At 43.9% G+C, this 282,105-nt stretch overlaps 22 protein-coding genes across 31 annotated transcripts in view; 8 read left to right on the top strand and 14 right to left on the bottom strand.

Moving 5' to 3' along the window:
• LOC139923047 (phospholipid-transporting ATPase IB) overlaps positions 1 to 14,910 on the bottom strand; it is a 40,684-nt gene extending 25,774 nt beyond the window's left edge. The window contains exons 1-22 of one of the 4 annotated variants that reach the window (XM_071913737.2): positions 14,691 to 14,910; positions 13,852 to 13,996; positions 10,121 to 10,220; positions 9,332 to 9,430; positions 9,173 to 9,218; positions 8,885 to 8,925; positions 8,365 to 8,438; positions 7,975 to 8,044; positions 6,933 to 7,060; positions 6,595 to 6,706; positions 5,952 to 6,120; positions 5,563 to 5,690; positions 5,366 to 5,443; positions 4,999 to 5,087; positions 4,666 to 4,710; positions 3,863 to 3,938; positions 3,519 to 3,707; positions 3,367 to 3,416; positions 3,197 to 3,266; positions 3,004 to 3,088; positions 2,443 to 2,582; positions 860 to 998 (exon numbers count right to left, since the gene is read on the bottom strand). In XM_071913737.2, coding sequence (XP_071769838.1) covers positions 860 to 998; positions 2,443 to 2,582; positions 3,004 to 3,088; positions 3,197 to 3,266; positions 3,367 to 3,416; positions 3,519 to 3,707; positions 3,863 to 3,938; positions 4,666 to 4,710; positions 4,999 to 5,087; positions 5,366 to 5,443; positions 5,563 to 5,690; positions 5,952 to 6,120; positions 6,595 to 6,706; positions 6,933 to 7,060; positions 7,975 to 8,044; positions 8,365 to 8,438; positions 8,885 to 8,925; positions 9,173 to 9,218; positions 9,332 to 9,430; positions 10,121 to 10,220; positions 13,852 to 13,952 — 2,029 coding nt within the window. In that variant the 5' untranslated portion in view covers positions 13,953 to 13,996; positions 14,691 to 14,910. Of the gene's footprint in view, positions 1 to 859; positions 999 to 2,442; positions 2,583 to 3,003; positions 3,089 to 3,196; positions 3,267 to 3,366; positions 3,417 to 3,518; positions 3,708 to 3,862; positions 3,939 to 4,665; positions 4,711 to 4,998; positions 5,088 to 5,365; positions 5,444 to 5,562; positions 5,691 to 5,951; positions 6,121 to 6,594; positions 6,707 to 6,932; positions 7,061 to 7,974; positions 8,045 to 8,364; positions 8,439 to 8,884; positions 8,926 to 9,172; positions 9,219 to 9,331; positions 9,431 to 10,120; positions 10,221 to 13,851; positions 14,493 to 14,690 lie in introns of those variants that run through there. The other 3 variants (XM_071913734.2, XM_071913738.2, XM_071913739.2) reach the window with 3 other exon arrangements.
• A 9,649-nt stretch (positions 14,911 to 24,559) lies between these two features.
• On the bottom strand, positions 24,560 to 30,745 carry rnf6 (ring finger protein (C3H2C3 type) 6). Of its 3 annotated transcripts, none has more exons than XM_071913768.2 (4): positions 30,681 to 30,745; positions 29,308 to 29,463; positions 28,994 to 29,116; positions 24,560 to 28,477 (listed from the first exon to the last, which is right to left on the bottom strand). In XM_071913768.2, exons 2-4 carry the CDS (start codon positions 29,453 to 29,455, stop codon positions 26,619 to 26,621), a joined length of 2,130 nt encoding a protein of 709 aa, XP_071769869.1. In that variant the 5' UTR covers positions 29,456 to 29,463; positions 30,681 to 30,745; the 3' UTR covers positions 24,560 to 26,618. The 3 variants fall into 3 exon arrangements, with proteins under 3 accessions (XP_071769869.1, XP_071769867.1, XP_071769868.1); XM_071913766.2 differs by having other exon boundaries at positions 28,952 to 29,116; XM_071913767.2 differs by having other exon boundaries at positions 28,952 to 29,116; positions 29,308 to 29,533; positions 30,681 to 30,719.
• Positions 30,746 to 31,990: 1,245 nt separating this feature from the next.
• On the top strand, positions 31,991 to 40,001 carry cdk8 (cyclin dependent kinase 8). Of its 2 annotated transcripts, none has more exons than XM_071913741.2 (13): positions 31,991 to 32,379; positions 33,867 to 33,942; positions 34,279 to 34,389; positions 35,237 to 35,377; positions 36,154 to 36,211; positions 36,302 to 36,433; positions 36,546 to 36,689; positions 37,355 to 37,424; positions 37,677 to 37,749; positions 37,980 to 38,077; positions 38,277 to 38,364; positions 38,552 to 38,710; positions 38,825 to 40,001. In XM_071913741.2, exons 1-13 carry the CDS (start codon positions 32,252 to 32,254, stop codon positions 38,948 to 38,950), a joined length of 1,404 nt encoding a protein of 467 aa, XP_071769842.1. In that variant the 5' UTR covers positions 31,991 to 32,251; the 3' UTR covers positions 38,951 to 40,001. The 2 variants fall into 2 exon arrangements, with proteins under 2 accessions (XP_071769842.1, XP_071769843.1); XM_071913742.2 differs by having other exon boundaries at positions 38,277 to 38,355.
• Positions 40,002 to 45,843: 5,842 nt separating this feature from the next.
• On the top strand, positions 45,844 to 53,723 carry wasf3b (WASP family member 3b). Its single transcript, XM_071913769.2, has 8 exons — positions 45,844 to 45,976; positions 47,929 to 48,063; positions 48,483 to 48,636; positions 49,756 to 49,873; positions 50,520 to 50,701; positions 50,877 to 51,143; positions 52,013 to 52,326; positions 52,759 to 53,723. The coding sequence occupies exons 1-8, from the start codon at positions 45,844 to 45,846 to the stop codon at positions 52,914 to 52,916; spliced, it is 1,461 nt and encodes a 486-aa protein (XP_071769870.1). The 3' UTR covers positions 52,917 to 53,723.
• Positions 53,724 to 58,310: 4,587 nt separating this feature from the next.
• gpr12 (G protein-coupled receptor 12) lies at positions 58,311 to 59,339 on the bottom strand. The gene has a single exon (XM_071913789.2). It carries the CDS (start codon positions 59,334 to 59,336, stop codon positions 58,311 to 58,313), a length of 1,026 nt encoding a protein of 341 aa, XP_071769890.1. The 5' UTR covers positions 59,337 to 59,339.
• A 2,068-nt stretch (positions 59,340 to 61,407) lies between these two features.
• Positions 61,408 to 66,982, bottom strand: usp12a (ubiquitin specific peptidase 12a). The gene is made up of 9 exons (XM_071913749.2): positions 66,866 to 66,982; positions 65,648 to 65,728; positions 65,337 to 65,550; positions 64,528 to 64,763; positions 64,002 to 64,078; positions 63,353 to 63,436; positions 63,042 to 63,239; positions 62,423 to 62,501; positions 61,408 to 62,293 (listed from the first exon to the last, which is right to left on the bottom strand). The coding sequence occupies exons 1-9, from the start codon at positions 66,911 to 66,913 to the stop codon at positions 62,192 to 62,194; spliced, it is 1,119 nt and encodes a 372-aa protein (XP_071769850.1). The 5' UTR covers positions 66,914 to 66,982; the 3' UTR covers positions 61,408 to 62,191.
• A 922-nt stretch (positions 66,983 to 67,904) lies between these two features.
• On the top strand, positions 67,905 to 70,750 carry rpl21 (ribosomal protein L21). Its single transcript, XM_071913775.2, has 6 exons — positions 67,905 to 67,985; positions 68,601 to 68,679; positions 68,829 to 68,890; positions 69,512 to 69,624; positions 69,959 to 70,109; positions 70,627 to 70,750. Exons 2-6 carry the CDS (start codon positions 68,613 to 68,615, stop codon positions 70,714 to 70,716), a joined length of 483 nt encoding a protein of 160 aa, XP_071769876.1. The 5' UTR covers positions 67,905 to 67,985; positions 68,601 to 68,612; the 3' UTR covers positions 70,717 to 70,750.
• Positions 70,751 to 74,802: 4,052 nt separating this feature from the next.
• Positions 74,803 to 76,829, top strand: gtf3ab (general transcription factor IIIA, b). The gene is made up of 9 exons (XM_071913788.1): positions 74,803 to 74,916; positions 75,097 to 75,191; positions 75,300 to 75,396; positions 75,514 to 75,602; positions 75,694 to 75,767; positions 75,854 to 75,934; positions 76,107 to 76,339; positions 76,561 to 76,614; positions 76,695 to 76,829. The coding sequence occupies exons 1-9, from the start codon at positions 74,803 to 74,805 to the stop codon at positions 76,827 to 76,829; spliced, it is 972 nt and encodes a 323-aa protein (XP_071769889.1).
• Positions 76,830 to 77,711: 882 nt separating this feature from the next.
• Positions 77,712 to 86,262, bottom strand: lnx2a (ligand of numb-protein X 2a). Its single transcript, XM_071913787.2, has 10 exons — positions 85,859 to 86,262; positions 83,209 to 83,444; positions 82,777 to 82,914; positions 82,143 to 82,342; positions 81,266 to 81,679; positions 80,956 to 81,129; positions 80,436 to 80,613; positions 79,573 to 79,798; positions 78,581 to 78,739; positions 77,712 to 77,909 (listed from the first exon to the last, which is right to left on the bottom strand). The coding sequence occupies exons 1-10, from the start codon at positions 86,260 to 86,262 to the stop codon at positions 77,774 to 77,776; spliced, it is 2,265 nt and encodes a 754-aa protein (XP_071769888.1). The 3' UTR covers positions 77,712 to 77,773.
• A 3,084-nt stretch (positions 86,263 to 89,346) lies between these two features.
• LOC139923091 (uncharacterized) lies at positions 89,347 to 92,168 on the top strand. Its single transcript, XM_071913793.2, has 3 exons — positions 89,347 to 89,472; positions 90,101 to 90,175; positions 91,458 to 92,168. Exons 1-3 carry the CDS (start codon positions 89,447 to 89,449, stop codon positions 91,987 to 91,989), a joined length of 633 nt encoding a protein of 210 aa, XP_071769894.2. The 5' UTR covers positions 89,347 to 89,446; the 3' UTR covers positions 91,990 to 92,168.
• A 2,710-nt stretch (positions 92,169 to 94,878) lies between these two features.
• Positions 94,879 to 98,431, top strand: pdx1 (pancreatic and duodenal homeobox 1). The gene is made up of 2 exons (XM_071913790.2): positions 94,879 to 95,300; positions 98,049 to 98,431. The coding sequence occupies exons 1-2, from the start codon at positions 94,922 to 94,924 to the stop codon at positions 98,429 to 98,431; spliced, it is 762 nt and encodes a 253-aa protein (XP_071769891.1). The 5' UTR covers positions 94,879 to 94,921.
• An 846-nt stretch (positions 98,432 to 99,277) lies between these two features.
• On the bottom strand, positions 99,278 to 100,366 carry urad (ureidoimidazoline (2-oxo-4-hydroxy-4-carboxy-5-) decarboxylase). Its single transcript, XM_071913795.2, has 2 exons — positions 100,192 to 100,366; positions 99,278 to 99,726 (listed from the first exon to the last, which is right to left on the bottom strand). Exons 1-2 carry the CDS (start codon positions 100,364 to 100,366, stop codon positions 99,380 to 99,382), a joined length of 522 nt encoding a protein of 173 aa, XP_071769896.2. The 3' UTR covers positions 99,278 to 99,379.
• A 677-nt stretch (positions 100,367 to 101,043) lies between these two features.
• Positions 101,044 to 112,066, bottom strand: LOC139923053 (receptor-type tyrosine-protein kinase FLT3). Its single transcript, XM_071913745.2, has 24 exons — positions 111,962 to 112,066; positions 110,942 to 111,024; positions 109,554 to 109,705; positions 109,314 to 109,438; positions 109,009 to 109,138; positions 108,432 to 108,574; positions 107,807 to 107,973; positions 107,458 to 107,596; positions 107,051 to 107,228; positions 106,695 to 106,795; positions 106,417 to 106,531; positions 106,110 to 106,300; positions 105,894 to 106,006; positions 105,676 to 105,808; positions 105,403 to 105,507; positions 105,195 to 105,305; positions 104,642 to 104,795; positions 103,923 to 104,035; positions 103,624 to 103,745; positions 102,916 to 103,038; positions 102,669 to 102,780; positions 102,441 to 102,540; positions 102,031 to 102,136; positions 101,044 to 101,817 (listed from the first exon to the last, which is right to left on the bottom strand). Exons 1-24 carry the CDS (start codon positions 111,987 to 111,989, stop codon positions 101,587 to 101,589), a joined length of 3,075 nt encoding a protein of 1,024 aa, XP_071769846.2. The 5' UTR covers positions 111,990 to 112,066; the 3' UTR covers positions 101,044 to 101,586.
• A 919-nt stretch (positions 112,067 to 112,985) lies between these two features.
• Positions 112,986 to 127,842, top strand: pan3 (poly(A) specific ribonuclease subunit PAN3). The gene is made up of 18 exons (XM_071913764.2): positions 112,986 to 113,613; positions 114,603 to 114,724; positions 115,032 to 115,104; positions 115,220 to 115,290; positions 115,524 to 115,671; positions 115,926 to 116,143; positions 116,368 to 116,472; positions 116,572 to 116,629; positions 117,224 to 117,385; positions 118,088 to 118,204; positions 118,746 to 118,847; positions 120,216 to 120,381; positions 120,699 to 120,786; positions 120,930 to 121,069; positions 122,368 to 122,497; positions 123,691 to 123,755; positions 123,837 to 123,975; positions 125,071 to 127,842. The coding sequence occupies exons 1-18, from the start codon at positions 113,271 to 113,273 to the stop codon at positions 125,209 to 125,211; spliced, it is 2,388 nt and encodes a 795-aa protein (XP_071769865.1). The 5' UTR covers positions 112,986 to 113,270; the 3' UTR covers positions 125,212 to 127,842.
• A 674-nt stretch (positions 127,843 to 128,516) lies between these two features.
• Positions 128,517 to 166,681, bottom strand: flt1 (fms related receptor tyrosine kinase 1). Of its 2 annotated transcripts, XM_078291403.1 has the most exons (30): positions 166,270 to 166,681; positions 162,617 to 162,710; positions 161,266 to 161,477; positions 159,257 to 159,381; positions 156,336 to 156,501; positions 155,960 to 156,096; positions 155,046 to 155,220; positions 154,684 to 154,801; positions 153,690 to 153,859; positions 153,376 to 153,523; positions 142,436 to 142,559; positions 141,481 to 141,589; positions 139,235 to 139,534; positions 137,163 to 137,309; positions 136,932 to 137,063; positions 135,671 to 135,777; positions 135,010 to 135,145; positions 134,366 to 134,470; positions 133,980 to 134,093; positions 133,663 to 133,751; positions 132,839 to 132,950; positions 132,563 to 132,660; positions 132,310 to 132,432; positions 131,638 to 131,749; positions 131,297 to 131,396; positions 130,800 to 130,905; positions 130,405 to 130,520; positions 129,773 to 129,842; positions 129,517 to 129,608; positions 128,517 to 129,322 (listed from the first exon to the last, which is right to left on the bottom strand). In XM_078291403.1, the coding sequence occupies exons 1-30, from the start codon at positions 166,331 to 166,333 to the stop codon at positions 129,154 to 129,156; spliced, it is 3,870 nt and encodes a 1,289-aa protein (XP_078147529.1). In that variant the 5' UTR covers positions 166,334 to 166,681; the 3' UTR covers positions 128,517 to 129,153. The 2 variants fall into 2 exon arrangements, with proteins under 2 accessions (XP_078147529.1, XP_078147528.1); XM_078291402.1 differs by lacking the exons at positions 128,517 to 129,322; positions 129,517 to 129,608; positions 129,773 to 129,842; ... (15 more) ...; positions 141,481 to 141,589; positions 142,436 to 142,559 and adding an exon at positions 149,323 to 151,100.
• A 2,454-nt stretch (positions 166,682 to 169,135) lies between these two features.
• Positions 169,136 to 179,934, bottom strand: LOC139923072 (suppressor of tumorigenicity 14 protein homolog). Its single transcript, XM_071913772.2, has 19 exons — positions 179,854 to 179,934; positions 179,018 to 179,204; positions 178,766 to 178,890; positions 177,526 to 177,593; positions 177,169 to 177,359; positions 176,693 to 176,788; positions 176,109 to 176,328; positions 175,606 to 175,748; positions 175,302 to 175,399; positions 175,055 to 175,164; positions 174,482 to 174,615; positions 173,643 to 173,747; positions 173,241 to 173,351; positions 172,977 to 173,090; positions 172,069 to 172,188; positions 171,751 to 171,934; positions 171,174 to 171,445; positions 169,921 to 170,057; positions 169,136 to 169,303 (listed from the first exon to the last, which is right to left on the bottom strand). Exons 1-19 carry the CDS (start codon positions 179,932 to 179,934, stop codon positions 169,136 to 169,138), a joined length of 2,664 nt encoding a protein of 887 aa, XP_071769873.2.
• Positions 179,935 to 180,653: 719 nt separating this feature from the next.
• On the bottom strand, positions 180,654 to 189,480 carry tmprss7 (transmembrane serine protease 7). Its single transcript, XM_071913774.2, has 16 exons — positions 189,373 to 189,480; positions 189,190 to 189,257; positions 188,756 to 188,949; positions 188,636 to 188,671; positions 188,151 to 188,379; positions 187,769 to 187,893; positions 187,508 to 187,620; positions 187,203 to 187,309; positions 186,706 to 186,842; positions 185,958 to 186,065; positions 185,638 to 185,745; positions 185,405 to 185,521; positions 183,820 to 184,015; positions 182,826 to 183,094; positions 181,036 to 181,172; positions 180,654 to 180,863 (listed from the first exon to the last, which is right to left on the bottom strand). The coding sequence occupies exons 1-16, from the start codon at positions 189,463 to 189,465 to the stop codon at positions 180,702 to 180,704; spliced, it is 2,199 nt and encodes a 732-aa protein (XP_071769875.1). The 5' UTR covers positions 189,466 to 189,480; the 3' UTR covers positions 180,654 to 180,701.
• Positions 189,481 to 191,655: 2,175 nt separating this feature from the next.
• On the bottom strand, positions 191,656 to 207,363 carry spata13 (spermatogenesis associated 13). The gene is made up of 13 exons (XM_071913727.2): positions 206,934 to 207,363; positions 199,382 to 200,995; positions 196,973 to 197,428; positions 196,184 to 196,328; positions 195,806 to 195,930; positions 195,319 to 195,498; positions 194,518 to 194,697; positions 194,004 to 194,183; positions 193,597 to 193,829; positions 193,261 to 193,390; positions 192,734 to 193,109; positions 192,509 to 192,583; positions 191,656 to 192,404 (listed from the first exon to the last, which is right to left on the bottom strand). Exons 1-13 carry the CDS (start codon positions 206,940 to 206,942, stop codon positions 192,223 to 192,225), a joined length of 3,885 nt encoding a protein of 1,294 aa, XP_071769828.1. The 5' UTR covers positions 206,943 to 207,363; the 3' UTR covers positions 191,656 to 192,222.
• Positions 207,364 to 208,112: 749 nt separating this feature from the next.
• Positions 208,113 to 209,625, bottom strand: c1qtnf9 (C1q and TNF related 9). The gene is made up of 3 exons (XM_071913755.2): positions 209,439 to 209,625; positions 209,237 to 209,299; positions 208,113 to 208,964 (listed from the first exon to the last, which is right to left on the bottom strand). The coding sequence occupies exons 1-3, from the start codon at positions 209,623 to 209,625 to the stop codon at positions 208,195 to 208,197; spliced, it is 1,020 nt and encodes a 339-aa protein (XP_071769856.1). The 3' UTR covers positions 208,113 to 208,194.
• A 1,487-nt stretch (positions 209,626 to 211,112) lies between these two features.
• tagln3b (transgelin 3b) lies at positions 211,113 to 214,682 on the bottom strand. 2 transcript variants are annotated; one of them, XM_078291336.1, is made up of 5 exons: positions 214,408 to 214,682; positions 213,165 to 213,383; positions 212,637 to 212,811; positions 212,324 to 212,426; positions 211,113 to 212,191 (listed from the first exon to the last, which is right to left on the bottom strand). In XM_078291336.1, exons 2-5 carry the CDS (start codon positions 213,342 to 213,344, stop codon positions 212,050 to 212,052), a joined length of 600 nt encoding a protein of 199 aa, XP_078147462.1. In that variant the 5' UTR covers positions 213,345 to 213,383; positions 214,408 to 214,682; the 3' UTR covers positions 211,113 to 212,049. The 2 variants fall into 2 exon arrangements, with proteins under 2 accessions (XP_078147462.1, XP_078147463.1); XM_078291337.1 differs by having other exon boundaries at positions 213,165 to 213,414; positions 214,408 to 214,441.
• Positions 214,683 to 215,906: 1,224 nt separating this feature from the next.
• abhd10b (abhydrolase domain containing 10, depalmitoylase b) lies at positions 215,907 to 220,640 on the bottom strand. The gene is made up of 5 exons (XM_071913806.2): positions 220,522 to 220,640; positions 219,560 to 219,743; positions 217,298 to 217,409; positions 216,896 to 217,033; positions 215,907 to 216,713 (listed from the first exon to the last, which is right to left on the bottom strand). Exons 1-5 carry the CDS (start codon positions 220,613 to 220,615, stop codon positions 216,372 to 216,374), a joined length of 870 nt encoding a protein of 289 aa, XP_071769907.1. The 5' UTR covers positions 220,616 to 220,640; the 3' UTR covers positions 215,907 to 216,371.
• Positions 220,641 to 221,227: 587 nt separating this feature from the next.
• ythdf3 (YTH N6-methyladenosine RNA binding protein F3) lies at positions 221,228 to 229,633 on the top strand. 2 transcript variants are annotated; one of them, XM_071913801.2, is made up of 5 exons: positions 221,228 to 221,265; positions 222,009 to 222,033; positions 222,392 to 222,471; positions 222,864 to 224,618; positions 228,598 to 229,633. In XM_071913801.2, exons 1-5 carry the CDS (start codon positions 221,263 to 221,265, stop codon positions 228,619 to 228,621), a joined length of 1,887 nt encoding a protein of 628 aa, XP_071769902.2. In that variant the 5' UTR covers positions 221,228 to 221,262; the 3' UTR covers positions 228,622 to 229,633. The 2 variants fall into 2 exon arrangements, with proteins under 2 accessions (XP_071769902.2, XP_071769901.2); XM_071913800.2 differs by having other exon boundaries at positions 221,236 to 221,560.
• The last annotated feature ends 52,472 nt before the right edge of the window (positions 229,634 to 282,105 follow it).

Below are 282,105 nucleotides of genomic sequence, written 5' to 3' on the forward strand. Positions count from 1 at the left end.
CTCTTTAGGTGCTTTTCAAATTCATTCAAGAAAGATTAATTTATGAAAGAAATATTTATTCACAGAAACCTTTGAAAGTCTGATGTACAATCCTCTTTGCATTCATTAAAAAAGTACAAGAATTTCACAATACAGCACAGATTTAAAAATTAAAGTATGAGAATTTAGTGTCCAGAAATACACCTGAGATATAATCCCACCAGATCTCTCCTGTGTCTACCCCACTCCGTCTCCCTGTTTGCTTTCCCACGGCCCAAAATAAAGAATAGAAATACTAAAGGAGGAGAGTGGACTGCCCACTCACTCACTTTTTTAGAACTTAAAGCTGCACTAGGCAAGATTTTTATGTAAAAATACACCCGTTTTATCAGCCTAATTCATGACATGGGGCAGCGAAGAGTGTGCCATCTCCCCCTAATTGAGATGCCGTAGATTTTCCCTGTTTTCCCCAAATTAAATTCTGGCGTCAGGTATGTATGCTGGCGGGAAATCTTGGTGCACGGGAAGTGACAAATTAAGACCAAAATCCAAAACCGTCTCCTCAACAGCAGTCAGAGAGCGCTCTGTCCGGTGAAAGCTGGACTCACCAACAGTGGCTGAACTGCGTCACCACCTCCACCCCCACCAGCCACTAAGAGGTCTGAGGAGAGTGCAGTTTACTGACACCACACTACATGATTTCTGGGTAATTAAATCCTCAATATTTAGTTACATCTCGCTGCCATTTGGGGCTGCTAACATGCAAAATTGCCTAGTGCAGCTTTAAAAGAAACTGAGAAAACCCCCCCAAAAAACTTCACGTATCGGTCAAGCAGACCTGTCTTCTCCCCTTCTCCATCCATCTCTCCCTCCCTCTCACCTATGTTGATGGCCGTCTCCTGCTTGTCTCCAGTCAGGACCCAGATCTTGATGTCGGCCCTCATCAGAGTGGCGATGGTCTCCGGGACGCCGGCCTGGAGACGATCCTCTATGGCTGTGGCGCCCAGCAGCATCAAGTTCTGATGGCGGCGGAGGGAGAGAGGGAGACATAGAGAGGGAGAGAGACCCCAAAAGCATTGGGGGAGTTAATCAGGTGCAAAAAGAGAGATAGAGCAAGAACGAGATAGCATAAGAGAGAAGAAAGTAGGTCATAAGGAAATCATATTCTTGGGCCAAAATTTCAGCCGAACAACACCGGCCTGTGAGGGCTTCTCGTGTCCGGAGAGCATCATCCATATCTAATTTGAGGATGAGGGCGATGCCAGCGAGTTCAGTTCAGTTGGTACAGCAGCTCTGTTGGACCTCTGTGTCTTTGGGCCAAGAAGCAGCCCATTACTTTTTCCCCCCTCGCCTTAATTTGTTCAGCATTTAAACACACGTGTACCCTCATTATACACACAGACACGCAGACCCATACACACTCAACGCAGACACACAAGGTAACACTACTGTGTTGTTGACTCCAGTTTTATGGGGCTTTTGGCAGGCTGGTGCAGGTAATTACCCTTGTGGTCTCCCAGTCTGAGCTCCCCTCCTCCTACTCCTTCCTCTTTTTTCTCTTCTCTCACTTTTCTCACCTCTGCTCTCTCCTCTAAATCCTCGGTTTCCCCAGCTATCAGTTGACGTCTGCCCTGCGTATCCTCTCGTCTGAAATCTCTACTCTGTATTCTTCTGTTCAGTTTTTCCCTACGATGCTAACCGTCTGACCAACCAACAGATGACTTTCACACCAGTTCCCCTTGTAGCAAAGAACTACTTCTCTTTATGTGATCTCTCCTAAAAGACGAGACACACACTTCTAAGGTGAAACGGCTTCTGACTGTGTTTTGTATTGCAATGTAAGGCCTTGATGAATGACTGAGGTGCAGGACGGCTGTTGAGGTGGGGAGATCATAGAGCCACTCTGCCACCTGCTGGCAGACATGAGGTGTGTGTGTGTGTGTGTGTGTGTGTGTATCAGGGAGACTGACTTGCCTTGGCAAGATATCACAGAATGTTAAGAATCTGTCAATGCTTCTATTTAATGTCATATTATGCAACAAAATCAAACTTAAAAAGAAACCGGTCATAACATGGTGAAAAATAAAGACATCTAAAAACTGTATTTAATACATTTTTATACTTTTTAAGGCCTTGAATTTAGACTTTTTCAGGACTTGCAGATACTGTGTTTTTACTCAGATATCTCACATCAAGTCAGAGGGCAAAAATACGAATAAATACACTTAACACAAAAACTCACAAACACCCACGAACATGTACAAACACAAAAAAGGCACTACAAAAGCAAAAATCTACAGCGCTAGCAGCCCACACAAGCACGACTGACATTTAAATACCACGAATCAGACCATCTTCTTCTGTTGTACATGTTGCACTGTGCAGCCCCCGAACACTGATACAGAGAGAGAGAGAGAGAGAGAGAGAGAGAGAGAGACAAAGAGAGAGGGATGGTGTGTATACCTTTTCCAGCAGTTCGTAGCACTCCTCTAGCTTCTGAGCGCGGTCTTTGAGCACGGTGCTGATGCGAGTGTATTCATTCAGCCATTCCTGGTAGGCGCCTTCCTCCAGGTCCACATAGGCAAAACACAGAGTCCTCAGCCCTGGGTGGAGGAGAGGAGGAGAGGAGGAGAGGAGGAGAGGACAGTCAAACAGCGGGGTCATGAAGCAGAAATAGATCTTTTTTAAACAAGAGTCAATGGCCCTACGGTTTTTTTTGAGGCCGTAGGAAGGCTGAGAGGGAGACAGAATAGAGGAGACACAGGGACTATTGCACATTCTAAAATGTTCTTGCAGTTTAAATGCTTGTCTAACATGTTTATAATGCAATATAATAAATGTAAAGGTGAAGCAGAGTAAAGGCAAAGGCAGAGAATAGTTGGTGCAGAAATAGCCAATCGATGCGGAAAGCCAACATCAGAACTGGTAGAGATATCCAGAGAAACAAACATATGGCATATTTTCAGACAGAGAGAAAAAAAGGATGGTTTCAGTTCCTCTCTTCCTCGCTTGCTTCCTTCTTACCTTCAGTAGCAAACTGTTCCAGATGAGCAATGGTTAATTCTTTGTACTGGGACGCCTCAGTCAGTCGCTCAAAAATGACATTATCCTGCAAAAACACAACATAATAGCTTCAGCATTAAAATGCAATGTCAAATGAAAAGATGTTTGGAAACATTCTGAGTGCTGAATGGAACTGATAATGGGATAAACATACGGCTCCTTTGCAGTAGAGCCGCAGCTTCCCATCGGGGGTCCGGACCACCACAGACATGCGTTTGCGGTTACTGTAGAGGAAACAACGGGAGTTTTTTGTCTCAAAATACACTACAGCGTCATATTACTGACAATGGAGAAGAACATTGCTGGGCATGTATGTGGTATTACCTGGAAAACTCCAGCACATTCAGTAGCTCATAGCTCTTCTCATTTCCTCTCTGAAAAACACAAAAATCTCAGTTCTTACCACTATAAAAAGCACTTCTTGGAACTATAAAAAGTAGTTCTTACCACTATAAATAGCGCACACACACACTTACAGCGTCGATGATGACTGAATGCGGGGTCCTTGCAGTGAAGACGAAGCCCAGTCCTTTGGCCCCTTTGACCAGCGCTCCTTCGTCAGGCGAGGAGGCCTGGTAGATGATCTGGTCTCCCTCTCTCTCTGGGACCACCGTGTGGCACACTGCCATCATGGTCAGGAACTCACAGATCTGAGGCGACGTAGGCTGGAAACACACACACACACACACACACACACACACACACACACACACCAGAGAGGAGATGGTTATCTACAACACATACAGTCCTCCAGTCATTTTGGGCAGAATCAATTTGCTTCAAATGAGGAAATCTACGAAAAGCGTCCGAGAGAACCTACATGGTCCTTCTCGATGTTCTGGATGAGAGCCGGGTCGTCGAACTCTGTCGAGTTATTGCTGCTGGACGGCAGATTGCTGTGAGAGAAAGAAACGGCAAAAAGTGGGGATGAGAGGAGGAGTTACAGTTTTGTCTGTGTTTTGTATGTAAAATAAAAAGATGGTATTTTTGAAGATAGTCTGGCGTCAAAAAATTAAAGGGGAATGCCACCCATTTTAAAAATTCACATATCTTATTTCTGTGCCCCAGGACAGTTTAGTCAATACTTGTGAATGTGCACCACTCTTTCTAAAGTTAGAAACTGGAGAACTAATCCTTGAATTTGCAATGTTACTGGGATGTAAAATCTGGCACTGCTCCATAGACAATGAATGGGACGCTGACTTTGTTGACCCTTAAGATTTTTGTGTGAGTTCTTGCTCCCAAATGAGGTTTAAATTCTGGTTCATACCTGTTAGTTATGCTAGAATATAAACTTCATTTTGGTGTGACAGCATAACTTTTTACATCTCAGTGACATCGCAAATTCAAGGGCTTTTTCTCTGATTTCTAGATTTAGGAAAGAGTGGTGCAAGTTCAAAAAACATTGACTGAACTGTCCTGGGACACAGAAATAACATATGGGAATTTTTAACATTTGTATCTATTATTTTCATTCCTTTTTTGTTGTAAAAATCTAAAAATCTGTGTGTTGATCAAAGCATATACACTACATTAATTTCTCATAGCATGCAGAGACTAAAATGGAGTAAAGAATGAATTGGAAAGAAAGGAAGGAGGAGCGGAGAGGAGAAGGCCACTGACCTGAAGTCCTCCATCGAACGATCACAGTCAAGGTCAGGGAAGTGGCTGCAGTGTTCAATGAGGATGTATTGCAAAGGAATCGGTCAGTTAATGAGTTGATTAGTTCATCATCCAAACAAGCATGCAAGAACTATATCAATCGGTCAAGTAGTAAATCATGCAATCTACCAGTCTATTTAGGGTGAATTAAAAATTAGCTTGTTCTTTTCTACGAGTTAGTCTTGAACAATTAGTGATTAAATGAGCCTCTGTGGAAAGGTTTCATGTAGGTGTCTCCTTCTACAGGTAGAACTAAGAGGTAGGATAGAATTACTAAAAGGAGAGACGACTGACCCGTATGTAATTCCGGCAATGGTACACTTCTTGAAGTGCATGACGTTACAGGTGAGAGTTCCTGTCTTGTCGGAAAAAAGATACTTCACCTGGGAAAGATAGGGAGGCCAAGAGGAAAGAAGAGATCAGCTAACAGACGCTAGGTAATGAAAGCTTAAACAATATCTCTGAACACCTGCTTTAGGTGAAAGATCACTCTGCATGCCAACTTATAAACAGTACACAGTGTAATGGTCTTTTTGTGGTTAATTTTTCTGTAATTTGACTGATATTTTTCTCAAAAAGGAGGACACTAGGAAATTTCAGTCACATAACCATTGACTGTTCTGATAGGTGGAGAAGAAGAGGGGGAGGAGCCTGGACTCACCTGGCCCAGTTCTTCATTGAGATTGGACGTTCGGGCCATGGCTGGTGTGTCTGTCTCTGGGTAGTACATCTCCACATCCTGACAAATAAAAACACACCAACAAGGAGTTCAAGGATATTTGACCGCCTACGTACATTTGAAAAATTGCGCTACAAACACACAAACACAAACACACACACACACACTGTTGTCCGTACCCAGTTGATGAAGAGGGCCTGTGTGAACTTGACCACCTCCAGAGTGACCAGCAGGCTGATGGGGATCAGGTTGTTGTAGAGGATGATGAAGGTCAGCAGATTGTACGCAAAGTTAGTGGAGATATCACCTGCACATAAACACACACACACACACACACACACACACACACACACACACACACACACACAAACACACACACACACACACAGTTACTCACCCTTAAATTATGTGCTAGGCCTACTTTATTGATTCTCAATAGGGAAATTCTCTGTTCAGGGTCAACTACACAACAGCACCCCTCAAGTACATTGCTATAGCTCATTACTGTGAATAAACGCAAGGTGTAGCTGTTGAAGTGTGTGTATGTGTGTGTGTGTGTGTGTCTCACCAGCGCGGGACAGGTACCAGCAGGCCTCCTCAGTGTGCTGTCTGTTCCAGATGGCGGCGCCCACAGAGCTGATCAGGGCCATGACCAGCAGGATGCAGAAGAGGACCAGGATCTGCACGTTGGTCACCTGCTCCACGTTTGAGCGCTTCAGGGGCGCCTTGGTCGAGTTCTGGGAGGGGGACGAGAAATACATAATATAGGTAAGAAACATACACACACATACAAATCTAGGTAGGTGAGAGTTAAAGGAATAGTTTTACTTTTTAGTGTACTGCAGGTCCTTTGGGTTAAAAACCACCACATCACACTCCTTTCAAAACACTTGTTTCACAAATTAATTTGCCATATACAATGAAAATTTCAGAGGAATTTCTCAAAAACCCAAACTGAACTGAAAAACAAATGTACTTTTTGCCCTGAACAGGCTCACAGTTCAGAATAGATCAGACAGTTTTCTTAAAAGCCTGAACTATCCCTGTGAATTTCAAAAGGAAGGAATGAATTCATTCATAATTCAATAATACAAAACTTGACTGCTCCAAAATGCCTTCAATATTGATGTTTCGAGGCCAAGGCTTTCCGTCCAAAACTCATCCTACACAGTATACCGAATTCAGACAACCAAGACAAGACATTGGGTTACCTGCATCAGTTTGGAGTCATGGCCAGTGTAGACTACAATTCCCACAACCCATTGCGTGTTCCTGAGCTGGGCGCCACGCAACAACACCTGGTCTGGACCCAGAGGAACCGGACTGAGGAGGAAAAGAGAGGTGATAAACAACATAAATATCCTAAAATTATAACTAAGTTTGGGTGACCTGCGTCTTTAAAGAACTCATCTGTCAAAAAGGTGCGTTCAGGGGGAAACCGTTTCATCACTTCATATATCATCATCAATCATATGCTTCTTATAGTCATTCAGTAAGTGATCGGGGCAGAATTATGCATGTTGTGTGTGTGTGTGTGTGTAGGTCATACTTCTGGTTTTCCAGCCGCAGTGTGCCAGTGAAGTCATACAGGTGTCTGTTGGGGCCTTCGCACTCCAGACGACCAGACAGCCCCATCAGCTCCTCCAGAGACTGGAGACCAGCTGTGAGGGAGAGACCCTGGAAACACAAAACCACATCAAGTCAAGTTTATTCATAGAGCGCTTCTAACCAACGGGCTCGTCACAAAGCACTTTGCAGAAAACAAGGAGCATAAAAAACTAAAAACGAAAGATAGAACAAGCACAACACAAACTCCAAGAAACAGAGTGAGAGTTTGTGTGTGTTTGTGACTCACATGAGTGGAAAGGAATGCTGAGGAACACCGAGGCAGCGTGCTCACACATGCACACACACCCATGCCAATATTTTTGTACTGAAGCTGCCAAGGGCCCACATTTTGTGCCAATATTCAGCATCTTTAAATTTGACCGTTTTCATGCCAAACAGTTATAGGTATTGAGTGGTTCCCCCAGAATTGTATTCTTGGCAGGGTGGAAAAACCTCTGAAACAGCACTGACACCATTATGTGACACTAAAACTCTCCATTGAAACCCAAACTAATGCAAATCTTTTAGGGTTAGCAGCTCCTTACGGCAAGGTGACCCACTGCACCTATCCAATGGCAGGGAAAATATGGGATAGATTACTAGCTTTAAATGAAGAATAAAATGACAAAAAATCATTATTGAAAAAGTAAATGAATAAATGAAATGTGCAAAGAAAATCAAATTCATTGCAGGTTTAACTGTTTATAATGTAGCTGTGGTCAGGGGGGAATTTCCATCATATCAGCATTGGACAACGTGACTAGCCGATATTTATCCTTATTTAATAAAAGGCCAATGTCGGCCCAATATATCGACAAATCTGTATATCGGTCCAACCCTAATGCCCACACACACACATACACTGATACACTGAGTACACGCAGTATCCAGGCAATGAGAACTTTCACAAACGATGGGAAGTATTCACCAAAGTTCTGGTGTTTTCTTTAAGAGATCTACACAGTTTTGTCCCTGTGTCCCACCTGTCTGATCTTCAGGTTGGTCTCTCCATCCAGGTTGGAGGTCTCAGTGTAACACATGGCCTGGGGCTCGCTGTGGGGAAGAGGCGGGGACACATCAACACAACATCACTGATAGTGTGACTCGCTACAAGACACACAAGACAACGGTAGAATGCATCAACCCAATTTCAACACGATGGGTAAACAAAACAAATCTGTCATGCAACTAGTATATCAAAAAACTATGATGGGATTAAAAAAAAAATTGATCAAATGAGTGGAATACGTTGATGGAGGACAGACAACAAACCACAATCCACTGATGGACAAACATAAAGACACAAACATACACAAATGCATATGCTTGCACACACACACACACACACACACAAACACACACTGGAGGCTGACCTGGAGGACACAATAACCATGTCAGCTGGAAGGTGCTGGCCATTGGTCACCTTCACTATGTCTCCTACTGCCACCTTGTGGCCAGGATGCAGCATTGCGACAGCGTGAGGGAGACAGAAAGAGTGGGAGTAAGAAAAAGTGGGGTGTTAGAAAGACGGGAGGGGGCAACAGGGGGGCAAGGGAAGGAAGACAGAGAGACAGAGAGAGAGAGAGAGAGAGAGAGAACAAGAGGCAGGTTAATTTGGGACCAGCGGAGTGGCAGCAAAGACAGAGAAAGAGAGAAAGAGAGAAAAAGTGAAAAAGTGACAGTGAGCAGCGCATAGCTTGAACTGTTCTGATTGGAGCAGAATTAGACACAGGAAATTACAAGCGTGTAGATGAGCACAGAGAGAGAGAGAGAGAGAGAGACAGAGAGCGAGAGAGAGAGAGAGAGACAGAGAGACAGAGAGAGAAAGAGAGCTCTTGACAGGAGTGATGAGTGAGACAGCAATAGGGATGAAGTCTGCGATGACAGTGTTACCTGTTTCCAGATGATCGTCTGCCAGGCTCCATTCCGCAGCACTGAGAGACAAGGACAACACAGCCATCAGCCCGCCTATAGAGCAGCTCTCATACAGTATTCATAGCGACTAAACTATTGTCTGTGGCTGCGTGGCTCGCCCTATAGTGAGTGACAAACAACCGCCGTTCACTCAGCCATGAAAGGTGAACAAAACCCAAGTAAAGAGACAGAAGGGCACCCATGGAAAAGCGCACATACAGTTGACGCACATAAACGCGTACGCACACACACCCACATGACCAATACCTGTTGTCTTCTTCTTGTTGACCGTGTTGTCTGCCTTGTGCCTTTTCTGTAAAGAGGCAGATGAAGATGTGTTAGTCTTCACACTGTCCCATCACAAAATGAGTAAAACCGTCACCGCCGCCCATTCCTCCGGGCAGCAGGGGGCGCTGCGGTACTCACATAGTCCTCTATGATCTCTTTGATCCCGGCCACGGTGAGGATGAAGATGAGCGGTACGAGAGTGGTGTAGCGACCTGTCGGCGATACGTCGGGGATTTGCTGAGGGCAGACAACAGAGGCGGCACTCAGAAATCATTGATAATGAGCTGACTGATAACGAGTGTTGAGTAACTCATTGGAATATATCAGGTATCTGGAGCGCCAGACTGGAATAAGATCCTGATCTTAGACCAGAACTCAATGTAGCCCGTCAGCGATAAGTTACTCAACTCTGATTGAGTTCTGTGTAGAAAATGAAAGTCAGGGTTCCTGTTGAGGCTCTGATGTAAAAATTCCATGACTTTCCATGACTAAGTCGGAGCGCTTCCATGACCTAAAGATTTAATTCCTTCCTGGTTTGTTAATGATGTTTTTCCCGTCCAGGAAAGTTCTAAAAGCATAAAGAGGGGTACACTAGCTGTGAAGAATTGTATAAACAGCTGAAAAAAAACCCAGTTGAAAACCACAACCTAATGCAAAAATTGCATAAAGGTACTTGACACAAGTTGTAAAATACATTCTGGTATATTCCTGTAAAGTGACTCAGATGTAAAATGCCTTGCTATTCCCTGACTTCGCCAGAGAATTGATCAAATCCCCTGATTTTCCCTATCTGGAATATACATCTCTAAATTCCAGCTGGAACCCGGAGAGACTTTTCATAAACCCGTTCACATCTAAGGACCGAATCCAAACAAATATGACACTGAGGCAATGCAGCTGACAGCTGCTGTTATTAGTGTGGTTTACCTGCATGAGGGCGATGAACAGGAAGAAGGCATTGGCAGCCCGCCTGATCTGTTCGTACAGGAACCGGGGGAGGAACGTGAGCACCCCATACTTGGTGGTACTGCAGAGCAAGACAGCAGAAGAAGAGACATTACACTCTGTTTACATTCAACAGACGGAGACGGAGCCAGATTGTGCATTAGCAAAAGTGGGAATTCATGCATAAATGTTGTGCTAATGATTTCGCAGCCTGACACACAGCAGCAGTATTAGCTAAAAGACTAAATAACAACAGACTCCATTTGGGTTTCAATTATTGCGGTACTCGAAAACCTATTAGAGACACTCAAGTGTGCTCAAGGAGGACAAACAGATCCATTATAGGGTGCACACACACTCACCCCTATAAATGGACCAAGCCCTTCAGTTCAATAGCCTAAATTTAGACCCAACACCCCAGAAAAGAAGTGGGAGACGCCTTTGGCAGCCTCAACTTGTCAGTCAATCAGCTGTATTGATCAGTCAACTGTATTGATTAGCCTCGATTTAGCCAGCAGCTACCGTAAGGGCTTTTAGAGAGACACTAAAAATAAAAGTCAACCTTCGTGTCAGGGCCTGCTTTGTCTTTTCCTATCAAATTCAAGGGCTTGTGCAATGGCTTTCGATTAATGGTTGTGTGTGTGTGTGTGTGTGTGTGTGTGTGTGTGTGTGTGTGTGTGTGTGTGTGTGTGTGTGTGTGTGTGTGTGTGTGTGTGTGTGTGTGTGCGCGTGTGTGTGTGTGTCTTCAGCAACAAACCGCATCCCTTCATCACATCAGGATCTCCGTGGAGATGAACCCGCAACTACTCTTTCTATCTCCCTCATACACACACACATCCAAAACAAACAACTTGGGTTCGGGACATCAAACACTAAACAGAGTTGCAACAGCTGTTTCTGCCTGACACACACACACACATACACACACACACACACACACACACACACTCACACACACAGTATCCTGACCCTGATGATCTAGATACCTCAGAGTTACTGATACTACACCCCTGATCCAGCAGATAAGGCTGCTTTAACCTAATCAAAGACAAGTGATAGCAGACACATGCACACACACGTTTCCATTGCACCAGGCACACACATCTGGCTGTGTTATTTTACATACAGTACTATGGATGTTTAGGTTGCTGGTGGTGTTAACAGCTGCAGGCTGCAGGGGTGATGCCCTCCCGCTGCTGTGTGGCTTTGCAGAGCTCTTACACAACAAGGCCGGTGTTCTTCATACATTAAAGGCCGACAGAAACACTGGCCTGAAGTCAGAGTGGAGTCATTCTTCTGAGTGGTAAAAGTGAGGACATGGGCAGGTAGATTTGTTCAAAACTAGAGTGTTTTATTGACATTTCTAAAGTAATGCTAAAGCAGGTTACTGCTGTGTTTGTGTATCCCGAGGACAAGCAAGGAGAGCAGCACTAATGCTCAGGGTGTATAAAACAACCGTGACATATGGAAGGGAAAGTGGTGGGAAATGGAGAGGAGGTGAAGAGAGCGTTCGGATAAAAGCTATGAGCCTTTAATCTCAGAGAAATCAATAAGGGTATTGAACCTTTAAAACATAAACTAAAGAGATACAGGAACACAGGGACATCAAAGGGCACGGCTCTGCAGTCGGGCTGCTGCCGCCTCTCCAATCATCATCCGGGGGAGGAAGAACAACACACGTGATCCAATCAGATGAGCCGGGGAGCGCTCGCCTTAATCTTATTAGCAGACCTGAAATAGGTTCCTTTTAAAGCAAAATCGAATCTCCTGACAGTAATGGCAGATCAATGAATGTCTACTGACTAAAGGCAAGCCTTCCCTCCACAGAACATGGGCCCACTGCTCCCTATGGCGCCAGACACAGTTTGTACATGCTAATAGAAACAATAAAAGGTAAAAGGCAAGGGGCAAATTGCATCGGTGGCGTCAGTTTGAATCAAACTCTAACGCTGTTCGCCTGACTGCCACTACGAAGCATTTATAGCCACAGCCGTGCCCATGAAATATGCAGACGACAGCTGTGAGGACATTGATAATAGTAGTAGTGTGAGGACATTGATAATAGTAGATGCCGTTTGGCCCTGCCCACGACCCTGCCTGGGACAGATAACTACATGCAAGCAGAAAGTTCACACATGTGGCAGCTGCTGGCTAAATAGCTGCCACCAAGCCACACTACTAGCCTCTGTGAAACGATGATACTCTGGTGAAAGTGTGTAAATTAGACTATGTGACAAGAATTGTCTTCCTCTTCCTCTTCCTTCTACTGAGCTGATCAGCAAAACAACATGACTAAGAGAATTGCCCCTATAGCCTTTGACCAGAATCATACAGTATTTTGTCACTGAAGAAGAGTAAGAACATGGATTATTTTATCACCAAACAAAACGAAAAGAAAAAAAGACTATTCTATTCATTGATATCCAAAGATGCTTAATGTCCACACATTCTACAACAATCCAATCACAACTTCTCCTCTCGATGTATTACTTACACTACAAAACACAAAATGCACTTTCAACCAGATATACATAGCCAAGGTGCTTCCTGTAATTTATGTACAGTACATGCCTCTGAGTGTAGTTACTTTACTTTCATTGACAGCTTTAAATATTCATGAGGCCTTATTGATTAAGTAAAACGGTCATGTTAAGTTGTTAAGCCAAGCACTTTTCCACTGAGATTCTCTAGTGGACTTGAAGCAGTGACACACTTTAGCCTCACCCTTTGGGACTGCTGCAAAGCTGCAAACAATCACTTAATAAGTGAGTTATTAAATAGGGTTAGGGTTATCAATAGAATTTTTTTTTCAGTTGTAAAATTGTAGTCGTCATGGAGCTGAGAAACTTCAACAGATTTTCGTTACTGTGACTTGAGGCAAAATAAAAAGAAAGCGAATGTTTCAAAATAATAAAAACAAAACCAGCAACAGTCCAAAGTCTAGTGTTACATGGCTCGGCTGGTAGAAAAACATACAAACGCGCTGTCCTTTAACCAGGCGACCTCGGTTCAAGCCCCATGTGAGCAAATATCCGCTCCGCTGAAGTGTCATGAGCAAGACTGTCTCCCTACCAGCTGACCCTGCACTCTGACCTCCGTGGAAAAGGCTGCAAGCGAAGAGAGAACTTCCCTACGTGGATTGATAAAGTAGAAATGCCCCTCCATGTCCAGAGAGGTTGGACTCATCAACCTTTTGTTCCACTTTTAAAAATAAACTTATATTAGATTAGAGCTTTTATTTGATCTCAAGGAGGAAATCCATTGCCACAACCAGAAGAGACAGATACATTCATACAAGAGCATTATTACTCAGACACATGACAAACACACCATGACAGAGGAGGCATAACAAGAAGACATTTCACATTGTTGTAGAAAAAAAAAAGACAGTCCAGTGGGTTATGACTTGAGGGTGTTATTAAGGGTGGTGATGGCATATGGGACAAAACTGATGAGATGTAGCCTGCTCTGGTAACTTTGCATTGTCTGAAAGATGCAGTTGTATTCTTCTTTAAATATATTACTCTCTCTCTGTTGGGTGCAAGTAGTTCCGCTCTCAGACTTTTAGTGTACAACCAACTGCTTTTATCTGGCCAACAGGCGAAAAAACTTTGGCAAAATAGATCTTCACAGCACTAGTGCACAACCCACACAATCATTATCATACCAAAAGGTGCAGTCAGCACAAAAAGCAGCCCAGGAGTGACACCTACCTGACATGGTTGTCGCAGAACTTGGTGTTTTGTGGCCGGTTGAGCAGCACCGTCCGCGCCGTGGCGTCTACGGGATCCGCCTGGGAAGTGGTCCCGGACATCTCATCATCTGCCTTGCGGTAACCGGCGGACGAGCAAGCAGGTCCTGCACCGTTGGATTGATGGGAGAGAGGCGAGGCTGGGTGAGTGTGAGTGGAAGACAGAGAGACAGAGAGACAGAGAGGAAGAGAGAGAGAGAGAGAGAGAGAGAGACATAGACGAGAGACGTGGTTTACAGTTCAAAAGCGAAGGCGACCAATTACTAGAGGCTACTGTATGCTGATGTATGCTGAAGCCGGCGGGGTCGATTCAATGACGTTTCCCGTTATAAACAGCCCCCCTTGTCTTTCAGTATTATTATGCAGGTACCGTCAATGCACACACACACGTTTCGCGACGCCCACGGGACCCCCTGTATATAATGAATGTGCTGAGGGATGCACAATGGCGAACAAACACGCCGGGTTTGTCTATTTTATGAGCACGCCAACTTGTCCATGTACAACACAGGGAAGACCTGGTGCACACCGCGGCTACTACCCCTACTTATATCCTTAATCCAAGAAAAAGTAAGAGAAGGGATGCAACACGCTTCTCCTGCAGACCCGCTGCCTCCCCGCCCGCCTGGCTTTGTCATTTCCATCCATTTTAAAGCATCGTGATCTCGGCTCGTTCACCCCCCCCCCCGCACCTCAGCTTCAGCAGCGGAACATTTTCCATCCTCGGCTCCGCCAAATAGCCTAACGTGGGGAGTATCGAGAGAAAGAGAAATGCAAACAGATCGGGACGCGGCAGTTTACCCAGCTGGCACAACAACGACGAGCCTGGGCGAGGACAGATGCAGCAGCACGCCCGTCCCTCCTCTCTCCTCCCTCGGTCTTGCTGTCAAGGAAGCCCCCGGCCCTTGTGAAAGATACTGGCCCGCCAAGCTCCGCCGCCCTGTCATCTGGCCGTCTGCCGCCCCGGAAAGCCTTTATCCGGCGTGATCGGACCCTCTTCTCCCTCCAATTTGATGCTGCACTCACTACTACCGGTCCAGACAACGGGAGGAAGCCATATGGAGCTCCTTCAGTGCTGCGGAGGGGGAAAGCTGGGGCTTTTAAAGGGCCAGAAGCCTCTTATTTGCCTTGAGGTCTCCTACGGTCGGGTACAGATGGGTCAAATAACATCCCGGAGGCATCAGCCATCCATCAGGAGATCACTTAATGCCGGTTGCCCACAACTGTTACCGCAGCTAGATCACTTTCTACAGGTTGTTTCTCCTCGCGCCTTTCCTGTTGGCTATGCAACAGATGATTCATAACTATTTCATCTATGTCACATCTCCAATTATGCAAAGCAGAAGAATTTTTAGAATGCTTTTATCTGGTATCAAGCAGGTAAGCCACCCCTAAAATCAGTATCATATTCTTATATTATTCCTATAGGGCCTGATATTGTGCCTGTGGGTTTCAATAGTGAGTTAATGACCTTATCATAGGCTACTGATATTCTTATGGCCTATGTCATCATTAAATATTCCTATAATGCTTTTATAATATTCCTAGAAGGACTTGTGATATTTGTGTAGTTTCATTCTAAAATCTATAATAGGATTAAGTGATAGTACTATCATTTGTTGGCAAGTGTGCCTGTGTGGGTAAGGCTGAACATGAAAACAACAGTAGGCTAATTGCATCAATAATTTAGAAAAGAATAACTGGCAGGGCTTGGCAGATTGAGTTTCTGCAGAACTGAAACCCCATTGTATTTCCACAGCACTGCAACTATACAATGACGGATAGGGTAATTCTTTCCCCTTATTAACAACAGACTGAAGGCCAACATAAATTAGTTTATATAATTATATTCCACTCTACCTTGTTGTTTTCTGAAAGGGAGTGTAACTCGACCCAGTCACTGAGCCTCATCTGCTGGATGTACTGTACATCATCAGTACTGAACATCAAGCTTCCTCTTTTCCACTGAAAGAGAGATTAGAACCTGCATGTTCCCAGGAAAGAGCTGCCATTCTTCCATCTTTTCAAGTGCAACTAGGGGTTATTTGAAGGGGTGGCATGCGTTTAGTTTTGGCAGAAAACTGTTGTAAAATACAACATCCAAACAATTGCAAGCATTTTTAGGTGACAATTCTTTGAAGCTTCTTAAAAGCTCAAACCAGATTTGGATGCGATATTGCTTTCCATCTGGGTATAATAGCATTTTTATCCAATGAAGGAATCACCTTGTATAACTTTGCTATTTACATTTTACACTTTATACAATACATTGTAAGTAAAGTTCTGGTATAGATGGTTTAAATAGGGATTTGTATGATGCCTTTAGCGCATATTCTATTAGGCTACAATCAAGGTCTGATACCTCAAGTTTTTGTTTTGGTATTTTTGGATTGAAATACCCTGTATAGTCTTATATATGTAAACACTGACATGGTGTTGTTACGTTATTTTGTATTTGTAATGTTTATAATAATCAAGGTAATTTTGGGCGCAATCTGATTGGTCTGCTTGTATTTCTTGTATGTTAATTTGTATTCATAATGTTCATTGAGGTCATTTTTTTGCGCAGTCTAATTGGTCCATGTGGATCCACCAAACCTACATAAGATGGTCTCTCCCATTTCTTTGAGGATAACCTGAGAAAGGTCTTTGTACTGAAACATTGTTCCTAATAAAATCAACTTAACTTGCAAGTGAAGTGGATAGTGTGCGGTAGCCTTTTCCTCTCAATTGCCGTAAAACTGAGGTAAAAATGCTTTTTTTTATCCCACTACAATACTACGGTTGTATAATACTAATACTGTGCCTCCCCACTCTACCCTTGCCAAGGAATACTGCCTGGGATTTTATGAGCACAAATACTGTGAAATTCTCCTAAATAAGTTAATTTCCAACATCCAACCTTAGCAGAGCGCTATTCCACACCATCCCACAAAGTGTCTGCACAAGCCGGACAGCAAGGGTCAAAGTCTATCCAAAATGATAATAACCAGCCTATCTCCTCTCTCACCAGGCCATTACCCAGGAACAACGGGGCTGTAAGTCACAATCACAGCTCAGCACTCCGCACAGCAAACAGCACTGGGGTCAAACAAGATAGTGAGTGATTGTAAAAAACTGATTAAGGGTGTTTCAAGGTTGAAGGTAGTGAAGAGCAGCACACATGATTACCCACTATCATCTCTTTCTCCCATGTATTCATCTGGTTCTACTTTATATTCATCTTATCTTGTCTGTTCCCCTATTCTGTCGCCAAGCAACCTTCTTATGCCTAGATTCTTATTTACCATTTTCTCTTCATTTCATCGTGTATTATCTCCTTTTCATATGCCTTGCTTGTTTAGTCAATGATTTCTGTCTTTCAACTATTTTCTCTCCCTCTATTTATCTATTTCTTTGCTTTCAATGTATCCCTTGTCTCTTCCTCTCTCTCTCTCTCTCTCTCTCTCCCTCTCTAACTTTTCTCCCCTTCACACTCTACCTTTCTCTCCAAGCAGATCAATACTGGCCTTCTCAGCAGCCCACTCCGGCTCTGATTCATTTCTGGCCAGATCAATGCCTCCGTTACTCATCTCTGATGGAGTGCAGGCACAGTCACCTCCCTAACTCATTACTGATGCGCCACTGTTGAGTCAGCAGCAAGCTGCAGCAGAGCACAGCCAGGTCAATCACACATGAAGCACCCCGGCTACCTGGACAGGTACGACAGACCTGACAAGCTGCGGCCACCTGAACAGGTAAGACTAGACTGATCCTCCCCAAACAAACACCCTGACCTCATACCCTGCGAGCAGATACTACCGGCTGGTGATCTTAAACAAGACGTGTCCTCTTTTTGAAAAAACAATTCCATGCGTTAGTTAGCCAGCAAACATCCTCCCATTATTTAGGGAAGATTAATAAGCCCTTTTACCAGCTCTATCCTCAATACCGGTGTCAGTATTAAATCAGAGAAACACACATCACAAGCTGCAGTGGGCAGATAGAGTGACCCCAACTAGGCACAATCTGGGCAGTCCAGTCTGAAAACACAGACTGGTAGCTGAGATAAATCCATAAAGCCATCATCTGAACTAGACGTCACTCATTAGAGGCAACATAATATCTTACCACTCCGCACCAATCTCGTGTTTTGGGCTGAACCCAAGCTGTCCTGGCCTGGTGCCAACCTTTCGCTGTTAAAAAGCAGGCCAAGCTCCTGAATAATGGATCGAGACGGGCTGCATAATTAATCTACATTCTCCAGTATGGCAGAGCATATTTCACCAGACACTCTGCCTTGGTGCTGCGCCCCAGGCTTCACTCAAGAGGCGACTCAGATGTCAGACACTATCACTGAATCTCCCTCAGCGACAATTGTGCTATGTCAATTAGCCCAGCTGCCAGAATTGCGCTCTAAATGGCACGAAACATTGCTTTTGAGATGTCTACACATTTAATCCAATTATGTCTAATAGAGATGTACTGTCTTTCAAACACCCAGCTCAGAAATTTAATGAGCCAAAAAAGAAATGGCGACTAATCATAACAGCAGTTATAGTAGAATAACTACAATTATCTCCAGCTGTCTAAGCACTCAAACATCCACAAGCTACGCTGAGGACAGATAATGTGACTGTTTCCACATTTTCATTATCTGAAAAACTGTCAAAACAATTTAGATGCAATTGCACTTGCACAGCTGAATGCCCATGGCAAGTCAGAGTACGCTTGTTTCATTCCGGAACAATTATTCTTCCCATCTTGGGCAGCAGGGCGGCCAAATGGTTAGAGCCCCTGTCCCATAACGGAAAGGTCACAGGTTTGAATCCTTCTACACCCACAGGCCCCGTCGAAGTGTTCTTGAGCAAAACACTGAACCCCTACCTCCTCACTCAGTTTAAGTCATCAGCTAAATGACTGAAACCTAAAACATCTTCTGTCACGCCTCTGTCTAGCCCATGATGCCGCTGTGTGGTCAAGAAAGCATTACCGACGGAGTGTCGTCTGGCTTTCTGACCCCTACGTCCCATGGCTGTCCTGGTCTCCAAGGTGACCTGCAGGCCTTAAATCCAGGTCCAGGTCGGCCTGGGCGCTAGGGTTCCCAGTGGGTCCAGTTGCCAGAGTAACTGAGTAGGAAGTAAGGGGAAAGAAAGCCTCTTACGGACCAAGTGAGCAGGGATGATAATCCTCTCTGTGTCTGCTCTGCAACTTCCCCTGCTGCTAATCCATACACTGATAATCCTACAGGTGAGACCGCCGCACGCGCACACACACACACACACACACACACACACAGACAGACACGATGACACTATGCATATACTCACACACAGACACATAATGTATGCGTATACACATATATACACACATAAACACACATGCACATTTACACATATACATTATATACACAAACACACATTGACAGGTGTATACACACTCTCTCTGTCTCTCACACACACTCAGCACATACATCTAAGTAATGCCAGAAAATATGCAAGGCCCCAGCATGCAGCTACTGCCCTGCTCACTCTCTGTATACCCAGCTCACAGTCACATGCATGCATGCAGCAATGTGCATGCTCTACTCAGGCATGCCATGTGCATAAATGCATGTGCTAAGTGTTCTGCACGCATGCATACATATACACGTATGTGAATTTTCTGCAGTTTAGCTATAAGACACCGATGTGCATCCGTCTGACTTCAGCAGCACGTTCTCACATGAGCGGTCGCCCCTCTGTCTACAAGCACATGCAGTGAGAGTGCAACTCTTGTTCAGTGTTTGTCACTCCAGGCCCCAAGGAGCTACAGGGTATTCAGGGTCTTGTTCCACAACAATGATATCATGTCTTAACCTTTTCAGATGAGAGACACTCATTAACTAGACCTTGTAGCTCTTGAGGGCCGGGGGTTGGGAGGCGGCTGCTCCTAGCCGTTGCGCATGGCCACATGCACCTTGGGACTCCGGGTAGAGAGGGGGTGTCATACAGTCTAATTCGAGCAAACTCACTTTTGTCAAACCTGTCTGCGAGGCGGGCGCGCATGGTAGCGCCGGCGCCCAGGCCTGGGTCCTGCAGCTCAGCGGACTCCTGCCTAATGGTGGTCAACACTAACTGCTCTGTGGGTGCCAGAGAGAGGACCGCCGCGGGAGAGAACAACACACACAAGACAACAAGTCAATATACACACATGCCGCACACAGCACACCTGTGTGTCAGAACCCACACTGTGAATGTGTTTCTGTATGTGCGCCCATAGGAAAGATCTGTCGCTTAACATCACCTTTTCTTTATCTCTGGAGAAAAACAGCGTATCTCAATATTGTGTTCATTTAGAATCATTGATATCTGAATCGTTTCTCTTAACCCCTCCCACCCCCTTATGGAGCACTAAAGAGATACACAAGAATATACATCTGCATCAAGAAGTGCTGGAGACAAATCAGGAAAGCACGATCTCATTTATAAATGGCTACACTCACAGGTTGCTGATAGATCTATGAGATGTTTCTCTTTCACGACCCATTAGAGACTTAGAATAGAATGAGTGCACATTAGGACATGAGATAAAAAATGAAAGAGCTAAGTGAGAAGCGTGATGCACCAGAGTGAGACAATCCAAGTATTTTCAAGTATGAGAAAATGTTCAAAATCTCACACTGATTTTAAATGAAACTCGTCTATGTCTAGGAGAAATAAATGAGAGGAAGAGGAGATCTTATTTAAGACATTGCTTTCCTCTGTGTGTGTGTGTGTGTTTACTGTAGGTCAGTGGTAGCATTGTATAGAGCGTAGTGTGATTGCATACACATGATGTAGGCAAACACTTGAGAGCTGTACAAAGAAGTCCTGACCAAAATGCTTGTCGTTGTGAAGCTTGTCCAGGAGCGCCCCCCTGTGTCCAGTTCATGTAAATGTCTAATCATCATGGAAGCAGATTTGCTGCAGTTTGTTATCTCCATCTCCCAAATGGCATCTTTAACAGCTTGGCAGCCATGACGACCAGTCATTATCCTCCCGAAGCAGACCCATCGCCTGAGCTGCATGACTGCCATAAACTAGAACCACCAGCACTGGGACTAAACATGTGCTTACTTATACATACAAATCCATACTGTAAACTGGAGGCTATCACAGACAATCTACAAAAACCATAGGACATATTCATCACAAATACTTTTTTCTTGAGTGTAACATGCTTTGTCAACCATGTTTGTATTCACGCTCACGTGTGTTTGTGTATGTGTTTATTGTGTGTGTGTGTGTGTGTGTTTGTGAATGTGACAGCTTGACGGCTGCAGACGTCATCACCAGGGATGTGGCAGCACGCTAATTAGAGCGAAGAATCAAGAGGTCAGACTCCAAGAGATTACAGGAAAGACACCATGGACAGTCTGGGAGGGAACACATGTACATACCAACTGACTCTCATACTGGAATGTCCCCCCTACTCCCCCTACCCATCCACACACACACACACACACACACATATATCCCGCCCTGTCCATCAGAAAATGTCTTTTGTCCAAGTGGAAAGCCCTCTGAAACAACATTTAGACCATCTGAGACTGAAATTCTCCACTAATGCTAATGAAATTCTTTCAAGTGGAGTGCTAGCTTGTCTAAGGCTCAGCCTGTCTACTAAATGACAGGGCAAACACAGATAGAAATAGGAGCAGAGGAGGGAATCTCATGATCTGATGCTGCATGGCCAGTTCAGATTTAGACATGTAAAAGACAGCAGCTTTGTTTTACAACCACTTGACAAGAGGCGTGTGATTCATATCTGTGGCTGTGGTTTCGATCAAGAAATACAAACGTTTTTCTCCATAAGATGAGAAAAAGAGCAAGTTGTGTTCTCCCTTGTCTCTTATACTGTCAGGAAAACAAGATACACAGTGATATCTTTTGACAGTGTACAACTGTGTACTTTTTTTTTCTCTAACCGCGTAGCTAGGAACCCCTCGCCTGAAGACAGTGGCCCAGTTGGCGCTCATCTCTGCTCACAATTTGCCCTGCTTTCTATTTCTGGAAGCTGCTGGAGGCATGCAGCCACATACACAACAGCAAAGTAGCCCAACAATGTATCCTATGTGCCAGTCACTATTAAACGCCACTGGGTGAGCTGAACACAGGCGGCTCTTTTCCAGGACAATCCAATCCAAAATCCATTTGCCATTTTGTGACATCACACCATCTGTCCCCTCCATTCACACATCCTGCTGTAAAAAGTCCTGTCCCACTCCTCTGCAGAGAAGATGAAGCATTCAGACCAAGAAGTTTGTCATCACGCAGGATTTATATAATGTCGATGGCCTCGGCCTGTGCACGCTTCAGTACGCGCAGGCCGCATCTGCAGCTGCCTAAAATCAGTCTGTTTAGGGATACAAGCGTATGAGATGCTGTGGATACATGAGCAAAGCCTATGAGGTGAGGTGAGTTTCATTTCCCCACGGGCTTAGAATAAGGAGCACTCTTAAACGGTCACGTGTTTTTTTTTAAGTCGGCGGAGTAATGGGCTGTTCTTCTTCTACGGACTTATCTATGAGCTTGGATTGGACGTTTTAATGCAAAAATGACCTGAAAATCAACCATGAAAATCTAGGCCTTGCATTATTTCATTATATCTTGAAATGTGCATATGTTGCCACAACAACTCAAGGATACTACAAATGTCACAACAAAACTATAAACTATAGGCCTAATATCATATAGGACTAATACAGTGATGTCATATGAGATACAAAAATACCATACAGTAGCCTATAATGAGGTCACACTATAAGCTCACCTTTGACTTTACACTGCACGTCCCTATAGGAATGTCATACGAATATAATAGTGACTTATCTTAAGGGGAAATTATAAGGTGACACTATGCTATAATAAGCTCCTCTATCATTGAGTCTCCTATCATTGAAAAACAGCAGACCTATAGTGTTACCTGAAGCACCTGCAGTTTGCTCGCCCTCGCATCCACAACCGGTGCCAAGACGAGCAAGGCCTGAGGATAAATAAGCTAAGCTACACCGCCCCCATGCCGCAGTCCCGGACCATCCCAACCCCCGTTATTCAGATGCCAAACACATATCAAACACGCACGGTGAAAGGCCTTTAAATCCCCCCCGTTACACACTGTGACCGCCCCGTTAACCACAGGCCTGTTACCACTGCGATAAATCCGACTTCTCACAAAACGTGACACTGACAGGTCGAGCGGAACACAGACTCCCCGAGATTAAATAAGGTTATTATATTGTTGTTTTTTTACAGCCTACCTCCCTCGCTGTGTATCTTCTTCGCTCTCCGGTTGAAATACATCCTGCTGGTGAACGGGAGTCGGTCAGGCTGGGAAGAGGAGGCCGGAGCGGTGGCATGCTCATGGCTCACCGACACAGCGGGGGAATGCGGCTCCGAGCCCGGGCTGCGGTCGCTGGTGGTGAGGGATCATTATTCTCGGTGTAGGACCGCGGAGGCTGCTGTAGAGGTGTACTGAGCCAGCGTCAAGTCAGGCAGAAGAAGAATCGTCTGGTGTCCGGTCACTGCTTTCAAAATAAAACGTTTATCGAGGCGCATGCGTTGCAACTTTTGTAATGCGAAGTAACAATGTGAAAAAATAAAGAATGGGTTTCAAGAGGAATGTGTAGTAAATTAAAATACAATTGATTTCCCCCATAGTCCTGTTCACAGGATATATTCATAACTATATAGGCAAAGTTGGGTAAGTAAACACCATTAAGTATTCATTTACTACCCAAAATTGCATGTAGACAGTGATGTAGTGATACATGTAAATATGGGTAAAGTAATCATGAGGTATCACACCTCCCCACTATAAGCAAAATGCAGTTATATTTAACCTATACTTATATACTATGCTATACTAAATGTATCCATATTATAATTCACACCAGTTTGATACTGTTGTCTTTGATGCATACCACAAATTTGTGGCACAACTGTTCCTACAGAAATGGGAGCTAACACCATAATTTGGCAGGTATCCTTTTATCAATAACGAATAATGAAGTAATTAAGTGAAAATGAAGAATATATTTAGGGAAGAATCAGTAGTAAATGAAAATAGAATTGTTGTTTATATTACAAAAGACGTTCTGTACACCCCCAAATTGTAGGCTTTTATTCTGAATGCAAAATAGCCCAACTTCCGGTGTTATCCTGTCTGGCTTAACGTCAGCCTGGCGTCCGTTCAGCTGAGCCGTTGGGGCGCGCATCGGATGATGAGATGCGTGCGCGCCCCTGTCGTCTACAGAGCCACAGAGGACGCATGTCATCCATACGGTGTAAAATAAACTTTGAGGATGCAATCAGAAATATAGGAATGAAGAAAAAATAAAGTCTCCAAGCTTCATCGGTTTGCGCATTCTTGTGCTCAGGGCGCGAGTTCATCCCTGATCCAAAAGTGATAAAAAAAAAAAAAAAAATCATAGCATTGGAGGAATCTTTCGATTTCAAGTTGACTGACTCGATACAAGGAGTCAAGGTATGGGACAGAAACTCAAGACCTTGTGAAAAAGTAGAAGGTGTCAAGAAAGATTTACTTTATCTTTTTGTTATATAAGAATTTGCCTAAGGGAAATAAAGTTATATTAATTGAAAACATAATATAGATGAGTAATTTGAAATATGGCTCAGCTGAATGTAAAAAGAAGTTTATTTTCCATCTACTAATCCTGTTAAGGGTTGTTATTGGTGGGCATGAGAGAACATCGACATCCCCAGGCATAACAAAGCTGCATTTTATTCCATTGTTAAGGAGCAGAGAAGAAACCCATGTCTTTATTTTATTACATAGTAACATAATACATATTCATCTTAACTTTTATTTAATCTCATCACGTTGTAACATAATACATATTCATATTTCAAAAGTTGTTTTCCATCTTATTAAATAGGAACAGAATAAATATTCACTTCTGAATTGGGTGGCCACAACGCTCTCCAACTCCGTCTCTGGTGGACATTCAAGGAACAAAATGCTTTCTGAGAACCAGGTTAACGGGACATTTCCTTCAGCTTCAGCACCCATCCACACAAAACACACACACACACAACAAACCATATATACACACTTGTCCACTCTCACGCACTCTTACATACTGCAACGTTCCCGCAGTTTTGTGGCTCATATGGTAACTGCAAAGATGTAGTAGCTCCTGCATACTGATATTCCATCTCCTAAGCTGTTGTTGTACATGGCGCCCCTGGTGGCAACAGACTGACTAGGTGGTGCAGGTGAGTAATCCACCTATGGTATAGTAGAAATGCCAGTATCTGTGCAGGTAATGTAAAACCAAAACATAAGAAGAGCATATGACACAGACCTCATTAGGGAGAGCAGTGCTGTTCACAGTCCCCATCAGCAGTGGATGCAAGTTGGGAGGAAAAGCAGCAGAGGCTCAAGAGCCTCGACAAATTGCCAGGTGTTTTGTCAGGGGCATGGATGAAAAACAGTAAGAACTATGAAGAAACATTGATTTCAGGGTTGGAAAGACTTCTTTTAGGTGGAGACTAGAATACTTGTCATTGTTTACACCTTCAGGAAGGTGTAAACAATGAACAGCATCACAAACACAAATACTGTCTTTTCTCCTCTTATTGCACAACTCCTCATCTGTATGATCACTACTGTCTCAAAAAAGACCAAGTGCTTGCTACTAAATTACTGACTTCCTGATTATCATTTGCCTCAGGTTTGCCATTTGAATTGTGCTGTTCACGTGGGTAATGTCAATGATTGTAACTGATTTCAAAAAGTGAGTTTTTCTTAATTTTATGGATCAATTGCGTATTGTGGTTATATGAGAGAGGTGTATGGAGAAGGGCAAACAAATGTAAAGACCACTGGACATGTAGAATAAGAATGTCATGTCTGCGTATTGTGGTTATATGAGAGAGGTGTATGGAGAAGGGCAAACAAATGTAAAGACCACTGGACATGTAGAATAAGAATGTCATGTCTGCGTATTGTGGTTATATGAGAGAGGTGTATGGAGAAGGGCAAACAAATGTAAAGACCACTGGACATGTAGAATAAGAATGTCAAATTAAATACATACTCGTAAACCTTGATCAGACATTTCTGAACCAACTGTGTGTTTGGGGCAGAACCAACTGTGAATGGACACTTTAAAATGGATGTCAGAGCTTTAAAATGGAGGACTGCAATGGTGACTGTTAAAAAAAAACGGAAGGTTTTCTGCTTCCATTACAAACAGATGGCGAGCGAGGGGCGTCTCGCTTCAAAACCCTTAAACACAAGTGTTGGTGAGATATTTACATCATATACTGAAGAACTCAAGTCTAGAAGTGATTGGTGTAGTCCATTTGTGACAAGGAGGCATCACATGTATCAGACATTAAAGAGTTAAATTGAGACTAGTCAGCAGCGGCTACAGGAGCTCCTTAAGCATTAGTGCTATCCATTGATGTGGGCCTCTGAAGCATTGTGATAGAGACCAGAGAAAAGGTCACAGGAAGAAGAAAATGAAAACAAAAACAAGGTGCTGAAAACAAAGAGTCTAAAAAAATAAAGTTTTGTTAATTCTCTGCATTTATAGTTTGTTTTTTTTTCTCCCCGCTTTTGGTTCAACCTTCTTCAGTTTCAATACAATGGATATTCTCAAAGAAATTAAACCATGAAAGCGCTATGTACATGCACAGCCCACTTGGGCATGCTCAGTTCAGCCAGCAGGGAGCATGGTAGGTGTGTTTGTGAAAATATGGGTCAGTCCTGATGCACTGCAAGTATGGGCTGCCTACAGATGGGGCAGGTGTTGTTTTCAGAGAGCCAGCGGTCGATGCAGTGGATGTGGAACTCGTGGGAGCAAGGCAGGCGGCGCAGCTTGTTGCCCTGGGCGTACTCATTGATGCAGACACTGCACGCGCGGCCCACCTCCCCCTCCAGGCTGGCCTGGCCGTACGTACGTGTGGCCAGATTGTCAATCTGCTCTTTGGTCAGGCCCCGAGGGTGCTCCTCGTCTTCTTCATCATTCAGTAAGAAGAAGTGTGCCAACCGCAGGATGGGTAGAGTACCGTTCTCTACCAGGTTGTTGGTGTCTCTGCTGGTGGCCCGTCCCTCAGTGGGGCTCACCACTGCTCCTCCTAGCCTGGCCTGACCCCCCTGCTCCTCCTCAGTCCCCACCAGCCCCACCCTCTCCTGATCTGCCCCACTTATACCACCGTGGCCAGCTGTATTCTCATTTGCGTGTAGACGATAGGCTGGGCTGGTGCTAGTATTGGTACCATTGGCATCTGGGTGGCTAGGTGCAACCGTCTCAGAATCAGCCTCCGTCTCCATGAGGGAGCTCAGCTCACCAAAACCGGTCATGATCTGGCGCAAGATGGAACGCAGGGCTGTGGAGTTGGGCTCTCCCAGGCCCGTCTCACTGATGCGCCTCAGTGGAATCCGGATGGTGCTGACGTAGGTGCGGATCCCAGCTCGCTCCGAGCGGGAGATGGTGCGTCTGAACCCTCCGCTGTCACTTTCAAATGTGACCGTATTCTCGGCGACCCGGGCACGGGAACGCGTTCTACTAGCGATGCTGTCCCGGTCCCGGTTTTCCCCGGGTCGAATCCTTCTCACCTGGAGGTCCAACATGATGGTTGGGTGGCGGCGTACCGCTGCACCTCCTGCTCCTGCCACATGTGACTCGCTCTCGTGTTCTCCTGCCTCTGCGGCTGGCTCTGTTAGAGCAGCAGGTTCGGCCAGAGCCTCACCCGTCTCCATGGAAACAGAACTTGTTCCACTGCCTGACTCAACAATGTGGATGTTAGCGCCACTGACACCACTGCTGGATGGTGGAGTGGCACTGGGGACAGGTGTTCTGTGCAGGGGGGAACGGCTTCGCCGTGACAAGCGGGATGAAGCCCCGCCCCCAGCGGCGGCCCTGCGGATCCGGCCACGGGATCGAGTCCTACTGCCACGTGACTCCCGTCCCACAGCTGGGGCTTGGGATGCAGACTGGGGTGACACGCGGGGACAGTCCAGAGAAGCAGTCACCTCATCACGCCCGTGCTCTAATGCTGCATTCAGGGCCTGATGTTGCAAGGGTGTAGTTTGATCGTGGGAAGTAGGGGGAGTAACAGGAGGTGGAGGTGGAGAGTGCAAGGCCACACCTCTCCTCAGAACCGTGGCTGGGGGGGCCACTGGTGTGGGAAGGGCTGGGGGGCTCATGGGAGGACTGGTAGTGCTGCTGCGTGTGCGGCGTGTCTGGGCCCTCCTACTGAGGGCCGGGCGGGGGGAGGGGTAAGGGACTGGCCTTGGAGTGGTGTAGGTTGAAGGGCGAGGGGTGGGGAAATAGGAAGCCGTGCGTATAGAGGTTGAAGTTGTGTTTGGGGCAGCCATTGGCAGCTCTGCGGGGTCCGAGGTGTCATTATGCTCCCCCGGCTCTGGCTGCTCATGGTTGATGTTGATCTCCAGGCTAAAGCGGAATTCTCCACTGTTAGGGTTGGTCCGGCTGACAGCACGCCACGTCTGGTTGCCACTCTGCCCACTGCGGGTAGCATTACCAGTGCGTCTGAAAGTGTTCAGCCACTCTAGTAATGAGTCACCATTAGAAGTTTCTGCTCCTGGCTCTGTGGCCCCTGTAAAGAATAAATATCTGTCAGACTGTGAACGAACAGAATACTGACCTGAAAAATCAACATATTCTCCCCAAAATCTCATAATAAGCATCTGTTAGGGTAAAAAACAAATCTATTCTCTTATTCTCTTCTTACATAAAAGATTCATGGTTATTTAATCTAAATAATGTCTGTACCCTAGCACAGCTTTGTGTAGCATTCGGTTTTAACAGTTAGTGGTAGACACATTTGTTTTACTGAATACATGATTGAAGCTATCACTTGTCTGTCATCTGTTTTGCTGTTCTCCAACTCTAGTCAGGAAACAAAATGTTGATTTGAAGTGCATAGGTGCAATAATTATTGAATACTGCTGTTCTTTGACTCGCTGGTTAATCAATGGAGATTCAACCAAACCATATGACACCATCACTAGCCCAAGCCAGGTTGGGTAGAGCTGATGGAGACAAGTACCTCCCCCTTCTCCCTCCCTACCTGCCCCTCGTCTCCCTCCAGCCCCTCTCTCCTCTCCCTCACCGCTACTGCCCTCCTGTTCTCCAGACTCTGTAGTCTGCAAGCGCTGCTCAGGACGGGGCTGAGATGACACACGCTCCTTTGCTCCATCAAGACGCTGCCGGAGCTCCTCGGCAGTCACCTCCCCTGTGAAACGACATGCAGGTTGTTAGGCGTTGTTAGGCGCTGTCAGCACCGTCAGGTAAAGGAGAGCTACCCTTGCTCCCCAGATTACTAGCTAAAATGATTTCATAATGTGCATATATGTGAAGTGAGGCTGCATTGGCAAATCCAGTCAATGAACTCGGTTGGCTATCACAAGACATGTTCCTCCTCACCAGGGGTGCCCAGCAGGTTGTTGTCTCTCATTAGGCGATACTCCTCCTCATTCAGTTCATTAATGAAGTGATAGTATGCCTCCTCCCGCCGAAGACGCTCTGCCTGCCTCCGTCGCTCGTCTCGCCCACCGGGAGGGTCCATCACCATGAAAACCGCTGCCAGACAGATGGGTGAGGGTGTCAGTCAGGGGTGGAACATCAGCTGAAGCTTACCTACCCACTATGGCTTTGCATTTAGCATTCTCTGAAAATAAGGACTGAAGCAACATATTCAACCATTGCTGCTCTAATGCTGAAGTGGACATGCTCATATTTCATTAAAGCACAATGCACAAGAACAGACAAGCTTATGCAGATCGGGCTCTCCTTGTACAAGATAACAGACACACCACACCTTTGGTCATGTACATGACATGCATCGGCTGGGTTGTTTCAGACAACTGAGCAAGTATGTGATAAAAAATAGAATTTTGTTGTTGTATCTTAGCTGTGCAAAGACTAATCTCTAGCTAAGACCGACAAGTCAGACAACGCCATCCATTTTCTACAGAAAGACACCGCCTGCAAGAGGTCGAGTAAACTATACAAGGCTTAAAATACAGCGAGCGTTGCTTGCCTTCTGAGTCCGACGACTAGCGTTGCAAGTTCACTTCATTTAGCATGAGAATAAGAGTCATAATTCAATCACCGCAAATTATGCCAAAAAGGCATCCCAAAACACAATGTAGTATTCCTGCTAGCTAATGTTAGCTAAGTTACAACAGTAGCTAGCTAATCCTGTATCCCCATAGGGAAGGCCATGTTGAAGAAGGCAGAGGAATGAGGCAACAAAACTGGCGTTGTCATCCTGGCTAGCCACCAATCACCGGCCTAGAAGTGATAACAGACACGTCGAATGTCCAAACATTGCATTACGGAGGCGGGACATGATAAAATAAACGGAGGTCTCCGTGTATGCGCAGGGCAAAGGAAGAAAGACAAAGAATAGTGTCAACATTATTTTCTTACATTACATTTGTATAATATTAATATCTGGACAGGATCAAATGCGTTGCCACATAAACACAAGAGTTAGTTTTGCGGGCCTTTCAAAGGTCCGAGCTGTCATTTTGAATGCGCAACGCTTTTGCTGCTAACACAGCGCTAGCAAGTTAGCGCTACCAATTTTTACGTTAGCAAATAACTGTTAGCTCCCGTCGACACTAACGTTAGCAGCGTTAGCTGGCTAGCTAGTGAGCTGGGCTGATGAATAACTCATCTGACAGTAATGAGACATACAGTTATATCAAGCAGTTAGTGTATTCGGCAAATAAATACTTAACCCCCGCATAGTTTTATCATAGCTGACAACGCCAGTAAAAAGAATTTGGTACCTGACAAAGCAGCTGTAATATGGACGGTTTGCTTTTCTCTTTCCTCTCTCTCAAACCAAGATGGGACCAATGGTGCTACATTACTCCGACCGTCCAAAACAGCCTCACTTACTCATTAGTTCCTACCCAAAACATCTCCGAAACAAGCTTTGTTGTCCAAACATGCGAGGAAAGAATATTTGAAACGAAATCCCAAGCAATAATTGATATTTGCCAATGACTTATACCATGAAATAAATTAGTAGAAATGATAAAAAGGTGAAAAGCAGTGGCCAACAAACTCCAAGGCAGAATTAGGTGACAAGAGACACTATTATTTATTATAGATTACCAGCGCGTTTCGGCACACAGGCTTTCACCAGGGTGTCACAGGTATGTTTCATCATACCCTGATGAAGGTTTGTATGCTGAAAAAGAAAAACAGCACTATCCCTGGGATGCCAACTTAATAAAGGCTTTTAATAATTGTTTTGCCCTTCAATAAAAGTTGTTTTGGTGTTTTCAGGGAATCTGGACTGTTGTTGACTTTTGTTTTAGGTGTTGACAAGTCTCCAACAAAGTAGCTAAAACTTTGATTAACATCAAAAAGTTGTGCTTAGGTTTTTGTTGTTTTGTTTGTTTTTCCACTTTCCACTGTTTTGCAAATAAGTGAAGCTTCTGCAAAATCTCGATTATAATTTAGCAAGGTTATACCATCTTTATATTGTTATGCCCAAACGCAAAATCATTATAATATTCAAAAATATTCCCATAGGGCCTTCTAGTGAGTCTGTGTAGTTTATAGTGATTTATTATACTTTATAGTATCTTATATCCTATGGTATCACTATAATGTTTCCATAAAATGTCTAAGGGGACAGTTTTGCTGCGATATTTGTACCATTTTGTACAGTTACTATAATTCTTAGGGTAGACAGAGCACCTTACATCTGCCCTTGTTTCCCTTAAATCCAAAGCAAATGTGTTAATATTTCCTGTTAATATTTTATTGAGATAATTGTTTAATAACAAAAAATATATATAAAATGAAGATGGTTTCTTTGTGCGCCTGGTGTCAGACAAACATGAATACACCATATTGAAATATGTCAGTATATGTTAGAACTAGAATACAGTTTTTCCATGATACAATTTATACGCTGTAATAAACTTAGCTATCATTTGACTGCTCTTTTATTTTTACAAGTGTATTTCCACGTGGTGTTATCCATTTCTTCAGTCCTTTCTCTACTGCAGGTCTAGCTTCACGACATTTTGCGACAGTGCCGTGCGCGAATACGCCGTCGTTACCGAGTGCGTCTTTGGAGAGATACCGGCTGAGAAACGCAGTAACAAGAGAAAGGAATATTTTCGTGCTCGTTTACACCTGGCTATCTTCGAGAACCGTGCATCCTCTCCGGTACACTCAATTTGACCCGAAAACTAGATGCGGAAGCTGGGCTAGGAGACAGGGCTTCGCTCGGGAAGGCAACTAGCCGAATTACTAAACGAGCTCGTTGAAGTAGCCTAGTTGCCTCCCAAGCGGCGCTTTAAAAGGAAGGAGCGGATAATTGACCAAAACAATAGTGAAAATGGACTATGATTTCAAAGTGAAGCTGACCGGCGAGAGGGAACGTGTCGAGGACCTGTTTGAATACGAAGGATGCAAAGTGGGAAGAGGCACGTACGGCCATGTATATAAAGCGAAGAGAAAAGATGGGTGAGTTGATGACCAGCAAGGCCTCCAAGTAGCGCTAGCCAGTGAACCCTCCGTCAGCCCCCCAATACATTTTAATTGCCTTTCTCTCGTTTATTTATTTATTTTATTTTTAAAGCTGGATTCGATTGGCATAGGCAGAGGAGGCATGACAGAGGATTATGCAGAGAATAAAAAAAAGAATGAAAAAGAGCAATGTGAAGGACAGTCCAGTAACGTCAGGGGGTTTTCATGTGTCATACAGGACTGGAAGGGCACTGATGCAGCTTTCTGTCGTGTAAAAAAGCACTGACATATGTGGCCTAGTCTTGTGTTAACCCCCCCCCCGCCCCACCACCGTGCAATGTGCTCAGTAAATCCAGCAGCTTAGTTTACCATCGTCTTATGGGCATAGTTTCTCATTCGCCTTCTTGTAGATGGGATGCTTAGGCTGGAATAGCTGGGATTTTGTGTGTGCCATCTTGACGCTCAGCAGTGTTATTTTATTTTGCAAGACAATAACAGGCCGTAATAAGTGTTAATATGATGACTGTGAGGTGAAGCAGGTGCATTTATTAGCACTTGTTGATGTTGATGTTGGGCGTCTCAGTGGGGTTTTTGGGTGTTTCACTTTCAGCATAGCCAAAGCAAATACCTCAAAACCAACATGAAGGCAGATTTTACTACTTGATGTTCCAGTATTGTCAACACAGAGACAAATTATGTTCTTTGTAATGGAGCTTAAAATTACATGCTACTCACATGTCACTAAATGTTTAGTAGCCTATAGTTAAGGCAGTAAAAAGCTTTCATAATTGGACAAGGATGAACTCTCACTTATGCACATGCTAACAGATCATGCCTAACATTTTTATTCTTTAACCATAGCCCACCTACACACCTAAACGGTTAATTTATTTGCCATTTTTTCCTACTGGCTCTGATGCGATCCCAGGCTGCACCAGTCTTAATTGAGTCTGGACCCGAGCCGGAGGGAGCTGAAGGCAGCCAGAGCTACCAGGCCCATACCAGGCCAGGCCCATTAGAGTGGCCCGGGCATACTGGCAGCCGGAACCACACTAAAGAGCCCTAAAGTGTTTAAAGATGTTTGTGTTCACTTTAGGAGACTGCTGTTTATGAGACTCTGTGAGCTAATTTGTGCTGCAGCAGTTGGACCCGGCCTGAGGAGGCACAAAGCATGGGTTTATGAGATGATTTAGGCCAGGGGGAAGGAGGGGTATAACTGATTCATTCAAGTGCGGGCCAGTCCCAGTGCTCTGTTTGTCCCTTGCCAGCTGCCAGACAGGGTCTGTTTCCTCTCCCCTCTATTGTTTTGAGCCTCGGAGGTGAGCTTGATTACACAAATCTGGAGGTAATGCAACTCGGCCTCTTCTCAGAGTCCCTGTGCCAGCTGCGAAGTGCCCCCCTTTATGTTTCTGGGCAGACGGCTCTCGGGGGACCCGCAGTCTGGTCTGGTGTTGATGTTGCTCTGCCTCTCTCTGTGTTTGTAGGAAGGATGATAAGGACTACGCCCTCAAGCAGATTGAAGGCACTGGCATCTCCATGTCAGCCTGCAGAGAGATTGCAGTAAGACTGTTTTGCTTCCTGTGTCCCTTGTTTTTTGTGCAGCACCTTCATGCCATGCCTAGATGGCTTATGTAATGTCCGAATCACCTTTATTCACAAAGTAGCCTTTGTTAAATAAGCGACGGACATAAAACACAATAGCTAGAAGGCTCACAGAGGAAAAGAAAATAGACGTATATTTTATATGTAATATTAACAGTATTCCAGCTTGTTCACTTCTCTCAGTGTGTATGTGCATTCAATTGTATAGATCAGGCCGTCTGTCATTCATGGTTTCTTCTATAAGAGTCTGTTGCCAGTCTGTAGCAGTCCTCTGAATGTGTTTGTGTATTGCAGCTGCTGCGGGAGCTGAAGCACCCCAATGTCATCTCACTGCAGAAGGTCTTCCTGTCACACGCAGACCGTAAAGTATGGCTGCTGTTTGACTACGCCGAGCATGATCTCTGGGTAAAACACACACACACACACACACACACACACACACACACACACACACCCTATGAGTGCATGATATTTACTAAACATATTGTGATATTGTTTGCTGGATGTAGCAATGTCGATATGAGTGGAGATACATGTGGATATTTTTCTATACAAGTTATTAAGTACTTTTTCCAGGTTTGTGTAGCCCCAACACACACACACACACACACACACACACACACACACACTATAGATATCTAGCCATTTACATTCGCACACAAGCATATTTGTATACAATAGAGCCACACTCAACAGCACACTTTTTCAAGTAGGTTACATATGTTTTTGTACTTTCTGCTCCTTTTGTTTTGCACATATTTGAACATTTTCCTTTTTTTTTGTTTTTTTGAGATCGGGGATAAAAACAGACAAACGCCAGTATTACTCATCCTGCCTGTAGCATCCACTCACATTCACCACCAGCTAGCTGCAAGAACAGAGACACAAAATGGTGCTTATTGTGCATTGCTAACACACACACAAATGTGCAAGGAGGGTCCAAAACATTCAGTAGTCAAACCTCTACTGCACTAATGATGGCAGTTACAACTGGCAGGATGTCAGAACGGAGTTAAATTGGCATTTTCTGCCACAGAGCTGCAACACTCACGTTCTCCTCTCACACAAGTGGAAACACTCGCCACAAACATCAGTGTTACTCATTTCGCCTCGAGCGTAAACTCACATTTGTGACCACCCAAATGCAAAAAGAGACACAAAATGATGCACATTAGACAACACATGCACACACACACACATTAATGACTATTATTTTGTTTTTTGTTATTTTGTTTTGTATTACTTTCCTCAGCACATTATTAAGTTCCATAGAGCGTCCAAGGCCAACAAGAAGCCTCTTCAGCTGCCCAGAGGAATGGTCAAGTCTCTGCTCTACCAGATCCTGGATGGCATCCATTACCTCCACGCCAACTGGGTCCTACACAGAGACCTTGTAAGAGGATTGGGAGGGAGGGCAGGGAGGAGAGGAGGGGGATTGAGAAAATATTTGGGTAGGAATGTTATTAAGAAGACACAAGACAACAGTGGAATAGAGATGGGAGGGATGTGATTGGACTGAGAGTGGGCCAGAGGCAGATGAAGCAGTTTCAGTCCCTGTGTGTTTAGCCTTGGCTGTTTTCATATGATGTAGACGTTGTGTCTAGCCGAAAGATCGTTTGTGTGAAGATGTCGCAGTTGCCAGAGATTACTATGCCGCATCTCTTGATTTTTGACAGTTACGTTTTTTGCCATAATTCTGTATTCTAGTGAATGGTCATTGCTTGAAACTTCCCATTAATTTGAGGAATTATTATTTAGATATGAAGAAAACATTACAGTCCTTGTCTCGTAAGTACTGCAATTGGTTTTCCAACATGAATTTAAAATTACTTTCCAATAGTAGTCTCACCTATTCACTGATTTATAAATGATAGATTGGGAAACCAAAGTGTCTGCCATTTACGTCCACTGACTGAACTCAGTGAGACGGAAATGGAAGACCTCCCCTCCTGTGAGATACAGTGGGCCTATTTTGTCCACTAGAGGGCAGCACCATAGAGTTTTGATTACATACAACATAACTCATTCTCATACATTGCTGTAGTTCAACATCTAGGCTGAACTAATCTAAATTCATCAGTTAATGTGCAGTCAGTGTTTAGAATATTACGATTGTGGAAGCATGTTTGTGATTATCTTTGTGTGTCTTGTGTTTTCTTTCTCATCCAGAAACCAGCTAACATTTTAGTGATGGGGGAAGGGCCAGAGAGGGGTAGAGTAAAGATCGGTATGTATGAGACGGCCTCTTATTTAAATTTTATGTCAGTTATTGTCCACGGTTGTTAAAATTTCACTGACTGTCTCGCCTGTTCCACAGCGGACATGGGGTTTGCCCGTCTCTTCAATTCACCGCTGAAGCCTTTAGCCGATCTGGACCCTGTGGTGGTCACCTTCTGGTACAGAGCACCGGAACTGCTGCTAGGGGCCCGGCACTACACCAAAGCCATCGGTGAGAACTGTGCATCGGCGTGTATGTACGCAGCTGTCCCATGTGTGAATGTGTGTGTCCACTTACATTGGCTCGACTGACAGCGCTGGCGTGCTCTCCGCCCTTCCCTCAGACATCTGGGCGATTGGCTGCATCTTTGCGGAGCTGTTGACGTCTGAGCCCATATTCCACTGTCGCCAGGAAGACATCAAGACCAGTAACCCATACCACCACGACCAACTGGACCGCATCTTCAACGTCATGGGCTTCCCCGCTGGTGAGACCCCACTGCTGCCAAACATGGGCAAAAAATATATGAATAAGTTCTTTTTTGTTTTAAAGGCAGAAGTTTTAAATATTTGAAACACTTGAGTGTGTTTTGATTTATTTGGGTTGACATACTTGGAACAGGCTCCAAAGGGGAAATATTACTTCCCAGATTAAAGGGAATTGAGTACTTCTGTTTTTCCAAATAGTTGTAATGTAGGTTAATGCTGTTCAGCTACTGTTTTGCCAAAGTCTTTCGGCTGCTGTGTTGCCTTTTCAAGGGAAAAAATGCACTGGAGGGATAAGTACTTTACATCTCTTCCAAGGGCAGATTATTTCCTTGGTCTTTCCTTGAGGCTGTAATGTGGTCTGTGGGCTTTGAACACCAATCCAATGATACTATGGATAACTTTGATTTGCAAGGCTACGTTTGGGGCTATATTTTCCATTTCCTTCCTGCTTTTGATCTATTTCTTTACAGTCCCTGCCACTCTACTTGTGTAATTTACCAGTCTGCATGATGGGTTTCTTTTAGATTTTGAGGAGGGAATGTCGTGGGGAAGCGATGAGCGTTTGTACTTAAAAAGATTGAAATCCCTAAAACCAAATAATCTGTTCTTGAAGTGAGAGAGGGATGTGACATGGTGTAATCCTGTCTTCCCCTCAATTTGACAGATAAAGATTGGGAAGACATCAAGAAGATGCCAGAACACTCTACTCTGATGAAAGACTTCAGAAGGAACACGTGAGTCTTCAGAGACACTGTCCCCATTTTCTAAAACATCTGAAATGAAGCCAAGCGACGAGTCTTGTATCCACTGGTGTAACACAAAATAGCTTTGCTTTTTGGATGTCTTACAAATCTGTCACCATTACCATATGATTACATTGCATGTTGATATAATGTTGTAATAGCAGTGATTTATTTTACTATGTATTGCAGCACAATCACAGAAAGCATGATATTAACATTATGTGCTCCTCCCCTCTATCACAGATACACAAACTGCAGCCTTATAAAGTATATGGAAAAACACAAAGTCAAACCAGACAGCAAAGCATTCCACTTGGTAAGTATCCTCTGTAATAAAGCAATGTCATGAAATTTGCATAGCTTAGATACCAGACTATTATAATAGCAAGTCCAAACAACTAGTAGTCTAGCTGTAGTTTCTGTTCCCACAACACATTAGGCATGCTTTCTCATGATGTCATAGCCTCCCATTACATTGATTATATAGTTTTGTTTTCCTAGTGCTTTTCCTTGTTGGAGGGTAACATTGTCTGAACGTTGTTAAAGCTTCAGAAGCTGCTGACCATGGACCCAATCCGTAGAATCACATCTGAGCAGGCGATGCAGGACCCCTACTTTCTGGAGGAGCCCCTGCCCACCTCTGAGTGAGTCACAACACACACACACACACACACACACTAACACACTAACACAACTCTGTCCAGCCCAGCCATGTTGTGCTGCTCCTTAACTTGGGTCACATGACCCAGGGAGGCCTAGCATGTTGGTCGGGTCCCTTACCTAATTAGCTCTGAGTCATGGGAATAAATGTTTGAAGTTGACAAGCCTCTTTCTTTTCCCCAGTGTGTTTGCAGGCTGCCAGATTCCCTACCCCAAGAGGGAGTTTCTGACGGAAGAGGAGCCAGAGGACAAGGCAGACAAAGTAAGAAATGTGTGTGCCTCATACTTTCTACCTACTCTTGTTGTATGGCATGCTTATTTAATACATATGTAGACATATTTGGATATAGGAATACATATGATAGATGTAGTTATTACAGAACATCCTAGTGTGATTTCTGTGCACAGTTGTGTATGGTTGATGAAGGCTTTCTCCGGTGTGGTTTCTCTGCTCACAGAAAAACCAGCAGCAGCAACAGGGGAACAACCACACCAATGGGGCGGGGCATACTGGCAACCCTGACAACAGCCACGCCCAGGGCCCGCCTCTGAAGAAAGTGCGAGTTGTCCCGCCCACCACTACCTCAGGTGGCCTCATCATGACCTCAGACTACCAGGTAGGTCTCTCTCTCTCTGTCTCTCTCTCTCTGTCTCTCTCTCTGCATGAAATATCCATGGATAATGTCAATAAGATTTACTGAATAGCTTCTTTATTTCTGCCCTCCCTGCAGCGCTCCAATCCACATGCTGCCTACCAGAACCCGGGACCAAGCACATCACTGCCCCAAAGCAGCATGGGATACTCCTCTACCTCCCAGCAGCCGCCCCAGTACTCCCACCAGACCCACCGCTACTGAGACCCCCCCCCCCCCCCCCCCCCCCCCCCACACACACACACACACACACACACACACACATACACAAGCACACACACACGTATACATACACGCCCCTCACCCTCACCACGCCCGCCTGGGAGAATGTACTGAGGGATGTGGGGATGTCCATGGCAACAGCCCTGCCCCTTTCCCGCCCCCGTCACCCCACAAAGGGCACCTTCCCTGCAGCAGTCTGTTAGACCAGAACGACAGCGATCTACACATCTTCAAGATTACGCACCATAACCCCAGTATTAGAAACACTGCTCTATGGCGAAACCTGACGGGTGAAACGCAAGGCGGGAGGATGAGAAGAACGGATGCTGTCACTACCTTCCCCACTCGTTTGTTATCCAGGTCTTCGTTGCCAGGAGCTTGTGACCGTAAGAGATTCCAACCTGTTTATGGTAGTCAGACGTAATAAAACAAACCAAAAGAAGATGGCTGAATTCGGGGGAAACATGTTGATCTGTTCTGTCGTCACCCTCCCCCTTCTCCTCCGCCCGTCTCTACACCTCCACCATTTCCCTACCCCGGTCAGTTCCCCTCTTCCTGTTGAAGCTTGGATGAGACTAAAAGCTGCTATGTGACTGCCAGCATTGACAGAGTCCCTGTCCGTCTGTCCTCCTGTCTGTCTGTCTGTCCGTTTTGTGTGACGGCCCTGTGAGGGCCTCAGCTGAGGACTGAACTGAGCTGCTGTGAAGCATGCTGGGAGGATGTGGAGCCCCCACAGCTGTGGTGTTGAGGGTTTTATTCAGAAAGGACAAAAAAGGTTACAAAAAAAAAGATTTTAGTAGTTTATAATTTAATCCGTTTTCATGGTTTTGTTTTCATGGCAAGAGCGGCAAAGCAGCTTGCGCTGGCTGAGCGATCAGCTGTTGTATGCTGTGGGCAAGCCTTAGAACTTCATGACAAAACCAACCAATCGCGTGGAGGACGGCAGGTGGAACATGCATTGTACTGTATTGTATTGAAATATTTTACATGAAGCAAGTATCCTGACAATAAAAGTGGAAACGTTGATATTGTATGGTATTGTACGTATATTTTGGGTGTGTGTATGTGCATGCAAGCAACTGAGGTATGTGGCAAATTTAAGTATCTGTCCCCCACTGTTCATCTTCTGCACCTCTATTGCCAGTTTTTTTTTTTTTGCCCAGTAAGTTTTGCCACTTCTAATTCACTAAGCAAGAGCAGCAAACTTGCTCAAATCAGTCGAGTGCCTCTTCAGATGGCATCTCCCGTCACACTGGCTGGCTGGGAAAATATATAAAATTGCTAATGGATCAGTTTTTAATTGTGACATGAGACATCATATACATTATACGATGTGATATGCAGTGACTCAAAGAATATGTGCATTGCACTTTGTACTGCTGTGAAATTATACTTTACGGTATACAGTATAGACTTACACTATCCTCCAGTTAAGATCACAGAGTTTCTGCTGATAGTTCACTTACAGAAATCTATTTCTCTCACATGTACACTTTGTACAGACACTCTCATATTGGGCATACCATTTCAACTAATCAACCAAAATCATGCTTTTCCTGGAAAGTCCAGTTAGGCTGAGATAAACCTTTTTTTTTTTTCTAGAAGTCCCTGCATCTCCTGTCTAAACTGTGCCTCCACTTTATAATAGTAATGTCTATGTGTCTGTCTGTGTGCTTTGGTATGCATGGATAAATCAATTATATATATCAACCAGACACACCCGGCTGTGTAACGAATGCAGGCCACTACTGTCCTCTTGTCCAGGAATAGAACTGCATTTTCAATAATGAAACAATCTTTCCATCCTTTTCCTCTCTAAGGAGCTAAAGCCTCTCCACAGTCCAGAGACTATTTCCCTGCTCCCTTTCCCTGTGATCTGTCATCTCAGTTCTCTCACTGATTGTTGTTTGACTAGGAGCACACCTGGGTGTTAAGCACAGGTCCATGTATAGTAGCAAGTCCTCCCATTTAACCCACTCCAATAGGATGCAGCCCAGCTATTTCAGTCAGTTATACAATGCTATCCCAGCTCATTCTCAGCATCACTGTCTGCCAAGTCATTAACGCCCTAAATCATAGACTGTAAATAATATCCTAAAACCCTCTCTAGTTCAGTGCTATTAGGCGCCATTTAAATGTTTTTTATGTTGATCAAATCCCACAGGCCCCAGAATGTGTTTCTTCTAAGCTCTAAATGTTGTCAAGGGATGGGGACCCGATTGCGTAAAAAACCCGTATAAGCTCTTCAGCAACACCCAGCAGTAACCCCGCCCTTCCCATTCCCAACGCCGCGCTCGAGCTGGGCGATCTCCCTGTCGCTCATCTCTGTTGCGCGATACGATTGGTCGCTGCGAGCGCCCGTCACGCGTTAAATCCCCCTCGTGGGAATGTGATTGGTGGTTGCGGCCGGTGGGTTCCGCCCCTCCTCAAAGGATTTTTTTTCTCCCGGAGTGGCCAGACGGGCTGGGGGACACAGGATGGCAGAGCTAATAGGAGTATCTAACGGGACATGCGGACGGGCTGAATTCTTCTAATATTTCAAAAGCTGGTGAGGGTCTTACAGTACTTTTTACAGCAGCGAATAACACTCTTGATCAACAGCGTGAAATGTTTGCATTTGTGTTGACCATAGCCTTATTTATCCAAACTATGAAGTCGACCACTGGACCTTAGCTAGCTTACCAGTGGTCAGTTGGAGTGGACCCCCAGTTGAGGATAATAAACGGACTCTCCGTAGCCTGAGACCTGATAAAGCTTTGAATAGTGTTGTCTGCATTGGGTAACTTTTAAGCTTGTGACTGGATAATTGATATTGGTTGTAAAACCGGCGTGTAAATCCATTTGTTACGCGCACAGACAGCAAATGCCTGGTTAAATTTAAGATTTAACTGGCATAAAATTACAGGGACTGAGACAGATAAACAGATGTGGGTCACTCCATCAGTAACGGGAAGCGACGGTGCGGAACACTGATTGATCGCTGTTGCCATTAGTTTACGGCTGTGTGTGTGTGTGTGTGTGTGTGTGTGTGTGTGTGTGTGTGTTGCGTGTGTGTGTGTGTGTGTGTACGTGCGTGCTCAAGCCTGTGTGTGTGTTTCTCTGCTTCTCTGCTTATGGGAGAGAGAGAGAGAGAGAGAGAGAGAGAAAGGGAGTGGGTGTGTGGCTTAGTGGATGAATTAGGAATTTAGAGCATAAAATAGAAAAGTAGTGAATTGTAATAACTTAAGCTCATTCAAAAGTAGGCAGTCTGAAATTCAAATCAACGTTATTGAAAGTGGATAAAGGCAGTTTACCCTGAATCTATTGCAAAGATATTACCTATATCAGCATTAGGGTTATGGCAACCTGATGTAGGGTTTGCTCTAAAAAATCAGGTATTTAGATAAGTGTAATCCCCCCAGATTCACTGAACAATTATTATGTCTTTAAGACTACCTAGGAAAAGGGAAACGTTGTGCTTTAATGTCCCTGGCTTGCTCTGTACCAAGTATAATATGCTGTTTGGCTGATGCTTTCATCCAGAACAGTACCATGAATGCATACATTTTTAGCATGTGTGACCCCCAGTAATACTGTATCAAGGAGACATTCCTGGTCAGGCTCCATGGCGCAGTGTCACAGTAGGATTTTTTACGTCATATTTAGGGCAGTGTGACCTGACGTAATCCACGTTGCATTATTCATAACATCAGGACGAGCAAGGCAGACCGCAACACAAGAAGCTGTACTCAGCTCATAAATTGATAATGTCTCCCCTTTCAGACCTTAATGGAGTTCTTACATCTGTAGTAAAAGCCTCTTGTATCTGTATGTGTGTGCGTGCGTATGTGTGTGTGTGTGTGTGTGTGTGTGGACGTGGGCGTCTTGAGGGGAGACAGAGGAAGTGTATTTTCCCCTGAATGCAGCCAGAATGTCTCCCCTCTGAGGTTCAAAGGACGTCTTTGCTGCTGATGGGACTGTTTACATGCTCTTAATGGGACATCTGAGAGGATACCTGCTGTGTTTGTGTGTGTGTGTGTTTGCATGTGGGGTGTAATAATATGAGAGTGCAAACACGTGGGTGTAACAGCGAGAGAGAGAAAGGGGAGGGGGAGAGTGTGAGAGTGAGAATATGTGTTTGCAAGCATATGCATGGCAGAGCTAATGCGCTCCGTTCTGCCGTTGTGGGCGACACATTCAGTGAGATGGGTTTTTATGTTTCAGCATTTGCCACCGAAACGCTCAGGCTTTACTCTCCCTGTAGTCTCTCTTCCCCTCTCTCCTCCCCTCTCCTCCCCTCTCCTCTCTCCCTGGAGGAGGATGGAGGAGGAGTGCTCTCCCTATGCTTTTATGGGAAGAGTACAGGGGGCCTTAAAGAAGGTCGGGGAGGGGGAGGATGGGGGGGGGGGGGGGGGGGGGGGGGGTGCATGCATGGGAGCACTCGCGCTGTTGCCGTGTGAACGGAGCTCTATTGTCCCAGGAACCTTTCAGTGGCTTCCCCGAGGTCCCTGTTTCCCCCTCCCCCACCCAATACACTCTCTCTCCCTCAAACACACACACACACACACATGCACACACACTTTGTCTGCCACTTAATGTCACACACAACCCTCTCTCACTCACACACCCTCACTTTCTCACTCTCTCTCCCTCTCTCTCTCTCTCTCTCTCTCTCACACACACACACACACACACACACACACACCATTATCCTACTTTGTGTCTCTCACATGCACCCTCCTTTTGCCTCTACTTTCCCCCCGTTTCTCACAAACAGACAAGGCACCTCCCTCCTCCCTCCATTTGCCCCTAGCGCCTCATTATTTCGCCTCATTGATGTGATTGTCATGCCAGCCAGACTGTAAGCAAAAACATGCAATCTTCTAATTTGCATTACCTCCTATGCTACAAGAACAGTGTTTTCAAAAGCTTTACGTAGTCTGCTACATCGAAGGAGCGCTACTGCTTTAAGACCAGGCCTAATTGCCTGTATTCGGTGTGCTTTGTGGCAGCCGATGATGATGTAATTTACCCTTTGTTGTCCCTTATTGGCGTGAGGCTGTTGGGGTTTGCAGGGGGCACCTAGCTGAGAAACTGGGGCCAGATGAGGACTCTGCTGGTGGGGATCGCCCCTGGTGAACAGACGTGTCTCTTTCTGTCTCGGACAGCTTTGAAGGCCCAATCTGTAATTACAGTAGTTCCCTGTCGAGACACTGATGCCACAGTAATGGCCTTGCTTGTATGGCGATTTATTGGATCAAAGATATAAATGGTACAAGGACAGTGACAGCTCAATATTTACATGTATTTTAAGCCCGTAAAACGTATTTTCAGTTATGAAGGTTATAAAAAGCTCATTTTCTAGCTATAATTCAATCTCATGGACATGTGTGAATATACCCAAGGTTTGGATAGTCCATTAAATATGGATTGTGTCTGTAATACTGTAATAAAGCTATTATATGTGGTTTATATCTGGGTTTGCAGGGCTGCTGGGTCTGTTCCGGCTTGCTTTTTCAGAGGTTTAGGTGGTGATATTATGGTATAGGTGTACCTTGGATAACATGGATGGATTGGATAACATGGATTACAAGAACACTGGAATTGTAATTAAGAGTGCATCCTTTGATTAGCTAGCCTAAAAAAATGTGTGGAAGTTTTGTTTGGGAAAGTGTGTGTGTGTGTCTCTGTATGTCCTCCCAGTTGCTTCTTGAGGCGTAGCTTCATTGTTCTGACCAAGTGTTTGGACAGGAAGTAGAGATGTGACACAGGGAGGACCAGGAAACAGGAGCCGGGCGGAGACCACAAAAACAGGAAGCAGGAAGAAGCCCTGATAAGATGGCCGCTCTGATGCACCCTGGGATTTCTCTTTCATCCAGTAACCATCTGTAGTTCTTTGAGCTACAGAGCATTCAGAGCATCTGATCAGAACCAATCAGTGTTTTAGAGAGTCAAGTTAAGAGCTGCTGTGTGTGTATGTGTGCGTGCATGTGTGTGTGTGTGTTCATATGTGCATTCAGAGAGAGGGTGTTAGGATGTCGGGTTGTAGTTGCACATGAGTCTGCTTCTGTCTGTGTACCCAACCAAGCTGTAAAATGTGTCAAAGCCTGTTTGCTCACTGGAGAAAGTGGTGAATGTGTTGGCGTCTATCAGGATGGGTTTTTCAGGTTTTTGTCTCTAGATATCAGGATTTGTTTTTAGACAGCGCTCCCATTCACTTCTGATGGAGATTCCTGTTTGACTGGGTTTGTCCCATTATTTTATGCTTTTTTTTGGTGCTGTTCTGACCATATCTATGAATCTGTGTTTGTGTGTGGATTCCAGCTGGGCCAGTGACAAGCAGGCCTGGGATTAGCTGGCAGACTCCATCTTCTTTTCCTAATGCCTTAATCTCTGCTGCTCGCCAGGGTCTGTCTTCTGGCCATGGGACACTGCCATGGGACCACCTAAGCTTCTATGTGTATGTAATATATATGTGTGTGCATTTGTGTGTGCATGTCACTCTGTGTGTGTGTGTGTGTGTGTAGAACCTGAGTCCTCCAGTCGAAGGAGAGTCTATCTATCCTGCCGCTGTCTAAAAGTTTGTGTCTTTTAGACATAATACCAATATCTACAACAGTGTCTTTATGTTCCCTGTCATCCTCTTTAGTGTGCGGTATTTGTGTTTCTGCAGCTGGTAGTGCTTCAGTGTCTTGCTCAAGGACACTTCATTTGGGCGGATGCTTGCTGACACCTGAGCTTGAACCCCAGTTCTCCATGGAGGACAGTCTCTCTAACCGCTGTAACCACTCTGCAGCCCAGTGGTGTCTTTTTCATGTTACCAATGTCTAAAACAGTGTCTGTGTGTTCCCTGTGTTTCCCTGCAGTGTGTGTGTGTGACGGTGTGAAGTCTCACCATGCCGCTGGTGAAGAGGAACATCGAGCCCCGTCACCTCTGCCGAGGGGAGCTCCCCGAGGGCATCGGCAGCGAGCTGGAGTGTGTGATGAACAACACGCTCTCTGCCATCATCCGCCAGCTCAGCAGCCTGAGTAAGACACACACACACACACAGAGAGAAACACACCCACAGAATGCAGTCTTTGCAAGAAATGAAGAGCCTCCTCGCTTCGACACCTTTTACTAATCGCATACTTATGAAATAACATGAAAAATGCATTAAAGATTTCTAAAAACTCTCAAATTTTTCTGTAATGTTAGGAACAGATTGATAGTTGATCTGTTCAGACAGGATCCTCAGGCTGTAACCCCATGGACCTCATTATGACGGCTTCCTATGCTCTGTGTAGCCTCTTTGTAACAGGACAAGATCACATGCTTTCATCATTAATCCCGAAGCTGTGATTGATTTGAGCGTCGTCATGGTTACAGGGCCCGGGGTCACTGGGCTAGCAGCGGGCTTACAGTGGCGTTGCACTAGAACATGGAGGGTAGAAACGTAATCCTTTTTAGACAGTCCTGCGAGAATGAACTCATCTAGACAGGCTGTGTGTGTGTGAGCGTGCGCGTATGCGTGTGTGTATTTGAGTGCGTGCATGTTTTTGTGCGTGTGGGTAGATGGGTGTGCATTAATTGTGTTTGCGTGTGCAACTGTTTCATACTGACTGTTGCCCTGTAAGTCTATTAGGCAAAGTGATTAAAGCCTGGGGGGCGTCCATCTTCCATTCCATTGCCCCCGTTCCATAACCCATCAACAGTGCACCCTAAGTTACCCTTCACTTATTTGTCCCCAAATGTACCCCCCCCCCCCCCCCTCTCTCTCTCTCTCTCTCGTTCTCTTTCTGTCTCTTTCTGTCTCTCTCCATCTATCTCTATGTCTCTCCCTCTCACACTTATTGTGCTGAGTCTCCATTCTATAACATATCAGCAGCACACTCAATGCTGTCATTTTCCCCTCTCTCTTTTTGGCCCAGTTGTACACATTCTCTCTCTCTCTCTCTTTCTGTCTCTCTCTCTGTCTCTCTCATTGTGTTGAGTTCCTGCGCTGGGAGTGGGCCATTCACCAGCAGCTGGGTGGGTTAAATATAAATGGTCAAAGAGGCCTGGGGGGGCACATCTACTGTATGTGCGGCTGTGTGTGTGTGTGTGTGTGTGTGTGTGTGTGGATGGAGGAGGACCGTCAGAGCCCTCAAGAGAGGTCAGAGTTGATGGAGCTCAGCATGCTGGACCGGTGCTTCTTCCTTCCTCTAAATATTTTTCCTGCAGTCATCCTGTCAGCAGGAGGGACAGAAATAGCCCTTAGCGTGTGCTCTTATGTGTTTGCCGTACCACCTTTTGACACACAGTGCTCTATTCTTAAACAATGTTATTAGAGCAGTATTGATCCAGGGAAGGGATTTTCTGAGCACATTCTCTCTTTTTCAGCATTGCCCGGCTTTGCGTTCTTACAGTTAGACACATTCATGCTTGAGCTGCCCAGTGCAACCACCGTCTTCTATGGCCGCCAAATATCTCCATCCGAGTAATGGGGTTATGTGCCTTGCTCATCAACAGTAGTTGTTGAGGGAAGGGAGAGCGTTACACATTCACTTTCCCTGCCTGAATTTCTCCAGACAGTCTGGGGCTTTGAACTGGCAACTTTCTGGTCATGAGCCATATAGCCTTTTTCAAGGTTTGCTTTCTGTTGTAGGATAGATACATTCATACACATACATACAATCATATCATGTGATACAGGTAATCTGTAGTCAGCACAGATTCACTTATTAATGAGGAATGTGATCAGTTTCAGTTACTAAGTGTATGTAAGTGTACGAGTTGTATGAGACGCCATTTCCTGCAGAGACTCTAAGACTCTAATTTCGCCATGTGTCGCATTACCATTTTATTGATTGCACTTCAGTCTCTGTGGTGATTTACTTGGCTCCAGATAATGGTTACAGTCTCCTTCTGATCACCCGTTTCTTTTTCTCCAACTCCCTCTGTTTCTGTGCTGCCTTCCTCTGCCACCTTCCTCTGCTGCGATCCTCCCCTTCCTCTCCAGGTAAACATGCAGAGGACATATTTGGTGAGCTGTTTAATGAAGCCAACACGTTCTACCTGCGTGCCAACTCTCTCCAGGACCGCATTGACCGGCTGGCCGTCAAGGTCACGCAGCTGGACTCCACCGTAGAGGAAGGTGGGTCGGAGGTTAGGGGTCAGAGGGGAAAGGTTGTGTGTTTATATCAGTCTCATGTTTTGTGCCCTTTTGCTTTTGAATCAAAATGCTTGGACAATTACAGTTTTTCAGCCTTAAACTTTGAAAATAGGTGAGAACTCCCAGATCTTTTGACATTGCAACACAAGGCAGCACCTTAATATGTAGATGGAGATAGAGGGCTAAGACTACAGAGTACTGAAGACTTGAAAACTCACCTTCATATGTAATGATTTTGTGGGTTATATGTTTTTCTACCACCATAATGACACCAAATAAATGTCTCGATCTTCTATCTACTTTATTTCTTTTTATTTTCTTTCTTAATTCTTTCCTTCCTTCCTTCCTATAGACCGATCAATCAATTGCTCTCTCTGCTTCTCTCTTCTTCTCTCCCCCAGTTTCCCTGCAGGACATCAACATGAGGAAAGCCTTCAAGAGCTCTACCACTCAAGACCAGCAGGTGGTGTCCAAGAGAAGCGTGCCCAACCCTGTCAAGGAGATGTACAACCTGAGTGACAAGCCTCCGCCGCTCAACATCCTCTCACCTTACAGGTTGGGGTCATCGATACATACTGTACACACTCACAGAAACACTCTCACACACCTCCATGATGTCATTTCGGTATCATTGTGGCACAATATGAGAGTCTACTGTATATGGAAGTCCTGAGTCTCTTCTCAAACAAGGGCTTCTCTTGCATTCTTCCTCATGTGCGGTCTCCGAACACGTATTAAATTTATTTTACAATGAAAACATGATACCCTCTGGTAATAGAGCTAGGCAATCACTGCAGAAGGTTTTCTGTAGCGTTGCAGGGGGACTGCGTAGGGGGTGCCAGTAGGGCTGGGTATGGTTTGAAGATTTTAGGCACCGGTACCAATACTAATACTAATAGTACCTTGAATTTGATTCCAGCACCAAAAAGGTACTTTGTTTGATACCTATGTTGAATAAAAGACTGTAATAATAATAGTCTAAATAATAGCAATAGCCTAAATTTTTTTACATCCCCCAGATGTTCGGCGGGAAGTCTGGACTCGTTTACAGAGTTTTCATTCATGCAGGCATGAGACTCTTGAGTGCAAAGTGAATGAGAGAAAGTGACAAAGTAAAAAAAAAAAGGCAAATGTAAGAGACTGGCTTTAACATGTCATTTGCCATTTGGTGGACGCTTTTATCCAGTGTGCCTTCCAGGACCATGAGCGTGTACATATTTAGCATGGCTGGCCCAGTGGGAATCTAACCACTAACCCTGACAGTGTTGGTGCCATGCTCAATTCACTGAGCTACAAACCACATTTCGCACACTTCTCTGTCTCTGTCTCTCTCCCTCTCCAGTCTTTCGCTCCATCTCCCCGTCTCTCTCCTTTTTCATCCTGACATTTCCATTTATGCTGTCTCAATGATAAAACAGCAGGATCCCTACTGACTTTTTCATAATTTTATCCTTGTTCTTCCATCTCCCTCCTCCACTGCTGCAATATTCATAGCTTCACATGTTTTATCCCCAGCTTTGTCTTTCCACACTGATGCACTATGTCAAATAAGCTACCACTCTTTATCCTCTTATTCTGCCTTAACAGTGCCAATACATTGCCTGTATTTTGTATGGTTTCCTGTAGAAAGTCGTATGTTGACCTGTGTAACCTGCTTTCCATCCGTCTCTGTAGGGATGACCACAAGGAAGGGCTCAAGTTCTACACCGACCCCTCCTATTTCTTTGACCTGTGGAAGGAAAAGATGCTGCAGGACACAGAGGACAAGAGGAAAGAGAAGAGGAAGCAGAAGGTACAATTCTGTCCATGAGGATCTCATTGAACATGCCTTGGTTATCCTCTCTAGCCCTGAGGCATAATGGAGTTAGTAGCCAAAAAGTGCTTTCAGGCTGGTGTCTAAAATCCTTCAATACCGTACATGCCACACCTAACACACTTCTCAGTGTAACTCATTTAATTCTCAGTGAGATGGTCCATAGAAGAACACACATTATGATGGACCACAAACAACCCTTAAAGTAATAATGCGCAAACTTTTCATATAAATAAACGCCATTTTGCTACTCTCTGTGATAACATACAATAGTGATTCAACCTATACCGAGTTCATGAAAGCTTTTACGTTTGCTGTTCTAAACACCTATGAGGGGTCCCTCTTTCCCGGGAAAAATGTTCTGCCGCACAGGAAGTGATGCGTACTATGTTTATGGAAGCAACAACAGTGGCTTGTTTGGAATAAATATACGAAGGTAGAGGAAATATAAGAAGCCGCAGTCTACACTGAGTGTCGCCAAACAATGACCACTTATCACAAAGGTGTTGCCAAAACCAAGAAAAACAATAATCTTCTGGATTATCACTTTAATGTCACTATTGTTTGCAGTTAGAGCTAAACCAAATAGAACCGCCTAAATGTTCTGTCTCTGTTTCTCTCTCAGGAGCAGAAGCGTTGTGTCGACGGGACGCTACAGAGGGAGGTGAAGAAGGTCCGGAAGGCGAGGAACCGTCGGCAGGAGTGGAACATGATGGCTCTGGATAAGGAGCTGAGGCCGGACCACCGACACACCATACATCGAGACCGAGGTGCTTCCTCTGAAGGCTCAATGTCACCGGAGAACAGGTTGGTCAACAAACACACTGTTCTGCATTATATGCTACTTCATTTTCTTCATTATATGTGAATATAATTTAATTCTGATAACAAACTCACACGTTAGTACCTGTGAAGAAATGTCCAGTATTATTCCTACATTTTAATTTAATTCCATTCCACCTTTCCTCCCTCCTGCTATCAGGGGTCACGGTCCTGATCATCACCACTACCCCAACGCCATGAACCATGCTGGCCACGCCCACACCTACTCCGGCCCGCCGCCCAGCGTCCTGGCCGCCCAGATGGCTGCAGGGCACGCCACTCTGGGAGGTGACCATGACTACAGGGGCAGGGCCATGGCCTATCAGGGCGGGACACTGGGCCGTTCTCACCACCAAATCCCGCCCCCTCCTCCGCCCTCTGAGACCATGAATGGCGGCTCCATGTCTCTCCCACCTGTGGACTACAGGTAAACACACACGTGCACAGACACACATTTTGCACATCCTCTTAATGCTGTAATCCATACTTTTTTCATACCATCACCCATACATTTGTACTCAATATGTTTAGTGTTGACATTGTTGCTGGTGTATGTTTATAAACCCCATTTTTTCTATTCTATTTTTCTTTGCTGTGTCCTATTTCCATTTGCTGCAGCAATGACTCAATTTCCCCTTGGGGATCATTAACATTTCAACTTATCTATCATCTATGATCTTACTTTATCTTATTTAGATTTACATTTTAGGCATTAGGCTGATACTTATCCAGAGCAACTTAAAATGAGTGCAACAGTAGAATAAGCAAGAGTGCAAGAGTCAGGGCCATAGTGCCCTTAGCAGATTGACTGAATGATTACAACACTAAAAAATAATAAAGAGCAAATCTAGGCACAAAGAATAAACTCCAGGACAACTCAGGTTACTTAGCTAATCCAGGTGACAGAAGTTGAGCTAATCCACAGAAGCACTTCAGAAGGACACGGTCTTTAAATCAACATCTCTGGTTAACAGACTAGAGCAGGTTTGTCATGATTTTGATGATGATGAACAGTATCCTATTGTTAGGTTATCTAATGTAAATTGTCTACTTTTCTATACTGTGGTTTCAACAGTGAGCGACTCAACAAGCTCAGCCTGAATTCATTCTTGAACTTTGTGTAAATGTTGCCACCTAGTGGTTCAGTATACACTCAAACCCTGGTTACTATACTTGTGATAGCAAGACTATGATAATTAATTGATTTGTTAATTAGCTTACTATGTATTAATCTGTTTATTAATTTCATTCTTCACTTGATAATGCTAAATGTCTCTCATGTTGTCTCTCTTGCAGTATGGATGGCTACGCCAACACTGGTCCTCCTCCGCCTCCCCCCGCCCCGCTCATCCCTTCAGCCCAAACTGCCTTTGCCACGCCTCCTGGAGGCCCTCTTTCTCCACCTGGTGCAATGATTGGCATTGGAGGTTATGCCCCGCCTCCACCACCTGTATCTGGAGCCCTGGCGGCCCCACCTCCTCCCGGTCCACCACCTCCTCCTCTTCCAACTGGTGCCTCCCACTTCACCGTCGCCAAGATGTCCTCTGCACCCACTGAGGCCCCAGCGGTCAACGATGCCCGCAGTGATCTGCTGGCTGCTATACGCATGGGTAAGGGGTGTGAGTGTGTGTGTGTGTGTGTGTGTATCATGACAGTCCAAATCATTGCAAACAGAAAAAGTAAAGAATGACACAAGCCTTATGACAGGCTTATTTTGATTGTGATCCTTTAAAATAGTGTATGTGTGAGTGTGTGTGTGCACGTACATCTGAAAGGATTTTCATTGTTATGAGTTGACTGATTTAGCACCGTATTGCATAACTGTCTATACCACAGTTGGGGAAATAACGGCGAAGAGAGACACCTATGATCCAAATAGTCACTGTTACACATTTTCTGATTGTCCCAATCCAATCCAATCAAGGAAACGACACTAAAATTAAACTACTCCTCATTTTAGTGTGGCTCTCTTGGTCCCTAGACCCCACTTTGGGAGCCAGTGTGTGAATGTCAAAAACAATGCTTTACATTTTTTCCTGTAGGCATCCAGCTGAAGAAGGTGCAGGAGCAGCAGGAGCAGCAGGCCAAGCGGGAGCCGGTTGGAAACGATGTAGCCACCATCCTGTCCCGACGCATCGCTGTGGAATACTCCGACTCCGAGGACGACTCCGAGTTGGAGGAGAACGATTGGTCCGATTAACACACACTCGGGATACACACACAGACACACACACACCTTACAAACAGGATAATCACTTAAGATACACACACGCACAATCAATCAGTCGATCACACTCTCACTTGAATGAATGCCCACTGTACCACATTCACAGGTTGTTACACATGTTGCTAAGAACACACACAAAACAAAGCCTACATACAATCACATGCTGTAGGTCGATAAAATATAAGCTGAATGGTCCAAAACTGGAAGTGTAGGGGTGTATTCAAGATGCACAAACATTGTAAAGAGACTAGTAATATACCTTGTTAGATTCTTATACTGTGATGCTGACCACTTTCTGAAACCCTAACATTCAGTTTGACACTTACTTTTCAAAGCATTGTGAATACACCCCAGTGGATGTTTCTGTCTACCTGTTATAACACTATAGACGCCCTGTGAAGGTGCTTATCTCATGTATAGTTAAGGCTTAAGAGTGTTAGAAAAAACATAGAAATTTCCCTCTTGAGCTAACCGATGTACTTGTCTTTTTTAATGTTTTTACTGATATACTTGTTTATGTATAGACAGGTTTTTAACGTGTAGACTACAGTAACTGGAAGTGAAGAAGACGTGCTCGGCGGTAGCTGCGGTCAGTAATGTAACGGGTTCAAGCCACTGGGGGAGCGAATGGGGAGAGCGTTTGAAATGAGATGAGTTCTGATGCGAATACGGATGAAAGGCAGCGGCGAGATGAAAAGAGTCTTATTGATGATAGATATGGTAATTGCTTGAGCCATCTGCGTCTGCGGTTACTCACTGATGCTTAGGGGAGACTGTATTGAGTGGGATGGGGGGGTGGGGGGGGGGGGGGAGCATGTATATGCTAGTGTGAGCTCTGTAACCTTTGACCCAGAGAAAAATAAAAAAGATGACGAATGAAGGATCATGGTTGGGCTGCTGTGTCTCTTTACTGTTCCACTGTCGTCATAGAGACGACACATACCTGGCTCTAAGATTTCAGTTTCCATGGTAACAGTACAGCTAAGAAGGGAGTTGCCAGGGAAACAGAGGAGCGCAAAAGGGGGCACTGAGCCAGGGTGAGGATGAACAAATTAATCAAGGCAGGAGTTGTTTTTATGCACAGCACATTCTTTTAATACAAAATTAACAAGATCTCTCAATTGAGTGAACTAACCAAAGCAATAAAAAGTACAACTAACACCTTGGAAAAATATACACCACGTTCACACACTGTTTTACAATATCTCAGTTAGTTAGTGCATGTTGATTATCGTTTATACGTTTCATTTTGCAGATACTTAATTTGTTGTGCCATTTTCGTCCAAAAAATAAAGTGCATTTCACATTGAAAACTACGCATACGTCTACACAAGATGCTGTTACTGTAGCGTCCCCACCTCCTGTCCCCCCCCCCCCCACACATTCTCAGGCCCTTGAGTGTTTGATATTTAGCTCTACATTGGTAACCCTCAGAATGACACCCCCGCCCCCTGAACTAAAAGCCCATCATTGGCTACACAATTCGTCAAAAACACACAGACGTACCCCCCTGTTGCACTGTACACAATGGCCATACGTTTGTGTACTGTTACACTGCAAAATCATTCAACACAGAGTAACAGGTGAGTCCATACAGAGAAGTATTACATCCAACGCCGCAGCCTTTTACTATTCTTGGATACAAAGCCCTTGTTTACACCTGCTCAACCATGAAAGTCTCATCTCAGATCTTTACAGATGCCAGGTTGACAATACTGTAGGCTGCATGGGAGGGAAACATTCACCAATCAGAACAGGCCGTGTACTCCTGATCTCTCAAACATCCCCCAGTCTGTGTAGCCAAATCAGCGCAGTCATCACATTAAACCAGCCTTTGCAAACTGGTGCATATCGAAGCGAGGAAAGTGAAACTCAGCGGAACAAACTCTACAATGACAGACCAGGTGGAGAAATGTCATTCAAAATCGGTGCACCCCGTCTCGCCCCCTAGTTTGACTGGCTTATAGCACCATGCACGGTGGTATAAAGTCCCTCCTCATAAGCATGCCATATTTACAGAATCGAATTAGTCAAGAGGAGGGGATATCAATTAGACAATTTCTTTTATATTATTACTACATTCAGAAAAGGCTTTACAGCGCCATATAATACAACATCAGAATCTGAAAGAATTCAGGCCAGACTAAAGTGGAAAAAAATAGAACTTCTCAATGAATATAACAAAATAGACTTTTCTCCAAAGGTAAAGGAATAAGAGTTTGTGATGGTTTGTGATGTGCCAGCCTGACCTGTTGGTGCTCATCAAATAACTACAGGGTTCAGTCTGACACTGTGCACAAGTTAACATACACAGGCTACGTTCCAATGCTCAGAAATGCCATTCTTCTGCTTTCCTTACACATCCCCCCTTTTCACACGTGGTCCGAGACCAGAAAGATGTAAATTTAGCATTTGGTGGGAAGTCCTCAAATGCTGTGATCGACCACGTTCCCTCAGATCACTTGGTACTTTCGGGGGAAGGGAGGCAGCAAGGAAGGAAAGAAGAAGCATTATCTTTGCATTTGGACGCGGCCAATTTAGCTCATAGAATCATTCAGAGGTCACTTAGCGGACGCCTGCCTTGACCAGACTAGATTGATTTAAAGTAGAATAGCATCTCAGTGATATAGAGGAGACAGAGGACACACAACAGGACTATAGGATCCCAGTTCATTCAAACAGTCCCATTCACTTTGGCTTGAAGTGCTGGAATTCTCCGTGGAGAGTCCGTGTCCTAGTCCTGCCTCTCTTCAAAGCTCTACATGCCGTAGGACAAACACGTAACGAGGCCACTTCTCTCAGAATCGACAGGAAGACTGGCAGCATTATCCTCTAAGGTCAGGGGTCAACAGGAAGTTATTCCTCAGACCCCCCACCCCCCCACACCCCCCAACCAAGGAGACAGATACGGTCTGCTGAGCTGCTGGATCACAAACACACACGGACACACACATGCACACACCCAGAGGCCATGCAACTCGTACCGTATGCACAAAACACAGTCCCTATTCACATACTCGCACAGACACTTTAGGTTACGACACCCACGACAGTTCATATGCTCACAAAGGCAGAGGCAACAGAAAACTAGTGACAAGTTTTCACAATTTCATTCAGGTATCAGAAATGATCAAAGCCCGATTTTGGGTCGTGAAAACCCTTTGCAGAAAAATGAGGCAGTGGCGTCACTGTGACAAATGAGCAGTTTGTGGCAGTCAAAATCTATCTCATCCACTTCTTCAGCCCAGAAGTGATTAACCTATCTCCTACTTATATTACTGAACCATCACAGTACCTCGCATCCTTACTGGAGCAGTCATTATAGTACTTCACTATGCAGGAAGAAGTCATGTTGGGACATGGATGTTATTGCTGTCTGAGTATTGCTTCACATCTATAAAATAACTACCGCTGATAGGCTAGTTATTGCTGACATGATCTGTATGAATGAGGAAATCCTGCGTGTTTTGGGCTTGAGGAAATCAGAGCAGCTGGTAGGTGTTGTGTCTTGGGCTTCCATCAAATTATGTTTTAGTCAGATGAACAAAGCAAGTGGTCCAGAGTTTTATCAAAGCACAGCTGGAAGAACAAAACCTATTTGCACTGTACAGTAAAATAATATTACAAATTTCATATTTCTGGAAATGGGAGGGAATTCTTGTGACTGGTTTCGCATCCGCTGATGATTGTAGCTCTTTTAATGTAATACATGTGAGGTACAGTGTATATCTAAATAAAGTAAGTATTAGAGGCATGTTAACATCATGATGCCATGACACATCAGGCCTGCAGCAGCCTATGTGACCTGCCATACTGCACCGCATGTAAACTCGGGAGGAAAAAGGAGGATCTGTGCTTGTTGCATGCAAATTACATTGAAATCTAGCATGCAGATCACATGATAGTGGAAGGATGTTTAGGAATTTATGGGCCACTCTAGACGGAATTACATTCAGATCCATTCATATTTTTGTAGATTCCCTGACAAGAAAATAAGACATTCCTAGAATTTTTCTATAGGAGCTTATTGTGTGTCTGTGGTACCTAATATTGAGTTTTTGTAATGATCTTATCGTAGGCTAATTAACGTCATTTTATGGCATGTCTATAATATTATTACAGGGACTAATACCTTTTACTGTGATATTTGTATAGTATCCTTCTAAAATGTATCATAGGATTACTATCGTTCTTTTACATAAGGGTTTTCTCAAACGAACAGAATTAAAGTTATAATCTCCGGACATTCAAAAAGTGAAAAAAGCAATTTCGTTTCAAGAAGTGAAGGAGGTGAAATATACAGTAGTTACATAACCAGAGAGGCCTATGTTCCATTGGGCTGGTTAATAGTGGGGGTCTCCAGGGACTTTTGAGAGGCAACAGTCGCCTCCCAGATGCAAGCTGAACTAAATCACATTCGCGCACCATCCAGGGTGGGGAGAAGCTTTCCATACAGTGACATGGAGAGAGAGAGAGAGAGAGAGAGAGAGAGAGAGAGAGAGAGAGAGAGAGAGAGAGAGAGAAAGAGAGAGAGAGAGAGAGAGAGAGAGAGAAAGGGGGGGGGGGGGGGGGGGGGGCGGAGGAGAAGCGGCTTGATTTCTTTCTTGGCGTCTGTGGAGGACGCGGGGCGCGGATCACAGAGCGCCGGGGCTATTTATAGCTCTCCGTGGTTGTTTAGCTTTCGACGCACGTTCAGAGTGCAGCAGCAGAGAGACGGGATGCTGCTCCAGCCTCAGACGGGCTCCACTGTGGAAATGCCTGCATCTTTAACCGGCCGCTCTCCCATCTCTCCTCTCGTCTCCATGCGACACATCGCACACACAGTTGGTTGATCTGCCGTGCGCATTTACGCACGCACACTCGCACGCACAGGGGCGCAATCTAATAATAATAATAATCTCTCCCAATTTGAAGGGAAAAAAAGCACATGTCAACCAAAGCTCCAGTGCTGTTAACGATATTCACATTCTATATACAGCTGCTGCCTAAACACGTGATGCATTCAGCGCTCTCCGCAGAACAGGGGAAGGGCGTGGCACGGATTGAACGGGAGGGGGCGGGATGGAGACCGGGAGGTGGCAGCCTTTACTGGGGAAGACAGTGAGATACCTTGCCCTATGTTGAGCATAACAAAAAAACAGACTGCCATACATCCAGGCGGGCTATGGATGACTAACCAAATAGCCTCTCTCAGTAAGATCTTCAGTCGGAACTGAATCTGCAGCCCTCTGCCCAGAGCCGTGTTAAGACTCCGCCACATCCCCTCATCTCCCCTGCTGCTGCTCGCTCTGACGCTGGATGGATCCAGGCAGGAGCAGAGCAGCAGAGCCAGCCCAGGGCACCTCTCTCTTCCCACCTGGGTCTGGGTCAGACGTCACTAGGGGTCCGTGCCCGCTGTGCCACGCTGGCCGGCACGCAGCCGCAGCACACCAGCCACAGCGCCTTCTGGATCTCCTGGTTCCTGAAGGCGTATATGACCGGGTTGATGACGGAGTTGTAGGTGGCAGGCACCAGCGTGGCGTAGGTGTAGAGCGGAGGGTAGGTGTAGTCGGCGATGAGGGAGTAGACAGTGAACGGCATCCAGCAGGCAGCGAAGGTACCCAGGATGATGGCCAGCGTAGACACGCCCTTCCTGGTCGTGACGTAGTGAGGCGTGGCAGCCAGGAAGTGGTGCTGCAGGGCGATCTGGTGGGCGTGGCGCATCACGATCTTACAGATCTGCACGTAGAGCTGCAGCATGAGGCCGAAGAGCAGCAAGAAGGAGACGGACAGCACCGCGATGTTGTTCTTGGTCAGCGGTCGCACCACGCTGCACGTGGCCTCCTCAGCCAGGCAGTTGACCCCCGTGACGGGCAGCAGGCCCAGACACAAGGAGAGGCCCCACAGCAGCACCAGCATGGTGTAGGTGAAGGCCGCCGTTCGCTCCGAGTTGTAGGTGAGGGCGTAGTAGAGCGACAGGTAGCGGTCGATAGTGATGGCCAGCAGGCTGAAGACAGAGGCGGAGAAGGAGGCCACCACCAGGCCCACGGTTAGCAGCTGGGCCGAGTCGGAGCGCAGCAGATAGGCACAGGTGAAGTGAAGCACCAGGCCCAGACCGGCCAGCAGGTCGGCCAGCGCCAGGCTGCCGATCAGCAGGAACATGGGGGCTCTGAGGGCCGGGTTCTGCCAGATCACCAGCACCACCAGGGCGTTCTCACAGGCTATTAGAGTCCCGGATGAGCACAGCACAATGTCCCAGGGGTTGACCAGGAGAGGCAGCTGGCTGGGGGGGAGGCTCTCCTCCGGCGGGAACGTCCCCAGGCCCGTGCTGTTGTCCAGCGGCCCCCCGCCTCCGCTGGCCCATGTGGGGTCAGGGCTCAGCCAGCTGGGGGTGACCGGCGGCTCCTCACTCATTGTGCCCCCCGTCTGAAAACACACACACACACACACACACACACACTATGATGATGTCTTCAACATATAGGCTATCAGTTTTCAACAACGCACATTTGTGTTATCTTGCAGACACCTGTGTTGAAAATGACACATCCTTTACTCTATCCTCAATTCACACAAACAGGCCCGATCAAAGTTACATTCTGAGTCTATAAAAGCACATTATGCAGGATCACACAATCCTTAATTTTGCCATGGTATGCTTAAAACATCCAGAAGCAGACCGCTTGAACTACACCAAATAGACTTAAGAGCCTGTATCTCTCCGGTTCTCTCTCTCTTTAGGCCTAAATGAAGAAAAATGAAACACCCGCTGTGCAACAATAGAAATGTAAATTTTAGCTGTTCCACTCAATAAACAGGTAATGTAGTTGCAGATTAGCATTAGGAATTCCACAGACCTTCTGATCTTATGTAAATGAAATGATGAATGATGTTTATTATATCGGAGGCCTATAGGTTAGGCTGCAGTAAAGGGGTAAATGCGAATAAATGACTACATTAACACATGGACAAGGGTCAATGGGCAACGGAAGAAGATAATAGAAAACCAAACCAGGCTTTGCATCAAACCTCAGGCCAGATTGGCTGAGAACGGATATCAATAACCTTCCACCGGTGCCGGCAATATTTCCTGGTGCTGTCAGAGACTAAGTAGCCTACTGCTCTCCATTCATAGCAGAAGATACCGCACCCGTCATGGAAACAGCCTTTATGTCTCAACCGCCATACATCTACACTGACCATATGGTGCTGCTATGGTCTGCACCTTGCATCAGAGAAACACAGCGGTTGTTCCACGTCAGCGAAAGCCTGCAAAAACAATGGGCTGCATTTTTACATGCATGTCCAGGATGCTTATTAATCCCATTTCGCCGCCATCCAGCCTACCTTGATTCTCTGAGGTGAGACTTCCGTCTAGATGGAAGGGCAGCCTTGTATTTCCATGTTATAGATAACGATGGCGGCAGGTGCAGCGCCGGGGGCCAGATGCAGCCCGGGGATGCTGATCCTCTCTGAAGCGGTGATAATGGAGAAGAGCGCGGAGCGGCTTTGCCGTTAACGGCGCATCGCCGTGGACTGCGGCTGTGCAAGAAGCAGCGAGCAGAGCAGCGGCGGAAGAGGAGGGAGGAGGAGGGAGAGGGGGGTGAGAGTCCCAAACGGGCCAGACTCCGAGAGACTGAACAACTCCGCTGAACAGCTCAGTGGTCCCTGCCGTCTCAAGGGCACAGACAGATGCACGCGCGTGTTGGCGTGTGAACTGACCTATAGGCCATCTTACCCTATATACTGTATTTTGACATGCATTGTGAGAAGGTAAAATTACTGTAGCTGTTCATAACATTGCAAAACATCGTTTACTGCACCATTATTTAAATTAAACATGTTTATTTTGAAAGATTTGTTCCTCAACCATTCATGCCAATAACGTTCATTTTGACTCGAGTCACCTGCAGAATGCATGAGATATGACACGTTATCTGCAGTCCGATGTTAGTTTCAGTAAGTATGCGCTTTTGGATTGTCCGGGTTCAGTTTCAGATGCCAATAAGACGCGGAGACTTTCTTTCCTCCAAGCCTCCTGTGTCGCCCTGCTATTCTGGTCCTGTCTGTGCTATTAACAGTAACCATGATCTGTGTCACCAACCCCCTCCCCTCTCCTCCCCTCCCCACTTTCTCTGTCTCCCCCGTCCTCCATCTTCTCTCCCTCACCTCTCCATCCATGTGGCAGTGCTTTCAAAACGCCTCCAAGAAAGAATAAATGAGTTCAAAAGGAAATTCTGGGTGAGCTGCTACAACCACGCATACATCTGTCCGCAGTAAGCTGACCAAGCATTATCTCGGTAGTGTGTGGGCTGTTTAATGGAGTACCTGATGCCTTTAGGTCTGAATGGATTAAAAATAGCTCCTGTTGCAGTAGAAGGCAGGGCTACCAGGTACCACCGCTAAGGGGCGATGTTGAGCTCATATGAGTCATCAGTGCGCACCTGTGGGAGAGAGACAGACAGACAGGCACGCACACCCAGCCTGAATCTTATTGGCTTTATTTATTTTTCTTTAAAACAGAAAATGATCGCTTCACAACAGGCCTTTCAAGCAAACCCTCACGTTAAACTTGCCAACACCTACAAAACGGTATCAAAAGTGCACCATAGTGTTAATACATCTGCTTAAGGTCTAACATTTTCCAATGATAATATTATCTTCTTGTAATATTTATACAAATACCATTCTGTACACTGTAGAAATACACAACCTGGTGTGTCCCATACTTGGGACACTCACACCCCCCATTCTCCTCCTCCTCCTCCTCTTCTTTCTATCCACACTCCAAAAGATGACCCGCTCCAAGTAAAACCCATTGCAGAATTACAGTGTGAGCGGGGGTGAAGACACCAGGCCAATATTACATCATATGAATTATTAAATACCCATTCACCCCACACCCAAGGCAAAAACCAGCACGCCACTCATACAACCAACCAACTTCTGTACAACCCTCATTCAACGTCTTTTAAAAACAATCTTGACACGATTTTCATTCATCATCGCCACGACTCATTGTCCCTGCAGCAGCAGCGGCGGCAGCATCCAGCCAGAATGAGGAGGGGAGTCGGCAGGAGGGACGCGGCCAGGAGGGGCAGCTGGTGCTGAGGGGAAGTTCCACGGCTGAGCTGCGGCAACTGTGCGCGTAAAGCACAGGTATGAATTACAGCTGTGCAGGCAGGGGTCACACCACATGGGCCGTTGTGGTGCGTTTATGGTCCACGACTCCCCCCAGACAGGGACCAGAGCTTTTCTCCGCTCCACTTTCAGTCTCTGGACTGGTAAAAGAGGATGTAGCCCGACTCAGAGTTCTTGGAGATTTCAGAGGTGAGACCGTAGAATTCTTCTATGGCCTGGGCATCAATTTTCTACAGGAGGGGAAAGATTAAATTTAGCAGGGTTACAAAAAACGAAACAAAACAGAATCCCTAAAGAGGTATGCAACGCTATTGTGAATAAATCAAACTTCAGAAAAATCAGACTGAGGAGTCACTCACCTCTACAATATCATCGTCAAACAGCAGCCAGAAGTCATGACTCTTCACGATGGCAATGTAGTGACCCCTGTTTGGACCACTGGAAATAAAAGACATTTGTGTCAGTTCTAGAAAGTAAAAGTTAGCCTATCCTATCTTATTACCCTGACCTGCATGGAAAGTAAAACACGTGTGCTGCCGCAAACTAGATGCAAAAATTGGAGGACACCTAAAGTCTAGGACAGACTAAACAGACTCTGGCCGTTAGTCATGACACTTTTTTTTTTCAAACATCTTTGACATTGCCAGGTCGGGCTCATGTTGTGTGAAGTGGTCCAAGACTTTAGCTCAAGGGGAAAAACTGATGCAACAGTGCTAACCACTGAGCTACTGTGGTGTCCCTCTTGATAAGTTGCTATCTGGAGGAATAAATCTCATATAAAATGGTATAAAATGACAGCGTGCTTGGATCAATCCTCATGAGCAGAAAATTACAAACAAAGTTAAGGGCTTAAGAACATCTTTAAGGGACTGAGCCAGGGTGTGGGACTGCTTTTTAGCAGGTTTTAGGGTGTTGTTTACAGGTCGGCTATTCTGGGGGTTTTGAGGTGGTTTTCAGGCAGCACGTCATCCCACACACCTCCCACAATGCACCACCACAGCAACCAGGTCGTAGAGCCTCTCAGGATTGGTGGCGTCTCCGGAGGTGTTGAAGAGGCGGAGCTCCAGCGGGAAGACGACTCGATAGGACAGCTTGGTGTAGCGCTGCAGCTGCTCCATGTACTTGAAGCGCTTCAGGTGCAGTGCCAGGATCATTGGCAGCTTCTTTACACGCATCCTACATCACAAATACAACAGTGGATCAAACATAAATGCCCAGACACATAAAGAAATGCTTAAACACACACACCATCCTAACAGTACACATAAAGAATTAACCTGTATACTGACCTTTTGTGTGCCTCCTGCTTACTTCTACATTCTTCACAGTAGTATTTGTACTCGCTGCACAGAGTCTCTGTGTTACTGAAACCTCTGGATGGACAAGGAAAGAGCCATGAAGATAAAATTAGTCCAGATGCATTGTGGAGTCCTCGTCTACAAATCAAGGTTTCGATTTCAAAACACTATCCATTCCCTTCCTGCAGTTTGGTGTGTTACTCCCTGATGAAAGCCACAGCATAGCTGAAACACGTTGGAGCATGTTTTTTTATTAGGTTCTTCTTAAATAGCCATGCAATAAAGGCTTTTTAAAATTTCTGCTTGAACAGTTCACTGGAAGTCAATTATCATTGAAAGCCCAAACCAAACAGTAGAAACACTCTATCCTCTCTTCTTTGAATCACTATAACATCCATTTTGGGAACAAAAACAACAACTGATGATTATAAGCTCTAAAATAGTATTTTGTAAGTTTTGTGCTCAAGATAACTAATAACCTCAACAAGATTCAATACCGAGTGGTACTGTCACGTCAGCAAACATTTTGTCTGTGTAGTCTTCATAGTTTTCAAATTGCGGATATCTCATTTTGGAATGAAACTCTTCATGTACAAAGCCTGGTGCTGCTCTATTTGTACATGCTGTGGTGTTGCCATACCTGAGGCAGTGTGTGATGGAGGTATTCTGTTCTACATCCACTGAAAGGTCCAGAAAGTCCTCATCTTTGCTGCTTATCTGAAGAGAAAAGTGAACATCAAACCACGCTAACCATAAACAATCCCAAATAACTAGCCAGATACATCAACCTGGTCAATTCTGATGTAGTTTTACAGTGAAAACTAATAGTGTTCACAATGTTAACTAAGCATTTCAAATGGTTGGACAACTGATAATACATTTATTCAATAATACTGAAAAGGAGGCCACTGCACTCTAAACAATACACAATGAAGGTTGTGGGTGTATGGCAATAAAAACCCTATTCTATTCAATTTTATCCAAAACACATGTGCACACACACACATAGAGTCTGGTGCAAACAGTATAGGCCAGTGCAATCAGTGTCAGAAATCTCACTGGTCGAAGGTGTACTAATCAGTGAAATCAGCGGCTGCAGCGTTTGGCTTGATGTGTAAGCCACTGAAATGTCCCACTCATACACCGACATCAGCGAGGTATCTTACCGTTTCACAGGTGAGGCAGCGTGTCTCGTTGGTCAGCGTGCCTTGGAAGATCTCGTGGACCCAGGTGGGAGCGGGCGTGGCGTTGCTGTTGTTGTTCTGGGAGTCCAACGTGCCATTGGCCAGGCGGCCGTTGGTCTTGTCCTGCTTTCTCTCCTCCTGCAGCAGATCAGCGATGGTGTTGAGCAGGTAGTTCAGGAACTCGTGGGCATCCTGCTGCATGTAGTTGTCAAACAGCTCTGAGGTAGAAAATGACAGACGGAGAACGACAGTTGAAATTCAGTTATTTTAGGTGTTCAGCGAGTCGTTCAGGAACTTCTGGGCATCTTGTCTAGCAGCTCTGCAGGAGTCAGCAGCCAACAAGAGGCAAGGAGTTTTGAAGCAGCTGATAAAGTGATGATTTGACACACTTTACTCTGCTACCATTACAGTTTACCTCCATGCCTGTCTCCTTCACACACTGGTGAACTCCAAGGGAAAAAAATCCTGTCTATCTCTTTCCTTAGCTCTTATTTTGCCTACAGTTCTCTCTTACATTATCATTCTTTGGTCACAGGAATATTGTAAACATAACCTTTGCTTTCCTTAGTATTATTTGCTTGTAATTTCAGTGATCTAGGAATTTAAGTTTATTCTACAGTTGCACTCATTCTAAGTTGCTACGGATAAGAGCGTCAAGTCAATGCTTAAAATGCAGATGTAAATTAGAGCCTTTTGCCTTTAACTTCTACTGTTCTCTCTCCTGTGTATTCTAAGCAGAGCACATCCACCCTCCCAGGGTTCATCAAGGGTACATCCCTTCCCTGTCTCACCATTCTCCTTGCGTAGCCGTGTGATGAACTTCTTGGGCGGTATGACGCCCACCTTCCTCTTCTGGTTGGCGATACTGTGGAACAGGTCGGCCAGGCAAGTGAGCAGGTTCTCCTTCCGCCGTGGCTGACTGCGGTACGCCAAGATCTTCTCTCGGAAAGGTCGGCAGAAGTACAGAGCCTGCAGCACCGAGTTACAGTAGCAAGTGTTCCCGAACTGAAAGAAGTAGCACATAAGACACAGACTCAGTACGAGTCAGGCAGACACACACAAAGCAGTGACGCAGAACCAGCAGAGTATATCATCTACTTACATTGACCAGGCCAAAGTAGTGCTCATTGACGGGAAACTGCTCAGAGCCAATCTCTTTCTCCAGAGCAGAGGCATTGGCGCCCTGCAAATACACAGGAGCCAAACAATTCAGTATTTTCTTGATACAGGATAGGAAACACCTCTGCTATTATTTTGATAAGAACTGTAAAAACACACAAACACTGTACTTTAATCAGTAAGCAAATCACCCTCAAGGTCATCTATTGCTGAGATCATATAAAATCAAATAACTGTTGTGTGGTTAAAAGCTCAAAGACTAAGCATTTTTGCATCCCATTTTATGCTATTAATAATTTCCCATTTGGCAAATAATAATAATACAAAAAGTGTACACCAATTATATTTAACTGACGGTTGAAAATTACTGCAGATGTAACGTGAAACTGTCCCTAGCCAAGGCTTACACCCATCCAAACGGGCTTTAAAAATGCAACAAATCTGTACGGATGACGACACTCTGGGAAAATTACATGTGTCAGGACAGGATGTTGTCATGTGCAGACGGTTTTAATATTAGCCCAGTAATCACTGGTTGTTTTAAGCATTGCATAATCATTCGTGTATGATTTCACAAGATCAATTAATATCCACTGATGCGATATATAGGAAGCAATCAGCTGTACATGGACCTGGACCTAGACCGAGCCCCCAACTGCGCAGCTAACCATGTCGCCATTCGCTGCGCTAATTACGTTAGCTTGTCAAAGGCCAGCGCGTCAATTTAGCTTTTTTTTTTTTGAACGGTTGGGCTAAATATATTTCAACTTAACTGACTATTCATCTGAAATCACCTATCCAGCTGTTTGTTCCAGCTGTTGGCAAGCAGGAAGATTAGCTAGCTTGACTAACATTAGCTAGTTAGCTGCGAGTCACAGCTGCAGCAGGTGCACTGTCACTGTGCAAAATCATGCTGCACCAAGGAAGCGTTAAAAAATTATACCCGGACAACTCGTTACATTAGATGAGTTAAAGTGGAAATAGTCAGGACTCAACTATCCATCTACTAACGTTAGCAAAGGAACCAGCGGAGAAGATAGTGGGTGGCTGCTGTGGTCGGAAAATTGCTTGGCTAGCATAGAGACCAGAGTTGAATGTTTTTGATCATTTCATGGCTCAGAACACAAATAGTAACAAAGCCACGGTTGTCGTGTTACCCTATGGCCTAATTAATAATCGTACGAGAATGCCATGTACTCACCATGGTACAAAAAGAGGCAAATTTGGAGACTGTCATTAGGATTTCCATTCGGCTAGCGCCATCTTCCACCCAACCGCCGCGAGTAGGCGAGGACAGGGCTCCCTCGTGAGAGCAGGCAGGTCTGTTCTGCTGAGCTCGCGATGGAAGGTCCTTCGTCCTATCTCAAGAAACTATGCGGGCGAAGCGAGAGGTTTAACTCCTGCGTACTTCCGGCTTCGCTTAAATCCAGTCTACCGCAAAAATAAACAAGAAGAAGAGTGACATTTTGCGGGAGGCTTATCTGATTTAGCCAGAGTAATGTTTCAAGTCTTAAGTTAGTAAGCTACCGATGACCTTATGAGACCTAGGCAGGTTTTTAAATTATATATATATAAAAAAAAGTTTAGCTTGTGCACTTGTTTCGCGCGTGCGTAGTATCGAGATGTCTGACTTTTGCAATAAATATTCACACACAGTTTCTTGCATGAATTTGCTGCTGTATGTATTATCTAGCTATCCTGATAGTTGAGTAATTTTAGGTAATACATTTTAGCTAGTTGTACGGTGTTCTGGTGCAGTGGCCAAGGATTTCCATAGGCTGGAATAGGATGTGAACGATTTATATAGATAGGCTTTTTGCTATGGTAGTGCAAGAATCAGTTTATCTTTGGTAGTACTCGTTAATATAGAACCTCCTTGGTATGTAGGCCGACTGTACTAAGTGCGAAAAACCTCATTTGCATACTGTAGCATAGCTGGCTAATGTGCCTAAGAAAATGACACTAAAGGAAGTAGCGGGGTCATAAAGTTTCAGCTTGTAAACATGAGTCAGTCTCTTTTTAGAAAACGAGTAGCCCTCTTGCTCAGATTGTCAACTGAGGTAAACAAACCAGGGAAAACCGCAAAATATCAACGACTACATCTGATCAAGGACCAGTTTATATATAGAATTAATGGTTGGAGTACATTAATATCTGTGAATGCGCTGACTCTGGGTCTGCTGGCCGCTTCCATTCCTTCAGTTCCGCATGCATTTGGTTCAGGCAATATTACGGCATGCCTGAATTATATTTTACAAGGCGGAGTTTCGGGTCCTTCAATCTCTCTTTCCGCCGTACCCGCCATCTTGTAGTGACCGGGGGTAAGATATGCTCCGTATTTATAGATAATTTTTACATTTATTCGAGTAGTTTGTGTACACAATTCCACACATAAAAACACGCAAAATCATTCTTTACATCTCAGTTGGTTAATCTGCCCTTAAATCGCGTCCCAAAGAGAGAGAAAGCCGTTATAAATGAACAGGAGCAGCAGCGTGTCTCTCCATGTGGGCCCATCAGGCTATTCCAATAGGCCACGAAAGGCTTAGTAGAAACAGCATTTTACTCTGACAGTCTCCCAAGTCTGCTCTATTATAACCCGGCGTTGCAGTTGTCACGATATTTGTTCGTTTTATTCGCTAGACATTGTAAAATTGTAGATCCAGTGCCGCCTATTGTTTTGGTGAAACGCGCGACTAGCTAACGTTGACGTTGACGTTTTTCCTAAGACACAGCCGGTGTTATCACCGTTTAGTACCCTCTTATTGCGTTGAAACAAACCCCTGGATTGATTGGGATGTACTTATAATTTGTTACCGTACACTTGGATCAGCTAAGAGGGCAGAATTAACTCTTATTCCACTTATGTAGCAGTATCTCATTTACTCCCTATCTGTGGAATATACCCACTATAACTACAGTCTGTTCTCCCACAGTAATCAGGCATCATGACGAACACCAGAGGCAAGAGGAGGGGGACGAGGTACATGTTCAGCAGGCAGTTCCGCAAACATGGTGAGTCCTTATTTTAAATGTGTAACTTTATAATACCAGCCTCACAGTCCATGTCTTTGTGTTGTAGAGGAATGTCAATGGTTTACACTCTTAAGACGAGCAGTGCAACATGCAATACAGCATCAGTAACTTGGCTGAATATTTTACAGGCCCGATTCCCCTGTCCACCTACATGCGCATCTACAAGAAGGGAGATATCGTAGACATCAAGGTAAGACTTAATGGGCGTCTTAGATGTTTTTAATAGATGGCAGTGAATTGGGTACAGTAGTGTTTTATCTGTATCTCGGAAAGATCATCACATCAAACTCCATTGCAAATTCTGGCAGTTAATTGTTGCTGTGCTCATAGGCAAACATGCACACCTTTCAGAACATCACTGCAAGGTTACTGAATCCTTGCAGTGCACTGGTAAATTTGACATATTTTCTATCAGTTCTACTTTCAGAAAAAGGTAGTAGTGAAAAGTGCAAATTAAAAGTTGACATTTCATTATGTCAACTAAGATCTTAAGATCTTGGAGTAATATATGGGAAATTAACCAGTGTCCTGTGAGGATTTGGGAAAGGCATAAAGTCATTTTCTGCTAGGTAAATATGTTTGCCAATCACCTAGACAACTTTAAACTGCCTGAACTTTCAATGAACTTAAACATAACATTCTCTTCCACACAAAAGAGAACAAACTTTGCATGTTTTGGTTTGCAGCAAATACCCTTGCACTGATGAATTGGTGTCCTGGGTACATTAGTTTGAAGTGGCACCATGCATTTTGTTGTTGCCGCATGTTTTCGTTGTTTAAATATCTAAAATCTTAATATGTGACTCTCCAGGGCACAGGTACCATTCAGAAAGGAATGCCTCATAAGTGCTATCACGGCAAGACGGGACGTGTTTACAATGTAACCCAACATGCTGTGGGTATCATCGTCAACAAGCAGGTCAAGTAAGTAGAAAATATCCTTAATGTATACACTCCTAATTTAGACTTCATCTAGAAATGATTGATGATAACCCCATCTTCACTTTGCCACCAGGACTGTGTTTATGTCCTCAGTGGTCATTCATGTGGGGCAAAGTATTTTATCCTTAAGCATCCCAGCCTTACTGCTGTTTGAACTGGGGCTGCAATGAGGAGACAGCAGAGAACTACAGATATTCAGACTCATGATAAATACACAACTCTGAATTTTGAGTTAAAGCCACTTACCAGTTTCTTCAGTGTGATGTTTTGATTCGCTCATGGGATGTGAGCTCATTTGTGCTCTCTGCCCTTGCAGGGGCAAGATCCTGGCCAAGAGGATTAACGTGCGTATTGAGCATGTGAAGCACTCAAAGAGCAGGGACAGCTTCCTGCAGCGCGTGCAGGAGAACGAGAAGAAGAAGCTGGAGGCCAAGCAGCATGGCACCTGGGTGGAACTGAAGCGTCAGGTATGAACGGACCCAAAATGCCTTGTTTCCTTTTTAATTTTGTCTGTTATTAAATTATTAGTATTTTAGTTGTAACTTAGGGAGTTAATTGAAAAGGTCAGTGGAAAGTCTTTGAGACAATCCTTAAGAATAATATTAAACTATAGAGTGATAATGCCTAGTAGACTGTCATATTTCCCAGCTGCCATAAGCATACATAAATACTGGTGAAGGTCTCAAATGTCTGCAATTTTTAAATGGTAAATGTGTAGGAATCCTGATATTATAATTGGTGTTGTGAATAAATGGTAGTGTAACACTTCTGTTTGGAAACTCAAACGGCAACAAATACAGTAGCACAGATAAATCTTGATACATTTGCGTTACTTGTATTCAGGTATACGGAAATGGTCAGCCTTTTAGTTTTGTTTGGGTTTTTCTCGCCTATCACAGATTTAACGTCAGTGGTGAATAATGCTCAGTCACATCTACTTTTTGATCTCCTGAAATTCGAAAATGTTGTTTCTCTTCTCCGCAGCCTGCTGCTCCCCGTGAAGCCCACTTTGTCACCACCAAGAACAACGTGCCCCAGCTGCTGGAGCCCATCCCCTATGAGTTCATGGCCTAAAGTGCTGACCAAAATAAAAAATGTTTGTACACATGCTCCTTGTCCTGCGTTGTTCTTTCACACACTGACTTGCCCTGTATGTTTAGTTGACATGGTATGCTGTCGCTCAGTGATGATTCTCCTCCTATGATTGCAACAATGAAATTAAATGCAATTTTTATTTCACCGGCGAACTGAGAGTGACCAGCAAACATGTCACAAGCATACCATATTATACCCCTTATACCTTTGAAGTCTAGCACACACAGCTGGTTTATCCTACCGGGCTTGTCCATTGCTCTGCCAGCAATCACCACTTGACCATGTACATAGTGCATCTGCCCTGTCAAGTACACACACAATTAGATGGGTTGAGCTAAAGTAGAATTGCTCAATGTACAGTTATTGAAGACAGCTGAGATGGCATCTGTTTTTAGAAGGCAATTTAAAAATTAACTGTGAACTCCGGGCATTTAGTGATACAACCCCAGTTGGCATCTAGGCATGCTAGTGAATTGAGAACAAAGTTGTAGACAAGGTAACCACAGTCCCATCTAATTAGTGTAGGCCCCAAGTTATTTGGGTAATATAGATTTATGCTGTGTTGCAGCTGGTGCACTAGATGGCAGTGTGCGCAAGGATATGGGCCAAGATCTGAATAAGCAGCAGGTTGCATTCTGCTGTAGGACAATGGCAACTTTATTGTAGTGTATATGACTTGACAATATTAAAGAACAGTTGGAGATAGGTGTACAACAGAATGTCTTGGACTGAGCAGTGGATCTGACTACTTACAGTTCAATATGAGCAAGGGCTTCTCGTATATTCTGTTACTCCTTGAATAGCTATGGACTTCAACAGATATATCCAAATGGTGGGCAATAGAGGGCAGTGTGCACAAGGATAAAGTCTATTTCCCTGGTCAAGAGGTAGAGTGCAGTTACATTTGTGTCATCAGGTGTAATGTGTTAAAAGCCCTTGCATGTCATTTCCATTAACTTTTCTTGTTATATGGATGAGTGAGTAGATTTATAAAGATGCAAAAAGAAAGACTGGCCCTTAATTCTACAGCGAATATATAGACTAAATTCTTATGTATTTCTGTAATAGTTATTCTGTATGTTGTAACCTGTTTTCCTTTGGACTGAAAAATATAATTGATCAGTCATAGCTGCTGTCTCTGTTATGCTGCTGCAGTAGTGTGTGTGTGGACACCCCCTGTCCTACCATGATGTGTGCTATTTAATCAGTGGAGGCTGAATGGCTGACTGGTTATGTGACAAATAGGTTATCTCATCCCACCTCAGTACTTTACCCAATATTTACACCAATTAGGACCAGTTTACAGAGATAGTGGCAGCAGCTGGGAGGATGAAGTGGGTGTGTGAGAGAGAGAAATCAGGAGAGAAGAGGCTAACAGAAAATCCGTGTTCAATGAGGATTATTTTTCATGTATAGGTGTATAAATTGTAGAATATTCTGAAAAGAGATTAAGAACTGAAAAGATGGCCCAAGGATTCTTTTGCGTAAAGGGGCCATTTTTTGTCTAAAGGGGATACAGGGGATATTTGAGTATACAAAGTATATATTCAAAAAGAGGATAAGGTGCAAAATGAATGTGGAAATCCCCCATTGGACCTCAGTGGCCCCCCACAGAGATAAACATTCAGAGGTTGTGCTCCCCCCTCATAACCCTAGGCCTAAGGTCAGGGAATCTAGACACAGGTCTTATCAGGACAGAGTAATAAGTATCCAACAACCTAAATAGATAATACCAGGAAACACAGAAAGCAAAATAAAATGCAATCAATCAATGAATGGGTGGCACCCAAAGCCCTTGTTATTGATCGGCAAGGGCTGGATTTAGCTTGTAGTATTTAGATAAGGCAAGCGGTGCTGGTTAGTAAGTTGCCTGTGCGTTTTTGTATATTCCCACAGCTTTCAGCAATGGTTACACATCTTGAATACATCAATTCAGCATCAATGGAGTTGGATTCAGAATATGCATTTACATGGAACCTGTTGTTGAATGACTACCATGAAAGATCAAATAGTAATACTAAATCTAATCTAATCATCATAAGAGGACTTTACACCTCTGTTACACACTATTGGAAGGTTACTCCAAATACCATAATATGAATTTTGGCCTGCCTATACATCTACAGTAAGCCCTTTGTGTGTGTATGTGTGTGTTCTCACAGATAGAGTGGACCGTCATGTGTGGCGCTGACTCATGGAAGTTACTGATTGAAGGAACAAAAAGTAAACAGAGAGAGAGAGAGAGAGAAGGCAAGCGAGAGGGAGGAGGGCAGAAGGGGCACGAGGCTTGTGGATAAAAGCTGTGCAGCACTATGAACTCCTTAATCACACACGTTTGACACACACAGATTGAGTCTGTCAGCTCACCCAGCAGCCCAGAGCAGCTGTATCGACCCTGTGTGTTACATATTAACCACACACACACACACGCACACAAACAGTAGATAATTAGATATGGACATAGAGGCTTGCACCACTGATGCAAGAGGAGTTGTGTGGAAATGTTGCATTGCGTGATAGGCAGGCACGGAATTATACGAGTAGCTGATAACGTTTTTCCTTATTCCCCCTCATCACCTCATCCTGATACACCCTTTCCTCTGCAGCTCATTTAAAGTCAAGAGACATTCAGTGGCCGAGAGAGTAGTATTTGTGGGTGTGATGCAAGTGTGGGTGTGATCACAAATGTCCACATGATGTGTGTGTGTGTTTGGGATAGGCCATGAAGGTTTGACAAAAGCACAAGGAAATCCCATCCCAGGCCAAACAGAGCTCACACTGTATCTCTGTGGGTGATAGGTGGGGTGATATAGGCTGTGTGGCTTGGTGGTTATCAGGTAGGTGGTTGGGGGGGGGGGCATGGTCATATATATACACATATATACAGAGCCAGCTGTATTGATCCTGTCCCTGGCAGTGGGGGACCGGATGGGGAGAGGAGGAGGCTGATAACCGTGTCAACTGACCCGCGCCTGCTTACCTGGAGCGTGGGAGGGCACTGAGGTAACGCCCTACAGCTTCTCAATAGGCCTTATTCACATAAGTCAGTCAAAGGTTTCGCATGAGATCATGGCATGGGCGCAGAGGGTAATCTCTAATGTTTAGATAGGTAGATAGTGTTATTGGATTGTCAGCGTCCCATTTGCTAATAAAGAGTCACCCCTTCAATCTGTCTTTGTTTTTATGTCCAAAGCCTTAGCATAGTTGTTATGAGAGCAGTTTGAGGGTTTTGATAATGTATTTTGGATTTGATTGTCAATTTAAATCGTAGTTTAGCATTTTCATTGGCCTGTAGGTCAGAGAAAGGTTGACTTAGTTGAGGTTTGTGGGTTACAAAGGATTTCACTGAAGACTAATTTCTGACAACAATAAATCACACCTATCAGAAAACAATATTGGAGGGTTGATAAGATTAAGATTAGAGCAATAAATTCCGTGTGTGTGTGTGATTAATGGAGACAGACAGTCGCCTCTCTTTCTCGCACACGCACACACACACACATACACACACACACACACACACAGTAGATCAGCAGATAGGGACACACTGCAAGGAGCCTGGATGACATTTTTAAAGCCTGTATCAATCAAAGTGTAGGAAAAAGTCATGGATCTTTACAATGTTTGTGTACAGTATAAATGGGATGACTATTAACAGCTAAACTGCTGTAAAAACTGCTGTTAAATGTTTCATCACCTGTACTACAATCTTACACAGGTGAGTGTTGGTGGTCTTCCTACTCCACCTGCTCATCCCCTGAACAGAAGAACCAATCAAGCAGTGGGAGGCTTTATAAGTGTGTAAAAGATGCCACATTTTCAAAAATGTTGTAGTAAAATAAAGTTTAAGTCAACAAATATCTCTTGTTTAAGTTATTTTTTACAGTATTGGTCAATTAAGTTTTGTTTATGGAGCTAGGACACCCCCCTTCTGTCCCTAATTGGTATATTCCAATAAGTTAAATTATGCACAGGTGAGTAGCTGGTGGTAGGTCAGTAAACGTCCTGCCCCTTGACTGATTTGGTCTGTAGCCACAACACCACATCTAACGTCTGTTATTAAAGATGGGGGAGAGGTTGCCAAGTCAGAAAAGCTATGTTTGCTCTTTTTTTGATTGTAAAGCCACGTTCAGTAAGTCATGGAAGCTAGAGGCTCACCTTTGCAAACACACAGGATTGGTAAGTGGTTCTAATCTGCTATAGTAAGCCAAACCGATGCAAAGCCTGAGATGCAAATACTTGCTTGACAAGATGAATGTAAAGTACAGCAGTCAAACAGCTGACATTATGTGTTTGCTTAACAATTAATGTTGTCCAATGATTGTTGGGTTTATCTGTGTAATGCTTCTCAACCTCAAGAGACCATTCTCCTGTGAGAATTGTGACAAGAGCTTTTGCACCCGCTATCAACTCACCAGACATGAGCTAAGCCACAGTGGGGATAAACCACACAGGTAAGCCACTGCATCCCTTTGTGATCACTAAGAAACTTCAAACAACTTATTTGGTGTTTCTCAAGCTGCCTTTGTTCAACTCCTGCACCTACCTGCTGCGGTCTGCAGGTGTCTGACTGACGGATGCTCTGAGGCCTTTGTCACAAATGCCAGCATGAAGAACCACATGGCTCGAGTTCACCAGCACCAGGAGAAGCAATATCGGGTACGAAAGTCTGTCCCTGACCCTTTGTTTTTGTATAACATGGAAAAGGCTTTTAAAAACACAATTCAAAGTGACAGACTTGCTCTATCACTGGGATTTTGCTTTACTGTCTTTCAGTGTGACCATCTGGGCTGTGGAAAGGACTTCAACAAGAGGAACCAACTGAATGCCCATAAGTGTGAGCACACACAGCTTCTGCCATTTCAGTGAGTACGGCTATGCAAATGGTACATGGACAACTGGAATTCTTATATGTACCCCATGATCACCAATCTGAACTTGTATCATTTGATACAGCTGTACTTTCAATGGCTGTACAAGGGAATTCTCTACTTGTGGAAAACTGAAGCACCATGAGAGAGTGCATGAAGGTTGGTGGTTTTAACCAGAATGTTGTAATCCTTGTTTTTCTGTTTTAATTGATGTAAAAACAAGTGTATCTGGTCCCCTATTACAGGTTACCCTTGCGAGGATGAAGGCTGTCCCTTCCAGGGGAAGACATGGACAGAATACCAGAAGCACAGAAAGATTCACAGAGGTATGAATGCACTGATGTGAAGCGCTAGTCTCCTGTCTTGGTGTATTACATGCCTTGCTACTCCTCAAGACCTACTGAGTCACAATAGCAGCCCATAAAATTGACTATGCAGATACCACTTGGTGTATTTCAGTGCATGCCATTGAATGGAAGCGTGACTTTGTGTTCTCAGTCAAGTTGCAGTGTGGAGAGTGCAAAAAGCTGTTTAACAATGCCTGGTTCTTGCACCATCATGCACTACATGTCCACTCTGGGGAGAAGAGGGTGTTCTGTTGCCCCAAAGAAGGGTGTGACAAAAAGTTCAGTCAGCGCTTCAACTTGGAGAGTCATGTACTGGGTGACCATGAGGGCAAGAAGCCCTTCAGCTGTGCCTATGCTGGCTGTGGAAAGAGCTTTGCCATGAAGGTAAACCTGCACACTATTGTCATTATGTGATGCTTGGATAAACTTGGAACAGCTGGATCCCCACAGATTAATCAATGCTTGGCCAACTGAGGTCCTGTAATCAGAACTGGCATCCTCAACATGAACATTACCTGAGCTTTTCTTAAGATTTGATGGCTGTAACTTTGTATGTAGTGTACTACTAGTTGGTGACTTGGCTTGTTCGATGTACTGTTCATTAGGAGAGTCTGTGGCGACATGGAGTGGTGCATGACCCAGCAAAGAAAAAGCTGCAGGTAATTTGTCCTTTCCCAGCCCTTTTTTCCACAAGGATAGATGTTTTTCCAAGCTTGTATAAGTTCTGTTGGCTTTCCAGAAACTACGTCCCAAAAGGAAGCACCCCTGGCGTAAGGCACAGCAACTGAGAACGGCAGCTGCATCTACACAAGCGGAGACCCACAAACTTGCTGCAAAGCTGCGCAAAACAAAGTTGGTGGATACCAACCCATGAGGCTGCACTGTACATGTCTGGTTCTATTAATGTTCATTTAAGGGTGGAACAAACCATTCAATATGTTTCTTTTCAGAGCACTTTTTGTTTATCCAAATATGAAATAAAGCCTCATTACTACAGCACTATGCTTAGCAATTTCTTTTAAACCTGTTTCAAATGGTCTGGTGACTCATAATTAGAAGTACAGTATATTAATAAACTCTCTGCTCATATCAAACATGCTGAACTAGCTTCAACAGTGTGTACACTTGCATGGTGGATTAGAGTCATTAATCCTTTGAAGGAAATCTTTATTAAACAAACAGAACACACATTCACACACATGTATAAAACTCCAGCTGACTGGACAGCTGGTTGTCATGGTGATGAGGCCTAAGGGCAGTTGAGCCCCCAGGGTGCGGCAGGTTTCTAATAAGGCCTGGGGCTTATTCAGCTGGATACAACGTTAGTGTTGCAGATAAAAAATCTTGATTAAAGTGATTATAGGTAATTATCCTAGATGACGGAGGATCAGAGGCTATGTTTTAGTACTATGTAATTCTATCTATACCTATAACGTTGCATCCATCTGAACATAACCCTGGATTCTACTACAGCCCGGTGAGGTGAATACAGCCCAGATAGTCTGCTACGGTTACAGTACCATTCTCCCTGTGGGAGTGAAGACAACATGACCATATGAACACAGCAGTGTGTGTGTGAGTGCAGTCTGTCGAGTGACGTGGCACGATCTGGAACAGTCCCCACCTGGTCAGGACAGGCTTGGCCCGGTCGGGTCCTGCTGGGTCTACAACAGTTCTGAATGGATTTGGTCCTGGATAAACCCAGTATGGAGCGATGTAGCATGTACCAGTTCACTTTGGCCGAGCTTGTTCCCAATATAGAACAGTCTGGTTGGATTCAGTCTGGTGCGGCGCAGCTTTGCTCAGCTTGCCTGTGATCTACGCCAGGCTGCCAGGCCAGGAGACCACAGTGAGCCCCACCCGGCTGCGCTGCTCCTTCAGCATGGGCACCAGTGCTGAGTGGCTCATTCCTGCTGTTGACAGCCCGTTGACCGCTACTATCATGTCACCACACCTAGGACGACACACCAGGAGACAAGTCAGCAGGGATTACAAACAGCACCTGACAGCTTGGAGTGATACGCCATTCAAATAGCATTATATGGTGATGTATCATATGAGGATAACTCATTTGAGATGACAGAAGCATTTGATACGGCCGTAGCTTACATTAGGAGGAAATTATATGAATTCATTTTAAGGAGAGATCACCCTCCACTTCACTTTTTTGCTATTGAGACATTAAGGAAAAGATACAGAGTAAGAAAGACCAGGGGAGAAAATCCTGATGGATTGCGACCCAGTTCAATGGAGGGAAATTACATTTCAGATTAACAACTACATAGTCTCTGGGCATTGTTCTTACACTTTAAGATTAATCAATGAATCCTCCAGAGAGCAGAAGCCTCCATTCACTTACATCCAGGGATATAGTGGAGGGTAAATCCACCTTAACTCTGTTCTTACACCTTTTAACTTGCAGAATAGCGTTTACTCCCCTTTTTAGCCTGACATAAATCTACATGACATAAATTCATAGTATGTATGAAGATGGGGTGGTTTAAGGAAAAAAGTGTTGTGCGTTATGATGATCACCAAATGGAGGTCATAGTTTTTCTACGTTCTTATTCATCACTACATCACACCAGCCACAGTCAGTCATGTGAAGGACGACTGATCACTCACTTGAGGCGGCCGTCGTAGTACGCAGGTGTTCCAAGGACAATGGTCTTGATAAAGAATGCCTGGTTGCTATGGTTTTCCTCGTATCCCCCGACGATGCTGAAGCCCCAACTGCCAGGATGGCTTCTACGCAGTACAATCTCATGACTACTGTGCAGGTAGCTGGAAGACAAGAGGAAACTACTGATGAGAAAGAATGGAGGGTGTAGGGGAGGGAGGTAGGGCTGTCACAAAAGTGACAAATATTTATGTTGACTGGAGATTATGTGGAACATTGGGACTATGCTATGAACTGCAATGCAGGTGGACATGCAGGTGGGCTCATGTTCAAGATTTGCTCAGTTAGAATTTAGTTATTTCATTTTAAATGAGAAACAGGGCAGGGATTATTCACAACAGCAGAACACTTTTTAAAGCAAAAAAAAAGTTTTGAAAAATCATAGTGGTGAATTTTGCAATTGTTTTGTTTTTTTCCTGTGATTAACTTGCATCCTTTGAGGGATATTGTACATTCAGGAAGTAAGAATAAGAGTGGGAGAGGAGCAGTGGTAGAGAAGAGAACATGAAAGGTGTGTGTGTGTGGGGGGTAATTAATGAGAAAGATCGAGACTGGCTAAGAGATGGAGAGCAAAGGAGGGGGAAAGAAGGAGTGAAATAAGAGAGAAGAAGGTACTGTCTGTACCAGTCTGAGTCAGATAGACAGCAGACCACCACATGCCCCTCCAATGATAATCCGCATCTTATATCACAGTTCAACGCAACACACAGTCATAATGGCCACACGGACATACAACAACACATATACATTCAGTGTGATCTGCCGAGGTGCTCAGACATCACATCATAGTGTTGCATCATAGCAGTACACCCAGAAACGCTCACACATCACACAATTCTTCAAGCACATTCAAATCCACACCACACGATTACATTCAAAGACAACTACATACCTAAGCCACCCTCCCTCTCGTCTTACATGTCTCCCGGCTTCTTACCTGGGCAGGCCCAGCCACATGACCCAGGAGGGGGACCAGCTGGCGTCGTAGTCGCTGTCGTGGGTGTGAGACAGCAGCTGGTCATGGCCGTGCTCCTCCACCATGCTGACCTCCAGGGCCCGCAGCTGGACGGAGGGCGAGGCAGCGCTGGCCTTCAAGGTGCCCACTGCCTCGCTGTGGCTCAGGTAGGTCAAGTCTTGCCCATTGATACTCAGCAGGACGTCACCTGAAACATGGAGTGGAAAGAGAGGGTGAGGAAGAGAGGCTGTTGCCTTCAATTCCTGGAATTGGAATTGGAATGTCACCCAGCTCTAAGGAAACAGAATTGGAACTGAATTGGAATGACAAGAGACAGAATTGAATTCCATTAAATTCCATAAAATTCCACTTCTAAGAGAGGTTGTCTTGACTTAAATGACTTAAACATAAATCAAACATTAGGAATCAAATAAGACAGTTAAACAAAACAAATACACTCAATCATAATGTATGTATTCCGATTACATGTTAGGCATCAAACACCAGTTTCAAAGAACAGTTTCTCTTATGATATTCAGTTTTGAAAATATATAACACTACATGTAATCTCAGATATGTGGTAAGGAAAAAACAAAAAAACATGGAATTTCACAGAATTTCATTGAAATAAATTAAACTTCCAGAAATTCGAATTCAATTCCAATTCTGTTTTCTGTAGGTTTTTTCACATTCCAATTCCAATTCCAATTCCTCAGTTGAATTAGAATTGATGAGTTCATTCATGAATTGACCCCAACACTGCGTTGCATTCCTATCATGCCAATAATGTGTATTTGACTGAACACTCCTGTTATTTCACTTTTACAAGGCAAAGCAGCGCTCACCTCGTTTGATTCGTCCGTCCCTCGACAAGCAGCCGTGTGGTTGGACACTGGTCACAAAGATTGGCAGCTCCCCGCTCTTGCTGCCCCGCCCCCCTGCCACAGTCATGCCCAGAGACTCATGGGGCTCCTTCTTCACAGTGATATGTTTCTCCTTACAGGTCACACACTGGGAGAGGTCCTGGACGTCACGCAGAGGCAACACACACACACACACACACACAAACACACACACACACATAGGTTCAATCCCTACCACAGCCAATTTGTCCTTTAACAGCTGTGTGTCTAAATGTCCTTGAGCCTGCTTAGTCATTGTAAGTCACACTGGAGGATAGATCATAATGTAAATATTAAAGCACAAACACTTGCATGTTCAGAATGCAAACACATTAAAATTCACACACAGGTACATATCTAGGCTACACACACTCTCCAACCAACCCACCCACCCACACAAACACATACATACACACACACACACACACACACACACACACACACACACAGCTCATCCCCTCACTCTATGGGTGCTGGTGCGGGACAGGTGCATGGGCACAGGACTCGGGGTGGAGCTGTGGTTGGGCAGGAAGTGATCAAGGCAGTAGAGGTCTCTGGTGGAGCTGGACTTTGGTGGTGGAGGAGGAGTTGGCTTGCTGGGTCGGCCAATCAGCAGATGGACTCTCTCTCCGCTGGCCTATGAAGTCAGAGTCGGCGCTTTAGGAACAACCCCGAATAAACAACGTTGTCTTATCCTTTGCTCCTCACTCTATCGGTCAAATTTCTGCATCTGTCTTGCGTCGCTTTTATCTGCAACCAGTATCCATTCTTACCTGTATGATCTGTGCGGCCTGTTCTGGAGTGCCGTGACGAAGGTCCTGGTCATTGACCGCCAGCACGCGGTCGTTACTGCACAGCCTGCCGTCCTTGGCTGCCAGTCCTCCCTCCAGCAGGTCCAGCACAAACACCCCTGCCTCGTCGGTCCGCCGCACCAGCTTGATGCCCAGCTGCTCCGACGAGTCCCGCTTGTGTAGGGTGATTCTCAGGCTGGCGGGGCTGGAGGGGGTGCCCTCGGGGGTGGAGCAGGGGGCGTGGGGCACAGCCGGGGTGGAGGAGGAAGAGGAGGGAGGGGCCCGGGACGCACAGCGGCGCTCCCGAAGTACAGTCAGCTGCAGAGTGGTGCAGGGGCGGGCCAGCGTCGAGCGGGCAAAACTGTGGGGCACGTTACTGATGTCCACATTGTTCACCTTGGGAGAGAGGGAAGTTGGAGAGAAGTTAGAAGGTGTATAAAGGTAAAACAGTGATGGATGGTGGTTTAAGGAGGAGGAAGACAAGATGATTTGCAAGGCATAGGAAAGGAAACATCAAGACAGGACTGAGAGGAGGTGTGATGGAAATATGGTGGCAGCGGGAGCCTGAAGGTTAGAGAAGCGGGATCGCGATGGGAAGAAAAATCTCCACATAGGAAGTGAATGAATAATACTATAGCCTCCCTTAACAGCTACGATCAAGGTGAACCTTGAGCAAAGCACTTAACCACTAATTGCTCAAGTGAAGCTGAACAGTGGCCAACAGCACTCCCTTCCTCACTGTATGAAAATGAGGCAAGATGCTGTGAAAAAGAGCGTACATGTTCAGTAAATCTTCCCTGGATAAAGGTAAAACAGCAGTGAAGAAAGACAATAGAAATTGACGTTCGAAGGTTCTCACCTGTAGTATCTGATCCCCAGCCAGCAGCCTGCCGTCTCGTGCGATGACCCCGTCACGGTACACTTCCTGAATCACAATGTTAATGAGAGGCGTCTCGTTTCCCCCCACGATGCTGATGCCCAGCTCAACATAAGGGTTTGCACGGTGGACCTCTATGGTGGTTATCTCTCCTTCAGGAAGGGAGGGCAACTTCACACAGCCTAACGGACACACGTGAAATCACATTGCAAAGTTGCATTTCAAATTTCAATTTCAGATCTTCCTAGCCTATAGGATAATCATGTCTGAATGTGATTATCCCATCTCCTAAAATCACTGCTGGCAGAGAAAGTGTGGGTGGGGAAAGTAATGCCCTCCTTTCCCTCAACAACTTTCTTGATGTCCCATTGAGCAAGGCACTTAACCCCAACTGCTCCAGTGGCCAACAGCAGAAGACTGTGGTTATATTGGGCAGGTGTGAATATGAAGTAGGGTGTTGGAAAAGAGAACAGTTGAATTTCCCTGGATAATTTAAGGTTTAAAATAAACTCTCACACTACTCAGACTCACACAAAAGGTATCATTTCATATCTTATATTTCTAGTATTCAACCCTAGGGAAGACGCTCAGTTAAATGGAAGAGGTGACGCCGTACCCTCTTCAGCGGAGAGAGGCGGCGACTCGGGGCAGTCCCAGCCAGAGGAGGCGGAGCTAACAGAGCGGAGGAGGTGGATGCAGGGATTACTGAGGGGCCGCTTCACCCTGGGCACAACACACTCCAACCCTACCACACCTAGAAAGAGAGAGAGACAGAGAAAGAGGGACAGAGAGAGAGAGAGTCAAAGAGAGACTAAAAATGAGAGGTCTATAACTCACACATACACCCGCTCGGCGAGAAAAAAGCAAAATGTGTAAGAAATCAGCTGATTAAAGCAGTTACGTGGATATCTTTGCTACTGTGCCTTATCACTAGATTTAGTCGCAAGCTCAACTGGATTTTATGTACAATCTAAAGGTCTTCACTTTATCTTATCATCTGAGGCTGACAGAAGTTTCAAGTAAGGACGAGGCCAGCGGATGAACTCACTGTCTTCCTCGGTGCTTTCCTCGAAGGCGGGGTTGTCGAGGCCGGGGTCGTCCGTCCACATGGGCCCGCTGCTGCAGGCGGTGGGGGGACCCGAGGGTGGCGAGGGGGTGCTCTCCCTCAGGTCTGTCTGCGGCGAGCGGGGCGACCTGGGAGGGCTGGTCGCCATCGCTCGCTCATCCCCACTCTCGGACCGGGGGCCGTCCACACTCGTCTGCTGACACCGCGTCCCGGGACACCTTTCACCGAGCAACAGACGGGTTTAATAAAACAGCTATCCAGTGCCAGTCAGCCGGTCTGTTAGACATGTACGGAAAATCAAGGTCCACGTCAACTAATGTAATGTGATACTTTATTGATCCGCGCAGGGAAATTCTCTTCTTGCTTCTTGCCCCCTCCGCTCTCGCTCATGGACCCTTCAACAGGGCAGATTCTTGCTCATATGGGGGCTTAAACCCGGGTAAAATACACACATACACTCCCCAGTCTCTCTCACTGTTTCCTCACACCACGGCTCTTCTACCCACTTTGAGAGACACTTGCTGTCTCCAACGTTTAACCTGTCCACACATGCACACCCTCTGTAATAAGATCAACCGCTCCACCTTGACCACCACAGAACACTGTGGCACGGCATACTTGTCATTTAATCTAATAGACGGTGTCCAGTCCTTAATCTTCAACACAAACAATGCTGATTGACAAAGTCACACAGCGGCAGCCGAGTCATCCCACCCTTGGCCCCTGTTCCTATCTTAGACCTAAGTCTGCATGGTAGAGGAGAGGCGAGCCCACGTGAGCCAGAGGTTTAATCTTTACCCTACTAAATGAATGTCACGTCAGCCCTCACACTGACCTCTTTTGTCTGAAACCATCTTTCCCTGTCTTTACATAGCAAAGATTTCTTCCCTAGCCTACGTTGGGATGTACCCTTCTCCAAATGTGATTGATTAAAAGGTTTGGACAAGGAGACTGTTGACAGCGAAGGTTAAATGGGTTGGAGCTATGAAATACTGAGCCATAGGTTTGAAGGCTTGTCACCAGAACCGAGAAGGGCTACAGAACATACTTTCTGTTTCTTTGGGCTATCGCCACACTTGGATACAATTTCCAAGGCATACAATTGACAGGGCTAGGGGCTGTGGTAGGGGTCTCATGTCAAAACAGCTGACTAAGAAAAAGCCTTTTAGTTTAAGCAACAGCTTGTTAGCAATAGCTTGTTAGTGTGAGCTTGTTAAGGAAAATCTCCTCTTAGAGGTGTTAAGTGGGTATTGTATAACCGGTCAAAAAGCAAGTGTCAACACAGCAATGGAAGTTTCCTTAGCAACAGACACTGGTTTAAGGAATTCAACCAATGAGAGGTCTGTTCCTGAATCAATAATCATTAGATCATGCTAAGTGAACTCTAATTATAATCTTGTTCCACTCAACTGGAGCTACACACTGGAAGCCTTTTCCCACATTTACAGCATGATAAAAAGATAGGTACCAAGCAAAGTAACATCACTGTTTTAGCAATAAGTCTATATGCTGCATAAATTCTCCAAGTATTGCTACATTTATTCAGACAGCCTTTCACATGTTGAATTGACACTATTTTCATCCACGTAACAGCCAACAACATGTTCATCTGGGCTCTCCTTGACCCCCCTACCCTCACACTCATACATAAACACACACATACAATTGTCTTTCTCACTGACAAAGAGAGAGGCACAGAGAAAGAAAGAAAGAAAGAAAGGGACAGAGCGAGAGCGAGAGAGCGAGAGCGAGAGAGAGAGAGCGAGAGAGAGAGAGAGAGAGAGAGTAGCTTGATCAGAGAGAAAGCGAGGAAGCGGGTGAGAGAAAGATGCCATCTTGCCATCCCAAGTACGGCTGACCTGACGTCCCGCAGTGTTGAACTCACCACAGGTCAGGGTTGCCCTTGGCTGTTTCACAGAAGAAATGGTTGAAAAGGTCTCTGGTGTTGAAGTTGCTCAGCATGGTTGCAGAATGAGAACATGGAGCTTCTTGTCAGCCAACCCATGACTGCGGTAGGGAAACACTAATCCCCCGTCACATGACCTACAGCCCAATAATCCCCTCAGGGTCTCACAGCACCTGGTCCAAATGGGTCAAAAGCCAAACCATGTGGATGGACTGAGACCCTTAAGATGACAGCGGTTGAGTCTAACCATTCTGGACTAAGATCTACGGTACAGAGTGAATCTCGCCTGGTTCCCACCGGAAAAGAGCCAATTGCAAGTATGGAGGTGTTTCAAATGCACATCACTCTTCGACCAATGGTTATTAAGATAATGTTTGGAGAATATACATGTATGTGTGCCCTAGGTGACATACTAGTCAGTTTCAGTAAGTGTCCAATCCATCTGGTGTCTTTGCTAGTCATCTGATTGACACCAACATAACTGCAGCTCATACCTGTATTAGGCTTATGTGTCAGAAATGTGTGCGCAAAGATTAGCGTGCACTGATGTGTGAAATAGGTGCATGGATCAAATCTCTGTCATGTGTAGCCTGCCTGTCCTGTCCATGTTCATAGCATCTAATCTGTGAGTGTGTGTGTTTGTGCGCATGCTCGCTCACTCATACATGGGTCCATCTAGTATGTCTGCCTGTATGTGCATGAATATGTCATTGCAGTCCCTAGTACCTGTGTTTGAGGTGTGCCTCCAGGTCACAGCGGGGCATGCTGAGGGAGCACATTGGGGTCAAAGGGCAGGACACAGACAGCTTGTCCAGCAGCTTGTGAACCAGGATGCTGGACCTACGGCACGCCTGCAGCTGGAGCCGCGCCCTGTCCAGCGGGCAGAAGTCCCGTTCCTGCAGGAAGCTCCGTAGGCAGCGGGCACAGAAGGTGTGGCCGCACGGCGTGTCCAGCGGCTGGACCAGCGGCTGCAGGCAGATGTGGCACACCAGGTCATCGTCCACTTCCAGACGATAGTTGTAAAGGTGGTTCTCCCAGCTGCGGTGGATCTGGCCGCACTCGGGACACAGAGCCTCCAGGGCCGGCTCCGCTGGCCCGGCTGGACCCACCTCACAGCCCGGGCTGCCCATCCCTGCTCCTCCGACCCGATTTGGCTTTGGCACAAATGACTCCAGCGGGGGCTGCGGCGGGGGGTCGGGATGGGGCACGTGCTCCTATCCCATAAGCTTCAGAGGATGAGCCGGTTACGGAGAGGACAGATGCCCCCCAGTGGCCAATGGCACATCACCCTGCGGGTCAGAGGGCAAAGACGGAGGGTTAAACAGCTGTTTCAGAAAGACAAGTGTCTGCTTACGTGCTCGTGCATTTATTCATGTGGCAAATGCTTTGTGCACGAGCCCACGTGTTTGCGTGAATGTGTGTGTCAGGGAGACAGGGAGATGCACTGCGTGTGTGTGTGTGTGAGTGTGTGTGAGTGAATGTGTGAGTGCGCTGAGATTATGTATTGCTGCTCCTGCCCACTAATCTGGCAGTATAATCTCTCTTTTGCTCTCGCCTGCTGCAATCTTCCAATTCCACAGAGAGGGAATTATCTGGGATTGAGGCAGAGAGAGGACACAGATCAGAGGAAGTGGGATTGGGAGAGCAATAGAGAGGAAAATAGTGCCAGGGAGAGGTAGAGAGGGTTACAGAAAGAGAACGAGGAGAGGAAGAAAGAGAGGAAGAGAGGTGCAAGAGATTCATGGGATGCAGAAACCTGAAAGAGAAGATAGGAATGGGGAAAGAAAATGACAGGAAAAGGGATGGCGGGGAGACGAGGGAGGCGGGTGAGGCTCCAGAAGGGAATCAGACACACAGACGGTAAAGATGGTCACAGCCAAGAAAATGGCAGGAATTCTTGAAAGACTCTTCATAGCAAACAATTACTGCGGCTTGATATTTTCTCTTTCGTTGCAAGCTGTGTGTATGCGCTCTTTCCCATCTACAGCAGAGACAGAACCATTTCTAAGGGAGACATCCTGCCGCCTTGAAACACCGGCCCGCTCACCACTCTACCAAGCACAGTGGATCCTGAGAACTAATTTCCACTGGGCGTCACATCCAAAGCGATGTAGACCTTCTGCTAGTCTATTAGCCGAGACCCTCTGGGGGCTAATAAATAGCCATCGACAGGCAGCAGGGGGCGTGCTTCAACACATAGCGGGCCGGCCAAGCCACAGTGACTACCTGCCTCTGTTCCACTGAGGGTCTGCTCCTGTCTCCATGACGACCTGGAGCCTGTTCAGTGGGGCTTGACATTCAGAGTGTAGCCGGGGAAGGATGCAGCGGAGCCACACAACAGATGCACTTCTCTCAGCAGGACACTCCGCTCCTCCCTGCTACAGGCTGAAAGCTTGTCAGAGAGTGGAGACGATGAGAGCCCCTTGTTTTCTTCTTTTTGTGTGTGTTGTTTTTCCTCTTGTCTCCGTGACTACCCATTTCCGTGACAACCTGTCTCTGTCTCCTTGACTACCGGACCGGTAGTACTTATTTCAGTCTCCTTAAGTACGTGCTCCTGTCTCTGTGTGACTGGCTGCTTCTGTCTCTATCCCGCAGCTGGACATGAATTAATCATGAGGACACAAGGCTTCTCTGTTCCTATAACAAAGCTCTGACATCACCACATCACACGCGCACAGACGCACACACACAGACACACACACACGCACAGACAGACAGACTTGTCCACATGCAGGCACGCAAGAGCAAACATGCACACACACAGACACAGACACACACACACATGCACAGGGTCCTGTTGGGGGTATCAGAGCCTGTGAATGCTGTTTATCAATAAGTTAAGTCTTTAGGTCTTCACTGTGCCAGCAGTTTAGAGTGCCAGCCACAAAAGCACTTAAATCTATTTTAAACATTGTTGGACTCAGTAGCAACAGATTCCCTTACACACGCCATTTGAAGACTGGTAAATGCTTAATAGCTGCCATGAAATATCTCTCTTTTAATCCCAGAAGGGACTGTGTGTGTGTGTGTGTGTGTGTGTGTGTGTGTGTGTGTGTGTGTGTGCATGTGTGTGTCCAAGGCCACAGTGTTATTGTCAGTGCACTCATTGGCTTCCTTTGCTTTCTATTGATAAATAACTGTCTGGGCCCTGCACCTGCCCATGCTAGCAGATCAGTCATTTTTCAAAGATGACATCTAGACAATATAGAACATGCAATAAACTACCTCGTATGCACAAATGACATTTTCAACTAAGATAAAATGATGTTTTAGGCCATAAATCTCAAATCTGATGTCCTGTCGGCTTAGCCTACATTTTCATAAAGCCCTATCGTCGTCTCTTATCTTCAGCAATTTTCCAGAAAGGCTATTGGCTACTTGGAAGAATAGGCCTGCTACTATTTTGCAAGGTCCGTTGCAATAGGCTGCTTTTTTCAAAACAGTCAGATATGCAATGAAAACAACAAAAAATGACATTGATTTAATTGAAAATTGCAATCTTTTCTTCAATGCCATAGCCCTAATTTGCTTTAGCTATGCACCAACTGCAGTGTCATGATCTATAAGCTACCCAAACGCGTTCAGCACATTTGATCAGACGAGAGCATTTTTTTTTTTATCATTGCCCCCATCTGTCTGACTCCATCCCACCCTCCAGAAGCGGAATAGGACAGATGAAGCGACAATGGCAATCTCAATGCAAAGCTAGACACAGTGACACTGGATGTGCAAGCAGAATATATGCAGTGGTCATATTACCTATTCCGGCTTCTCCTTCGTGCCGTGAACTCCGGCCCCGGGAAGGGGACAATTAGCTACGGGACCTCAATCACACATTCACCGCAACGGACCGTTCCGCAACCGCACGAAAACGCCCCCGTGCCTTTCGCGGCGGTGGACCGCCCATCGCTTCAGTTCCCCTGTCCGTCAGGGAGAGGGGCGGGACCTGAAGCTGTCAATCCAAAGCCGAATCAGAGGTGGCTTTCAAACTGCCTGATCAAAAAGGCAGGGGGGGAAAAAACCCAATAGAAATACATTAGTTTCATTTATTTAAATATTTATCTCAACCATACAATGTAAGTAAGCGTGTTTCTAAATATATTTGATCCATACTGTCTAGACAGTTGTTGTATTGTGTCAAAAACGACTTGAAATTGTTATTGGAACTGGCGAGGCATCGCTAAGGTCAGAAAATCACGGGGTCCTCGGTTGAAAGTCCCCGCGGAGAAGTAAACAAAGATGTACATGTTTCAATTTTAGTCTCCAGACTTATTAAGTTAGCCTAACTCATAACCTGTGTTTGATCACGACACGATGGCAGACGAGGGTGAACTGGAGAAGTATGTTACCTTGGTAACGCATTAGCTTCTGTGTATATGCTCTACATTTCTAGCTAGCTTTCTTCCGTAACCCTAAAATCCTTCCGTCCCTAACTAGGACGGGTATTTTTGGTCGACAGCTGCTGTGTTTTTTGTGTTGTACGTGTGTGTGTGTGTGTGTGTGTGTGTGTGTGTGTGTGTGTGTGTGTGTGTGTGTGTGTGTGTGTGTGTGTGTGTGAGAGAGAGAGAGAGAGAGAGGGAGGTGGAATGAGGGGGAGAAGGAGAGAGAGAGAGATTTAGAGGTGGTGGTTGTGAAGAAATACTGCCTCATACCTCCCTGCACATTACTAACGTTAGTCTGTGCTGTGTGGTTAAAGGTCGGCGGCTAAAACAGTCTCCTCTACCGAGACTGCTGATTCAGCAGCGCAGGTCAAACCAGGACACGCTGTCCCTCATTCACTGACTAATGATTCACTCTCTCTCCTCTCCTCTGTTTTCTCTCACTTAATTAAATTGTTCCCCCACTTGGCTCCCTCCTTACGTCTTTGTGCCATCTCTATCCTCAACTCTCACAAACACTTCTTCTCCTTTGCATGACTCAGTTTCTTTTTATGAATCATCTTATTGCTCTTTATTTTTATCCACCCAGGCGTGCAGTAGAGGAGCTCCTGAGGGAGACTAGCAGGGCTCGGGTGAGAGCTGAGACCATGGGCCCTGCAGGGTGGTGAGTATCTGACCTGTCATCTGTATCAGCCTTGACACATTTGTAATTTATGCATGTTGTGCTGTTACTTATCAGCGTAGCTGTACTTTGTGCATCTGTGACTGTACCGACACTGACGCCTGCTGTGCCAGTGCTGCTACACTGGAACAGTTCTTCTGCTTTGAACATATTATACTTGTGGTGTATATTTGTGTTTAGTCTGCTGTCATACAGTTTGTGTTGTCTGCACTGCACCCAGTGTGTCAATGCTCTAGATTTCAGATTCAGGTTCAGAGAAAGCTTTATTGGCATGAACCAAGTAGTATTGGGTGTTGCCAAAGCATATTACAATAATACAGGATAAAATAAGGTACAGTACAGATTAATATAGTACAGTAAAGGATAGGCACTCTAATTATAGGAACTCCTTTAGCTCTATTTAGCTCTATATTGTGTAACTGTCTTGTTATGTGTCAGCACCAATTAACCAGTTAATACTTCTTGTGCACCCGTTGAACTTGGCAAAATGGGAGGGTTAATATATGAGTTAATATTTCTTGATATATACATAATTTTATTTATTAAGGGAAACCCACTAACCCTTAAGCCCCTAGAGGGTTTTAGGGGACTCTCCCTGCATACATGTGTTATGTATTGATCTTGCTTGTTAGTATTTATTAATGTGCAAATAAAGCCAAACCAAATTAAAGTGATTCTTATTGGCAGTGGTGGAAAGAGTAGAAGTAAAAGCACTGGTGTAAAAATCTACTTAAGTAAAAGTACAAAGAAGCTCATTTAAAATGTACTTTAAGTTACTGAGATAGCCTACTTTTTTGAAAAGAGAACATTGTTAGATGGACAGAGGACAGAGCTCAAACTGGATTATTTTAATTGGAAAATTTGGTTACAAACAAAGTAAAGACAGATTACTGTTCTCTTCTTTGCTGACTGGACATTTACTGTCAATAGCTCCACAATTGGCCAATTTACGATTGTCCAGTTTCTTTTGCTTATGGAGAGCCACAAAGTTTGTACTCTGTAATGGATGTGGTTTAAAATGCAATACTTAAGTGAAAATGTACTTAAGTAAAAGTAAAATTACTGACTTTAAACAATACTCAAAAAAGTATAGTACACACAAAGGCTACTCAATTACAGTGATGTGAGTAAATGTGATTACTTCCACCCTTGCTTATTTGTCACGGACTGGCAGACTAGTAGAATTTTACACAGGTGTAACTTGGTGTGTCACGCTGCCAGATGTCGGAGTTGAAAGTGTGTCCCGTTCCCTCTGGTCTGTCAGGATGAAGTGTCCGCTGCGGAGCACCAACAAGCGCTTCCTTCTCAACACGCTGCGCTCCACCGGCCTGCAGCGCCGCTCCACTGGGTCCAGTGCGGGACAGTCCGCCACAAGAGGGCGCCCGAGGAGCGAGTCCCAGTCCCGGGACAGGAGCCGCAGCAGAACACCCCCCAGAGATCACAGAGCTAATGGAGGCCACACGGAGCAGAAATATCACCACAGGGACGGCGGCGATAACGATAAGAGACACGACAGAGACAGAAGCTATAGGCATAAAGACAAAGCCAACAGAGACCAGAGACACAGGAAAGATGTTCAGAACAGAGACAGTGACACACACAGATTTCATAAAGACCTCTCTCCAGGTGAGGCGCACTCCTCCTCCGGGGAATACGGCCGTTCCCACCACAGCTGCCCTCTGACCGGCCGACACGCCCCGCAGAGCTGCCCTGCCGGCAGCTCTGCGGGGCGTGTCGATAGGAGCTGCTCACGCTCACCTGTTGGGCACGCGCACAGTGGAAGGAGCCAGAAATGACGGTATATACTTTGCTTTTTATTGCAAAGGTCCGCAGCTGCTTCCTGCTGCCTTTCTGATACTGAAGAAAAAAAGGACTAGAGCTTTTTTTTCTCTTTTTTTCAGAAAGTCAGGGAAGAGAACTGACTGATATGTTGTCAAAGGGTAAAGCTGGTGTTTTTAATTAAAGTATCTTTTCTTCCTGGACTGGAGTATTCATCATTCAAATACCAGCCCTATAATTGCATCTCATTCTTGTGCAACAAGTGTTGATTTTTGATTAGATTGGAGAGGACCTTTATTTTTATTTATTTATTAATGAATTGGGTCTTGAAGTCACAGCCGTGTTGTAGGCCTACTGGTGCAGGTTTAGGTGAATTAATTGCAGCATCATTCCCTTAAATTGCGCTTACAGCCAGTGACCAAGATAATTCAGTGTTGTTTGTGTCAAACTACTCTTTCATTTAAAGGGTTTCCACTGAAATGAGAGCGTATCAAATGTCAAGTGTCCTCGGTAGCCTCGTGAATCATATGGACTTATGACAAAATTCAAAGGAAGGCCCACAGTAGGCTGCAGACTTTGATTTTTTGATTTAGTTTGTTTTTTTGTGAGGCGTAATTTACCATGCTCTCCTCTCTCACATTGAGTGATTAATGGTTTGGTGTATTTTTTTCACCTAGAGGAGGTCTGATTTCAATTATAATGTCATTAGCATTCTTCTGTCATTACTCACTGTTGGCAATGTTTACATAAGCCATGCTGTCGCCACTGGGTAAGCACATTTTATCGTGTCTCCAACTTTTTGACATGTATATACCAGCTATCAGAAACGGCTTTGTTTGTGAAAGAAAAGGAATAGTCTTGTTTCCCTGACACTCCTACAGGTTCCTGACACTTCTGGTAGCATGGTTTCCGCATGCTATTAAATAGTAATCAGTTGAATAACGCTATAATAACAACAACTAATAATAATAGCAATAGGGTAGTAGTAATAATAATAATAATAATAATAATAATAACACCGATACATAGGCCTACATAGATTCATAAATCTAAAAAGTTAAATTATAAATTAAGAAATATTGATTCATTAATAAGATGAAATAACCTATAAATTAATATGAATTAATATATAGGCTATACTATAGGTTTAGGATAGTTGTAGCCCTAATTCATTGATTAAAACACGCATGCAGGCTGTATTGGTGAACTGTGCTGTTCTCAACTCCATTTATTTTGTTGGCCCAATAGTTTGTGCAAACGTTTTAGCGGGTCATGGGCTTCCAGGACAACAGGTGGACATTTGCTCAAGCGTTGAAAGTATCGAGGCTGTAGTCTGTTCCATCTGCTGTTTATACCTGTTCTGTCCATTTGGCCTGTCTCCATGCAGTTAAGCTTTACCATTTTATTGTTCCTCAACCACAGAGCTTTTTATAAACATTGAAACTGTCAATCTCTTTGGTCAATAACTTGGCCTGATTAGCCATAGGCCTATTATGAAGCAAAGTGGCGCTGCATTACTTCTCGCTTAAGCCATTACGCAAAATACTGTAGCTGGAAAGTCGACTAAATTGCGTTTTACGCCCGTCATGCTTCATAAACCACGTTGTCCATCTCCATTGTAGTGGAGAATAGCTTCGGTTAACTGTTTCCTTCCTCTTTGAAACAATGATCAAATATAAACACCATTAAGCCACAGTACATGGGGTGATTTGTATGGAATTGGTTTACTTGAACTTTATTGCATCGCTGAGTGCCCCATTAAGATACCGTGGAAAGTGCTATAATTGCTTTTGAAGAACTCAGTGCAAATAGCCTGTTGATATTCCTATCAAGGTAAAAGCCTGGTCGTCCTATACAATTTGCCTGAAAAATAGGTAAATTACACCGAACATGTGGCAAAGGCTTAAAATGTTGCATTATGATCCAGTGGGCTCACGGGTTGTGGAGACACGTTTCACGCGCCACACTCGTTAATTGAGTTCTGTTCCTCACTCCAACCTAATTGGTTTACCACGAGGGGTGTTGTTTAATGGGGCGAAAACACGGCGGCATAATGGCCAGCAAACATGGCGAGAGTGCAGTGAGTAGTGAGAGCTGCAGGTCTGTTTGTTATTGCCGAGGACCCATCATGCAGCGACCATGGGCCTAGACACGTTAAATGGTGTTAAATGATGCATTTACAGAAGTGTAATGGGTACATTTTAAAAGTCACCAAGTTAGATGTTAGGTGTAGACACATGAAAAAGGTTGTGGAAACAGGCCTGGTGTTTGAGCCTTTCATCCTAGTTTCCAAGACAACTGTCTCTCCATCCAAGTCTGTTATCTCGGAGGTCAACCAATGCTTGCGCCCATACCTATCGATTTCCCCATATCCTATCAGCCACAGTATACTGACAAGCGCCATACTATCCATATAAATTGTCGATGGCTTCATTGTTTGACGACAGTCCAATAAAATCTCGAGACTAGACGCGATCTTGTTTCTTTCGTGCTCTCTAGGCTACAGTCTGGTTGATAAGGACCTCATTAACCCTCTTCTCCGCGGACAGAGGTGGGCTCCCGGGTCCGGCAGATTCCCCCGATCACCTGTCTATTGCCGCCGTGGGGGGCGAGCGCAGGTGGATGCCAGGTAAACAGTGCGGTGTTTACCGAGAGGCATTGATTTGCGCGCTCACGGTCAGCTCCGTTCAACTAGCCTACTGAAAACCCGAGAAGCTGCGGTCCCAAGGAAAATATCCTGGAAACTAGGGACTAGGTCTGCCGTTTTGAGTAAACAGTGAAACCAATGGCTTAGGCGCTGCAGAGTCACATGGTGACTGTGTGACACACCTGTGGAGCTGCAAGGGCCTGCAGTTGCGCCAGAAGCAGGTAGAGCAGAAGGTCCACGCCGAGGAGGGCGCAGGTACATGTGTGCGCAAACCGCTCCAGAGCCTCGGTTCCTCGGCAGCCATGAATCGGGAAGATCATTATTACCCGTCGCAGGTTTTTAAAGACTCCTGCGCCTACCAGAGATCGCAGGGTGAGGACTACAGCCACAGCCCGCCGCCCTGCCTCTACATGAGCAGGCAGGTCCACTCTGTCTACAGCACGCCGTCCATGGGAGCTTTGGACCAGGCCGGCCTTCCTGACATTGCCCCCTCTTATAGTTTACCCATGCGGGATGATCCAGGTGTGCCTCAGCTCCACCACCCTCAGGGGCCGCAGCAGCAGCCTCTCCCACCTGCCGGAGGGTACGGAGACACGGGGGAACAGAGCAGATATCACCTCCCTTTCCCCTGGATGAAAACCACCAAATCCCACGCACACACCTGGAAGGGCCAATGGGCAGGTAATTCCTCACACACCGCTTCAAATCACTACGCCGTTTATTTGAGATCATAACAACAGGAAGAGGAACGAACAGGTCTAAAAATGAAAGTAAGATTGGCAGAAAAAAAAATCACTGAATAGCCTACAGGTCAAATGTAAAGATATAGGGAGTTTCTCAGGAAGTGGTACTCTTTGATTTATCAGTCCTGAAAATAACAAACAAAGCCATGTTTCATTTCATAAGTAGCCTACATATGTGTCATTTTGGTTCAAACATTTAGCCTACTCTGGAGCACTCTAGAGCACTAACGAGTGGAGAAATTTGAATTGACTGTTTCTGAGGCCTAAATGACATCATGTTCCCAACAATATTATCCTGGGTGTTTCAGTTTACCTTGTCAGTCATTTTGTAAAAGGCCGGGAAGGTCAGTGCTTTCATCAGGTCTTATCGTCATAAAAATGTACGTTTTGTCTATAAGGCCTATTTTCACAAATCATGGCAGCGATATCGTAAGCCGTCAGCCTGCATGTAGTAGACTGTTATTACAAAATGCTCAAATATTTTACAGTCGTTTTTTGATTGATGTAGTGATAAATAAATTAAAAAAAAACATAGGCTAGGGATTAACAGTGAATGGCTGTATCCGGCCATTTTATAAACTTTGTTATCCAGCCAAAGCTTGCAGCCTACACAAAGTTATCGATCCGAACAATTTAATTTATCAAACTTTTCTGCCTGACAGGTGGGGTGGCATTTTACTTATAGACGTTTCCCTTTAATTACACCAGATGGAAGTGTGTTCCTAAGCGGGCTTGCCCAAGGGACAAGTATAAAGTTTTAGGCCACAAACTTTCTTCAGATGAAATACGCATGGACTCCACGAGTTCTTCCCGTGAAAGGAAAGTCCATCTTAGCAAATGATTCAGCAGAATTTCACCCTGCTTATTATTATTTGCTTATTTGCTTATTATTTAGTTGATTTGATAAGACAAAGTCCTACTTGATCAATGAACCATAGTCTTAAACGTTGGCAGGCTACAAAGGCCTCCTGCGACATTGTAATTTTGTGGTCATTTCTTTCACGATGTTATTAAAAATATGATTAAATAGGCCACAATTAATTCTAACTGTTGTTACTCCTTTGATTGGGCATAGTAATTATGCCTATTATTATTATTAATTTATATCATATAGCTTAATTCTAGTAAATCGAGCTATCTCATGATAAGCTTTAAAGAAATTGAATTTAAAAAAAAAAAAAAAGGTCTTTCACTCTAAAGAACTGAAATATAAGTCTAGGGAGATACAAAGCCTCTGAAGGTTGTGCGTAAAAAGTGAGAGCGCCCAAAAACTCTCATTCAAAATCTCAATATCGTGCCATACAAAATGAATACTTGCGTCAATGTAGACTACACGTGATTGCTTTCATTCACAAAAATGGTTACAACAGGCTTGTTACATTTTATAAGTTAAAAAATATATATTTAAAAAAAACGTAGGCAACTGTTCAGGCATAAGTCTGTGTGTTTTCAATTTTAATCAACGCAAATATTATCTGTGTCAAGGCTACATTTTTTTGATCTTCAAAATGTGATCCACTTAGTTTTACGCAGAAGGAACACGTAGCCTGGCCCTACGGATCATAGAAATGTTGGTACTCGTATATTGTTCAATTAAATTTCTAAGTAATTAGTTTAATTCTTTAATTTATTTTGGGGAGTATTTAGTCATTAGAATGTTTGCAGGTTTTACATTTTAATTTAGAAAGCTATATTGTCCAGCAACTGTCCAAAATGGCTCCAAATATCTGTGTAACTGCGAAATGTATTTGTCCATAAGCTCAATCAATGTTATTCCTTATCACTTTGTTGCTGATGGAATAAAATATCTTTTCGCTAGACTGTGTTGAACACTGTTTACGCTCATTATAGTGTGAGCCGCCAGGCTCCTCAGAGGAGTCAGTTCACTAAACCGTAAGGCAGTGGTTCTCTAGTGTGGTCCGGGGACTCGCAGGGTTCCTTGAGGGGATCAGGGGGCCCAGCAAAATTAGGAAGTTTCATTTCACTATAATTTAATTTACTAGAAATTATCCCAATGAGGGAATATATAAGAATGAGTATTGGAATCAATGGTTTCACTATCACAATCTCCCCCACGTAGCTGAGAAAGTTTAACATAGCAGGCTATACAAAATCAGTGACAACAAAATTTTGCCCGTTTGGGTCCCTGGGACAAAACCTCATTAAACGGAGGTCCTTGGCCTAATGTGGGTCTGTTGGAGTCTGTGACATGAAAATGTCTGAGTATCTCTGCCCTCTGGTATGGCACAGCCCCGGCATCTAATAGCCTATCATCTAATAAACTCCGCTTTTATCGAGTTAATTTCTGCATGTGACAAGTGGAGCAATGACTTCTGACGGGCAAGATGTGAAGCTATTTTTGGTCACTGTGATGAATTTTTAGACTGGGTCACCAAATGCGCACAGCTCAGAGGGAACACTGGTCCTGAGTGCTTCCCTCCTGTGACTTTTTTTTTAGATGGGCTTATGCTTCCAAATAGATTTCTGATCCAAGTGAGATCAATTAGGATTCACTTAGGCTAAGGTTGCCTATGGCGGAGTTTAGTTTGATATATTGGGTTATAGTCTATATATTTGCTATCTCATTGACATTAACATTGTAGGCCTATAAAACATAGAAGCTCACCCTCTCCTCTCTTCTCCTTTGTCTGTCTGTGTGCCTGTTTGTCTTTCTCTATCTATCTAGGGCCGTACGTGATGGCGGAGACGGAGGAGAACAAGCGCACGAGGACAGCCTACACGCGCGCGCAGCTGCTGGAGCTCGAGAAGGAGTTCCTGTTCAACCGCTACATCTCGAGGCCGCGGCGCGTGGAGCTGGCGCTGACCCTCAGCCTCACCGAGCGCCACATCAAGATCTGGTTCCAGAACCGGCGCATGAAGTGGAAGAAAGAGGAGGACCGGAGGAGGGCGCGCGGGACCGACCCTGACCAGGACTCCTCCATCACTTCCGGGGACCTGAGGGAGGGTGCCGGCGGGGTCACCTCCACTAACGGACCCCACACCACCCCCCCTCCTTCTCCCCTGCACGGCCACGCTCTCTCCGGCTCCGGCTCCGGAGAGCCCGCCTAGACCTCCAGGAGGTTCAGACACACCAAGAGGCACTTATTCTCAAGACTGGCGTCCAAACTCAGATCACAAGAATCCCCAAACTTTTTTTTATATGAAGGACCCCCAAATAGGTACACATTAGACCCCCATCTGATAAGAGTATGTCCAAGGAACCCCCATCTGAGAGGATTTATGTTGTTAGATATAACTTTGTACAAAATGATATATTGTAGGTGGGGCGATGAGAGGATGAAACCTATAATCACAAGTCACAAGTGAAATAATATTGACTTGAAACTATTCCTCATTTTACTGCGGGCCAAATGGAACCCCCTCATGGACCCCTGGTGGACCCCAGACCCCAACTTTGGGAGCCACTGTCATAAATGACTAGAGGGGCATTTCTGTGATCCCACTTCGCCATGGGTCTGAGCTTCTGTTGGGACATAGGCTACAACCAAATGACAATGATGTGAACATTACCAAATCATGCAAGGACCACCTCTCTTTTTTCTCATAGGAGGCAGAACCTACATGGATTCAGCTGCTTACACAAACTGTGGTGTTATGGGCTAATCTGTCTGCCATGAGTACGCCTTTGTATTCTTTTTGACCTCAGAGAAATGAGTGGCAGTACAATCAAGTTTAGTTTATGAATGTATATAGTATGACTATGTCACGAATAAAGTATAGGCCTATATCAATGTTCAATTTTATACATATCAATTGTTAAACTAAAATCAATGATCCATGTGTCACATTGCTTGAAGAATTCAATATGGATGAATGATGGAAGCATGAATGAATGTTTACTAGATGTTTAAAAACAATAACATCGTGCGTAATTCAGAATAAACTAACCATCCCAGTTTACAATATACATCATAGGGCATTAATGTTAGGCTTTAGAGATGGTAAGAAAATTGGCACCGGTGAAATGCCATGTAAATCCAAAAATAAGTTAGAGGTTCATAACTTGTGCGCGTCAGTGAGCACGAGCCCTTGGAGACGCAGGTGACAGATCTTTTTCACCTCCTCGACGCCGCGCGCTCTCTCCACTGCGCGCTCGTTTCCAAGGCGCTCGGACAGCTGCCGTAAGATGGTCTCCTTGTCGCTCATCCGGGCGCAGATAACAAACGGGAACCCGAAGCGCTCCTTGTATTCCTCGTTGAGTCGGGCCATGCGCGAGACCTCCGCAGAGTTCAACGTGTCCAGTCCGGCTCGTGCCTGTTCCTCGCGCGACTCCCGGGTCAGAGTGCCACTCTGGAGGTCCCTGCCCGCGAGGTCGGGGTGACACCTGAGGATCCCCTCTTTACCTGAACACACATGGAGACTGATTACTGCACTCCGTCTGCACTGTACAACATGCTTCTTGGTATCACATTTACATGTTCGACATTTAGATGACGCTCTTATACGACTTGAATCAACAGGTCAGCAGGTTCAGTGCCTTGCTCAAGAACACTTCCATAGGCCATGTGGATGTAATGGGATTGAACTTGAGATCTGCTAATGACGGGACGGTCTCCCTAACCACTAGACTATTAAAGCTGCATTTATGTAAATCAGTCAAGTTTATTTAGAGAGCGTTTTTAAACAGGTTTGTCATAAACAAGGATATTAAAAGAAGTGCAACAAAAACTCCCAAGTCGCAGGAAAAGATCTTGTGTTTTGTGCGCAACTGGCCTGGGAAAGCTATGTTGAACAGCCAGTCTAACCCTCAGCAGGGCTAAAACGCAGATTAACGATGATTTGTGAATAAAATAAAATGCATGACCAACCTGATTCTGGAAGAGCCTCGATGAAATCATTGATGGTGGCCTCCAAGGCAGCCAGGCTCGCAAAGGGACGCCTCGACCACACCGCGGCCGTTATAATGGGGCATTTCTCCACCACATTACCGAGAATATTAACAAAATCCTCGTAGGAAAGAGCATTTACTGCGCTTATGTCCATGTTGTTTGTGGGGACGCTCTCCAGTTATTGCACAGGCAGTAGCCTACTGACCTTCGGACATGCCAAAGTAAAAGCCCCCTGCTATGGGGGTTAATGCACTGTTGGACACCATGCACATGCACGGGGGGTGGGGCTTGGGCACCTGGTCTTTTGGTATCGATTACAAAAAGTGTCCTTTTTGGCCAGGTCTAAATTTTAAGTTTGTGCCCTCAGCCCCCACAGTCACCGTTAGTCAAGCACATTTTAGATGCAAATGGCCACAGAGCTTCTCAAACATGCAAACTCTGATCTCTGGCGCCATCTAGCACACAGACAGAGCCACATGTTATCCTAGACTACTTCTGTTTGCAATCTACAGCGTTTTACTACTGGGATTTTTAAAAATACTTTATTGCAGGTAGCCTATAGCCTAATACTTAATCTTCAAAAGAACAAACACACAGTGTAATATATAAATCCCATTAAAATCTTTCAAGGAAGCATCAGAATCAATTGGTTTAAAAAATATGTAAAAAGGTATAAAAAGAAATAAGTCTGGGCTGAATCTGTTAGTAACAATTAGCTGCTTATGTGATATAAGAAACACAACAAGAACACTGTAATCACATTTCACTGCCCAAAATTATTAAAAGGCAAACGGTTGCAGTCATAACAGTAGCTTATATTATCATGAAATCTAAAACCAACAGTTGATTTATTGCCAAATAATGTAGAACACAAAGCTATAATTCTGTGCCTACAAGTGCACATATGGTCCTGAGAATATCTGACACTGTTTTATGAAACCTGATGGAGGCAGTTAGCTGCACTGATGAAAACTCAGAGAATACAATAATACTGTACTTACATCAACACCATATTTTCATTGTTCAAATATTATAGGCTGAAATCCCAGTCCTACACATACTGATAAAAAACTTAAAAAAACATATAAAAATATATGTAAAATAAATGCTACATATATTATTCAATCCCACCTGGTACCCTGAAAATGCTGACAATATTTTAATTGTGTGTAGAATATGAAGCAACTACATTCCAACTCTTCTGCTACATACAGTTGGAGATTATTATCATGAAGAGGATCTTATATAAGCTGCCTTAAAATAAAGCTAAGGTGGGTTTTTTTTTGTAAATTGCCTCCAGAAAAGACCACTGGGTCTACCTCAGCATGCATTCAGTGAGCGGAAATAACTGGAGCTCAATTCCATCAAAGATGCTCACTCTGACTCTGTATCACATGGTTTCAGATATTTGTCATCAGCTGTCTTGGTGTCAGAGTCGGATGTTGCTGCTGTTGTCATTTCTTCAGTGGCATGGGTCCGACAATACTGGTTGTACGACTGCGTCTGATTCTCCTTCTCTTTTGTCAAAGCTGAAATGTCCAAGATGGCGGGTCCATTCTGGTAGTCTGAGTCACTGGAGTTCCGGTCTGGTATATTGTGGTAGAGCTGAAAGAGACAGGAGCTTGGTTAGGTAATGGCATGAGATTTGATAATTATGCTCCTAATATCCTGTCTGAGAGAGATGTCTGCATTCTCTGTCCAATGGTATAGATGAAGGAGAACACTACGCTTCAAATAAACTATTTCTATAGCATTATTTGGGTAAAGTCTACCAAAAAATATTATACATGTATTTGTCCCCAGTCAGCAGGTGCCTACCTTCTCCACCATGTCTGCCAGCTGGTTGTCCATAAAGGCCACCAACTTGGAGAACGGAGGGCGGTTGCAAGGCTCCAGTTCCCAGCACTTACATATCATCCCATACCTGGAGGAGAGGGGAGATGAAGTATTCACAGATTTATATGGTGTTCTTGCATCAAAATAGATATTATACTTTTTGGCAGGATTCAGGTGGCTCGGTCTGCCCTGGTGCTTATCATATGCTTGCAACCATATAGATTATTTTCACTTTCACTCACTGCACTTATTGTGCATGCAATTAAAATATCTAAGATGTGATAACAGTGTGCAATGTTGACTAGAACTAGGCCAATATCACTAAATCATTCATATATTGTGCCCATTTACTAGAGAAACAGATGGGTTGAATATGGACTGAAGACACCTACACAGACTCGCCGGCATAGTATGGACACTCCATCTTAAACCCTCTCTCAATCATGGAGTAGAATTTGTTATCCACCTTCATGCCGGGGTATGGAGTGATGCCTGAGAGAGAAAAAAGGAAAGAGACAGAGACGGTCAGAGATAGTGTTCATGTTTATCATCGTGCAGGAATTGTTTGCACTGTCTTTGAAATGTGTTCTGCCCGGAGAATGCTTGTTTGAGAAGGCTACCGAGTGAGAAGATTTCCCACAGCAGAATGCCGTAAGCCCAGACGTCACTCTTCATGGTGTACATCCCCTGGAAGATGCTCTCTGGCGCCATCCACTTCACCGGCAAACGCACCTGAAAGACAGCGCAGCCATATCACACACATACTGTCTGAGAAGCGACAGACAATACCCAGATCTTAAGTGAAAGCACTTTAAGAATAATGGGAAACAAGATGGAAAGGTCATCTTGTCATATGATGCGACATACGTTTCCTCTCACGACGTAGTTGGAGTCGTTGTCAATGTCCCGGGCCAGTCCAAAGTCCGCAATTTTCACCAGTCTGCTCTTTGTCACCAACATGTTCCGGGCTGCCAGGTCGCGATGGATACACTGGAGACAGACAGGACCAAATAACACAATACTACTTCAATCACATCACTCATCATCCTCAAACACCAAGCCCATAATTGTGTTATGGCATATCTATTATCTCGCCCCACTGTTGGCTTTGTTTACATAGTGATTTACTGGATTGAAATGTACTGTGTGAACGTTTTGATGGAAAAAGCAGACGGTACATGTCAGCTAAACAGGAGTTTTACACAAAATTAGAGGTTGTAGTTTTGTTTACGTTTTAATGTTTGTGAACATTGGATGAAAACAGACCAGCAGTTGGAGTTATGATGGGTTAAGAAAGCTTATTTCCCATCTACAAGTCAAACTCCTCAAAAACATAAATGTATATTGGTAAAATAATTTCTGGCTCTATTTTTGAGGAACAAATATGCAGGAGAGAATGTGCAACGTACAATCTCAGAGGGATAGGATATGGGAGAATCGTTCTTATCCTTTTTAGAAAAATGCAGTGGTGTATATGGTATGTTGCATGGAAAATAAAAAGGATCTCTGTGTGGGGGTGTGGGCTTAAAAGATGTAATGTGTGAGCCTTGCCACAGTGTGGCCCTGTGTCCTTACATTCTTGGAGGAGAGGAACTCCATGCCCTTGGCCACCTGGTAGGCAAAGCTCAGCAGGTCATCGTAAGTCAGTGCTTCCAACTCCTCCTGCTGTTCCTCCGACTCCTCAAAGATCACTGGGTCTGGAGATAAATCGGGATCAGTTGGGATCTACACAGCTCAGAGGGATCCACTACACACACTGCTCAGCTAGATGCCATTAATAGGCTCTGCATGTTGGTAAATAACATCTGCTTGACAACATGTATGTTCTCCTGGGTTTAGGGTTCAACTGAGGGAGAGGCTGATGGTATGCTGACCTTCACTGCTGTCCATGGGGCCGGAGTTGAGGTTAAGGAGGGCTATGTTCTCCTGCCCCCTCATGGTGGAGGGGTACATGGGCACATAGTTATCCACCAGTATCTGGAACTCGCTGAGAAAACACAAGCATATATCACTGTAATGCAAGGGTGGAATTAACTAAGTACATTTACTCACATTACTGTAATTGAGTAGCTTTTTTTTTTTTTTTTTTAAAGTCAATAATTTTACTTTTACTTAAGTATGTTTTTACTGAAGTATTGTACCTCACTACATTACGTCCATCCATTACAGAGTACAAATTTTGTGTCTCTCCATAAACAACAGAAACTGGACAATCCTAAATTGGCCAGATGTGGAGCAATTTACAGTGAACAATCAGTCAGCAAAGAAGAGTAAAAGAGTAAACTGGCTTTACTTTGTTTGTGCACTTTATTTTGTAATCTCCAAATTTGTCAAATTAAAAGAATCAAGTTTGAACTCTGTACGTTTAGAATTGCATGGGAAGGATCATCTAACAATGTTCTCTTTTCTAAAAAGTAACTCAGTAACTTATACTCTGAGTACATTTTAAAAAAGCTACTTTTTACTTTTACTTAAATAGATTTTTGCACCAGTACTTTTACTTCTACTTAAGTAAAATATCAGCAAAGTAACAGTGAGTAGGACATTCTAGTACTCTCCCCAGTGTTATTCTCCCTTTCCCCCCTGTTCCCACCTAGAGCTTCTCTTGGGCAGGTTGTGGTACAGGCTGCTAAAACGGTCCTTGTTGAAGGCATCGGTCAGAGACTTGTGGTAGCGCTCCCTGTTGTTCTTTAGATAGTTCAACAGGTCTCCATAACAACAGTACTGGAAGATCAGGTATATGGGTCCTAAAAGACAATAGACAAATATTTTTTTGCATTTATTTTGACCTCCTTAGAGTGCAGGATGTGTGGGGGTTGATAGAATCAGATAAGTTCACACTCCAAAGGTATACTAAATTGATTTTCAAATACTCTTTTGCGATCATCTGAAATTTTGTCACCAATTTTTGTATCATCTTAAGTGGCAAACTCCCACCACTTAATTAGGATAAAATCAGATGCAATAAGTGTGTACAAATTCTATTTGGTCCAAGACCATAAGACACACATAAATCACATAATTAAGACTTGTTTGTTCAAAATAAGTTCAGTCATTTTAATTTCTTTGTTAGTTCTGATTGAAATTACCATTACTGATTTGTTGTATTTGTTGTGTGTGTCAGTAATTGGGTGTGGTAAATATACCTGAGCCTGTGCACGCCCCGAGCAGGTTAACGATGTTGGCATGGTGACCGATGTGAGTCAGCATCTTTAGCTCTGACATCAGAGCCTCCTTCTCCACCGTCTGGTGTTTCTCTGCAGGGTCAAACACCAGATCAGCTAGCCATATCGAAATTACCTCAGTAGAATTTTGCAGTTCAGTCATGGAATAGAGGGCGTCCTAAACACTGACCTTTAAGCATCTTGACAGCCACCTGCTGTGAGACTCCAGGCCTGTTGATGCCATAGGCTGTAGCTTGGACCACCATGCCAAAGGCCCCGGAGCCAAGTTCTTTACCTGGGGGGATGCACATTAATGTGAGTATCATTCTAATGAGCTCCACTTTAAAATGCTAAATCGTCTGTTGTACCATGGCAAGTCAGGAGGGAGTTTACCAGCCTGTAAGCTCTTTACTGCACAGCAAAGATATGGACCTTACAGACAGGAGGTTTGTCTCATTCATACCCAGTTCCAGGTTCTCCCTGGGAAACTCCCATTTCTGGTCGTACTGGAAGTCCTTGAAGTTGATGTAGATGTAGTCATTATCATTGGGTCCAACCATCTGGATCATCTGTAGCTGGGTCTGATACTGGGGTTTCTATTAAGAAAAAAAAACAGGTTTGATGCAACGTTTCTGTGTGTGTGCACATGCATGTGTGTGTGTATAGATGTGTAATGCATACCTTTTTTTTGACAGTGTACATGAGCACCACAGTGACTACTGCCAAAGCCAGAAGCAGGAACAAGCTGCCTACTTTCAGCACCATAGAGTTACCTTTGTCAGGGTCTGCAACACCTAAACAACAGCTATGTATGACCACCAGTTTCTAATCACAGTAAAAAAAATGAACACGGAAATTTCATTTAATCATTTTGTAATGTAAAACTGATCTCCCTACCTGTGGAGGCCTGGACTGAAGGGCTGTTGTACAGCTGATGGCTGCACCAGGAGCCAACTGAATTAGTAAGGCAAAACTTAAAGTGGTCTCCATCCACTAGATTTGTGCTGAGTGAGCTGTTGAGCGTCTTGTTACAGAACAGATCAGAGTCTTGTTGGGAGAAGCCTGGGATCTCTTTCCAGACAGCAGCGCTGCAAAGAGACATACAATATAGCAGGGACTTGAAGAAACTCAAAGCTTAGTTTTCGTTTTTTCTCTGTTTGTGTGTGCACATCAGGGCAGCAATACCCTCTGACAGTAAACATACCTGCCATTGGACAGAGAGCTGGACATCCAAGTGAAATTTGCTGGTCTGGGACTTGTAGTCTCACAGGTGAAAGTCTTGACAGCCTGGTTAAAATAGCATTTGAAGTTTGGAGGCTCTGAAACAAAGGTGTGGTCAGTGGGACTTTGTGTCATATAAAACAGTGAATAGGCACGTTTAAATTGTGATAAATTGTGCAGAGGTTATATAAGTTATAGAAAACACACACACAAACATAAACACAAACACACATACACACGCACCCGGTGTATCCATCTTACCTGCCACACACAGTGATATATTCTTTGTTTCTCTTTGTCCTCCCGCCTGCAGGTGCAACTTATATTCTCCTGATTTTTGCTGATTACATAGCTCCAGAGTCCTGAGGAGAAGACCATGTCATGGCCAACAATTTCATATGAAACCTTCCAAAAGTCATGCCCCTTTGATTATACAAGTCATATCATCATATGATTGAGATGATTAATTTGTGGCTGTCTCCGTTTGCTTAGAACATCTATAATTTTAGTGTTTTGTGCATTTGTACCTGCTGATGGTCAGTGAACTATGGGAAATACTTAGGATTGAGTTCTTAGATAGAATCGATCCCCGGCAAAAAGCAGCTTTACAGAACTACCTGTGATTCGATATCCGTGTTGGCCTGCGGCACTCAGTTTTGTTTTGATCAGGGTCTTCCCAGACACAGCGCTGGAGCACAGGGTGAAAGGAGACATTGGCTTGCAAGCAGAAGCTGGATGCCCTCTGGGCCAATATGGTTTTGCTCTCATCTAGCTGGACAAAGAGGAAACCCTCAGCTGAGGAGACACAAGAATTAAATCAGTCAGCTGAGCGTTGTGATTAATGAATGTCATCTTGAGCATCTCAGTCTAAAGCTATTATATACCAAATGCATTCTGAGCCTAAATATTAGAAAGAACAAGATGAGAATCATTCAGAATTATGATTATATAATATTTGAAATAATCATACACAAAATTTACAGACAGTAAAAAAGTAAATTGACAAGAGATGAGTTCTACTAACCCAGGACATGAATGTGGACAGACTTAGTTTTGTTTTTGTTATTCCTGCATGTATATATGCCACTGTGGTTCACATTAACTGATTCGATGAACAGGTAGGCCATTTTATGACCGGCATGCAAATCAGTCTTCATGCAAATCTGGGAGGAAAAGATAATGTTGTATTGATTTGAATGGGGAAGATCAATACAGTGATTCTTCATGATGAGCTTGGCTAAGTATGAATGAAATATGGTAGGCTAGTTTTATGAAAAGAAAAAAAAATGAAACTCTATTCACACGAAAATTCAAAGAACATCACGGAAACTGAAGATACCGTCAGTGGTCACACACTCTACAGTAGGAATTACCTCCTCCTTGGTGTTAGTTGGGCATTCTACTGCAGGGTTAACTGTTTTACTGTCTCTCTCCCACACTGGCAATGGATGCTTGTTTCTGCAGCGAAGCAGCAGGGGCTGACCAGGGCTCAGAGTCACCTCAGAAACCTCGTCATTCATCCTCCAGTCACTGTCCAAGTCTGAAACACACACACAGCAGGGCCACAATAAGTCATACAATGGACAATGATTACATGGTCAGCGTCTAGGGTGTTTTCATTTACGGGGTTAAATTGTGCACATATTAAGCCCTTTGAGACTGTAGCTGTGATTAGGGGCTAGACAAATACATTTCACTTGATTGACAATAATTCCTTATATGTAATTTAAAAAGCAAGGCAGTTTTGCCAGGTCAGAGAGACCAGCTAGATGCTGGAAGGCTGCTGTGTTTTATTTGTGTGTGTGTTTGTGTTTGTTTCTTACGGTGTGCATATGAAAGAAAATGAAAATGACTAAATTTCTCTGCAAGTGGATAAACCTCTCTTCTTCTGACATTGTTTATATTTCATTTTTGGACTTCACAGTCATTTATTATATGGGATTATGAACTGATATTTTGTAGGACATATTTGGTTACTTTGTTGATTATTTGAATTACCATAGTCATATAGCTGGGAGCATTCTTCTCCTTCAGTGTTAGTGGCACAGCACATCACTGCTTTATTGACATATGAACTGCCATCTATTGTGCTCGCTGTCCTCTCACTGTATGTAGAAGGATTTCTCCCATCAGTACCGCTTCTGTTTAAGGGGAGGAGAAACATCATTATTTAGATAATCAGGATTATTTCTATCTGATGACATGGGAAAGTGATGTGATTTGCTGTGTTTTTAGTGAAATTAATATAAACACATTATAGACTACATATACATATAGACTGAATTATTAACAAATCATTGTCGGGTGAAATCTTTGTAACTCCAGTTTTGGTTATTTTCATGTTTTAACTTAAATTGAAGGATTCCAAGCTCCTCTATGGGTTGAGCAAATTCTACCACCCTTGGTTTGATGAAAGCCTCTCAAAACCCATTGGTTAAACTGAAAAATACATGGTGGTCAAGCTGAAAACAAGGCTGTTTTTCTTAGTTCCTCAAAAGGTGACATTTTGGAGATTTTCACCCAACAACAGCGATTCTTTGACGTATGCATCCACATGCAACGCGTGACATCTTACCCAGACCTGTCCATGTGGTCAAACCATTTTATTGTGGGCTTTGGGCAGCCCTCTGAGACACACTTAAACTCCGGGGAGGAGTATGGGATGTTTTTAGAGACCAATTTCAGCTGTGGTATTGTGGGGCGTTCTAGACAAAAAAACACAAGGTAAAATGATAGCTTCATTACCATCTATTACATGAAGGCTATGTTTATATAAGCAAAACTTTTCTCAGCATCCAAAAGTCTAGCGTTGTTTTTCTGCTTAGTCATGCTCTGACAGGACCAAAAGGTGAGGCGAGAGAGCGCTATGCTGTTACTCACTCAGCACAACGTGGAGAGACACAGTCAGTGAGGATCGGGTCCCGTTGCTTGTTTTACAGCTCAGCGTGTATTCCCCAGAGTCTGCCTCAGAAAGAGGTGGTAGGACCATGGAATAACTCCCATTCCTGGTGACGTTTCAGGGAAAAGCTCTGTTTGTTGCTTCAATCTAAGCATAGTCAACACAAAAGAAGGGAATAGACCTACACACACACACACACACACACACACACATTCACTTACGTTGTCAGTATTAGGTCCGTTCCTCGGCTCCAGTTGCAGACGGAGTCTCCAGAGAAACGCTCTAGGGATATGTTGAGTTTCTTACCAACACACACCTCTATACTGACAGGACCAGAGGCTTTAAGATAATCAGCTGGCAGAAGACATGACACCTGAAAGATAAGACTCACCTGTTAATTACCCAGCATTCAGTGTGGTTAGCACCATCCCATTCAACTTTGGCATGTCATGATAATAACCCCTCTATTTTGCAAGAACGGACAAAAAAAAAAAGATATGGCATATTTAGGATTTTACATAAAGAACATGTTACATTGAGATGACAGTTGGGACTCTTTTCGGTTTCATCACACTGTAATGAAATGAGTCTACTTCAAAAAAGGGGGAAACGCAGCTTTCACTGGTCCAAGTACACTTTTAAGGTTCTGCGTTCAAATGGTTGGCTAACTTGTATATAATTTGATATTCACAATACACTATCTTTAGTTGAACTTTGGGAAGAATAATATAAGAATATGGTAATAGTGAAGAATAGTAGTAGATGGCAATTAAACTGCTTAGTCTTAAATTCCCTCTTATCTATGCAGATGAATCATACAAATAGGGTAAAATTTATCCTGTTGACTGACAAACTCTTTTTGTGGTAAGCTTGATAGAATTAAGTCTATAAGAGCATGATCATGTGGTGCTTCTGCGACCAAACTATTAACAAAAATAATAATTTAAGAACATCCATTTATGTGTGAGTCTTCTTTGACATAGTGTTTAATAACACGCAATATAGGTCTAAAATAGGCTTTTAAAGGTATGTGCTCTTTTCATCTTTTGTGGCTCCCAGAGTCAACAAATGTAACCGAATCACACAGCATGATTTATTTCTAACCTGTCCCCAGTATAAATGGCTTGTGGTCAAACTCAATTGTTGTAATACCTGAGAGGCTTTCATTCTGATAAACAGAAATGAAACAGGAATAGGTTCATTCACTTTTGAGTTATTTCCCATCTAGTGATGTTCCACAACCTCTTATGTTCTGCACTTTTGTTTTTCTTTTTTTCTGTTAGAACAAGACGCTCACATCCATGCTAAAAATGTATGCACTGGACCTATAATGCACTTTGGATAAAAGCATCCATCAAATAGCATCTAATGTATGTCCAGCACTATCTCTCTTAGAATATAGCTGAGGTTGTGTCATGAATGTCAATTCTTGCACATTTCAAGTCAGATTCCTTGGATATCCCTTGTACCTTGCCAAAGTACAAAGTAAATCTGATTGTGACTCTGAATGTTGATTCAGAAATAAACTCAAGACTAAGCCTAGTACATATATACTCTGAGTTTACTGGTGATTAGTCACCTAAAACAAAATAAGGATGCTGGCTCTTACCTCCTGACCGGGTACACAGGCCAGATTCTGTGCTGCCGCTCCATCAAAGCTGTGTGCGCTGACAGCACACAGCATGAGAACAGCTTGAAAGACAAACAATTACAGGCTGATTTCCAGAATTCAACCTGTGTGCATGTGTGTTTTATGAACAGCCCTAAGCAATAACACAAAGATCATTGGCTATTTTAAAGTGAGACACATGTCATGTAAAAGCTATAAACTTGAGGAAGTAATTTAGGTAAGTGAATAGTTAAGATAGCTAAGCCTATTTCTTTCAACTGCTTTAAGTTATTGGCTATAGCGGCCCAAGGAATTGGTATTAATTTTATGCTTCCATATTTAACATTGCTCTCTATATGACAACATGCTTCTATATTTGCAATCAATTTGTTAGGCCAATCATTTAGTAATTAATGGGACAGTAAGCTGATATGCTTAGCCTATGTATCAACTATGGTTCTGGTTTTTTATAGTTCTTCACAAGACAACACAGTTTGCATGATAGGATGAAGCAGCCTCTGAATGCAAGTTGGCCACTTGACCGACGCTTCACAGCATTCTTGAAGGCTTTCTATGAGTTTCCTCATGCTGTCTAAAGAGCAGAACGGACTGAATGTTTTCAATTTACTAGGAATCATGAACCATTTTGTTCTAAGATAGTGCCATGTAGCATCATGTCAAGGTGTAAGAGTATACACTGGACTCATAGAGTATAATGTACTGGATAAAGCAGAATATTCTAGTAGAAAATCAACAGCCCAACACAATCATGAAGAACTTAACATGCAAAATCAAATATCACCATCATTTCTAATAACATGAAACAGCAAAGTTATATTGCCTACATTAAAAATTCAATTGTAAATATCTTTAAAATGCACAGGCCTTAAAAGTCAGAAAATGTGACAATTATTTAATGACTATCCCAGTGAAACATCATCTACATTGCAATTACACTGATTCCGCAATACCAGCTACTTTTCAGCCCACACAAGAGAGACTTCAAATGGCCTGACTCACCCACAATCATTTCCCACTTTCCTCGCATTTATACACAACTGTCGCTTTGTTACATACTCATCAACTGGTTAGAAACCCCGAAATTTTGATTGGGAGCGATGTCTGAGTGCCTTTTAAACAGGGGAAGTTTCACTGGAGGTGATGACGCTGTCAGCAGCCTATAAGCTTCGACTGGCTCACAATATTTAGAAGAAAAAAAAAAAAACCCTGACCCGTCGGAAAAAGAACTATGGTAATCATTTAACACATTTTACAAGGGTGCCATAACAACATAATTTATGTATAATACCATACCGGAATAAGAATATTATAGTTATACCATGGGAGATAAAACGACCTACCATAAACTACAATGAAGTCGTTTTAAACACACACATTTCCTTTTAAGAATATTATGCCTATAGAAATGCCATAGTAATTTTTCGTTAGGGTGAATCGGGCTTTCAAGTATGTTTGTGATGTAGATTAATGGAAATGGGCAGAAACTTGCTAAAAATGTGTTTTTTCTACATGCATGTTTTCAAAATTTTGTGATATTTGCTTTTCCATATTTTGCGCTACATGACTATAGTTGAAGTATAGTATGAAGAGCTTCTTAATTCTTTTTTGTCCATATCTTGGTCTGTGTGGTGTCCTGATCACATCTCGGGTAATCCAGCGAGGTTGTATTCTGACGCTGTGTCTGGTTTTCCTGTCATTTTCCTGCTGTAGTATATTAACACAACTGTATCTAGGATAGCCCTGACTGAATCCACAATCTGCAGCAGTTTCTACAGTTTCACAAAGATTAAAATACAACCCAGCCGATTGCTACATCACAGAGCATCCGCATTCATCCTTCAAAATTGCCTCAAGAGACTAACTTTTTTTTTTTCGCATTTAGTTTGCAAGTTCATTTGCAGCAGCTTGCATTTGCAGCAGGCTCTGCCAAACATCGGGGAAGCATTGTACCCACAATGCAAAGCTATGCTAGCTGGTTTCTAGCAGAGCAGCCTGACTGGGAGCAGAAAACAACAACAGCGTGAACGCGGTTCAACAACAGGCTACTTTGTGAAAGCAGCTGCATGGATAGCGATAATAAGGACGATCCGGATTTTACGCATGCAATGCTCCTTTCGCAAATGAAAATGCATTCTAGCCTTATAATGTGAGTACTGTAAAGTCTTAAGTATTTTTCACCAGCTGAAGTGATATTAATCCGTTCATTTAGGGAATCTGTTTGCAGGCTAGCTGGCTAGCTCGCTAGCTATCTGCGTCCCTCTATGTTTGAGTATCTTCCGGCAGCAGCGGCGGCAGCAGCAGCGGTGCCATGAACAGTGGACTCCCAGCTTCAGCTGCTCCGCTCGGGGGTGTCGGGATACCTAATGTCAAGGTGAAGTTTTGCCGATACTACGCGAAAGACAAAACCTGCTTTTATGGAGACGAGTGTCAGTTTCTGCACGAGGATCCGTCCATGGCGAGCTTGTCACTGCACGGCGGCGGCGGCAGCCCCGTCCCGTTATCCATGGCCGGAGGAGCCGTGACGGCAGCGGGGTATTCCCTCAGCGGCTCGGCGGCGGCCTGCCCGGGCGGCGGGGGAACCACTGTTGTCTCCAAGAAGAGCGAAACCCTGGGGCCTGCAGGCACGCCTCTGGAGGGACAGTTATTAACCAGTGAGTATGCGCCGGTTATTAGAGAAGTCCAATAACACAAGGCCTAACACGGGCTAAGTGGTTGTGACTTTACTTTTGGGCCGTGCTGGGCTTTGTTAAAATTTAGCTCGAGGATTCAGTGAGGCCTCTTTGCCCCAAAACAACGTGGGTTGCATTTACTCGGCACTGATCATGCAAAACAATTTATATCAGACTAGCACACATTGGGTGGCTAGATGTCTTGTGAATAGTTTTGTCTGCAGTTAACGTCAGTTATGCTTATAACAAACAGATAAAACTAGTAACGAGGTGGTTTAGTACTGATGTAGCCCACACGAAGAAGGCCTGCTGTTTTGTATGACAGCTGTGACTGAGTGAGTGGGCAGAAATAGGCGAGCTGCTAGCTAGTATAGCTATTAGCCAGCTAAACTAGCGTTAACTGACTGTTTTAACCAAAAGTGATTATGCTTTCTCTTTAGATTGGGGTTGGCCAAATTATGTGGTCATGTCACTTAACACTGGCTGGGGAAATGTTGCTTACATGAACTGTAGCGTTAACTTATTTAGATGTTAGTTTAACGTTAGCTAACATTAGCTAATAGCTAAGCTAGCCATGCACAGGGCATTGTTTTTGCTTTGTATCGACCTGTTTTTCACAGCGTAAACAAACTAGCAAGTAACTAACATTCACCTACCACTCAACTACTAATGGCTATCTTCGTCCAGTGTCATTGGGCATGCCAGAAACTAGTGTACATAGTTATTAAAAGACATTCATTGAGGATATCGCACTGTGGCTGCTTTTAGTAGTGGCTCACTCTGCAGCAGTAGAAGTGTTTACGTATTTTCTAATTAGCTCTGTGATTGGCTACGCATACACTATGTGTAGTGCTGGCAGCAGCATGACTACTTCACACTCTGGTCGCTGTTTCAAGTAGTTTATTGCATGACAATTATATTATTCCAGCTGCAGTTAGTAGTTGCTCAACTATGCTTTCTGTCACCCACAGTCCCAGGGATGGAGGGCGGGACCCTGAGCGATGCCAATCTGACCAACTCATACTTCAGCAGCAGCTTTATTGGGGTCAATGGGTTTGGAAGCCCCGCAGAGTCAAAATACTCTATGATGCAGGTACAAGACAATAGTTACAGATTTACAGAAAGTAGTAAACGTGGTTTGATAAAGACTGCATTGAAAAGATGTTGATGTGCTCACATGCTGTTTGCATCATGGCCGTGGGTGCCCAGGTAAATTGGGTACATGTGTTAATGAAATGTATACCATTTAGATAGTTTGAAACCTATTATTTGTAATATTCATTGGACATCACACATCATTTATGAATGATATTGCGCCTCCAGATTTCCTTATGTGAGTAGATATTTATCGATGAAGAGTGCCCTCTGCAACCCTTGTATTCCTTGTTGTTTCTCTTTAGCGAATGACTACCAGCAGCAGCTCTCCCAGTCTCCTCAACGATGGTGCCAAGAACTTCAGCCACAGCACTCACGGTAAGACCCCTACAATACTCCATGGAGCAGCACTCGGCACTCCACTGAACACTGAAAGCTGCAAGAGAGCAGCACACCGCTGCTCAACTCCTTACCCCTTTATGCTCTTCTGCAGATCCAGTGAACTCTCCCACATCTTCACTGTTCAGTGATTTTGGTGCTCTTAGCATATCACAAAGGAGAAAGGTGAGCACACCAGCACCCAATTTTTGCTGTGTTTTCAATAAATTTAAAGCATGTTGTCATGTTTTTAGGCACAGTACTGTACTTTTGTATGAGCAGGTACTTGAAACCTGGATTTATTGTCTAAAATCATTGGTATCTTTTGTCTGTTATACTTTATTGTCTCAGACAGGAGTGGTAGAGTTAAATTTGATGTAATTTTTGACTTAGATGTTTCTCCCTGTGTGTGTCGCCAGGCTCCTAACCCGGCAGCAACTGAGTTCATCCCTAAGGGAGCTCCACGCATGGCCACCATGGCCCAGTCCACTGTCCAGGCCTTCCCCTCGCCCCTCGCCTTCCCACATCCTGGCCTCAGCAGCTCCACAGCTGCTGCCCTGGCTCCCGGTAAGGCTTTTGGAGCTCCACTAACTAGGAAATCACCCCATTATATTTAGTTTATTTTTCTACTTTATACATGACTCAGTTTTGTTTTCCATCTTTAGCTCTAAAAATGTATGGTCTAGCAAATTCGGGAAATCCCTCTTGTCTATCGCACCATGTGTGATACTCTAGAAACAGATTTTGTGTGGTTGGGACCAGTGTGTGCAGTGTGTCCTGCCCTTTTTTAAGTAATATTTCCATCTTGTCCCCAACTTTAGGCATGTCTCTTTCTGCCGGATCTTCTCCCCTCCACTCCCCGAAAATTACGCCCCACACCTCACCTGCCCCTCGCCGACGCAGCCATACCCCTAACCCTGCCAACTACATGGTGCCCACCAGTGCATCTGACCAGGGCGCCCACATCATCCAGAAAGAGACAGTGGGGGGGACCACCTACTTCTATACTGACAACACCCCGGCACCGATGGCTGGGATGGTACGTGCCGCACACAGTGTCCTGGCTCTGCATTGTAGTCAGGAAATAAATGTAGACAAACACTCCACTCGAATGCTGATTTGACTAGAATGCAGTTATTTCACAAGAGACCCTCCTCATTCGAGAAGCCGCAAGCTTGTAGTTTGAAAAACAACACATTTTGAACACGCTGCTAGTTTTGATTTCTCAATAAATGGGAAGTCGTCTTGCTGGTTTCATTGCAGGTGTTTCCTACCTACCATATCTATCCCCCTACTGCGCCCCATGTGGCTTACATGCAGCCGAAAGCCAACGCCCCGTCCTTCTTCATGGCCGATGAACTCCGACAGGTATCTCCCACTCTTCCTCCTCCTCCTGCCTTCACTACATATCCATTCCCCCTTGTGTTTTTTTATCTGAAGGTGATGTCATGTCTTCTTATTCTCCAGGAGCTGATAAACAGGCATCTGATAACCATGGCCCAAATCGACCAATCAGAGAACCCAGGTAAAGGGTCTGTTGTGTTGTGATTGGACCTTTGACACAGGTGGTCCTGTTAGGGTTGTTGTTGATTTGATTATTCCCCTGGGTGTGCAGTGGAGTGAGGCAGGCTCGCACCAAATCTGTTTATTACAATTTACAAAAGAGATGGTTTTGGTTGCACAGAAAAGCTTGTTGCTGCTCTGCTGTGGGCCTCCTGAGGGGAACAAGGCTGCACAGGTCACTGCAACAAACCCACCAGTCTGTTGTTCAGTTGATTTCATCATGTGATAGTGGAGGGGTGTTTTGACTACGTTGTGTTTGTGGTTTTCTTCCAGTCTGAGAGGACGCCCACATTTTTTTTTGAGGGTGTCTGTTCTCAGGCACACACAGATGGGCAAAAGCGCATGCGAACTGTCAAATTTCGGTTTGGTTCAACTGTGAAAACAAATCATCTGTGAAAACGTAAATGCAGAGTTAAGCGCTGATCTAGTTGTGGTTGACATTAGTTACTGATATGGGTTATGAGGTAAAACCTATGTAAAGATTTCTTTTAGATTGTGTGTATTTTGAGATTTGTGTCTGTGTGTATTTCACTGAAACGGCTTCTGTCTTTGGCAGGTGTACCGTCTGAGGTGGACAGCTATCACAGCCTGTTTCCCCTAGAGCCCCTCCCCCCACCAAACCGCATGCAGAAGACCAGCAACTTCAGCTACATCACTTCCTGTTACAAGGCGGTCAACAGCAAGGATGATCTGCCTTACTGCCTGAGGAGGATACATGGTGAGAAGTGCAGTGATGAGATGATGTTGCTTTTTCAAAGAGCAGTCACACTGCTAAAGATATCCATCTTAAGTCATTTAATCTAGTATGGAATCTTAAAATCATATTTCTTAAAATAAGTGAAAAAAGCTGCCAATGGGGTGAGATAATTGCACTCCCAAAGCAAACAAACCAACTTATTTCAAGAATTTTCTTTAATTAAAGTTAATTTTATTGATACTATTGGAACGACCCGCGTTATTTTACCATCTTTTAAAATATTGACATTGGTTTCTAGAAAATTCACGAAACTGCATCGGAACAAGTGGAATTATCTTAACACATTGGCAGAATTTGTCCCTTGTTTCAAGAAAAATAGATGAGATAGTCTCTCATCTCTCCTACTGTCTCAACGAAGAAACAATACTAGAGAAGAAGAGTATTTTCCCTTAGTAAATACAAATAGACCTGTTCATAATTCACAATCCTTTATTTTGCTTATTCTTTGGGGTGGGCAGTGGGGTATTTGTGATGTTTCCTGTTTCCTCACATCCCTTAGTATAAACATAAAATGCATATATGTTGTGGCACTCATCCTATTTGAAGGTGACAAACAGGATATAATGATACTGTTAGATATTTTTAAAATAGTTTATTTCTTTCCGCCAATGTGTTTGTTGTGTATCTAGAAATTCTGTTTAATCCTTTGACTCTGATGTTCAGGTTTCCGCCTTGTTAACACCAAGTGCATGATGCTGGTGGACATGTGGAAGAAGATTCAGCACTCCAACTCTGTAACGCTGAGGGAGGTCTTCACCACCAAGGCCTTTGGAGACCACTGTGAGTGTGTGTGTGTGTGTGTGTGTGTGTACAAGCATGCATTTGTGTATCTGTCTTGTGTGATTGCATTTTAATTCTGTGTTTGTGTCTTCTGGATATAGTCCATTTGATTTTTTTAATGGTGTGTGTGTGTGTAGTCACGTGTTTGTTTTGTATCCACATGTCCCTGCAATTGTGTTTAATTGGGTGTACATTAGAATAGTACATTAGATCACATGGCAATGCTACAAATGAAGCCGTTGTAGAAGACACACTTGTTACCGCGTGGTTGCTGAACTACTGTTATCAAGTTTGGCTCTTTTTTCAGCTGTTAAAAGTTACAAGGAATGATCTAGTGCCTAGCTGGCTGATAGAGACTAGAGTTTTTTGTTAGTCTTCTATTTGGTTCTCCTATATAATGGTCAAGTAAAAAACATGACAGCAGTACAATGCAGGATAAATGGTCGATACACGCTTGAAAGGGGGCATCTACAGTGACTACTGCTGTATGTTTGGTTTGCTAAGCTCTAACGATTCTCTTCTCTCTGTCTTTTTATCCCAGCCTTGGTTTTCTCCTATGACTTCCATGCGGGTGCAGAGACCATGTTCAGCAGGCATTTCAACGACCCAACAGCAGACTCCTACTTCACCAAGAGGAAGTGGGGTGAGCTGGTCTTCCCTCTGTCCCTCCCTACCTCACTCACTCCCTCCCTCACCTACCTCACTCACATCCTTCCTCCCTCACACCAACATAGACCCAAACACTACCTCACCCTCCGCTCTACACAACACCCCTCCACTTCACACCTTTAAAGTTTGTTTTCTTGTTTGCAAATGGAGCATTGGTCTGCATTGGTCTGCATTTAGACTGCATTTAGAGCATGGAGTATAAAGCTTAGATGTGTGTATGTGTGTTTGTGTTTGTTTGTATTTGAGTCAGCCTTGAGCTGGTATGATGTGCGCTTGATTCATTTTGCCAAGGTATTCAAAAAGCCATTAATTTGGAATGGCATTTGATGATATAAGATTGCATATATCAAATCACAAGATAATCTAAATTAAACACACTTTTCCCAAAAAGTTAATAAGTCTAAAACTACTCTTTTTCCCAAGTTTAGTGTGCAAGTCTGAGGCCTGAATGAGGATTCATGTGTTTGGAGTCTAGTTTGGCAGTTGGTGTGCGTGTGGCTGTGTGAGACAGACATTGGGACTTGGAGGAAACTGTGGCTGAAACTGATCCTAGGGCAGGTGCTGTATGGCCTACCTAGAGGAACGCAGGCAGAGGAAGCAAAACCACTCAGACCCAGTCTGGGCTCCTGCTATACACCTTACCACAGTCAAGAAGAAACAATAACTTTTGTCAAGGCTCATAGTAGTAGTTGGTAGCACACACCACCTTCAAACCACAGCGTAGGCATTATACTGTAGCTTAAGGGTTTCCTCAACACCAGTGCAATGGTGTTGAGGAAACCCTTAAGCTAGTATGTGACACATACTACAAAAATACCAACACTTCACTGGGTCATCCAGCCAGAATTTCTCTTTTTATTGGAATTGCCTTAAGGGAAATGAACATTTTGGCCAATTTTGCGGTGCAAAACTGTGGCTTTTGTTGTGAATTACCCGCCTTAACACCAGCGCCTAACCCCGTCTCAGTGCTAAAAGTTACAGGACACTGCAAGAAAGACAATGTTGTGCATCGCTGGTTGTCAAGTTTTCTGGGCCCAACAAGCTGAATCTCCTCCTATTTCACCTATTATGGTCAAACACAAACTTCACCTTTTATCCTTACTGATGTGTGCGATTTGTGTTTTTCATTAGTGTGTTTGACTCATAGTACAGAATGTGGTTAGACTGACTGACAATGACAGTGGCTGACCTTTCTACTGACGTCGGAACTAGAGATGTGAGACAGGTTGCCATGATGATAATTGTGGCGAGGAAGTTGATAACACATTTTCACACTTAAAACCGATTCTTTTCAATTCAATGTGAAAGTGCGTTATCACACAACGCATGTGTTCCTGTGCAGGGCAACATGAACCTCCCCCGCCTCGGCAGCATGCAGGTCTGCTCCCAGAGTCTCTGATCTGGGCCTACATCGTACAGCTCAGCTCGGCCCTGCGCACCATCCACACCGCTGGCCTGGCCTGCCGTGTCATGGACCCCAGCAAGATTCTCATCACTGGCAAGACCAGGTACGCACGCACACACGAAGACATCAGACATTTAATCATAGGTAGATAAAGAGTAGACAGTGTTCTTCATAAGTCAGATATAACCGTAAACGGCTTCGTAACAAGCCACAGGAATTTCACTGTCTTACTCAGAAGGTGTTGATACTGTTAACTGTGAACGCATTGAAAGCGGAAGAGTATTTTCAGTCCAGGCTTCCTTTTTTTTTAAGAGAAGCATTACATGTGCAAGTAAAAAATGTGTTTGTACGCGCACACACACACACACACACACACACACACACACAAAATGTTGACGATAATGCTCTCTGTCTCTGCAGGTTACGGGTGAACTGTGTTGGGGTGTTTGATGTCTTAACGTTTGACAACAGTCAGACCAACCACCTTGCCCTAATGCCACAGTACCAGGTATTTTCCATAGTGTCCATGTGGCCAATTAATATGCATACATGTAGGGGAAAAGTTGTATAATGGAGCGAGTGGGTAATGGTCTTGCTAAGCAGAGCTTCATCATTTATGTGTATTTTATTTGTGTGTGTGTGTGCATGCAGCAAGCAGACCTGATCTCCCTGGGCAAGGTGGTGCTGGCGTTGGCGTGTAACTCCCTGGCTGGCATTCAAAGGGAGAACCTGCAGAAGGCCATGGAGCTGGTGTCAATCAACTACTCTTCAGACCTCAAGAACCTCATCCTGTAAGAGCAGCACAGTTCAGGAGATTGGCTTTACATTCTTCACACTGTTAATCTTGTATCCAAAGAGTGAAGGCTTTTGCTCTTTAGTATCCTTTAGCATATCACACAGTGACTGCATTAATGCGCGGCTAACAGAAATGTTCTGGTAATATTCCCATTTTCATGTAGTATTGATATAATGCATCAGTTGTTGTCTCCGCCTATTGGCAACAAGCAACATCATTCATTTTCCTCCTGTCATGAGATGTTGTCCCATGCTTCCATGGCGATCATGTTGCCCCTCTGTAACTTTTCAACAAATTATCCCACGGTGACATCTGAGAAGCATAAAGGCTGCTTTCAAGTCTCAGAACTCAGAAAAACTCAGACTGACATACGTAGTCAGATTAAGGTGCATACATGTCCAAATAACCCCCCCATTATCTGACTAATATTGCTGTATCCAACATGTATGACAGCGTGAATCCTCCAGTCATGACCTTTATCAAAGAAACATAACTATGTTAACTTTACATGGTCCATTTGTCATTTTAAAAATCTAAGTAGTATTATTGTAATCACATTAAATGTCCCATATTATTCAGTTTTTATTATTTTATTTTCAAATATACCACATAGCTCAGGATAAGAGTAAATGTAGTTAAGTTAAAAGAGTATTTATTTAAGTAATGTGAAGACTAAGTCCTCACTGGCAGTACAGACACACTGCTGGATCCTGATTGGCCGACAATCCCAGCTCCTCTAATTCAAATGAAGTAAACCTGCAGAGTGAAGGCTTTCCAGTTCGAATGCTGCAAACTTATATGATGGGAAGGATGTTGGCAATTATTGAGTGAAGCATGCCAGTCGAGACCAAGTCCAGTCATGATACCGTGACTGGAATAAGTCAGAAACTGCCTGCCTGTTTTGCCTGTTTTCTTTTTCTATTAATTAAATTAATGAATTTGAATTTGACCATTCAAACAAAATACAATTTTAACAATGTCTACATTAAACATTTGTATATGAACAGAGGAAAAATGGAATTCCTATGATAGGGCCCCTATCCTAACCCTAACCACCCGTTTAATGGGGCCCTATCAAGGCCAAGGGGCCTTTTACAGAGGAAGTGGAAGCACACAAATAACAAGACTTCACCTATACGCAGACTCTGACTTTGGTGTGTGTGTGTGTGTGTGTGTGTGTGTGTGTGTGTGTGTGTGTGTGTGTGTGTGTGTGTGTGTGTGTGTGTGTGTGTGTGTGTGTGTGTGTGTGGTGTGTGTGTGTGTGTGTGTGGGTGTGTGTGTGTGTGTGTGCAGGTATCTGCTGACTGAGCAGTCTCGCCTGCGCAGCGTCAATGACATTATGCCTATGATCGGAGCCAGATTCTACACACAACTGGATGCATCGCAGATGAGGAATGATGTCATTGAGGAAGACCTGGCCAAGGTATGCAAATGGACTCTACCTGTATGCACAAGAATACACACACACACACACACACACACACACATAAAAGGAGTGTTCATGTCTCACAAGGAAACTCACACATGGGTAAGTATGCATAAACACATGTGATTCACTGGTGTTTTCTCTTGACTGATATTCTTGGGTAGTGAGGAGAAATGGCTTATGGGTAGAGTTAGTGTGATCACACAGGATGATGTGTGCTATACTCTAGCCTTTGCAGTCTCGCCTTGATATTTCTTCTCCCATATTAGAGATCAAGGGTGTGAAACCGCTGACCATGTTTTTTTCTCCTTCACCCCCTGGCTTCCTCTTTTTTTTCCCCCTGCCTCATACTCACCAACCACATAAAACCAAAATGCAATGTGTTGATGTTGTTGCAATTGGTGATCTCACTGTCTGTCCTTAATTGATGTGCAGTAAGTCTCATGGTCAGTTTACATGAACGCAGAGTTACAATGACGGGAAGTATTCTGAGAGATGAGCAGCAAAGTAAGTTTAGGAAATGACCAATGAAATACTACAGTAGAAATTGGGTTACAGAGAGAGGCAGCTTTTCTGGCCAAACCTGCTGTGGTCTGCTGTCATCTTTGCTGGTGGGCAGAGCCGTTGCGTTTCCTGTTTATCAAAACTATCTGCATTTTATGTGTGACCTGAATTTCTGTCCGCGTACAGAGAATATTGTCAGTGTGGTTCGTCCGCCTGGTGTGACTTTTGATGCTGTGTATATATATATTTTTTTACATCGAAAACGCCTACTGGCATTATTTTTATAAACACAGAAATGTGCTCTAAATAGGCAGAAGAACTCCAACACTAGCTCCTTCCCTTTTCTTATGAATCGCAATTGAGCACAACTGGGCCATAGCAAGGGTAGGCTTTTGTGCGACAGGGTATTATTTATTGCTAGGCGTGTGTGTGTGTGTGTGTGTGTGTGTGTGTCTGTGTGTTTTTAACCTATATTCTCACAATACTATAAGATGACTTCTGCCTCCTGCAGCACAATTATTGCTACACTTGGTGCCAATTTTCAAGTTTCAGCTGTGTGTTCTTACTTCAGCTCCACGTCATTTCCAGTCTATTGAAAAGCATATTCATTCACTTAACTACTTTCCTTACGAAGTAAAAACGCTAAATGTATGCAACTGATGAATGAAATCATTGCGTGTTTGCAGGAAGTGCAAAACGGCCGTCTCTTCCGCCTGTTGGCCAAACTGGGCACCATCAACGAGAGGCCAGAGTAAGTAACACTCGATAAAGATGCATCGCTGCATGTGATATGTAACTCTGTGAATACTCAATGACTTTGTGATGCTTTCAGGTTTCAGAAGGACCCAACGTGGTCGGAGACGGGCGACCGCTACCTGTTGAAGCTATTCCGGGATCACCTGTTCCACCAGGTGACAGAAGCTGGGACCCCCTGGATCGACCTCAGCCACATCGTCTCCTGCCTCAACAAAGTCAGTCGGCTCTCTTTGTCTTTGACTCTGTTTCTCTCTCATTGATTTTTGAAGAGGCACAACCCTCCACGTTCATTTTTCAGATTGATTAATTGTCTAATTTAATTGAGCCAATTAATTCTGATCAATTAATCCAACAGTATGGCCTATTTTCAGAACATATAATTTATGCGTCGCATGCACTGGCTGCAAAATCCTGCATGCCTTTTCCAACACATATAGAAGGGAGCAAAAGTAGACCTGATTATTGGCCTGCTGCCATCAGTGACATTTGATATTTTTGCTAATGTCTCAACACTTTTGTTCTGGTTTGTTATCTTTGGATAGCCTAGCAGAGAATGAACTAGCTATAGGGGGTATGATACCATTGGCCTCTTCCAACATTTGGTTTGCTGCTACTAATCATCCCAGTGTGGTTGTGCTACTCTTGAAACGAAGGACAAACACAAACTATAGGGAAGTTCTGAAGCCATGTCCCAAATCCAACCAAGGTCTTGAGAGAAGCTGATGAAAAATCCACAAAATAACAGCACAATCGCCTATGAAATAAAAACAATAGACAGACTACCTTGTGGATTTATCACGTACATCCTTAAGTTCTCTCTTTACATTGAACCTCCATTTTAATTTGTCTTGTCTTTTTTTTTCTTTCTTTTTTTTTTTTTTTTATCTCGTCTTATCTCTGCCTCTTGTTCCTCTTTTCTGTTTTTTTTTTTTGTTTTTTTGTCTCGTTCAGATCTGAAGCTGGCCCCACGGGTCTTTGTAGCCACGTGTCACGTAGCCACTGATTGATATGTTTTATCTATATTCACATATCTTGACGTTCACTAATAAGTTACTAGTCTAAATGTCGTTAGCTTGGAATTATAAGGTTCTATCTGGGTGGACTGCAGTTCTCGGAAAAAATAACACCATGTGTAAAGTAACATTCAAAAATTGTGAATATGTGGATAACTCAGATATATCAGAAATGTCAGATCACAGTAATTTAATGAGTATATCATGTCAGATATATATAATTACCAAACTCACGATATCTATGTCTTACTGTGTCTGCCTGTTTGTGTTTGTGTTTGTGTGTGTGTGTGTGTGCAGCTGGACGCGGGCGTGCCTGAGAAGATCAGCCTGGTGTCTCGGGACGAGAAGAGCGTCCTGGTAGTGACGTACTCGGACCTGAAGCGCTGCTTCGACAGTACCTTCCAGGAGCTGCAGGCTGCTGCCACCGGCCCTCTGTAGCGCCCTCTTCGGGCCCGGGGTGGGACTGTCCGGACCTGGAGCACACTATTGCACTACAGCGGAGGACCAGGCTCAAAGAGACGACATCAGCGTGGCAAGGGCAGAGGGGCAGGGCTTGCTGAACCTCAGTCACATACACTGACCCTGTCCACCAGGAAGGCTTTTTCTAAAGTGTATTTTTTTAGTTTTCCTAAACCCCGCAGCTGCAAATTAAAAAAAAAAAGAAAAAAAAAAAGAAAAAGGACAAATATGGAAGCTGTGACGAACGAGTATGATGACATTTTTTTAGATTTGGGGAACAAAACATGAGAAACAAACCATGTGGTTTTGAACTTTTTTCCTGCTTTTATTGTTTATTTCTACAGTTGGGGTTTATTTTTCTGAGGAGGATGCACTAAGATTTTAATTTTTTTGTTAATTTTTTGTTATTTTTATGAATTTGTGTGAGTGGCCTACAGGGTGTACAGAGAGCGCTAAAGTCACACACACACGGACGTAAAATACAAGAGCAGACTAAGAATTAAAACAAAAAAAAAAAATCCAGCTTTTCTATTGACTGTATCTCTCTTCCGGCTGGAGACCACACCCCTTCATACTGACGCACTAGGAGACGGGACACACCACTCCAGGCTTTCATAGGGGGTTGGGATGGAACCCATTTGTGAAATGGGCCAGCCCACCTTCGCCTCGGTTGTTGGTTCCCCCTCAGAAAGGACAAACCACTTGGGTGGGAGGGAAGGGTTAAAATGGGCTGGGTCAATGGATTAGCGACATCTTGGTTCAGGAGGGTCAAGGGTTGCGGAACATTGGGCTCATAACGCGGGAGGGTGGGCTAGTGGATGCGGGGTCGGGGAATGAAACTGCGTGGTTTCTGTTGGCACTGAGGAAGGGGTGTCTTCTCCTGATGCTGTCTACCAAGTGTTTGTTACATATGCAGAGTCATGCAGCAACCACCTTTGGTTAATGGACACTATCGTGACGTGAACCGCTAGGGATGGGTAATGTCAGATCGGCTGTCCAGCACTTGGGTGTCGCCCGCGGGTGGGGCTTCTCTCGAGGTGGAGCCACAGCTGCCTCTTTGTGGAATGTCCTTATTTTGGTCCCTGACCACCCCCCTCCCCCCCCAACCTTTCCCTCCCCTTTCCCCGTCTCTCTTTTGCTCTCCCCTCTCCTTCCTTCCTTCTTTCTTCTTCCTTCTTCCTTCCTTCTCCCATCCCGAACTTCCCTTCCCCTCAAGGTGTCCGGGCCCCTCTACATTTGAGAATAAGTGATGCTTTTTGTGACGATTTTTCTAGCTGGTATTTCTTTTTTTTTGCTCAACTGTCGTGCAGGGATGCATGATGGGATATGGGAGTGCAATTATTTTTTTTGCCTCAATACAACTCTTTATTCTGTGGACCAATTCCAGCAGGGGTTGGGGGTTTAGGGAAAGGGGAGGGGGATAGTGGGCGAAAATGGGAACAGGGCGCCAATGATTTTGTTTTATTTGACTTTTAAGATCATGAGACACAAACGTGCTGGAGACAAAGCAGTGACATCACCAAGCCCCCCCCCCCCCCCCCCTCCCATGCCTCTGACCCGGGGGTCGCCCGGGCAGTGAGTCAGAGGTTTGGGGAAGGGGGCGCTGGCTGATGCACTCACTCGGATGGCTTGGATTTCTCTCAGGATGACGAACAGCTGGAGGGGCCCAATGATTGAATGTGTTTGGCTGTCATTGGTCGCCCCCTCTCCAGTCAGATAGATGAGCTACGATGGAGTGGGCGGGACGTCTTCAGATGGGGGTTTTGGGAAGTTGAAGGTACTGTGGAGATCATGCTGTGAGGGATTACGTGTTGCCCTTAAGCACAGTTCCATATTTGAATTGGTAGTCAGGGCAGGTTTTTTTTTTTTTTTTTTTTTTTTTTTAAACATCAGCATTCTTCCAATCGAAAGTGTCCAGTTTGTAAATCGAATGCGTTCGGTGCAAACCTGCTTCGCCTTGATAGAAAACAAATCCAAGCTGTGCCAAACCACTTTTCTTGATTCCCCTCTTTGTCTACCCTTGTCTTGTTCCCAGTAGCCATTGAAGAAAGTAACGGGTGCAGACCTTTAATGCTGTAGAACAGGAGAGTCACAGGTGCGGACCACATCCTCAAATACATATGAAAGAGACGAGGAGAGGTGAAAGGCGTAATCGAGGACAGTGCTTTGGCTGCAGTTGGTTTTACCTGCACTTGATAAAAGTGTTGTGGGAATCGATGGTCTGTACTTGGGGGCAACCCACCTGCAGGGAACTGGCTATGTTAGATCATGTACTACTTCCTCTGTTTTAGTGAAATGAACAGACAAAACATATTTGGTGAATGTGGTGCTTTAGAATACCCTCAACACACACACACATACACACACACTCTTTCAGACACACACACACGCACCCCTACTTGGCCTACACAATGTCAGTGTTCATATCACTATCTTCCACGTCATAACACACACTCCAGTAATATTAGTGATGACCTTCTCTCCCCCCCACACATCAACACACCTACAATCACCATCTTAGTATGTTTTATGCCCCTCTTGTGTTCATTGTCTCAAATTTTGCAATATTTGTGTGTACAGCAGTATTTTAATAAAGAATACCAAAACTGATCCATGCGGCATCTTGCATCATTTTTGCGATTGTAGATGCAGATGTTGTGGCATTCAGTAACTTTTTTTTCAGTAAAATTTTAAATGTGTTTTTACGAACAAACAAAAAAAACATAACAGTGACGTCAACATATGGGCTGGATCGACATTCAAATGTTTGCGTTTTTCAGTAGTGATTAATGGCCTTGAAAATTGAAACATGAAAATATTGTCACTTTCTCCTAAAGTTACATTTTCAGATCTAATTTCACCTGAGCGCAGTAGAACTTTGTGTAAGTGTTTAGTGGATTAAGCCCTAAATTATCAATCACTTATGAATAGTTTTAGTAACAGGCTATTTTTGCTAATTTGCAATACAATTTCACTTCACTTGTTATTGCTTATTACAGCTGAAATACACATTTGGAGATTTTTGTGTTTGAGTAAACATTTGAGCATTACTTAAAAGCAGCTGCAGTACTTAAATATAATCATTCTCTTGATCTATACTTTAAACACAAAGTTGGCACATGCTGCATTGATTGTTCACCACAAAAATTTACTTCAATGAACAGTATGAGAGCACAAAATTTACAGTTTATAGGCTCCTGTCAGTTTTGCTAAACTTATCGATAGTGATTCTGTATCAAATAATATTTGATATAGAAATGAATGTAATTTATATTCAAATAATGTCAGCTTCAGATCAAATTTATGGCACAAAAATGACATATCCATGAGATAAAGATTACAGCATTAAAATAAATACCAATAGATACATTCTGTGTAACACATATAATTCCATTAATTTCTTCCAGCATATAGAAGTGTGAGAGGAACCATCATCATTTCAAACAGCAGTGTTCCTCTTCCACAAAGCTCGGTGCACAAGGTACCAACATAGTAAGCTCTAATAATACTAAGTCAGTAGATACATTCTGTGTAATTGCATGTGATAAGTACTATCAGGCAATACTTAGCTGCTCTTGGAAGGGGTTAGGTACATAATACTTGAGCATTATTGAGGAAGCTATGTTGTACGACAGCATATGTGATATATAGTTTAGAAAATAACCGTGAAGAATGGAAAAAATGAAGTTATGGGTATGGTCTAGACTCTAGAGATGTGATATTGAGGTTTGAAGGAGGAAAATGCCAAAAAAAAAAAAAGCAATCAGGAAGTATATATTTCGGTGAAGGAAGAGGGAGTGATAACCTGCAGATACTACAATGAGGTAGAGGATGCAGACAGGTTAAGTGGACAAGGAGAGTGAGTTCCAAGTAACGAGTAGAAAAAAAATAAAGATTCATTATAGTTGACAAAGGCTGATGCTAGAGAGAGGGGTAGAGAAAGGCAGAGTTATAGTCGGGAGGAGGAGAGCTCCCCTCCTCAGACTCCCAGTCGCACGGCAGGACAGACGGCTCATCGTCATGGAGACCTGTGATGTCATCGCACAGGCAGGGCACCTGGTTCTCCCGGCACTTACTGAAGGTGAAGAACCTGAATACACACACACACACAAGTTATTGTCTTGTTTGTGCCGTGTTACATGAACACAGCAGCGGTTGCAATCATGTAATGTAAGACTTCTTCTTCCAGTCTTGACTTTGTGTGATCATTCAGAGAGGATTACAGTCCGGACAGAGCGGCGAGGAAAGTAAAGGGTTAAGAGGTCAGGGATTACAAGTCACCACCTGCTGAATTTCCTGCTCTTGGTGCCGCCGCTCCATGTCAGACGCTTCAGCTCCTCCGATGGCAGGACCATCCCACTGTCACACTGCTCATCCTGAAACACACAGGTCACACACATGCAGTGCATCAGGGAGTTCTTAGTTTGTGCCTCTGTTTGCTTCTATTTGTGCTGAAATGAGTCAATTCTCACTATTAGTTGTTGTGCATTTATTGTCTCCTCCTCTGTGTGTGTGTGTGTGTGTGTGTGTGTTTTCTTACATCAGGGTTAGCTGGCTCCTTGCACGGTAGCTCCTCAAAGGTCTGAAGTATGGCCATGCCCCTCATGTAACTGGGTGGATCAGATTAAGATTCAAAACAAAAAAAAGTTCAAAAGGTTACACTGAATTTCTCTTCCTTCTCAACCATATTCCTGTTTTGTGACCTGTTGTTTTTTTCTCTCCCATCACTTCCTCCTCTACTTGCTCTGAAATGCACCTGTGTTGAAAAAATACTTTCTCCCTTCTCTCCCTTAGCTCTTATTTCCTTACCTACTGTAGCACTTATCTACTATACACAATTACTCTAGGGACACAGTAATAGCTGTAACATCTATTGTCTGACTCACATGCTGCTTACTAATGGTTACTAGTGATGTTTGGTGATCTAGGAATTTAAGCTTATTCTACTGTGGCTCTAAATGTGTTTATTCTGGACGGGAGAGTCAGCTAAATGCCTAAATGTGCCACCATCACAATACTGTAAATGTGAGAAGAGAAGAAAAGAGAAGAATGAAAAACCAAACAGCGATAAACAGTGCACTGTGTAGATATTCTCTCTCTACCCGGATTCATCTTGTACCTTTTCATTTTCTCATTTTCTGCTCTCAGTCAGTAGCAGTGTGACTTCCTTACCCCAGGTTGGTGACTGCATGCGGCTGTAGGTTGGTGGAGAAGTTCCCTGTGTAGCTCTCACTGCTGTGCATGTCTCCGCTCATGAAAGATCCCAGAGGAATATAGTCCTTCCCATCCTGTTCAAGGGCAGCAACAAGGGGGCAAATCTGTATGACCTTATTTTGTGAGTGTGTGTGTGTGTGTCTTTGGTTTTCGTCTAGCTTATCTCTGTTCACTGAATCATTGTCCTGGACAGTGGATAAATGTCACCACCTTATGACAAGTCTATATATAAAATGACTGTAAATGTCACAACCCCATATGAACTGGAGTGTCCTTACTGAAGTTCTCAGTTCGCTGTCTCCATATAAACTTTGTGTGTGTGTGTGTGTGTGTGTGTGTGTGTGTGACCTGACCTGCTGAACCCTTGCCTGTAGCAGGTCTCCCAGTGTCTCCACCAGGTCAGTGAAGGTGGGTCGGTCTGAGGGATTGGCCTCCCAACATGCCAGCATGGTGCTGTAACTGTACACACACACACATGTATAGTGTTTGTTAAATTGCAATCAGAGCACATGCAATATTATCTCTTGTAGGATCTTGAAGGATAATCTTTTACACTTGTTTTAAAGACCAAATCTATAGAGACATACGGGCAGCCCTGCCACACAAAACTATGGATTTGGAGTCATTTTTGTTAATACATGAACTGAGATAATATTGAAATACTAAAAGGCTCAAGGAAGGAGATGTCTGAAAAGCGTATTAGCTTGCAACTGCAAATTCCACTCTTCAGAGATATGGAGATACCTATAACTGATCTACTCTGTGGGCCCCTCCTCTACAGGGAGGTCGGGTTCAGCTACAGGACAGCTGTTTTTAGCAGTTTAGAGCGCTGTGAAAAATATCAACCCACATCTCAGGTGTGCTGTACTCTGGCGCTCGCATCCTTGTGCCCCCCTTCAGCCTGTGGCAGAACTCCTCATCTATGTGAAGACCGGGGTATGGAGAAGCTCCTGTTGGACACACACAAAGAGCAAGACATGAAACACACACACGCAAATACATGAATATGTGAACACACCCAACCCCACACGAATATAGACTTTGATTTAACTCAAGGCTTTCACACACACAGTATCTCCTATATTTTTTTTCTGCTCAAACATTAGAATAAAACACAAATCCCACACACACACACACCATATGCCAGATATGTACATGTCTACTACAAACACGTGGTGGGAGGGAGCGTACCCAAAGAGAAGATCTCCCACAGCAGAATACCGTAGGACCACACGTCACTCTGGGTGGTGAACACCTTGTCGAAGATGGACTCTGGAGACATCCACTTCAGGGGGAGGCGGGCCTGCTCAGCCAATCACAGTGCAGGTCGAGGGTTACAAAGAGCCATTCGTATGAGGAAACGTTAAAAGTTTGACATGTTGAAAAGTCGATGCGATTTTTGTATTCCCAACCGCTACATATCCATTTTTCCTGATGTTCATTGCTCAATATTTCAAAAACATTGACAACAAGTAAACATGTCGTCCCCCACAAATGATGTAGGCACCTCATGGGCCAATCGGTAACAAGAAGCATCATCCCTCCATCCTTTCAAAGTTTAAAGTGATTGATTTTGGCGATGTCTTTGGTGATAAGCGGTCATTGCTTTGCACTCAGTGTAGGCACTGTCCCAACATACTGTAATAATAGACACTCAATGTACACTGCGGCTTCTTCCATCAGTGTAATTGATTAAATGCGAGTGCCAAAGTGCATCATCCCTCCAAGTTTCCTTGTCAAAATTAGACCGGTGATGTCTGAGATATCATGTTCGAAGCCAAAAACTTCAGTAACAAGTAATTGTGATAAGTATTCAAATGGTGGATATCTTATTTATGAACCAAATCCCTCATATATACTCACATCTCCCTTGCGGACGTAGTCGGGGTCTTTGTAAATGTCCCTGGCCAGGCCGAAGTCACAGATCTTCACCACTTTACTCTCAGACAGCAGAATGTTCCGGGCTGCCAGATCTCGGTGAATACACTGATGTAGGTACAAAGAGAAGGAAGAAATGAACCACTTGAAACACACACACACACACACACACACACACACACACACACACACACACACACACACAAATACACACACACAGGGCAGAGGAGTACCAGACCTTGCGAGAGGCCAGAAACTCCATTCCTCGTGCCACCTGGAAGCTGAAGGAGATGAGATCCTTCAGGAACAAGGGAGAGTTGGAGACAGACTTTGGATCTGGAGAGAGAGAGAGAGGGAGATATTTGACACAAGGATCGGATGTCACTTTCCCTTTTTGTAATGATCTAGATGCAAGCGCTGATATAGAAACCTTTCTTGGATGTTAAGAGGACAGTGATCAAGCAGCTTGAATATGCACCAACAGAGGAACATATTTAATCGTCTTCTGTCTTACCCTGGTCATTGTCCTTCTTCTCTCTCTCCTCCTCAAACCCGGAGTTAATGCTGCTCTGGCTGCTGGAAGCGCTGCTCACACTCCCCGGCCCTCCATCCTTTCCTCCAATCAGCTGAGAGGGAGTAAAATCAATTGACTCTGATTGAAAATCATGTGGCAGAAAGAGCGAAAGATACTGAAATGGATACAGACAAAGGAGGTTAATGGCATAGAGATAAAACAGTTTTATCTCTATGGTTAATGGTTAGAATGGAGAGGCTGGTTTGTGGTATTTTTGATCAACATGTGGTAGCAATTTTAAGCTGTTCAGTGCAGTATATATTTATTTTTAGCGCTATTCTGCATTTTGTAGCTCTGTTACAGCAAACATTGTACTAGAAAATTATATTAAGTAACACAGACCATATCAAGAATGCTGATCAGCATGTGTATGATGTATTGAAGCGTTGCAGATGTCACTATCACGCTTTGATTTTGAGTTATGTCAGCTTAAACTTTGTGAATAAATGTAGGAAACGCACCTCTTGCTCTGGTACAGATAACATCTTAGAACCTTGAACAGATTGCAGAAGCGAGGTTTTGAGTATGTATGATTTTGTGTTTGCGTGTTTGCCGTGAGGGGGGAATTTATTTAGCACTTAACCGAGACGGGAAGCTGAATGTGAGATATGTATGTCATGTGTGTACTGTATGTGTGTGTGTGTGTGTGTGTGTGCGCTGTGTGTGTGTGTTTGTACGTGTGAGATATGGCCATCATGACACCATCTGGGTGTGTATGTGTGATTGTAGACATGGGTGGCTGAAAGCTGTTGAGCTGAACTCACCCTGTTGTGCACAAACACCTCCCTCTTGCTCTTCAGGTAGGTAGAGAGATTTCCATAGCGACAGTACTCCACTATGACCATCAGCGGTCCTGCACACACACACACACACACACACACACACACACACACACACACACGGCCACACACATCATGATTATGGCAAGCATAAGCACAAATACGCATACACAGTCACACGCTCACATAAATGCACATTACACGTACAATATATGCAATGTAGGGACATGTGCACACTTAGAGATGCATGCATGCATGGTAGACACACACACACACACACACACACACACACACACACACACCTCCTGGCTTGGTGCAGGCTCCCAGCAGGTTGACTACATTCAGATGGTTTCCAATGTGGTTGAGGATCTTCAGCTCAGTCATGAGAGCTTTGTGCTCGCTGGCTGTAGCTCCCTCTGGTGGTGAGACAGGAGCAAAAACAGTGATGCTGGAGAGTTCAGTGTGCTAATGCTCTCACACACAACTCTAAACAATATGAATATTTAGATAAGACACTGTAGAGACAATCCTGGAAGTGCTGCTGCTTGAGTAAGATACAGTTTTATTGTGGTGTATTGCTGACACTGTGTAAAGAAAAGATCATTTGTTCTTCATAAACAATAAATAGTTCTATTCTATTCTATGCATGCAGTCTATTTAAGGATCTTTTTTTTAATCCGTTTTCTACCTTTGAGCATCTTAACAGCCACAGTCCTGCAGCTTGTGGCGTTGTCTATACCGAAGGCAGACGCCTGCATGACTTTCCCAAAGGCTCCACGGCCCAAAGGTTTCTCTGAGAGAGAGAGAGAGAGAGAGAGAGAGAGAGAGAGAGAGAGAGAGAGAAAGAGAGAGGGAGAGAGAGAGAGAGAGAGAGAGAGAGAGAGGGAGAGAGGAGGAAGAGTGAGGTGTGTTTGTGTGTTAAATTAAGCTGCTTCATTAATTAGTATTATCATCCATCATAGACATCAGTACAGTGCATCCAACTGGAGCACATTCTTAATCCCACCCTAGCGATAGCAAGAGCTGATTAGTTCCAGTAAACATAGTTTACACACCGCCGGCAGAGTTGATTAGTTCACCACAGACAACACACACAGTCTGATTAATGGAATGAGAGGCACTCCCAATAATATCTGATAAGACCTCTGAGAAAGTCTTCTCATCTGTTTAGCAATCTTAAATACCTCCCCTCTTTCTCATTGTTATCACATTCCCCATTCATTCCCTCCCAGTTTTATATCACAGTATAAGCTAACATAGAATAAGAAGATCCATTTCTACAGTTTTTCAAAAAGAGAGAACTCAGTATAGCCGTTTCCCAGTGAGGAGTACCTAAACTGAGGCGCTCCCTAGGGAACTCCCATTGGTTGGGATCGTACTGCAGCCTGTCACACTGCTCCTCCATTGGCCCCTCTCCTGTGTCCAGTATGATTGACAGGTACTCCGGCTTGGTGCTGGAGCGGTTTGGCTGAGGAGAAGTGGAGTGTTATGTAAAAATGAAATATTGTGCTCCAACAACAGAAGCAGATGAGCACACACCACACTTTAACCATTAACGGCAATGTTCAGTGGCTACAATTGTTTGAAGGGTGAAGTTTTACACATTGGGACCTTCATCAGACAATCACACACCACATATGATGATGACTCAGGTGGTTTGAGTGGACTGTTCATCACAAATCTGTTGGGTGGAAATCTTGTACCTCCCAACCTCATATATTATAGGTAGTCATATTATCAAGAATATGACTACCTAGAATTACCTAGAATTTTGCAATAATTTTTAAATAGGTTTCACTGGACCAACATTTATGAAATTGAACATGGGAAGGGCCAAGTAAACTTGCAATTCAATAAAAAGAAAGAAAAACATACTTACAAAACTTTCACACAACAGCAGCATTATACTCATCAAATACGAATGATGATATTCATTCATTTGTTTCATCATACTTATCAGAGAAGAGTGATACATCTTGCTCATTCCTCTCACCTGTTTGAGTTTGCGTATGAAGAGAGTGAGCAACAACCAGAAGAGCGTGGCCACCACACAGGTACAGGTGAGGGTGGGGATTTCCAGGAAGGAGGCTTCTGAGGCACCTGCATGCACACACACACACACACACACACACACACATGCATACAGAAGTCCTTAGTCAGCATCACAGTTCCGCATCAGAAATACGTTGTAAGCACTAGTGTGTGACTGTTCATGATGTGTGTGTGAGAGAGTGAAAGAGACAGATCATTTGTACGTGCTTGATGCTTTCATCATTCCCCACCCTTCCAAATGGAGGCGCTATTCTTTCACTGTCCCACACTGATCCCCACATTTCTAGCCGTCTACCTCCACCGATGTGGAAACCGGCGAGACACTACCACCCATCCTCCTCATTAATCTCAGCCCCAGTTGTTGTTTTTTTGTTTTTCTTTTGGAAGATGTAGAAATACCCAGTTTACTGCAGAGTGGGGCCCTTCGGAGCTGCAGGCTCGGCCCTTCCGGAGGAAATAAAAAAGGGAGACAGTTTCCTTCCTGACTGATCAGAACACAACAACACACACACAGCCACTCCTCTTTCCAGGCCCGGGCTGGGAAGCGTCCGCCACTGCCCAGGGAATGGCACTCAAACAGGGGCAGTAGAACCATGGGGCCTGCCTCTTCTGCCACCGGATGTATATGTGTGTGTATCTGTGTGTGACTGTGTGTGTGTGTGTGTCAGCGAGTGAGGAAAACTGAACAAAAGGCAAAGCAAGTTCCACATTGGAAGTATGCTAGACATACTTTGATATGTGTTTATTTTTGGAAATGGATAAACAGACATATCCTTTTCTGCAATTTAATATTGGGTGAGGCATCTTATAAGCCCTTCTGGGTTTCTAGCCCCATCCTGCACTATGTATAGCCTACATGTTTTTTTCTATTTTGGTCTTAACTTTTTAATAATTGTGCAAATAAATAACTAAACTAAACTAAACTAAACTAAACTAAACTAAACTAAACTAAACTAAACATTGAGGATTCAGTTTCCTCCACACCTCACTGTGTAAATACTAATGCGACTATATATATGACTATATATGCCAGACTCAGGCAAACTGTTCTATTTCCAGAACTTGGAACAAAAGACATTCAGACATCGACGTACCCATATATGGAAGAGACCCATCTTTGACAAGTTCATGGTAAACAGCCAATCAAGGGGAGAGACAGACACAGTTGAAAAACACTATTGGGTCAAGGAGGGAATGCTTACCGCTGACCCATATATAGGCAGAGCTCTCTGCAGACCCCCTCTCATTGGTGGCCTGGCATGTGTACAGGCCCTGGTCCTCCACTGTGATTCGATCAATATGGAGGGCCCCGTCCTCTGGTGTTATGACGATACCTGATGATGAGGAACGGCAAAAATGGACAAACTCTCAAGGCACCAGCTTCTTTACCTTTGAAGTTTGTATGTCTATGGTATTTTTTTTTTTTTTTTTACCTGATCCCTGTGACAGAGTGCCTTCGTTCTTGTACCATGTGATGGTTGGGAGAGGTACGCCGTGGGCGGGGCAGCTGAGGGTGACTGAGCTGCTAACATTCACACTACAGTCTGTCAGATTGTGTAGCAGCACCGGAGGCTCCAGGACTGAAGAGGGACACACACACCATGAGTGTTAAAGAGGATAGTACATATAACTGTGTGTGTGTGTGTGTGAGAGAGAGAGAGGGTGTGAGAGGGTGTGTGTATTTGTGCAATTTTAGCAAATTACCTCAAGATGTAGAATATATACTGTACACGTTGTTCATATTTGTCATAATACAGTAATCGTTATTCATAGACTAAAATAAATTGCTCTTTGTCGGTTTCTCTACGAATTGAAACCAGTTCTATTTCTTCCTGCTGTTCTCTGGAACAGTGCCAGTCTTGGACAATAATGCGCGCTGTTAGTGACACATTTCTGTGAAAGAGTAGCCTCGACTTCAGCCTGTGAGTCAGCTGACTCAAGTTTCTCCTGGGTCCCTTAGTCACCCTGAAATACCCTGCCGTACAAACCCATTTCCTAAAATCCTCAACAATGTAGTATTTCATCATCCGGACTGTTATTAGCCTGTGAGTAAGACACAATGAGTCACAAACCATTTTTCAATTTCCTTCTCACCTTCGGACACTATATTTAGACCAGATGACTCCCAAATCCCAAAATCTCTCTCTCTTTCGGTCTCTGTTTCTTGTCCACCATGTCTGAATTTTTCTTTCCATTTTCCCTTCTTCTTTCTCTCTACATATCTCTCCATATCACTCTCTTTCTGTCTCTCTCTCTCTCTTTCTGCTCCACCTCTCTCTCTAGTAATTCCCCAGTGCTGGTCCTAGGGGAGGAAGTCTACGTGTTGCAGCTCTGATTGTATAGAGAACAGCAGTAAAAGACATGAAGAAAAGTCACTTAACCAAGGCGACTGATTGTTGTTTCCCCTATCTTCCTCCTGGACAACAATTGATGATTGTCCGTGGGCCTGGGGCCTGACAGTGTCTGATTGGCTGATTGTTCCTCTGGCCCTGTGCAGGGGCCTGTAAATGTGGCATTGTGGGAAGTGCCATTGTGTGCTCTTCCTCCAGACAAGAGCTCATTCCCACGTGAAAGAGGTGCTGAGCTGGAGCGCAAGAGCAAAGGCAGGGTGGGGCCCCAGGAAGCCGAGGGGACCCAATTCCCAAGCACCAAGCCCTCTGTGACAGGAGGTGTTTGTTTGTATGTATGTGCAACATATGCGCACGAAATGCAGGTGTTGTGTGGGAGTGGGGTGAGCTCAATTCATTCAATACAAGTGAAACTGCTTTGAAAGTTGGTTATTCGTTTAGTCAAGAAATGACTGCTCAAGGGAGATTTCAAAAGCAGTTTCGAAATGGTTCGAAATAGATTTTGTGGTAGCCTGTGTTGGAGGGATTTTGTGTGTGTGTGTGTGTGTGTGTGTAGATTGTAATACTTACCGTAAGAGTGACTAAAAGTGGTAAAAATATAGTACTGGACACAACAGATAATCATTTACGGTCAGCGTAACGGTCCTTTGTACTCAAGGTAACTAGTTACATAATGTGTTTGTTTTTTTCAATTATTGTAATCCATTATTTGTTACTTTTTAAAATTATGTTGTTTGTGTGTGTGAATGTGTATTTTTCATTCACATGGTTTCATTTTTGTTAGCGCAAATTTAAGAAAAAATAAGTAGAAAAAAGTGAAAATTCCACAGCATCTCATGCAATCTAGGTAAGCTTCATATAAATGAGATTGGCTTACTGTTTGAAAACGCATTGAAAGACTATTGCTCTGTTTTTAAAACAGTAAGCCAATCTCATAAAAGTACTCTAACGAGCTACTTTTAATAAAGAGTAACTTTGTTACGTAAATAATTACTTGTTAAGGTACATAATGAAGTAAAATAACCCATTCCTTTCAAAAGTAACTTACAATAATGATGATGATTATAGATGACGATGAGGAAGAGGAGGAGGATGAGGAGGAGAAGGATCATCTTGATAAAGATGATGACAAAGTTGATAATAAATGTGCGACCCACCTGTGACGGCCACCTGTGTGTCCAGGTGCGTCTCCTGTCCAGTCAGCAGGTGACGGGCGGAGCAGCGGTAGGTTCCGGACTCGCTGGGTGTCAGGTTGCTAAGCAACAGGGTCAGAGAATGGGAGAACTCCCCTGATGTGAGCTGACCACTCGGTTGGGCGTGCTCTGTCCGTACTGTGTCAACCATTCGTTGCCATGACAACGCTGTGTACAGGTACTTATTGGCTACGCAGGTGAGCTTGAAGTCTCCGCCCTCTCTAGGCTCCTCCCCCTGGCTCACACTGAAGCCCCCTGGGACGTCTAGGGGGAAACACAAAGGAGGAGAAGGTGAGAGGAGAGGAGGGGAAAGAAGGAGAGGGATAGGGAAGGAGAGAAGGAAAGAAAGGGGAGGTCGAAGCAGGGTAGTAAAGGGGGGCGAGGTAGGGATGGATGGAAAAAGGGAGGGAGGTGGAGGGAGCAGGACTGGAGGGAGAGAGAGCTCAGATCCAGAACATATAGCCCCTCACTGAGCTCCTGTTGGAAGAATAAGCCCTCTCAGTTTCTCAACATGTGGCTCTGGATCCTGCCCAGTGGCTGAAACCTACACTTTAAGAGTTGACTCGACCAAACCTCCATTTTCTTAACCTTTGATGACAATGTTGAATGGCTATTGTGGGTAAAAGGAGCTAGTGGAATACAGTGAAAAGGCTTTTTATTTACTTTAGCCATTTGAAACTTCCCGTGGAAACGGCGCAAGGGTTTCCTGATGGCAGATAGTGTTTATCTTTCCCGAACACCCCCAGGCCTCCCGAAATAAAGCGGACCCGCCAGTCCAAGGAAGTGCGCCGCACGGGGAAGTGCAACGATAAGAGCCCCAGGTTCCTGTTTCACTCTTGCTCACACACTCAAAGCTTGGCCTGCGCACACTCACTCACACACACACACACACACACACACACACACACACCTTTTTGTGTATCCATGGTAACAAAACCACCCTCACATCACGCACACAACTACAATATGTACACATACACAATGCATGACAACTACTTTGTCCTGCCAAGTATTGTAACTTACACTCTTACACTTACTGTGTGTGGTACCTTTAGGCTTTCTAAATTCAAAGAAGTAGAAAGAGATTTTTTTTAAATATTTTTTCTTCTTTTGAAGATGTGTCACATACAATCACATTTTTGTGATCTATACATAATAATCTAATACATAATAGATATTTGATTAACTTCCTTGTGTCTTGTATTTAGCAGGTTGCCACACAATAATCATGCAATTTGTAACAAGATACCATTGAAGTAGACCGAAGCAGCATTTTAAAAACATTAAAATACCCTCTAGCATATATCAGACTTTTAAATATGAAAAGTCATATTTCTTCTATATAAAAATATTTGAGCAGCTTTGTGTTGTGATATATTGGCTGATGGTACAAGCATACCAGAGTGCTATAGGAGCCGCCCTCCTGCTTGGGACGGGACGTCAAACTCTCCCTTCTCATCGGTGACCCTGCTATCTCTCCACCCGTCCTTGACACTTCTACCTCCCGGCTCCCTAATGGTGGTGTGACCTTGCCACCCCAGTAATGACAGCAGAGTCACGCCATATCTTCTTTTGCAACCTGAAAACTAATTTTCCCACTCCCTGCCCCATCTTTTCTGCTTGCACTCCTGTTAAAAAACAAAAAAACAAGAAAACATTGCTTCCTTTTGTCCCTGGCTCTTATTCCTTTACATAGCATTTTACCTTTCTCTACGTTTCACACACGGTCACTCTGGAATATTCTTATATCAGTTGTATGGGCACTGTGTCTTTCACCCGCTCACTTCTTATTATTGGTTGCTTATGATGACAATCTACACATTTGAGCTTGTTCTACAGTTGCATTCATTGTTGTCAGCATTTGCTGTTCTGGATAAAAACCTAAACTATAAATGCAAAAATGATTTGACTGGCCAACAGTGATAAAACATCAAGCGTGCTGTCCGTTACCCACTTTAAAAGAAAGAGGAAGAAGGAGGGGTGGGGGGTGAGGAAGCCAGAAATGACAGAAAGAAGATGATGAAACTATCTGAAGTGGGTGGGGGAGTGGGAGGGGGGAGTGCGTAGGGGTTTGTGAGGGAACTCAAAATAGTTTTAGTACTGTAATGTGCTGTTTAACCCTTGAGAAAATTGACCAGCTGTGCACAGAAAAAACCCAAACACTTATATGAGGGCATTTAGTGTCCATGACTCATCTTGTCTGTGACTACCTGTGATGTAGAAGTGGAGGTCTAGCTGGTCTGTGCCCACAGAGTTGGAGGCGATGCAGCGATACACTCCAGACACAAAGGCTTCTGCCACAGTCAGGACCCCCACCGTCTGTGGAAACACACACACAAACATCCGCATGAACAAACCAGCACTTAGCACACTCTGAAAAACAGGCACACATATGCTCACACAAACAAATGCATGCACACACACACACACACACACACACACACACACACACACACACACACACACACTCATTACCTCTGCCACTGATAGCAGGGCTCATATTTTCCATGGGCCCATTGAGCGGACAATGGGGATCTCTGAGCCAGGCCTCCTGCCCACTTCCAGCCCAGAGGGCAGCTTAACATGCTAGCTCTCGATTAGTAGTTAGGTGTGTGTGTGTGTGTGTGTGTGTGTGAGAGAGAGAGAAAGAGAGAGAGAGAGAGAGAGAGAGAAAGAGAGAGCAAGAGCAAGGAGAGGAAGAAAGAAGATAAAATGTTGAGGAAAAGTATGTGATGGTCCTGTTCATCACGCTACAACAGTTTTCTTATTTTTGATAGTGATATTTGACATTAGTTACCTTTTACCAATGGAAACTATACTGTGATGTGATGTCCCCTGTCTTTTCTTTATCAAAGTTGTTACGTATGATCCAGCTTTCATTCAGGATGGTCAATTAATTCTAATGCAAATTGGAATTGAATGGATAATAAATGATTTATCTGACAGAGGTATTGTATAGCTATTATACCTTTGTGTGGATCCATATCAGTACACCTTTTAAATATGGTATACCTGCCAGCCTTACCATTAACATAACTCTCTGAGTGCTCATAAAAAGCTGGTGGGCACACAGGGTGCCTCTGAAAACCTTGTTAAAAACCCAACATGGCTCCTCCGTCAGTGACAGACGGTGTGTACTCGTCTGCTCACCAGTGCTGCGCTCACCTTATTCTTTCCCTGAAGTACCTCCTGTCTGTGTGTGACGCTCAGGACGTGGTTGTGTGTGGACGTGCCGGGAACTCTCTCTCTCACCGGGCTCCAGAGCGAGGAGGACAGCGGACACACACACCTTGGAGGAGGAGAAGAGGGACAGGGACTCAGCTGTGTTGACACAAGTCGTTTTACACTGCTACCAGGTGTGTGTTGTGTTTCTGCGTGTGTGTGTGTGTGTGTTCCACAGCTGTGCGCTGCAGGAGGAAGACCGGAACTACAGAGAAATGCCTTGATCATCGTTATCTTCATCATCATTCACATAATCATCATCACCACCTGCCCATTTTTATCAGTAACATCATGTCCTCTAGCCTGTACAATAACCATTATCCTCATCCCATGTTATGTGTGTCGGTTAGGGCTGACAATAGTGAATCTTTGGAGTGCTATGTAATGCCTGATTGTTCATCTATAGAGGATGCAGAGGTGGTATTGTCATCCTGTAGATCAACTTCCTTCCATTCTTAACAAATCATCCCACATTTCCAGGACAACAGTTTCCCATCCCACTCAAAGACTCACACAAGTCTGAACCTATAGATTACAGACTAGTGAAGCTATGGGAACTGGAGCTTATTCTTCCTCCAGCAAGCTGCTCGTGGTTATTTAGGCATGTCACTTTTCTGATGAGTAAAGCTGAAATCATACAGGACCTGACAAAGAGAGAAAGAGAGCTCTATACACACCCTTGATGGGTGAAGGAGGAAAGTGAGTTAGAGGAGATGACTGTGCATGCAACACTTTTAGATGTACTTCTACATATCTCAAATAAATAATTGTTTAATAAGTTGTGGTGAAGATTTTATGAAAAGCAAAAAACCTTTATGAAAAAAGTAATCTCGACCATCTTTCTTGTTCTTACATTTGGTTAAATTTGGGAGTTCTCCTTCCTCCATTGTATTACTCTGGTAGATGGTGCATTAGTAAACTACACAGTAATTGATACTGTCTGGAGATACACGCAATCTACCTCCCTCTCTCCTTTCTGCAGTCTTTGCCAGTGACGAGTTGCTGAGCACTGCAACCCTGATAAACTCTGTAAATACCACTGTTAAATGTCAGTCAATGAATATGTCATGTTCAAGGGTTGTATATTTTTAACTATCAAAACTATCAAAATGGACAAAGGTAATACACTGACTTAAGCGCCGCGCAGTGGTTAGTTATGTAGTAGTTTTATTATGCGCGCACCCCCACTGCGCTGATTCCAATCCTAGGGTTACGCGCGGGGACACGCAGCTTCCTGCAATATTAGCACCTGAGGTGATAAATATGTAAATCAAGGCGTCCACCTTCACATTATGATACGCGGATTTTGACTCTAACTTAAGTCCATTTGTACGTTACTTTCCTGACGCAATATGCAAGTCTGCAATATGTGTAGCGAGCCCATCAGTCAGTGATGTAAAACACCAAATCTGCATAGCTTACTATTAAACGTCAGAAACATCGGATATGAGTAGATGATTCACAAAAAACATGAAGCAATAACCAGTATCAGTAAAATTAATCGATATTAAAAACAATCACACGATCTCAGGCCACTAAATCCTTCACGGAACGCTTATTAATGCGCTTTTACGCACGGGCTGACTTCTCGTCTCTAGTCCTACTTTTACACTCTCAAACACAGCTTCATCTCATCCACGAGTCGGCTGAATTCATAAGGGATCATAAAAAGAGACAAACAGCCTGCAGGGCGCACGGACGTGCTGCAAACGCAAAGTGCAAAGTGCGTCAGCGTTTACGCATGAATGGGACCTCGATGATTGAGCTGTGCCGCGTATTTGCAGAGCCAGATCCCACAGCAGAAATCCCTGCCGTGCTACTCCAGATAGCACGCGCCCTCTGCATGCTGGTGACAGGGGATGAGACTGACGTGCAAAGACAGACGATCAAGGACAAATTCCTTCGTGTTGCGGGCTTTCCGAACGTCATAGGTAATACTGACTGTACGCACGAGACCATCAGGGCGCAGACCGCACAAAACAAATAAATATAAATAGACAACATTCTATGATAATTCAGTTGTTATGTGACGCAGGCCATAACAAGTGCTTGCGCAGAAAGCAGGGGTTGCTTTAGGGAACTCACCTTTAGACACAAACCTATTTTTTTTATGTAAAAAAAATATATCTCTCAGTAATTTCTTATAGGCAAAAATGCAAGACAGCCTAAATCGTTTCAGATTTTGCAAGTAGCTATATTTTATTATGTTTAAATTAATCTCCCATGGGTATGTTGCCAATTCGGTCAAAAGGATCTGGCTGCAGACGTGCAACTATTGCCACTTCATTGTATTTTCTGTAGGCTATATTTTGGGTCATTTACCAATACACAGGATCTGATGTAACTAGCACTTGTGCTATTCTGGGAGAGCACCAATGTAGAAAGCTAGCTCATTATGACTATCTTTTACTTTGCTGTTATATACTAATGCTGCTGAGGACACACCAGTATAGCCTATTCCCCATCTGTCTGTCTGTGTGCCTGTCTGTCTGTCTGTCTGTCTCTATCTATCTATCTATCTATCTATCTATCTATCTATCTATCAGTGAGCAGGGGAAATTATGGCATTTGGTGATGACACCATCCACAATTCACTTGGCAATAAAAATCATGTTTGTAATGTGTGGGATGAGTGTGGAACTATGAATTCCTGAATGAAAAGGAGTTCTACCAGTCTAAGGTAATTACATAACAATTACATCAAATAATTTTTTTGATTTGAGGTGTCAAAGGAAATGTATTCGCATCATCAGCACTATATGTCTATCAAATATCTCAATGTTTTGATAAGATGCTGAACAATGGCCTGTGATAAGTGTATCCTCTGCTTCAGATATTCACTTAGCTCCTAGCTCATGTGTTTCTCATATTCCTGTCATTGATTTTAAACCCCACAAGCACTACAGTTTTAATGATCAAAATCGCCCTACAAATGTCTTTTTATCCTCAAGTCATTTTCTTTCCAATAGGGCACACAATGACTTTGATCTGGCTCGGGCTACCAGTTCTAACATACTGGTTGTCACAAATCCATATAATATCATCCTCATTCCCAGAATATTATGCACTCGGCAGAAATCTAGACTAAACAGTGTTTCTGTAAACAATCTTTTACAAATCAATACCCAGCCTCTTGACATAATGCCTGCATCTTCTGTTACCGACAAGCACATGTCAGATTTAGAATCTCTGCTTGATTTTAAAGCACGCCATGGTCTGGGTCTCTTGCATCAAATATCCGGAGCTTAATCCCAAAGTTAGACTTTGTCAGTGTTATGATGCATGAATCATCTGCGGACATCTTTATCCTCACTGAAACCTGGCTTAAGAGAAAAAGAGGCCTTGGAGGATATGGGTAAGCTGTTTTCATATTATGCCTCATCTGAATTAATTATTAATTATGGGTGACCTGAATCTTGATTGGCTCACTAGTAACTCTGCTGGGCTAAAGGAGCTATGTGCTGAGTTAAATCTCACTCAACTGATATCCAAACCTACTAGGCCAAATAGTAAAGATCCTTCAAAATCTACATTGATTGATGTTATAGTAACAGGCCTCATAAATACTTAGCCAATGGGGTCTTTGCCCAGGATATCAGCTATCACTGTCCGATTGCATGTATTAGAAATACTAAAATTATGAAATATAAAGCTGGTATTATCACAAAAAGGAATTTTAGACATTTTGTGGAACAAGGTTTTCTGCTTGACTTGTGCTATTTTGATTTAGGAAGAATATACCATTCCTGAACCTGACTTGGCCCTAGATCACTTCTCTAATGTTTTTAATTCTATAGCTGATAAGCATGCCCCTTATAAGAACCTCCATATCAAAAATAGGTGCAATCCATGGTTTTCCTCAAAAATCTCTGCTGCTATTGATATCAGAGACAAGAAATGGTCCAGGGCTAGAACTGCAGGCTCTCAGGTTGACTGGCAGAGCTTTAGACAAGCGAGAAACCAGTGCATTAGCCTCATGGGAAAGCAAAATCTGGCTTTTTACTTGTCCTCTCGCAATACAAATGCATCTAGTTTTTGGAAGAATGTGAATTATTTGAAAAAGAAATCCGCCACCTCTCCCCCCTCGCAAATTAACTGTGAACATGGTCTTATCACTAACAAATCAGATATGTGTGAAGCTTTTAACCATCATTTTATCTCCTCTGGGCATTTATTTGACAGGCTGTCTACTAATATCGTCATTGATAACTACACCCCTATTTCTTCGGTAGAAACCCCCACTTTATTCCTCTGTCATGACTATAAATTCTCTTTTAGGCCTATAAATCACACAGATGTTTATAACGCATTAATTAATTTAAATGTAAAGAATTCGACAGGAGAGGACAATCTGGATCCTTGCCTTCTGCTCCTTTAATTGCCACTCTGCTTGCTCGCATTTTTAATCAAACAATTTTCTCAGGCAGCATCCCCAAGGTTTGGAAAGCTGCACAGGTTTTTCCCCTGCATAAAGGTGGCGATGCCAGTGGTCTAAACAATTATCATCCTATTTCCAAGCTTTCCTGTCTCGCCAAAATTTTAGAATCATTAGTTAATGCACAAGTAAGAGCCTTTTCGGGCAGGTATAACATTTTACAGTCACAGTAGTCAGGGTTTAGACCTGGTCACAGCACGGTAACAGCTTCAACTCTGGTAATAGATGATATTGTCAACTCTCTGGATAAAAAACAACATTGTGCCGCACTCTTTGTTGACTTATCGAAGGCATTTGACACCGTGGATCATAGCATTTTACTGTATAAGTTGTCTTCCATTGGATTTGATGATGCTTCTCTTAACTGGTTTTCTGCTTATCTTTCTGGGAGAACTCAAGTTATTGGTGCTGATGATGTTAGATCAAGCTCACTTGAAATTAATTAATTAAGGAGTTCCACAAGGGTTTGTTCTTGGCCCACTACTTTTCACAATTTATATAAATAATATATTCCTTCCAACACCATACTGCAATGTCCATTTTTATGCTGACGACACAATCTTGCATACCTCTGGCTCCTCATGGCTGTCTCGAACTTGCAGTCCGCCTTTGATACTTTTCAAATATCGTTAGTCAATCACAAACTTGCCCTGAACTCTGATAAAACTAAATGTATGTTTTTTTTTTTTCAAGGTCTCACTGTGTGAATGGCATTATAACTAATATTGGTATTCACACTTTAAATGGACCCCAAACTGAAACTGTAGATTCTTATAAATACTTTGATTTGGCTGGACACTAAACTATCCTTTAAGACCCATGTAACACCTCTCTCACAGGCTGAAAGTTAAAATGGGATTTCTGTATAGAAATAAAGCCTGCTTTTCAATGCCTAATACAAACATTTTTGTACAGTTTACAATCATGTCTGTCTTTGATTATGGAGACACTCTGTATTCACATGCTGCCCCTTCCACGTTAAAACCACTTGATGCAGTGTACCATAGCGCCCTCTGTTTCATTACTGGTGATAAATTTCATCTTCACCACTGTGTCCTGTATGAAAAAGTGGGATGGTCTTCTTTGACAAAAAGAAAGGAAATGCACTGTACTTTGTTCATTTATAAGGCTCTGCTAGGAAAATTACCCCTCTGTTCTCTAATCACAATTAAAGCCAGTAAATATCTCACGATTACCTAATCTTAGATGTTCCACATGTAAATACAAAGCTCGGCAGAAAAGGTTTTCGATACTATGCTCCTTACAAATGGCATGATTTGCAAAGGTCTTTGAAATTAGAATCCCTTGTTTCTGTAGAAAAGTTCAAATTCTTAATCCGTGATTTTCCTATCATTGACTGTAACTGTTTCCACTAATTTGTCTTCGATTGCTGATTGTTTGCTGTGTAGCAATGTATGAATGAACTTTTTTATACAGTATCTGTTCTGTTGTTAGCAGGTCTCTCTTGGAAAAGAGATCTTGATCTCAATGAGACTTCCTGCTTAAATAAAGGAAAAAAATAAAAAAATAAATAAGTCCTATGAAAGCAAGAGTACCATCAGACCCACAATGTAAAAACACTGGTTCAATTAATCATCATCACTGTATATGATTATTGTGACACTGTTCATTGATCTTCTGTCTGTTTATAGAGGTTTTGGTGCCCATTTCAAATTCCCCTCTCTGTCTATCTACAGTATATCTGTCTTTGTCTGTGTCTCTGTCTGCTCTCACTGTCCTGTGCCGCTCCCTCAGGATGGTTCCTCTCCTCTCCCTGCCTGATTGCTCTTCCTCTTCGCATAGATAGGAACAGCCCACCCTGTGCATGACACCAAGGGCCCTGACACTCACACACACACATAAGCACACACATACACACACACACACACACACACACACACACACACACACACGCAGGTACAAACTACTACCAGTTAACTCTCCCACGCCTCCCAGGAAAAGCTTTCTCACTCAATCTTACACACAAAACACACACACACACACACACACACACACACACACACACACACTCAGACACTCACAAAAAGGCAAGAGATATGATTTGTTAGATGGTTAGATGCATGGATACAAACATGGTTAGACACATAAATGAACACGTAAGCATATACAGTCGTTCCACAGCCACATTCACACAGTGTGTGCCTGCCAACAGGGTGAGCGGTCGCCTGTTTAATGTGATATACACAAAGAAGGAAATATGAATGAGAAGTCCCAAGTTGTGTATCAGTGGGGGTCATCTCCTGCCTTTTCTTCCTGTCCTGTCCTGTTGCCTAAAATACACTCTAACCGCTGCCCCTGTCCGTTCCTGTCTCAGACCCAAAATAACCACACAGCCATATAAACCAAGCCACAAATAAGCAAAGTTTAATGCAAAAACACAAACGACTGATATAACACTTCAAACCAATACATCTTAACAGTTTCATACACGTTTGGCAATTATTGTCATTTATCATATGTAAGTTAGTTGTATAAAATTATTAAATATTAGACTCATATATTACTCATAGAACATCTGTATACAAGGAATGAATCACATTGGGAGAGACCCGTAGAATGGGACACTTGTGTGGAGGTCACAGACACACACACACACACACACACACACACACGCAGACACACGCATGCACGTCCGCACAAACACACACACACATTCCTGCTGCTTGCACAAGTATACACATGCTCACATAATATACACACACTTTACACACACACACACACACACACACACACACACACACTCACAAAGAAATGGACTACAATTAAACACTTATGGCAGTCATCCTCTTAAAATGGCTTGTTGTATCACACACACTTGTTGATTTTAAGGAACTTTCAAATACGAAGACAAAAGGTGAGATATACTGACATCATTTGACACACAAACAGAAGACATAAGTTGACATAGGATGACACTGGACGACATAGGATGACATAATATGACATAGGCTAGTCATAGTCTCTGGTCTGGGGAGACTTCCTACATGGTAGGCGTCTGTGGACCGTCAGTCTTTTAATAGAGAACTGTAGGCATCCCATAGTGAACAACACAAAGCTTGTCCTCTCTCCTGTTTGCCCGTCCAAGGTGAGTGCATTTTGAACTTCTACTCATGACTAAAATCGGAACAGAACTCACAGCTTTCGTGGATGTCAGAATCAGATCAGGATGTCAGGGCTTAGGACAGGCACGGTTCATGCACCCATTATAGTACCACTCTAGGACACAAAAGGCAAAGCAGCTCCAGAAATGTGGCTAGTGGATGGATGGAATTGCACTTCTTCTGGTTCAAAAATGTCTGAGAAAAGTAATGTAAAAAGCGTAAAACAAGTACAGGGTGGCTGGGTGGGAGGGGAGGATACAAACGTGGGCAATGAAGGAAATAAATAAATAATAATCATTAAAGCAGATATCCTTATATCCTCAGTGGCGTGGCATTTATTTTCTTCCTCTTTTCCTGCGATCTCCAAGCAACTCCTCGTCTTCACTGCTCAGCAGTGTTCCAAGTCACTTTCCTCACTTTCCACACCGGTTTGGGGTCACGGGGGCGTCACATAGGGCTGGTGATGTCACTGAGGGTTCTGGCTGCTATGGAGAAGTATTGATGAGTGTGTGGAGGGGTGAGGTGGGGGGTGGGGGGGCTTGAGCGGGGGAAGGCGGCGGGGGGTTGTTCTTCTGATGAGGCGGAGGACGGTGGGTCGGGGTGGAGGGCAGAGCTGGCGAGGGAAGGGGTTGGAGAGGTATGTGTGGGGGGCAGCAGAGTTGGGGTGGAAGGGGGTGGGGTGAGGGGGTCTCAAGAATAGATCAAGCTCTTGAGGAAGCGGACTGTGCCACGTTTGAAGACGAAGGGACAATCACGCTGCTGGGAAGCGTCTCGCGTCGGGGAGGAAGCCAAACAACGAGAGGAAAAGCGCTCTGATTTTCGCACAGGAAGCCCAGTGCGCCTCCTGCCCGGGCCAGATAAGAGCGCTGCGGTTCCCAGGGCCAGACCCAGGAGTGGACCAGGACCCAGGACCCAGGACCCAGGACCCAGGACCCAGGACCCAGGACCCAGGACCCAGGACCCAGGACCCAGGCCCTCTCAGCCTGGCCCGGCCCGGTCCACTGTCCCTGGGCCTCCTCCAGCGCGGCGTCAGGCTCGTGGTGCAGCCGAGCTGCAAAGAACAAGGGCCTAGTGAGGATCCAGCCAGTCACTCTCAATCACTAGTCTAATGTAACACACTCAACACAGTCACTGAAACCAAACCAGAACCAGAACAGAGCTTTACAGAGGACCATGGCTGAACCAGTAAAGAGGCCAAATGTAATCTGCTGGGACATTACTGTGTACTATCACTTGAATTACTTACATAATACCCAATCAGGATGACTTACATTAAATATTAGCCATCAATTGAAGGAAGAATGTTGATTGATTTTCAATGAAGTATCATACTTGGCAGATTTTCTTCCACCTGCAGATTGCATCTGACCCTTCTGTTCTCATAATGAAACAAAAACAAAGATGCTCTCATACATACTGGACTTCCGCACAATACCAAAGTGCGATAGAAGCATAACGCCAAAATAAATGATTACCTCAACGTCTCATCCTGTCTTTATATACAGAGCTACTAATGATAAAGGAAGGATTCTGGAAGATGAAGAATTTGCCTCAGTGTAGCCAGTTTCAGTCTAACAATGAATATCACAAGCTCACAGAGACATGTTGGCATCGTCAGCTGGCCAAAAAGATGAGCATGTTCATTATATAGATTGTATTTGCAGATACGGAGGGGTGAAACCACGTTGGAGGCATGTAGGCATGGCGCCATGTGAGAGTGCTGGGGTTAAGGGTCAAGTACACTGATGATGTCAGTGTGTCTCAGAAGGGGAATAGAATATGGGCGGCTGCTGTGGAGCTCTCAGGTAATACTTAACCTTTCTGACTCGGTCATAACCAACACAATAAGTGTCTGACCTCCGAGAACCGCTCAATCATGTTTTTGCCAAGTGCTTGCTTGACTATACATGTGTGTGTGTGTGTGTGTGTGTGTGTGTTGGACTAAATGACTGTCCCAAGGCATCACCGGGCTGGGCCATTTCTCATGAGAACTTTATATATAGTGTGTGTGTCAGATATAAGAAAAAGCATCACAGGATGCAGTGTGCAATCACAATAATAAACAGGCCTCTCACCCTGCGTCCTGCACAGGAAATTCATTAAATCATAGCGTTTGATTTGGAAACCAACAAATCGTGACTGAGAGCACGGAACTGGCCCCTATTGAAGTGTGTTTTTTTCTCTGCCCTTTCAAGTCTGGGTTACACTGTGTACTGTGTCTGTGAATGTACCAGGCACACACACACACACACACACACACACACACACACACACACACACACACACACACACACGCGTACGCATACATACGCTACACATTCATATACACTTGAACAAACATATGGAAAAAGATGTATAGACAGTAAGGGAACAAACATATGGGGAAAGCGTCACATGAAAGCATGCACATAAACACAAACATGATGAAACACACACACACACACAGACACACAAACACACACTCCTACACATGAAAGGCCTCCAAAGGCATCTGTTCTGGTTACAAAAAGGAAACCCTGTCTGAACACATGCTGAAATAGACAAAACATGTCTCGGTTTTCAAAATGACACACACACACGCGCATACATGTGCGCGCGCACACACACACACACACACACACAATTAACATGCAACAAATAAGACATACATTTTTTGGACTATTGATTGCCCTTAATTTGATGCAGCCAAAATATGTACAAAATGTACAACATTTTACAACTATTATTATTTGATTATAAACTAATGACCTAATGAAAAATTATTCCTCAATTTAACGTGGCACCATTTCAGATGGATTTGATTGATGATAATATAAAATTTTTGGATAATGCAGTTAAATTGATTGGAAATTAGAAGTCAAGTACCAAGCAGCTGCAGATACAATGAGCTCAGTATAGCTGTATAGTCTGGAAACACAAGTGTATATTTTATATTCTATATTCTATATTCTATATATATGTATATATATATATATACATATATATATATATATATATATATATATGTATATTTCTCTCTTGCTAGGTTTCTGTGTGTTAATTAAATGTGAAGGGCTTATATCCAAAATGTTATGTATGCATTTTGGAGAAAAAATATAACAGTATTTTCATTGTTCAATATTTTAAAAAACACAAATGAGTACATCCTTTAAAATGTTACTATTTTGTAAAGAGAAAGTTCAAAGCAGCCAACAATTTTAATACTACTGAATAGAGAAGTTTACTTTCATGCTAGTAATCATTATGATGGGGTAGGTGTCCTATATTTAAATGGTGGATAACTCATTTTGGACACTGTACTGTGTCCACTCTGCTGGGCTACTTACAGGCCTTTGGATGGGCAGGGGTGCCAGAGCCACTGGATGTGTGGAGCAGGAACTCCATGGGACGTGCAGTGCAGGGCTTGTCTGCTCCCCCGCGGGACAGTGCCAGGCTCCTGCAACGACACCGCCTTCTCCCCTATCTGAGGACCCACTGTCAGCCAACAAGCCCACACACACACACACACACACACACACACACACACACACACACACACACACACACACACACAGATATAAGAGCAAAGTTTAATCACCAAGAAGAGACGGACAGATGTAAAGGTGGTTGGTGACTGAAGAATTCAACCAGCGTTTCTCACCGTTGACCACAAGTGTGAGCGTGAGATTCTGGTAGAGTCCGTGTTGCTGGTTTCCTACCAGGATAGTGTACTTCCCAGCATCCTCCTCTGCTACATCCCGGATAATCAGGGAATTCCCGTCCACGTGGTATCGGGAGCACTGCTCTGCTGCCACCATGCCGTCCTTCAACCTGTCAGAAACACAGAGAGAGGGAATCCTTGAGCAAAGTTTTGGAAGACTCAAAGGAAAGTGAGAGGAATTTCAATGCCAGAATTTCAAGGACAAAGTCCAAATAATTCTCATAATAAGCCGAAGTCATATAAAGTAGCAAAATAATTCTTGGATATACAATGCCAATTTATTAGATCACTTAGATGATGAAATATGTATATCATTGCTTGAATGCCATGGTTAATTTGTATTTTGTAATAATCTGTTTTGCAACTCTCTATCGCTGACTAATAAAACACGATAGTTATTCAACCTATATCCAGTTCATGAAAGTTTTTTACATTTTCTTTTACAACACCCCCGTGCCTGGTAGGTCTTTCCCGGGAAAAATCCTTGCACAGAAAGTGGTGCATTTTATTTACCGTTTGCTTGAAATAAATAAATAAAAGTATATCAATAAAGCAGACAAACAGAAAATCCAAGGAAAAAGAAGTCAAGGTACTGGCTACACTGACTGACAGGTGATCTCTGGGAAGTGCAGTGCAGAAACACCGCAATGATCGCTTAGCACCAAAGATAGCACCAAAATGAAAAAAAAAAGAAACAAAAAGAAACATGCATCTCTCAGGTTAGTAGTCCAGTAGTCACAGTGGGTAGTCCACCTACCCTTTTGTATATTTTTTCTTGTTCTTTATTTAGACAGTAGGAAAGGGATGCAAAGGAGACACAGGAGAGAAAGTTGTGGCGGGATGGGGAACATGTGATTTCAGAGGCAGGGGACTGAACCCCTTGTCTCCCTCTGGGCACGGGGATCTTGGCTTGTCCCAAGATGTGAGCTCTTACCAGATGACTTCAGGGACGGGGAAGGCTCGGAGTTTGGGAGAGAGCCGGTAAGACTTCTGTCCTGCTTGTGCCTCCATCACAGATCCTTGTCTGGGCTTCAGGCGGATAAACGGACGGTCTAAGGGGGGGGGGAATACATATGTACACACACACACTTAAGATTGAGACAGTGAATGAAGAACTTACTCGATTGTGACATTTATCCACCGCCCTAGACAGTGATTCAGTGTGTGTGAGAGATAAGCCTTAAGAGGGTGTCATTGTGAACCTCATGCACGTATGATTAATCTGACCACAGTGATTTTCCGCGGTTGGAAAATGTGAATGTGTTGAAGGGAGAGTCTAGGAGGAGGACAACTAACCATAGACAGTAACAGTGGCTTTGGTTTCTCGTCTGATTTTTTCGCCGCTGGTGACGCGGCAGGTGTAGAGGCCTCGGTCTGAGCGCTGCAGCTTGGGGATCGTCAGAATGCTGTAGAACAGCATGTGGGTTCTGATGTTCAGGATCCGCTTACTGATGGAGCCGACGCCATTTTCCTGAAGGTGGAGAGGGAGCGAGAGAATTAGCAGAGAAGGTTGACCTATAGGTTGTCCCTGTTGTCCTGTATTGGAGCAGATAAACACTAATATTTGAATGTGTTAAGAGTAATAATCTTTGTGTCGATATCTGTATGTTTTTTTACAAAGGTAAATGCAAACATAACATGACAATGAGGTTGCAACACTGTATTTAGCTAATGGCTGTTGTAGGGGGGAAACCTTATATCTCCAAAATGTCCAGGTTTGTTTTCAGGTAGTAAGAAAAAAAGCTTTGTTGCTAGCTTGACCACAGTGCGTTTTTGAGTTTATCAAATTGGTTTTGAAAAGGTTTTGTAAATCCAAGGGTTGCAGAATTTTCTCAACCCATAGACAAGCATGTACTGTAATCCTTCAATTTACATTAAAACATAAAAAGTTACAGGTGGAGTTACAAGATTTTCAGCCGACAGCGATGTAATGTTAGCTTGTTGTCAAGAGCTGTCTTTTCAGCTGGTTGGTACATTTGTATATAAGGGGGTTAATTGCACTGCTCAGAGGCACTTCAGCAGTACTAGGTGGCCTGCTGCCACATTTCAGATTGCATAAAGACGTGTACTGTTCTCTACTGTTATCTCAGAAAGCAGACTGTACCGTGCTAATAAACCCCCTCTCAACCTCTGTCAAAGGTCATTTGCTGTCTAAACCTGCACATGGCTAGTTCATAGAAATTCTCCACGGACATTAACGTAGGTCTGACCTTTCCAGGGTAATCCCAGCTGATGTTGACTCTGGTGTTCAGCTCTCCAGTGGCAGTGCAGTTCAAGGCCAGTCTCTCTCCCTTCAGAGCCTGAACAGGCCCACTGCTGTTCAGATAAACCTCCATGATGTTACTCACTGCCACAGGGGAGAGAAATAAAGGAGGGAATTTGATTTAAAAAAAAAAAGTACAGAAAACATTAGTGTATCAAACATTTTTTTGCAGGATACAGGGAACAGGTTAGAATTTAAAAAGGCAAATGAAAGTATTGTAGAAGTTGACTTTTATGCATAAACCACTGAGACACACATACACATGTGATATGTATTGAATGTGACAACAGGTGTTTATGTACTGCAGCAGAGAGCACGCTGACCTTGTCTGTGTATAAAGTATATGTGTGACGAGTGTGCGACGCCGTCAGTGGTGGTCTGGCAGAAGAAGAGGCCGACGTAATAGTAGGTTGGACTGCGAATGGTGAAGCCTTGCTTGCTGTTCCAAATAATGTTCCTCTGGTCTGGGCTCAGGTCTTGGTCAGGGTACTGTGGGAGGAGGGAGGAGAAGACAACACTCATCAACCATTGATCATGTCAACCATGAACAGAACACACCCTCATGAACAAGTGGAAAAAATATTTCTAAGGAACACGAAATTGGTAGAGATAAGTTATCATTAGCAGAGTCACTGCTAAACAAAACCACCCATCATAAAGCAGAATCCAGGAGAGTAAGATAAGACAAGCGGCCCTAAACGACGCCAAAGGCATCCTCACAGTTAGTTTCAGAAGCCGGCTTCTTGACTACCTTGACATGGATGGATGCTTGTGTAACCCTGTTGTTTTCTTGGAGGCAGACTCAAGGAAATGTTTACTAGAGTTTCTGTGACACAGTGGAAGCCTCCCACCCTCTCTCAAGGGAACAGGTGGACCCCCCTCAACACACACACACACACACACACACACTTCCCCCCCACTCCTCCACCCCCAGTGTGAACTGGCTGATAGCCCCCCTCCCAGACTATGGCAGTGAGGTGACCCTTTCAGACGCCACTGAGCTCCTCCTCCTCCCTTCTCGATCTGGTAAAGTAGATGCTTCCCACCCCTCCCTCCTCCCGATCTCACTGAGGCGCTGCGTGAGTGCCCTCGGTGCCCCCTCTGCCCCCCTCACCCCCTCTTTCAAGCCTGGGAGCCAGTACATGGGGATATGGAGAGGAGGCGAAGATGGAGGCTGTGGTAGAGGTTGAGAAAGACCGGGAGGAGCAGAGGAGTCAGGATGTGAGAAACGTGACTCCAGTCCATCTCCTCACATCCTGTTACTACAGGATATAGACACTTTGACTGGAACCCCAGGTCAACCCCCCCTCCCTCCCCACTCCCGGACCTCCGGGACCTCCCGGTCACTTTCACGGCTAGAGCGAGAGAGGAGGGCCTCCTGGGTATTGTTCCCACTGAGAAGGGTCATATTAAAGATCCAGGCAAAGTGCAAAATCCTTCCAGGAAAAAAACACTCCAGAGTGTGTGACAGTTAGTGGATTCCTGGTTCAGGACAGGCCAGTGCGGGGGGTGAGAGTAGGGAGTGGGAGCTGGAGGAAGAGGAGGAGAAGTATTTTTGGAATAATTACCTTTAGAGAGGGGAACATTTGTGAGGAGGTGTGTGTATTTGTGTGTGTGTGCGTGTGTGTGTGTGTGTGTTGGTGTCCAGCCATGTCTGTCTCGGGGTCAGAATCACGGTACATCCTGATGGAGAACTAATAGGATATGACATGAAGGGTCTGATTTGTTCTAATGCTGTTTTTATCCTGAATCCTGAATCCTGAGTGTTTCAAGCTCCTGAGGATTTCAGGCAACACCTATTCATCACTCATTGATGGGATTGCCTAATCCTGTTTTATTCACCTGAGCCTACGTGTAACTGCTAATCTAATGCAGTTGTACCGCAACACAGCTTCCTACAAGCCATAGTGACGTATTATCCAGCGTATTAATGATCGGTGCCGCTTGGGTCTGCCAAAAAATTACAGTGATGATTAAAGAGCATGGACTGCTCTTTGATCTGGCGGGGCCAACAGTAGCTGCGCTGGTAGACATTGTGTTGCAGCCACCTCTGCTTCCTCCACCGGCATGCCAGCTGTTTAAAGCATCAGGGGGAAGTTGGCAGCCAGGACTCCAACTGGAGAGGAGGTAAGAGGGAGCGGGGGGTGTGTGTGGGTGGAGGGGGGTCGCTGGCTGGGGACCAAGGGGGCACTCCAGACCCCACGTCCTGTCTCCAGGGGTAAGAACAGTGCCAACAGGACGCCGTGGGCGCCGCTCGCTCGGAAAAAAAAAAAACGTAAAGAAAAGGGCATCTCTGACACACCGGTGAGTTCTTTTGAAGACATAAACAGACAGACCTTCACACACACACATTCACACACTCATTAACACACACACATCCAAATATACAGCCTCATTTACGGACAAATACACTGATAAAGCAACACACACATGCTTGCACTCACTCATGCATGCTTGCGCGCAACACACACACACACACACAGAGCACTGTTATGCTCTTCATTGCACTTAGTAACACTCTCCGCTCTCTTTCCTCACTCAGCACTCAAGCACCAACACTCACAAACATATCCGCACACACTTTCACACATATCCGCAGACTGACACAAACAAGCGGACACACACACACGCCACCGCAGAACGGCTGCCAAGATAAGAACAATGTGGTGAAAGATCTGGAGAGGGAGAAACGACGGGCCGGTGGACTGTGTGCATGTATGAGCCCTGATGGAAAAACTGGGACAGGCCGATGATGAACAGAGAGTGTGAGTGGTGTGATTGAGTAACGGAAAGAGAGGAGAAAGACATAGAGTGAACTGTGAGTGTGAGGAGATAGTAGATGAGAGCAGAAAGTGGCATTGCGTTCCTGTCGACTTCATGTGTGCATTAGGCCTGTCTAGATTCAGATTCAGATTCAGATTTATTATAAGTACATACAGTATGCACATACAAGGAATTTAGCTTGGTAAGTCGGTGCGGTGCAAATAGCAGACCGACAAAAACAAAACAATAACAGTAAAATGGCATCCAGTGCAATATACAGACACAAGCAATAGACAATAGGCAATAAGCATATATTCAAGCAGTACAATTAGTAGTTAAAATCAAGAATAGCACTAGAAAATATGAATGAGTATTTGTGAGTTCAAAAGACACACCAAATATGAATTAAAGGGGATCCAAATTGTTAGTATGCTTGATAAATCCCTCATATTTTCAGTTATTATTAGGCGTTTGCACTAACCTTAACCAGCGAGGCGGTGATGTTAGGGTGTGTGGCCCGGCAGGGGATGAGCAGCGGCTGCCTCTCCTTCATGTACAGCACATCTGGGCTCTTACCCCGCAATTCCACAAATGGCCGCTGGCTGTCTGAAACCCAAACACTGCGGTCAGGGACACATACAGTACGAATAATGTGCATGTAAAATAAAATGCATAATAAACACAGACGCCAACACACACGCACAATATCACATACACATCCAAAAAAGAGAATGTACACCCATGTGTCGTCTTTTAAATCACTTCTTAAAACTCACTTTTATATGAAGCCCTTCTCATAGTTTTATTGATTTATTCTTTTATCTACACCCTTTTAACTGTGTTTTAGCTTTGTTTTTATTGTTTTATTGGTTTAGCTTTTGTTTTCCTCTTTCATTTGATATATTGTGCTTTGCTTATCCCCTGTTGTGTTTTATTGTAATTGTTATTTTTCTTGTGTTTTGTTTTTTATGTAAGCACTTCCAAACGTTGTTTGGAAAAGTGCTACATAAATAAAGTTATTATTATTATGTGCCAAGTACGTTTAAATGCATGCACGTAAACAGACAAGAGGACAACCACATGCATGTGCACGTATACACACACACACACACACACACACACACACACACACACACACACACACAAGCATTACTGTCAACAATAAACAAAAATAAACATACAGACACTCCTAAACATACACTGGTTCCCCACACCCATTCACTGAATACCCATTCAGCAAATGACTGCCTGTAGTCAACAATAAACACACAGATTGTTTAGAGGCAATCAAACGGCCTTGCTGTGCTTTCTCCTCCCAGCTCGGCTACTGTAATATTTCTGTACCATTGAAAGGTGTGGGTGTTGCTCACTGTATTGTTTGTTACTGTAGGGTGTTATTCAAGGAAAGCAAATCTCTGAACATTCGAACAAAAGTACCCCAAGGACTAGCGGACTGAGGGCTTCCTTCTCCTGCTTTGATTCCATATAGAGGACTGGGGTGGGGGGTGGGGGGGGCGAAGGGCTGAGGAGGGCGAGAGCTGCAGGCCAAGTCTGAAGCTTAATGGACATGGCGACCCGAGCGATTGATGGCTCCCAAGGGTCCTGTTGGCCAAACAGTAGCCTGCCCTGTGACCCTGGCCTCCAGCCCAGCTCCGTGCCCGGCCCGGCCCAGCCCGTCCCGGACAGCGACACCCCCAGGACAGGGAGGAGGCGGCCGGGCAGACATCATGCCTCCTCTGCCCCTGGATACCACTGAGCCACTGGCCTTCATCCTATCCTCCCCAGCTCCACACACACACACACATGCACGCACACATGCACGCACACCACACACCTCCCTACCGCCACCTTGCAGAGAGACAGCGACATCCCCTCCTGCTCGGAGACCCAGCACACCCCCTCCCGCCCTCCCCTCCTCCCCCAGCACAGGATGCTTCAAGCAGGGCTGAGGAGAGCAGATAAGGCTGATGCCCTGGGAAACTCTGCCCAGGCCTGAGCCTTTCAGCAGCTGGGCTATTCCTGGCCTTGAGGTAGCACGTAAACGAAAGTAAAAAGGGTTTATATATAGACAAGAGGGAGGTAGACTAGGGCTGAGAAAAGAGGCAGGGGAGGAGGGGGTGAAACTGTGCCAGAGTCATCTAGAAGGATGTGTTGTTGGGACAAACAGTGTTTAGATATAATTGGCTCTCTGGCATTGGTCTGTATATAGCACCCACCACATCCTGTTTAACCTGGGGATATAAACAATGAGCATGGGGGTGGGGGGGGTGGGTGGGTGGGGGGTGCTACTCAATCAATTAGGAGAGAGCGGTGTAGAGGAGAGCAAGAAAAAAAAGAAAGAGAGGAAGAAATAGAGGGCAGCTCAAAAAGAAAGACCAGGCATGGGAACAAAACACAAGAGGACATCCCTGCTGCAATAATCAATTGATTGTTGCTGATCATTGATTGGCTGACAGCAGCGGTCTCGTCCCTCTAGCTTGAGCGTCTCACCTGTGACGTAGACGTAGACAGAGGCTTGCCTGCGGGGTCGGTGCCGGTACCGGCAGCGGAACAGGCCGGTGTGCTGGGCCAGGCTGCGGCTGAGCGTCAGGCGGCTGCAGTGCTGCTGGCCCGTCCTGCCGCAGCGAGACTCCTCCACTCTTACGCTCTCCGGGTCTCTGGTCACGCCCACTGGGAACGCCCACACCACTTCCCAGCGGCCCCTGGAAAGGTCAGCAGGTACAATGGGTTGAAGGTTTGCATGCGTTATTTGGATTGATGAAGATACATTTCACTTTCTTTCCTTGCCAATGCATCTTCGCACTGTGTTCCAGAGTTTAATGAATTTCACTGATTGGCCTAAAGGATATAATAGCTAAAGGTCAATTTTAACTCAAATGTGATATCTCTCAGACATATATCATCCCAGACACCACTGGTCTGATTTTGATGAAACTTGGAGGAATGAAGCATTTTGACACTGAGTTCTGGCATTTACTAAATCACACTGATTGGCCTGATGGGGACACTGTGATGAAAGGTCAGAATTTCAACATCTTAAATGCCATAATTGCTACACCGCTAGTCTGTTTCGACAAAATTTGTAGGCATGATTCATTTTGGCACTGTGCTCTGGCATTTGAATAATGACACTGATTGTCCTGATGAGGGCGCTGTATAATTAAAGGTCAAAAGTTAAAATCTCAGACACCACTGGCGCAATTTTGACAAAACTTGGAGGGATGACGCATTTTGGCACTATGACCCTGGTGTTACATTACACTGATTAGCCTGATGGAGGTGTTATAATTAAAGGGCAACATTTTTAAACTTTGAAAGGCCATAACTGCTGTACTACAAGTCAAGATTGAAATGAAACTCACTACGCAAATCCAGCTATCCTTACAAATCACACTGATTGGCCTAATGAAGGTGCTACAATTAAAGGTCAAAATTTTGATTTTGAGTGAAACTTGGAGGGATGATACATCTTGTTACTGATTGGCCCAGGGGATGCCTGCATCATTCATAGGGGACGACATGTTTAGTTGTTTCTGTTTAGTCTTTACATCTGGGAACCCACTGACAAATATTATGTTAGCATACTATCCTTTTTTATCCATCCCAAGGGCATGTTGCCAATTCAGTCAGAAGGATCTGGTCTATTGCTGTAGGCTATATTTTGGTTCATATACCAATACACCGGATCTGATAACTATCTGATAACTGTAACTATCACTAGTGCTATTTTGGGAGAGCACCAATGTCGAAAGCTTGCTCATTATGACTATATCTTTTACTTATCTATCTACTATCTATCCATCCATCCATCCATCCATCCATCCATCCATCCAAGACTCACCTGCAGTTGAGCAGTAGTGTCTGGTTGGCCTCCACGACCAGCTGCCGAGCTTCCACATCCAGAAGAGGGACGCTGTACTTCCGCTTCACTTTATCTGGAGAGTGGAAGGGAATACAGAGCGCAGGTGGAATGGCATTAAAAAGAGACTGGAGATGTGGACTGAATCATTTACAACTCATTTAACATCCGGTAGCCAAGATCAGTCCGCACATTCAACTGGACCACAACAGCCCAACATACCATCACTGATTAAGTTCTTTATGGCCTTGTAGAATTGAAAGATTTGTGAGTTGTCTAATAATAACGAGATGATACTTTATTGATCCCCCCTCCAGTGAGGTCAGAGGTCAAGGTCAGCTACAGAGCAGCACCCATGGAGCCTGTGAGGATTCAGCGTCTTGCTCAAGGACACTTCAGCAGGCTGTATACTTGCTGAAATGGGGACTTGAGTCCGGGGGCTTTGTTTGAAGGAAGGTTTCTTGTTATCTGTTGTTAAACTAATACAGTAATTGGATAGGTGTGTCTTTGCATGTTCAATTCATTCAAATCAGAGTAATTTGATTGGGATACTTCTGGCTAGTACAGACTGAATCTCTTTGAATGGATCCAGAGCCACATGTTAAGACCCAACTGGCACCAGAACGGATCTACATGTCAGTGAACCCCCTACCCCAAAATAATTCCATTTCTATAGGTTGTAAATGGAGAGTTTGGGTGTCACATGGTGTCTAAGGGAACATTTTCTTTGGGAAATCCTGCAAGACATAAACACTGTTACTACCAGTAAATACTTCAGACAGCTCCTGTAAGCATTGTCAAAATGTGATTCCCACTGACCCAAACAACATGGACAACATGAGAAACTGGACCAAACTCTTAGCTGACTGCAGAACCAGTGTGAGCAAGTCCCAGTTCCACAGAATTTGCCCCCGTCCAGGTCAGTTCATCAGTGACCCTCCTCACATCCCCCCTCTCAGGCCAGTAGGCCACTTGACAACTTGTGTGGAAATGCGTAAGCAGTGTCTCTCTTGTTTGTCAAATAAAGGCATTGCTCCACTCCATTGCTGAGGTTTATTAATGAGAGATAAAGACTGCTGTCCGTCCGCCCTTCCTTCCTCACAACCACAGCGGAAACATCATTCAGGGAAGTCCGTCCTTCAGTCCGGCTGCTCCTTATAGATTGTACACAAATGTAGCTCAATGCTCTTCAGGACATAACCATGTTACTGCTCTGTAAATAGTTCAATCATTCATATAGCTGTCAATGACTGAGTTTATCACAATAAGAACCTTTGTGTGTATTTAAGTGTGTAAGTCCATTATTACCATTCAATGTCAGCATCATTGTTCCCAGTGGATGTCCCATTGAGCAGATCTAGATTTACTCACACTGCTAGCGCTTCCTATACTATTTCCTTAGTTTTCACACAGTGTGAGTCACACACAGGCACACAGGCAGGCAGGCAGGCAGGCAGACACACACACACACACACACACACACACACACACACACACACACACACACACATACAGTAGTAAGTATGTGTGTGTGGAGTAAGGGAAGTCAAGAGCCTCTCCAGGCCCTGGGGGCTTTTCAACAAGCTGCAAAAGTGTCTACAAGCCCGATTTCCAGTTCCAATTTCCAGTTTACAATTTCCATTATTCAGTACAGCTGAAATTACAACTAAGAAAGTTCTACAGTTTCTCTTGAAGGCATGATTGTTTGAATCATCAGATCCAAATTACAGTGAAAATAGCACACAGGATGTGGAATAATCTTGGAATAGTCTTTTACGCCCCAGGGACAGGTTTCAGCAATGCCCTATAGACAAAATTATCTCCAGTGATTTTTTTTTTTTTTTTGAAGAAACAGGAGACTATAGACAAAATCATCTCCGATGATTTATTCGTTTTTTTTTTTTGGAAGAAACACTTGTAAAGACTATGTAGGCGTCATTGTGCAATGGAAAACATTCATTGTCATTCAAGAAAACATTGGATCAATATGCACCTCAAAGACTTTTCATAACTGAATTTATATCACTGCATCCAATGTTAAGAGCCAACAGATGATGGCCAGTTGCAACATTCTGAGGTAATTCATCTGCATTATTGAATTATCTCTATAGTCTGCTGTGATAAGGTAACGGCAGTGACAATTAGTAAATAATTAACAAATAAAACTGGTCACTGATTTGTAATTAAGGCAACATTTATGTATTATGTAATATTTAAGTATTTATGGATTTTCTTTGAAATACATCTTCTGAAATAAAATAGCATTTGCGATAAATGACGCTCATAAATTTGATGTAAAGATCTTAATTATGAGGCTACGCAGTCTCAACATCTTATAATTAACTATATAATATATAGTTATAGTTAGTTATAATAAATGTGTACAATATGTACATTTTCTTTCTCCTTTTTATTTTTCATTCATTTACAGTTGATTATTTATTTGTTACAGGGAAAGTTAAATCATCATAAATAATGTTTTCCAGAATTTATATAGTTTACTTTGTGTTATCAACAACAGATATATCATTTACTTCAAAGAAAACTAGGCTACTTTAAGAGTTTAATTCCAAAAAATGACACCTGCTCTTACAAAATGCTTGTTAGCACAAACTTAAAACAAATTATGGTAAATCAAACTAATTAAAGGATACTAGGTAAATGATGTTGGCTGAGAAAATGAAACATCTACAGAATGGATCCTCTATATGTAGAAATATGGAATGATGAACAGGAAATTATTTTGGCCATTATGGATGTACATAAAACGGACATAATAGGCTGTATAACGGACTCGGTATATTTTAGAATAGAGCTCTTCACTAGATAATATTTTACAATCAAACAACATTTATTTCAGCCTAATTAGGTACAAAATACTGAACAACGAACACCCAGGCGACTGTTTTAGCAATAAGCACTGATTAGCCCCAGTTCCTGCTCACTAGACATTTTCCTCGAGTCGGCCATGACCCCTCAGTCATTTATATCAGAACTTCTATTTGACAAACTCATCAGGTCCAGGAAACAACGCCCTGTGTGTGTCAATTCAACCGGGGCCAAGCGCGCACAGAGCGGCTGCCAAGCCAGGTCGCAGAGGTCCGAATTATCCAAACAAGTGTCCCGCAGGAGAGCGCTTATCTCCCTCACAAGACTCAGAGCTAATAGAGGTTTACAAGTTGAACAGCCCATGCCACACGACCACACAGACGTCTTGAATGGCACATAATGAGCAGCCGCAATGGAGGCTCAGTGCCATAGAGGCCAACTTCTGGGTTTTTTTCTCCAAAGAAACGATTGTGAATCTACTGCTTATAGGTGTTGGAAAATGTTCTCTTGTGACCAATAGTCCCCTCCACCTTTTAAAGGAGCCAACACATAGATCCTGAATTTGGTGTTTATCAGGGGCCGTGCGTAATGAGGCCATCTGAACAGGTTGGAACAGTTTAATGAAGGCTCTTTCTTAGAGTGATCTATTTCGGTTGCAACTTTAAAACGAAGTCACAGTGCTGGTCTATATATCAACTACAGGACTTAACTATTAACTATGTGAACACCAGCTCAAATGGTTACCGCAGGTGTCCATCACACCTTGCGGTGCATTGCATCAGACAAAAATGTGAAGTATTACTCACCTTTTGCAAACACACCATACGGCAATCCACATAGTATACAGATTAAAACAAAATGCAAACGCATGATGCCAGACGACTCCGATGCACCGAGAGGGTTTTGTGAAGGAAGTTTTCAGTTTTAATCCTGATGTTTCTTTTTTTTTTCCAGAGTGGACACTACAGCCGCCTCACTACAGCGCGCTTCACTGTGGCGCTCAGCACTGATGACCAGTGAATGGAGGTGGTTGGTTTCCTGAGGATAGCTGCGGGAGATCACGCAACAGGACACCACGCTTGAACTCCAGTGCAACTTTTTCCCATCGTTTTGGATAGCGGCACAGATTTTATACTGTTCCCACAGCCGCCGGATAACGGGCTTCCGTGACGTCCATTGACACACCCAAGGCGCGTAACAGCAGTTCCCCCCTGCTTATTGTCACACAGTCGGCCACTAAAGGGTTGATAAAACTGTATTTGAGAGTCAAAAAGCCCTTGCTTGAGCCACAATGAACAAATTATAACACACTCAGGAGGAGGAGGCTCGAATTACGCACTATTGAATAGCCATCATGGAGTGGATTGCGCGCAGGGCAGCACTGTGCGTAAATCTTGCGCGCTCTGGATTGTTTGACGAGATAAGCAGCACGTAGGCACTGGGATAAACTGGGGTGGCGTGATCAGGACATAACATTTGCATTGCATCAGCATTAATAAAACACCCAAAGCTTCCATGATTGAGGCATGAGGCAACAACCATCTACTCAGAGCAGAAAACATATGATATCTCCGCATTAAGTCAGATAACTCTCCCTTGCGTCTAATAATCAGTAGAATAGAAATATCAAACACATGGTTTCCACTAATAGCCTACTACCACAATAATACCACTAATATACTCTACTTGACACCTTGTGGGTTTTGGCTAACCTAATAAATACCAATGTCAGACATACTGTAGCATTTTGTAACAGTGTGGTAATGCTAATTCAAATGCCTGATGCAATCTCTAAGTGTATAGATGGTCAAGGACCTACAGGGACTCCAGTCTACAAGGGACCCATACTCTTCATGGCCAATAGCGCCACCTAGAAAGGGAGCAATATAGAGAATTCAGTTGCAAGGTGCTTTGAACTTCCCAGACCAATCTGTAAGTCATGAAAAAGGGTAGAACCCCAATTCCACTAAATCATAATGAATGTCAGAAAAATATAAATAAAAAATATACAAAGAAACACTCAAAAGGCCTAAAATACAGAACAATGGCACAAGGATCTGGTAGAGAAACACATACAGTATATAACACAACACTAGGACCTGCTGCCACTGTTAATGGTGTCTTTAATGTGAATGCAAATCATTTGATACTCTTAAACAATGATAGACAAACTCTCGTCTTTTTAAATCTTTTGGATGGAAGGTGTACATCGCTCCCTCAGGACATAAAAGAGGTGATACTGCTGATTGGCCACTGGGCGGCAATGTCAGTTGGTAGATGAGATGGGGGAGGAGGGGGGGGACTCGGCTTAAATCAGATGGATGGAGGCTCTTTCAACTCATATTCAACTCCTAAGTAGATTGTATGATTCACCTCCAACCTGACCTGTCACTGTGTGAAAAAGACCATCGTAAGATTCTTGATTACCTGATTTGCTTTTCTAAATACAGCCTTCAACCAGCGTTATTTAAGGTTTTAAGGAGGGTCACGTTAGGTTTCCATAGAGCACAGAGAGCAAAGGGGACACCATAAAGATAAATAAAAAATATCATAGTAAATCTGAAATGCAAAATTATGATATTATCATCCCCTATCTGGGGATTACTCACTCCGCTACAATTACAGAATATATTTCATGTAATGCTATGACTCAAATAAACTCATGATATACAAATGCACATACATACACATACAGTACAATAACAACTCATAGACACATACAGTGAGTCATGAACACACATATACAGTACAGACGAATGTAGATGAGGGCAAAAAAAAAAATACGGCTACATACTTGTAGGGAGAGAACTCTTTCCACATGCAGTAAAAGGATTGAACAGATTTCTTTTGTCTGTGTGCAACACATGGCATGGACACGATCCCCGCAGTGAACAATACAGCTGGGAAAGGCAGGAAAAGAGCGAGAGAGGAAGCAAGAGAGGGAGAGTAGATGCACTGTTGAAAATGGAAGAGGAGAAGACAGGAGAACAGAGAGGGAATGTAAGTACAGGGAGTCATTGGCTTCGTTTACACGCGTGGAGTAACCCGGCCATACTGCGGTTAAGGTGTTATTCGGGTTAAGCTGTTCACATGCACCTTTGATACTCTGCAACTGAGTCTCCCTGTTGCCATGAATAAACCAGTGAACAGAATATTCCTGTCCGCCTGCGATGTCCTGCCCATAGAGAGAACAATCCGCCTGCAAAAAAGTATGAAACGGTGCGGCTGCCAGCTTCCCCCCCTAAGAGTAAGAGGTTTCTATGCTACAGTAACTCATTCAATTTAGGAGTAAGCCATGGATCTACATCAAGTATCTCATAATTGGAGTGTGAGCTTATTCTAAACGAGTTCTAATGTTTACATGCGTTGACCCAAAACCAGTTTACTTGAGTAACCAGGTTTAGAACAGAATTCTCTGTGCATGTAAACGTAGCCAATGTCAGTATTTTGAGAGCAGGTCTGGGCTAGAGGAGACTGTAAGGAAGCTGGTTGGTCTGGAGGTGTGACGACGCCCTCCGTTGTCCCGCTGCGATGGGCACGCTCCCACAAACCACCGACTGAATGTGTTCCCATGATATCATCCTTTAGTCTGAACACGGATTCCAGGTCTGAACCACTAGTCCCGTCTGTCAGGTCGGTCTGTCCCTTTGTTCACGTCTGTCTGGTGTCCGGTCAGACTTGTCCTTTAGTCTGCTGACGGATCCAGTCAGTGAACTTGACCACCTGTGTGTAGACGCCGGGGCGGTTGTGCCTGGCGCAGCCTTCGCCCCAGCTCACGATCCCCGCCAGGAACCACCGCCGGCCGCGCTCCAGGCACACCAGGGGACCTCCTGAGTCCCCCTGCGCACGCACACACACACACACACCGATATATGCAGAGACGAAAAAACATGAACAAATACATGAAAGACAGGCACGCTTACAGTGATATCACAAATCGCAGGCAGACAGACAGACAGGCAGGCAGGCAGACAGACAGGCAGACAGACAGACAGACAGACAGGCAGACAGGCAGACATACAGACAGGCAGACAGGCAGACAGGCAGACAGACAGACAGGCAGGCAGGCAGACAGACAGACAGGCAGACAGACAGACAGACAGACAGACAGACAGACAGGCAGACAGGCAGACATACAGACAGGCAGACAGGCAGACAGGCAGACAGACAGACAGGCAGGCAGGCAGACAGACAGACAGGCAGACAGACAGACAGACAGACAGGCAGACAGACAGACAGGCAGACAGACAGACAGACAGACAGACAGACAGACAGGCAGACAGACAGACAGGCAGACAGACAGACAGACAGACAGACAGACAGGCAGACAGGCAGGCAGGCAGACAGACAGACAGGCAGACAGGCAGACAGACAGACAGGCAGACAGACAGACAGGCAGGCAGGCAGACAGGCAGACAGGCAGACAGACAGACAGACAGACACAGACACACACTCACCTGGCAGGCGTCCACCCCTCCCTGCAGGTTCCCAGCACAGAGCATCCTGGGAGTGACAGCGTCGTCGTACAGCTTGTTGCAGGTTCCCCTGTTGATGATCTTCACTGTGGCCTCTTGTAAGAGAGAGGCCAGCTCACCTATAATTAACACACACACATGTACACACACACACACACACACACACACACACACACATTTGGGTCAATTATGGCAAGAATCCTTCAAATCAATTGGTTGCGTGGTTTTTTGACATATTAATTAATTACAAAAACACACACGGGATTAGGAATGGAAACATTCTGTGGTGTTGTGGAAAATCTGCCCATGCCTTGATGCTTGTCTATGTTGAGTCTAGGCCTCTCCAATCAAAGAAAAATAGTCTAAAACTTATGGAATACTAAATCAGTCAAAAAGGTGTACTTGTACACTTAGGTTTGTGCTTGTAAACTTAGTTTTGCAAGTTTGTACCTTCAGGTCCATGGTTGCAAGCTTAATTTTGCAAGGTTGTACATTCAGTTCTGTGCTTGTAAACTCCGTTTTGCAAGTCTGTATATTCAGTTCTGTGCTTGTAAACTCCGTTTTGCAAGTCTGTATATTCAGTTCTGTGCTTGTAAACTCCGTTTTGCAAGTCTGTATATTCAGTTCTGTGCTTGCAGTTACCCGCTGTGAGGCAAAAAATCACACGCGGATGTCCGCCTGCGCGCTCACAGACTTTTGACAGGTTTACTATGTGGTAACGTTTTGTAAACGGTGGTTTGTAAAGGAAAAAAAAATCTGCAAGGCAGAGGGGGCTGGACCTTCAAATTCTGACCAATCAGTTTCCTTGGGATGGCTGCGAACAATACAATTGGCTAGATAATTCAATCAATCAAATCGTAACGGCAGTCCGCTCTTCAGCCTTCTACCCGCTTCCATTGATTCGTGCTTTTTAAAGGAAAAGTTAGATAAATTATGATTTTAAAATGTGAGAGCAGAAATAGAGAGTGGAAATATCTTGGCTCAGTGTGCAAAGGGCTTTAAACTGTAGCAGGCAACATCCATTCCCACTACTAACTGTGCTTGCAAAACTACGTTTACAAGCACAAACCTAAGTGTACAAGTACACCTTTTTGAATGATTTAGTATTCCATAAAAACTGCACACCAGTTCATCTTCCAAAGGATGGATGAAATCCTGCTTTGAAAAAGATCAACTAAAAAAAGTAATTTTTAGTAATCTATCAGTTTAACGGGATACTCTTAACAAGCTCTTACCATCCTCCATCAGGACGCCCCAGCCTGTGACGAAGCAGCTGGTCCCTGTGGTGAAGGCATGCGAGGGGGCGGGGACGCACACGGGCTGCACCATGTCGTTGAAGAAGATGGGAGCGCTGAGCTCCAGAAGGGCAATGTCGTAGTCAGAGGTGAACTGGTCGTACTGCGGGTGCAGCAGGATCCGGCGGATCGGTCTGATGGCCGCTCCGCTGCTGCCTGTGGTCATCACACGCATCCCCATGTAGGCCCGCCACGAGCGAGCGTCTGAGTATCTGGAGACACAACACACATGAACATGTACATGTGCATGAGTGGAGAAACACAAATTAGCATGAATTAATAAATTAAAATTACATTGGAGACGCTGACAATGGCGACAACAATGACGATGATGAACCTCATGAAAGATGACACTAATCATGAAGATGACATAAAAAGCTTGATCTATTATTCGTACATGGCTAATGGAAATGGATTAATGACCACAACTGGGAAGCAACGGGTGGCAGTTATTAATTATTAACAATTAATTATTAACAATGACTATCATGATGACGGCGGCTGGCATTTGTCTCACTTTATGGCATCTGAGTCCTGGAAGCAGTGTGCTGCAGAGATGAGCCAGCGGTTGGAGACCAGCGTGGCTCCACAGACGTGGCCGTAGCGATCCATCTGCAGGCTGACCTGCCACGGCCACATGCCTGCCCCGGCATCAGACCCGCCCACTATCTTAGTCCGCTTCCTGGGCCTGGTACCACAACCTGGGAGAGAGACAGAGAGAGAGAGAGAGAGAGAGAGAGAGAGAGAGAGAGAGAGAAAAAAGTAATGAAAATCATCTCTTTAGGTTTTTATCATAAATATATACGGTTAAGTACTCAACAGGGACAGTACTCACCACAGCGCAGTTCATCGGAGCCGTCACCGCAGTCTTTGACTCCATCACACTCAGGGTTGATCTTGCCCACACACTTTCCATTGGCACATTTGTAGGAGGATGGGGAGCAGCCTTTATGGTCTAAAGAGAATGAAAGACATCCTTAGAGAGAGAAGGGATCAGAGGAGACTTTTACACATACACAGGATCTAGAAACCTAGATAACAGTGTAGAAATGGAGCTTGGATGTTAGAGGAAAGGTGGGTGGGTGAAACTTGGGTTATCAAGTAGGCACCTCCCATCACAGATGTGTTAATAAGATGTTGCATCCCAGAATCATTCCCCTCCTCATCTGTCCTTAGTGATCACAACTAGTCTATACCACCCTGGACCTACACCCAGTTCACAACATTAAACCAAAAACTGACCGGCTGACCCTGGTGGTTGTTGCTGTGGTGACCCACAATCATACACAAAAGGGAGTGACATACGATATCATACTACAAATATATTAGATGAGATTAAATGAGATTAGATGAGATTAGATGAGATTACATTAAATTAAATGATATTAGACTAGATTGGACTAGATTAGACTAGATTAGATTAGATTAGTTTAAATTAAATTAAATCATTTTTCATAACACACATTCATAAAGTAAATTATACTACAAGACAAACAATTGCTAGTAGCTGGTTCCATATAAATACATATTGCACAGGCAGCTGCACCAACCTCATTATACCAGCCTCACAGCAGATTACAATTACAACAGATTATGATAATACACACTTTTATAGAGTGCAGTATCAGTATATAAAACTGTTCTCCACTGAACTTTCCCATGGCCTTTCACTGACTGCTTTTGATGAAGACTGACTGATCAGCTTCATGAATGACTGATGGAAAAAAAAACATGAGGACTCACACGCTCTGGTGCAGTTGATCTCGTCACTGCGGTCCTTGCAGTCTATGACACCATCACACACTGCAGACTTGGGCACACACACCTTGTTGGAACACGTGTGGTAGCATTTATTTCCTGAAAACACAACAGAACGAAGCCCGAAACACATAAGCGTCCAACACACAGACGTGAAAGCAAAGCACAGTACACACACTGAAATGCACCAACACACTTACACACACACACACAAGTGCTTACAATAGTGCTAATATTGTCTCTGCTCACCACAGTTGGCCTCTTCACTGCTGTCTCCACAGTTGCTCTGGCTGGCACACTGGCTGCTGTGAGGCTTGCACTGCCCATTCCCGCACAACACTTCCCCTGGCCTGCAGGATGCTATATGTTTAACAGACACGTGCAAACATACACACACAAAAACACACAAACACGTACAAACGCACAAACCTGAGTCTAGCGCAAGGTTCATGTCTTTGTCTTTGAAATCCAGGTGTTAGCGGGCTTCTTACCATTTTGCTGTCCGTTGACAGTGGCAGCCAAATGATATAAAAGACAACATGGCAACATCATGACAGATTCAGATTTAGCTCTAAAAATACAAAATTGGATGGGAATCTGCAAGCAGTGAGCTAACTGTGTTTTTATAGTAAAATGAGGCGACAGACTTACAGCATTTAGCCTCGTCCCGTCCATCTGAGCAGTCTCTCACTCCATCACACACCTTCCTCAGAGGGATGCAGCGTCCGTCTCCACAGCGGAACTGACGAGGACAGGCTGGGGATAGAAGGGAAGGAAACTTACACTCTGGAATTACAGTACTTTGCTTTCGGGGTAGTGATGGCCAGAAGGGTGGAGAAGCACACGTTTGTGAACACATGGTTGCTGGTGTGAATCCCAGCACCAGCTGTGAATATTTGGGTGGGGGGATCTGAACAAGGAATACTTTCCCCTCCCTCAAGAATGACTGTCAAAGGGCCCTTGAGCACTACACCATACCCTCATGTCCCTAGCTCCCCCTGTGTTCTTAGTTACGTTGCATGGTTAAATTAAAGAAATCAACCAAAAAGTCCTGAATCATCGTTTCATAGCAGGCTGCGTCTTTGTCCAGGCAGACCCTTTTCACAGTGCGAAAAGGGTAAGTCTTGATATGGATATTCGTTGCTTTTGTGTCTACAGCTCAGTTAATACTTTCCATTGGCACATTTGTAGGAGGATGGGGAGCAGCCTTTATGGTCTAAAGAGAATGAAAGACATCCTTAGAGAGAGAAGAGATCAGAGGAGACTTTTACACATACACAGGATCTAGAAACCTAGATAACAGTGTAGAAATGGAGCTTGGATGTTAGAGGAAAGGTGGGTGGGTGAAACTTGGGTTATCAAGTAGGCACCTCCCATCACAGATGTGTTAATAAGATCTTGCATCCCAGCTCAGTTAATACAAATCCTTACTCAAAAGGATGCAAAATGGCCCTTGCAAATCAAGTGAAAGCAAAGCATTTTGTACTTACTGCCCTCAGGAGGGAAGGCCCGGTAGAGCATGTAGAAGCCGTTGTGAGTCAGAGATTCGTCGGAGTGGAAGTGGAGGGAGATGGGAGAGGAGTAGACCCGCTTTCTGCTGTTGTCTGACATTGGGTTACACAGTCTAGAAGCAGAGGAGCACATAAGCATGGAACCTGAATTCTCTGTTCCACGCACATACAGATACCAAACATATGGAAAGGTTAAATAATCCGAGACAAATCAACACATACTGACATCTACAGTATGTGCACTGAATAATATTATCAGACCACTTTTTCATTTTTGTTAAATTGATCCTCCCATAAACAGATCTTTTTAAAAAAAAATTTTTTTTTAACCTTGCTCAGCATTAGCATTCATACATTTACACATCTAGTTCAAATCTAGGAGCTGCCATTCCTCCCCTAGAAGAATTGTGGGTTAAGTGCTCATGGACACCTTGGTTGTTTTTGGGAGAGAAGACAGCATTTCCCATTCACTTTCCCTGCTCCAGATTTTCCCTGCTGGTCTGCCAAGTCAAACTGGCAACCGTCTGATCACAAGCCTGCTTCATTACTCACTTGACCCCTCCGATGTCCAGCCAGTCTTTCTCACAGCCGTCTGAGGACGGGGAGTCCTGAATGTCCAGCGTTACGATCGTCATGGAGATCAGGTATCCTGGCAATGGCGCCTGATAAAGAAACCAAAGAAGAGCAAAGAAATAGTTCACATGCTGGAATGTGGAGAGGCTAAAGAACAATCCACTCTCTCTCTCTCTCTCACACACACACACACACAAGCATCTATACATACACACATGTGGCTCACCCGTATTGTCCAGCTGCAATCCACGTTAGGAGGGTAGTAGGCTGGGTAGTGGGGTGAGGATATAGAGCCGTTCCAGGAGGAAATTGACCCTCCACAACCTGCAGGGGGAGATGGTGACACAGATAATGATCAATGCACAGAATGCACAGAAAGTCAACCTTGTACTACATATGATAATCCCTGCAAATAAAAGACATTCTTGCACTAAGACAACACAAACATATCATACAGGTGTACTGCAATACAAGAGACATACGCTTGTGTGTGTGGGTGTGTGTGTGTGTGTCCGTGAGAGCAGCCAGACCTGCTTTTGGGATGGCCTGGAAGTAGGCTTTGAAGATGGCTCCGTCCCTCTGTCTGCTGAAGGAGAAGGTGACCAACATCACGTTCCCAGAAGACGTTAGCTTCATGACTGGAGTTGAGCCAGAAACAGGCAGCCCACACCACCTGAGACACACATGCAGGCATTATGTACAGTACTTTATATACAGTTATATAAAGTATACAAATGTAACATACATTATAGAGACAGTATTTACAGATGAGGCCATCAAAGAGCTCCTGCTTTTGCCACACGGATGCAGCACTGTTACTGTGGGGAATTGTTTGGAAAATCCTGCAGTAACAAGGTGATTCTTGTTGGAAGGGATTAGGGGTCTTGCTGACTAGACACTTGCTGCCATGGGAGCTTAAAGCCTGGTCCCTGGGTTTAAGTTCTGTGCGATACTAATGCAAAGGTCGTCACAAAGACTTCCAAACCCCACAAAGAATGAATTAACTGAATGAAAATAAACTCCTAAACTTTACCTAGCGATGATCTTGTTCTGTAAAGGCAGCAGGAAATCGTAGGCGGACAGCTTGTGGGCGGTGCAGCTTCCGGGCGTGGCGCCCTGAAGGGTGAGGATGACCAGTCGCACCACGTGACCCGAAGGCACGCGCAGACGCCACTGGTAGTACGGCTTCTTGGGACTCACAAGGCTCAGGGTGCGGTTGTTACCATATTTGGCATAGAGGTCAAAGGATATAGCTGGACAGTGGAAGTGATTGAAGTGTTATATTGTGTATGTTAATCACATTAGATCAACACACAAATACAAAGCTGTAGGCAAACAGCATAGAACAATGTACATAAGCAAAATTACAATAAAATCACATAATTGAATAAAAGGTAAATGCAAAGTCTAAATTCACTATATACGCACTCAAAAAGCAGCAGTCGAGTAGCAGATCATCAGAATCAGAAGGAAAAGGGGCCAAGCCTTTGATAGATCTTGGTTAAACAGACAGCTCCTTACTGAGTCTGCTTCAATCATCCTTTATAATCAGTTTTCACTCACCAACAGAGACTCTTTCAGTTTTTCAGCGTATAGTCAGAAGCATGCTCTCCTCACCTTGGAAACCCAGCTGCCACTTCCCACTCTGGATGTTATTTGGGTTCTTAATCTTGTCCGTCTTGTCTTCTGAATCATAGTCATCAGGGTCCAAACCTACACACACACAGACACACACACACACACACACACACACACACATAACACATGTCAAGATACTTTGCAAATTTCAGTAACACTCTACAACAATCCAACCCTATAGAACATTTATAGTTTACACACATTATTAAAATGTGTATAAACTATTTCTGTTTATGCATGTACATATGTACATGTCATGTATTTATATTTACATATGTATTTATATATTATAAACCATCTTATTTACAAAATGCTTAGTCTAAATAGTGTGAATGTTTATAATCAAGTTATTAGGGTCTATTATGGCATTAAAACTCTTGCTTTATGGTATGTGGGCGCGTGTGCACGTGCGCACGTGCATGTGTGTGTATGCACATGACAGTTAGAGCCTGTACCCAGCAGGTGGAGCATGTCGTCATCTCGCTCCATGTAGTAGCGCTCCTGGTTGCGGCTGTCCGGCAGCTTGTTGCTGCCAGGAAGCCTCCGCTGCAGCCTCTCTGGGCTGGACCTCCGGATCGCCATGGCAACGTCGTCCGGGGCGGAGAATTTACTCCAGTAGAAGACATTGAGCCCTTCTGCTCCTTCACTGTCACACAAAGGGTTTACAATGTTGCTGTTCTAACGTTGACAGTAGGGGACACACAGTTGTGTATGTTGTTGTTTCTTGTACCTGGAGTCATGCATATTCTTCATGAAATGTCCAAACTGTTTTATAGTTAGGTTTATCGGTATGTTTTTTTTATGCGGCATACCTGAAGGCAGTAATTCCTGAGCGGAGGTAGTAGGAGCTCCACGGGGAAGACTCGTACAGTTGTGAGACCTGTTTACCGAATGCAGAGGAGAAAGAGACAGAGGGCAGAGCACATAATGTACACACCAGGTGTGACATCACAGCGTTGCAAGTGAGGTCACTTTTCCAGTGTAACAAACACAAGCTCACCTGGTCGAACCTGCAGCCTGAGTTCAACAAAAGCCTTGTTCTTGTGTGTGTGTAACAGACTCTGGATGTGTGTATGTCTGTGTGTGTGTGCATGTTGACTTTGAGCAGCACAGAGCTCCATTGTGTCTGAACCTGCCAGCCTTGTAGCAGTAGACCCTGGGTGGTATGGGTTCCTGGCCTTGGGTTCACCTGCTCTTTAATGAACAGATGGCCACACAGATACTCTGGCCAGCTAACTGGCCCGCTAACTCACCCACACGGCTAATTACAGGGACATCACAGGAAATCGGCGAAGATGATTGGGAACTTCCACCCGCATAAATCAGCCGTGTCTCCATGTCTCTTGAGCACAAAGACTTGTCTCCTCTCCTCCTCTCCAAAATCAAAACGTCCCATCCATTTCCCTACAGCACCTTCCTAACTCGGTCCAGCCCCCAATGTCCCTGCGTCCCCGACCTGCCCTACTGCCCTGTCTCTCCCTCTCAACCCCAAGCTGTGGTTCTCTAGCTCTCTGTAGTGTAGGGCACAGAGTGGCTGATTGTGTGAAAGCTACACAGACAATGTTTTTATTGAGGGCCTGCTCTTCCTCTCACTCTTGCTGCCTGGGCCTAGCTGGGCTCACAAATGCCGGGCTTGTCCTCGGCCCTGAAAAGCCCCCGTCCCTTGGGGGTCCCGGGACTCACTCACGCACACACACACACTCACACTGGACCTGGCTCCTGTTTCAGCTTTACATTTAACACCACCAGAGAGAGAGGGAGTGAGAGAGAGAGAGAGAGAGAGAGGGAGGGAGTAAGACAGAAAGGAGAGGAAGAAAGGGAAAACGAATGAGAATGCAAAGACAGAGACACAGGGAGAGGAGAATGGAGTGGAGAAAGAGGGCAGCAGTGTTTTGCAAATGCAATGCACAGAAACCAGTAGCCTGCTGTAGTAAACCTTATTAAACTTTGACCAGCATGATCAGTTTTAGGCTGCAGCGGGAAGGTCAAGCAGCGCTCTTGGGTGTCATTCGAAGGAAAGTCAGTGACGCACGGGCTCGCCATTCTACTTACATAATGGTTCAAAGCCTGAGCCTGTAGGCGGAACTGCGGGGAGGTGGAGTCAGCCAGGTCTAATGAGAAGCTCAGGTTTGGAAACTCCACGCTGCCGCCGAGGAAGAACACTGAGGAGGGCGGAGCTGGAGGAAGAGATTTGAGACAGGTGTAAGACCGTAGGAAGGTCGAAATAAACACATTTCAGGACTGATGCAGTGACAGTCTCTCACACACACACACACACACACACACACACAGCACTGTACTCACATGTTAAGAAGTGTAGAGTCAGTGCAATGGCAGCGGTGAAGGGAAAGAAGGGCAGGACAACTAATATCCGTCTCCTCCAGGAGCCGCAGACCGGAGCTTGTCCCCCCTCAGCCTTCTGGTCCGCCTGAGCCTCAGGCTGGGTGGGGGGGCTCAGTGACTGGGTGGGCTCCTTTAGGACCCCCTCTCCCTTGCAGAGACAAGGACATAACTCACATATCATACCTCCTTCTGTCTCCATGCTTCACTTGTTTCTAATTGTGTGGAAATTATTTTTTATAATGTCACCCCATCACAAGAGGAATAAAGACAATTTCGTGTAGTCCTGCCAGTATCAATGCGTGGTGACATACATTTCAAGGCTGGGGCAGACACTTTAAGCACAGCTGATTTATTGAGAGCAACGGTGAACATCTTTGAGTATGAAAGGATCTTCTAAAACATTTAAGGGGTTGGCAGGATTCCCCGGGGGAGCGGACAAAGCGTGGCTGCAGGGGTCTGCTTTCCCACGGCCTGGCGCTGCGGTGTCAGCACTCAATCAAGCGGCTCAGCCTGACATGGACATTCATGAGAAACAGACCCGCATACCCCTAGAGACGGATTTTACAATTAAGATGAACCACGGCTGACTGGGCTTAAGCAGGCTGAGATCGTTAAGTCTTCTTCTGGTGGTGCAAAACGCATCCAAAAGTTACATAAAAAGATTCTTTGCACGATATAGCCCAGCGTTTATTGAGAAAATAATATATATTGCGACAAGCCGTGCCTCGTTTTGCCGCCCCGTCTTTTTCCCGGCACCGGACTGACGAAAAGAGCGACAGTGAAGCCATCTGTCTTACCTGTGCAGCAGAACAGCCGGGATGTCCATGCCCAGAGACGCTGTAAACTTCGCAAGTTTTGCTTTTGGGGAGAGTCCTCATGGCACTGTCCCGTTCAGCTCCGGAGAGGCGATATGCAACAATACCTCAGGCATAGAAATGATGGAGAGAGGAAACCCCTGCTATCGCTTCTTTTGAAAAAGTGCAGAAATCCGACCTGAGCGGGTCGGATGCGGCGGGCATTCACTCACTCCCGTTTACCTGGGCGGCAGGTGTCACACGGAGCCCCAGAATGCAGTGCGGGACAATGAGACCACTATGAAAGCGTACAATCCACACAACCATCCGTGCGACAGATATTGTGGGCAAACTTCCTCGCTGTGTATGTGGGAGCAAGCTTGGACGGACAAAAGACTGTTTGAGGGGAACGTGTGCGAGGTATTACAATAATTGGAATTTGGCTGGCATGGCGCTTGGATGCTCCACAGGGGCGCAAAGCAAGACAAAACCTACAATTACCAATCTGGCACCAAGCTTGTCTATTGTGTGGCTGTTACAGGACATAACATGGGCTTACTGGCAGTCTCAGTCTTGGGAGAAAGAAAGCAGGAGAATAGCAGTGATGATTGGATAACAGCAAGGTATTTTAGGATTAAAATCTTTGAAGGCACTTTGTGTTTTAGCTTTATTGAGGCTACACCTCTGAGTCACACAGCTGTAATTTCAGAGAGAGGCTGGTCTTGTTTTGTTACCCGATATGAAGAAGTTTACACAGTACACAGTAGTTACCTAATCATGCTTTTATTATTTGGTGTGATCAACAGAACATTTAAACACCTGCTGGCGAAGAATGAATGAGGGGGTCTATGTCAGGTGATATGGCTGTGGATCCAAGAAGTGAACTTGTTGACCCTGGTGTAGACCCCAGGTAGGTTAGGTCTGCCACAGCCCGCCCCCCAGCTGACGATGCCAATCAGGAACCAATGGCCCCCGCCTGGTGCCCGGCACGACAGAGGACCCCCAGAGTCCCCCTGAGAAAGACACACACACGCATGCATAAGACTAATTAAAAGAAGAGTAAACACTTTTGACAAAGGCACTTCTGTAAGAATTCCAAAAAGGTATACTGTGATTTTCATGCATCCTTCATTTGTATTAATTTAAATGCAGGTGATTAAAAGATGTAATGATGAATGAACTCACCCTGCAGGCGTCCTGCTCTCCAGACGGGACCCCGGCACACAGCATGCGTGGTGAGACAGGGCCGTACCTCTTCTTACACTCACTCTGGCTGAGTATGGACACCTCTGCTTTCTGCAGCACTGTGGGTAGCACCTTGTCTGTGGGGGCGAAGGAGAGGAGGCACGGCATGAATGTGGATTATGAAACAGACTGCAAACATTTACACTTACACCTAAATTTTAGGCACTTAGCTGACACTCTTATCCAGAGCAACTCACGATGAATGCAAGAGTGGATTAAGATGTTTAAGATTCACCAACATTACAAGGAACCAATAGTAAGGAGTAAAATGTCAGAGCCACAGTGCCCTGATGATTTCTCTTTGACCCTAGAATGATCATGCAAGTGCTAGGAAAAGAAGTAAAATAAGAGCTAAGGAGAGAAATATAATTATCCCAAATGAAAAACACAGCATAGCACATAAGCATTGCACTTTTGTGCCAGCATGAAGGTTACGCTCAGCAAGTCGACGAGCCTTGTCTCCATTGTCAAAGGGAAACTGGTAAACAAAAGGTTTTACGCCGATGAAGCAATTCCAAAAGCGCTACAGAAGCCTGTCAGAAGCTTAGGAAGGCGATATGATGTGACTTTAAATGACAGGAGCAGATTCAGGAGCTAAGGCAGGAGGTAGACAGAGACACCGAGGGCACAGAGAGGTCAAGACTACCAGGAAAAGTTGTGGTGTCTGCAATATGTTATAATTATTGGTTAATGTGGTCCTTGACAGTATATGAGATACCTATCACAAAGGTAGAGGAGTTAGAAATGACTTGGGGGTCGCATGGTGTCTTAGTCGTATGGTTTTGTATGGGAAAGGGATTCTGGAGGTACCTACTGTACATCTAGCTTAACAGAGGGATTAAAATGTGCAAAGGTAAGATTGGAGATGATGCTGACAGAGTCTAAAGATTGGGGCGATAATGGAACTCAAGAGAAGCAGTTCAGCAGGCACATCCAGCGCTCAGACAGGGGGATATTACAGAGCAGGCACAACAGGGTCTGAGGCAACTTCGTCTGGTAAAAGAAAGATGGTTGTGGAGCAAATACATCAGCAGGAGGAAGCAGCAAGGCGTGCTAAGGCCGTCTCTCAGGAAAAGCAGGGTCAGCGGATGAATTGGGGAAAATGTAGAGAGGAAGAAACTCAGCTGGAGGGAGCTGTAGGGTATGAAGGCAAGCCAGGTTAGATTCATTATGGTTTAGAGCTGCACAATATCTGACAAATAATCATATTGCAATTGTTTTGCTGAATATTACAATTGCGATATAAATTACAATACAGTATGACACAGATTTTTCAATATTTTAGATTTTTCAGCCAACAAGAAACATTTTTCATAAAAAACGGAGATGTGGCTTAAGATATGCTCTGTTTGAATAAAATGAAGGTTTTTTTTGCAATGTGCAATTTAATTTATAGGCCAGAAATTGGGCTCAGCACCAGAGGACCATTTTGTGCACCCACCACTCTCATAAAATAATTGCAGCTTCTTTTTCTTTTGATTTGGAAATTGAAGTAGCTCATATTGCATTTTAGCCAAATGACACAAAGGATTGTTATGTCACATCCTGTGTAATTGTCAATGGACTTCATTATTTAATGTATTGTGACTGTTTTGTGTCATTGCATTTACACTGCACTGTAGGACATATTCAGGTTCAGCTTTACTTTTTATTGTCTCCTTTAGGAGACGTTTATTGCCTCTAGGAGGACATTGAAGTTTAAGTTTAGGTTTGTCCAGGTGTGGCCTCACCCTCCTCGGAGCGGTATCCCCAGCCAGTGACCCAGCAGTGGTGGTTCTGGGTGAGGGTCTGGGAGGAGGCAGGCAGGCACACAGGCTGGACCAGGGGGCTGAGGGAGGCCGGCCAGGGCTTCTTCAGCTGTAGCAGGGCAACGTCATAGTCAAACGTGCGCGCGTTATAATACTCGTGCACCACAATCCGCTGGATCTCCGCCACATGCTTGGCGCTGCCCTGCGTCAGCATGCCGAGGTGGGCGCTCCAGTGCCGCGGGTCTGACAGCCTGGCAGGGTCAGAGGTCAAGGGTCAAAGACTGAAGAACACACTGTAGAGCAAATCTAATAAACCTCTTGACTGAAAAGCTGCTATGTTTTTGACATGTTCATGATATCAAACACAAGTGCACGTAATTGTGCAAATTGAGCATGATGAGCTGAAATGTAATATAAATGTTGCTAGGGGGGTCAAAAATTATTAACTGGAAAAATTAATTAAACCAACCAGTGTAATAAACTGCCACATCATGTAATAACTTGTCAAACATAACAAAAATAACAAAATGTCCTTCTAAATGGGTTGAAAATGTAATAAAAATGTTAATGTAATAAATTGCATTACATTATTACATGAAACAGTGATTATTACTTCATAAAGGTTGTAGCATATATTGAACTAATGATGTAATAATCATTTTAGTAGTAATAATTTATTGCATTCTTCTTATTTGTATAAGTTATTACATTATTAGTCAATAGCATTATTACATGATCAATGAAAAATATGTTACACCCCTTCAGAAGTAATAATGACCGCTTAATGTAATAATGTGATGTTATTACATTTTATTAAATCAACACTTACATCAACATTTTCAACTCATTTAGAGGGGCATTTTATTACATTTTGACAAGTTATTACATTATCTGGCAGTTATTACATTATCAGTTGCTACAGGCCTGTTGAGTATATAACAACAGATTCAGTTTATCAGCAGTGAGTGTCACCCACCTCTCCTTGCTGAAGCAGTGGGCGGCTGAGATGAGCCAATCAGAGGAGAGCACAGAGGCGCCACAGTACAGGCTTCCAGAGAAGTGGAGGCTGACCTGCCATGGCCACTCCCCCTCCACAGAGTTGAGTCCACCCACAATGCGGTCAGAGCCTGTAGACGAACCCACCTTCTTCAGCGGGGACGGATGGCCACAGGCTGCAGAGCGCACAATGATGGATTTTGTCATATTGGTTATACTGTAATGGATTAGGTCATATTGTAAAGGAGCACAGCAGTAAAGTGTGCGTGGGGGATGTGTGTGTGTGTGTGTGTGTGTGTGTGTGTGTGTGCCTGCATGAAGAAGTGTGTGTGTGTATATGAGGAGGCACATGCTGGCCTTGATGTGTGTATATACATACATACATATTCCATCTCTGTGTAATTAAGTTCAAGTTCAATACTTGAATTTAGCTTGCAGCAAGGCATGCAAAACAATAAATATTATACTGACACTTCTTATAAATGTGCAGTTTATGGGCATATAAAGCATTTATATGTGCATATTTAATGTTTGTGTGTGTGTGTGTGTGTGTGTGTGCGTGTGCGTGTGCGTGTGTGTGCCTGCACTGACCTCCTATGCCTGCATGCTGAGTCATCACCATGACAGACAGGTCTGCTGCCACCTTATTAAAAGTTAAAGCTTTGAGGTATGTGTGTGTGTATGTGTGCACACACACGCTTGTGTGTATGTACAGTATCAGTGAGTGATCAAAGGCCTGTTCCCATCACCTTGAGACCCCATCATGATAAAATAACAGCAAACAGAGAAAGCTATTACAGCAGGGTCAGCCCAGTGCTGCAGGTCAGCAGGTTTGGAGCACACAGCCCGGGGATTATAAAATAACAGCAACTTTCTCATGAAACCACACAAAGGGTCTGGCACTGGTAGAGAAAAGGCAGTGTAGTGGCTGTAAGGGCAGGCGGTGTGCTCATTATGTACTTTAATTGCAGATACCTCAGGTGGGACATAGCTAACCTTGTGTGGTTGTGGTTCAGCTTGAGGTTGAGTTGATAAATCACTTAACTGATTTTAATGTGTGCTTAATGTGTGTTTTTAATGTTTGTACTTTGTGATTGGATAGCAACCCGTGGAAAAAAAAATGCTTTGCGCATACAATATTTGTGCATAGTAAATTCCAATCACCGGGACCATAACCATGATGTCTTAGGAAAAGGAAATTGGGTTTTCAGGGGTGAACACCCAAAAATGCATCTCTGTACCATGTTCACGGTCACTCGTGTCACTTCGAAAATTGTGAAATTGCAGGTTTTATATGGGGAGAGAAGTGGATTGTTGAAAAAATCTGTGATGGTATTATTGGTTGGAATTTTTATATACGCCATTAAGTAACCACTAATATAAGATATGCCTTTTCTCAGGAAGTGAAAGTAATGGGATTTTTATATAAAAAATAAAAATTTTGAATTTTTTGGGGCATTTATTGTTAAATAGGTGTATGTTCTGATATGGAGAATTAGCTAACAAGTTGAAAAAGTATTTTTTCATTTCATTGTGACTTTAAGGTGCGTGCATGGAGCACTCACCACAGTCGTCCTCGTCACTGTGGTCCAGACAGTCAGGAACACCGTCACACTTAGCGTTCTTTTTCAGGATGCAGGAGCCACTGCTGCATTGGTACTTGATTGCAGAACAGGTGGTCTCTGGCAAAAACAGACAACACATTGTAATTACTAAACTGTAATTACTTTACATAGAGAACACAGACACAAACATAGACACACACACACATTTATGTAAGAAATGGTAAAAACCATACCTTGAGTGCAGTTGATTTCATCTCTCCCGTTACTGCAGTCTGTTACTCCGTTGCATACATAAAAAGGGTGCAGAGGACTATTGCCACCACAGTTCTTCATGGGCCTCGCTATAAAGGTTTTCAACATGGCAAAAATGTCTTTAATGCATGAGTAATTACTTACCAAATATAATAAAAACACATCATCACTAATACAGTAGAGTTTTTACTGCGATGCCATTTATTAGTGGTACCTTACAGTGCTGTTTGGTAGTGGCACAGATCTTAGTAATGAAAGTGTCTGTTATGTTGTATTTAAGTATGGATGTAAGACAACGTACAGCAGAAGACCTCATCACTCTCATCCTGGCAGTCGTCCAGGCCGTCGCAGCGCCGACTCTTCTCCACACACAGTCCTGTGGAGCACAGGAAGTGGCCCTCTGGACAGGCTGGAGACACATGGATGGGGGCAGAGGTTAGGATGGGAATGTGATAGGGAAGAGGCAAGGAGACCGGTCAGACAGGCTAGGAAGTGAGGGTGGTTCAATATTTAAAGAGATCACAGTGGAAAGAAAGAATTGTTGGGAATTGGGAATCAAGGTAAAAGAGAGACAGAATGGGTTCAAAAACCCAGGAGTGGAAAGAGTACTAAAATATTACTCATATAGAAGTACTATCATTTGCTGAAATTTTAATTAAGTAGAAGTAAATTATTGGTGTAAAAATATACTTGATTAAAACTAAAATGTAGCTCTTTCAACATGTACTCACAGTAGAGTTACTGAGTCACTTTTTACAAAAGACACCCTTTCTAAAAATGAGAGTCCATGTTTTAAGTTCCTTGTTTCTATATATTTTTTTTATTTTTAAAATGTCTCTACAATGTATAGAATTCTTTATTTTTTCAACAATTCTCTTTTTTTCTACACTCTCTGTGAAAGTATGTTGTGATTTTTTGTGAGATGTACTTCAATTAAACGAATAAACTCCACCTCTAAATAGACTGAAATGCACATGCATCGTTGTCATTTCCCACAGTATATCCTGGCTGTTATAATGACAGTCCTGCTCTGGCCCTGCGGTGCTTACGCTGACTGATATTGTAGCTGCTGTAGGAGGCCTGGAAAGGCTGGTCAGAGTTACGCGAGCTGCAGCGAAACTCCACCTCAGGGTTGTGGTCAGCGATCCGAAACACTGTGGAGTGACCCACGTAGCTCCCGCAGAAACTGGAAGGAAATCAACCATCAACGAACCATCAGTTACTCAAAGAGGCTGTCAGAGGGTGTTGATTCTGAGAATAAAGTCAGAAGTCAGAATTCTGAGAATAATGTCAGAACTCAGAATTCTGACTTTATTCTCAGAATCAGAATTCTCAGAATATCCTCTTCCATAATTAAGGATATGAGTCACACTGCTGTGTGACCTGTTTGTGACTCATAACAATAAGCTAGGTTTTTGAAATATTGACTGATGAATTTCATGTAGCAACATTTTTCCAAAATAGATGTATAGCATTCTGTAACAAACTCTCCATATACTTGAACATATATAAATATAGCTGAACATACATGGGTATACACACATACATGATCTCATTGACCTTCCACCAGCCGTGTTCACAGCTCTTCATGTCCTTTGGTTTCAGTACATAGTTCTGGAACTTCAGTGCGACTCCTAAATCCTCATTAGGGGTCTATAGTAAAATAATTAAAATAATTATAAAATGAAGAAAGGAACCCACAGTGAAAAAAAGCCGTTGTAAATCACTAGCTAACAGCTAACAGTAAACAAAATGTATTTCTTACCTCCTCTTGCAAACATACATCACCACATACAGTGGTACAAGTAGTGTGTGCTAGTGTGTGTGTGTGTGTGTGTGTGTGTACACTACCTGAAAACTCCAGGTGCAGTAGCTCTGAGGGGGAAGCAGGCTGGGGTGGAAGGGGCTGTAGATCTGACCGGTGAAGCCAGGCTGTATCTGGGTCTCAATGTGAGACACACACACTGTGTGTGAAAGAGAGAAGGCAGACAGAGGGACAGAGACACCCAGGGAATGTTCACATATGCTTATTTTCACCTCCAACCAACACAGTAATGCTTGCATGTTAACCAGCACTGTTGCTTTTCAGATAACCAGGTAAACGTGTCTCACTTTCCTCAGCGATGGCCTGAAAGTGTCCTCTGAAGCTCTTGTTGCCATGAGTCATTCTGAAGGACAGCAACATGACATTGGAGGTAGACACCAGAGAGAAGGAGCTGGACACCGGCTCACACACCCTGCAGCACAGGGCCACACTTCAGTATGTATGGTTTGTTTTTTAGAGGACATAGACAACCTCAGTGACATATTGCAAGCAGCTATGTGACACAACATAACAGCTTTTGAAGGCGATGGTCCCTTCTAAAAGCATAGAGAAATTATTTGACTGATGGAAGCTATGCGATGGAAAGTTTGTGAGGCTGATAAACAGCTTTAGGAAAAGAAAGGATATTTTCAAACAGAGACTTTGAGCTCACCTATGGCACAGACTCACCTGAGGAGAGTGCGCCCTCTCATGGGCAGCAGCGCATCATACACAGTTAGGGAATCACTCACACAGTCACTGGGCTCAATAAGGAACGAGGAGATAGTCAAGCGGATCAGAGAGCCGGGGATGGAAGTGAGCTTTACATGGCAACTCACACCACCCCACGATGAATAGACATTTAAAGGGACAGTCGCCCCGGGAAGGTTGGCATACAGCTTATCTACACACTGTGAGCCTGGATGAAGAGAGACAGAGTTTATTCCCACATTCACATAGATTCATACACCTCATCTCTTAAAAACACAGGTTAATACAACACAGTGTGACATATGATGCAGCAAAGTACTGAAATTATATTTATGGTGGGATGGGTAGGTATTTCTTGATTCAGAAATTACACATCAATTTTAAAATTGAAAAGCAATGTGCTAACAGTATAGGGGTCAAATGCTTTATAACTCATCCCACTTTAATGAAGTTCTTCAACTCACCTACTGCAGTTGATGTATAATCTGAGCGCTGAGCAGCTGGGGAGGACAAAACAGTCAATCTCTCTATGACTACACTCTGATAGACACACTTATGATGCACACACAGACACACAGACGCACCATTGATGAGGATGGAGTCTATATCGACCGGCAGGCCCAGTAAGTAGCCTACAGAGGACCTGTTCTTTGCGCTGGTGAGGACAGAGTCTCTGAGGATGGCTTGTATACACTCCTCACACACCGCTGAGCTCTTCAGATGAGGGACCACAAACACCATCCAGAAATGCACCAGCACACCGCCCTTGTTGTTGTTACTGGGTGAGGACAGACCACAGCTGAGTTTGAGTCGAAACATCCATCTATACAGCAGTTTATTTAGGTGTGTTGCTCAGTTATCACCAGCTGTGAATGAGTAATGCTTTTTTTTGAGGGGGAAAAATGCAGGTGCTGGAATTAATAGAAAGTAAGGACTGAAGTCTTCAGATTAATTCTGACTGTTACACTGGTTTATGATTTTGCCATACAGTATGATTTTGACTGACAGGACACTATACCTGAGGTCTGAAATGACGGCATGCTTGTAGAGTCTGGCCACTGAAGACATTTTGTACACATTGCTCACCTGTGGCACACCAGCAATCGACAATGAGCACAACATCAAAACCATAAACATTCACAGTAATCTCTAAAGTCTAATGATTAGCATTAACCATAATGTGGGTTACACCAGTACATACCACATGTTGTATTTTGCTTGCCATAGATACAAACTCATGGGACTCTGCCTGGCGGTACTCTGGGATAAACTCCACGTTGGCAACACGGAACATCCCGGCAAAATACACTCCACTGTTGTTTTCCCTGCGAACTGACAATTAAGAAAATGACCTGATAAACATACACAAGGTATATCAACCAACTGTGCAGTGTACAGTGATACGGTGCAGTGTTAATGCAATGTAAATGTACAGAATAAAGCACCTGCCCATCAGCTCAACACTGATATAGTGAGATATACTGCCCCATATATTGTGAAAGCATTGAGAATTGTGCATGCAATTTGTGAGATATGCAGTACATCAAAAAAGTGTGAGAAACAAATCATGATAAAGTCACAAAAGTATTAAAAGCTGGCAGGACAATGCATATCAAAAGCACTAGCATTGTTATTGTGTCAAGGGTGGGAATGAATTTACTCAGTTTGGGTGAAATAAGTATCTGTGTCACATACACTTACATATGAAAACCCATAGCAGCGACCACATGATAACCACGACCACGAAGACCATCACTGTGATGATGATCGCTAGGTGCTGGAGGTTCCACGGAGGGGGCCACAGCGCCTTGAAGCTCCTGGGCCTCCGTGTGTGCCTGCTGTACTTCCTGCACAGCTTTTGCAGAGTGTGGTCCACTGTGGCCACCTCCACAGACACATCTGCAACCTACAGGGGGGGAACACAATCCGGCTCTGATATAAAATACCAGCACGATATAATGCTGGCAATCAATTTCTTTTGCCCTTTCAAGTGGCCGGCTCAATCCATGCTGATTCTAAAAGGAATGTGGTTAATGATGCTCAAGTGATATGGAAAGAAGTGTCTCTCTATAGGTCCCCAACCAAGCATATCAAATCCCTGGGGATTCAGCGCTGGGACAAAGGGAGTTGTTGTGAGAAAATGTTGGCTTCTTAGGGGCACCCAGCGTGCGTCTTGCTCTATTTGAGGACCATATGTAGGTTGAATAACTTGCTGGAGTCATCAAAAGGGCATAACCTGGGTAATGAAACCACCAGAGCCGCTGCCCTTCTTCTCTTATCACTCTCCGTCATCCGTGTCAGCTAGTGTACATTACAGTAGGGTGACGGATATGCTAATCAACCAATCAAACCCAAATGTCTCCAAGTGGATTGCACAGAGACCTGGGTGACCAAATGGATATCGAGATACATAGGTCATCTAAAGTATGTCATAGCATGCACTGGGAAGGGAAGTCAAGCAGAAATGCTTCACAGGCTGCAATGGCTTGACGGCAATAATGTTCAAGTAAAAGGAAAACATCACATTTGGCATTTGGTCTGCCAGTGGATTATGTATAATGTGACTGTTGGTAACGTTGCTCCATCTCTGGTCACTTCTAGCGGAAAGCCTGAGAGCAACAGTAACTCCATCAGATCCAGTACTCACACTCATTGAGTTACCCATACATTATTCATTCAGTGTCATCCCATACCGCGCAAGTGGCACTTAATCCACCATGAGATAGCAGGTTATGTATTCACAAAGAAAAACAAAACCAGTTTATTCTTTGTTACACAATGAATGTTCAATGAAACAACTTAATCATAATTATGCCTGACAGATATTAGTATGAGTGGGGACTTCTCCAGTACATACAAACCTCCATGGTTTCAGCTGGAGAAACAGTTCTAAAACCCAACCAATTATGATTGTTTTAGTTTCAGAGTCACCCTGGTGGTAGCAGAATAACAGGTTATTATGGGTATATCTTACTTACACTGGCAGTGTCCAGTTGAGATGCATCTTCATCTCCGCTCGCATGCTCGTTCTCCACGCGCTCTGTGCCCATGACACAGGCATCCCCTCAATTCTGTATCATCTGATTCCTCAGTTCAGGTGGTTAGGAGCCATTGTTTCCCTCAGATCAAAAACTGGTGTATGAAAACAGCAGCAGACACAGAAAGAGGCAGTGGTGTACAGCCATGCAGGACACTGTGCCCGAGGTGCATCCCATCCCAGCCGACAGGTGCGTGAAACCAGATCCTTCAGCACAGGCGAGCTGTGGGGAACCGGGGACCTTGCTGATGGCAACGTACCTCCTTCAGTCCTGTGGCTAAGGTTTCATTCATTAACTTCTATCTCCCTCATTCATCGAATTCAAATGAACTAATATTCAACATGGCACAAAAGAAGCCTATCTGCTCAGCAACAGCAAGAAAGAAACCACTGTTTCTAGCAGCATTTTCAACAAATACATGAAATGAATACTTTCAAACGACACCATTCTCATTTGGTACTTTTGTACAAGAGTTTTATTTACAGTGTTAACAGGGTGGGTGAGTGTGTCAGCGGACTTGTCCTCTGGCCGCTTTGTGCTCAGAGCTGACAGAGTTGCAGTATAACTCAAAAAAAGGGTCCAGCCTTTGAGAAATCAAGTAAAACCATGTAAGTACGTCAACTTAAAAGCAGACTATACATCGTTGTCATAATTAACATAAAAAAATCTTTCAGCTGGAATTTATAAGACACAGAGGAGGGGAGGGGGGGGTCTCGAACTATTGTAAGCAGCATCTTTAACACACCAACAAAAAGGAGGGAGTCAGTATTTTAACACTTTTGGGATGCCCCTCCCAAATTGTAGGCACTGCACTTCAACATCCAACAAAAACATATACATCAAGAGACATACATGAGGCACAAAAAAAAACCACATAGACAGTACATTCACAGGTAGGTTCTGGAAAGGAAAAAAAAAAAAAAAGAAAAAAAAAAGTGTTCTTTGAGTCTTCAGGACGGTTTGCTTGTGATCTAAACATTCAAAGAGAGAAAGAGGATGAGGGAGTGGAGCCTTCATTTCCTGAAAAAGGTGTTGCGGGTGATGGCGTACCACAGGTGGGAAGGCTTTCGCTTGGGGGGCTCAGCCAATGAGAACACCTGCTGCTGAGGCACACTGGTTGGAACGGTAACATGACGCTGGTGAAGGGGGTGAAGGTTTTGGTGGTGGGGTGGCACAGAACCAGAGTAACCAATGGCTAAAAGGAAGAGAGGCAAAAAAAAAAACTGTGTGAGGAGGCAAATTAAAATTATTATAAACTATAAAATTAATTAATTGCATGAAGAAGAAAATTTTCTTTACTTTTGATCTTCCCTTGTTTGGCTTTTCTGGCATTAAAAATGGCCTGTTTTCTTTGCTCGTCACTGATCTCGATTCCTGCCATGAGGGAAGAGACACAAACACTCCTTCAGTTCAAAATAGTTCCTACCATACCCTTTTTTCAACAGCAATACCTCTACCCCTTTTATTTGATTTCACTTGAGGTCACAGGTCATGATTGAAAGCAGCCCAGACAGTATTACTCACCCATCTCTTGATCCTCCTGGACCCTGCGTCTCTCCCTGGCAAACGCCTGTAACCACCTCTGTTTGTCTTGGGCCTTCCTGCAGCAGAGTACACACACACTCTCCAGAGTGGAGGTGTGGCGCAGGCGCAGAGCGTTCCTCAGGGTCAGGCCCAGATCTGGGTCCCGCCCATCGGGCAGCTCCACCACCTCGGTCTGGTCCATATCCAGCCGTCCACGGTAGTGGAGCAGATCTCTGCGTAGGACATCTTTTTTGCAGAAGACCAACTGGTGGTCAAACAGGAAGAAGCTGCGCTGCTGAGTCTTGCCCTGCCGGACGATCCGGGTCAGTTCGCCGGAGTGGATCAGCTCAGAGCTGCGTTCCAGCACATCAGCTCCCTGCAGCAATACACGCACAGTACACATGCACAGTCAAAGATTTATATAATTCAATCTTCATTACCTAAAGCTGGAAAAATATACAGGACTACTTGTAATGTGAAGTAACCAGTGTTCAAATCTTTGAGGAATATTCGACGCCCATCATCACCTCCCAGTGTAGAATGGCGACCTGCCAGTGAGCGATGGTGTCGACACTCTCTAGCCTTCTCTTCCTCTCATTAATCAGACTGGCCACATTCTTCATAGCCTCGTATGCATTGCTCACTCCGTTGTAGTCGCTGCAATAAGTGAGAAACGGAATGAGTGTGTATAAGGATTCATGGTAAATACTGTACAGAGGAGCTTGAAAGTGTGTGTGCAGGCTGGGGTGCAGTGAGGGTGCTGCTCAATGTGTGTGTGCAACAAAGAATGTAAACAGTGAAATAAAGGGGCTGAAAATATACAAGTAGCGCAGATAGCGTATAAGGGATTTGTCGAGGACTACCTGTGGTCCTTGGGGGTGTACTTGAGCAGTTCTCCCAGCTGCAGGGGGTATTTACAGATCTTCTGGACGGGTGTGAGCAGGAAGCCAGCAATGGAAATGTCGATCATCTGCTGGAGGAGCCGGCAGGCCTCAAAGAAGTGCTTATATCGCCCCAGCTTCATCAGGCGATGCAGCTCAGCGCTGGCTACTGGGTGGGTGTTACAGTAGTCTGAGTAGATGGAGAAGCCCTCCCCCTTAGGAAAAAAAACAAGAGAGAGAGATATTAAATGGAAATTAAATGCTATTAAATGAGTGATTATCTGGGGAGCGAATGAGTGGGAGAGAGTGACTGAGACCAAGTAAGCGGGCGAGTGTGAGATTGTGACTGTGAGTAAGATTGTGTTTGGCTATTTGTGTGGGCCTGTTACCTGCAAGAGAAAGCAAGAACCGATTTCGCTGAGATGTGGCTGGTCTTTGTTGTACTTCTTCTCCAGGTCTCGGAGAAACTGCCTCTGGAACCTGTAGATATCTTCTATGTTGCTGAAGATGGTCTTCAATTGCAACTCAGTGAACATGCCTGGGTGTTTACGGCACTGGCGGATGTAACCCTGGGAGAAACACAAAACCAGTATATTAGTACTGACATGAATGATGGAAACAGTTCAAATGCTGGCCAACAGGAGGTGCCTGAGGGTTGAGTCGAGCATTCTAGGATAAGATGCCTTCAAGACCGCTGACCTAAATTGAGTTTTTGATCATTTCTAAAACTACAAATGCTGTAACGTGGGAGTAACATAATGTGTGAGTGTGTGAGTGAGTAGAGGTGTGACTGTTATAGATCAAACAAAGCAGAAAGATGAGAGAAAAGCAGCTCTAGAGTTTGATTTACACGGGCTGCAGGAGTTCTACGCAGTAACAGCTGTAGTCCAGTTCAGCCCCTACCTCACAGATGTCTTTGAGGTGCTTGATGTAGATGCGTTCAGTATTCATGATCTCTTGGACCACGTTGGTTCTCATCTGCTCTCTGTGTTGGGCGCTGTGTGTGTCTCTGGGGGCTGGATCTTCCTGGTCCGCTACACTCTCCACACTCTCCCCACTCGAGTCCTCCTGGTTCACACGCACCTGTAACACATGCACCGCATACACAATGGCAGCTCCTGAGTTGCATTTAAATAGACATGAGCACACACAAGTCTATTTGCTAAATGCTAACTTCTAGTCAGGTTTGGTTTCCCAAAACAGTATTTATTTTGATTAAGTTTAAAAAGCAAGACTGAAACTATTATAAAAATGTGGTTCCTATTTTTGAGATGAAACTAAACTGCAAAATAATACTATTATTGGCTATAGGAGACATGAAAATGGTTACAAAAGGGAGGCAAATAACCACTTAAACTATGAAAGCCCCAGATCTACTCCACATCACTATGGTAACAACACCATGTGCAAGTTTAACCAGTGCCTGTTCGTCAACATTGATGCAGTGACAAGCAATTACACAGCAGACGCCCATCTGCCAATCAAATAACCTCACCATGGTTACCACAACCTGCCTAATTAAGACTCAACTGTCAATCAGCACTGGTAACCACAGAAACCACTTAAACCTCTGAAGTCCAAACCCCTCCACACAGTATTAAGAGGGCTAGCAGGCCTTGTTTGGAGCAAAGCCAGTTTGCAGGCCTTTCTGTGGCGTTGGAGAGCAAACATGCATTAGACACACAGGTCAGGGTGTCTACTTACCCTCACAAAGCTGGAGGGGAACCAGGCTTCTCTGTCAGCCCCTCTGCCCCACCACCAGTCTGTATGAGAGGCGTCCAGGACGCGGATCACATCCCCAGCCTTGAAGGCCAGCTCCTGCTCCTCCATAGTCACATGGTCCCAGAGGGCCTCAGCATACACCGTGTGGCCAGAGCTTATCCACTGATCAACACATACACACACACACACAGATAAGATAAAGATACAATTACATGCAAGGCAAGCCCATGTCTAACACACAAGATTATGTCTAGACTTTTTGGACACTACAGAGGTTGTTCGTTCTGCTGAGCTGTGGCCAAAGCTGTGCTGAGTTGTTGCCAAACATCTTGAGAACACACACGAAAACAAATTCTCGTGGCTGTTCACATGAGACACATGCGCAGGGTTACAGTTAGGACAAATGTTGCATCCTCATGGATAAAACGTATTGCAGCGTGATAGTGAAAATTCTCCTGTGCAGACTCACCTCGTTGAGCACAGAGAGCTCCACCCCTGGCTGCAGATAGGGAGTGACTTCACTGAGCTCATCAAAGCTGCCCTCCTCCTCACTCACGCTGTCATCAAGTGTTGCCGAGCACTCAGACACCCCATCTGCAACAGTAAAAAGAGGTAAAAGAGTGTATGAGGCTAAAAAACTCACTTTCTAACAAGATACAAAAAAAACATTTACAAAAAAAGTCAAACGAGTCACAGACACAGCATATACACACCTATTTCTACACCGGCGTTTTCCTCCAACACACACAGTAACATGTCCAGACTCACTATCTCACAAACTCAAACTTGTGAACTCTTGTTTGTCTCCCCTCGCTCTCTTCCATACAAACATGACACTGGTTCTCACCGCTGAGCACTCTGTGGAGCTTGCGTCGCCCGAGGCGGTCCAGTCCGATGGGGGTGCTCTGGGAGAGCGTGGAGGGACGGAACCTGGCAGACACTCCTCTGTAGGGGGGCACCTGGTGGGACGGGATGGGTGGGCGCGACAGGGGCTGCAGGGGGTAGGACAGAAAACATCCTGGGATTTAGGAAAACCTCATTTCTCCAGCATTCGTCACTTGCTTGTTGACTCACTGTCACATTAAAAAAAATCATATTTAGCCAAGGCCTGCACCTTCTTGAAATATATTGGCCAAAAAAGACCTTGATAGATGATCAATTTTCTTTCTGTACTGTATAAATTAGCACTGTTAGGGCTGGCATCCATTGGTGGCATATTTTTCTACCTGTGCTCTTTTTCTGTTGTTAACAATGTAAAGGACATACTTTTGAGCACATCATGAAATGCAGGGAGGTGTTAATGGGCTACATAAATAACCAGTTTAACTGGTTTCCTGCACACTTATAATCAGGAAAGTTATTTGAATTATTATTTCTTCAAAAGGAAACTAGATCCGCCTGCAGCCAAGCTTAGTTAAACACTTGACTGCTTGAAAAAAACATAAACAAAATTCCAGTTCATATAGATGGAAAGTCCTATAAACCCATATCAACACTCAACTAGCCAATTCACACTTTTCAGTTACACCTCCAGTGGATTTATATTCTTACTGGAAAAGTACAGAATTGTCATATATCCAGAGTTTAGAATCAAATCACCAAAATGAGTGTTTCCCAAATTAGAGTTTGGTCTTACAGAGGGAAGGCGGTCCTCCTTCTCCTCAGCATCGGGAGGGAACAGGTCCACAACTCCTATCATTGAGATAGGCCGCTGCCTCCTGCTCTGAATGTCCCCGTTCATGCTGCAGTTCTCGGGGCTGTCTCCGTTCTCACATCTGCCTTTGCTACTGTAGTCTTTATGCGATGTTCCATTTGTAGTCCTTTCCTCAGGATGCAGTTCTGCTTCTTCATCGGGGATGGAGTACTTCCTGGAAACAAGCTGCCCATAGTCAGAGATTGGCCGAGGTCTCGCTCGTCCCGGCCTTCGCCTGGGGTTGACAGAGGATGTTTCTGTAGAAGCTGTGGCTGCATCTGAGGGCGATGTGGGTGACTCTGACAGGCATGTTGGTGAGGGAGGATTGGTGCTGCTGGCTGTTGGAGACTCTTCATCTGCTTGCAGAAGTGCCTCTCGCCCCTGTTGATCCGACGTAGCCTAGGGGTCAAAGGGAAAGGTTAAAGTTCACAAGTCAATGAGGGCAATGATATTGACTTTCCCTGTTCAATGTTCGACATTTGTACACAGGCTGTAGAACAGACTGTCTGCTGGGAAGAACATCTGTTAATCAGAAACAGAACAAAATGTTTAGTTGACATGTCATAAAAGTACCACGTAGGTACAATTGTCTTGGTTGGAGCAGATTTGAAGGCAAAACCACAAGAACAAGTGCAAAGCCATTTCAATAAAGTTTCATCTGAATAAAGTTTTGTACTGTATAAATCTCATCGGAAACCTGGCATGATTATCTTGTGAAAGTATTCTCACAGTGATTGGCCCCACATATTGAACAATCAACCGCTAGGCTTATCAGGTTCAAACAAGAACAGCAGCAGAAATAGCACAAATATTCCTCAATTAAATGTTATCATACTCTATGTATGTATGCAAGTATTGTATGCTCAATGGTCAAATATTGGCTAATGGTTACTCATCTGGAAATGTGTTGTTCTAAGTTGGTTAGTCAGCCAATGATATCAAACCTCACCTCCTGGTTTTCTTGGTCTGGGTCCGGTCTCCTGCATATACACTGGAAAGGCACACAGTGGGCTAGCACCATTGTGAAACACACAAACGCAGACGCAGGCCTGTGTCCCCAAGGCCAAGAACCTAGATTTGTTTGAGTCCAGTAAATGCCTCCTGCTTCTTGGTTTTTAGTGTGAACAAATCTGCTTTCTCCCATCCATCTTGATCCAATCCAATTCAATTATCACTAGTCTTTGATCAAAACATATTTCACTAGAACGGTGTGTTTATGCTCCTGTCTACCTGGTGGTGTTGCTAGCTGTCCTGGGCCCAGTGTGCATGGTGCTGGACTTTGATCTAGTGGGCTGCAGCCAGAGGGAGGGAAGCCAGAGGGAAGGGGGAGAGAGAGAGAGGGGACGGGAGGGGAGGGGCAGTACTTGGTCATAGCTGCCTACCCACCCGCAGCCACAGGACTATGGAGCTGTTTTGCGCAAGGCCCACTAATCATAAACAAAGCCTAATCATTAACTCTGAGTCTGCTCCTTCGGTGTGCCTGGTAGCACAGCACAGCTGGCTTTAGCATGTGACCCTGCTAGAGCAGAAGTCAGTATATCACAAAGTGCGGGCAAACAACAGACAGGTCTTGGAAGGGGTGAATAATTGTAAGGGTGGTGGCGTTTGATGGACAGCAAGGAGGAGAACCAATGAGACTATCATAATTTATGTGGCACCGGTAGGGACTTTGGACCACATAGAGCTCATTTTTTAGCATAAGAGCATGGCACTGATCAACTGGCACGTCTGCATGAAAACTTATCTCAGTAAGTTGGAATCATGCCAGATTCAAAGATCACTTCATAAAATCACTACTATGAGGAGTGATGTGTTCCATTTCGTAAGACAAGGGTCAATGCCATTCAATCATCATCAATTAATGATCCTTCTGCTCTACATGATAAGGATGAGATTTGATCGCTCCTTTGTCTTTCAGTGTACTCTTCCCCTTTGAAACATCACACAAACCCCGTAACCTAATGATTTCCAATCCCTCGCTTCTATTCTTTTGTGTTCACTGATAAAAAGGTGCTACTCGTATGTGATAGCCTGAAACAGTTTGCAGCTTTGTTTTCTTTCAGCTGCAGTGCATTTCATCCATCATTGAGCTGTGAAAAAGCCCTGCAATCAAACAGACCAGCTGCATAAAAATGACTTCCTCATTTGATGTGATCATTACTTTGTCACATGCGTCCTGCAGTGTAATGTACCGGAATGTCAGCATCTGTTGTTTCCAATAGGCAGAGAGGAAAAGGTGGAGCAAATGCTGGCTGCACACTGGACAGTTACTGTACATGTGCCAGGAGAATGGAATTATTTAAATTCAGGGTGCTGTCATCTTTATACACCTGACTGCAATTACTCCCTTACCTCATTTGGTGGTGACTTGACCTTGGTCTGTTCTTGGCTTCCTGAAGGCTCCCTTTGGCTGAGTGGAGGTGAATCCCATCCTGCTTTCTGGGTATAACCACTCGTTGTGGTTACATCTAGTGATTCACAATCAGAAGAGATACCGGGCGAAGTCTGTTCCGTCCGCTCTGAGGGTTCCAGAGAGACTGGGCTGATAAGGGCCTGGTGTTGGACTGGGTTGGCTTCAGATTCAGGCTGTGGATGGACTATGGGGGTGTGTTCAATGGGTGCCTCTGTTCTCTCTGTCCCCTCTCCCATGACTCGGGCTCTGGTGGGCGAGGGCCGGCGCTGCCGCTCACCGGCTGGCAGACAAGGCACACGGCGGGAGTAATCGTCATGGAGACGGCTCAGGGGTGACAGAGGAGAGGTAGGGGAAGGGCTGGGGGAGGGACTGTTTCTGCGCCGGACGGTCAGGTCAGTCATGCTGCCTACTAGCTTCAGCATGTGGCCCTTGGCCTTCAGGGGGCTCTTCCAGCGACTGACACTGCGGCCCCGAAGGTCCACTGATGAGGCGCTGGCTGTCCTTTGGATGCTTGGTGTCCCGTTCGACCTGCTAGTCCTTGGGGAGTCTGGCTGCGGTGAAGGAGGACCGGGAGATGGGGCTTTGCGTCTGAAAGGGGTCTTGAACAGGTGTAAGTTCTCTGCACTTTTGCTCAGTCTGCTCAGCACCTTCACATTTGTGTTCACATTCATGTCCTCTGTATGGACGTTGACCTTGGACTCCAGAACTGGTTTCTGACTGTCCACAGCTTCATCTGTGCTACTTCCTCCTAGTCTCCTCTGCCCCGCGTCAAGTAAAGAGATGCGTCCTGCTCCATATGCTCTCCTGATACTCCTTGAGAACCGCGTATTCCTCTGGAGACTATCTCCTTCATCATCTTCCTCATCCTCATAGTCCTCATAATCTGAGCCATATTGGCTCATTGTGGCCAACTTTTGGCCAATAAAACCTCCATTAGATACATTGTATCCTTCTGAAAACTCCAAATGGTTGGTTGCATCACCTGGGCCAAGGCCCACATTGGTCATGACCATGCCATTAACTGTTTCCTGACTGGGTGAAGGGGCACACTCTCCATCGTGACCGGTTGCCCCTCTACTTTGGATACCCTGGAGCACAGAGGAGCGGAGCTTTTTGAAGGAGTCCATGACACCTAGTCCTGAGAGACCTGGCCAGGCCTGGGGGCCGCTGGTACTGTGGGTGCCTTGGACTGAAGGGGCCCCATCAGTGGTTGGACTGTGCCCAGGGACAAGACCCTTCCTCGAGTTAGAAAAGAGCCTCATAATCCTTGAGGAGTAGGGCTTTCCCTCTGGTTGACCTATAACAGGACTGGACCAGGCAGAGGAGTTGATGTCATTCAACCTGTTCTCGTCAGAGTGATGACCTGAGGTCACCGGCTGGGCAACACACCCAGACAGCAGGCATGGGACTGCACTCCTCTCAGCAGGACTCTGGAATGGGTATATATCACTAAGGGGTCGGCTCCGGATCAGGGACGGAGGGTCAGCTTTGGAGCCTTGGAGGCAAGGGAGGGAGTCTTCACTTGCGGACAAGACTCTGTCCTTTGGGTCCGCCTGCAAAAACAACATAGATTAATTTAGCAATTTATGCAGAGTGAATTATAGAAGACTTACAGTAAGTAGGCTACGCTGTCGTATATGGAGGCCAGGGGAATAGATTAATCCAGAGCATACCATGGCCAATGTAACCCAAACGCTTGAGCAAAGCATCTTTTGACTATACATTATGGTGCCTTAAGACAATAGTGTAGTCTCTACAGTAGGTTCAACACTTAAACTCACATTATCCAAAAACATTTAGTTCAAATGTTCCTATTCATAGGTTGTTATAAAGAAAATAAATGTGCTAAGCAGATGAAAGACAGATCAGAAAGACAGACAACAAAGTAAAGATAGATTTGTTCTGAAAGTTAACTGAGTGAAACCTTAAGAGACTGTTACAGTAATGCTGTAGCATATTTGTTCAAGACAGGCCATGTGTGAAAGTGTGGAAAAGTGAATTGCTGAGAATTGCTTTTGAGCATGGCATTGATATGAAGAGTATGTATGTTTACGCGACATGAGGGGAGCATGAAAATGAGCTGTGTTGTGTGTTTACAGTACTTTCCAATGAAAGTCTCCTCTGTGTTTGTGTATTAGAGAGAAGGCGCAACACAGAGAAGACAGCAAGAAGAGAGAGAGACTGAAGAAGAGTATCCCTCAGTATGCGTGGGAGCCAGGGGAGTAAGCCATCTTTCACTGAGAACACTACGTGCATTTCTCCTTGGTGCTGTATTTCGATGTCAAAGGAGACTTGAGGCCCAGGTTGGGGTGGTGTGCTTAGTTGAGCTTTATGTGTGTGTGTGTGTAAAGCAGGGCAGCGCTAATGCAGCTGAGCCTTTGATGAGGGGCTTTGTGAGCATGACTAAGCAATGAGACTTGCTAATCCATTGTGATTAATGCAATAAATTGCCCAGTTTTCTCCAGATTACGTCGATGGTGAGGTGAGGTGAGGGGGAGGGTTGTGTGGTCCCAACTTCTATCTCAACTCGGACTTCCAGGGAAGCAGCACCGCTCAACTCCCTCTTACTGGTTGCCTAAGACACAGGGAGTTCTTATTGTCTGTATGGTTCCTACATGTTTTCAATTTCAAATCTTCCAGATCTCTTTCTTGATTGGATTTAATAAATTTGGGCTGTATAGTGACTGTGCAATGACTAAATTAGGGTCATGATCACTCTATAGCTGAAAACTTTTCTTCACCACATAAATATCATAACATGAAATAACAGTAGGCCAACAACTACATAAAATGTATAATTAAAGTGTGTACATGAACAACAGTATTTTCCATATATGTCCAGAGTTATTGGTCCTTTCAAGAAAATTATCCAAACATTTTCCACACTTTTCCAGACCTACCATGAATCTTGTCTATAAAACAGGACCGACTTTTGCTGCATGTTAAGGAGAAGTAAGCATACAAATAATTTAGCTAGTGGGCTAGTTTTTTTTAGAGCCAGCATGGTTCACAGATCATGACCCTAACCTTCTGTCTCTGTCACACGAAGCAGCTTCATGAAAAGGAGGCAATTTTTGACAGTTTGAATGTAGCACTGTTTTCACTGATTGTTGTGTGTTGTGTGTGTGTGTGTGTGTGTAGGGGGGGGTGCTGGAACGCTCCCATCCTCATGCACATTCTCCTGCGGCAGATGGGCTTGCTCAGTCAAACTCTCTGTGGAGTCTGCTGTCATTTCAACCAGCTCACTCCATCCCACCGAACACTTATGTAAACACAGAGCCACCGCTGCCAAGCACCACTGCTGACAGACAGTAAACACCCCTCGTGAACAATGTGCCGCTTTCAAAACTATGCTGAATTGTTTTCTTGTCCTTTCCTCCTCGGCCACTGAGAAATCACGGTGAACAATAACTGGAAAAATACACCGGATCAATTATTCCACGTATTCTCGAAGCAGAAAGATAGGAGATAGGGAAAGAATTTCTACAGCTTGGGTGCCTTGCTTTTGTTATGAAAACTCACATCATCCTATCAGCCGTTCGACCAACTGTGCTTTCCCTCAACACCTCTATGTCTTCTCTCCTCACTTGGCGCCAACTGTCACAGGCCAGTTGGCATCTACTAATACTTGGCAGTGCTGCTAGCCAGGAGGAGACAGATTACACAGGTGGGGTATACAATTTCACAAGGCAAGACATGACTTCAAACATCAACAACTTAACAATATGATGCTTTATTTACCCTTAACCTTGTATTATTTCCCCATAACTCTTTTAACTCTGCCCTTCTAGCATTATGATTTTCTGAACCATGTTTTATTTTTTCAGTCAAGCATAAATGCAGCACAAGTCAATGGCAATGTAGCCTTGATGTGCATGGTATAAACATTCCCTCACTTGTAAAATGATCTGTTTATTAGGGCTCCAAAATAAATAGTGATTATAGTGACAGTTTCCGTGACTTCTGCAGTTTCCATATCACCAGATGCTGCCATTTCTTTTTCTTATAGTGAAAGGTGTTTTGTATTGCTTTCTATAGAAGGTATTCCTGTACTATCCACAATCCATGCACAGTACAGGAATACCTTGTACAGAAAGACATGAATGCAAATGAAGCTGCATTTCTGAGAAAATAATTTTATTAAAGCTCACTAAATCTTAAGCCCTAGCAATTTTTTGGATGTTTTATAAGGACTGAAAAATAAATTATGTAGAAAAAGTGTCCACTATGTCCACTTCTATAGCACATCGCAATATACTCATAATACAAAATTTCTCATATGTCAATTTCATGCCCTATTGTCTGTGAATGAAGATCACTTTTACTATGTTGTTACAGCACTGAGCTTTCCTATATCATCCCTGCTCTATCGTTTACACTGCGGACCGGGATCACTGTTGTGGCTTCCTCCTGCTAAGCGTTGGATGGGAGCGGCGCTCTGGGGCCCTGGTCCAGAGTTAATTAAGAGCTCAGGGAGGAGCCCCCCCACACAGCAGCCAGCTGGAGCCAGCCTCAGATTAGACTCACAGACGAGGATGCATGATACACAAACATGTATACAACAGGCAAAAACATGCACTCCACAAACACACATCTCACATGCACAATCAGTTAGGACATTCTTTCCCACCGTGCATGACCCATGACCATTTGCATGTGCGTGTGTACGCACGCACACAGAGCAGGGAGGAAGGCATTCAAAGTCATTGACTCCCTTCCCGTTTGTCTAGAAAAGCCAGGCTCTTATGCAAGAGGTCATAAATGCATAATGATTAGTGAATTCCCGCCCACAGTTCACCTCTGCGGAGGTATGTCCCGCCCAAGGCTAGGATGAAACTAATTAGGCCAAAATGAACTGAGCATTAAATGAAAAAGACTGCCAGACAGGGAGTATCAAGGTAAAGTAAGCTTTGTAGTCATTTTCAATTCTCTGGCTTAGCTCTGAGACAGACACAATCATCCTGGAGCACTACCGCCATTCCTTCGTAAGCTGTCACTTCACTGGTTGTCTATTTGCCTCGATGACTGAAAGCTGCAAGGAAGGCTGTCCTGAAAAAAAGCACCACAATGTTCTACAGGTGTGACTGGTTGATTAGAGTAGTGGCAATCAGTTTGTGTAACTAGGGTGCTGCAAAATAGTAGTTGAATACATGTTAAGTACTTGGAAAAAAAAAAAAGAAATGCTTGATTTATTTTGTCTTGCAAGCGGATGGGTCCACTTCTGAGGCAAGATTAAATAACACCTGGTAATATTCAGTACTGAATATCTGAATCCATATTGAAATCTTTTTTGCCCAGTTTTTTGTTAGCTCACATTGGTGCAGCCTTGCCCTGGGCCCAGACTGAGGCCAAGTGTTTGCAATGAGATGCTGAAGGAGACTTGCATGTCCAAGTCCAATAGCAAGCCCACTCAAGTGTGTGAAGGGACAGTGTGTGGGAGTGTGTGTGTGTAGTCTACTCCTCTTCCATCCCAGTATTAATCTCATTAACGAAGCCACTTACCACTCTGTGTTCAGGACTGGTTTCATCCACATTTTATAGGCTAATCAGGGAGACAACTAGGCTATTCAGCACTGACTGAGAGAGTGACACTCATATGCTTCTAAGCGACTCTACATTATTTGACTGCAGGAGGTAACTTGGCCCATGTGCACTCTATAGTTTGGGAGTGGTAATGGATGACAGATGAGATAATATGGACTAAATTCTGCCAATAGTGTCCATAATAAATGTATTATCTCTTCTGGGGTCAATTTAAAACCACATACAAATATCATTTTAACTGTACACTAATGCTACACAGATCAGCCTAGTCCATTGGCTAGTGCACCAAAGTGGCCACAAGTCTGGTAAATGACAGATTCACTGACACTAGTATCCAGCAAACAAGCTTTCTCCTTTATGGTCCCAGGTTGCACAGTATCTGAAATGATTTTTGAAATAGGCAACATGTGTCTAGCTGAGGTGAACTCATTAACAAGGTGTAGGCTACTACTTGAGGCTCCTGGTTGAAATCTCATATTTGTCTGTGACCTAGTTCCTCATTTTTTGATCCAGTGGAAAAAGGCAGCATTGGAGAAGCCACGCCTCTTTCTATAGAGCGTGGGAAGTACAGATACAGGCCCAACCAGGGAGTGTCACCACTCTTACACAGGTAGCTACTCACTCACCTGATCTGCTGTGGATTGTCATAGAGACAGTCAACCAGAAATCTAACACCACACAGTGTACAGAGCTTAGAGAGGACAAAACACTACTGAGCCTCGTTGTCAACAGTCAACAGTAAAACCTGACAGCACCACAACAATGAGCAAAAGGCTATTCTATCAGCATTAAAGAAACCATGAAACAGAAAGGTTTTAAAGAGTTCAAAAACACCAATCTGTCTATTTCTGACAGAATCAGAAACAAAAGTCTTCCCACAAGGAGTAAAACATGATGTGCACATATGGTACAGTTTACAATTTTGTGGAATGAGTGTGAAAATAGATTATGCTCCAATTCTAAAAGTACTTTTAACACATTTTTTCACTGTAGAAAATTGATCATGAACGCATTGTTTCACTGGTGTAAAGGCCCTTTTGTATTTGGTGGAGTTAGTCAACACTGTGTCATTGGACTGAGATCGGCGGGTTTGAGCTAGGAAGAAAATGAGCTTGTTTCCTGGGCTAAGGTACAACAGGAAGGAGACTTTGTAAGTAGAACAAGTTCATAAGCTACGGAAACATAAGGCTCTACTTAATTTCCAGTATGATGGAAAACAATTACAACTGTGCCTGAAAGAGAAAGTAGCCTATTGTATAATTATCTTCTAAAATGTGAGTAACTTGCTGATGGAGAGCTACTGTATCATTTAATTTTGACCGCACTCTTTAGAGCAGAGGACTCTGACCTGTTGGATGAGTCTTCAAATTATAATGATGGCAACACCAGGGCAATCTGTTCACCTCTAGTGTAAAGGTCCGCTAGGGCAGCCATTAAAACAAGTTAATGCAGTGGGAATAAACTGCATGGATGACTGCAGAATCATACAAATTGGGTAGCTATTACTGCCTGCTCAGAGAGAAGTACATTTTGAAAACAAGGAGCTATAAAAGGGGATTACACTGTGTAGTTTTCTAAGCTCGCAAAGAACTCGGGAGGCCAAACTGCTTATTTATTTGTGCATTAATTAACTTGCTTTGGCCATAAAGCTCTTTGTAGCTGGTGCAGCCCTCAACCCCCTCCCTCCTTCACCAACTCCCTGCACAGCCTGGCATCTCCCACATCACTATAACAACCAGGGCTGTAATGCACTACAATAACCCCCTCCGGTCCCGTTTCAACCGAGAAAATCATTACAAGAGTAATGAGAAACGGCACAAATACATCAAAGAATATCCCCAAACTGACGACTTGTTTATATTAAGTATGTATAACAACTTATACTTGCTGTAAACATTCATTATTTTTGAATTTATTGGTAACGTCAACAGTTAAACTTTTGCTCACCCTCCTCATAGTCGATGTTGTCCTTCTGACTTTTCTTCACATCAAGAGAGCAGCTGTTTTTGTTGTTTGGCCATAGTGAAGGACACGCTCTTCAAAAAGGCTGGGTTTCTCGGAAGTCCAAAGGTGTCCTATCTCGCAATCGATGAGCACTTGTAAAAACATGTCGGATGCAAGCAGGTTGGCTGCTTCTGTGCCAACTAGTTACCCCGCAACATATTGAGACAAATGGCTGGCTAACTTCTAAACACAAGGCTAGCAACTTAAGCTAGCTCACGGGTTCACTAATAAAGTTCTACCTAATTGCCTAAACTGAACGGTTGTTAATTTCAGTTTCACCGACTGGAAAAACTCTTTTGGTAGCCACATAAATACAAAGAATAAATAGTGAATCCTACAATTTCTTCCGAAGTAGTTCAAACAAAGCTCAGAAGTCCGTTGATGCTCAAGTAAAAGAGGTCTTTCTTGGCAGATAGAGCTGGCGAGCATCATCAATGCACTTGTTGCAGTGATTGCAGGGGGCGGAGCCTCAGCGGGTTACGAGAAAGGTTACTGGTTGACCGCAACGTGACCATTTCGATGACAGCCAATCATGACTCATTGGATGAGACCGTGACCGTAAAGCCACGCCCACAGTGGAGCGCTCTCCATTGAAGAAAAAAAAGGCACAGCGTCGAGAAGCATACCATCGTCTTCAGTCCTGCGCCGCTTTGGGCCTTTCTCTGAGCTATTATTGTAAAACAAACAAGACTCGACCTTCCAGTTATTGGTGCGGCACTCTCGGCGTGCTTCCTCGTATCATGCCAAGACATCTTATGTGTCGGATATTTCATTTATACATGCCCATCCCCAAACAAATACCAGAGACGAAAAAAAAAAAGGATGGCTTGGTGAATGTTGTTTTGCATAGACAAACAGGAAACACAAGCAAACACAGAGCAGAAGAATATTTTGAATGTAGAAAAGGAGACAACATCTGGATTTGATCTGTTTAATATCACAGTTTTACCAGTAATAAAAATGACAAACAGATAACAGGTTATATTTCACTGCAATTACATGTTGAAGACCCAGTGAGGAAAATTAATATAAATTTAATGGAGTTAACCATGTGAGAGCTGCAATTATAATGCACACACAATGCCATAGAGAGTCTACTAAAGTAAACTTAAAAATGGCAAGCTAATCTCTCCTCATCCGTTCTTTAAAGTTATTTTTTCTGGGTCTCTGAGATTAATTATTAGAAAGTGCCATCATGCCTCAATTAAGCCCCAAAGATTAAGAACCCAGAGAAAGTTGTGTCATCATCCTCATCAGCGAAGAGCCCATTGAAGAGCTCTCCTCCGGCTACCTGCAGCCACACCTTGTCCCCCACGTCCAGGTGCAGCACAGCGCCCCCTGCTGCCTGGTCCTCACTGCTCTGGTAGTTGTCCATGGTGTGGATGATCCTCGCCCCATTCTTCACGAGAGCCACCTTCACATTTCTGGAGTACACAGTGATGTGGTAGGTGAAGTAGTAAGCACCCGCTTCCACGCATGTAAATCTTCCTGTCTGTGGATCGTAGTGATTCTGTTGGTTGTAGATGATCTTGTCAAACCGGATCGGTGCATTGACTGCTGGGAGTTTAGTGTTCTCTGTGAGTCCCACAGAGAAAGCACTTTTAGGGATGCCAAATGTGTCCCCCTTCTGGCCCTTTTCCCCCGCCTCTCCTCGAGTCCCTCTCTCCCCACGGTAGCCAATACTGCCCTTGTGGCCTGGAACGCCAATTTCCCCCTTGGGTCCTGGCCTGCCAGGGGGTCCCAAGGGCCCCTGAATGCCTCTGTCTCCTCGAGGGCCAATTTCCCCCTTCTGACCCTCTGGTCCAAGAGGTCCCACTTCGCCTTTAGGCCCTTTGGGTCCCGGTAGCCCAAGCTCTCCCTTATTTCCTTTCAAGCCTATGGGCCCTTGGACTCCTTGGGGCCCCATTTTCCCAGGTGGTCCCCTCTCTCCATTATCACCCCTTTTTCCTTTGGGGCCTAATGGGCCAACAGCACCTGTAAAGCACAAGCATTATTTTAAAGGTTCCCTCTCTTTTTATGGTTCTTAAAGGCTCCCTCTCTTTTTATGGTTAATGCTTACTGTTCAATATATACATATTGCAAAAAGCCAGTCAAAGTAAGACACAAAATGCCAAGAAATTTTGTTAAAGTAAGTGCAAAGAAAAGATATGCAGCTGGTAAATGTAGATGAAAGATCTATATTAGGTCATACCACAGATCCATAACTTTCACTTTTCAGTGGTGCAGTTTATTTTAAAGATACATACCAGCTTCCCCTTTGTCTCCTTTGACGCCATCCTTGCCTGCTGGTCCACTAGCACCAACTTCACCTTTTATTAAAAGAATAATTATGACATTTAAAATATTGAAATTGATGTTAAAAAAAAAAAAACATATTGGGAAAAAGTTGTGTATAGAGCCAAACTGTAGAGAGGATAATTTTTCTTGGACTTATTCCTTTTAACTTACCTTGATCACCTTTGTCCCCTCTGAGTCCGTCTCGGCCGTCCCTGCCAGGCATGCCATTGTGCCCAGGGTCCCCAGGTATTCCAGGATGTCCACAGACGCAGCCTTTCACTTGGGGTTCCTCCTGTGTAACACACCGGATGGCCAATAGGAGGAGCAAGAGAGTGACACTGAGTCTCATCCGCAGCATTGTCCTTGAAGTGCCTGTCTCACAAAACTAAAAGCACCACCATGCAACACGTTTTAGACTCTAAGAACTGCACGCCAATGCACAGTTGAGTTCATAACCGCATGCCCTGTTTCAATGTACACACACACACACACACACACACACCAATGAATCTACAAGTAACAGACTGAAGTGGGAGAACGCAGTAGAACAAAAGACAACCAAGACACCAACCAAGGAAAACACTATCTGGACTTTGGACAAAATTGACATCAGTCCACTCCATTGGTCAGACTCTGTTTTTTGGTTTACTTATTGGGTCTGCCCCTGTCAGTTCCACATCACCTGTGCCCCTCTAGATGCTTCTCCTGTTTCTCTGGGGCTAATAATCAGCTAGCAATGTGAGAATCGGGTATGCAAAAGGCCACAAAGTTTCACGTGTTGCCTTCAGATGAAGTGAAGCAAAACAGGGTATTGAACTTATGCAAATTATTCTGCTGTCACTCCACATTCCCATGGATGTATAACCCCTTTTTAATAGACCAATAAAAAAAAGAAAGGCATTGGGTATGCAAGCCTTAGAATGATATTGGCTGTCATGGTTTTATCCTAACCTTTGATTCACTTGTTTTATTTTGAACGTTAGACTCAAAGCACAGCAGTTAAATGGCCTCTGGTTAGCTATTGGAAACTAATAAATTAATGTGATGTTAAATCATGCATGCTTTTCTCATATGAGCCTTTTAAAATGCCAATAACAACTTGACCCAATAAATTGCATCACTGCCATAAACTTTGACCTTTTTATGCTCCAAAGCCCATCCTAACCCTCACCAGAATACCTTGGAGAAATGTTTCTTTTAAGTAACACCCTCTTATCTTCACTGATAGCATCCCTTAGATGTCTAGCACTTACACAGGGCGAGTAAACAGACAGACTTCTGCGCACTTAGACCCATGCAATAGCCATGTTTAGTGTGGACATTCAGTCACTGAACTTAAATAGGATGGGATATTCTTTGGAAATACTGTGCAAAAGAAATGGAGAATAACAATTCCTAAAGCAAAGTACAATATCTATTATAAGCTTTTTGAGGTTAACTTCATGGCAGTTCTGTTTTTGTGATACTTAATTGCAAATTCTCTTTTTGCTTGACCCTCCTCAGAGGGGTCAGGACGCAGGATCAGCTACAGAACAGTGCTCCTGGAGCTGGTAGGGATTCAATGTCTTGCTCAAAGACACTTCAGCAATGCAAAGGCTTGCTGTCAGAGGGTTTTGAACCAGGACTCTCTGGCTGAGGGATGGTCTCCCAACTCACTATGCCACCCTGCTGCCCCTTTATTAGATAGTCTACAGTGGGGAGAGACAGCAGGGATGGGAGCAAGAAAAGAGAATGGAAAACATCCAAAATCATGAACAAGACCCAAACCCACAAATCTAGCATATACCCCCTCCCTCTAAGCCACCAAGGTACCCCAGCTTTGAATTACACAGACTGATACACAAATACATGTTTATATACTTTATTTCTGTAAGTTTTCCCACACACAAGCCTCCAGATATAAATACTGTATATTTCAAAATATAAACATGACAATACATAAATGTGCACATTCAAGCAATATCTGTACCTGGAACGAATAGTGGTAACTTCACTGTCATACATGATGGCCATTACACACTAATTTACTTGCCTGTGCACAAAATGGACACATTGTGAACAAAGACGTAATCTAACAAATAAATTACAAAGTCATGGTTCAGAATTAACCAAACTCATTTATAATTTGAGGCCAATATATCAGGAGACAGTCTCTGTAGTCACATAACCAGGCACAACGTGAGGTTGATTTGGTTACAGAGGATACTGCAACAAGTCTTTAGACAAGATAGCAGAGACATCGTTACTCATTGAGTTCTATTAAGTTTAAGGCAAAACAATTACACAATAACAGACCATACTAAAGCTATAAACAATGATATACATAAATAAATGTACACATGAATACCAAAAAAAATAGCATACAACATGCTATAACACTGGCTTACAGTATTTCTGCCGTAGTTCTTAAAAAATGTGTACAATACAATTGGCTTGTTTTGCAGAGATCAATCTTTAGTTCTCTGTAAGACTAAATTGATGTTGAATGACCTCATAGTTCGACGTTCAGCAATCATTTGCACATGGAAGGGAAGGGAGAGAACAAATCCAGAGTGAGGACAGTATATGGCCAAAGGGAAAAGGGGACAAGCATAAGGAATCAGTTCTATGGCATTTAACATCAATTTTAAAGATGCTCTGTTGGGGAAAAGCAGCAATCACAGGGAAACTGTGAGGTTAACACGGCAAGAGGTACAAAGGATTTGAAGGTTTTAGGGATACAAGGTTAGTGGGATCCTTAGAAAGTAAGGTCTAGGAGCAGGTTAGCTAGTGTCTGAGTCATCTACATGATCTGCCGATGCATGCCGTAGCCCGTCATACCAGACTGGGACGCCCCGCGGTTGCTGCCCATCTGCAGGCCGATCAAACTCTGGCCTTGGCGCAGCTGTTCGTCAGTGAACTCTCGCCGATACCCCTGGGCTTTCCTACACACACAAAACAAAACAGGCATGGGGTGAGATGGAGGAACATGAAGTATTACGGAACTTACCAACCATGAACATACAACTGCAAAGATCTAAAGCTCTTCTGCATTTTACAGTTAGCTTTCTCTTTACCTGTGGAACCAGTCACGGTCGCCTCTGTAATGGCCATCATCCTTAGTGAGGGCCACACTCCCTAGAGCCATCAGGGTCCTTTGCACTGCTGCCATGTCCTTTCCTGCAGCCAGAACAACACACAAGCAAGCATTTCTCCATTGAGTACAATCTTGTTTTGACATGTAGTTGCATATGGTTGTAAAAACTGATGTATACCAGCTGTAGTTGGGATATAAAATGCGGTAATCGGAAGCAAAGCTGTAAGACTTTTCGTATGAAAGAGACAAGTGATGTGTGTAAGCAGTTGTGCTGGTTTGTGAGAGCCCTTCACCTTCCCAGAGGTCGACGGTTTGGAAGATGTCAGTGGTTATGACCCCATAGGCTTCTGCTGCTTGCAGGAACTGAGAGATCTTCTCCATCTGTTTGAAGGCCATCTGAGTCTCTAAAATCTTCTTAATTGGTTCCTTCCCCCTTGGATAAAGGCTGTTGATAAGCCTACAGAGGATCTGGGAGAAAGGAGAGCGCAAACTGGCTTGACCATACTAAACTGACAAATCAGTTCCGCTTTGCTACTTTATGTACAGCTAGACCCCACTTTCAGCTGGCTTATTAATTCCAATAATCACATATGATGAAATTTTAATGAGAAACAAACCCCCTTTTAATGTACCTTTAGACCAACATTATTTAGTTAAGCTCTCAGAGATGACACAGAACATTATTTGTTTGTGTATTTCAGCATTTTTTTTTTTTTACTTTAGGGACCTTTAAATTTGACAGAGCTTGTAAATATATTATGTTGTAGCCTAAATAATTCAATGGTTATTTCTATTTTAAGTACAGGTACTAAGGCACTCACTGTTCCATCCATCAGCCAGTTCTGGAAATTTTGTCTGCCTGGCTGCGGTCTCTCCAGGTTTCCTCCACACTGGGCTAGTATCCAGTCCACCAGCCGGAGCTCCAGGTCCGGGTCATACTTCTGCTCGATCTTCTCCTGCACTTCCCGGCTCAGTCCGTAACTGGGTCCCCTGTTCGCCATGGCTGCTCTCCCAACAGTCTACACCAGTCTGTCGTAACCCTGGAGGAAAACAAAGGTAGCAAACCTGAAGCTGAAATAGCAAAGTTTACATTACTCTGTAGCATAAGAATCCACTATAATATATTGTACCTATAGTGGACTTACAGGGTATCTGTGGTACTCAATAGTGAGTTTATAGTGACCGTATTGTACATTATTGTTTGTTTTTTTAAAATTTTATCTCCTATGGTATTGTGATATTTGTAGTTTTGCTGTGATCTTTATACAGTATCCTAATCAATTTCCAATTTTTTTTTTTTTTTCAATTTCATTTTCCTTCTACTATAATAATCCCAAACTATTTCACCGCTCGAAGACACTGAGCCTGGTTTTCCTCCAAATCTTTCCTCCCCCAGTAGCACCTGTGTCCCTTACAGCTCAGTAGTCCCACCAGGCGCATCCCTGGAGACTGTAGCAGGGAAGGGTGTGGTCCTTGGCAGCTGTCCCGAACAAGGACAAGCCCTCCTATTACTATGGTAACCAGTTGAGTACAGTGATGCATGGATAAATAAAATGGTGGTTTAACTACGACCTCCTCATCATGACGTAACCACCAATATAAGTAAAGTCTAAATTATTTTCAGAAAAATAGTTTGGTTTTTCCCTTAAAAGACACTATCTTCATATAACTTACATCAGTTCGGTATAATGATGTAGCCTACTATGAATTCACGTTGTCAACATTTAGCCTACGTCACCCTAAAAAGGTGGATAAACTGTATTCCTCGGATAAATGGTAGGTAAATAAAGTAAATAAATGTTGATTTTCTCTCCACGAGCCTACATCCATTCAATAATTTCAAGTTATAAATGAAGAAAACCCGCCATCTAACGTTGCGACACTAAATTGATGATGCATTATACTTGAAAAATCATCCAAAAAAATTACAAACCCTTGGACAATTGCACAAACCATACAAACTTGGACAATGGATCGGTAAAATAAAGACTATATAATATAATACTAATATAACCTGGCATGCAATCGTAGCAATTTCATTCAGTTAAGGCTGCGTGCACTTACCAAAGAGAAAGCAGACGTGGCTTGTCCCGTGATGGAGTGTTAATTCCGCTGAGCTGGGCAGGGCAGAGGATGCTGAACTGCTGAAGCATCCATGAAGCGCGTCGGGCCAGGCTGGGACGCACATTGTCCGGGAGTGGCGAACCACTCGTTTTATATGCCAGCGCCTCCAGGAGGGGTCCCTAGAGACTCCTAACGCACAATGCGACATAACAACGCTCTCGGACAGTGGCGAGTAGCTACCGTAACGCTGCTCAGATTCAGGAATATGAACTGACCGTCAGTATACCCTCAGACTGCGCTGCATGTCAAGGCGCACGTCTTATTTTTACTTTTTTTCTGAGACTTGAAGCCAAACATAGGACATAAACACTTTTAAGATGTATGCTACTTGTGCCTCTTCTACATCACCACCCCCTGGAGCTGGTAGGGATTCAGTGACTTGCTCAAGGACACTTCAACAGTGTGGATGTTTGCCCATGCAGTCCGATGGAAGGATGGTGTCTTTAACCACTAGGCCTCCCTGCTGCCATATCACTTTGAGTCATGCCTAGATTTCAATCAACTGTACAAGGCAGACACAAAGGCTTATTGTCTCTTGCAGCTTGCCTCTCTTAGTTTCAATAATGAGAGCTATTGCTCTTCCTTTATTGAGTTAGAGTTATTTGAGGTGGATGAATGTTCCAGAGAAAGGCCGTTTGCAGAGTGCTGCAGTTCAAAATGGACAGTATGTACCCTAGCCTCCAAATTAGGCAGCGAGACAACAAGACAACTAAAATGTGGGATTCTTACAAAACATTTGCTGGTGGTGCAAAAATATGTTCCTTTACAAATCTGCTTTGAATAAAACTATTTTTAATTCTGAACAAAGGATAGTCAAAGTAAAATATCACAATATTAAAGCCAATACCCCCTTTTCTCATTCCTTTGGATTTGCACCATCTCTTCTGCATGCATCACACAGGCCATGCAGATGTTTGCTCCTGTTTTGATACAGTCACCTCCGTATCAAAACAGAAACCTTAATCATGAGTGAAAGGTCACAGCTGCAGTTAGCAAGCCTGAGAGTTACTGGTTGGTTTCGCCCCATTGAGCAGAGTCCGGCTAGTAGCCAATTACATGTTAATCAACAGCCCAGTGGCTCCAGCATGGCCGGCCTCTATAGCTAAAGGCCTACACATATAGGAGTGGTGCTACAGAATGTTCTGCTAACGAAAATCAACCAGACACAGCTATAGTACACAGATCTTGATGGTGACTTGATATTTGACAAATTGCGTTCTTGTTCAGTGTTGTTTTTTGCTGTGTTCATATTTTATCTGATTTCCTATACCACTAATTTAAATAGTGTTAGATATGAGTTGAGTAGCAGTATGTATGCATTTCAACATCAACTGTCTTAATTCACAAAGGTAGTGTTTGGTTGTCAACTGATTATGCTGCGTTAGTGTGCAATGCTAATTGTGGGTGCTATCATTTCAAGCACACAGAGACCTGCACTCTGGTGTGCAGAGGTTTTATTGGCCAAAACAGGTGAAAAGTGATTAAAAAAGGCACAGGAAAACTATGGGTCTAATTAAAAGGACAGGGAAAAATAGTCAGACAGAACAGCGGCAGAAACAGCAGCAGTGGCAGACCTAGTAAAGGTTGACCAAAATAACACTTGACATAATAACCTGGAACGTGTACAAACACAACCTGAAGATATAAAGGGACCAGCTTGCAGGAGAGCTCCCTTTCATTATAGTTTGAACTGTCTATAACGGCATGTTTTAAAAAAAATGGCTGGGGACAGATGGAATAAGGGGAGGAGAATGGAGCAGGATAAGAGATCATATTTGGCAGAGAGACAGCATTGCCATTGTTTGGTGATTTCCTTGAGGGTTGCCTTCCCAGCACCCGTACTCTTTCTGCCCCACCAACCACCCAAGCTCACCCCCCCCCCCCCCCCCCCCCTCACTCCTCACTCAGACCATGGTGGTCAACTTGTCTATAAGGTCGTCGATGGTGTAGACCATGAGCTTGATGTCGTCTTTCTCGGCCATGCGGTGCTGGCCTTGTCGGCGAAGGATGACGTCCACATCGGAGCTGAGGACGCGCTCGGCCACCTGCATGGAGATGTGCCAGGGGACGTCCTCGTCCTTCAGCCCGTGAATGAGCCGTATGGGGCAGGTGATGGGGATGGGGCTCTGGAGCACACAGTGATTCTCTGCCTCGCGCAGGAAGTCCATGCTAAACCTGTACACGCCCTCTTCTGAGTGTTTGGTGGGCACTGTCCACTCCCCAGTCTCCTCCAACTCCTTACGTGTCTGGGTGGACAAATTAGACTCAGAAGATTAGTCTGTAACATACATATACTGTATATACACCATTATTGTCCTCTTTTTAAAACAAATCATATAGGTTTGTCACATTAATCATTAATTCAATCACTTAAAAGATAATATATATAATAATAGCTATGATCTATACTAATATTAGATGTTCGCACCTCCAGAGGAAGAGAATTGAAGGATGTGACGAGGAGGTCAGCCGCAGTGGAGATGCCCACCAGCGCAGCAGTCTTCTCTGGTCGTGCAATGGCTGCCAACAGCATGAGCCAACCTCCTATACTGGAACCCACCATGATCTAAAAATACATAACAACACCACAAACACATGGTAAAGCAGGTTAAGTGAAATGTCTTGGCTGACTGACTAATTACTTAAGACATGTAGACAATATTATATAAGAGACATGCCCTCTACATAAGAATCATGTAATCACAGCAGTGGAAAACTATTCATACAACCACAGTGCCATCTTCTGGAGACATGGTGCAGGTTTTCACTACTGCACAGATTACTGATCATCATTAACTTGCATTGGGGTATTACTGTAGGAAATATGTACCTGTGGCCCCTCTGCTAACTCGTCCAACACAAAAAGGACATCTTTCTTCCAGGTACCAACAGTTCCTTCTGCCAGCACCCCCTCCGAGGCCCCGTGGCCTGTGTAGTCAAACCTGGGAAAATATAAATAGAACAGCCCATGGGTATCAGAGGGTAAAACAATGGCAAGCTGTGCAAGGCCAAGGACAAAGTTAATTTTGATTTATCCTTTTAGATGTTATGAGTATAGTGCCCCGCTTATGTGTGTACTCTGCTGAACATGAGATTAGACTTTGGAGTACAACAGAGCCATGTATTGTACATCCAAACCCCTCGGGAATGGAGGCGTTACAGCAGAATGACATTTGGAACACTGATATGTATTGAAAATCCAACCCTAACCCCAAAAAATCAAAAGTAACAAAAGCGCATGCACACTGGACCCACTCTTTTGGAGGGTAAATGTTTTTAGCTACAGATATCAACAAGGAAATCCCAACAATTACATGAAACCAATTTTTTTATTTTTACTTTTGACACATTTTACTCATTCATTTGGCTTGCCAGGTCAGAAGTCTGAGGTTCTGCTGTAATCAGAAATGGCTAGTATTATTAAATGTGTATTTAATTACTTTTGTGAATTTTGTAAGTCATATTTGGCAGATGTGGACAAATGATTACGTATGAACATAATATTTTAAAATGACTGAAATATTATTGTTTGATAGGAAAAATAGCATTTCCAGGACTCATTTGCTGATATAAAGATAAGTGAACAACTCAATATGGTGATATTGAGCTGATGAGACAATTTGTTGATAAAAACAACCACAGTGATCATAAGGCCTCAGTTAGGAGTAGATCAGAGGCTTGTTATACGCCTATAAACCCAAGACAAATTGTATTTAAGTGTTGTTAGTGTTTTGTGATGTGTTTTCATCCAACAACTGTAGCCTATGATGCAAAAATTATAATTAAATCAGTGAGCACATTTTTGTCATGAGATGCAAGACTGTGACACGCACTGAACAAAAGAGGTTTGTAGCAAAAATCCTCTTTTCATTTAGCCTATCATCCAAATTAAACCGCAATATAACTGTATGATGTTGTGGAATTATTAAATAGCCATATTATTTAGGCCAATTAATTTGGTATTCTCATTCTTGCCATATATTAGAAAAGGTTTGACCACGCAATATTTCAATGTATTATATGTTTTTATGTATATTGTGTTCGACTTTTATGATTGTTAATCGACTGAAGGGTCCAGTGGTTGACTGAAATTTAATTTAGGTTAAAAGGTTTTTAATAATAAACATAATACAAAATTGTTATATTGGTAGGCCTAGTTAGAAAAGAGTATGTTTAGATTACACTGCAAATTTCAGTGATGGATTATACACTAACGCTGATCATCAGTCAAAATATAATAATAATAATAATAATAATAATAATAATAATAATGATGAATTTTATTTATATAGCACACTTTAAAATACAACGAAATCTCAAGGTGCTTCACAGAAAGAGTATAACAATCATAGTACGTTAAAACTGGTCAATTTACAAAAAAAAATACAAAAAAAATCATGCGATTATAAACATAAACCAAAATAAGGGTTAAAATAATATGAATAAAATTAGAGACAAAAATTTAGAGACCCAAGTTTAAAGGGAGGCAACATATGAACCAGGACTCTAGGGGAAAGCAGAGAGGAACAGGTGAGCAATATGCAAATATTGCAAATATGAAAATATGCAGTCCAAGCTGATTTTGACAAAAACGGAAATGACTGAACAAAGAGCCACTCAAGGCGGAATTCACATCACTACGTTTTATAAACCAATTACACTCAAATGACAGATGGCACCAGACGCCCTGTGCAAGGGATATCTACTCTCCATAGCCAATCCCATGACAATCCATTCTGCATGTAGCCTAGTCTACCATCATGGAATGTAGGGACTGTGCTATGGAAAAAAATTAAACAGTATATTCCATACAAACAGACACTATTTATACTATTATTTATATTAACAGTAATGACAGTTTCACTTGGTCACCTTTTCAGGTGTGTCCTTATAGCAGAATGCCACTAAACCTGACTTTTATGCTGTCTATAAAAGTACACATTGTGCTAATTTTTGCCAGGGTTTTTTCTGTTTTAAGATTCACAAAATCAAGACTGTAAACCTGAGCAACCCCAGGTATGAGTGGTCCAAGTAATGCACAGTTTTACTTGTCTATTTGTACCTCTAAGGGCGGTCTATTTGAATAGCGTACCTCAGGTATGAGTGGCCTAATGACTTGCAGAACTCCTCCAGTGCCTCGGCCTTCTGTCCGTTCATGTTGGAGCCATAGCCGGGCAGGAAGACCACACCTGGGCTCTTCCCCTTCAATCGTCTGTAGGCCAGCTTTGGGAGGTCTGGCCGTGTAGCATACTGAACTGTGGACTTGTGCCTGACTCCTGGGAGACAACACAAAGTAACATTAAGACAATCTGTGACCTTGGAACTGTAAAGTTGTATCTGGATGAAATGCAGTTTTGAGATATTGTGCAACAAAGATTTGACATCCCAGCTGGCAAAACTATTGTGTACTTTCTATCTTACTAAATATTTCACCCCAAACCGTTCTTTGTTTAAAAAAAAACAACACTTCACAAGTATAAAGTAACATTCAAAGATAAGGAATATATGGATACAATTTTGATTGTAAACAATGTCAGATAGTAAGCTCACACATTGTTAATATGGTATGCTCTCACCTTGTTAATGTAAACTAAATTGAATGGAAAGATAACACATAACAAACAACGTACAGTAACTTTGTTGAGTACAACGTTTCACTATAATGCAATTAATTATAACATACAGGCTGATCTTAATGTAACTTTGCAACAGTGACACAACAGACTAACAACATGGCTACTGGGAAACATCCTGCGCATGTTTATACTGCGCCGACATACTGAATAAGCTGTTTGCCATTTTGGCTTAAGGATTAACTGAAGTTTACACAACTGAACGAAGCAAAATAACGTGAGAGTGCCCATATAATGTGCGAATTACAGCCAGAGCAAACAAAATCAGTCACAAGCACAGATGTCGCGCCGTTTACATGCTCTAAATTTTTCAGACGACGGGGCCTGTGTGTGCCACACCCCCTCCAGCATGTTTAAAGACCTTATTTACATATTCAGTGCAATGAAGCTGATACTGCTTGCACTGGAGGCTTAAACTAACCTTCCAAACGCGTTGAAGAGAAAGCAGAGACCCCTCCATTGCTTAAAATCTGTGAAAGTCCTCTGCGGCAGGACCTCAGCGCAACGGCTGCCATACTGCTCCGCGACCCACTGAGGAAGTATCGCGAGAACAGCAGCATTAGTTCTGGTTCAGTGAGTGAACCAGTGAACACTGCTTGGCCAAGGCGTGCAGTTTTCTACTTGCTGCTCAAAAAATCATCATGGGCTTGGAAAATATTTGCTGTAGTTTGTTGTAAATGTTTAGATTTTTACTGTTAAAGTCTAAATGTGCTTAGAGGCTACTTTGCCTGAATAGCATTTCATTATTATTGTTTCAACTAATAGCCTAAAAGCCTTTTGGTGTAAGAAGTGTTGTGTGTGTTGTGGTGTATATAAGAAATTACTACGTATGTCTACATAATCTGTATGGAGAAAGACAACACTGAATGATGTAACGTTACAGGCGTACTATTTGTCAAATAAGCTATCGATTTTGGGTCGGACAGATAGTAAATGAACACCTTAAAGAAATGGCTATTGATATCAGGTCCAGTCGTAACAAAACAGTAAAATTGCAGTGTGTATAAAATGCTGTGAATGTAGAGAAGTTGCTGTGTGTTTTGCTGTGACTGTCATGTGAAGTGTCAGTTTGTAACATGACTCAGAGCGTCACAGGCGGAAGGTCATGGAGCAGCAGAACGGAACGGAAGCGGGAGTAAAAGCCTATCCGCCATTGTGGAATATGGTAAGGGATATTCCAGTAAGACACTAGTCAGTTTCGGAGTGACTGATAAGACTGTTACCGGATCGGAATCGCTTAACGTCTTTTCGTAGATACAAAGTCGCCGTTCGTAACCGCCACAGCTACATCGTCGTACGGTGTGACTACCGGGGGAAAACATCGCCTGTTAACAGACTGGTTGGATAGCCCGAGACGAGCTAGGAAAGCACCGGAGTGCAGAGGCAGGGGAAGCCGTGGACAGTCACAAACAGCAATCAGTTTCGGTTCCTGGAGGATGTCTGCGACCACAGTCGACCAGGTTCGTCTTTTTGGAAACTGATTGCTGCTACAAATCAATCGTGTGGCGAATGAAACTTTGCCAACAGTTTGATCGGTTCCTATAATCATGCCATCGTAACCTAGCGCGGGCAGGCTTGCCAGATCAAACAGGCAAAAAAAAAAGTCTTTGATATGTGATAGCTATTAGCCGTAATGTAGGCCGACCAAAATGCCAACCAACTCCAGCTGTAGCCGGTTGCCAATGCGGCACGTTTACTGGATGTCAGAGCGTTTGACACCCGGTCAATAATGCAAAGCAACCTGTAAATGTTACATCCGGACTGATGGCTTGGCTTTAGGTTACTATAGCCGTGTGTTATGTATCCATGTAGTATATACACAGGCTATCTTGTATGTGTGCATTTCTTGTTTCTTGACGCAATCTGACAACAGTCTGATCTCTTTCCCTGTGCTGTCTATTATTTCAGAGACCCAAAGGACAAGGAAATAAAGGTAATGTGTTTTTTTAAGAGTTTAAATTGGAAATGGTGGATTAGATATTCATTTTGAAAAACGAGCTCAGTGCTGTAGTATATTTAGATTTCTAATTAGCTAACAGTCATGCCATTAAGGTACTCTGTGATAGTGCTTTGACAGCTTGTGTTGCTGTTTGATGTCAGCATTGTAGACTGGCCCTATTGCACTTGTTTTGATTATGCCTCCTCACTCTGAGATCTTGTCACTGTCATTCATGTCTGAGAGGATACATCTGTGTCTGTGCCAGGATTTAAATTGGTTGACATCTTGAATCTGTAATATTTTGGGAATCAGTTAGATATGATGATTTAACATCCTCTCTTTCCACTCTCAGTGCAAAACGGATCAATGCATCAAAAGGATGGTGTGAACGATGATGATTTTGAGCCTTACCTAAGCGGCCAGACAAATCAGGTAATGTCCCACAACGTACCATATATACAGGGTCTGTACAGAGTGATAACCTGTTACCTTGTGGCCAGTGTTTAGCTTATAGCCTAATGCTTTCTATGGGTATAAAATTCCTGTTATGTTCTCCTTGTGAGTGGCTGACAAACATGGAACTATTCCCACTGAATAGTTCAATATTTTGCTGTAAGCCAAGAAATATTATATGGCCATGGTCATCCCAGTTTGTCTGAGTTTGTTCCTAAAGGGGACAGGTGTCCTTATATTGGGCTCAACATAAAAACTATCCTGTAATATAATGTAATCATTTTTACTTAGTTGATATTGTTCATGTTATTTGCACCGCCCTCTGTCACTCATTATAGTCCATTAACTGGCAGCCTCTCTGCCCCATACAGAGTAACAGCTACCCACCAATGTCTGATCCCTACATGCCCAGCTACTATGCTCCATCCATCGGTTTCCCATACTCTCTGGGAGAGGCTGCTTGGTCCACAGCAGGAGACCCTCCTATGCCCTACTTGACTACCTATGGACAGATGAGCAATGGCGAGCCTCACTTCATCCCCGACGGTGTGTTCAGCCAGCCAGGTGCCCTGGGGAACACCCCGCCCTTCCTCAGTCAGCATGGCTTCAACTTCTTCCCTGGCAATGCAGACTTTTCCACCTGGGGCACCAGTGTCTCTCAGGGCCAGTCCACACAGAGCTCAGTCTACAGTAACAGCTATGGGTATGCTCCCAGCTCGCTGGGTCGGGCCATCACGGACGGACAGGCCGGCTTTGGAAGCGACACCCAGCTCAGTAAGGTCCCGGTGCTGAACAGCATCGAGCAGGGCATGACAGGGTTAAAACTGGGTACGGACATGGTGGCAGCTGTCACCAAAACTGTGGGCTCCCCTCTAGGAGGCGCAGCAGGTATGAGCAGTATGGCAGCCAATAACCTGCCTCCGTCTGTCAGCTCATCCGCACCTAAACCTGCCTCCTGGGCAGCCATCGCGAGGAAGCCGGCCAAGCCCCAGCCCAAGGTCAAACCCAAAGCCAACATGGGAATGGGGGGAGGCATCACCATCCCTCCTCCCCCCATAAAGCACAATATGAACATTGGCACTTGGGACGATAAGGGCTCTCTCAACAAGCCCCAATTAGCTCAGGCTATGATGCCCCCCCAGCCTATGGTGCAGCAGCCTCTCCTCGCGCAGCCCCAGCCTCTGCTGCAGAACCCTCTGCCCCCGCAGCCTCAGCACCAGCCGCAGCACCAACACCACCAACACCAACACCAACACCAACACCACCAACACCAACACCAACACCACCAACACCAACACCAACACCAACCCTTCCAGCTCCAGTCTCTCCAGTCCCCCCAACACCCCCAGCCTCTGCCCCCTGGCCCTCCTCACCCCCACCTCTCCTCTCAACCCGGCCCCCCCCAGCCCCTTCATCAGCAGCACCCCCAGCAGCCTGGGCCACCCCCCAACCGTTGGGTGGCCCCCAGGAACCGGGGGGCTGCTTTTAACCAGGGTGGCGGGATGGAGGGCTTTGGCCTGGGTGGGGGAGTCCCGCTGAGTGCCTCCCCTTGCTCTGGAGAGGTGCATCCTGTGCTGGAGAAACTCCGTGCCCTCAACAACTACAACCCCAAAGACTTTGACTGGAGCTTGAAAAACGGACGTGTTTTCATTATCAAGAGCTATTCAGAAGATGACATCCACCGCTCCATCAAGTACTCCATCTGGTGCAGCACAGAGCACGGCAACAAGCGCCTGGATGGGGCCTACCGCTCTCTGGGCAGCAAGGGGCCGCTCTACCTGTTGTTCAGCGTCAACGGCAGCGGCCACTTCTGCGGTGTGGCCGAGATGCGCTCGCCGGTGGACTACAATGCCTATGCAGGTGTCTGGTCTCAGGACAAGTGGAAGGGCAAGTTCGAGGTGAAGTGGGTTTTCGTCAAAGACGTGCCCAACAACCAGCTGCGACACATCCGGCTGGAGAACAATGACAACAAGCCGGTGACCAACTCCAGGGACACTCAGGAAGTGCCTCTGGAGAAGGCCAAACAAGTGCTTAAAATTATCGCCACTTACAAGCATACCACCTCAATCTTTGATGACTTTGCACATTATGAGAAACGTCAGGAGGAAGAGGAGGCTCTGAGGAGGGTGAGATAAACACACACACAAACAAACTCGGAGCCCTGTCCGCTGTGAATAGCTTGTTTGTATGCATGGCAGTTTAGTTTAGTTACCCTTTGACTCAAAGTGACGCTAACTTTCACTGAGTCACTGTTGAAGACTAGCCAGCTATGTCAGTAATCAGCTGATGTTGTTCCACCTGCTCTTAGACAGAGGTTGTAACATCCTGTGGTTGAATGAACAGTCTGGCGTAAATGGGACTTCCCAGAGGCCTGTCAGCAGATTTCTGTTGCCACCATTGCTCATCAGCAAGTTCAGGAAACACTGATCATCAGCCATCTTGTGCTGTTGAGAGTGCGATGATTTTCCCAAGTGGAGTTAGATGCACGGAGGTTTCCTGAAATAGCCCACATTCCTGGCATTCCTTCTCTCAGACAAAGACAGATGTAGGCTCTGATCTCCCTTTGAACGCCAGGCCTCTCCGCTCTCCACAGGCTCCTCATGCTTTATTAGCCTTTAACAACATAAGCCCCCGGCCTGCAAACTGGCTGCAGTGTGCCTTGCAGTTGGTACAGTTTGTCTTAGAGGTTCTAATGGGTTGATTTTTCAAAACATTTCCTACAAAAATACATGATTAAAATGCATGATTACATTTCTCTGTGCTCGTAGTTCTGAAAAGCAAACATGGTGCAAGCCTGTCCCTGCTGAGGGGAAACTGAAATATGTTGCAGTGGTAATTATAGTGGTGCAACAGTGCCACAAATGGTAGTATTAGTACAAAATGCTCTACTACTGTGGGATATGATACCAGCCAAGGAGTGAATAACATGTTATCATAACTAGCACTCTGCTGCATTCATTCCTAGATACACCGGTATGCTAATCTAATTGCATTTAGAAAACCCCCACGACCGGCTCCCTCTCTCTCGCCCCCTCTCCCACTGGTGGTGCTCCATTGATGCTGTATTGACTCCTTGCTCCTGACCTTGTTAATATGCACTGGGTTACTTTCTCATAAATATTTCAAGTCAATGTTTTCAGGCTTCTGAAAACAACCTGTCAGTAGAGAGCCTGTTTCATCGCGCGTTGTGCAGGCGTTGCGCTGTGCTGCTTTTGTAGCCCTGACCTCCTACATGACAGGATCAGCCCAACTGAGGCCTCAGCCTCCTTCGCCTGACAAGGTTAATTGTTCTCCATTGTTTTGCCTGTCCTTCTCGCACTTTGAGAGGTGTCAAACCAGCCCAGCTGCCTGCACTATAACACCTTCCCAATATGTTTGTAAAGCTAACTTTGACTCTAAATGTTGCAGGGTTTTATTAGCATTGATCCCTAATTTGGAGATGAATACATAGAGGGTAGCCTATTTCTGGATATAAGACGGAGTATAAAAATATAATGCGAATGCCGGTCAGTCCATGGCTACGGCTATATCACCCCAGTAAAGAAGTAGTCAATTGAGTTGATATGGATGTAGGGAAGGAGCTTCATTACCTGAAAAGCAGGACTGAGGTCAATTCGGGCAGAGGATTTTCTTCAAAAATGAAAACCTGAAGAAAATCCTTTTGCCAAAAAATGTTCTTACACCCAATCTATGAAGGAATTCTTGATAACAGTTTTTATCATTATTAAGTGAATTGCAATCTCAATTTACCTTTTTAGATCGAGTGAATTGAAAGTGATTTGACCCCCAACCGTGCTGAGTGAAAAAGTCCTCTATAGACTCAGATTTTGTGGAGGGCTTTGTCCACCCTGAGCCCCTGCCCTAGTCTGAGCAGCCCTGCTGGGTATAGAGTTACACTAGGGGCCTGGGTCTCACTGGGCCTTCCCCAGGCCACTGACATGGACACCAAACCCTCAAAGAGAACACTGTCCCACCTGGAAAATGGGACAAAAAGTCAACCGTCAAGTCTGCTCAGTGACGTCAGTCCATGAAGGTTATTATTTCCCCAGGCTGTTTTGAATTCCATGCTTTTGGTCTGTTGGGCAACACAGGTTTAGATCACATGCAGTTTATGATATTCTGGAATGCAATTTTTTTTTCCAGTGTTTTTTTTAAACTCCCAACTGCTGAACAGCGTTCTTGCTTTTTTGTGATCCCGAACACACCCTTGAATATTTGATATTTGAGTTGTGTTGTGATTACTCGTGTTTTGTTGAGTATGCATTGTACGGGTCTTATGTTTATCCGAGGCTGAGTGAGACTTATTACTACGTGCTGAAAGTAGTGAGTGCAGTATCATGCCCCAAGTGTAAACATAGCTTACATTTTGGTCAGTGCATAGCTTAGGTCTGCTGAACTCATTCTCTCTCTCTTTCTTACAGTGGATACGCTCTAGCTCTAACTCTGGTTCTTTGAGCACTGAATGGAGAAAACAGTGGGTATCACCACCATGATTGATTAGTTTTCCTGCCACTTAATAAAAATCACTACGGGAGTATAGGCCCGGCCAAACAAAATAAATTAATAAAAGGAATTCAAAGGAGTCTTATAGTTATGTGGTTCTCAGCTTAGAAGTTTTTTCCTCCGAAGAGCCCTGTATGGAAAATGAGGGTTCATGAGGCTGAAATATTCTTTGGGCAGTCTGTTCGGTGAATAGCTAATCACCATCATCATTATCCTTGCAGTGTTTGTCTTGTTTTTATCAGTTCATCAAAGTAAGTGAGGCCTAGTGGCGTCTTAAATGGTACCACTATTATTGCAATACCATGTTAAAGAAAATGTATTGCTTGAATTTGCAATTTGGACAAAACATTGGTGATTCTATGGTCCAGGCTTCAAATGTCTGTCACTGCCACCAGAAAATTAGCTGCAGGTTTACCAGATACGCATTAGAAGTACCTTCCATAGGAAATCTCATAGAAAGGAATTTTCTTAATCTATGGCTAGTCCATGTCTGTACGACCAGTTCTAGGAGTCATACTGTACAAAATCATTATTTATAATGTGCCCCTGCAAACTGGAACAATGCAAGACAGGGAGACTGCATTTGGTTAGAGACTTCTGAAGTGATAGCTGTTGAGAATCCCAAATAGCCAGAATTGATAAATATATTCTCATTGTGCTTACTTGGGTTCTCTGGGTTCACCAGACCCTGCTTTGAGAACTACTAGAACAGATGGATAAAATTGTTAAAACCCCCATGAACCTCTAAGAAAAAGTACAAGATCTCTTTTTAACCAGGCCTATAATGGTGTAAATAAGCCACAGGAGCCCCAGTCTGGAACTGCAGTGTCACTCTCCTGTTGACCGACGTTGTCAGCTCATTACCAGCTTTGTTTACATAGTGATAGTGAAATATTTTTTCCCTCTGAAATTTAGTCTGGGCTTTTGCTCCAAAGACTGACAGCTAAATGTGTTTTATCATGTATTTTGAGTTATGATGGATTAAGAAAATTCTTAAATAGGATATTTTCCACTTAGAATTCAAAGAACATTTATGAATAGACCCAAAATAGAGACATTAAGTTAATTCTGCATTGTATCATTGTAAGTGCACTTTTTAATTTCGAGTGTACAGAGTGAACAAGATTGGCCAAGCTGTAAAAACGAAGACCACAACAAATGCAATCATCTGAGATGGCTCTTCTAAAGAGTAAAGACATTATCAGTTTCCTTCCTCAATGGGTTTTGATCATCACTCTCGCAGTAGTGTAATCAGCGGTGCTTTAGTAGATCAGGTACCTTTCCGGACTCAAAGCTCAAAGCGAGTATAATCCCACCGTCACCTCAGACATGAGTGCAACTGTATCTGTTGACATTAGAGAATGAACTATGAGCAAAAAGCCTAAGTAAGGTACAAATCTTCAACTTGGATTTTCCCCCTCCAGTAAGTGATCAAGTGTACAATGAGTAGCTTTACTTAACAAGTGTCACATGAATGGAGGCTGTAAGATCAGACCGGGAAAGCAGCTCTGAGCCCTGCTATTTATGTTTGTTTCTTCCTCATATTTCTCTCATTCTAATACCATCCATTGATAATCTCTCTTTTTTTTTCTCTCTTGCCAGGAGCGGAACAGAAATAAACAGTAACCTTCAAGCAAGCTCTCTGCTAGAACTGCAACACTAATGACGTAGGACCTTAAATAATTTGCCTAACCACAAGGGGGAAAGGCTCTCACAATCTTTCCGCTGAAGATGACAATGTATCTGAACACTTGAACACGACAATAGATGGACTCATCTGTATCAGTTGACTGGTGCATCAAACCCCGTGTTCCTGTCTCACGAGAAAAAGAACGTAACCCACTTTGAAAACTCTTTGTCTTTAAAGCACTTTCAGTCCTTCTAAACAGCCTCTACCAATACCCTTAACTCTCTAACTCTGCTTTCTTCTTCTTCTTTAATTATATTTGTGATCAACTAACTGACTAACCAGAGTAGTCAGAAGATTTCACCAGGCTTATTTGTAATTTTTTTTTTTTTTCAATGCCTCAAATGTTTGGGATATTGGTGAGCTTAATCGCCTCCTGAAGAGATTTAAAGATGACATGTATAAATAAATCGTTTACTTGAATCTGTATTCAGCTGTCTCATCCTCCTCAGACAGAGGCTGTGGTTGATTGACAGGTGGGATGAATTAATTGGGAAAACGGCCACAATCATGCCAATCACAGGATGTATTCTCCCTCTACCCGTCCCCTTCCTTTCTGCATCCGTTTCTGTGTACCAAAAGATTACGATTATGCAGCAAGCTGGCGAGCGCCGGCTAGTGCACATCTTTGTTTTTCTCTCTTGTGATTCTGTCATTCTGAAGTGCATTTGTCTGAGGAGAAACCTGCTGCTCTGGTAGAACTAGTGGTGGCCTCCTTGGGCCGTGTGGGTGACCGTCTTTGCTCTGATGTCGACGTACTGTACCGTACCTCAGGCTCAATCAGGCTGTCTGTCCTCAACAACTCTAGCACTTTTTGGGAGAACCCCCATATCACCCCTCCTGCTTGGCTTGATTGGGATTCCCCCAAAAAAGCAAAACATCAACTGCAAGGATGTGACAGTTTTCTCCTCTAGGTAACTCACTAGCTAAATAAACATTACTCATGTTTAGCGCAAACCGTGCTTCTGTCTTTTTACTGATTTGGCTCTGAATGTCTCATGTCCAACCAAAATGACTTTTACCTTTAATGTATGCATTATTTGTGGGTGTAATACCACAGTAATTAATATATTCATGCAGGACCATGCAGGAATGTTCCAAAACCTACTTGGGAGAAAGGTTTTATCTACCTTGAGGGAAAGAAGATGAGGTAAAGATTCAGAAAGACATGGCACTGACTTCATCCACCAGGATGGTTGAAGAAATGCGGCCCGTATCTCCCAGACATCTGTAAGTGATATAGTGTGATGACAGACCATGGCATTTCCTATTTGCTGTCTTCAAAGGAAACTCATTGAAAATACTGTTCATAAATTACATATTTTCAATTACATAGGCTAATGACTAGGCCTAGTCATAGGGTTCAACTATATGTTTTTTTGAAGACCTACACAGATATTTTTAGACTGAAGCCAATATTTTGTGCCAATGTTCAATAACTTTAAATATGAGCCTTTTCATTCCAAAATAATCAGTGTTCCCCCAGAATTTTGCTTTTGTCAGTGTGGAAAAGCCTCTGAAACAGCATTTAGATCATTGGACACTAAACTCAAATAAAAACCCATAATAATGAAATTGTTTTAGGTAGGTTAGCAGCATCTTAGGGCAGGTTGACCCACCTTTCCAACGGTTAGGGGAAACTCTGGGAAACGTTAAACCTTTAAATGGAGAATTAATTACAATAAACAATTTGGCAATTAAATCAATGAATAAAATGTGCAAAGAAAATAACATTTAATTTGTGGGTTTTACAGATTTTGTTTACAGGGTATTCCAGCGGTGGAGGACATGACTGGCCAATATCTCATAATAAAATATACCGCCCAATATATCAGCAAACTGATATATCAGTCTAACCCTAGTCGTAAGTTAAAGCTGACAAATCATAAAATGGCAATGTCATGCACAGTAGGTTTGCATTCATCATGAGGGGCGACGTTTTCTACTGGTTCATTGCGCTGTGTTTTCCATTGTGACTTCATTCACAGGGAGATAATCAAATGAAACAGACATGGATGCAGAATTGCTGCATGAAGGATGGGATGGGACCCATGAGGTTTGACAACATGGCCGTCACACCATCCACCACCACTATGCACCTGACGCCATTATATTCAATGAGGACAGTGATGCCACTTCAGGTGCTAGATACCCCAATGTGAACATTTTAGATGCAAATGGCTCAGGTGCACTTGGACTTACATCACTTAGTATCCCCAAATTCTGCAGTACAACAGAACAAGACACACCCAGTGTTTCTAAAGTGCAATGAATGGTGTTAGTTCTACATGGAGGTATGATGAGGATGTACATGATGTGAGTTATGATATTAAACATAGAGGGCACAATCTTTATGCCCTTGGCTCATTGGCCCAGTGTCAATTTGTCTCACTATTCATCAGCTCCGCACACATTTGTTTTGTGGTCTAACGACTAACGTGTTTCAGTGTGTGTCCACCAGAGTGCGCCATCATATCATGCAGTTGCAGTTGCCCTCAACTCCCAAGACTTAGTACAATGCCTTTCCTGTAAGCAGCAAAGCTCTCTTTTATTCTCATGCCCTCCAACTCCTCCAGACACAATTATACCAGGATGAGAAGCACTTGTTGTGCTACCACATCTTTGTCGGAGCAATTAATGCCAGCTCGCCAGGCTTTGCAGTGAGAGGGGGGAAGAGAGAGAGAGGATGTGAACGAGAGTGAGAGAAATCCCCCTTTATGTTTGTCAAGGAGGAATAAAGAGCTGTAATTATAACAGTGGAGGCTTTGGATTGCAACTTCTCTCTCCTCTGTGTGTTAATTTGTACACCCATCAGGTTTTCACAGGCGGCCATTGAAAAGACCACACTCTTCCTGCCTCCATTTGTCTGTGCACACAACAGACAAACTAAGTAGGGGAACTCTATTTATACCATTCACAATGCCCTCACAATTACTGGTTGTATGTGACAGTGTTGAAATGTACAAAGGGACAAATATGCTAACAGTGTTTTAATTAGAGACCTCTGGTTTGTTGGTGATTCTTACCTTGATCATTGAACTGATGAATGGTCTCCCACGGTAACAATCACACTCTCCTTCCATTGTTTCTTAAATAGCATACACTGCTGGTGCTTTAAAACAATTTAGAACAGTACATGAAAAATATATGCACTGCTTCATGCACCGTGATACTGAGAAGCTACTGTAAGTCCACTCCCTTCTTTCATTTCATTTCTGCAGCTCTGCATGCTGTTGTGTTACTTGTGCGTGATTTTGTACTAAATATGAATAGAGACTTGATCACACATTCAGAGAACAACCTAATTTGGTTGGTTTCATAACTTTAATGTCACAGCAGCTGGTTTGGCCTCATCCACAGTGGTCAAAGCTGTTCCAAGGGGATGCCAAGCAATCTTTTCACAACCATTAAAAATGTCCTTCCGGAGAGGAATCCATGTTGAGTGGAGATGAGAGAGAAGGAGCATCCTCTGCTTAGTGAGCTGCATTGCCTTTGAAGATTCAGTCACACTGAAGACTCATCAACACATGGCTCAAGGGAAGGTTAGGTCAAGTCTCATGGCTGACATTTCTCCCCGGTTTTGAAGGTTTTTACACTCTGGGCCATAGTGTGTCACTCAGTAAGCCAGACATTAGTCCTATTGATGACTACGTTAACTGACATTTGGTTGATCAATGGGGTTCGGAGGCAACCTGAAATTATTCAAAAATATGCTTCTCTATTTAGTAATTTTTGAAATGAACATTGTACTGAAGCATCTATACATGTTGCTTGATGCTGCTGGGTAAGTGACCCCAAGTGTTATCACAGAAATGCGACTGCTTCTAAGACAATACATGTAATGAGATCCTCAACTCAGCCCTATATTCAAAGCTGTGCTGAAGTTTCAATGTGTTACTCAACAAGCCAGTTAAATAATCAATAGAGTTTCATTTTCATTTGTAGAAATGGGGCTTTGACTGACAGTAATGTCTAAGTTTTCCTCCTGCCCTTTTCCAAGGTGTCTCAGTTGCCATGGTTATATCATTATCTATGAACTGAAAGTGGAGGCTGAGCATTTTCCCAACATAATGATATGATGTAGATCTAAGCTGGAGATTTTTTTTTATTATTATCGTTCTGCAAACAATGAAAGAGGAATGAGAGATTCACATTTATTCAAGTGGAGTGTAATATTTTATCAACATTTTTTGTATTCTATTAATTCAAATGTTGAATAGAGCAATTAAATTATCAAGGAAATGACATTTTAATTTGTATGGTTTTCTTTGCATTCATATTTAATGTATGTATTTTGTAATTGTTTATATATTTATAGCAATGAGTAAAGGTTGAAAGAGCAGTCATGCAGAACATTTTGGTGGCAGAGTTGCAGTTGTTTGAAAAGCCCACAGGGAGGAGCCATCTGTGGTGGGGAAGAGGTCGGACTTAACAGTTTGGTTTGGTAGAATTAGGAGATTCACGATTTTTAGAAGCCTGTCCTCATATTCAAGTTATTTCAAACAGTTATGTTAAAGAGCTTGCAGGCGATTTTGAGCGGAATGGCTTCATATCCCACTGACCTCTTACCACAATAGCATTGCTAACAAATTCAAACAGGAGGGTGGTGCCAAATCCTCAGAAACAAAAACTACAAAAACTCTGGGGGGCCGAGTGAACAGAACAAGGATCTAAAACTATTTTTCTAAAAACATTTAATTCTCACTTTTTATACATTATGTGCAGCCTTGTAAGTACATAATGGAAAATAACCATATCGAACATCAAGTCTCTGCCACTCAGTGTAGTATCTGTACTTTCACATTAAGAACAGGTCGAACTGAGCTCATATTGCAACATCCTAATTTCCTTTCCTTGCTTCCCTTAGGAACAGTTTAGTGTCACTGTAATCATCCAGCATCCTTAGAGGTATGACTGTATGACTGTTTCCTGCTGTACAGCCTGTTCTATTTACAGGGCTGGAGAGTAGAGAGTGTATGTAACGGGACTACACTAATCTGGTTACAAAAATGGGTTTGTGTTTAATGTGTTACAGATACTAACAGTATTCAAATCACGTATACGTAAATGATTAAAATAGGCAATTACTTGGATTACTTAAAAGCATGGGGAAACAAGGGGGGAAAGAATTTTGATTGGGATTATAGGCATAACTGTTTTAGACAACTTGACATAATGGTTAGCTGTGGACATGGATGAGGACAATAACTATTCAAACTCTAATTGAGAAATTTGAAGCAATTGTCCTCTTCATATCCTGTTATACTCCATGGATCTAAAAAGAAAACTATTCCAAAAGTAGGTGCAACATCACTGAGTTGGAGTAATCCAACTGAATGTGTTGCTGTTTACAATTTTAAGCAGGTAGTCACTAATGTAACAGATGATATTTTATAAGTACTCACTCACAACCCTGTGTATTTGTGGGAAAAACAAAATGTTTACGTAAAGCATATAGGCAATGTTTCAAGCGACAGAGAACAAAACAAGACCCAGGGTCATCAATCTATTCACATGTTTCCTGGCAACAAGGAGTACCTATCTAAGCAATGCAACCATGTTGATGCAACTCCTTGGGCAACAAATGTTGCCCTATGTATCACTAATATAAGGGGTCTGTGATTAGGTCTCAGTCCAGATTACTCCCAGCCTGAGGAGTGTGTATGCACCCCGCTGCAGTTCTGGTACTCAAAGTACACAATTTTCACTGTCCTTCACAGATCTAAAATGTACAAAAAGTACAATACATGAATAAAAACTTGGTAAAAAGATAACTTCTTTGATCCTACTTTCTTATGCTTTTCAGTCTACTGGAAAGTGAGTGCATACAGGTGATGCAAAAAAAATAATTAAAAAAATCAGAGGGAGGGAACCACAGGGAGCCAGGCTAAAATTTGTGCAGGCTCCAGGTGAGGTCTCTTACCTAAGATGGTCTGGACATATCTGGGCCATCATTATTCATTTTACAGTAGGCCATACACTGTCCTTGTTCTGCCCTGAGGTTTCAGGTTATTGTCGATCCACTCTTTTATTTATGGATAAGTGAGACAGACAGAAAGCAAGAGTGAGGTAGAGAGAGAAGGAGAATCAGACAGCAGAGAGAGGTACAGATTGAAAAAGAGAGAGAGCGACTGAGAGGACTGTTACTGTATTTATTTCACAGACTTCTATCTGTATGTTTAATAAGCTGTGCTGCTCTATTAGGACACTTGGCTACGCACAGTTTACCCGGCACCAGGCTTCATATGTGAAACTTTAATCTATGTAGCAGATGGATGAAGTATTTAAACTGGAGGAATGGAGAGAAAGCACTGCATCCAGAGGCTTGGCACCACATCTATACTTCATCACTGGACAAGAGCCTCTCTTGCGCTGTGGAGATGATGATTGGAGACTGTACTGGCTATGGTCAAGCTCCTTATTGAATTCAAAGGTCGGAACGTGTCCTGTGCTGGGATAGTGTGCTCAGGCCAAGGGTATGCATTGCAGGGGGTAGGGCAGAATGGAAAGGTCTGAAATGTAATGCATTTGAAATGAAATGAAAAGGTACCTAGGAATGAAATATGAAATGCTGGCTGCTGAGGGCGGGAGTCTTGGGAGTCACGGGTCGGGACTCTGGACTCAAATGTGTGTGCGCTGCATGTATGTGTGTCCAAGTCTGAGTCTAAGTGCATGAGTATGGCATGGTGTAAGTGTAGGGTGAGTGTGTAATGTGATGCAGGCTGGCTTTGCTCCTGTGACTTCCTCTTCCACCCTCCTGTTCAGGCCTGATGGAGATTAAGGGCCATTAAAGGCTCTCTGCTGCATGTGCAGTTTCTATTGATCACATCGACTCAACCCACTGTAGCCAATGATCCGATTACAAGTGTTGTACCCCCATCCCCCTTCCCCTCCCCCTCCATCTTCCCTCCGCCTTGCCCCTCCCCTCTCTCTTTACTCTCACCCACCCGTCGTGGTTCACGGTGCTCAGTGGGGGGTTGCGACTGCCCTTGCTGATGTCAGCACCGGGGCATGCCCAGAAGGACTTAAGCCCCCTAGGCGAGCCTCTGAGTATCTGCTTGTGTGTCTGTCTGTATTTCTGTCTCTCGGCCTTCCTGTCCCGCTCGCGCATCTACCCATTCCTCGCTTCTTTGCTCTCACCATCTCCAGTCATCTCCAAACACAGCGGGGTTATGATGAGCCTTATCTCTACATGAGAGAGATGGATCGGCCGTGCCCCGGAGAGCTAAATGAGTTGAGACAGTCTGAGAGGCATCAACTCAAACCCTCCCCACCCCCACCCCCGCCCCCGCCCCTCCGAACGTCACCCCTCCAATTGCTCGCACGGCCAAACAGCCCTGGGGGAGCTCTCTGCAAGACCACTGTGGTTATTAGCATTGACAGAGGCTCTTGGAAATCTTCTTAGCTTCTACTGTACAGGAGCTGTCCCACTATGTCGCTAATTCAGGGGGTTTCCCACAGAACTGGCAACCTGTTCCCTCTCAGAAACTCATTATCTATGATATGTGGAAAAGCCATCTGGGGCCATGAGGGTAGGGTTTTATGTGGTATTATCCTATACAGCTGTCGGAAAATGATTTGGCATGAAACTATATGTTATGGAAAGTTACAACAAAGTTTCAATCTAATATACTTCCAGTCCAGAACTGCCGAAATGTGAGTTGAGTATCTTGAATTTCCTGTCATGAGTTTGAGTTACATGATGGCCATCATGACACTCTCTCAAGTCGAGATTTGGGAATCTGAGAATATGTGACTGACTGACAGTTCAACTGCCTTTTTGTTGTGAAAACTCTCTAAATACCTTGAGGACCATGTTAAATACTGTAATACGTATTGTTCTTTTTTTTAAGTACAGTCATATGTGTGACAGAACTGGGTCTGATACCAGTCACAGCTGTGTGATAGGAGCTGTTCTCTGTCCTGGTTCTATCAATCAGCTGCACTGGCGAGGGATTCACAGGACCCAAAGCAACCAGCAAACAATGCAGAGGGAATCACTGAAACTCAACACAGAGCGCATCGCACACCGCACATCAAGTCACCCCAGGACAGATCTCTACTAACACACACCCACTGCGTTGGCTTTCACTTACAAGGGATATTATACATCTCGTATTGTAGCGAGGGGGTCTATATTCAAGAAACACACATTTTGTGATTCTCATTAAACATTTGGATGCTTTGCTTTGATACAGAATCCTTGGGGCCAGATCAGGGCCAGAGTTGGAACATGAATAAAAGGAAGGTCCATTATATTCAGAACCAGCACAGCCTTGAGAATGGGACCACATGGGTTGGTGGGTGGGAGGGTTGTAAACAGCTTTGCTCCCTGGATGAAAGGCTCGCTGTGATGTGTGTCCAAGGAGAGCACATGAGAGCGCGATATTGTAATACGAGAGTCGGACCCCTGAGAACATGCAAGTCTGCCGATAACACAATTAAAAACAGATTTGCATCTATTTACACACCCCTATCATCAGAGTCATCCTCCAGCTTCAAAATGCATGGAGAATTCCATAAAGAAACCTACAGTAAGTGGCGAGCGTACATCTGTGCTTTGATATCGTGCACAGACTGGGCGAAGGCACTGACCTTCACCGCTACCGCAATTACATCACAGGGTTGAGTCGGGCAGCTCCGGCTCTCATACATATTAATGCTGGTTCTGGAGGCATCACCCACACCTTTGATTCCCTGGGATCTGAGCTCGCCATTGCATGACAAGTGTATCTGGACACAAAGTGTATATAATGGTTTTCTGCTCCAGGAGAGATATAGACCATGAGCAAGGCCAGATCAAAGGCACACACACTTTCTCTGCAGGGGGAAGGGAGAGATACTGTGTGTTTGCGCGTGTGAGCGGAAGAGGGGATGTGTGTATTTGTGTGTGCATGTGTGTGAACGAGGGAGTGTGTGCAGTCAGTGAGCCTCATGTCAGTGTAATAGCAGACAACCACACAGAACCAGGTGAGGAGGGTCATACTGAGTAATGGACTGGGTGGTAAATATACATAGTTGCAACCAAGGATTAGTCAAAATCCTGTGTGAAGTTTGCCATTAATATCCGAATGAGTTTGCTGTAATTTTAACACAATAGGACATTTTATTTTGGACTGGATATATTTAGGGTGGACGATACAGGATGTTGCTAATTGCGGTAGTGCAGTGGGTGTATCACAGTGTTTCCTCTGCATTCATTCAGCAGAATCACCAAAATGTGAGATTTAAATAACATAATTCTGCCAAATTTGCCTTCACCACACAAAGAAGTGCTGTCTTCATGTTTAGAATTTATGTTTTATGTTTTTATTACAATAAAATATCAGAAGGAAAACATTTTTTCGCTCTGCAGTCTGCAGTAGTACCATGACTAGGACTGAAATAGCGGCGGATGAGGAACCAAAACTGAAATACCCCCCAAGCACTACCGCTGCACACAATTACAGAGGAGACGCTGGTTGTATTTTCCATGTCATGTCATAACATGGAGCCCGCACAGAGACTCTTGTTGCCAGTAGAGGGCCTCGTTGCCGTGACATGAAGCACGGAGGCGATAGGTTCCATTTTCTAGCATCCACACACTGACTTGACACCAGAGCAGAGACAATGCTGATTCAATGGCTCTGAATTTGGTGAAATAGATGCAACACAGAATACATTTTACAGACTCATCTAATAATTCTAAAGATTGTCAAAATATTATAATGTAGCAGGAACATCAAAAGAGAATTACTGAAATACAAAAAAGCTATTGTGATGATTATTTTTTCTCTATTTGAGTAACAATAGTGGTACACAGATGTAAAAATGTATGAAAATGTACACAAATTTGTACCTTTGCTAATGTAATATTTTGATGCATATTTTACAATTGCCATTTGAATTAATATGATGACATGATACAACAATAGGATGCACTATCTCAAGACTTCTTCAATTCGTAAATGACTCTTCATATGAAGCTAAACTGTTATATTTCCCATCATGCCATTAAAGGCCTAAAGCAGTGGTAATGTTTCAGAGCTGGGAAATAGCTTTGCACACCAGGGAACCAAGTAGGGGGCTAACCATCATGTGAATGGGCACCATTTGCTGCTGCTACACTGTTTGATTGTGTCATGCCTGAGCACAACAAATAACAAATCTATTCAAATATGTCTGTTTAAATTTTTTTTTAATTTTATTTATCAGGAATGGCTCAAATGACTGAAAGGTAGCAGAGAGCGGATGGATCTGAATATGAATTAACCTCAAATTGAATGACAAATTGAAACACACTGAATGACTATGCTCTGTATTAGTTACATCTGATCATTGCACCAGTATTCTCTCCTATTAAATCTCCATAATGAGTAAATTAGTGGGTCTCCATCTGTGGCATTGCAAACTTAGTCGCACATGCTGACTACAATCACAGACTCCTGCTGGGGGTGTTGGTGGAGAATAAACATACAGAGATTATTTCACACACGTTAGAACAACTAGAGCACAACACACACGCAAGCATCAGACACAACTAGATACTACCAGAGGTGCGTTATAGTATGCACATATAAAGCACGCAGACACACACACACACACACACACACACACACATACACACACACCTTGCTGAAAAAAAATCTTGGCGCAGAGAGGGCTTAATTTACAGCGTGAAGTCAAAAGCGGACGGGTCTTTCTAGCAGTACTATTGATCTAGCTACTCTCTCTCTCTCTCTCTCTCTGTCTCTCTCTCTCTCCCCCTCTCTCTCTCCTGCCCTCCCTCTGTGGTTACATTTCTTCCTGTGTCATGGAGTGCACTGTAACATATATCTCTGATTCATTGTACATTCATCATTGATTTACTGCGCCTCCTGCTTCATGCTAAGAAACAGAACACACCAGCTTGAGTTCGGTGTCAAGTCAGCTTGCTTCCGAAAAAAATAAAGAGTCTCTTTAGATTGTGAGGAGAGATTCTTGAGAAACCATGAAACAAAAACAGACTACAAACAAACATCTCAATTGACCTACTATGGCCTAGATTCAGCACAATGTTTTGTTGGCTCAATTTAAGAGTGAGAAGTGAGAGTACATGCTTCACGAAAAAATACTTACTTACTTACTTGTGCATTATCTTCTATCTTTTTTTATGTGAAACAATCGACATACAATATATCGACCACAAATGATTAAAAGCAAAATGTACAACACACTATTTTAATTCTAAAATAAAGAAACGATTTGCTAGACATACATTTGAATGAATATGCAGAGAGCCTAAATGAGGCTGCAAGTAATTGCACAAAAATCACAACCCGTAATTATGGTTTCAGTCATTAACACTTTATCTGGGAGGAATAAAATAATCCATATCACACAATTCAAACTGCAATCCCCCTTTACACACATACACAGTCTTTTTGTCTCCCTCTGTGTGTGTGTGTGTGTGTGTGTGTGAGAGAGAGTATTTTTGGATACATGCACACACAAAAAGATACAGAAGCAGAGATAGAGGTATGCAAATATGCATGCACAGTCAGTCTCTGATTCACATGCAGGCATACTTACACGCACACACACACACACACACACACACACACACACACACACAACACAGCCATTTACATATCATCTGCAGCCATCTGCTCTAAATGATAGGTAATTAACTCAGGCCTGCCTTTGTCTCTCTGGCTGGGCGGCTGACATATAGGAGCTCTTCAAGAGGATATATGCGAATCAAGGACTTCAAAAGAATGAGAGGACAAGAGAGAGAGTAGAAAAAGGACAAGGAGGACTAGATGTGTGTGAATGATGCTGCATAAACCCAGAGAGGCAGTACAGAGAACCATTAAGATGATGGGGGGGAAAAAAAGAAGATGATGGAAAGAGGACATGCTGGGTCAGAGAGGATGCACACACACACACATACAGTACATTGTTTGAGTGTGTGAGTGTGTGTGTGTGTGTGTGTGTAGATGTGGATGTGTGAGCTGAACCTGCCGCGCGGCTCACCTACAGTTTCCCAATGAAGGTCAAGCGGTATTAAATAGAGCTGCTTTGGCCTGTGTAGCTTCCAGTAGGGAAAGCTAATATTGGCACCTTCTCTGCTATACAAAGAGTTAACGCATTCTGGATGCTATTTTAGACATTTTATATCATATATTCATGTATGTGCTATGAAAATGCACACACAGGGATTAAGCAAATTTGTTCCTTGAGCAAAATACTAAAAAGTGCTATTGGCAAATATCTATTATTCACTAAAATATCCACTAAAATTAGGCGTCTATAAAATAAATAGTGCTAATCACAATAAGATAATCTTCCCCAGAGTCTATTCTGGTGCACATGTGATGCCTTCACAGCCCGATAAGGCTTATACCGCTGCAATCACATGCCTTTGTTAATCCTCTGCTGTTCTATACCATATCCTGCTCCTGCAGCACTGTCTGCTCCTCCCGGTCTCCCTGGTATCCAGGTCTCTCTCTATTAGAGCAGCACCAGGCTATAATTAGCCAGGTATCTCCTGCAGTAATGATGAGTGGGAGAGGAGCCCTGCTAGGCTGGAGACCGGTCTGGAGCCAGAGCTGCACCGCCGCGCGAGGAGGAGCCCGGCTCCTCGTCAAATGGGATAATTAGAGTGTGTATGGAGATGTGACTCCAGGTAAGAGGTGACAGAGAGCAGGGGAGAGGACGCCGGTCTACATGCTCACCTCCTCTTCTCAAATAGGGAGCGGGCTGGGCCGGTGTCGGACGCTGAACAAGACAAGGGCGGCGGCAGAGGAACAAGATATCACCGCCCTCCGCTGTAGACTGAAAAATAGAGATGTGAGAACAGAGAAGAGATAGCCTGGGTTTGTTAGAGGCGAGAAAAGAAAGATTTAGGGACAACATTTTGTGATGGAATGCTGGTGAAGTTGTAGGAAAAAAAGAGGAGCGCACAATAGATGTGAACATGTGGGAGCATAGGCTTAACAGCTCGATACAGTTTGGGCAGCATCTTTGGTGAATAGGGTGTGGTGCTGTGTGGAGACACTGACAGATGACCTGATGCAGCATTTCCCCAGTGGAGTGTATTTAGCTCCGAGAGAGAGACACACAAAGAGAGAGAGAGAGACACAGGGAGAGAGAGAGGGAGAGAGAGATGATGATGATGATGATGATGGTGGCTATTCTATCTAGATCCCACATCTGCAGTCAGCACAAGCCCTAGCCTTTAACCGCAGTAGCCCTCCCTAGACGCCCGCCCGACACGCCTGTACCAGTCAGCGGGATACAAACACACTAATGCACCATTCCAGCAAACAAACAAACAAGTGTTGCCGTAGTAATTGCAGTGATTAGGAGATAAGCGCAGGGAGCAAACTGCGTGTTATGGAGGAAGCCCCTGTGTGACCTTTTACCAGGCTGCAGAGGGAGCGCTGCAGTCTGATGCTAGACACGTAGGCCTAGCGCCACATAGATCCATACTATAGGGCGAGGTGGTCGACACCATGGAAACACATTAGACTCTGTAGGCTCTCACCCTATAGGCCACAATAATTATGGACACAGTAAGTTATGATTCTGGAGGCCTTCACCACAAAAAGCAGACAGCCAGTCCGTAGCTAAACCAGGATTTAAAAAGGATCTGACCTTAATGCTGTGACATTTTCACCACAGCGCAGTTGCGACAGGCCAATTATTTTCAAACATCAGATCATACATTTGAAGACGAGTCTCTTCACTCCTCTATACCTGCGCGCTATCAAGCTTCATCACCGTGTCTTAAAATTATTTTCTACAAATCAAGTGGATTCTTTATTGAGCAGCATCTAATTAATTAAAGGATGTAACTACTTCACATCTTAGCTGTGATTTTTCACACAACTCCCACAATCCTCTTCTTATATACAAATACATTTGGCATCACATGGTGGGAGAACGTACTTCTGGGTTCTTTATCTATAAGTCTGTATGGATTGCTGCCATACAGTAATGTATATAGCAATATATAAAGCTAAATCGTTTTATGATTGTGCCATACTCTGGCATTTTATAATAAAGCATGTTGTTGTATAAACAGTGCTCCTATGTATGTAATATGCTAGAAGCTAGTAGCCTAATATTTCTGTATTCACCAGAGAAGAAATTAAGGGCAGCTGATAAACTATGGAGCTGAGCAGAGAACTGACATCACATTCAGGTGAGCTACTAATTAATTAGGGTGTGTATGTCATTGTCACAACTGCACTGTGGGGATGTAGAAAAATCTGTTCTTGCTTAGAAACTAGACTTCCAGTTTCTGGGAGACACAGAAACAGAGGAGCAGACTCAGGCTTTCAGGCTGGATAACAGCTTCCTGTGTAGCTACACAACAGACCAACAAAATACAAAGCCACACAGATCCAAGTCATGATATAAACTAGCAAAACCACCAAAAGTTCATTTTACACGACATGCTTACTGAGCCGATATGAATTAGATGTACCAACACGTTCAACAATAATTTAATTCATGCTCAAAAGGTAGCACACTGATCCTGGATTTCATGCATACTGGAAAGACGGAAAAGAAGGTAAAATTTTTATGTTTGCTCCGTTATTCACAGCAGTGTCACGGCCGGTAAAACTGGCTTAGTCACACAGACAGGGCTGAAGGTGTTAGAGGAAAATCAATGGCTGGATTGCAGTGTAAGGTCCTCTGGGTGAGGTAAACACAGGGTTTGCTATACATTCTGCCTCGGGAATGTCGCAAAAAGCCTCTGAAGAGGGATGTATGCGCAGTTAGTGCGTGGACACACACACACACACACACACACAGACATGCACATGCTAACACTCACAAATGCAAACCCGACATGCAGTACAAATAATTAATAGTGTTTTTTTCTCACTATACTTTTCATAGTTGTAACTGAGGGAAAGCAGCATTAGGTCACTGTTACTTATGGTCGGATTGGTTAAAAGGTGTCTCATGTTCGAGCCCACGTGACCCCCCCCCCACACACACACACACACACCCACGCACGCACACACACACACACACACACACACCCCACCCCACACCCACTTTGCCCTCCCCTTTCCTGTGCAGCTCCAACTCCCAGGCTATGAAATGTACATCACACCTCCGATCCAAGGGAATCTCACCCCAAATCCTTCCTTTGAATTATTGAAGAGGACCAAGCCAGCTTGACTCTGATTATCCTCCAATCAATATGCCTCGCCTCTCCTCCTATAACATCAAATGCCTCCGACGATCGATCCAGCCAATCAGAGGAGCCGCTGCAGCTGGAAATGCAGAGTGTATTGTTCTGCATTGTTTACACTGACGCTGCTTGGCGTGTATAATAGGTGTGTTTATGCTCGGGACAGGCGTGATTGTTGATTGACTAAGATTCTCCTGTGTGTTTTTGCCGTCTGGTACGTGTCACAGATAATTCCACCTGTTTGTTTTGTTCATGCTGTTTGCAGGACATTCGAGGTTTAGTGGGATGCACATAATTGCAGAGATTGCATACTGTGCAAGCATGTTATTAACATGTATATGTTTTGTGAGGTGTTCTCTGCATGGGAACATGTATTGCTGGTGTTTACGTTTTTGTGTGTGTGTGCGTGAGAAAGAGAGAGAGAGAGAGATAGAGAGAGAGAGAATTGATGCATGTGTGTATGAGTGTGAGGGTCAAACTGCTATCAACCTCATTATTAATTTCATAAAACCTTTAAAGTTTGAATTGTGGAGTCGTAGTATGTAGGAATTTGTTGACTGTGAGCACAACAGCCTTAGAAAGCCGAGCTGAGCACTAATGCAAGTCGGTTCATTTCACTCCCCAAAACCACCTAGTTTCTTGGTGACTGCAAGCGCAACTGACTTGTATTGATTTTCTTTTTCAATTACACGCTGAAAGGTAAATCAACGGCAGACACCTTTTACAATGAGCAGAATGAATACAAACATATGCCCGTAACCCTACAATTATACAAGGCACACACTCTCCCTCTCCCAGGCCCATATGATGATTGCAGGAGGCGCTGGCCTATTATTTGCGAAATGGAACGGTTGATGTGTGATTGTTGTCTGTGGTGAAAGCTGTTGGTTCCTCCTTAGGATGCTGACAGGCTGCCGCTAGTATGCCTTTCTTATGAAGACAGCCTAACAAGTTCTCCACTCAATCTACACTGATAATCATGTTATTACACAAATTACCTACAATGGGCCTCAAACTGAAAAGCAAATACCACCATAAGTGAGGTATATTCTTTGTCATACACATAATATCATACTGTGCTGTACATATCCACCGTACATACAGACCTCACAAGGTACTGGGTGCTGCTACTTGGCTATACAGATCTGCTGTTGCATTGCTAATCATACTATGTGCGTGTCTCATAATGTGCCACAAATTGAAAAGCAAATATGAGACTATTTGGGACGTATTTGGTGTCGTACACATTATGTCGTAAAAGATTATACACACACAAGTAGTTATACTAAACACTACACAGATTTGCTGTTGCATTTCTCCACACAGAGGCAATCTGCAGTGGGATGTATCAGTAGGGGCCAGATGATGGCACTCTTCTCTCTATACCAGGCTGTTGGATGCAACCACCGCGTGCTCCGACTGCATGATGCAGCTGGCCTCATTTTAATGATTTAAATCACTTGAGGTCCACCGCCACACATTTTAGAGGCTTGACTGAATTTATCCTCGTTGATAGAGATCAGTGCCCTCAGCCCTGGACGTTGCCAGACTACAGTAGAGGGAGAGACCTCTCTGACTGACACGATTGGATACAGCTCTCCGCTCTGATTTTACTTTTGATCCCGCCGCTCTGACTCTGGCCCTGGGGACAGATGAGTGGAATGGAGCGGTAGAGATACAGCAGAATGCTGCGCGCTCTTTTCTATCTCACCGCTCAACCTTTTATACAGATGCAAGCCTAGAAGGAGTTCTGCTCAGACGCAGACCCATGTGCTCTCACATTAAACCCATGCATTTTTATACTCTGACACACAACATCCATGTTCATGTGCAGTATGTTTGCAGCATGAAGTCCAGAACTAACGCACTGGTAACCTACAGTGATGTCTACAGTGTCTCTGCCTCAGTCAGCCTTACTAGCACACAGACAGGAGTGAGAGGGCCAGTAGAGAGAGGCACATACTGTATATGAACATGTATTTGTATGGGTTTTCCTTACAAATACAGGAACAACCACACTGACATACTGCTAGCAGCTTCCTACTGCTTTGTGTCACAGTATAAAGCTCATGTTAGCTAGTTTTCAGTAGCTGTCCTTGAAGTAGGCTGGGACACACACACACAGGCGTTAAGTGGCCCTGCTCAACAGCAGAGCAGAGAGAGGTGGAGGGGGAGGACTGGATGATACAGGTGTAACCTCCACAGAGGAGATTTAGGAGGCTACGAAACTGTAACACACAACAGCTACAGTTTTTACATTAAGATCATACAATCCACATATAGACAGAAAACCCTGCGTAGCAGCCAACAGGTCATAATCCTAGTATCACCTTTAGCCTTTACACTTCACTCATCGCTACACACACACACACACACACACACACACACACACACACACTCTTCCCTGCTACTGGTCATAAGGGTACGAAGCCAATGATTTTTCCCAGAAGCCCCCAACACGTGATTGGGCATGCTCAGTTAATTCCCTGCGTTGACCTGGAGCCTGATGCGCTATTGATTAGTGTTAGGCTATATGTGTGTGTGTGTGTGTGTGTGTGTGTGTGTGTGTGTGTGTGTGTAACAATGTGATGGTGAGCCACAGGGGGCACAGTGAGGCTAGTAGCATGGCGACAGAGGGCACACTGGTGCGCCAAGGTCAGATGAAGGACGTCGGCGAGTGCTGCAGAATTAGAGCTGGGAGCCCGAGCCTCTGCCTGAGCCTGGGCCGCGCTGCAGAGGGAGAGCAGAAAATAGCACAGCTGAGAGAGAGAGAGAGAGAGAGAGAGAGAGAGAGCATATAAATAGCAGGGCTAAGATTTCACGATCCTCCTCATAGTCACGTTTGCTTCACAGGTAGCGCGTCTCTTTTCTGACAGGAAGAATGGCTTCGTCTTTTCGTTGCCTGAAAGCTCTTCACCACTTCGCAGACGGTCTGACAGTCGAAGGCGTTTGGAGCGCGCTGAGATACGGCCTGCAGTGTTTCCTGCACACAAAGCACAGAGAGGAGGGAAATTTAGTTTATGTAATCAGTTTTCAATGAGTTGCAGAGTCATATCATATTCACTTACATTCAATTACTTTTTACATCAATGTTCACTTGAGGCAACTATTAATTTGAGAGTCTGCACATAATCACATAATATGTTAACACGACCCTGATGCCTGCATACCCCACTCTGTGTGCGCGTGTGTGTGTGTGGCATATATGTGTGTGTGTGTGTGTGTGATACATGTGTCTATGATTGGTTTATTCTTATTCCAAAAGAAATTCTCCTAGTTACCAGGCCGTAATCTGAGCGAGGTTTCAATTTTGGATCTTCTCATGCATACAACCAATTACAGTAATCTAATGCAACATTCTGACTAATGCTTTTCAGTCAGGATGTGCAGATAAACCAGCTGCAGCCTGTGTGGTTACTGTGTGTACACATGTTTCCCTTCCCCCCCCTCTTTCTACTTTTTTTTATCATGTCTCCTTTTTTTTGTCTCACTCCTTCAGTGTCGACAATCTTTCTTTTTTCACAGTGTCATCTATCATGGGAAATTTGACCCATATTGTGTAATCAAATGATCAATAGTCCTGTAATAGCGAGGGATGTGTCCAGGCCCAAACTCCAGCTACCATGACTGATTGAGATCTGTTGTCTTAGATGGCTGGATCCAAGTCCTGTCCTCTGTGGACTGGATGGCAGAATCAGAGGGCAGAGAGTTCTGGGGAGGAAACCGCTCGCCTGGGAGTCACATGGTTTGATTACTTTCTCAGAAAGTTGGGGAACACAAGCAATTATTATGTAGAATATGAGATATATTTTCAATTTGACCATTTAAATGACTTTTCTCTCTTTCAACAAAAACTGCTATAATTGGAAAAAATATTTCAAACTATTACGGCTTAATTATTTCAGTTAATATGAAGACATTAAAACTTGGAGACTTAATAGTCGAGGCCATATTGGCATCATAACTAAAAAAGGGATATCCTCCTACATGCATCAAAAGCTCTATCAATAGACTAATATGTATTTAATATTTTATCTAGAATTAATTGTATAAATGATCATTTCAAATTTTTATTTGATAATTTGTATAATATAAAACATACAACATATTTACCCATTAGATTACTGACATACTAACATAGATAAACCTTTTTGTGTTATTATATAACAATATTGAATTGAATTTGAATATTGAATTTGGCTGCTTTGAAATGACAGTCATCACACATGAACAACAATGAGGAAAGTTTTGATTTTACTCTAATGCTGGAATAATAACCCACTGGTTCCCACACTGGTGTGTGGGTGTTAAATTGTATATTGAACAAGATTGTGGCCACTAAGTGAAATTCCAAGGCAGCTGTTAAAAGCCAATTGTGGGCTAGTTTTTAAAATGCCAACAGGCATTTCCTCTTATCTTGCATCACAACAATTAAAATCGTCTGGGAGGTAAAACATAATGAATCAAACCTGGACTCGTGGGTTTCCATAGAAACATGTATAATTATGGTAATTAGTCCATTGCGAACACTCTATTCCTTCCAAATTAAGTAAATATGCATAGAGACCAAAAAGGCTTTCTGTTGAGAAAATGTGAAAACAACTGTGTTCTTAATTTTAAAAGCAAAAAGAAAAACTTTTCCCCCTTTAGAAGTAATGACATTTTGTCGGACAGGGATACAGCGCTCTCTTTTAATGATCCTAAAATTCAAGGGAAAAACTGGAATTAACTGGAGTTGCCATTCCCCACCATTCGTATGCCATGACTACTCATACTACATATCATTACAATGTCTTATTCTTTGTTTCCCAATTATATTTTTTGTCTGCATCAAACTGTAGTTTGGAGCCCTTTAAACCACAGCATAGCTTTGAAAATCTGACTTTGCATTAGTCAGTTACAGACCAGAAATAAACACTATGCTTAAAATGTGTTAAACAGACATCTTTAAAGACAACTTGTTTTGTATTTTAATTTTTGGGTAATATGTTTTCATCTTTTTCCTGTATTGGGAAGCTAATTATATATAGCTGAAAAACAATGAACTCCATCAGGAATGAAACACTAGAAGGAGTTTTTAGTGAACTACACAGCGCCAAAGTGATCAGCATGAAACTGAACGATGCTAATTTCATCCACTGAGCTGCTAGGCAAGGCAATTAATAATCAATAATTATGAAATGTAAATCCACAGAACACAATTCATTATTTTTACTGTAAAGGGTTTGTTTTGACTCTAAATGAATAGAATGTGATGTGGGTGATATTTCATGAGAAAACCGCCAAATACACACTATTTCATTTACAATGGGCAATCAGACCAATTAAATATGAATTATTAAAATAATTGTGAAATTACACTCCAATTTCAGATCAATGCTAAGCTTGCACTATGTTTTAGAGTGTGGGTAAGTATCTCTTTTAAAGATTTATGCAGCCACTCTAAAAGCCACGCTTTTTAAAATGTCAAGGGTCAGTGGTGTAGCGTCAGGGAGAGGCGTCACCTGTCACTGTCCCCCTCCACCCTGACCTCAGGGGTCAGACAGCATCCACATCAGGTCACTGGGGGCTTGGTCACATGGTCATGGAGGTCTGCGGGGACTCCATACTAGACACGCGCTACAACCACCGCATGACAGGGAAACATGGCCGCTGTGTAAAGATTAACCCCTGACTTAACATCCTGTCAGATGTCCCACCTGAGCAAACTGAGAATTACAGTAGCTGTACAGTAGACAAGCCACGACTTGGTCAGATATAATCGATGCAGGTCTCACACGGTCAGTCCCTGTGTTTGGCTGACAGTGTTTTTGATCTGATTCGTTTTGACTTGTTGTTGACATTGTCTTCTTGTCAGACTCTTGTTTTAGTCCTTTGTCACAGCTCGCACATCCCCCCTAGCTCTCACTGCTAATAATATTGATTCCCCTCATGATACATCTTCAATGCGAATTGTCCACTGTGAATTTTCAATCGATCGAGCCAGATTATGAGGGAAATGTTAGCACGGTAATTGTGAAGTCATTGATTTGTGAAGTGATAGATAAAAGGCATTTATCATTTTGGAGTGCACAGCGTTCATGTATGATAATTAATTGATATTGATAGAAGCAGGCGGCGAATGCTGACATAAAGCAAGTGACTATGAGAGGCGGGAGAGAAATGATGATCTAACATTCATGCTGCTCTCATGTCCTGAGTGTCCTCAGAAGTCTAATACTCCTCTCCACAACATTCAAGAAGTAAAGGAGATAGATATGCAGATATCTGGTGTAATTGAAGGCTATTATCATAATGCACTCCACCTTGTGTATTATTCATATTCAAATGGCCTGGTTTGAGTTGAACATATTTCACAACCCTCTGCCTTGATTGCAGATTGAGAGTTAGAGAATGGCGGCCACTGATTTAAATTACACATGTGAAGAGGCAGGATGAGGGCTTGTCTTCTGTGCCCATCTAGAAGTTCATGGAATTTAAACACCAAATTATCAAGTTCAATATTTGATGTTTCCGCTATTGCTGTTAAGAGGAGGATATGAGATCCACTTGTGCTTTGTTATAAAATGGAGATTCCAGTGTGTACCAAACTCCCTTGTGTTAGCTATGGAGGCATTGTGGTGACTGGCGAGTCATTTCAATGATGAGAAGAGAGAGTTTGCAAGAACACCCATTAGCTTCACTCAAGTTGAGAGAATAATGCAGCTCTTGGAGTAAGAAGTCTTCCTCTAAGTGTGGAACATGTCACGCTCCACACATATGATATTCCCCCCGCCAGTTCAGAGGAAAAACCTTTTCTCACCTCTTGAGCCTCTTCACCACTGTTGAGAAAAAGACCCCAGTGATTCTCGGCTGAGACGGCGCCTCGTTTTTTTTTCGCTCACCCCCAATCTGTTCAGTCCAAACACTTTGTCGTACAGAGATTGCCAGTGGCGTGGATTATGGAGGCTCTATCCTTTAATTTCTGTATGATTGTCACTTCCGTACGAGCACCCCAGAGCCCTTCTTAGATCGCTAAATCATTTTCTTGACTCTCTGGAGGCAAAGGTGCCTACAAAGAGTGGGCCTCAGCCCTGTGATCCACAGGAGCCCAGACGCACCTCTGGATATATTTATTTCTGTGGGAAATATCAAGAAGCTTGAACCTTGCTCTTAGTGACCCTCAGTGTGCTGCAATCACACTCCGCACAGCACCCTGTAATTACAAGCCCATCTCCTATCCATCAGTAGACAGAATAAAAAACGCCTGTGAATATGATGTACTTCTATATCCTGGTAGATATCATAATTGTAATTAGTGTACTGATTTGTTTTCTAATTAAATCTTGTTTTTTACTTAAACAGTCAATACCAATAAAAGGTCAGTGAAAGGCAGAGAAATTATTTGTTTGTTGTCCTGACATTATTTGAAAAAAATTAATAAAAAACTAAAAAAATAATAGCACCCCTGTGATTAAAACCATAATGAGGAGAAGTAATTACCATTTCAATTCGCTTGAGGTATAGAGGAATGGTTGGGGGTTTTGCTCTGAGGTAGCTGAACAATCATCAATCACATCAGACAATCATCTTAAGCAAAAACTCTGGTCTTATTTTGTCATAAATATGCCAAAATTGATTTCATGGGGCTTTTGACCTTACTGTTTGAAGGAGAAAAAATAATCATATTAAGCCGTCAGGTTTACTTGATGTGATTGAAAAGCCACTCAATTAAAACCAATGATTACTCTTAATCTCAACAGTTTCTTAACACCAAGAGGGCATGCAAGAAATAGTTTCACAATGTGACATTATTCCTCACTTTCCAGCACGGACTCATAATTCTTTTATGAGAGTGAAGAGACTTGAATAAATACTCAGACTCTACATTGACAATGCCTCGGAGAGAAAGAACTGCTCATGCAGTTAGATGTGCAAGACAGCTGTTTAGAGAATAAAGAATGGGCAAAGTGGACAGCTCAACTGTGGGCAGATGTCAATAGAAAAACCGAGTGTAAAACCTACTTTATCAAAGAGAATGAAGGAGCACAAGATAGAGACAAAAGAGAGAGGGAGAGACAATGAAAGAATGGGAGTGAGAAGGAGGGAGAGATGGGGAGAGAAAAACAGAGCGACTCTGAGATTCCTTCACATGCTTTCCTCTGATTTGCTGAAATTCATAATCCTCTCTGTTCTTTCCCACACCCAGGATTCTTTCCCAGCATCCATAATTCTAAGCACTGAACCAATACCCTATTCATTTTCAAACTCTATTGTTTCCTATTGCACTGAAAGTGGCCACGGCGCAGTTGCTGTGCGCTGCAGTGCTTCTTTTATACACCAGTAAGAGCAAATGATAAACACCTCAGGTTGATTCTTTGCTGTTTTTTCTTCTTTTATATTTCTGCTGTGACTTATTTCTGCTTTGATTCTGAGCTCCGGCAGTGTCCAAAAGAAATGAACGGCCAGCATAACACGACGTAGCATTGCAGTATCTTTCTCCGATGCTAAATATACACTGTTACACTCATCCCTTGTTATATTTTTAATGGCTCTGGTGCAGTCATGTTGCAAAATCTCTCCAGGCCCGATTCTTTCTCTTTCCCTCTCCTCTATGGCCCTTATCCCTCTCGCCTCGGGGCACTCGCAGGCCTGCCGAAAGAAATCACCCCCGCATCACTGGAGACATGCAGACACCCCCCTCGCTGCTAAAATAAACTGCTCACCTTCCCCCTGTATTGTTAGCCCCATCAGTCTCGCTTTCAGGTGAACAGGCTACTTCTCCTCTGCTCTCAATCTTCCCCTGTGGGCGATTTCAAATCAGCTGAAATGAAATGGCGGCTTATGCTCGAGTCAGGCATCTCACTGACATGATCTCACTGGCGGCCGTGGTCGCTGAAACAACTGCAAGGTGATTTTTTTGACCTAAAAGCTGCGGGGTCACGTCAAAAAGAGGGGCTGCCCTTGCGATAGCGTGTTCCCTTTCTTCCTCGTACTACCGCAGCGTAGCAGCAGATTTGGTAAGTATGGAACCGGAGGCATGAAGGGAACCAAACGTGGCCACAGGCAAGTACAAGTGGATTTGTTGCAGCGGCTTCCGTCTCTGTTGGTGTCCTGGGCAGAGCTCCTCCATTACACAAAAACTCCATGCAGCTGTTCCAAAATGGCTGCCACTGTGTTTCCGTTCTCCTGGTGCCACAGAGGACCGAGCAGGGAGGAAATATGTGCTGCGGCGGATGCATACAGATTAGGATTAGAGCGCGAGCTGCAGTGTTGGGGCCTTTGTCATTAACAGGCAGTTTTAATCAGGCTCTGTCCCAGGGCTCCGCTACTCGCCCCAGGAGCCCTGCAATCCTCAGAGAGAGGGAGAGAGAGAGGGAGAGGGATGAGAGAAAAATGGAGGAGAGAGGAAGGGAAAAGGAACGAGAAGGAGTGGAATGTAAAAGAAGCGAGGGAGGATAGGGGATAGGGAGGAGGAAGAGGAAGAGGCAGAAAGCGATGGAAAAAGAAGAGCTCAGTATCATTGGGGGCAGGGTGGGGGAGGCGGCGTGCACAGCGAGGATTGTGGGATGTGTTTTTGCCTCTACGCGCTCCGTATATCCTGTAGGAGGCAAGATGGCTGCTGCATGTGCCGTGCTCTACATTACGCTCCCTCCCAATGTGCTATTGATTTTGCTCCGGCCCGGTGTCTGTGTATTATTTAAATGTTAAGACGTCAGTGTTGGTAATCACAGGCTCCATTAAAAGGCGGGCAGCGCGGCCACAGCCACAGACCTGCAGAGAGCGCTGGCAGGGAGATGAATTATTAAGGAGAGGATGAGGTGGTGGGACATTTCCACCGTCGCCCTCGCGAATGTCATCCCGCTCAGCCGGGAGACACACAGGCACAGGCTGGCTTGACAAAAATCGACAGTGACTTCCTCCTCCCCCCACCCGGAACCGGTTTGATCCTGATTGCAGACACTGCAGCTGGCAATTTCCAGAATAATCTGCAGCTCCAGCCCTGCCTGCCCTGCCCCCCACAGATCCGCCAGCGCTTCCCACCCCCACCCTGCCTTGTGCCCCGGCATCCTCTATGGCCCTCCAGCAGCATCGATAATATGGACAGGAGGAGAGGCCTTTGATTTGCTGAATCAGAGGATCCCATCTCACCACCGCTGTGTGTGTGAACATGTAGATGAGCGAAAGAGAGAGACAGAGAGAGAGAGAGAGAGAGAGAGGGGAGAGAGAGAGAGAGGGGAAAGAGAGAGAATACATGGAATCCAATGGTTCCCTATACAATCAATAAAGCTATTTACTGTATAACATGCTTATATTTTGTTTCACAAAAAATAATTTCACATAAAGCTAAATGATAGGAATCTTTTAGTTGAGATAAGAGCACAATAGATGAACAAAAAACAGAAATACTACATACAGTATATAAGGGTAAATACATGTTCATGGGTGTTCTGTAGATATTATTATTAAGTATATTAACCAATTAACAGTTCACAGTTACTGACATCTCAATTAAACCTTCAAAATGTCAACACTCTACATCACTTCAATTTACACTTTTATACGCTTTGTTTCAGTATCTGCATTCTCCTTAGTGTGCTTATGTTTTAATGTTTATGATTTGATAGTGTTGTCACAAGCAATTGACAAAAACAAGATGCTTGCTTATCTTTATGACATTTATCGTGAATAATGACAGCATTTAAACATAGATTGGAATGTGAATGACTGTCACACACGGAAACGTGATGGAAATTAAATTATAACGGAATAGTTCATCGTATGATTGAAACTGATATCAGAGTAGAAACAGCCTACAGACAGACTTAACTTTTGAATGTCACTTAGCCAGCTTTACTCACTTGTTCATCAAGGACTCCCCGCTCATTACAATGCGTTATTTTACAGGCCATGCAGGGCGGAGGATCGATAGTGAACACTGGTAAAATTCTGGCTGATTTTAATAGATAGGCTTTGTCAGTCATTGCTGGTAAGAGGAAACCTAGCGAGCTAGTCTCTCCTCCCCCACGCAGGCTGCTTATAACAAAATTAATTGTCCTATCAGAGGGCTTTTCCTCTCTCAGATTCATATTAATATCTGTCAGATGAGTATCCACCATATAAGATGTTGTCTCTGCTTACTAGCTTACTATGTCAACATAAAATTCTCATGTTTTAGAATATCCCTGCTTCATTAACAATAACTGTAGAATAATCAAAAGGAGAATGTTCACTTATGTCTTACAGGAACAATGGTGTGTGTATATTCAACTTACACATTTTATACAAGTGTGAACATGTTCAAATGTTCCCTGTGTTTGTGACTGTGCCTACTATATATATCAGCCATGTCATATTTTTAATTAATAGTCTTTATTTTCCATGTGACTATTACTGCAAACTCTCACACGCTGTGTAAATGAGAGAATCAATGTAGGAAATGTCAAATGCCTTATGGTAGAGATAATTATATTACGTGCATATGAGTACATTCCAACTTACCGTATATTAAAAACCTGAATTTTATCATGAAAGAGAGAAATTAGATCATTTCCACTGAATCCATAATCTCAGTATTATTTACTCAAACATACAGATCCTCAAATAAATTCAGGTCATTTAAAGTTAAATGTTTACATTAATGTGCCCGCACTATCAGTGTCACAGATGTGGGTTTAATGCAGGAGCGTGTGACAGCACTGGCCTAACTTCCCAGCAAAAATGGGAAGTGCTCAGTCTGCATCATTCAGTTATTCTGCAAGGTAACCATTTATATGTGTAGTTAATAATGACATTAGGGTTTTAATAATAGAGTGAAAATATGGAACAATTCCAAGGACGCCTCCACTGTATGGCCAGAATTTATACAATATCTTCTCAGGCACCTCTGACACAGCGACAGAAGACATCAACGTTGGGGTGACTAAAACGAGTCACTATTTTCCCAGAAATGGAGAGTAATTTTCTCTCTATTTGAGATACTAGGTCTCACCACAGATAGACATAATAAGATGTAAATTGGCTGAGGGCTGATATAGGGGAGGGGTGTCTCACTTGGAGTAACAGGAACAGCAATTAACCATGGGAGAGACGGGCGCACATTGTCTCCATGGGCACGAGCTGCTCCGCCAATCACAACATTATCAACAAAACACACCAAAACAACATGGCCAGAGCCGGTTCCTTCTGAATAGGCACACTATGACAACCCTGGCATTTTAATTGTCCATATTACTAAGGTGTTGCTTTTTTAAATATTTGTATGCAGCTTATTTAGCGAGCTTATTCAATTGAAATATGATTTGGTATCTTTATCATGGCCTTCAAATTGTATTTTAAGATTTCTATTTATATCTCTAATATATTTTTGAAAATGCTTAATAGGGATAAAAGCGGTATTCATATAAATTTTGCTTGTATTAGCAACAGTCTGGTGCTGTAGACTGATAATAGAATTGCTGTTCAGTTAGCTATTGACAAGACACATGCATATGTATATGACTTGCAGAAGTATTCTATGCAGCATTGACAAGTTTAGGGCTCAAGATTGTTTGTGGCTCCTGGGCATCCAACTTAAAGCCTGTGATGTTTACAAATAGGCTGCAGAATTAATGGGACTTGGGGGAGTCAATTGGCTCTTTGTACTGATTGCTAAGACCAGAGAGAAAGAAGGAGTGGGAGAAAGCGTGTGCACATGCGTGAATGTGTAAGTGTTGGTATGTTTACTTTTCAGCCCTTGTTCTGGGCGTAATTGGCGGCAGGCCTGGCAGGGCCGTCCTTGAGATGCGTGTCTGTCTCTAAATGTGGCTCCCTATTATCGGTTGGAGATGACTGGTGTGTTTGGAAGGATTCAGCCAGAGATCTGGGGCAGCATTTCACCCCCAACAAACTCCATAACTGATAAAAGCACGGGACTTTGGTTTATTCTAAGCACTGATGGTGGGGGCAAATCGGCAGTGATCAAAAAAGGTACCCATTTTATTTTCTCCTCTAATAGATTCAGCAAGTAAGTTAAGTTGCTCTCAACTTACATAACATCTCTCATGGATAGGCCCTGCAGCAGCCATGTGAGTGGGGGAATTCAGTGAGTGAGTCATGTCTAGAGTGCAGTGTCTCTTTAATCCTGGAGACTGAGAGCAACGGCACAGCAGGACCACTGCACTAGTCAATGACACAATAACATCTCTCTGGATGGCAAGTGATGAGGGTCACACCTAACACGCAGCCCTGAAATTCACTTGTGCATGCCATTTGGTCTTTATTGTGATTGATTTGATTTCAGCTGTATTTTATTTGAGTGCCAGGCGTCCTAAGGTGCCTGACTTTCCACAGCATTTTTACTGTAATTGAACTAGATACTGAAAGATCAAACCATCACAGAAAGAAACGGATACATATATGTACATTTTACACTAAATATTCTCACATGTACACATACAGACATGAATGCATCTGATGTTTTTACCCAGGAATGAATGTACTGTGAATGATAGAGAAGAAGTAGCTGTCTGCCACTTCAGAGGCCCCGACGCCCAGCAAGGCAGACGGACCAGTGCAATCGCACCCAATTACACCTTCATTCGCCGACCACACACACTTAACGTTATGGTCAAATATGGAAGAAATGGATGGGGACTCGCTGAGAAACCCTCAGAACAATGGGGGGCCCACTCTCTCTCTGACTCCCACACACTGATCTAAGGAAAGTCCAAAAAAGCAAGAATGCCATTGCCAACAAGCTCAACTACATACTACTGTAACAGCCACATATACCAAAATTTTAAGAGATCGTTCACAACATAACCTTCTACTGTACCATGGTCAAGGCTAATTTTCTCATTTTGTCTAATTTTTTTCTGTCTCATTTTCTAATTTCAGATTTCAATTTATTTTTGATTATTTTACATTTAAAATACATGGAAACCTTGACATGGGAGGATGGAATAATGAATAAATGGCATCAAAAAGCTGTGGAACTGTTTCTTTTGGCCTTAAAGTTTCTTATTCATCTCATGCACTGAACCTTCTCTACCTGTCCAAAGTTCAAGTTCAGTTGTTTGATGTTGGCTGTGTCTGTGTCCCTGGTGTGTGTGTGTGTGTGTGTGTGTGTGTGTGTGTGTGTGAGCGTGAGAGAGAGGGAGAGAGAGAGAGAGAGAGAGAGAGAGAGAAGGAAGGAGCGAGTGTGTGCCTGCGCTGCGTCTCTGATGTGTGTGACAGTATGTGTGTACACTAGCTGTGTAATTTAGTCCTTGTAAATTTATAATTTGGTTAGCCCAACTGCTCTCAGAGTCTGTTGGAATGCTGCCAACCTCCTGCTGCGTGTGTGTGTGTGTGTATGTCAGTGTGTGCGCGTGTGTGTGAGCGTGCGCGTGCGTGCAAGTCCATCGCCGTTACTACCATTCTGAGCCTCTAACACTCCACAGCCCGCTCTCCCCTATCCTCCTGGCTTCTCGCATCGATACACTACAACCTTCCAGCCCAAGGTTACAGCTAACCAGTCTCCTCTGCCTGCAACATGACAGCGCCGTACTACTCCCATCTACAGCTCGGCAGCCTTCTCCGCTTTCAGCATGACAGTGGTGTATATATCCCACCATCTGTATCTGTGGGCTCTACAGTAATGTAATTGTGGCTCTCTGTATATCAGCACAGAGCCGTGGTGGTGCGGTAACCTAGATGGATGGGGAGCAGCTCGCAGCGCGCGGCTTAGGTAATCAGCTGGAGTGCTGGCACGGGCAGAACAACACCTGCTGCTGAGGGGAGTAGCCAGCGCTAATTGCGGGAGAGTGATGGGGGCCTAGCCGCTGCAGACGCCACCGACAGTTCAGCCTAATGCAATTAGCCGCCATGTTCTCCTCCAGCAAAATTGCGTTATGGTTTTTACATTTAATTTAGCCCGCGCAAAATGAAACGGTATCAGAGAAGAGAGATAATGAGAGCAAACTGATATTGAAATCTGCACTGTGTTGGGAGGCTATTAATGAGACAATGAAACGCTGCGGCTGACAACATGGTATGCTGTGGTAAAACAGCGTAATAGTGTCATTAGGAAGATCTTGCATTGTATTATTGCTCCAAGCCTACAAGGTGGTGGTTAATGGTTGAGTGTATATATAGAAAAGGCTTAGGTTTCTTCTACTCCTCTATTTTTCCTCTACTTTATTGCTCCTTTTAGTTGTTTTCCAATATTGATTGAATATTGATCTCCAACTGGTTTTGCTTTGCTACTTTCTATCGATGGCTGATCCCATCTGTTGGAGTGCATGTTTATGAGTTTCCTATTGATCTCCCTAAATGGCCTCTTCTTCTTGTATTACTGTATGTACTTCGACGAAAAATACTTATCCAATAAATCCAAATATTCCTACTATAAATACTCCTAGTTGATCCAGTTTATTCTCAGTGGTCAGGCCTGCATTTAACTGCATATCAAAGAGAATTTTGTGTCTGAATACTGTGTGTTTGTGGAGGTAAAAGCAGGGACTTGGCCCTGTTAGAGAGGGTTTCTTCAAGGCTCCAGTCATCTAGCCCATCTAAAGTAAAAGCAGTGCAGAGAGACAAGCTACTGCAGTGACTCTGCTCCTCTCCCAAGCTTTGATTCATTATTCAGCACCCGAGAAGTCGTCCTGCAATCCCACAGCAGCACAGAGAAACACACACACACACACACACACACACACACATACTGTATATAGACATGTAGACAGGCGCATACATACACAGTAGGGACATACATGTAAAATGTACAAATTCACGCAAATGTGAATAAACAGGCATACGTACCTCTATGTTTAAAGCATGCACAGACACACAAACACATAAATACACAGACATGGTCATAGACAAACACACACACACACACACACACACACACACACACACACTGCCCCCTTCTGCCAGCAGGGCCGGCCTGCATGCTGTATGGAAATGTTTCTCCTAATGACTCCGTAATGACAGCGACTTATGTCCTTAGCATAGTTGATTTGTTTCCTGGGTTTTAAGAGTAGATTATTTCCATGGTACAGACTTAGCGTAAGCCGTTCAGAAACCACAAGCACTGCACTTCAGCCCCGGTTTGGGATTTTAGCCAGGTCTAATCAGATTAAAGCACTGTTTTTTCCCCCCTCTTCTCTTTTTTGAAACAACATGCCACACTGCTCTCTCAGTCCTGCTACATGAGCCTGAAGAAGCGGGCCAAAAACAAATTGCTTTTAGTGGAGGCTGACAAGTAGTTGTGTAGAGAAAATAAAAGGTTGTTTGGAGCAGATTAATTCTCCTTCACAAGGGAGCCGGGCTGCATGGCTGCCGTGTGCATTCTTCCCTCAGTGACGGGAGAAGATAGCTTCTTTGGGAAATTCTAAGACTGGGAGCAGCTCATTGTTAAAGACTTAGCCGGGCTGGGGGACACTTTGTGAAATAGATAAAAGCTAAATAAACTAGCTGTATCTATATCTGATATACAGTAATAGCATGTTGCCATGTTTAATTCAGATCGACTCAAGTTGGTATAATGCTCATCCCACAAAAGACAACCGTGTTAGACAATAATAGCCTGGTGTAGATTCAAAATCGTCTTGAACCAGCTCCTCCAATGAACACATTCCAACTAATAACCGCGCTTGATGTTCTCATCCCATCTCATATGAGGTCCCTGTTCTGCAAACCCTGTTGAGCAAATATAATTTCAGAGACATTCTGTTCTCATTAGTTTCACAGTCATATTACAAATAGAAAAGAAACAGCTGTGGAAATATATTTCTAGTGGATAATAATGCATCTTGCCCCTGGACTAAAGTGGTGTTGTTCTTGCCTGTGGTTTATGGGAGAGGAGTCCTGACTTCTAACCTGTGAAGGGTGCTTGCTGGCCTGACCTGGATCCTTCAGCATGAATTAAGTGAACAATAGGCGAGCCGGCTGAATGATGGCTCCACGCGCCTTTGTGCCTCTGTTACAAAACCACTCCTAAAAGAGCGGCCTAGATGACACACTCTCTAGAAATCGATCACATTTACTCAGCCCCTGGGCCCTCCAAAAGCTGGATTTAGAGCAAAAAAAAAAAAAAGTAAAATGGCAAAAGGAGAATGAAATGAAATCCCCTTTGCATTTAAAAACAGAATGAAATAAAGTGAAAACGGCTGGGTGAAGAGAAATGCCTTGGTCCAGCTCAACTTTGCCGACTTCAGCGCGCACTCATGCGGCAAATTTCATCAGCAGTAGCCCTATTGATTTTTAACCCTGGAAATATAAGACCAGTGATGTCGGGCACAGAGATATCCATGGATGTTGGGCTTGGTTATCTGTACCTCTCCCTCGTCTCTGCCTCTTTCCTGGGAGCGTGAGCAAACCAATGCTCTCTCAATTGTGTGACAATATTCAGCTAACTCACAGGCTGAGCTTTACAGACATGATACTAGATTGAAAAGACAGACCTTGAATCCAGCACTGGGAAAATTCAATATTTCTATTGTATCCACTGATTCCACTACAATCAAACATAAAGCCAAATACACTGACTAAATTGTTGAAACTGGCCAGGTTTAACTTCACATACCATTCAAAAGTTGCTCTGGCCTGGCTAAAGCCGTCTTACTAGATCAATTCAGCTATAAAACAAATAAACAAACAAATGGAGAGTGGAGAAGCCTTGCACACCTGTCAGGAGCCATCTCTAATGGGAGTCTAAATGGAGGTGCAAGCGGTTGGCTCCACTGCGTACACACACACTGCATTTTCAGACTGCAGTAAGCCATTTGGTGCTGACAGTGTGGCCCGGCGCTCAAAACCTTCAAGGCCCAATCTTTGTCCCCTATGACAGGCGCATCTCCCACTAATGGGTCACATAGCCATTATGGTGCAGGGGGACAAGGGTGTCAGATCAGCTGCTCTGTGTGTGTGTGTGTGCATGGTTGCGTACTGATGGCAGAGTATAGGTTGGATTGTCTCACTGCTTGGATTCAAGATGGGACTTAAGCCTCAGCGGTGTCAGAGTTGAGAGCTCGAGGCGCTGACGTCTGTTCACCACACCACTAAAGAGGATGGAGGAGCAGGACCGAGCTCTTTAGACTCTCAACACAAAGCCAGAGTCACCGCTCTGAAAGGGACTGGGAGACACAGAGGCCAGTCAGAGTCCCATTCAGTTTGGCCCGCAGCATTTCATTACCCTGGAATAAAGAAGGGAGTACGGCTGCATGTATGATTGGTCTACTTAGTGGCCCTAGAAAGGACTCCACCCTATGTTGCTAATGCTTGCTCTAAAGAAATCAAAAGTGACCTTAAGGCAGGCTAGCCTGGGTTTAGACGGGGTCAAGGTTAGGCAAGGGTGTCCAGTTGTAGCGTTCACCTCCCAGACGCAACCCGGCCCATCTGCGTGGGGTCAGACCTCGCTTTCCATCACAAACACGGGGAAGATGATATGTCAAGGGGCGGCTGAGAAATCATCCCCTCCAAAGAAAGGGAAGTGATTTGATAATGGTGCCCTATCAGACCTCCACGCGTCGGGGCTATCTGTATGACAAAGCAACTTTCCTATTCCATGCATTTTCATGAGTAGACGAGGAGAGGTGGATGAAAGAGAAGGGTAGCGGTTGGTGACCTCGGGGTCAGGGGGTAGAGGGCTCCAGCTGGTCACACTACCTCCCCACTGACTGATTCCACATCCACTCTATTGTGTCGGACGCGTGTCCATTGTTCTGCGCCGGCATTAAAATGCATAGATTCCTGTCAGCCATTTCACTGCTAGTTGACCTTATTAGTTAAGGTAGATACATAAAACATGAAGTTTAGGGTCATTAGATATATGGGAGTCACTTAAAGGGATGATAGCCAACGGTGAATATAACTGCGATATCTAATGGGATGCTCGGTATTCATGGCACAATCAATAAAACATATAGTCTAGCGTTATGCTGCCCGATAGCAAACAAATCCTTGGCGTAGGTGAGGAGATATATTCAAACAATAAACAGAGGTATAAAAGCCTGTGGAAATTCTCGCTGCTGTATGGAATCTCCAGGCAGCCTATTGTAGGTGCTTGCCACCCTGCCCCCACTCTCCTCTCTATTTTTCTTCTCTGCACGGTTCTTGCAGAGTACACACAGACACACTGCAGCGAGGGAGAGGAAGAGAGGAGACGAAAAAGGAGAGAGGAGGGGAGGAGAGGTGGTGATACTCAGTAATTGAGGAGCAACCCTGTCACAGTTGACCTGCAGGGGACCAGGGATAAAGTGTATTCCATTTTCTCTCTGCTATCCTGGGACTGACAGCCTGCAGAGTCCCAGGTCTGACAGACCTAACTGAGGGCTGTCACCCTCAGCCCACCTCTCTCGTAGCATATAACCCCCATTTCTGCTTGTGTTCGCATCCACACGAGCACACACACACACACACACACACACACACACACACACATACAGGGGCGCGCGTGTGCACACACACACAAAGACAACCATTTGCTTCCACCTGCAGGTTCCATGCAGAGCAAAATTTACACTACAATGACAAATACACAATGTGGGATATATAATCAAAGATACAGTTGACAAGATGAGAGGCATGTTCAGGATGCCCTGTGTACCTTTGTGTGTTACACTAACTTCAATTTCATCTTCAGCTTAACAAGCCTCGATACATCTATTTTAAAGATCTATTATCTCGACGACAAGGCCTTTTACTATATCAGGGCACTAGAAGGTATTGTTGACAGACTGAAATGACAGCACTAGGCTATGCCTATTTTAGAGACACTCTAATGCTACTCTGCCTCCGCAGTAAAAACAAAGTACCAACGCTCATCACCAGAAGCACATCTCCAAAAACGGGGCTGATGCAGCGGCGGATAAAGGGAGTATATTTAGACCCCCGGTCCCTGCCCTTTGTGTCTTCCTGATTTGTTCTAATGTGGGAGCCTAATCCAGCAAAAGCAGATTATACATGTATTAAATTCCTTAAAATTGCAGTATTTTTAATACCACATTTGCAGTGGAAATGCAATGGAAGCAGCTTACAAAATATAAAACCCCCTGGAACAAAACTGTGTCTCTCTGAAGCAATAAAGGGTTGAGATATGTGAGCAAAATGAACCATGTAAATGAAAATGATGTTGTCGAAGAAGATATTGTTACGTTGAAGATGTATATTTTTAAGAAAGCAGCAAGAAAATACTCCCCCACCCAGGAGGAAGAAAAAAATTGGTGATTGCGATGAATGCTGACATGTGCTGTATGTGTGTGTGTGTGTGCATGTAGATGTGCGTGTGTGTGTATGTAGTTGATTGCGTACTGTGGCTGAAATAGTTGGAAAAAAAATACAAAAGGTTTTCCAACATTACTTATGTTACTTTTCTAAATCAATATAATATCACTTTGCCATTTCCAAAGAGTTGTTGCTGCTCACAGAATTCTCCACCTCATAAAAACCTCAAGTGGATTAGCTCCAAATGAGAACATGGAAGTGGGCAGAATGAACAATTCAGCTGAGTTTCTGCCTTACAGGCTTCCTGCATGTAGTCTAAATCACTTTTTGCATTAATGGCTTTTTAGAAAAAAACAAAAAAAACAAAGTCAGAATCACACAGAATAAAAGAAATAATGACCCACTAAATCACCCATGAAAAAGACAGAAAATTACAAATCATTTAAATGGCTTATGTTGTAGGCGGTGAAACACGACTGTGAGCAGAGATTCAGAGAGAGGTCATGGATACAATTGGCAGAAATTAATATACACTCAAAATGAGGCCCTTTAACTACATTCAGTGTTCCCCTCTGTACACCTGACCCACTGAGTGTCCTCTCAATGACAATATGGCCGCCCCCACAAGCTGTGGCCCGGCCGCCATAATGACACAGTGTACCCATCTGCCCTTCCAACCAGCCAGGCAGCATGGGGCTGACCTGTGTGTGTGTGTGTGTGTGTGTGTGTGTGTGTGTGTGTGTTTGTGTGTGTCCCATCTGCCCTTTCAGCCAGGCAAGCAGCATGAGGCTGACCTTTGACCCTTAGGATTATGGTTCCACCATGTGCCACTGAGCAGGGTGATGAGATTGACCTATGTGGGCTGCTGCTGTGCGTGTATATTACCAATATCTGACAGCACAAGATCCACCTACTACCACACACACACACACACACACACACATGCATTCATGCACCCATGCATGCGCGCGCACACACACACACACACACACACACATGCAAATGAGATAATGCTAGCACAGTTCACTATGGAATCTACAAATCAATGTCTCTGTTTTAATGAGTATGTTGCTAAAGCTTTTGGTACAGTGTGAAGAGTGAAATTCAATCTTTTAAATTTACATGTCTGCTACATACATGTAGTGTGTGCGTGTACAGATGCATTATACAAGTATCTCTTTAGTGAGTGATCTAATGCAGGTCTGAGGACAGGCAGCCATCCTGAGCTCTGTCACAACCAATCATTGCAAAGCCAGTGTGATCGCCTTGGCAACCCCTGCCACCACACAGTTTATCCGGAGCTTCCTCCAATCAGGGAACACCACTGCATTTCCAAGCCCCTCCCACGGGGGTGGGGGGTGGTACCAGTCATTGGTGCAGAGCCTGCTGCATGAGTGGATGCTCTAATCTGGATCCAGTGAGGAGAGGATCACTAATCCCAGATTATGGCTCTTTGGGATTAAGACATGCTGATGCACAGGTTTGCACTCACCTCCAATCCCCAAACCTCTCAATCTGGCTCTCTGCTCTGACACTGTTGCTCTGAATCTCAAAACTCACTGAGAGGAGTCTATTAAGTCAAAGCTGTGGCAACAGTGCTGGTGCCTGAAATGAGATGTCTTGTTAAAGGTGTTGGCATGTTGGACCGAACAATTCAGAGCACATTTACTGTCTGGGTTTAGATGTTTGTTTGTTGTTTGATGTGATAGTACAAGCGTACAGAATGATTTGTGGGGTGTGTGTATGCGTCTGTGTGTCTGTGCGTGTGTGTGCATTGTGCGTGTATGTTTTGAATCATCCGTGCATTGAAGGCAATGGGTTAGCGGAAATGAAAGTTTCTCTCTGTCGCCGCTATCTGACTGAGCACAAGTGACGGGGGCATCAGGGAGGGAGGTAAACAAAGCAAAGCAGACACTCCACCTCTATGGGATAGGAAATCACTCTGCTGATACCTACCGCATGTCATACAGAATAGAGCGGAAACAGTAGGGAAAACACAGAGAGCAGCTCAGGCGAAACGAACATGATCACATAGAGAAAAAAACGTCATGCCGTCGTTTTCCTGATCTCCCTGCCACTCATAAGAAATTCAATTTCAATAGATGTATTTCTCGAATGTGTGTTTCTGACTCCAAAACAACGCTTCCAAACTATTGGTGCAAAGTTAAAAAAAGAAACTTTGCCCCAGCAGTTGGAGGGCTACATGATCTGTACGTGGTAGAATTCCCTCAGCCCACAAGGAGCAGAGGTATCTGATTTATAACTGACTGAGATCCCAGTCTTCAGGACACGAGCCCCCACTGCATGAGTATATCATGAAGCTAAATTATTTGTGCACAGAGAGAAAGAGAGGGAGGGAGAGGGAGAGGGAGAGAGGGGGACAGAGAGAGAGAGAGTGGGGAAAAAAGACGGTGGTAGGGGGAAGAAATTACTACTCAAATACTGTTCATTACAATAATTCATACATCACACAATGACGTGTAAATTAGGACCTTGGAGTCAACACGCACACAAATAATTAAGTTGAAATATTAATGATGAAATGTCCTCACACGTGCGCAGCTCATGATCAATCTGGGGTTAATGAGTCGTTTATCTCTGTCCAATCCCTGCTCTTCTCCTGCCACCGCCATGCTGCCGGGGCATGAGCATGGAGGGCTCCTTCATATAGCGTGGATAAATGTGCAAATCATCCCCTAAACAAAATCAATTTATCTTGCACAGTCTTTCACGGTTGAAGAAAAGGAGACAGTAAGCGTGCAAAGGCAACCAAGGCCGATTGCTAGTGCAGCTAAAATGTATTGTAATTGAGGCAAAGTACTGTGCGCCTGGGGACTGAATCACCTGCGGTAGTGTTTGGTTGGAATGAAAACCTGCAGACTCTCAGCCCTCCATGGCACACGGTCGCCCATCGCTGGACTAAATTCCCCTCTTCAGATTTTCAGATTCAGATTTTTCACGCTCAAAGGACCGGCAGTGTCCAGAAGCGAAAACTGGTGTGACTCAAGAGATTGATCAAACATTTGCTGTTTTTTTATTCTCATTGGTGGATCATCTATCTCCATGCTGACTCAGTCACTGCACTGTGTTTGCCTGGGGCTGTATGAGTGTGTTATTGTTTGTGTGTATGACATGATGCCTGTTTACATTGGACAGCAGTAGCATCTCCCCCCCCTCTCTCTCTCCTCTTCCCCCCCCCTCTCTCTATCGTTCTCTCTCTCTTTTTCTCGTTAGGGACCTTCCTTCTATTCTGAGGCTGATTAGTCCTGACCTGAGCAACCCAGTGCTGCTATATCCAATCAGCCTAATCGCTCAAACTCTTGCCTTCCCCCACCTTCTTTACGCTAATGGGCTTTCCCTGCTCCGGTGACTTAGCACTTAAGAGCTAGGGGGTCACTACTTCAGGGGGGAGGAAAACCCTGTTAAAACTTCTTACCCACTCACAAAGCTGATGCTGCCCTCCACTTGCAGGCAGCCTGGGTATTTATGAAGAAATAACTAGTGCCATCCATAGTTACCCTTATTTACTCATATGAGCTGTGGATAACCCAGTTGGCAAAAAAGAGTTGCCAGCATGCCTTTGTATGAATTTGCATCACCTCCCAAAGGGCAAGCGAATTAATGAATATTCACACTTAATCTATAGCCCACGGCAGCCATGCATTATTCATGAGTTGTTGCTGTTGTTGTAGTAGAACGCACGCGTCTCAGTTTTGTCATCGCAAATCATAATTTCATTTTCTCCTCACTTCATTTTCTACCGTCTGCAAGTGATGGCTGCACTTGTTAAAGCCATGCAGCAAATCACTGCATGGAATGAGTCTGACTAACGTCATTAGCACCCCACAGTTTTTAATCTAACCACTAATATACGGCCCAGTTCTTAACAGCGAGATTCGTGCTTCTTAATGTTTACAATAACATTCCTAATTTCAGATTCTCCCTTTGGTACTCGCTGGGTTTTCATGTCAGCGTGGACTCTAGCTGTCACTGGGCTCAGAACTGCGGCATTAAAGACAGCAGTGAGACAGGTGCCATCTTGAATCATGGCAGTCTGTCTACATCCAAACTAGACTTGGACTCCTGATATGGTTTGTCTGAATGCGGCAACGCCTTATGTTTATAATGTCAAGACTCACTCTGCTCACATGCATATATAAACACACACACACACACACACACACACACACTGACAAGGTCCCAGAAGCCTGATCAGTCATTAGACTACCGAATAACTTGGCAGCAGAAATCAGAATAGGGAAACAGTGTTCACACTCCATTGTCCAAACCAGTGAAGAGGACCTCTAAAAGGTTTCTGTATGGAGGAAAGAGAGAGTGAGGTGACAGTTTAAAAGCCTTTCTCGACGCTCAGGGAAATGGGCCTACCTTCTTCCACACAATTGCACCGGCAAGTCAAATTGCATTAGTGATGCACAATGTTTTCACAAAAAAATCACAATAGAGCCGAAATACGGTGCATTGTATTGAGTCAATGTTTTGAGGGCGTTCCCATTTTATAGGGAAATATTGGAGGACTTTGACATTCTCTTTCACAACAAGATACAATTGACACTTACTACATATGTGCTGCTTCAGCTGCATGCAAAGCAACTGATTCTGAAAATACTTGCAATGAGAAAAATATAATTCATATCAAACAAATATAAATGTGCAGAAAAGCACACTCATGACCATTTTAGAACCATTGCTGCTTTTAGTGCTTTCATAAAAATATTCTCTTCCCACCAATCTCCCACAGTGAATCTTCTTTGTATGACATAATTATTGCCTGTAAGAGTTGCCTCTTTGCCCTTTTTATATTTTTGACTGTCTACTACTTCTAATAAAAAAGCATTTTCTAATAAAAAAGCATTTTCAAAATAGTATGTACATGCATGCAGAGAAAACTAATTGCGCTACCTTTTGGTTAAATATGAATATTCAAAATCCCTGAATTTGTTGTGGGAAAATAATTAGTAGTTTATTAGCATTTGTTTATTTGTCCATGTGTAAAACCTCTTAATGAGAATGTATTAAGTTCTGTGAGCAGGTGAATTCTCAGTGTTAAGAACGACTACCATCTTTGGAAAATGCTAGGCTACAAAAAATAGTGAAATATATTGTCCTATGAACAATTGAATTAACCACACACATCTGGTATAGCATGAAATGTCCTCAGCCAACCTCAACGAGCTGGATTTGTTCCATGCATTGAAATGTAAAGAGGAGGAAAATACCAACTCAGGGTAATTATAACACATACAGTGACTTGACATTTAGGGCGCAGCGTAGAGAGGGGAGATAGTTGGCCTTATCAGAAGCTATAATGAAAGGTCAATGGCCTCCTCAGTGTTTACCTCCAATCATGTGGTCTGAAGAAGCTTCTTCTTCAGTCTCTATTGAAACAGCAATGGTCTGGTTGGGAGATAACATGGTATTGTTGGACACAGGTGAAACAAACACTAACGCTGTTTCATTTTCTCTGAGTCTTGAGATTGTATAGTCGCTACAAGGGAACTGACTTGGAATTACTGGACTCAAAACCCACGGGGTAAAAATTTAATATAATACCTTCACAGCCTTCATTACGCAGCAGAGGAAAATAGGGATCACCAGAAAAAAAAATCAAACGGACACTGATTATGATAATGTACTGTTAATTCAGTGCTAAATAGATTAAACCTTTGGCTAAAGAGGACTGTGGACAGGAGAACGGGGAATCTACTGTGACGCAGCCACAGTCGCGGTGCTCAGCACTCACCAATGCAAATGCAGGAAAAAAGAGAATAATATGGCTCTCACTTTCTCGTCCACCGCAAGTATATACCATTGATACACCATTTTTTTCAACCAGCTTATGCTGCAGCTATGCTCTGCTGATGTGAAAACTGAGAAAGGCCCGAAAACTGAGAAAGCTCTCTCTCTCTCTCTCTTCCTCCCTCTCTCTCTCTCTCTCTTTCTGGTTCAGCCTCAGTCAGTGGAAGGGAAGCTGCATTGATAAATAGGTCAGAGAGCTTTTCCACCCCCCAATGGTTTCAGGCCCAGCTTGGCAAATTGAACATAATTAAGGCCCAAGGCAAAGGTTGCACTTTCCTTGAAATAGCGGGAGGAGTGGTGCAGGAGGTAGCTTGCTACAGGAGGAGACACGCTGCCATGCATGTTCTGTACAGCATGCCTGGGCACAGAGGAGCCACACCGCCGCAGCCGCAGGAGGAGGGAGAGGATGGCAGAGGCAGCCATTACAGAGGAGAGGAGAGGATAACTCTCTGTGCATGTCTCTCTCTCTCTCTCTCCCTCTCTCACACACACACACAAACCCACACACAAACCCGCACACACACACACACATTTCCTCTCTCTCCATCTCTCTGTTTTTGTTTGGCACATTTAGTCTCTGTCTCACACACTCTGTCTGTCAGTCTTTGCCGCTGTGTCTCTTTGCCTCTCTCTCTCTCTCTCTCTCTCTCTCTCTCACACACACACACACACTGTATGTACACCAACACACCGCTGGTACCAAATCAAAAGCTCAAATGCATTTGTGCGGTGCTCTGTCTCTGATTATCACACATATTTTGCACTATCTATTGTTAACCACTGGTCTCACCCCATTCCACACCCGCTTTGTGTATCGTATAGTCTGTACTCACTACTGTCTCTACTCTTCACATTGGCAGAATGCTCTGCTGTGGTATTCTCCCTAGCCTGCCAGTGGTGTTGTTAGTGAGCTGGGATGCCAAGGTCCATTACTGTCCCAGCACCCTCTCCTCTGAGGGCATTACCTTGGCAGGGAGGAAACAGAAGAGCAGAAGCACACAGGGACCGGACAGGTTAAGGACAAGTTAAAGGGTCAGGCTAGGCTAAGGTAAGGAGAGACAGCTACATTAAGTGTCCAGCTCTACTGTCAGGCTGTACTGGTGAAATCAGATTACAGCGGGTTGGCAGTGTATTAAGGGGCAGCCTCATTTCACATCACAGCACCGTCTCTATTAATGAGAGCTGATGGAGAGCAAGGACTCCCAGCAGGAGCACTACATGGTATTATCTTTAGCTACCACCACCTCGCATTAGCTTTGTCATTAGCTTTTGCATTAGCCAAAGGTCCTTGACAGCTGCATGGACGCTTTCTGTATGAGGCTACATGGAATGAAAGGACTTACACACAAGAATTCAAGAGGGACTTTGTTCCTTACACTAAAGATGAGAGTGATTATTTGATGGTAGGCATTAAATGGTATGAAAAGAAATGATGTGGTGGTGAAAGCACAGCAGCTGACAATCCACAAAGTGAATGTTGCAAAAATGTAAAAGAATATCATAATTGTAGTTAAAGGTTATAATTTAGAGCTAAAAGCTTCTGCAGGATGCATGAGCTGAATGATGACATATTGAATATTGGACATATTGAAACACTGTTTAAAAGGGTGCAGCTTTCTTTTTCCAATACGCAAATGATGTAAACAGTGCTCTATAATTGCAGTGTAGGAATCCAGTCTGGAATAAATCTGCACCATGTGCATTGTCTTTTGTTGTATACAATCAATGTAAAAAAAAGACTGTAAAGCAAAACTTGTACTTTTGACTTGATTTAAATTATTCACATGTAGCCTTTTCCTAAAGAGCATTGTGAATTATGTCAGTAACTGAAAGGGCGAACTAACAACATCCCACATGCTCAATGCAAAATGTCATGATATTGAGGACAATTTGCTCGTTATCGTGATGCAGCCTTTTCAGTCTTGAGTACATTTTACAGTGGCAATGATTTAATATTTGCTGTTGTACTCACCTATACAATCTTAATGCTGAAAAGAGAAATATAATTTAGTCTGAACATTATAGAGCCATTTCTGCTTTTAGTGCTATCATCAAAATATTCTTATATACATACATTTGTAAAATAAAACAATGGAAGAAATGAAAAATAATATAATAATATAAGATAAACAAGCACAGTATGCATTATTATACCGACTATGACATTTATTTTGCTACCAGTGAATTACATGGCTAAATGTTACCAAAGCATTGGAAATCAAATTCTCTTTATTTTTTCATTTGATTTGGCATTAGTATGTTGTATGTATGTATGCTACTTATATCCAAATGAAATGTGTCAGTCTTATCAAATACATACAGGTACAGTATGTGTAGAAACAAAGAGCAGTGAGAGTCAACCTATATGGCTTCTTGAAATTCACCTGCTTATTTCTTAAATGGCTGTGCAATAACGCATCACACCAGGCGCTCTGCCTTCCCTCCCCCAACACAGCCGCCGAGTGTGACCGGACACCATATGGCGAAAGATTTACCATGGCGACACGGCCAGGAGGCTCTAACTCAGACCTTCAGCAGAATGTCAAGGAATGTCAGATAGGGAGAAGGGAGAAGAAGATGAGAGGAGGAGAGAGAGAGAGGGAGAGAGAGAGAGAGAGAGAGAGAGAGAAAGAGGTGTTTCGGGAGGAGATACAGTAGCATTGTTCCCTGAGCGCAGCAGGCTCAGCTGGCCTAAACAGTCCCAGTCCCCTCAGCCTCGTAAGACTAATGGCGGAAAATCACAACCTGGGGGGTTTGATCCTCTAAAGGGGCTCCGAGACCTGATTAATATGCAGCTTTTTTGTGAGAAACACAGACATAAATGCATGCAATGAAATGTGTGTCGCGTGCGCTCAGATTTGCACGCACACACATAAAAGCATATGCATATGCACAGAAGCGTTCGTGTGCACACACAGTAAACATGTAGATAGGAAAACACGTTGTAGATATCCGACAGCTTGCTGAGCACCGTGCAGAAAGGCACAAAGACACACGTGCTCATGGTGCAGTCATACATGCACCATGAATCCCTTCGAAGGGAAGTAAAAGCTTTAAACATATTCAGTTGATTGCTCCCTCACTACGCCGTCAAAATGTGGAAAAAACAGACAGGTACTATCTCTTTGCCCTGCATGGTATATCTGAATGTGCTGTGCAGGCATTTTCGCCATCTCTGTTCTCTATGTATGGCTTCCCCTTCCCCCACCCTCTCCATCATACTGTATCCTCCTCACCCACACAGCAGGCTCCCCTCCCCCACCCTGCTCTCCCCACCCCCTGGGAGGACGGAGCAACCGGAGAGAAATTAATTGAAATCTAAACCCCGATGCAGGATTAACTAAGTAGGTGAATTCCAGTTGTCACATAATCAGGGCTAGTGTACTATTTGACTTTCATCAAATGGGGCTGACTGAAACAGCGACCAGGGATAATGACAGGAAAAAAGGAGCCAGCTGCTCTGCCCCCCCCCCCCCGCTCCCTCCCTCCCTCTCTCTCTCCATCCCATCCCTTCCCCCTCTCCTTTCCATCTCTCTATCCATCCTTGCCTCCTAACCCCAGACCCTGCGTCAATTTGGGATCTTTCCTAGGGCCAATGAGCCACTGGTATGTACAGAGCAGTTCTCAGCAGGGGTAAAATCACAAAATGTTCCTGTCACATTTTGTGACCCCCCTCCCCCCCCTCACTCCCCACCCACATACACACTTTAGATATGGAGACAGATAACTACCGGTAATCAGCATCTGCTGGAGATGTCTCTTTCATTATCACCGCCACACCACTGAAAATGCTGGAAATATTTTATCATACACACATACAAGCGCATATACACACAAATATAAGCGCACCCCACATATTTTATCAGAGGAGTGTGCATGAATTATCACATGAATAAAAAAGTGGAATCATGGGCACATCTCCTTCAATGAGCAGTTGTTTGAGCAGTGTTTCTGAATATTATGTAAAGTAATTGTAGTATTTGCTGCACCGACATTAGGTGTGAGTATACGGGAACAACAACCGTCTTCCAGTCCAATGTGCTGCTAAATGTCTCCTTTCCCATCTACTGTAAATGTGCCATGGTATTTGGCGTTCTTTGAGACAACAGAGGATGAAATGTTGAAGTAAAGTGGGTCAAACAGCACGCCGCTCTGATGAAGCATGACTTGCTGCAAAAAAAAATGAGAGCATGTCGAAAGATTTTTCTTTCACTTTGAAAGGATGATGTAGAAAAGGGCAATGTGATGCTCAAGACACGCTGTGCTATCAAGCAAAGGCACTTGATCTATTTTGAACACTGAAAATGTCCTCAGTTTAATCTCTTGCTATTGGTCACATCATACGATGCAATGCATGAAAGTACATTTTCATCAGATATCAGTGCAAAAAAGCAAATAAACAATATTGCGTCTTTTTCAACACAAACTGTGCAATTATTCCAAGAGAGACATGCAGAGAAAATATATGGGAGGTCGTTGCTCTTGCAGAATAAAAATGCTACAAATAATCCAAAATGAGACTATTAAAATGAACACTGCTTAGAGACTGCTGGCCTCCCCTCATGTCTAAATATATCAATATAAAACAAATAGAGACAACAAATTGCTGTTTTTCAAGGCAATTTTTTAATGTATAAACCGGTGCTAGTACTGGAATGCAATGCAGCTGCTACCAGCAATAAAGCCATTACATTTCTTTAGAATTTTGTGCAGTTTAAAATCAATATTTTAGCGAGCTGTGTGTGTGTGTGCATGTAGGCCTATGTGTGTGTGTGTGTGTGCACGTGTCTATGTGTGGATAGCAGTGGGTGTGGGCAGCAGCAGCGTCAGTACAGCAGAGCGAGCTGCCAGCTTCCCAGTCGATAATATAGCTTGGGCCCGTGCCCAGTGAGGCTGACCTCTGCCTGTTGGCTCACAATGTCATCTACCGCCCGCCACACTCGCGGTACAACGCTACCTTCCTCCCTCCCTCTGTCTTGCTACACACACACACACACACACACACACAATCGCAAATACAGGCATATCCCCTTGGCAGTGGGAGGGGTTGTGCATGCCAGGGCCACGGGTAGCTTTGTGATGGACAGATGGGGGAATGAGCGCTCAACAAGTGTGTATGGAAGTAAAGATAAAAAAAATAATAATAATCAAAAAAGAGGAGTGGAGGAAGTTGTGGAGTCAGGCTCTTAGGTGTGTCTTAGTGCCTTCGTGACATTTATGTCTCTGAGAGCAGAGGACACAGACCCACATGCAGACACACACACACACAAACAGACACATTTATACACACACACACACACACACACACACGCACAGATTCAGACACTTGGACAGAGCGGTGGGGCGGAGGAGTGCGGAGCAGGATACCTGGACAGATGGCAGGCAGTCATCCCGTTGGACCTGCCATCAGAGCGCTGCCCAGGAGGAAGAGCACAACAGAAACAGTTTCATCTGCTACACACACACACACCTAAGATCTGTATCCACAGTGAAGACACACCGTATGGACGCTGACGTGTGTGTGTGTGTGTGTGTGTGTGTGTTCGTCTGTGTTTTTGCAAAGTCATTAAATGAATAGAATAAAATACCCAAATTACTAAATGTTTGTATAAATATGCCCTGGTTCTGAATTTTAAGTACCTGTATGTAATTATCAGGACGCTGGCTTCACATTCACCAATTTCCACCATTTTCCCGTTTCCTGCATCATCCTCCAATTCTGGCTCTGTAGCAGCATTGACAATAATAGAATAAAGAGTGAGAAAAGACTACATTTGGCCACTAACGCCATGGCAACGTTGCTTATAAACAGGAAGAACTGGAATATTGTTTTTTTCTTTCCTGTCACAGATAAATCATGTTACAAATCTGGAGAGCCGACAATTTGCTTTATTAGTATCAGCTCGATCTATGATACCTTGATGATTTCAATTGGGTCTATTTTATGATTTATCTCAGTCAAATATTTCACTGTGGGACAGACGAGGGGCTGTGGCTGTTACACAAACGCTGCGGCGCGTCCCTGCCTGGTAAAACCTCTGACTCTGATGCTCTGCACTACAGGGAGGAGCGACGGAGAGAGTGGCTAACACACTACCAAAACCCACTACTGCAGCCTAAATCACATTTCAAAGCATAAAGAAGTCTATTATAGGAAATTAGAAAGGCCTAGGATCTCAACAAGCCTATCCCTCAATTTTATTGAGTCTTCTCAGTAGCCCTTGGTGTATTGTGTATACTTGTCAATAGCAGTAATTCGTCTAGATGTGTTGTGTTGACAAACGGCACTGTATTAAAACCCCTATAGTTCCACAAGGGTGTATGTGCAGCACACATATACAGGCGTGTACGTGCACACATCCTTGTACACGCCCTCTCTCTCACACACACACACACACACACACACACACACACACACACACACACTGGTTAGACTGGTTAGACTTCTCTCCTTGATCCTGCCCTTGGGAACAATAGGAGGAAAATGTCATGAAATTGTTTTAGGTTTACAGTAAATACATGGTGCCATTCACAGGACAATTGGCTAAGCATTGAAGGCATCTTAAATTACGACAATAAATTCAAACACAGATGTAAAGCATTTCATTTCAGTGTATGGTGTCCTTTTTTAACATATAGTCCTTAGGATATAAAATAAACATAATGACAATAACAATGACAGGAAATCTAAAACTGCCAGTTACCAGTTAGAGAGGCAGAAAAGTAGGAGGAACGTTGCACAAGGTAATGCTGATGTGAGGTAAATGTTGGCAGGAAATATGAGCCTCTGTTGTTGGTAATATCTATCCAGAGTGAAACCCAGTGAATTGGATGTGTATTTTCTGTCGATTATCCCTGCTTTTATTTGCCACATATTCTATAAAAGCAGAAATAGTGGTGGCAGAGATTTCTTTCCCTCCTTACATTACATCCCCATCATCTGCAGTTTAAATGCAAACAAAGATTTCCCTCCTCCACAAACCCACATGCTCTGGCTTCATTTTCAGGATATATACGCTAGGGCATCTTCATCCTGGCAGCTATACTGTTTTCTTACCCTCCTCCCTCTCTTCCTACTCCAATCCTTGGGCCTCGAACATACCTAGACCTCCTCCCAGCTCCACTCAAATATCTATCCATCCCCCCATCCCAACTCCCGCTGTCTGTCTGAGCCATCAGAGAGCCACCGCTCGCAATCCATGTGCATCGTGTCAGATAATTTTGTGGCGGCAAATCAATAATGCAACAGTAAATTTCATTTAAATAAACATTAGCGGCCTACTTAATTAATGAAACCTCATCCGCAATTTGTCAGTGTCAGGAGTGCTAACCCCTTTGATGTTGGTATGAATATTCCTTTTCAGAAAATGAGGCGCTCTCCACACTATTAGTGCTCATTGTAGTGTTAGCCTTTTTCTCCCTCCTACACTGCTGCCTGAATTTGTGCAGGGCTTATCGAGAGTACACAGCATAACCAGATTAAAATCATTTACTGTGCAGGGAGGACAATGAGGGGTCGTAAAACGAATGTGAGGAAACATCATGAAAAATAGTGGGGGGAATATCTAATGAATCTAATCTGCATACAAGCCACCTGATCAAATGCTTGAGCAATTTCAAAGGCCATACATCAAACAGTACATGACATTAACATCGAATCAATATCAGGGAGGTCCACACCCATAAGCAATAACGCTGAGCGTTAATAACCAGCAGGGATATGAGAGATAAATAATAGGGAGAAATATAAAACAACGTACTATCGTAACATCAGATGAGTATCTGACCTGTCCTTGTCAGTGTGCAGAGAACAGCTGCTCATGACCCATTTTCTCATGGATACATAATTCAGTGGAAAGCTATATGACTTCCACACCACTATAAAAATATTCATTAAAACAAGTTAGTAAATGTAGTTCAGTCGGCTTTCTTACGATCCCTCTTTTTGACATTACAACTGCTTCATTAGTTAAGAGAACAACTCATAAAGGCTTCAGTGACCTAAATAAGTCAAGTTGATCAACGCACTGCCCAAGTTGATAAGTTTAAACGATTCAAGATGGTATAAAGAGACTTGACTTATTAACTAAGAAACTAAAATTCGTGCAGCTTTCATTTCTAGTCAGACTGACAGCAATCCAATTTATATGGAAAGTAATGTAGCAACAACTAAGAGAATAACTTGACAGTATCATATCCTGATGTGAATTTGTAAGTGATATTTCAACGACTAAAACAGTTCAATCAGCACCTTGAATCACAGATCAAGTTAAATGGTAGAGAATAGTAGATTTGACACAGTTAAATATATCTAACAATTTTTAAAAAGCTGACACATTTCCTACCGTGCATCACATCTAAATTTTTACAAACCATTTCTCCCTTTGCCGTTATTTCCATTTTTGATTGACTCGAAATATGGAGACTTGTTATATACGTCCTTTGGCTGTGGGTCTATTTTGTTGTTACTGATAAAACAAGCCAAACTGAAATGCAATAAAATGTTGAAAGAGAAAGTACGGGGCTGCAAACAACAATAATTTGTTGGGAAGTTAATGTCGATGAAATATGCATATTGAGATGGCTTAAAATACCCAAAGCAGTTGATTTAATGGCTTTGTGCACACTGATCCAATGGGCTGCAGACCTCTCAAACTGTATCCATTAGATAAAGCCTTTTCACATCTGCCACATGATATTTCTGAGGCAAATGGAAGTATGGTTCCTCCACCAGAAAGACAGCTTCAACCAGTTCACTGAGATAAAGCTACAATAAGAAATACATGTATTTACTAGCATCACATTTGGATGTTGCTGAAACATTCAGCACACGGTCGCTTGTACCAACTGACTACATCCATTGCACAGTAGCAAGCAAACCCAGTTCATTAATTTTTCAACAAAAACCAGGTTACAGTACAGAGCCAGAAACTGATTAAAGCTCAAGGTATGAAGGAGACAGAATAAGGAAAGTGGAAATCACCCCCATCCCTTATTTGGGACACCTGAAATAGGCCAGAGGCTGATTTCCTCCTATCAGAGGAGCCCTGGGAAGCCTGGGAGACTGGAGGGAGAAAAGGAGAGGGAGGAGGCGGAGGGATGATGGCGGCGGTGGGGGGATTCAGCGGGGCCTTAAGTGTGCTATCATAGGCGTCTCTTGTGCCTGCCTGCTTTATTTGCAGTAGTCAGGTTAATGAGTCCACCAGCCCACTTGATGTTGAGAGGCCTGCCACAAAGAGCTGCCTCATTAGAGCTAGCCTGGCACGCTGCTCTGAGACAAAGGGACATTCACGCTACTGAATGCCTTTACGCTCCTCAATGCTGCCAGCCTGCTAGGGCCAACACCATGGCATAGCCCCCTGCACACGTCCTGGCACCTGGCCAGCCACAACGCGACCCTCAGCCCGGCTGGCTGGACTAGCAGGCTGCTGCAGCGCTGGAAGTGGTGGGGTGAAGGCAGACTTCACCAGCCGCAAGGCCTACACAGGCAGTGTGTGTGTGTGTGTGTGTTTTGAAGAGAATGGGGCACGTGCGAAAGCCATGGCAGGAAGCCAGCGGACATGCTGCATTGTCAATGACTGCGATTGGTTCTCCTGCTCTCTGGGCCGTTGTGTCTTCCTGTTGACTGAGCTCTTCCCCCGTTTTCTTCCACTCTTATCCCTTCATGTTACATTCTGTTTACTGTGTGGCATCAGTCAAGCTATCACACATGTCCTCGACCCAATATTCCTCTGTACCTCAGTCCCTACCTTGTTCATACAACTCACAGCTACCGCGTTTTTACCTACAATACACTCACAAATCACATTAAAAATACAAAGCAATGTCCTGACCACAACTATCCAATTAGTCTGGCACAGTGAATGAAATGCAGCTAAGTAGCCAAGACGCAAGGATGATTCCTGTCTGTGATCCATACTGCTTTATCAGCCACTGTGCAGGTCTGACCTATTTAATGAGAGCCAAGCAAGGCTTTCAGAGTCAGCAGCCATTATCTGAAAGTCCAATGCTGCTGCACTTGTGTTTCACACCTAGAGACTGCAGTGTCTGTTTCTACAAGACGACATGATTGTCACCATAAATGAATTCATTAGACAATTTGTATACTTAACTGTGAATTCAATATAATAAAAATCCTTTATATAGTAACAAGAGAGTAAGACTACATGTCATTTAAAATGCTACCACCAAGCAATAAATCAGTCATTAAATCAATACTATGACACACAAAATATCTTTAAGGATCAGAATGTTTATTTCAGATATTAAGGGCAACATTATTACATCTTGACAAATCACTCCCATAATTAATACAAATGATCACTTTCTAATGCATTGTTCACAATTTCTGGTTTGCCATGTGGCAGGATATTTCAGTGTCTCGAGTCAAAGCTTAGTCATTTATCATCAGTCCAGCAACATACAGTACAACATAATACATCACACTCTTGCAAAATACTGTACAAGGACTTAGACAGACATACAACCACAAGGCGAGCACGAACAAACACCCATATTTCATGATTGATGCACTGGCAAATATCCAGTTCACCACTGCCATGTAAGAAAAAAAGGTATTTCTCTCAAGGCTCGGGGTCAGGAGTTAAATATTTTCTGCATAGGCAGTCCGCTCTTTCCGCCACACTATTTATAGCGCAGGCAGAAACAGCTGAGCTGACTGCAGTGATGTCACTTGTGCTGATGGAATGCTTTGTTCCACAGCGTGTGCGCATGCCACCTGGGTCTGAGGGAGCTGCAAGGGGAAGCTCGATGCGGGAGCCAAGATGGCCGACAGTTGCCCCATTATTCAAGTGTAAAAAACCATCACTATCTCCATAAACCAGGCTGTCTGCAGCCCCAAATACACAGCCTTATGGAACCACTGATTCCTCTGTCATGGCTCTATGTACTAATGTCATGAAAGGCGTCGGTATTTCGGGTTGCCATTTAGAATTGAACGCTGATGCCAAAGTAGGGTAGCATCAGGGTAACCACACACTGCAGCTGAATAGGAGAAAATAACACGTGAGCTTTTAAAGCATTCCACTGTTTGCCGTTCTGTGCATAACATGCGTACGGCTGAGGCGTTGAAGGAGTATTATACCCATATATATTTTTAGTAAGCCTTTGGGCTTCTTTCAGTGTCCCTAAAAGAGCATGGTTGCCTGGCAACCATTATTGTTGCCATGGAGATTCACGTGTTGGCAGCTGCTGCAATCAGCATTAACTCAAGGCACATATTCTCATTCCGATAGTCAGGCGATGGGAAGGCAACTAGGACACACAGTCAGAGAGGGATAGTAATCAGTGTGAAACATATGCTCATCCATTACTCGCTGCATTAATACAATTATATCAAAAGAAATTTATGGCTGTGCTTTGGTGCAATGATCACATTGCAGGCAGAGGCATAAAATTCCACCTCATAACAGATCCCCAGTTTCATTTAACAAATGGCACCAAGCTATAACACGATGGGAAACAATGGCATTTTGCCTTTTCCAAAAACATATCACCAAAGAAAATGTGACTATTTAGAGTCACATTTAGAAAATACATATTTGTTTCAAATTTTCCTGCATCAAGGTGAAAAGAAAATAATGTGAAAAGCTGCATACATCCCACCTCAATAACTGTTTGCTATCTGATATAAACCAAATAATAAGACAATACTGGCCCTGCTGTGAAAATTAGATGGATAGAGTAGTGGTAGCATATAAAAATGGCAAATTTGACAGCATTATTTACATATTCAATAATTTCATGTGGAACGACGTTGCACAATGAACTGTATACCATTTGGGAGACAGTAAGGATTATGCTTAGAGATAAATTCCAAACTAAATTCAATATTTTCAACAGCTCTTTGGCAACTGGTGCTGTTTCATTTCAACCTGTGGGGGATAAGTGATATTTACCTCTTTCCATTCTTTATATGGGTATGCGCCCATACCCACTGGAACAATTGCAGCCCTGTTGAGAGTAGACATGCACAGAGATCATAATAGCAGTTATTTCCTCTCTGGGTTTTTTCCGAGGCCCAGCTCTCTCTGTCACTTCACTGCTGACATCACAGAGCTATGCGGGGATAAAGAGGCAGAGAAAAACAATAACAGACCCATTGACCCCCATTTCACAAACCTTGAGGGTATGGGAGAAATGCACTTACAAGCCTGGAACAGACCTGCTGATTGGGCCTCAATAGGCATTCTATTAGGAAACAGTGGAGGTGCAGAGGAAGGTCCTGACTGCTGCCTTCCTGAGC

This window comes from Centroberyx gerrardi, chromosome 22 (genome assembly GCF_048128805.1).
Source record: "Centroberyx gerrardi isolate f3 chromosome 22, fCenGer3.hap1.cur.20231027, whole genome shotgun sequence".
NCBI lineage: Eukaryota > Metazoa > Chordata > Actinopteri > Beryciformes > Berycidae > Centroberyx > Centroberyx gerrardi.

What these genes read in the sequence shown, in the direction of transcription:
- flt1 (XM_078291403.1), bottom strand. Translation starts at nt 166,333, where the DNA reads ATGCGTTTGCATTTTGTTTTAATCTGTATACTATGTGGATTGCCGTAT. An exon ending in TGTCTACGTCTACGTCACAG is followed by an intron (nt 159,382 to 161,265) that starts GTGAGACGCTCA and finishes TTTGGGTTTCAG; the next exon opens with ACAGCCAGCGGCCATTTGTG. An exon ending in AAGAGCAGGAAATTCAGCAG is followed by an intron (nt 129,323 to 129,516) that starts GTGGTGACTTGT and finishes GTGTGTATTCAG; the next exon opens with GTTCTTCACCTTCAGTAAGT.
- rpl21 (XM_071913775.2), top strand. Translation starts at nt 68,613, where the DNA reads ATGACGAACACCAGAGGCAAGAGGAGGGGGACGAGGTACATGTTCAGC. An exon ending in CAGGCAGTTCCGCAAACATG is followed by an intron (nt 68,680 to 68,828) that starts GTGAGTCCTTAT and finishes AATATTTTACAG; the next exon opens with GCCCGATTCCCCTGTCCACC. An exon ending in ATCGTCAACAAGCAGGTCAA is followed by an intron (nt 69,625 to 69,958) that starts GTAAGTAGAAAA and finishes CTGCCCTTGCAG; the next exon opens with GGGCAAGATCCTGGCCAAGA.
- urad (XM_071913795.2), bottom strand. Translation starts at nt 100,366, where the DNA reads ATGGACATAAGCGCAGTAAATGCTCTTTCCTACGAGGATTTTGTTAAT. An exon ending in CGAGGCTCTTCCAGAATCAG is followed by an intron (nt 99,727 to 100,191) that starts GTTGGTCATGCA and finishes ATGTGTGTTCAG; the next exon opens with GTAAAGAGGGGATCCTCAGG.
- ythdf3 (XM_071913800.2), top strand. Translation starts at nt 221,537, where the DNA reads ATGTCTGCGACCACAGTCGACCAG. An exon ending in TAAGCGGCCAGACAAATCAG is followed by an intron (nt 222,472 to 222,863) that starts GTAATGTCCCAC and finishes TGCCCCATACAG; the next exon opens with AGTAACAGCTACCCACCAAT. An exon ending in AAGAGGAGGCTCTGAGGAGG is followed by an intron (nt 224,619 to 228,597) that starts GTGAGATAAACA and finishes CTCTCTTGCCAG; the next exon opens with GAGCGGAACAGAAATAAACA.
- pan3 (XM_071913764.2), top strand. Translation starts at nt 113,271, where the DNA reads ATGAACAGTGGACTCCCAGCTTCAGCTGCTCCGCTCGGGGGTGTCGGG. An exon ending in GGAGGGACAGTTATTAACCA is followed by an intron (nt 113,614 to 114,602) that starts GTGAGTATGCGC and finishes TGTCACCCACAG; the next exon opens with TCCCAGGGATGGAGGGCGGG. An exon ending in CTGCCTGAGGAGGATACATG is followed by an intron (nt 117,386 to 118,087) that starts GTGAGAAGTGCA and finishes TCTGATGTTCAG; the next exon opens with GTTTCCGCCTTGTTAACACC.
- pdx1 (XM_071913790.2), top strand. Translation starts at nt 94,922, where the DNA reads ATGAATCGGGAAGATCATTATTACCCGTCGCAGGTTTTTAAAGACTCC. An exon ending in CTGGAAGGGCCAATGGGCAG is followed by an intron (nt 95,301 to 98,048) that starts GTAATTCCTCAC and finishes CTATCTATCTAG; the next exon opens with GGCCGTACGTGATGGCGGAG.
- gtf3ab (XM_071913788.1), top strand. Translation starts at nt 74,803, where the DNA reads ATGGGGGAGAGGTTGCCAAGTCAGAAAAGCTATGTTTGCTCTTTTTTT. An exon ending in ACCAGGAGAAGCAATATCGG is followed by an intron (nt 75,397 to 75,513) that starts GTACGAAAGTCT and finishes ACTGTCTTTCAG; the next exon opens with TGTGACCATCTGGGCTGTGG. An exon ending in CCATGAGAGAGTGCATGAAG is followed by an intron (nt 75,768 to 75,853) that starts GTTGGTGGTTTT and finishes CCCCTATTACAG; the next exon opens with GTTACCCTTGCGAGGATGAA.
- cdk8 (XM_071913741.2), top strand. Translation starts at nt 32,252, where the DNA reads ATGGACTATGATTTCAAAGTGAAGCTGACCGGCGAGAGGGAACGTGTC. An exon ending in GCACTACACCAAAGCCATCG is followed by an intron (nt 36,434 to 36,545) that starts GTGAGAACTGTG and finishes CCCTTCCCTCAG; the next exon opens with ACATCTGGGCGATTGGCTGC. An exon ending in TCATGACCTCAGACTACCAG is followed by an intron (nt 38,711 to 38,824) that starts GTAGGTCTCTCT and finishes CCCTCCCTGCAG; the next exon opens with CGCTCCAATCCACATGCTGC.
- tmprss7 (XM_071913774.2), bottom strand. Translation starts at nt 189,465, where the DNA reads ATGTTCCGTGTTGCCAACGTGGAGTTTATCCCAGAGTACCGCCAGGCA. An exon ending in AGACTCCATCCTCATCAATG is followed by an intron (nt 188,672 to 188,755) that starts GTGCGTCTGTGT and finishes TGTCCTCCCCAG; the next exon opens with CTGCTCAGCGCTCAGATTAT. An exon ending in AGAGGGCGCACTCTCCTCAG is followed by an intron (nt 187,894 to 188,150) that starts GTGAGTCTGTGC and finishes CCTGTGCTGCAG; the next exon opens with GGTGTGTGAGCCGGTGTCCA.
- usp12a (XM_071913749.2), bottom strand. Translation starts at nt 66,913, where the DNA reads ATGGAAATCCTAATGACAGTCTCCAAATTTGCCTCTTTTTGTACCATG. An exon ending in TCCATCACACACTGCCTCAG is followed by an intron (nt 63,437 to 64,001) that starts GTATGGCAACAC and finishes TTGTCCATCCAG; the next exon opens with AGGTTTCAGTAACACAGAGA. An exon ending in GTGGTGGTGCATTGTGGGAG is followed by an intron (nt 62,502 to 63,041) that starts GTGTGTGGGATG and finishes TTTTATTTCCAG; the next exon opens with TGGTCCAAACAGGGGTCACT.
- abhd10b (XM_071913806.2), bottom strand. Translation starts at nt 220,615, where the DNA reads ATGGCAGCCGTTGCGCTGAGGTCCTGCCGCAGAGGACTTTCACAGATT. An exon ending in TTAGGCCACTCATACCTGAG is followed by an intron (nt 217,410 to 219,559) that starts GTACGCTATTCA and finishes ATATTTTCCCAG; the next exon opens with GTTTGACTACACAGGCCACG. An exon ending in AGTTAGCAGAGGGGCCACAG is followed by an intron (nt 217,034 to 217,297) that starts GTACATATTTCC and finishes ATGTATTTTTAG; the next exon opens with ATCATGGTGGGTTCCAGTAT.
- lnx2a (XM_071913787.2), bottom strand. Translation starts at nt 86,262, where the DNA reads ATGGGCAGCCCGGGCTGTGAGGTGGGTCCAGCCGGGCCAGCGGAGCCG. An exon ending in GCCTCTCTCCGCTGAAGAGG is followed by an intron (nt 82,343 to 82,776) that starts GTACGGCGTCAC and finishes TGTGTCCGTTAG; the next exon opens with GCTGTGTGAAGTTGCCCTCC. An exon ending in CTGGGGATCAGATACTACAG is followed by an intron (nt 81,680 to 82,142) that starts GTGAGAACCTTC and finishes CTCTCTCCCAAG; the next exon opens with GTGAACAATGTGGACATCAG.
- wasf3b (XM_071913769.2), top strand. Translation starts at nt 45,844, where the DNA reads ATGCCGCTGGTGAAGAGGAACATCGAGCCCCGTCACCTCTGCCGAGGG. An exon ending in GGACTCCACCGTAGAGGAAG is followed by an intron (nt 48,064 to 48,482) that starts GTGGGTCGGAGG and finishes TCTCTCCCCCAG; the next exon opens with TTTCCCTGCAGGACATCAAC. An exon ending in GCTGGCTGCTATACGCATGG is followed by an intron (nt 52,327 to 52,758) that starts GTAAGGGGTGTG and finishes TTTTTCCTGTAG; the next exon opens with GCATCCAGCTGAAGAAGGTG.
- LOC139923091 (XM_071913793.2), top strand. Translation starts at nt 89,447, where the DNA reads ATGGCAGACGAGGGTGAACTGGAGAA. An exon ending in GACGAGGGTGAACTGGAGAA is followed by an intron (nt 89,473 to 90,100) that starts GTATGTTACCTT and finishes TTATCCACCCAG; the next exon opens with GCGTGCAGTAGAGGAGCTCC. An exon ending in ACCATGGGCCCTGCAGGGTG is followed by an intron (nt 90,176 to 91,457) that starts GTGAGTATCTGA and finishes CTGGTCTGTCAG; the next exon opens with GATGAAGTGTCCGCTGCGGA.
- gpr12 (XM_071913789.2), bottom strand. Translation starts at nt 59,336, where the DNA reads ATGAGTGAGGAGCCGCCGGTCACCCCCAGCTGGCTGAGCCCTGACCCC.
- LOC139923053 (XM_071913745.2), bottom strand. Translation starts at nt 111,989, where the DNA reads ATGCGAGGAAAGTGGGAAATGATTGTGG. An exon ending in GTCTCTCCACGTTGTGCTGA is followed by an intron (nt 109,139 to 109,313) that starts GTGAGTAACAGC and finishes TTTTTTGTCTAG; the next exon opens with AACGCCCCACAATACCACAG. An exon ending in TGTCCACATTCATGTCCTGG is followed by an intron (nt 107,229 to 107,457) that starts GTTAGTAGAACT and finishes GTGTCTCCTCAG; the next exon opens with CTGAGGGTTTCCTCTTTGTC.
- c1qtnf9 (XM_071913755.2), bottom strand. Translation starts at nt 209,625, where the DNA reads ATGCTGCGGATGAGACTCAGTGTCACTCTCTTGCTCCTCCTATTGGCC. An exon ending in AGGGGACAAAGGTGATCAAG is followed by an intron (nt 209,300 to 209,438) that starts GTAAGTTAAAAG and finishes TTTTAATAAAAG; the next exon opens with GTGAAGTTGGTGCTAGTGGA. An exon ending in AGGAGACAAAGGGGAAGCTG is followed by an intron (nt 208,965 to 209,236) that starts GTATGTATCTTT and finishes TGTGCTTTACAG; the next exon opens with GTGCTGTTGGCCCATTAGGC.
- tagln3b (XM_078291336.1), bottom strand. Translation starts at nt 213,344, where the DNA reads ATGGCGAACAGGGGACCCAGTTACGGACTGAGCCGGGAAGTGCAGGAG. An exon ending in ACTGGCTGATGGATGGAACA is followed by an intron (nt 212,812 to 213,164) that starts GTGAGTGCCTTA and finishes CCTTTCTCCCAG; the next exon opens with ATCCTCTGTAGGCTTATCAA. An exon ending in GACCGTGACTGGTTCCACAG is followed by an intron (nt 212,192 to 212,323) that starts GTAAAGAGAAAG and finishes TTGTGTGTGTAG; the next exon opens with GAAAGCCCAGGGGTATCGGC.
- LOC139923072 (XM_071913772.2), bottom strand. Translation starts at nt 179,934, where the DNA reads ATGAGGACTCTCCCCAAAAGCAAAACTTGCGAAGTTTACAGCGTCTCT. An exon ending in GACTCTACACTTCTTAACAT is followed by an intron (nt 178,891 to 179,017) that starts GTGAGTACAGTG and finishes CTCTTCCTCCAG; the next exon opens with CTCCGCCCTCCTCAGTGTTC. An exon ending in CAGAACAAGATCATCGCTAG is followed by an intron (nt 175,749 to 176,108) that starts GTAAAGTTTAGG and finishes TGTGTGTCTCAG; the next exon opens with GTGGTGTGGGCTGCCTGTTT.
- spata13 (XM_071913727.2), bottom strand. An exon ending in ACCTCAAAGACATCTGTGAG is followed by an intron (nt 194,184 to 194,517) that starts GTAGGGGCTGAA and finishes TGTTTCTCCCAG; the next exon opens with GGTTACATCCGCCAGTGCCG. An exon ending in GTTCTTGCTTTCTCTTGCAG is followed by an intron (nt 193,830 to 194,003) that starts GTAACAGGCCCA and finishes TTTTTTCCTAAG; the next exon opens with GGGGAGGGCTTCTCCATCTA.
- rnf6 (XM_071913766.2), bottom strand. Translation starts at nt 29,455, where the DNA reads ATGGTGATGGACCCTCCCGGTGGGCGAGACGAGCGACGGAGGCAGGCA. An exon ending in CAACCTGCTGGGCACCCCTG is followed by an intron (nt 29,117 to 29,307) that starts GTGAGGAGGAAC and finishes GTCGTTTCACAG; the next exon opens with GGGAGGTGACTGCCGAGGAG. An exon ending in TGGAGGGAGACGAGGGGCAG is followed by an intron (nt 28,478 to 28,951) that starts GTAGGGAGGGAG and finishes TATTCTTTACAG; the next exon opens with GGGCCACAGAGCCAGGAGCA.